This window comes from Cynocephalus volans, chromosome 7 (genome assembly GCF_027409185.1).
Source record: "Cynocephalus volans isolate mCynVol1 chromosome 7, mCynVol1.pri, whole genome shotgun sequence".
NCBI lineage: Eukaryota > Metazoa > Chordata > Mammalia > Dermoptera > Cynocephalidae > Cynocephalus > Cynocephalus volans.
Genome location: NC_084466.1, coordinates 141176274 through 141464631, shown reverse-complemented (window position 1 = coordinate 141464631; position 288358 = coordinate 141176274). Strand labels below are relative to the sequence as shown.

At 39.1% G+C, this 288358-nt stretch overlaps 4 protein-coding genes and 1 pseudogene across 15 annotated transcripts; 1 reads left to right on the top strand and 4 right to left on the bottom strand.

Moving 5' to 3' along the window:
• Positions 1-115797: 115797 nt before the first annotated feature.
• Positions 115798-118008, bottom strand: ADRA2A (adrenoceptor alpha 2A). Its single transcript, XM_063103363.1, has one exon. The coding sequence runs from the start codon at positions 117412-117414 to the stop codon at positions 116017-116019; it is 1398 nt and encodes a 465-aa protein (XP_062959433.1). The 5' UTR covers positions 117415-118008; the 3' UTR covers positions 115798-116016.
• Positions 118009-153085: 35077 nt separating this feature from the next.
• On the bottom strand, positions 153086-244954 carry SHOC2 (SHOC2 leucine rich repeat scaffold protein). Of its 5 annotated transcripts, none has more exons than XM_063103523.1 (10): positions 244553-244579; positions 234648-234729; positions 203897-204840; positions 181501-181638; positions 168289-168419; positions 163257-163445; positions 160629-160751; positions 158813-158950; positions 158340-158457; positions 153086-156823 (listed from the first exon to the last, which is right to left on the bottom strand). In XM_063103523.1, the coding sequence occupies exons 3-10, from the start codon at positions 204597-204599 to the stop codon at positions 156615-156617; spliced, it is 1749 nt and encodes a 582-aa protein (XP_062959593.1). In that variant the 5' UTR covers positions 204600-204840; positions 234648-234729; positions 244553-244579; the 3' UTR covers positions 153086-156614. The 5 variants fall into 5 exon arrangements, with proteins under 5 accessions (XP_062959593.1, XP_062959591.1, XP_062959594.1 ...); XM_063103521.1 differs by lacking the exon at positions 244553-244579 and adding an exon at positions 244197-244265; XM_063103524.1 differs by lacking the exon at positions 244553-244579 and adding an exon at positions 237338-237362.
• Positions 165426-165484, bottom strand: LOC134382854 (U6 spliceosomal RNA; annotated as a pseudogene).
• BBIP1 (BBSome interacting protein 1) lies at positions 244850-263313 on the top strand. Its single transcript, XM_063103535.1, is given in 5 exon segments — positions 244850-244943; positions 245599-245691; positions 260778-260854; positions 261854-261917; positions 261919-263313. Coding segments are annotated over 3 exon segments (207 nt in total). The 5' UTR covers positions 244850-244943; positions 245599-245691; positions 260778-260808; the 3' UTR covers positions 262016-263313.
• PDCD4 (programmed cell death 4) lies at positions 263312-287886 on the bottom strand. Of its 8 annotated transcripts, none has more exons than XM_063103527.1 (13): positions 287387-287885; positions 285498-285690; positions 283600-283709; positions 278727-279029; positions 276912-277006; positions 275080-275193; positions 272814-273035; positions 270997-271094; positions 269978-270092; positions 267179-267286; positions 266832-266942; positions 266051-266190; positions 263312-264029 (listed from the first exon to the last, which is right to left on the bottom strand). In XM_063103527.1, the coding sequence occupies exons 3-13, from the start codon at positions 283640-283642 to the stop codon at positions 263969-263971; spliced, it is 1410 nt and encodes a 469-aa protein (XP_062959597.1). In that variant the 5' UTR covers positions 283643-283709; positions 285498-285690; positions 287387-287885; the 3' UTR covers positions 263312-263968. The 8 variants fall into 8 exon arrangements, with proteins under 8 accessions (XP_062959597.1, XP_062959596.1, XP_062959599.1 ...); XM_063103526.1 differs by having other exon boundaries at positions 285498-285641; XM_063103529.1 differs by having other exon boundaries at positions 285498-285641; positions 287747-287885.
• Positions 287887-288358: the final 472 nt, after the last annotated feature.

The following is a 288358-nucleotide window of genomic DNA, read 5'->3' as shown; positions in this document are numbered from 1 at the left end:
TTAATGCAGGAAATCCCCATCCTGCTTCCGATACACAGAAATAATGGATAACAAATACAACCAACAACATATTTAAACACACTGATGGGCCTAAAACCAAGAAAAGAAAAATCCCCTGATGCCAAGAACAAAAGGAAGACTCAAATCCAAAAAACTGAGCAGGAGTTGAAGGGGGACACACACACAGTCCCCCTGGATATACACTTTAAGTCCTAGAAGTTTTAACTCCATAGGCCCTATGGCTGAACAGGGCTGTCCCATCAGAAAATAGAAGGAAAGAAATTCAGCTCATTGTCCAGGCACACATCCCAGAAGCAAGCCACCTATTCTAGGCCTTGGTGGAAAAGGCAAAGGACAAAAAACCAAAATTCTAGGATTGTGCCACATAAAGTATATCATTCCAACTTGAACTACACATGGAATGGGCTGCAAAAGGGGAGGGGGGGGAAGAAAATGATTTAAAAATAATTCTAGAATCAGTGAAACCTGTAGAACCCTAGTAGAGGTGAGACAAAATAATCTATAGGGACATCTCCACAATCTAGGACATTTAAGACTCATGGGGAACAAAACCCAGTAAAGATGAGTTCAAAGTTAAAACTTATGCAACATACAATGATACAAATTACAATGAGAGAGGGTCATAAGGTACAACAAGGAAGGAGTAAATACTTTGAAAACTATTAAAAATGAAGTAAGCATGACTTCTGGCTTCCACTCAGGAATGTAAAGAACTGGAAGGAGTACCATTCCCACATTCACAATGAAAAAGATTTGGACTAAGTTCTAATTCAAGACCTTTTTTAATCCATAAGAGAGGTGAGGGCTCAGAACAACCAAACTCATGCAAAAAAAAAAAAACAAGTGCTGGCAGGGATGTGAAGTTGGAACCCTTGTGCACTGCTGGTAAGGTTGTAAAATGGTGCAGCTGCCATGAAAAACAGTACGGAGTTTCCTCAAAAAAAATTTAAAATAGAACTACCATATGATTCAGCAATCTTATTTCTGGATATATATTCAAAAGGATTGAAAACAGGATCTTGAAGAGGTATTCACACACCCATGTTCATTAAAGCATTAGTCACAATAACCAAGATGTGGAAGTAACCTACATGTTCATCAATGTATGAATGGATAAAGAAAATGTGATATAGACATACATTGGATTATTATCTTATCCAGCCTTCAAAAAGAAGGAAATCCTGTCATTTGCTACAACACATTTGCTATAATATGAATGAAACTTGAGGTCACTGTGCTAAGTGAAATAAGCCAATCACAAAAAAAGAAAAATACCACATGATTCCACTTATATGAGGTATCTAAAGTAATCAAACTCAGGGCTGGCTGAATAGCTGAGTTGATTAGAGTATGGTGTTATAGAGTAATCAAACACATAGAAAGTAGAATGGTGACTACCAGGGGATGAGGAAGGGAGAAATAGGGAGTCATTGTTCAATGGGTATAGAGTCTCATCATGTAAGGCAAAAAAGTTCTAGAAATATTCTGCACAACAATATACATATACTTAACAATACTACAATGTACAGCTAAAAATTAAGGGATATATTGTGTGGTTTTTATCACAATAAAAAAATAAAGACTTTCTTAGAGAAACAAAAGGTAATTTATTGCCAAAGATATACTCTATAAGAAATGTTAAAGAAAATTCTTCTGGCAGAAGAAATATGATATCAGACTGGAGCCTGGGTGTACACAAAGCAATGAAGAGCAATGGAGATGGAATGAATGAAGGCAAAATAAAATGCACTTGTTTTCTCATTTTTAATTTAAGGCAAAATTAAATTGCACTTTGCCGTTGTTTTATAGCATATGTAAAAGTAAAATGCATGACAGCAATAACACAAAAGATCAAAAGGAGGAACTGGAAATATGATATTGTAAGATCTTTATACCATATATGAAGCAGCATAATATTGTTTGAAGAAAGACTCTAGTTAATTACAAATGTATATTATAAACCCTAGGGCAACCACTCAAAAAAAAAATTGTAAGTGATAAAAATAACAAGTCAATGGAGGGTAAGAAATAGAATCATAAAAAATGCACCAATAACCCCAAAGAAGGACTAAAATGTTGGGGGTGGGGAGAGAAAGAAAAAATGGAAAAAATGGTAAATAATTAGTAAGGAAGGTGATAGATTTTTATCAACCCTTACCAATAATCACATTTAAATGTGAATAGACTAAACCTTCCAACCTTCCAGTTAAAAGAAAGACTGTCAGACTGACTTTAAAAAAAAAAAGAAGAAGACCCAACTATATTCTGCCTGCTACAAATCTATTTTCCTACTCTAAATACAAAGACATAAAGAGGTTAAAAGTATGCAGAAAGATATACCATGTATACCACGAAAACACTAAACAACTACTATCTGACAAAGTAGATTTCAGAACAAAGAAATTATCAGGAACAAAGAGGGACATTGAATAATACTAAACAGGTCAATTCTCCAAGACAATAAACAATTCTCCAAGAGAAAAAACCCTAAATGAGTATGCACATATCAGTTTCAAAATACATGAAGCAAAAACTGACAGAACTGGAAGAAGGCAGATCACAATTGTAGCTGGAGACTTCAATATTCCATTCCCTCAGAAATCAATAGACCAAGAAGAAAGTAAATCAGTAAGGAAAATGAAGACCTGAACAACACTAGAACCAACTAGACCTAATTGATACTTTTTCAGATGGGATTATATCAAACTGAAAAGCTTCTGCACAACAAAAGAAACAACAGAGAGAAAAGACAACCTATAAAATGGGAGAAAATATTTGCAAAACATGCATCTGACAAGGGTTTAATATCCAGAATACACAAGGAACTCAAACAATTTAACAGTTAAAAAAAAAAAAAAAAAAAAAAAAAACGAGTAAACTGATTAAAAAATCGGCAAAGGAGCTGAACAGGCATTTCTCAAAGGAAGGCATACAAATGGCCAACAGACACACAAAAAAATGCTGAATATCACTAAGCATAGGGAAATGCAAATCAAAACCACATTGAGATATCACTCATCCCAGTTATACTGGCTATTATCAAAAAAAAACAGAATAACAAATGCTTTCAAGCATGGAGAAAAAGAAGAACCTTCTTACACTGTAGCTGGGACTGAAAATTGGTGCAGCCATTATGGAAGACAGTATGGAGTTTCCTCAAACAACTACAGACAGAACTACCATACGATCCAGCAATCCCACTACTGGGTACATACCCAGAGGAATGGAAATTATCATGTCAAAGGAATACCTACACTCCCTTGTTTATCGCAGCTCTATTAACAATAGTCAAGAGTTGGAACCAACCTAACTGTCCATTGACAGATGACTGGATAGGGAAATTGTGGTATATATACTCAATAGAATATTACTCTACCATAAAAAAAGAATGAAATTCTGCCAGTCACAGCAACATGGATGAACTTAGAGAAAATTATGTTAAGTGAAATAAGCCAGGCACAGAAAGAGAAATACCACGTGTCCTTGCTCATAAGTGGGAGCTAAAAAAAATTAAAAGAAAGAAAGAAAGATACAACAATCACAATAATATGTTGAACTTTCAAAAAGAGAGAACAGGTTACTATAGGTGGGAAAGGGGGATGGGAAGGGGAGATTAGCAAAAAATTTGTAAAGGGCCCCCAAAAATGATTACATTGTATAATATTGAATAAACTAATTATCCTGATTTGAGCGTCACATATTGCACACAGGTATTGATATTCAACACAGTACCCCACAAATATGTACAGTCAATTGTTTCAATAAAAAAATAATTGAGCATACAGCTATCATATGACTTAGCAATCCCAACCCTAGGTATCTACCCAAGAGAAAAGAAAAGTTATGTTCACATAAAAACATACATGCAAATGTTTGTTACATTTTTATTCATAATCTCTCAAAATGAACAATTCAGATGTCTTTCAGCTGGTGAATAGACCAACAAACTGAGGTATATTCATGTAATGAAAAGCTACTCAGCAATAAAAGAATGAACAATTGATTCATGGAACAACATGTATTAATCTTAAATGCATTTTGTCCATAAATGAAGTCATGCCCAAAAAGCTACATATTGAACAATTCCACTCATACAACACTCTGGAAAATGCAATAGTACAGGCAGGGAGCATAGCTCAGTGGTTGCCAGAGCTCGGGTGCTGGAGGGAGAGGTTGAATATAAAAAGGCAGAGCAGGGAGTTTGAGGGATGATGCACCTGTTCTGTATAAAACTATGGTGGTGGATACATGACTGAGCATTTGTTAAAATCCATAATACTGTACACCACAAATAATAAATTTTACTGTATGTAAATGTTTAGAAATCAATCAGCATGTGGGGGGTGGGGTATTGGGAAGCAGATTACCACAAATGAATCTAGCCATATTTTAAATTAATCTCATTACCTTCCACCAACCTCCAAAATGATATGAAGAAGAAAGGAGCTAAACGAAGTCACTCTGGAATGCAATGTATGTTTGTAGTATGCTAGGATTAAACAAGTAGGTAAATATGTTGTAGGTAACGAGAGCCAGGTCTCTCACTATGTAGGAGAAAGAAGTTATAAATGAGAAAGGTAGAGTGAACCTTATGGTGCTGGATTAGAGTGGGACATATCGATGTAAACACAACTATTTTTTTCATTTTTCGTAGTGTGGATAGGGTGAAAGAAAGAGAGAGACGGAGAGAGAGAGAGAGATGGGGGAGCTGTGTATGAGTTGGTATACCTATATACATATTTCCTAGTTCTGCCTGCTGAGACAATGATGCCCCAGTTGCAATGAGCACACCTAGCAAACAGTACTTGATTTCTAAATACCATTCTCCAGGAGAAATCAGAGTTCATTGGAGAAGAGGTTGATTTCAAGATTGAGGCAGGGTTGAGGATATTCTCCTGATGTCAGAAAGTAAGTAAATGCTTTTAAAAAAAAAAAAAAGAGAGAAAGAGAGAGAGAGAGAAAAGATGGGGCTATGCTGAAAGAACAGAGGACCAACCTAAAAGATTTCCTAATAGCCAAAACTGGAATAACTTGAGCAATAAAATAAATAAGGGTAAAATTGCATTATATCCCAAGTAATAAAATAAATCTTCATGAGTCCATATTGAGATAGACAGATGAGAGAAAAAGAAAGAGAGAGTGTGAGAGAAAGGGAACAAGATAAGTCTTCCTAACAGAGGAATTTCAATTTGTAAATATACAGGGAGTGAGGGAAATAGAAAAATCACGATTACAACACCACAATAATAATTGATGGAGGCAAGATTTACAAAAGGATGCTAAAATTAGTGGGAGAAAATTTAAGCAGAAATTGGTATTTTATTTACATAGTCTCAAAATATCTTCCTCAAAATGCTTAGTAATTACAAAGGAGAATGTAGTAACTTCCCAATAAATAATCCTGGCAGATACCACTTTAACCAAGAAATCAAGGTTAACGTCATCAGTAGTGTGTATCAACATCAAGTACTCCCTGATATAATGCACTGAGAAATTCACATTACCTCTTCAGCATCCCTCCAAATAATACAAAACCTCAGTCTATTTGTGAGAAAACATCAGACAAACCAAAACTGAGAGTCTACAAAATAACTGACCAGGGCTCTTCAAAAGTATGGAGGCCAGCAAAGGCAAGGGAATACAGAGGAAGTGTCACAGATGGGAGGAGATTGGGGAAATATGGAACCAAATGCCATGTGGGATCTCAGATTACATAGTAAAACAGAAAAAAATTACATCAGTGGGAAAACTGGTGAAGTCTGAATAAATTCTGCCATTTAGTTAATGATACTGTACCAAGGTAAACTGAGATTGATTATTGTTCTGTGGTTACATAAAATGCTAATATAAGGAGAGGCTGAATGAAGAGTTTTTCAGGCCCTCCCTGTAGTATTTTTGGAATACTTCTGTAAGCCTAAAATTATCTAAAAATAAAAAGTTAAAATAGATTGAGCAGAACATTTTTAACACAGTTATTGTAAAGTCTTTTTCAAAAAGATAAATGTAAGTATAGGAGCTCTGAGTCAAGAAAATGATAATATGAGAAAAACAGCAGATTTTAGACTTATTTACACAGAATATTATGTAATAAAAATACAAGGATACTTCAAAAAGTTTGTGGAAACTTGAATTAAAAGATATGAATCCTTCCATGAACTTTTTAAAGACCCCTCGTATAGTCATTGAAATTTTCAAAAAAAGACAAAAGAAACATAATTGACTGGTTAAACTTTAGACACATCCAACCAAAGATTGGAAATTAGTGAATGGACATTCGATCTGTAAAACTTACTCAGAATGTTGCATAGAGAGAAACATTCCTTCTAGTAAGACAGGAAATATGAAAGGGAAGGTAAGGAGTGTGGAAGAAAGAGCAAGAAGTAAGAAAAACAGACAATGGAAGAAAGGCTATATCCAAAGACATGATAGAAGGTAATTTTCTAGGATTAAAGAGACTCCTCAGTTTGAAAAACCATTAGTCATGAGCAAGATACGCATAAGCAGTTTCAGAATTGCTAACTCATACCCTGAGAGAAACGAATTTACCAATTAGAGTACTGGGCTTGTGTGCAGTTTTGTTTTTTTTTTTTTTTTTTTTTTTTTGCCTTTTTTACTAGATTAAGTACACACTGCCTTCTGAGGTTGCTTCTGTCAGCTTTTTTCTTCCCCATACCCTTCAATGTGATTGTGATTCATCTTAAATAGTTATATTCTTTTGCTCCATTCTGCATTACAACCCTCCACATCCTAGACACACACACACACACACACACACACACCGTTTGATTTTTTCTTACATACAGTAAAACATAATCTTTGTGGCTTTCAGTTCTATGAGTTTTAAGAAATACACAATCATTACGCACCATCACAGTCCCATAGAGAACAGATCTCCCTATGATTTAGGGACTATATTATCCCCATTTTACATGTGAGGAAATGGAGGGATAGAGAGGTAAGTGACTTTGCCTGAGGTCATCCAACTGGTCAGCAAAGAGCTGGGCTTGTGCTGGGGCAGCCTTGGCTCCAGAATACCAGCTGAAAAACTCTAGGCTACACTGTCTTGGCTTTCCACACCCAGCCCAAGTCCACATGAACATTTGATTGCCAGAAACCCTCCTCTAAGGGATCCCAAACATGAATCTGCTGGAATCCTTAGCCAAAGACACTGCTAGGGGCATGTTGAGAGCCTGGCCAACTTTCTGGAACAAAGTCATGAGGACAAAAACAGCACCTCTTTCAAACTGTCAAACAGGTCGGGATAGGGGAGCATGAAGGAGACAGCTGTTGACTTCTAGTTTAAGATTTATTGAGGACTAGTTTAACCTTCCGACCTGTGACCTGTGATCTATAAAGGCACAGATCACATCGTACTCATCTCTATGCCCCTAGTACTTAGCACGTGGCAGGTGTTTAAGCAACATTTATTGAATAAATGCATGCAGCGATAAAAGGTTATAAATTTCAATATCGAGAGGTACTAGAGGAGTCATGGACCACAGTACATGCTCCCCCTTTTAAATGGCATTCTATATCCCTCCCATCATATGGGAAGCCTTACACCCCAATCCTCCCAGTCCTACTAACAGGATCTCAGACATCATGGTCCCCTTACCCTGCATGGGCTGTAGACATGCCTGACCTGCTAGCCAAATTATAGATAAGGACGTGAGACTTAGTATTTCTCTGTAGCCCTTCCGCTACATGAAACTATGTGGTAATGTAAGAATACATGAGTAGATGGTGGGGGATGGATAGATGGATGGATGTTTGGGACCAAAAGACTGCACTAATTTTAGGTTAGAAGCTACATTGATACAGGGGTTTTTGTCCTCCTTTATGGCCATATCCCCAGTGCCTAACACATTGCCTTACACATAGTAGTTTCTCAATAAATATTTGTTGAATAAAAGAGGAATGGAAAGGAAGTGGCTGACAACCAGTGTCCCTGTGCCAAATGCTAAAAGGTAGAGGTGTTCTTAACTGGCCCATATGCTTGTATAAGTCTGACTTCTGCATCTCAGCCTCTCTAACAGTTTCTACTAACACTTGTGAGGAAATTTCAAAGACCAGCTCCTTCCAGGCTGATCTGTGCACACACAGCTCATATAAGGTGGGATACCTAGAAGTTAAACAGGCTTTCTAAAGCCCTAGTAAGCGAGTGCAGAGCAGAGGAGACAGGCATGTTTCACGAGTCCCTGAGAAGATCTGCTTTGATACTATCAACTTTCTTCCCCACGCCCACAAGAATCTGCAGGCAATGATGTTCAAAGGCACAGCACTCCTGACACAATCAGAAGATAAAGCATCCAGGATGCCCCTCACCAGAGGGAATTGGCCTGCATCAGCACGGAAAGGCAAGTGGCCAGCAGGCTGTGATGGCAGATGCTCCTGGCATGACGGTGTGAAACAGAAGCATATCTTCAGTATGTACCTCTTCCTTTTGTCATGTTTAATTCTGGGAAGGCGAGGGCAGGGTCTCTATTCCACCTTGCAATGCAGTCCTCTGTTCAATAATTGCTTATGCAGGATCGTGTTTATTGAGTCAACAAGAGCATCACACTGTCCTTGAAATCAGAGTGAATATGCTCGACTTAAAAATAACTGGAGTGTTGCTTGGTCCCCTGGGCATTCCCGAAAGAAGAACTCCTGCCAAGGAAAGGCTCTGCTCCTTAGGTGCAAGAATTTATAAGAGGAGACAACATTTCAGACATCAGAAGATTACTTCTTTAGAAGTGAGCTTTTCTCTTGAAGACACACAAGATGACAATGAATAACGTTGTTTATAGAGACAGCATGCAAACACTGACCCTTAATATTTGATAATTAGGATTTGGGGCCCCTGCCTGTCATGGTGGAGTAGGGCTTTGTTAGCAAAACCCAGTTTTGACATTCGTCCAAACCCATCAGGCGCCCGTCCATGAATCATTCATGCCAACTCTGCAGAGACCGTCTGCTGCAGCACCCAGTGCATTCCTCACAGAGTCGTCCAGGGGATTCTCTGTCCTGTCACTCATTCTCACACCCTCCACCAGAGGAACATTTTCTTTCCTGGTCCCTCAGAAGGACAAGCCCCTCTTTGAATAGTAGATGGCTCTGAGGCTGAGGAACGTGAGGCATGTTCACAATTACGAAACCCATAGCCAATTATACAAAGGGGCTGAAGGCTGCCTCACAATGTGCTGAGGTCCTACCCTGTCACGTCCACTGCTCTGGCTGGATGGAGTGATTGTGTTGTGAAGTTGAGTTGGTCCTTCTCTGTTTGCCTCCTGGGCTCCATTCTCTGCCCTCCTCTGCCCTGGGCAGTGGCTCTAGAATCTGCATGTCCAGGGCCCTTTGGTGCCACCTCCCGTGGGCTCACCCATTGGGGCCAGATAGTAAGAGGGCAGGACAAAGGTTCCCCTACTCCTTGCCTCCTTTGGGCCACTTTGCTGGCAGGGCTGCCTCCCTCCACACCTCAGCCCCTGCTGGGTGGCCCCTGCTCCACCCCAGCTCTTGCTGGGTTCCAATGACACTGTTCTCTCCCCTTGACTCTTTAAGACTAGAGATGAGAAAGACTCCCTGCTCTTGTCTGTGTCTGGGTGCCTCGACATCCCTTACTGATCCTCATAACCCTACCCACACTCTGTAAGTCTTCCCCTCACCAACCCATCCGAGTGGAATTGAATCTCCTGGCTGGGCTCCTGCTGGTGAAGAGGTGTAATGGGAAGGGCATTAATCTTGGATTAAGGGAAGCCAAGTTTTAGACACTGCTCTGCTTCCAACTAGCTGTGTGACCTTGAGCAAATCACTTTACTACTCTGGGCCTCAGCTACCTCATCAGCAACGTGAGGAGGCTGAATCACCTGGGGAAGCCCGTACCACCCTCCGGACCTCTCTATTTCACACACACACCAGCAGTCCCTGGGGTATCCCCGCAGAACCCTAGGGCTCTGAAGAGCCAAGTTTGAAAGCTGTACATACTAGTCATTCTTGTTCTTTTAGTGACTTTGATATTTGATATGTGAAGATTGGAGAACCTTCTCTGGAGAATTTCCAAAAAGACTATGGTAGCAACTCACTTAAGAGCAGATGTTCAGGGATTCACAAGCTACTCTGCAGGAGGATGCTGGGGCACCACTTGCACCTCAGACTGTTCCCCTCCTGAGGCAAGGCGGCCAGCCCTGTCTTTTTTACCCTCATGTCATCGGCCATGCCTGTGGGCTGCCAGAAACAGGATGGCAGTCACCTCTCGGTGAGGCAGCGCCCCTTTGCCTGAGGACAAGTCTCAGGAGAAGGCCACAGCTGCACAGCGCCACTCAGCAGCAGAGTGGGAGGGGGTGTGGGGGGCACTCACAGGGGCCCCGCCACCGTCCCTCCTGTTTCTCAAGCACCTCACCTGTGAACCATCTCACGTGATCCTCGCAGCATCCCTGTGAGGCAGGCAGGGCAGGTACGTGTGACCATCACATTTAACAAGGAATAGACAAGCGTGTCTGAGGTAACTGAGAGTCAGGCGTCTCCCAGAGTCACACAGACAACAAGGGGAGGGCTGGGACCAAAATCCAGGCCCTTAGCTTCTTTTCCAGAACCATATATTCAATTTATGTAGATGATTAAACTAAATTGCTGGCTGTAAGGACTTGGTATTTGGAAGCAGGCCAACCCTTGCGTGTTTCCATTCATGATGAAAAGCATGTCCCTGGCTGTTCTCCAAATCCGTCACAGCCCTACCCGACATGAAGAGGGCTCTCAGGAACCTTGACCTTTTATCTGTACTTTCCCACATGCTGTCGTGAACATAATGTCACACAGGTGGGGCTGTTCTGGCCAAGGTCACATAGCTGTTCACTCCCCTCCCCTAAGTCTGCTCTAGAGCTCCTGTGCCTTGATTCTCAGTCTCGTGCTATTTCTTCCCACCTCACAATCATTCAGTCATTCAACAAACATGTGCAGAGCCCTGCCATGGGCCAGGCCGGTGCTAGGAGGTAGGTAAAGAAACGATGGTGAGCAACATCCAGTCTTGGCCCTCAGAGGGGTTTAGAGGTTGGTGGAAAAAATGATGCACAGACCACAACAGAAGCCCAAAGGAACTGCTTTGAAGGTGTGTGCCTTGCTGTGCTGGGACCACAGAGGAGAAGCACCTCTGTCTTCCCTGGGAGGACTGCACAAGGGAGCAGGGTAATAAGAGCCGAGACTTGAAGGGTCTGGGGATGAGCAGGTGTCCTCCAGGCCAGAGCACTGCAGCGGGGAGCAGCGTTCAAAGGAAGGAGCTACCTGGGCAAAGGCACCAGGGCGTGTGGCACGTCCACATGGCTCAGCCTGGCAGAAGCAGCCAGTGCCAGGGCATACCTGTAATGAGCCAGGACAGGTCAGCAGGCCCCAAGGACAGTGGGCTCTCTCTAAGTCCTATGTAGAACAGCATTTTCTGGGGGAGGGGACCACAATGGCATTTGGGCTTCAGAGCCATCAAAGGATTTCAAAGTGAGCGGTTTATTCTTGGCAAGACCTAATACAATAACTGCCCCACCTAGAAACATGGCATCTGAGCCTCTCACCGAATAGGATGGAAAACAACAACAACAACGATAATAATACTGTAGCAGCTGCCAGACATACAGCATTAGCATGCCAGGCACCAGAATGAGCCCTCCCCCGTGTTATGAAGAGTCAGAGTTTTATTGCAACGTCTGTCTGATTTATCTCAGTCTGTGAGATGAAGATGTGAACATGCTTTAAAAACTAGAACCACCTCACCATCATGGCCAGTGAGGACCAGCTCCTTCAGGAAGCTGCTCGAAGCCTAGGAGGGCCTCACTTCTGGATCTCCTGCACGCTGGCTGAGCACCTGCCCCTCACCATGTCTGGAGTTGCTGAGGGTTTCCTGAGTTCTGGGCTTGCCTCTTGTTGAGGCTGGGGCTCCAGGGGCCACATCCGTGCCCTTCCCAACACCTAGAGCTACACTATACACATGGAGGGTGTTAAATAAACAGAGACTGATGGAAGCTACAAGGTACAAGCTGTGCATGCCCCTCCTGACAGCTTTGTCTTCTGTGTCTCCCCCCAAGGGAAAGCAATTGATTCCCTGCCACCTTACCTTCCCGTGATCAATTTCCCCTGACACCCGTCAGACTCTAATACCTCCTCTTCTGCCCTTCAAGTTTTCTTTCCATGGAAACTGTGAATACAGCCCATATGAAGAGAGATGGCTTTTTCCTTTTTTTCCTCCAATCTTAAGTGGAGAAAAATCAAAGCAAAGGAAACTATAGAGAAGAGGGGCTAAACTACAGCAGAGAACCAAGCATGCACAGTGGAGGGTCTCCAGTGCTGGGGCTTTTCAGAGGGTCTAAAGGTGGCCTGGTGAGCAATCAGATTAGCAGCTCCCTACTTGGCGACTCTCATTTGGTAAAAAGCTGTGACTTTCTCCCCTGACCTCTGACAGAGACTAGAATTCCACATTATGGAATCATACCTATGGATCCTAAATGTTTTTTTCATCTCCAAGAATCCCCTTTCCTCTGCCAATAGCCAAGGACAGGGGGCGTTAAACCATAAACTCTTAGTAGCCAAAATCTCAGAAATAAATTAATTTAGCCAATGCTGCTGATAATTTGACCCCATAAAAGTGGGACCAAGATATGGGCCAAGGGGAGAGAGACTTCAGCTGTGTAGAAAGATCCGAAGCAGGGAGAGATGCCCAACTCACCCTGGTTAAGCACCTCTCCCATGCCAAATGCTTAACATGTACCATCCATTCTTGTGCCATCCTTGCAACAGCACATGTTATGACCCCTATTTACAGATGACATGTCTGAGGCTCAGCAAGGTGAATTTACTTGGCCAAGGTCATATAGCTAGGACAGACCAGGTCTGGCTTTGCCCCCTGTTAGTGAGCAGAGCGTCACACAGGGAGCTTGTTAAAACATATTTCCTGGCCCCATCTTAAGAGATCCGGATGTAGCTGGTATGGATTGAAACCCAGGAATTTGAATTTTTAACCAGCATCCTAGGGCCCTAATTCTTCCAAGACAGCCTGTTATGTGTCATCCCTGATCCAGGCTCCAGCAAGACTGGAGAGGTGGTGGAAGAAGGAGGTTTGAGAAGAATCTGGGAATACAGTTGACATTAAATGACTCATTTTCAAAAGTCATCAAACTAAATTCAAACCATAAGATCACATGGAGAAAAAAATATTTTTTAATGCATATATGTATAGCTTCCTTGGACAGTTTAATACCCCCTTGAGACACACTCCATGACAGGGAAGCTATTTTCAGACAGACATGTTAAGAAACGGAGTCTGCTGGGGACCTTGGCATGGGCCTCTGCTGCTCAGAGGACTGGGTGGGCCTTTCCACTGGCTCCTCCAGTGCGACCTGGGCACAGCCTTCCCTTCTTCTCATCCAGAGCAGGGCTGGCGGTTGGCTCCGTTGGTTAGTGAGCAGTGTTAATAACACCAAGGTCAAGGGTTCAGACCCCCTTACCAGCCAGCCACCAAAAAAATAAATAAATCAATTTTAATTAAAGGGGCTGGCTGGTTAGCTCAGTTGGTTAGAGCACAGCCTTGTAACACCAAGGTCAAGGGTTCAGGTCCCCCTACCAGCCACTGGGAAAAAAAAAAGAACAAGGCCAGGACTCTAAGCCAGGAAAAAGTTCCCAGAAAAGAGATGGGTCATGAAGGACAAGGGCCAGAAAACTGGAGGAAAGATCAAGTATTTGAAGGAATCTGGAGAATGAAGTGACTTTGTTTCCACAACAAATTAATTTAGGGAGCACACATATTCATTCTCCTTTATGCCTGCTTTAGAAAAATATCCATATTAGCACTGGCAAAGAAAAATCAGGACGGCACTCAAGTGATTGCAATGAGATCCACATTCCCATACATTTTGCAGATTTGGAGCCAGGCTGAACAGAGGGTGAGAAGTAAATGAGAACCAAACGCTCAAAAAAGGAGCAGGAGAATCCTATCCAATCAGAAGCCCCGTTCCCATCCAACTCTCCCAAGCACCCTGGGGGGTCTCCTCAAAAGCGCACCTGCTGGGTCACACAATGGACTCCAGGCCTCCTGGAGTGGTCGTCCCCACTCTGAGCACCCACCGCAGTCACTCACAGTAAAAGTCGTCCGAAGCATCTGATGGTGACCCATGTGTGGTATGTGATATCTTTCAGGAGGCTCCTGTTTCTCTGTCAATGAGGACTGGGGTGCACAGCAGGCCTTCTGCCCTCAGCAGGCTGCAGGCCCCAGATCCCGCTCTAACCCTTCCCACCTGGACGGCTCTGTCTGCCGGCCCTCCCCTGCACAGAGCGTCCGCCCAGCCAGCCACATCCAAGAGCTCGGTCTGCTCCTCCGCCAATGGAGCGTTTGGATCCTTCCCCAAAATATACCAGGATGTGGTGTGGGAAAGTGGTAGAACCTGAGGAGGAAAGGATGGGGAGAAAAAGGAGAAAGGTAACCAGAGAGTGAGGGGGAAGGGGAAAGAACATTTCTTGGGCGTCCTCCTAACAAGTGGGCTGTTTTATGTCCCATTTTACAGACAAGGAGGCTAAAGCCCACAGAGATAAATAACTATCGATATCAGCCGGCTGTTCAGTGCGAGAGCTGACAGTTTACCCCATAACTCCCTGGTTCCACATCCTGTACATTCTTCTCAAGAGTCAAAAGGGAATTCATTTCTGGAATTGATAGAACTTAGCAAATTGCCTAGGAATACAGAAATCATCAAACCCCATGGAGTGATTCCAAACTCACTGTGCTTATTGTGCTTACTGTCACCCCTGCACCCAGCGGGACCCAAATTGAGGGCATTTGTCCCAACAAAGACAAGCTACACATCTCCCACACAGTGAGTGACAGGGAGTCCTGAGCTGCTAGTAGTCAAGGTCTCAACCTCCTCGGGGACTAATTAAAACTCTGAGGCCCCAACTGCTACCCCATGTCATTCTATTTTAGAAAGATAGATAGGTATTAAGATCTACTTATATCATATATATATATCAATCACATCTACTCTGTATCATATTTATGTGTGTGTATGTATACAGATATAAAGATGTTAAAATAAAACAGAATTAAATTCTCATTGGATGCCTCTGTCTTGCAAATCCTTAAGTGTTTATTTAATCTGCCTGTGAGTTAAGTCAACACTTTACTACCTGAAACTTTCTTCCCAGAAATATTACAAGAGGCACCAGGGAGATGGGTGGAAGAAAGCTGCTTCATCACACAGAACATGTGGCCTAGAAAAGCCTCTGTTCTCTCCTTTCCCTTCTGGGTGCCCAGGAAATTTTATTCATATTTCAATGAAAGCAAGGTGCTCCTGGGCTCCTCTCAGAAACCGGTTTACCAATGCTCACTCTCTGAGCACAGGCCACCCAGGCCTCAGTGGAAAAAGCCTAAGAAAGAGACACCATCATGGACAAGGAACACGAGGCCATCCAGGGTGCGCTGCCTCCTCCCCCAGAGGAGCTATGGGGCTCACACGCTGTCCCTCTGACCTGCCATGAATTGTTTATATGATTGGAAAAAAATTGTATTTATAATGTTCTAGGGCCCCTTAGAGGCACATACTCTGTGTTCATCTACAAATGTGGCTTCCCTAAAATAAGACTCCTACATTATGATTTTGGCATGAACTGAAAAGAAATGATTAAGACAGGTAGATCAACGTGGCTTTCTGGACCATTCAAGAGCTTGGAATTTCTCTCCAAAGGATGTTCATTTTTAATTCAGAGTGCATCACATGAGCACGTCACTTTCTCTATAATAAGAACTCTCCTTCCATTACTCTTTTTTCTTGGGTGAATTCAAAGTCTGTACATTTAGCCTTTTAGATCAAGGACTTTCTTGTCCTATCTGGATATATTAGACAGAATTCTCCTCCAAAACTGGACTCCTTTGACTAATTTAAAATCATGTGTTTGTGTGTGTATATGTGTATATTTTCTCTAATCTATACTATAGTGAAACAGAGAGTTATGGACTGATTTTTGTGTTCGCCAAAATTCGTATGTTGAAGTCCTAACCCCCAATGTGACTATATTTGGAGACAGGGACATTAAGGAGCTAATTAAGGTTAAACAAGGTCATAAGGGGAGAGTCCTAATCCAATATGATTGTGTCCTTCTAAGGAGAGAGAGAGAGACCAAGGATGGGTGCATATGAAGAAAAGGTCATGTGAAGACACAACAAAGGTGGTCATCTGCCGGCCAAAAGAAAGAGGCCTCAGAAGAAACCAGACCTGCCGACATTTTGATCTGAGACTCCCAGCCTCCAGGACTGAGAGAAAGTGTTTCTGTTGTTTAAGTCACCGCATCTGCGGCAGCTCCAACAAACAAACACACAGAGTGAAACTGCTAGGAGAGTGAGATCCTGAGAGGAGAAGGCAGGGGGAAAGGCAGGAACAGCCCCGGGAAGCTGGCACTGTTGGAAAAGGAGGGTACGTCTTCCCCTCTTCTGACCCTCGGGCAATGCCATCTTCATGCAAAACGAGATCCCTCAGGCAGGCGACACCAGGGCCTGCTTCTCTCACTAGCTTGAAAATGTCTAAACAGCTCCAGACCGATCTCTCTCAGATAACTGTGCTCGCCAGCTGAGCAGAATGAGGAGAGAGCTGCAAAACGGGCATCCCACAGTTCACACCAGGCTGCTTTCTTCTTGAGGGGCTCCCAAGCAGAGGAAGCCAACATGAAAATGGGACTTGCAGTTTTCCAGAACCATTGAAATGGGTGACTGGTGTGAGTAATGAGCCATTAGGATGAGTAGAAAAGGCCAGGACAGTTCATTCAACAGAGGAACAGACAAAATGAAGGTTGAGGGTAATACCTTTCTCTAGTCTCTACTGTGACCTCAAAAGCTATGCTTGCATATGTAGCAAGAACCACGTCAAGCTTCATATCCAGAAACACCATTCCAAAGGTTTTTCTAAAGGAAATCAGTAAACTGAAGCAAAAAGCGTGTTATATGAAAAAAAGATGTTTATTATAGTATTATCTAGAATGGCCCAAAACTGGAAATAGCCTGTCTAACAAAATGGATGTGAGTTAGTCATAGTGGTTTGTATTTACATTATAGACTACTGTCCAGATATTAAAATGACACTTATAAAGATTATATAGAAATATGAAATAATGTTTCCGATACAATTTTAAGTTAAAAAATACTTTCTATATATTGAGCACTTACTATGAGCTTGGCACTATGTTACTAATTTACATGCATTTTCTCTTTTTAATCCTCTCAGACCCCTGTGGGTGGGGAGGGTGCTATGACTATCCTCACGGTATAGATAAGAAATTTGAGACAAAATTGCTCAGTAATTTTTCCTAGCTCACACAGTTTGTAGAGCCAATATTCAAAACTAAAGTGATATCAAAGCCATTTTTCTTTATCCAACATGCTATAAAAACCCAAGACTTCAGAGGATAATAAGCACAGATAAAAATATATATATGCATGTATGGAATCAGAGTGCAGCAATGATGCGAATGTTCTTATAATTGTTGCCTTAGTATTTTTTCAATTATAATGATAAGTCCAAATAAACAAATAAATAACAAATAAATAAGATATGCTTGGCTTGATCCAATTCTTGTCTCCTCCATACTTGAAGATCCTGCCTCCACAGTGTTCCCATTTTATAGATAGTAAAGCTGAGGCACAGCAAGATTGATAGCTTTGCCCCAAGGCAAACAATTAGTGGTGGCAAAACCAGGATTAAATCCAAGTGTCCTGTTTCCAAGCTCAAGGATACTTTCCAGCATATTCTACTGCCCTCCCACAGTTTCTCAGCCCTCTTAACAAAGTAACCAGACATCATGGTGGCAAAGAAGAAACAAACCAGGACAAAAGAAGTGAAAACTATCTAAAATTTGAATGAATCAGCCAGCACAACAATAGGCTCTTTCCTTTTCAGATTTACCAAGACTCTTCTTCTCAAAATGGAACCACATTAAACTATATTAAAAATTGTATGAATGTACAAATATCCATTTTTCTAAAGTGGAACATACATATCATTCTTTATATTCTCAAAGTGATCTATATTTTTTAAATCTAAGAAATTTACAAGACTCACAAAAAAGAAAGAAAAAAACTATCTAAAATGATCCATTTTCCAGGTTTAAAGCAGTCAACAGAATCAGATCAGGAGATGGCTTAAATGTTAGAAGGGACTTTAAAATAGCTATTATTAAAGGAGTTAGTGGAAAAGGCATACAACATGGACAAGCATGTGGAAATTTCAAAAGTGAGATGGAAACCATAAAAGAGAATCTAAATGCAGTACTAAAAATAAAAAATGTGATAATCAAATGTGAAAAATCCTTTAAATGAGTGTATCAAAAGACTAAAAAGAGTAGAAGAATCAGTGAAATTGAAAATAAATAAAAAGAAATTTTTAAAAAACAGAAAGAAAGAAAAAAGCACATAACAGAACATCTAGGGGCTATGGGACAATATCAAATAATATAACAAACATAGCATTGAAATTTCGTAAAAGGAAGAGAGACAGAAGAGGGCAGAAGTAGTTTTGAAGAGAAAACCATAAAGAATTCTCAAAAATTATTAAAAAAAAAAAAAAAAAAAAAACCATGGGTCCAAGAAACTCAAAGAAACCCAAGCAGAAAAAAAATCTTTTTAAAAAATGCACCAACAGTACATCACAGTCAAACTGGTAAAATTTTTTAAATAATAAAATAAAATAAAGAAAAAAATCTTAAAATCAAACAGGAAAAAAATTATATTCGAAGAAACAAAGATAAGAATGAGAGCTGACTTCTTGTATTAAATTATTCAAGCCAGAAGAAAAAGGGTGACATCTTTGAAGTACTGAAAGAAAGGGGTGAGGACCACACAGAATTCTATCCCTGGTAAAAATGGCCCTCAGAAATAAAGACAAAAAAGCTTTTTCCTAGGCAAGCAAAATCTGAAAGAATTCAATGCCAGCAGAACTGCACTATAAGAAATACTAAGTAAAGTGATTTAGGTAGATGAAAAATGATACTAGACTCATATATGGCTAAATAGTTTAACAGAAGAAAAGGAAAGAGGAGGAGTAAGAGAAGGAAAACACCACAAAAAAAATATGGATAAATACGGAAGATACTATTTTAAATTTATTTAAAAGACAACTTTATAAAACAATAATCAGCTTATTATATTAATATTATATGCTTATATCAAATATAGAGTGAAATATATGACAAAAGCAACATAAAGAATAGGAAGAATAAAATGGCATTATAATGTTACAAGTTTCTTTTAATGTATATTAAGTGGTACAATTTTATTTGAAAGTAGACTGTGAAAAGTTAAGAATATATATTGTGAATCCTAAATCAAGCACTAAATTTTTTTTAAAAAAGCATAACTAACATCAAACAGCATGGATAAAATAGGATCATAAAAATATATGATTAATCCAATAGAAGGCAGACAAAAATGAAAATGTGAGAAGTAACAGGTGGAACAAATAGAAAACAAATAGCAAACTGGTAGATTTAAACCCAATCACATCAATAACAACATTAAATATAAATGGTCTAAACAGCCCAATTAAAAGGCAGAGATTGTCAAATTGGATGATAAATAAGTAGGATCTAACTACACAGTGAAGAACTCATATTAAAAACAAAGATATACTTAGGTTAAAAGAAGAAGAATGGCAAAAAGATAAACCATGCAAGTACTAATCAAAAGAAAATTAATGGTTATATTGGTATTAAACAAAGTTGATTTCAAAATGAGGAATTTTATCAGGGATGAAGAGGGCCATCACACAATAATAAAGAGGTCATTTCATCAAGAAAACACAACAATCCTAAATATATATCTTTAATAATAGAGCTTCAAACTATATAAAGCAAGAATAGACAGACTAAAAGTGAAAATAGACAAGCCTACAATTATAGTAGATAATAAAGATATCAACACTCCTCTACTGGTAATTCATAGAACAAGTAGAAGAAATTCAATAAGGCTATATTATGACTTGAACAACAGTTTCAACCTACTTGACCTAATTGACATCAGTAGAACTCTACACACAACAACAGCAGAATGCATATTCTTTAAAGCGCAATAGAACTTTCACCAAGATATTCTGGATCATAAAACAAATCTCTACAAATATGACAGAATTTACATTACAGAAAATATTTTTCTGACCACAATGGAGTTACTAGAAATCAATAACAAGAAGATATCTGAAAAGTCCAGTAACATTTAAACATTAAGTGATATGCTTCTAAATAACCCATGGGTCAAAGAAGAAATTACAAGAATTTGAATTAAAAAATATTTGGGTGTAAATGAAAATGAAAACACAGCATATAAAAATTTATGAGATGCAGATAAAGCAGTGCTGAAAGGGAAAATTATAATATTAATTGCACTGAATAAAAAGAAGAATATCTAAGCTTCCATCTTAGAAAACAAAAAAGTTAACATGAAATTAAACCCAAAGTAAGCAGAAGGAAAGAAATAATAAAAAACAGAAATCAGTGAAATAGACACTGAGGGAAAAAAAAGGTTATCAAAGAAAAAAAGTTGTTTCTTTGAAAAGTTCAATAAAATTGATAAACATCTAACTAAATTAATCAAAGGCAAAAGAAAGAAGACACAAATTACCAATATCAAGATTTGAAGAGAGAATATCATCATGTTAATATTAATTTTAAAAGATAATAAAATATAATTAATAACTTTATTCCAATACATTCAATAACTTACATGAAATGGGCAAATTTATGAAAGACATGAACTCCCAAAGCTCACTCAAGATAAAATACAGCATACATTCAATAAATTGAATTTGTAGTTTAAAATTTTCTGATTAAAAATAAAGTACAAGCCCAGATGTCTTTATTCATGAAATCTACCACTTAAAAAACAAATATAAACAATTCTTCCAGAAAATAGAATGGAAGAAAACAGAAAAGTCATTCCATGAAACCACCAGTTCCATAATTCCAAACTCTGAGAAAGATGGTACAAGAAAAAAATATTACAGACCAATATTCCTTGTCAATATAAGCACAAAATTCTCAACAAAATATGATCAAATCTAATACAGAAAAAAAAATTAATTATACATCACGACCAAGTCATCACTGTCTCAGAAATACAAGATCAGTTCAAATTTTATAAGTCAATTAGTGTAATTCACTACAGTAACAAATTAAAAGGGAATGATCAACTCAAAAGATCAAGGGAAAAGCATTTAACAAATTCAACGTCTATTCATGATAAAAGCATTCAGTAATCTAGGGAAAAAAGGGAACTTCCTATTTCCAAAACTGGAAATAGATAGAGGTGACAGTTACACAGCATTGTGACTTTAATTAATTCTACAGAATTGCATGCTTTAAAATGGTTAAAATTGGCAAATTTTATGTTATATATATTTTACCACAATAAAAATTTTTTTAAAAGAGACCAGAGAGCTAGCTAGCTTACTCTGTTTCTGCCATGTGAGGATACAGCAAGAAATCAGCAGTCTGCAGCCCAGAAGACAGCCCTCACCAGAATCCAAGTGTGCTGGCATCATGAGTTTGGACTTCCAGTCTCAGGAACTGTCCGAAGTAAATGTTTGTTGTTTTAGCCACAAAAAAATAAGCAGGGGCGGGGGTGGGGGGCGACTTCCTCAACCTGTTAAAGATTTATGAAAAGCCTACAGCTTACATTATACTTAGTGATACAAGACAGTGTTTTTTACCTAAAACCGACAACAATAAAGGATGTCTGCTCTCACTAGTTTTATTCCAACATTGTACTGAAGGTCCTATTCAGGGCAATAAAGTAAAAAAGAAGAAGAGGGAGGGAGGGGGGAGGGAAATGCAAACAAAATGGAAAAGAATAAATAAAATTGTTTCATTTGTAGGTGGCATGATTGAATATGTAGGAAATCCTAAGGAATCTACCAAACAAAATAGCTACTAGAATTAATAAGTGAATTCAGCAAGGCTGCAGGACACAAGACTATAATAGACAAATCAAGTATATTTCTACATATTACCAGCAAACTATTGGAAATTGAAATTTTAAAATACCGTTATTACAGCATCAAAGAAAACATAAAGTATTTATGGATAAATGTAACAAAATATTTACAATATCTGTACAACAAGAAGTACAAAATTTACAAAGAGAAATTAAAGAAGATCTAAATAAATGGACAGATATACCACGTAGGTAGATTAGAAGATTCAAAATTACGATGTCAATTCTCTACAAATTAACCTATAGACTAAAAGTTATGCCAATCAAAATCTTAGTAGGATTTTTTGTAGAAATTGGCAAGCTAATTTTAAAATACATGTGGAAATTCAAAGGACTTAGAATAACCAAAACAATTTTGAATAGGAGTATCAAAATTGGAGGACACACATTAGATTTCAAGAGAGTATAGAGCCACAGAAATCAAAACACTGTGATAAAGGTATAAGAATAAATATATAGATAAACCAAGAATCTAATTGATTTTCAACAAAAATTTCATGGTAATTCAATAGGGAAAAAAGAGTCTTTTCAAAAAACAGTGCTGAAGGAACTCGACACCATAAACAGACAGGAAGGAAGGGAGGAAAGGATGGCAGGAGGAAGGGAAATCACCCAACACATCCCATACCATATGCATACACCTAAATGCAAAAGATGAAACAATATAACTTCTTAAAGAAAACAAGACAAAATTCTATGACTTTGGATTACTGAAGACTTCCTAGATAGGACACAAAAAGCACGACCTATAAAAGAAAAGTATGATAAATGGGACTTCATAAGAATTAACAACTTCTGTTCTTCAAAAGACTTATGAAAATTAAAAGAAAAGCAACATACTGGGTGAAAATGTTTGAAAAACATGTATCTGACAAAAGACATGAATGCAGAATATATAAAGAACTCTTACAACTCAACAATAAAAAAGCAATAAAAAATGAGTGAAAGATTTGAACAGAAACTTCACCAAAAAAACGTAAACAAATATGAAACACCACTCACTTTTTGAAGTACCTCCGTATGTTACCATATACCCCAGCAATGCCTCTGCTAGTTTTTTATCCAAGAGAAATAAAAATCTGTATCTACACAAAAACCCCTAGGCAAATGTTCATACATCATAGCTGTTCAATACAGCAGTTCATTCATGATAGCTGAAAATTGCAAACAACCCAAATCCCCTTCATCTGGTGAATGAATAAACAAATTATAGCATATCAACACAAAGGAATGTCATTTAGCAATTAAAAAAAAGAATTAGTGATACATGAAACAACACTGATGAACCTCGAAAGCATTACATTAAGTGACAGAAGCCAGACACAAAAGCCTTCATTCTGTATGATTCCATTTAGATTACATTCCACAAAAGTTAAAACTATAGGGACAGGAGGCAGGTCAGTGGGCAGCCCTTGTCGGGAGGGAACTGACTTCAAAGGAACACAGGCAACTTTTGGAGGGTCATAAATATGTTCTATGTATTTATTGTTGTGATAGCTACACAACTGTGTACACTTGTCAAAATTCATCAAATTGTAAACTTTAAAATGGGGAATTTTATTTTGTGTAAATTATGCCTCAATAAACCTGACATTAAAAAAAGTGTGGTGGAGTTTTCCAGGTGTATTAACTATAAACACCACTTTCCTTAGCAAATAAAGCAAAGATGGGAAGGGTTCATACCCCCCCTTGAAACTCTCTTGAACCTTCTGAATTATGAGCCTCTGGGTCAACATTCACCTTCAGAGCCCCAGATTTATTAAACTGGGCAAAGTAGTTTACTGCCTGCAGAAACCTCTCTGCTCTGCCTTTCTTAAAAGAGGCTCAGAAGATCTATATTTCTTTAAGCGGCACTCACTAATCTACTGAAAAGCATGTCAACTGTAAATAAATCACAAGCTTGTAGCCTGAAATTCTCCTTGAAACCGAGAATACATTTAAAAGGGAGAAGGAAAAATTGAAAAGAAACACATGGCAACTGAACCACGGACAACTAGACTCTTCCACAGACCCCTCACCTCGCCTCTCCCAACTCATCCTGGCTGAGAAGTCACTGGTCAGCAGTCGGTGTTTCCTGCAGGGGATAACCATGAAGACAAATGACAGTGATGGTATCAACACCAGCAGCAGCACGGTGCCGGATACGCCCTGAGCATTCAGTAGATTGTAGCTATGAGTATGATGTATAGTCTCACTCAGACCCAAGACAACCCTATGAATAAGCACTTTAATCATCCCACTTTACAAAAGGAAAGTGGACGCAAATATGTTAGTGAACTTGCTCAAGTTCATCCACCATGAAAGTAGCACAGCTGGGCTTTGAATCCATGTGTCTCTGACTCCAGAGCAAGAACTCTTAACAATTCTACCCATTCTTTACCCCTTCTTAAGACACAATATGGCAATGAAATACCAACTTGTTTTCCTAAAAGTTAAATGTCTTCCCCAAGTTTTAGGATGTCCGAAGTTGGATTTTTTGTTTTTGTTTGTTTGTGTTGGTTTGAGTTTTTTTTAACTTCTATCCCTTACTCTCCACTGCTATTGAAACACAATATAAAATGCTTTGATCATATTTGGCTGTCCTAAATCCCATGTAGGGACCTAGCGTTTCTCATCCATTTGTAATATCTTCAAAGTTCTTCCTGAGTCCCAAGTCCCAACAAAATCAGAACCTCTGGTTTCATTTGAACATTTTGTCCAAAGCAAGCACAAATACTGAGACAAGGAGGCAAGGTGTCTAAAGGATAAGATCTAGGACAACATAAAATTATGAGAAAACTACAAATCCAACTCCAACGCAAGTACCTGCAGGCTCTAAGACCTGTGTCATATCCACAAACCTCCATCCTCAGCATCAAGATTTACAAGGAGACAGATGTACAGGACTAGGAACTAGAAAAATTTTCAGAAAATGAATCAGGAAGAAAGCCCAGTTTATCACCTGCGTCTGTAATACAACAAACTATATTAAAATAGTTTCATCTCAGCCACGCTCTCCAAAGTGGCTCCTCCAGCTGAGGAGCGTTTCTCAGCTTTCAATGATGTCAACCTATTATTCATGAATATATCTAATCCTTCTAAAAGGGTCTATTTCTGGACTCTCCCCCTCCTTAGGTTTTATGTTTACTATCTACTGGATAACGTTGTACCATCTTTAAAATATCTCAAAAGAGCAATTGAACTTGTGAAGTGCTTTACAGTACACAAACCATTTTAGCAGGATCTCATGTCTCTCTTCTATGACCCATGTGACCAGTCCTGGCCAAGGAGTTATGAGCAGAAATCATGTGTCATTTCCAGGCCAGGGCATTACATTTCTGTGCAGGATGCTCCAAGTTTATCTTTCCCTCCTCTAGGAAAACTGTCATGTTTGGAACGGGCTGCTCCATCAGCCAAGCATCTCGGAAAGAAGAGACATAGAGCTGAGTTCCCAGTAGATGCCAATGGACATGTGATCTGGGTTGTTAAAGCCACTAAAATTTAGGAGTTGTTTATTATTGCAGCTAAACAGTCTATTGTAAATGGCACAAGTAGGCAAAACTATTTCTTTTATGCCTCAAAACGGATATGCATGAATTAGATGAGCCAGTCCAGGCCGACCTTTCTGAACTGTTCATGAGTTTTAGGTCATGATTGAATCCCTTGTCAGGTTTGGTATTTCCAGTCTGAAGTTCCCTGCATTTTGAGCCCACCATGATACACTTCCTCCACCATTATCACTGTCTAGCCCACACATACATGCACACACACACACGAACACATGCACACACACACACGAACACATGCACACACATCCTGCTCCTTTTGATGGTGCTGGCTTAGTAAGAACCTGGCAATTCAGAAACTTCTGTGTTACACTGGTTGAATGAAACTCACTTCACAGAGCGACAGAAGGGATGTAAGATAAAAAGAGTACCCAGAGAGAATGGCCTCTTCCATTTTACAACTGTATGACTAAAGAGGGGATGTCACTTTCAATTACATCAACAGAAAATGAAATTGCTAAAAGTTTGATAAATTTTGATAACCTAATAAATGAATTAGAAGAAAGGGGAGCCAGAAAAATATTATGGTCAACAAGATATCACATTAATAAAGCATTGTTTTTTATTGTATTATATAAAATTATGGCACCAAAGAAATTTTTTACTCTTCATAAGTTTTTGTTGTTACCCATGTATCACTGTTACACCATTATAAGGAACATCATAAAAATTATAAGTAATACATTTATAGGTACTAAAATATTTTTTTAAAGGAAAAGGTTTATATTTTAATACCTTTAACTGTTCTTTTTTCTCTGCTTTTTGAGCAAGGGGCTCCACATTTTCATTTTTCACTGGTTCCTACATATTACGTCACCCTCCTGCTCAAAAGGTAACTATTCTGAGGCTTTGCTGGATACTTCACGATGGTCTGAGATTCCCATCTTGCCAAAGATTTTTGGTGATTTCATTAAGTACAAGAGAGCCCTGTGTATCCTAGAACCCAGAGACTAGGAGCATTGCAGCAGTTATATTTTCAATATCTACGTCCTTAGGAGTTCTGGGGCATCCTTGACTCTGGGTTTCTCCTTTTGGACCAAGGCCCTCATCTTCTGAAACAGAGGGGCTGTATTTCAAGACTTCACCCAATGATTCATGAGGCCAACATCCTGAATTATAAACAGAGAGCACCAGGCTTCTTTGAATTTGAGCCAGTGTTTCCAAATGCAAAATACTCAACAGCTCAGGCTCCCCTGGCTATGTAGATAAACAACAAGATGACCTTTTCATGTCAGAAAGGAGCAGTGAAAATTCCATTTCCTTGTGGAATGCTGAGTTTGGAACCAAGTTTTTCTGTTTCTTCTCAAGATAACAATCCATAATATGTCTCAATAAATGCAAATAATAAAATTCCTGTAGGCAATCCAGATGTTCGAACAAGTGATCTGGCCTCTGTTCCAAACAAAATATTACAAACACGTCCTTAGGAACCTTTCCCCACAGGAGTGGAAATCCCCCTTCCCTGTCCCGGGAAATGATGTCTGTCCAATGATGAGGAACTGTGACACCAGGGCATGTCCCCACTTTCCTTCCAACCATTTCAGAATGAACTGAGGCTGCTTCCCCGAATCTTCTCCCAGGGGGAAATCCATTTCCCCCAATGGAGGAAAATGCAGCCGTTGTTCATTCTCTATAGAACTTTCAATCCATTTTCTCTTCTTTTGCTATTCCCAAAACTCCCTAGGAAAAAAACCACGTTTCCCAGGCCCCACAAGCCTGAAGATAAAACCAGCATGGCTATAAGAGTCATGTTCTCACCCTCCTTTAAAAAAAAAAATCCACTGCCCCCGCCAACCCTAACATTGAGGGGGGTCTGCTGATTACTCTCTTTATAGGGTTACTTGAAATAACAACTCTTTGGAGTGAATTTAAAATAGAACTTGAGTTACAAAATTTCGGTTTACATGCAACCTTCTGAGAATAGGTCAAGTGCATGTAATAAGGTCCACTCAATGATCATTTTGCTTTTGATCTTTCTCAAGATATTTAATTTAACAATAAAAATACTAAGAAAAAAAACACTTTTTAAAAATCTTGGTTATGTTCAGTTTAATTTGCTTTTAAAATAACTCTGATATAAAGCTCTTTATCAGAGTTGAAAACATGAGAGTGCTCGCTGCCAAACTATCCAATAGGAAAGAAGGGGAGAGAGAGAAAAAAAAGAGAAGACCTTCACCTTGACCTTGAGGATATAAGAAATGGATAAAAGTTGATGAAGTGGGGCTATGTGTCTTTCTCTAACTCCACAATGGAATCATGATCCTTGACATTCACACATTCACCCCATCCACATTCATTGCAAGCCCTCTGGATAAAGAAGCAGTGGTGAGAATCAATGCTCCTGCCAGCACTAACACATTAGCAACGATTCAGGCACTGTTGGAGATATGATGTCCATCTATAAAATAGCCAGGAGTAAGTGGACTCTAGATCAGTAGCAAGCACGGCCATGACCATGTCAGTTTCAGCAGCCAGACACAGGAAAAGGGCCTGACCCAGAGCAGCCATAGACTATCTGTTCATAGTGTGTGGCATTTCTGAAGAGCTCACCATCTAGTTGAAGATAACAGAAACAGGGCAAACCCCACCCAAAATTTAAATGCAAAGAACAACAAATCAGGGGGCCAGATAAGAGCCATGGCAGCTCAAGGAAAAGAGAGTTTAGAAAGTGTCGTAGAAGGGAGAGGCTAAGAGCTTCACCCACGGGCAATTCCAGACAGACCTTCATTTGTTCCCCCGATGGACTGAGGGTGGGGATGAAGATGATCCTTACACAATTATGGAGAAGATGATCTCAGGGGTGACAGTACTTCACAGATACCAAACAAATGGCTCTGCTGATGGGAGTTACCCTCAGGATTATAACTGCCTTTTCACCTTCAGTGCCTAAGTGTGAAACTGCCCGAATCTCCCAAGGTCCAGAAGGCACAACAAAATCATGATGAAACTGTTCCCTTTGTAAAGAACTGGGAAATACACACAGCACAGGAAACTGTCTCCAGCAATAGCACTCCTGCTGACTCCCACTGGGAAAAGAGGAAGCCAAAAGAAAAGAGCCTTCCCTCCCCATCCACTATTGAGCAAAGTAGGCTGCCAGTGGAGTCCAGGTTGCACCAGTAATCTGGGCTCGTGATAATGGCCCCAGAATATCCATGAATGGCTGGAGGCAGAACCTTCTGAATTGGCTTTTTTGAGGACTGGCCTCTTGTTCTAGCCAGAACATTACTCTATTTTTGAATAATATTTAATTGTTCTCTACCTTTCTTTACTTTTCCCTTTTTTTGCTTTTGCTGAAAAAAAATTTTTTTTAATGAATAGTTTAAAAAGCATATAAAGTTGTCATGTTATACACTAGCTGGGCACCCACACAGAAAATCCATTCTCAAGAAATGTCTCAAGCAGGAGCCTGTTGCCCAAAAGCATCAGTGCACTCCTGCATGCACTCACCATGCCCAAGCCAGGCCTTTACATGAGGACGTGTGAAATATTCTCATGTGGAAATCCCACATGCACACGCAAAATCAGCATGATTCATTCTATGCCTTGTTTAATTTGTTTGCAATAACCTAGACAATAGTAGGAAACTGAAGGAAGGCTTGGAACCAGACCATCCTTCCCTGCTCCTGTCACAGTCCATGCAGGCTGAAATCTGAAAGGCAGGGAGATACTTCAGTTCAGAAAAGAAATATTGGCTTGCTCTTCTAAACAGAGATTTAGGAAACAGCTACTTTATTTTTATTTATTTATTTCTTTGTTTTTGATATCTGGCTGGTACAGGGATTGAATCTGGGACCTTGGTATTATCAGCACCAGGTTCTAACCAACTGAGCTAACCAGCCAGCCCCTAAGAAATAGCTACTTTATAATCTTGTTTTTTCTAGTCATCAAGGTTTTCATTTTTATTTTCTGTATGCCATGATTTGTCATCTTTTCATAACATGGATACAGACTAGGAAGTAAGGTAGAGGACTGATAAGCCTTATATTTCAGGAAAAAAAATGTAATCTCTCTCAGTGAAATTTCACCTGACTAATTGCAGGCTGCCACTTATATGTATTGTGTACTGTGTTATCTCCATCTTCAGGAAAGCGTATGAAAGTTTGGCCTCTCTCTGGAGACAGTAGGGTTTTAGCATGAGAATAACCTAAGGGATTCCCTAAGGCTCATTATTTACTCCATAAAAGGATTAGGCATGTGGTCTCTTAAAATGACAAGCTCCCTGTGTGTCTTTAAATGGAATTCAATTGGAAAATTAAATTCATATAGACATCACATTTCCAGGAATATGCCCACTAGTTAGAAGGAGGTGGACTTGTAACATTATTTGTCTTATCTTGTGAGAGCTAGAATGCAAAAGCATAAAATACAAAATGAAAGTTATTGCTATCAAGACTGCTTCCACCCCAGGGCCTTTGCTCTTGCTCTTTCTTCTGCCTAGAACAGTTTTTTTTTTTTTCTTTTTCTTCTTTTTTTCTTTAAATCAGTTACAAGTATATGAATAGCTGAATAGCTGACCCCTCACTTCATCCAGGTCTCTGTTCAAATGTAGCTTCTCAGAGGAAGTTTCCCTGATCGTTCCAGTTAAAGTAATCCCCCCTACCCCACCTATCCCTAATGCTACCTTATTTCTCTTCATAATGCTAATCACCACCTGGCTTGTCAGATCTCTTTATTTATTATTGGTTGTCCACAACTAAAGAGTAAGTCAATGAAGACATGGATTTTTGTTTTGATCTGTTTTGCTCACTAGTTGTATTTCCAGCACCTAGAATAGCGTCTGGCACATAAAGGTCAATAAATATTGAATGAATGAGTGAATGAAGGAGCAAGCAAAGAAACAAGTACCTGGTCATGCCTCAAGCACATTCTGGAAAACCTTCACAATCTTCCCGTGCTGCCATACTTCTGTGACTATCTCAAATGACATCCTTTGAAAAGTAACACAGCTCTCTCCTGTGACAAGTCTCCCCTCACCAGCAGCGGGGATCAAGCAGTTTGTGTGGTCTCCCTCACCCCTATTGTTACTTATCAAATGAAATGATTAACCATCATACCTCTCTATTTCCTCAGCTATTCAATAAAATACCACTCTGTGCCAGACCATGTGTATGAACCAACAGGAAATGACTAACTAGTATAATAGAACTAGAAGAAGAGTGAGCGGCAAGGAAGAAAATGGGACCCAACCAGGGGCCGAGTTTCAAAGGATGAATCAGGGTAGCCAGACAAGGATGGAGAGAACAGGTCACCCGGGAGGGGGGATGAAAGACACAGAAGAATCAGAACAGCAGAAATGATGAGCAGGTCAGGAAAGAACTGGCCAGATAAGGCAGAGAAGAGGGCGAACAATAAGATGAAATTTGAGTTTCCTGTAGTGGCAAGAAACAAATGAGATGAAATGAACAGGCGCTGTTTACCCCTCTCCACTAACACCTGCCGGCACCTTCTGCAGTTGAGTAGCTGTTATCATGATGTTCATGAGCTAAGTAAGACATATGGAGAACGTCTAGAACATATGAGCCTCCACACACTTGCTCACAGAAAGATTTAGCTTAAAAAAAAAAAAAAAACACTCATTTGGGTCAAAGATATCTGATGCTTCCCTTTTTAAAGATGAAGAAACCAGGAACCAGAAATTTTGAACTAACTGCTACAGTTCAACTGCTACCTAACAAGCAGACGGGGGTAAAATTACAACTGAAATTCAGACCTTCATAACAGTGATTTTTCTTTTCCTCACTGCTTAGGTGCTTGAGCGGGAGGCTGCACAGCTCCTCAGTCTAAAGATCTTTCTCCCAGCAATGACTTCAGTGCCTGAAATTTCCACGATCTCAGAAATTCCTAAGGAATAAGGCATGCTCTCTGTCCAAATGAAGGCACATTGCCAGCCTCAAAGGGTAATCTTAACCCATTAGCACCCACCCACTGTTCTCACATCAATTCGTTAACCAGACTAGGTAGAGATTACCAAGCAGGGTCCTAAAGAAATGGGACAAAGTACAAGTGCATTTTGATGAAGCAAGAATCTGGAAAATACAGAGTGTGGAAGCTCGGGAGGAATTGATAGAAACAGGAAGGAGGATGGAGCTGGGCTACATGAAGGTAACAGGAGTGTGACACGATGTAGGAGACAGTGCAGACAGGGAAAGAGAGAGGCCCAGAGCACCTGGTTCACCTCGGGCTCAACTGCTCACTAACCCTCCAGCAAGAGCAGCCCCTGAGCAACTCCTGTGTAAAATGGTGAGAGTAGCATTTACCTTGCAGGACGTCTGTGAGGATCAAATGAAATAATGCATATGAAATGTCTAGCACAGGGCCTAGTCTAAGGTATGTGCTTTACGTGTTGGCTGTTGTAAGGCTACGCGACTATGCCAATTGTCGAGTTACAGCAATTCATAACTAAAGCCAAGACGTTTCATTATTTTAGTTATACTAAGTTTCCATTTGTATTGTCAGGGCTAGGGCTCAGACTCTTCAAATCCATTGTACCAACTGGGTCACAGACCCCTCACATGCCAGGCTGGGTCACCAGACCCCTTACACACAGGTCCGTGCTCTAGGTATTTGGGAAAGATCCCAGGAGCCACTGGCAGATGACACGAGCTCAGTCCTCGGCAGTAGCTGCAGTGGTGGTGGCCTCTCGGGGCATCCTGGGCACACTGGCAGCAACAGCTTGCAGCAACAGCCTCCAGCAGCAGTAGCAGCCTCCCTGTGGCCCTCCTGGGGGCATCCCAGGGGCAGAGGGCCCTGTGGATCAGAGCCACTCATTCTTTATACTTAAGTCCATAACTCAGGACACCTGGGTGCACATGTGCAACTGCATTAGACAATAACCAAGGAACACCTGGGCTCACGTGCATATTTACATCAAATGTTTGGCAAGATTCTGAACACTTGAGGGACTCTGACCATTTTCCTTTACTTTCCCTACACTATTTTAAAAAGAAAAGAAAAAGACAGGGAAGAAAAGATTAAAAACAAGAGTCTGACGAAGACCAACTTACCAACCTGTCAAATGCCCCCAAGGGCCAATTGTGACAAAAGGGCTGGCGTCCAGGGCTGTCATGCACAGTTGTGCAGGCTGTGCAGTGCACAAGTGTGCAGCCTGTGTGGTGGCACTGACAGCATCACCCTTCTAAACAGACAGGAGGAGCCCTCCCTTAGCACTGCTGCTTGTGCCTGAACAAGGAATATGTACAAAGACAGGGTAGATTATAGCCACAGAACTTTTTATTTTAACATTTATGCTTTTGAAATCTCTTGTGACTTTTAAAATTTTTTAAGTTAATAATAATACTAGCCTGGGCACTCTGTTCACAATGGGTGAAAGAAAAGTCTTTTGTAAAGGGCCAGCAACTAATTGCCTGTAACTCAAACACAGATTATTCTGTGACAATCCCCATCAGCTTAACAGCATGTCCTGGTCGCAGCTCGTGGCAGCCCTCGTGGAAAGGCTGGACAGCTGACCAGCCAGGCTGTATGTGAGGCAGCAACTGCTGCCTGTGCAGCTGGTCCTGAACACTGTCAGATAAAGATAAGCCTCACCTGGCAGACGCGCCAACTTTCACAGCCATGAATTTGATGATAACCTTGGTGGAGATCATCTGCCTGACTTTGTTTCTGGTCTGTGAGCAAAGAGAGGCAAGAAATGATACAGAGAGTTATTTGGGGATTCAAGTCCTCTGCAGCACACCTCAGGCCTGGACAAAACCAGCCCATGGTTTTACACCTGATTGTATAAAGAAACCCTGTAACCAACTGGAGAGAACCTATCAAAAAGACATTATACCCAGTGCACTTGAAGATATGATCTCCATTACACCTGAAGATAGCCCTGCGAGCTAATTACACTCATCCCCTACCTTAGAGGTGAGCAAAGAGGCTGTGAAGGAGAACACAATACTTTCCCAGGAGCACATAACTATTGAGTGAAGAAGCTGATCAAGGTCTGTCTGATCTCCGACAGCCATGCTTTTCCCATTTGTATCCCGCTGCTTGGACAGCAGGATACCTATCCACAGATAGAAGTATATATTTGGTAAAATGCAAAGCTGGGACATGACTTGAGAGAATGCATGAAAGTGCACTTGTCCTGGAGGATGCCACCTTTGTCCTTACGGAGCTCCAGGGCCCCAGTGTCCTGCTTCCCCCACCCAGTGGCCCCTTTCCTCCTGGCCGCCAATGCCTCACCAAAACCTAGGCCACGTCCCAGGGTCTGAATTCACTCCTGGCCTTGTCCTTCAATCAAAACACACAGGCCTATACAACAGAATAATAGGCAACCATTTAGAACAATGTTCTTAAATAGTTCCTAATGATGAGGAAAATGCTTTCACAAGGTAAGTAAAACAAAGCAGATACAAAATCTAGACACTATAGGTCTCTTTTTCAATATTTATTATAAGCATATCATTATTACAAATTGTGATTTTTCTTTATGCCCTTTACCCCACCTATCCCTCCCCAAACCCTACCCCACCCCCCACCTCACTTCACCCCCATCTCTAGTATTCTGAAAGTTCAAGTAATTGTTTAGGTCTTTTTTTCCTTTCTTTCTTTTTCTTTATTTCTTAGCACCCAGCTATAAGTAAGAACATGCAGTATTTCTCTTTCTTGTCTGGCTTATTTCACTTATAATTTTCTCCAGACTCATCCACGTTGCTGCAAATGGCAGAATTTCATTCTTTTTTATGGCAGAGTAGTATTCCATTGTAGACACTACAGATCTTAAACGTGTAAGAATAAATATGTATGCCTTGATAGAGTAACTGAGAATGGACACGGCCTCTCACTGTAAGCCACTAGGAAGTAGGAAAAATATGCAAACTACAGTCATTGTAGAACAGTGAGAACTGGAAAAAAAATGGAATTTAGGTGACCCCTGTTTTTTGACCTAACTCTTGACTGGAGGCACTTTACAGACCATAGACAAGGGGAAGAATCCCTAGCAGAGATAGACAACCTTGCTGGACTGAGCATACAGAGATCTGAATTTGAATAGGCTGAGATGGCTTGGTTTTGGGGGGATGGAATTCCAGAAAGGAGAAAGTTATGCAGAGAAAGAGCTTCACAAAACTTTTAAGGGTCTCCTTCAATCTGTTGCCAAATACCAAGCTGTGCATGAGTAGGGTGAAACTCCACAAAGCCAGGAAAAATAATGGTCAGGTACTATAAGCTTTAGTTTCCCAGAACTAAAAGGATGGAGAGAACTTTTCAGTTCTGAGAAGCCAGAGTAGAAATTCATCGTTGATCACTGGACCATTCAGTAGACAGTCTATAATGACCATGGCATAGCAGTAAGGCCAAACTAGATCTTGAGCAAAGGCTACTGTAGAATTACACTAGCAAAATTAAAAACAAGCCTCAAAAGTATTAAGCCAATTCCCAAGCAGTGTAACTACCTGCCAGGACAAAGTCTGGCACTCCTGAAAGGAAAACAAAACAACAACAATATTATGGACTGAATTGTTTTCCCCAAAAATTTATGTGTTGAAACCTTAAGCCCAGTGTGACTATATTTGGGGATACGGCCTTTGAAGAGGTAATTAAGATTAAATGAGGTTATAAGGACAGGGCCTTAATCCATTACAACTACTGTCCTTATAAGAAAAGAAAGAGACATCAGGGACACACACAAAGAAAAATCCATGTGAGGACTCAGCAAGAAGGTCTCTATTTGCAAGCCAAGGAGAGAGGCTTCTAGAGAAACCAAAACTGCCAACACCTTGATTTCAGACCTTCAGCCTCCAGAACTGTGAGAAAATAAATTTCGTGTTGTTTAAGCCACCCGGTTTATGGTATTTTGTTATGGCAATCCTAGCCAACGAATACAAACAATAAAAACCCATCATTTAACAATGTAAAATACAAAATGTCTAGTATGCAACCAAAGCTACTAGAAATGCAAAGACGTAGAAAAATGTGACCCATAACCAAAGAAAAATCAGTTAAATGGAACAGATCCAGAAGTGATGGAAATAGCAGAAAAGGATTTTTAAATATCTATTATAAACATGCTCAGGAATAAAAAATAACTAACATACTAAGTACAGATATAAAAGACATTTTTTTTAAAAAAGCAAACGGAACTTCTAGAGGCAAAAATACATCAAAAATGAAAAATTTACTAAATGTAATTGTGCTAGTCAGGGCTCTCCAGAGAAAGAGAATCAATAAGATGCATATACACATGTAGAAAAATATTTATTTTAAGGAATTGGTTCATGCAATTATAGAGGCTAACAAGTCCAAAATCTGCAGGGTGGGCCAGCAGCTGGAAACTCAGGGAGGAGCCAACGTTTCAGTTCAAATCTGAAAATCATCTGCTGGAAGAATTCCTTTTCAGGAATTCCACCTCAGGGGAGGTCAGTCTTTTGTCTATATGGCCTTCAACTGATTAGATGAGGCCCACAAATATTATGGAGGACAATTTGCTCTCCTAAAAGTCCACTAATTTAAATGTTAATTTCATATACACAAACACACACACACACAAAAAAAAAAAAAAAATTAGCACCCTCACAGAAACATCTAGAATGATGTTTGACCAAATATCTGCACATTGTGGCCCAGAGCTAACACATAAAATTAACCTTCACAGTTATTAACAGTATATTAGACACTATGTTAAAAAGATCAAAGAACTGGAAGACTTAGCAATAGAAACTTCCTAAACTGAAGCACAGAAAGAGGGGGGGAAAATAATTTTAAAAATTTACCAGAGCAAGTGATTTGTGGGTCAATATCAAGCAGTCTACTATATGTACAATGGTACTTCCAAAGGTTTGTGAAAAAATAATAGAATTAGAAGATTGGAAAAGATGAAGTTAAACTGTACCTGTTTGCAGATGATATAATCCTATATACTGAACAGCCTAAAGCCTCTACAAAAAAACTCTTTGAGTGGATAAATGATTTCAGCAAAGTTGCAGGATACAGATCAGCACACATAAATCATAGCATTTCTATACTTCAACAGGGAACATACAGAAAAAGAAATCAAGAAACCTAGCCCATTTACAATAGCCACCAAAAAAATAAAATAGTAACAGAGTTAACCAAGGATGTCAAAAATCTCTATGAAGAGAACTACAAACCACTGTTGAGAGAAATTAAAGAGGATACAAGAAGATGGAAAGATATCCCATGCTCTTGGATCAGAAGAATTAACATTGTGAAAATGTCCATATTACCCAAAGTGATCTACAGATTCAATACAATCCCCATCAAAATTCCAATGACATTTTTCTCAGAATGGAAAAAACTATCCAGATATTCATATGGAATAACAAAAGACCATGCATAGCCAAAGCAATTCTGAGCAAAAAAAAATAAAGCAGAAGCCATAACACTACCTGACTTACTATACTACAAAGCTATAATAACCAAAACAGCATGGTACTGGCAGAAAAACAGACACATAGATCAATGGAATGGAATAGAGAACCCAGAAATCAACCCACACACCTACAGCCATTTGATCTTTGACAAAGGCACCAAGTCTACACACTGGGGAAAAGACTACCTCTTCAACAAATGGTGCTGGGAGAACTGGATATTCATATGTAGGAGAATGAAACTGGACCCATACCTCTCACCACATACCAAAATCAACTCAAAATGGATTAAAGAATTAAATATACATCCTGAAACAATAAAGTTCCTTCAAGAAAATATAGGGAAAACACTACAAGAAGTAGGAATGGGTATAGGCTTTATGAATATGAATCCAAAAGCACAGGCAACCAAAGGAAAAATAAACAAATGGGATTATATCAAACTAAAAAGTTTCTGCACAGCAAAAGAAACAATCAACATAGTGAAAAGACAACCAACAGAGTGCGAGAAAATATTTGCAAAATATACATCTGACAAAGGATTAATATCCAGAACTTACCAGGAACTCAAACAACTTTGCAGCAAAAATACCAAATAACCCAATTTAAAAATGGGCAAAGGAATTGAATAGGCATTTCTTAAAGAAAGATACACGAATGGCTAACAGACACATGAAAAAATGCTCAACATCACTCAGCATTCGGGAAATGCACATCAAAACCACACTGAGATACCATCTCACTCCGGTTAGAATGGCTAACATCCAAAAGACTGAGAATGATAAATGCTGGTGAGGATGTGGAGAAAAAGGAACCCTCCTACACTGTTGGTGGGACTGCAAAATGGTGCAGCCTCTATGGAAAATGGTATGGAAGTTCCCAAACAATTACAGATAGATCTACCATATGACCCAGCTATCCCACTGCTGGGAATATACACAGAGGAATGGAAATCATCAAGTCGAAGGAATACCTGTTCTCCAATGTCCATCGCAGCACTCTTTACAATAGCCAAGAGCTGGAACCAGCCCAAATGTCCATCATCAGATGAGTGGATACGGAAAATGTGGTACATCTACACAATGGAATACTACTCAGCTATAAAAAAGAATGAAATACTGCCATTCGCAACAACATGGATGGACTTAGAGAAAATTATATTAAGTGAAACAAGTCAGGCACAGAAAGAGAAATACCACGTTCTCACTTATTTGTGGGAGCTAAAAATAAATAAATATGCAAACAAATAAAGGGTGGGGGGAAGAAGACACAACAATCATAACAATTCCCTGAACTTAAGACAAGTGAACAGAAATGATGCAGTGGGGGTGGGGGGACAGAGGAAGGGGCTAAAGAGAACAGGCAAAGGGCCACAAAAATCAACCACAATGTATATTGAGAAGTTAAAAAATTTAAAAAGGTAATATGAATCTTTCCATGAACTTTCTGAAGCACACTCATATAATTAGAGTCTCAGAAAGAGGCATAGGGGTAGAGCAGAAAATGTATTTAAAGAATAATAGCCAAAGTTTTTCTAAATTTGATGAAAACTGTAAACCTGCAGATCCCAAAGGCTCAATAAAGAAAACCACACCAAGACATTTAAAAAAAAATTGTTGAAAAATGGTGATAAAACATAAAAAGCAGTAAGCAGGGGTCGGGGAGACATTACACACAGATAAACAAGAATGACTGGAACCTTCTGGTCAGAAGTAACACAAACCAAAATGACAGCTTTAAGTGATTTTTAAAAATTAAAAATAAAATCCTGTCAACCTAGAATTATATTTGAATTCTATTCAAAAGTGAAGGCAAAATAATGACTTTTTCAGACACACATAACCTGGGTGATTTTGTCAACAGTACACCTGAAGTGCAAGAAAAGTTATAGAAAGTTCTTCAGGCGGAAGATATATGAGATATGTAAACTGGAAATCTAAACTTCATATGAGAATTTGAATTAACCCATAGGAATGAGGAGCTTCAGAAATGGTAAATATATGGGTAAATATAAAATAATTTTTTTCATTAAAAAATGTATTTAAAAGATATTTGAAAAAAAATTCTTTGTTACTATGATATAAAAGAAAATTTTAAAAATAAAAGATATTTGACTTTTTAGAACTAAAATAATACAGCCTGTTGTGGGGTTTATAACATACATAGAAATAAAATGCAGAACTGCAATAGAAAAAGAGAGGAAATGGAGATATACCTAGTAAGTTTCTTATATTGTACACAAATTTGTAAATCCAAGCCAACCACTAAAAGTATAAAAATAAAAATATAAAATAAAACCAAGATTCAGCTAATAAAGGAGTAGCAGACATAAAATAGAATATTAAAAAATAATTCATAAGAAAGCAGGAAAGGAAGAAAAAGAAGAATAGATTCTGGAACAACTAGAAAGTAACTAGCAAGATGATAGATTTAAACATAACCATATTAAAATTATATTTCATGTAAATGCTCTAAACACTTCAGTTGAAACTCAGAAATTGTCGAGCAAGCGAAAGTGCAAGACTATATATGCTGTCTACAAGAAATCCAATTTTAATACAGAGATAGTTAAAAGTATGGAAAAAGATAAACTATGCAAACACTAACCAAAGGAAAGCTGAAATGCCTATCTTAATCTTGAACAAACTTTAGAAGAAGAAATATTACCAGGAATAAAAAGAGATGTTACATAATAATAAAAGAGGCATTTTATCAAGAAGATTAAATATATGTGTACACAATAAGAAAGCTTCAAAATACACGAAGCAAAACCTAACAGACCAAAGGAAAAACAGATGAAACTAGAACTGTAGTTTGAGATATTAACACTCTTCTCTTATTAATTAAAGTAGAAAAAAATGTGTAAGGATATAGAAGATTTAAACAACATTTTGAACCAAGTTGGCCTAATTGGCATTTATATACCCTCCAACCAACAGGAACAACAAAATATACATTGTTTCCAAGTACACACAGAAATTTTACCAAGACAGATTATCTGGGCCATAAAATAAATTTCAGTAAATTTCAAGGGATTTAAATCAGGCAGAGTACGTTTTCTGACCACATTGAAATTAGGTTATAAATGAATCAGAGGAAATATCTGAAAAATCCTCAAATATTTAAAAATTAAATAAATATACTTCCAAGTAACCTATGGATCAAAGAAAAAAAACAAAAAATAGCTTGAACTGAATGAAAATGAAAAATCAGCATACAAAACTCTGTAGGATACATATAAGCAGCACTTAGAGAGAAATTTATCACTTTAAATATGTATGCAAGAAAAGGAGAAAGGTCTAAAATCAAAGATCTAGGCTTCCACCTTACAAAACTAGAAAAAGAGAAAATATAAACCCAAAATAAGTAGAAGGAATGAGATAAAGAATTAAAATTAATAAAATAGAGTGAAAAACAATGGAGAAAATTAACTAAACCAAAAGCTGGTCCTTTGAAATGAAAAAAAACAAATGAGTTAAAACAAAAAAATACCCAAAAATGTTAACAATTCTTTTGCTTGAACAGATAATTTATGTGTTTAATTTTATTATATTTTATCTTTCCTAGTTTTTAAAATAAATACATATTATGGTTAGAATTTTAAATATCAAACCCCTGTTTTTAAAATTACTGCTCCTGTGTTTATGTCAGAAAAGCTGCAGTGCCTTGCTCCCCAAGGAAAACTCTAGCAAGCCTAACATCTATTGCTCAGGTAAAGTAATCATTAGACAAGGAGCACCTCTGCCTCAGGTTTCTAATTAAGGGAAGAGATGCCCACTCCTCTCCAGAGGGCAACCAGTACTGAAATGAACACTTCTGTTTCTGTCCACCCCACCGATCACCTCCCAGAGAGCCCAATCTCCAGCCAGCCCATGTAATCCACAGGCACTTCAAAAGCAAAGCTGATCTTCTCTGCCCTGGCCCTCCCCCGACACCCCCAAAATCTAAACAGAGGGTGCTTTCTCCCTCACCTTCCACTTACCCTACCCCAGTAGTCTAAAACTACATATATATTCTAGGATGAAACAACAGACTGTACATAATGAGAACCAGGTTTTTCTCTATCAGAGAAATAAATAAGCAAGGGAGGGAGGGGTCTAAAATGAAACCCATAAAGATATCAATAGAAACTCAGGTTTATTTCAGGCATATATACAAATGGACACAGATATGTATCTAGATATGGAATGTTACATGTGAGTGTGCGTGACATGTAATTTCCTAGTTTTGTCCACTGAGAAGGCGTAGAATCAGTGACATCCCAGTGGCAATGAGCATAACACGCAGATCCTGGTTTCTAAATACCATTTCCCAATAAAAGAAAATATCTGGTTGTTGGTCTGGGGCCTGAAGCATCTCATAGTGCCACAGAGAGAGAGAAAGAGAAAATGTGTGTGTGTCAAAAGGACACAGGACCCAACCTGAAAGAGTTCCCAAGGCCAGCGCTCAAAAAATTTAAGCAACAAAATTAATAATAATAGCATGGGATTATAACCCAGAGAATAAATATCCATGAATCCATTCTGATTTAAATGAATGAATAAATAAATAAATGAGGAAGAAGAGACAAAATTTTATAGAAGAATCTCAATTTTTAAAAAATGTAGAATAAATAAGAGAAATAGAAAATCGCCATTAGAACACTGCAGTAATGGCTGCTGCTGGCAGTCTCCACTGATGAGTGATACAATTGGTGGGTGAAACTTTAAGGAGAAACAGGATATTTGCACAGCCTCAAATTATCTTACCCCAGTATTTATCATTGCAGTGGAGGTTTTAATATGTCCCTAAACATTTGATCCTCCTCCCTCCAGGGGGCAGGACTTACTTTTCCTCACCTTAAATGACAGCTGTACGTAGTGGCTCATTTCTGAAATGGAAAGGGAAAAATAGTCACCTCACAGTGGAGAAACATGGCAGTCACTGCCTTACCTAAGTGATCCAAGTTAAGAACATGTCATATTAATAATACTATGTCATATTAATATCATACAACCGTTGATATGATGTATTCGTAACCTCAGTCTAATCATGAGAAAATAGCACACAAAACCAAACTGGAGAACATCCCACAAAACATCTGACCAGCACTCATGAAAAGCGACAAGGACATGAAAGACAAGGAAAGAACAAGAAACTGTCACAGACTGGAGGAGACTAAGGAGACATGGCAACTAAATGTAATGTGGTATCTTGACTGGATCCAGAACAGGAAAAAAAAAAAAAAGGTATTAGTGGAAAAATTGGGGAGATGCAAATAGAATCTACAATTTAGTTAATAGTATTCATTGTTCCAAAGCTGATTTCTTTTTTAGTTTTGAAAAATGTACCATGGTTATGTAAAATGTTAACATGAAGGGAAGCCAAGTAAAAAATATATGGGAACTCTCTGTCCTATCTTCACAAATCTTCTTGTAAATCTAAAATTATTTCAAAATAAAACTTCTGAAGGAAAAAAAATTTCCAAAAGAAAAAAAAAAAAATACATGGCTTCAATCAACAAAGCCAAAGGTTGGAACTTTGAAAGACAAATAAAATTGATGAACTCCTAGGACAACTGATCCATAAAGGAGAAAATGCAATTAAAAATAAAACAAATTAACAAAACAGAAGATCTCTACATTGAAAACTACAACATATTGTTACAATAAATGAAAAAAGACTCATAAATGGAGTGATATGTTTATGAATTGGAAGACTCAGTGTTATAAAGATGTCAAATTCCAAACCAATCCACAAATTGCGTGTAATCCCATTCTAAATTCCAGGAGATTTTCCTTTGGAGATTGACAAGTGATTCTAAAATCTATATAAAAATGCACAGAGCAAAAAAATAGTACTGAAGAATTACAACAAAGGACTACCTGGTATCAAAGCTTCAGTAATTATTACAGTGTGGTCCTGGCATTCGGACAGACAAACTGACCAACAACACAGAACATTAACACTCAAAGATGCAGTCATCTGGTCTACGACAAAAATAGATAAACAGGGCAATGGGAAAAGGGTGACGTTTTCCATGATGGGTGCTGATTCAATTGAATACCTATGGGAAAAAAATTAGTCTCCACCCCTCCTACACACCATATGCAAACATCCGTTTCAAATGAACTGTATATCTAAATGCTAAAGGTAAAACCATAAAACTTTTAGAAGAAAACATAAAAGAATATTTTTAGGACATTGGGGAAGGCAAAGATTTCTTAAACAGATTCCAAAATGCACTAGCCATAAAGGAAAATATTGATCAAGTAAACCACATTAAAATTAAGAACCTCTGTTTATCAAAAGACATCAAGAATTTTTTTTCTGATAAAACAAAGGACTCATCTAAAACATATAAATATCTCCTGTCCAATAAATGAAACACAGACGAGAAAACAATGGGCAACAGACTTGAGTGGATGCTCCACAAAGGATGACATCCAAATCAGCTAACAAGCAAATGAAAAGGTGCTGGGCTCCCTTAATTATCAGGGAAACGCAGAACGGAAACATCACAATCAGCTGCCACTATGCCCCCACCAGAATGGTTAAATGAAAAAGGCAAACATTGCCAAATGTGGGAGACGAGGGGAAGCCTCTGAAGCTCTCACACACCATCGCTGGTGGGAGTGTAGATGAGCACAACCGCCTTGAAAAGCCACTTAGCAGTAGCTGCTGAAATCATAGGCTACTGACAGCATACACTCCCTATAAGACAGCAGTTTTATTCCCAGCTATGTACCCAGCAGATATGTGTACATATGTTCACCTAGAGACATGTACAAAAATGTTCATAGCAGCATTACTCATAATACCCCAAAATTCAAATAACAAAATATCCATCAATAGTAGGATGAATATTCATGAAAACATTACACAACAATAAGAATGTTCAAACTACAAATAAATGCAGCACAGATGAATCTTATAAGCGTAATGTTGAACCAAAGAAACCAGATACACACAAAAGTGTGATTCTATTTATATAATTTTAAAACAGGCAAAACTGAACTATGAGGTTAGAAGTCAGGATAGTGGGTATCTCTTGGGGTGTTGGGGAGGGAGGTGTTAATGGACTGGAAGAAATCATGAAGGAAACTTTTGGGGTGCCGATAACATTATGTCTTCATCTGCATGCCAAATAGACAGGTGTGTTCTGTGACTATTTATCAAGCAATACACTTATGATTTGTGTAGTTTTCTAAATGTATATTGTGTGCAATAATAAGTTTGCTGGGGAGAAAAAGAAAACTATGTTTCCACTAGAGCCCTTCATGGGATAAAAGAGTGTAAGGACAACTGAAAACATGAAGTTCTTTTTGTCAACTAGAAACCTGAAGCTCTGCCCTTCACCCTGCTATCAATCAAAGCATCTCAGTGATTTCATCTCTAGATAAATATTCGCTCTGAAGACATGTGTGTCTTGCCTCTGAACCATAAAATCAGGATTTAAGAACGATGTGATGCAGGAAGCCAGGGGGCTAATTAGAATCGTCTGGAATTCATCCTTAAATCACCAACTAAGCTCTGATTTAATGCCAAGTTCTTTCAAGAGGGGGAACAACCAGTACCATGTGACTGGTCTGCAGAAAACTTGAGTTGACCCTGTGCCTCCCTTGGACCATCTGTCTTTAAATGTCCCCTGCACCGTCTGGCCTCCTGTGGCATTTCATGAGTCAGAAGTCCCAGGGACTGAGCTACTTCCCCATTGACATGCTGGTGACTGTTTCGAATCTTCATCAGCACCTGTTGACAGAGCTGCCTTTGTCCTTGGCACTCTGTCCTTCCAGACCATGCTCAGATCACATTTTCTACAACACTGAACGAACTCCCCCACCCCCACTGCACCTGTGCCCCTTGCACACAATTCTATTATTGCAGGGCTCACATGGCAGTGCAATTTCTTTATGTGGCTTTCTCCCCTACTAGACTTTGACCATTACAAGGGTGGGGACTATAACTGATGCATTATGTTATCCTCAGCTCCTCGCACAGCACTTAGTATTTTTATTGCCTTTTCTGATAATACATGTAATACTGGACAAAATAAAATTAAAATCTTATAGAAATACAAAGTGTAGACTGTGAAATTCTCCCGGAATCTCACTCTCACAAGATAATCACTGTCAGTTACGTACATATTCTGCCAACAATTGGTACATTAAAAATATATGAATTATTAATGTTAAAATTATTCCTAAAGATGAAATCATTGTCTACATGCTGTTTTGCAACTTGCTTTTATCACTAATTCAGCGTAAGATAGGAACACTATTCCCTGATGAAGCACATGACTCTACCTTGTTCTTTTTAATAGCTGCATAGCATTCTATTGCAGGGAGATGCTGTCGTTTATTTAACTACTCTCCTGTGGATGAACTTTTGGATTATATACACTCTCCTTGCTATACAAACAACTCCACCATGAACTTTTTTGTGCTTATCTCTTTGTACCCATGAGGGGGTGTTTTTCTGAGATAAATTCTAGAAGCTGAAATGCTGGGTCTTTACAGTCTTCTTTTTCTCCGCAGAGTATCTATAACCAACAGTGCCCCAGAAATTATTGTTGACTGACCAAACAATAGGATTCAATAAAAGAAATGATCCCAAAAAGACAATTTCTGGTTTTTGGTAAAGTAGCTTCTGAAGACTATTCCCTTGTGTTGTACTCAGTCCCTTACGTAAAAGATTCACACAATAAACTCCTCCCCACTAGGCCAAAAGCAATGATCATGTCTTACTTGTGTTTGTTCAATTCATAAATATTTTCTGAGCCCTACCCTAAGTTAGAAACTGGGGATGCAATTACCAGCAGTCATTGCTGGTAAAAAGTTGATGGTTCCTGAAGGAAATGTTACAGGACAGACTGCTGAGAAATCAAGTGTTACTCAGAGGGTTGGAGAAATCAAAGATTTATTACATCGGCAGGCCCAGAGGAGTTCACACTCCAAAGTCTGAGCCCAGACCCCAGGCTTGCAAGGGATTATATAAGTTACATTTTTCTGGGGTTTTAGGTTTCAGTTTTCTCAGAATCCACACTGTGGGGGCTAAGCTGATACAAAAGGTGTTCAATGTTACAAAAGCAAAACAAAAAGCAGAAATACAGGTACAGGTTTAAATTTTCCAGGCTTGTCCATATCAAAAATACTGAGCATTTTTTTTATTAGCTAATTTCCCTTTACACCTTGTCTGCCAGGAAGCTCCGTGCTCAGTCCTGTATAGGAACTTTTTGGCCTAGGATTTCTGCTATATGCAGTTGCTCTTCTTAGTATGCCATTGCATTGCTTTGTTACTTTTTTTTACCCATATTTCTACAGTTCCATTGCATATGCATCTTATTGCAAACAACCTCAAATTCATAAAGGATAATAACAATTACTAGTTTCTTCATAAAGAATTTACAGGTGTTATTTTATGTAATCCTTTATTTGAAAAGTTATAAGGAAGGTAGAATAGGGATTATCACAGCCATCTCAAATTTGTGGTAAAGTCAACTGAGGATCAGGAAGATTAAGTGCCCCACCCAGCGCAATGCAGCCAGGAAAAAACAGATTTGTGAATCTAACTGGGTCTCATGATTTTATAACTAAGAAAGAAAGAAAAGAAAAAGAAAATGAACTTCTGCTCTGAGTTACATGAACACCTAGCTCCCCCCTTCTCCTTTATAGCTGAGGAAACTCACCTGCTCTCACCTGGGTTCCACATTATCTAAGTAAACAAAGAAGAAGTTCTTGGGGGAGGAGCAGGGGAGGCAGAAATTGTCTCAGCATCAGCCCTGTGGCAAGATTTAAATCGCTGCCCTGCCGATACCACACACATGTCACTGTCGTCCACCCTGATTTGTGTTTTGCAGCATGACACAGTTACGTCTCTAATGTCTCTTATGACTCCTGCCTAAGTAATGTTAAACCACAGGACAAAAGGGGTGAAGGAGAAGGGAGTTGGGGGATGGTGCTGGGGGAAGAGAAAGAAAGAGAGAGGGGGAAGGAGAGAGAGGGAGACTGAGCAGGGAGTGGAGAGGGGTACAGAGAGAATAAAAGAAAATAGGACTGACCGTTGGATAGAACAACCAATGGAAGTGGTTGTTCTTTCCAGTGTCCAAACAAAATCCTTTCCTTTTCTCCCCAGTTTTTCTCTGCTCTTATTTTTTATTTTGATGGGGGTGGGGAGGACTGTGCTCTTTATTCTGTTGCAAACAAATAGGACCATGAGCTTTATTTCACAATTTATGTAGTCATTCCATGTTATTTTGACATCCTGGTTAGAATTCCAACAGTGATGGTTTTTCCTCCCCTGGGGAGCTTGGGCGGCATGGGCCTACCTCCCTTCCCAGCAGCAATATTTGTTTATGACCCATACCCTGGGCATTTCCCAGGCTGGTTTCTCTTGATTTTCCCACCAGCCTCTTCAAGTACCCAACTCGGGGCTTCTCCCTGGTCCCTGGGGTCTTTGATCACTTTCCTTAGAGCTTGCTCACCTGAATCTCCGGTGATCTTTGGAACTCATGGGTTGTTCTCTAGCCTAGACCTTCAGGTGAGCTCTTCCCATCTGCTCTCTAGCCAGTGACAAGCTCTGGTACCACTGTGCCTTGTGACTGCTGCCTGCTGTCCTAGCTCTCTGGACACTGGAATCCAGCCTGACCAATAGAAGGTGTGGAAAAAAGACCATGCTAAAACATTTCCCCTTGGAAGGGGTTTCAGACACCGATTATTGAATGTCCACATTGGTAGAACAGATACCTGGCACTTTCATGAATTCTGCATAGCAGTTGAAGTGGTAATATTCTTTAAGCAAGGGACAGAGTCTCTCCAGGGCAGACCTGCCTTCTGAGTACCCATCCCACATGTCACCTGACTACTTGATGACTCCACTTGGACAAGTCATGGGCAGCTTCAACTTCTCAAGTACAAAACCGAACAGATCATCTTCTCCCACCCCAACCTTCTCCCAGCCCCACATCTCAAAAAACAGCACTGTGTGATTAAAGAAGAATCATTCTAATACCTCTTTCTCCCTCCTGGATATTTTGTCTCCGGGATATTTTTCCAGTAAATTTATTATTCTCCATCTTCACTGCAAGCTGACTCTTCCTCATCCCTCAGGTCTCAGCTTAAATGCCACTTTCTCAGGGACACCTTCCTGACCCTCCACAATGAGCACTCACAGCAGCCTGTATTTTTTTCATAGAATTTAGGACAATAGTAATTAATCATTTTTGCAATTATTTGTTGAAAGCCTGTCTCCCCCTCGCTCACCCTAACCCCAAAACTGCAAGCTCAGTGAGGGCAGAGACTATACCGGGTGCTACCCTACATTTCTGGGTATGCAAATGTGTATAAGACCCAATAAATGCTCGGTAAATGTTTGTGAAAGGACAGATGGGAAATGCAAGGGGGAAAGTAAAAGAGAGGAGAGTTGGTTCTTTTTTAAACTAATTTCTCCTCTGTTTGGAATAGGGGAAATAATGGTTTCCTAGACAATTTGAAGAAAAGCTGTTGTTGTAACAGTGTGTGTATATATATGTATAAATATATTTTCTTTTTTCCTCATTACTTTAGTAAAGGAAGACTAGAAAATCCAAGCATAGGCTAACACATACAACTTGGTAAAAACTGAATTATTTGAAGTGTCAACTATAAATAAGGACTATGTACAGAATGCTCAACTCACTATGAGAGAGAACTCACAGAGAAAACTCACTAGGGCAGACTTCCATTTTCCTGTATTCCACATAACTGGAATGAGCAAAGAACTGAAGCATTCCCTAGTGGTTATTTCACTTTTTGTGTGTTAATCTTCTTTCCATAACCTTTTTTTTTTTTTTTCCCTCTTTCTAAAAATTGCACACATCCCTTGGGGATATTAAAGATTTTCAAAATCTTTGGCAGGGTCATTGTAGCTCTAGAATCCATTGCTCTGGGACACCACCAAACCTCTCGAATGAAAATGGGGAATGTGCAGCCCAAAAGCCTCTGCAGCAGAGCTCAAAACAAGGGCCCCTCAAACATTGTCTGGGTTCAGGGCTGCTGTAGAATAATAAGACTGCACAGCAAACACACCAGACACATCCATTCCCACAGACAGCACCCCTGCTACAGCAGTCACCTGGGACTTGTATTTCTCATACAAAGCTGTTACCCAAACTAGTTTTGTAACTGCCTTTTTCAGATCCTCAGTGGTGGAACTTTTAACACTTGAGGTTCAAAGAACAAGAGTTTTTGGAAGTATCTAAAAGGCATTTGAAAGCCAAGCCTGGTGCACAACTGAAGAACCAAGCTGAGAAACACCATTTTTTGGTTTTCAAAATACCACGACATATTATCATGGACATAGAAAGTCTCACATCCCATTTGACTTTTCTGCAGGCACTTCCCAAAGAATTGTCTTGAGCTGCAGTAGCACATTAAGAAAACTGTTCTGAATGTTCTCCATGACAGTGTGGACTGTGGATCACCTGAGCTGAAATTACAGAGTGGGAAGAGCTTGTCAAAATGCATATTTCTGATCCCCGCCCTAAACCTATCAGGAAATTAAATTGAATCCACTAATGGAGAAGCACAAGGGAGCCTGACAAGGTCTCAAACAAGACCTAAAGGATAAGAGGAGCGGTCTTGTGAGAAGCAGGGGACATAATGCTGCAGGCAAAGGGACGAACAAAGGAGACCTCCAATAAGGAGACATCCTGCAGGGACTAGACAGGAGGCCTGCGTGATGGGATCCCAGGTGGGTGGAAGGGGAGGCTGGCATTGGGGCATCATTGAAGAATCTTAAGTGGGCCAATACCCTGGTGATTTGTGCTTTGTAAAGACTGCTCTGATGCTATGCAGAGGAGATATTTGGAGGTGCAAGAAAAGAAATCAAGAGACCATTCAGGTTTGGCCTAGGGTGGTAGAAGAGGAAACAGAGAGATGTATGAGTTCAAGGTACAAGGTAGATGTGGCACAGTTCATGGGCTGAAGGCCAGGGTGCAGGAGGAGAAGGACTTGATGACAGCCAGGTTTGCAGTGTCTGCAGGGCAGAGGCAGTGCCATTTGCTCCAATGGACAAGACTGAGGAAGAATGAAGAAATCAAGAGATCCCTTTGGACATGTTCAATGTGGTCTGTCTTATCTGTAAAATGGAGATAATTCCACATGTCTGCATGGTTTCTGTAATGACTGGAGATAATATATGCAAAGTACATCAAGAATTACAGTATGAGCTCAGTGAATAGTATCTATTTTCTTATTACTACTATTGTTGTTAGAGATACAATGTCAAAACATTTGTGAGTACACTGAACCCATTTAGGCCAGTATTTCTTTTTCACCGTTGTTGTTCTCTTGAGATACCATTTGTTGAAGCTGGACTGAATGACACCCACCACACAAGCTCAACCTCAGAGACATCCTTCCTAGAGATTTTCTCTGCCTCCCCTTTACTCCAATATGGGAATCAGACACTACACTTGATCCACCTTGTTCCACTTTGCTAATGGGAAACATCCAGAACTGTAAGAATTATGTATGATCCTAAGGATTTGTATATGAAAGCAATTTGTAAGTTCTCAATCTCACGGGCCAGGGCTTTTTTCCCTCTGTGATCTCACCTTTGCACCTTTCAAGCCATGAGGTTTCCCAGGACTGATTGAACCACCACAACTGCACCACCCCTGAGTTTCAAAGATATTGCAAAGAAAATCAATTTCACCCTTAAAATCAGTGAGCCAAAGGAGCCCCCACAGGGTGACAAGAGGAGGTGCATGATGGCCAGGAAATCAAATCCCTGAAGGACATTTTTAAATGCCTTAATGTGATCAAGAATACAGCCCTGTTTGCACAAGGAGAATTCTGATGGGCTCTGAGGAATTAAGTGATTCTAAAAATCTTTGCTGGAGGAATCCAAAAAGTCATTGGGGAGCAAACAAAATATCATTTTGAATAAATTGTTTCCCGACACCAGATGACAGCTCAGCCTCTACAGCCATTCTTCGTGTTTTGGGAAAGTAGACTTGACATCAAAAGTCTTTTGCTGCCAGAAGAGCAGGAAAGTGATGATTGTGTCTGAAGGGAGGAGGAAGGCTGGAAAAGGAAAACCATTCAATAACTCCAAAGCACTTAGGAAACCACATGAATGTGGACAGAGACTGGGAGTTGGTCACATCAGCCTCAGCAAGGGACAGTTGAACCTATCTACACCAGGATCACAAGCAGAGTCGGGTAAGTGGGCAGAGTAAAAGCTTTTGGAAATCTCAGGAGCCGGATAGCTCAACTCAAAGGTGGAAGCATCCTAACCGAGGCACTGTACCACTACCACCCAGCCATTCTGCAGGTTTATGATAAAAACAATTGGGTGCCAGGAAGGAGGTGTCAAAGGACAGAGAGCAGGCAAGGCGAGGTGGTGCTGAAGCAGCTACCAGCCCTCCCTCTCCATCCTGGTGGAACTGGACTTCCCCAGCCCTCCTAGTAGATTGCCTACCTGCTGGCCTCTCTAATCAGAGAGAAGGCAATCATAGGCTCAAAAAACTTGCAACATTACTGGGACCGGTGCAAATGTCTGTCTATGGCTGCATTCACTGGTCAGTGGAAGGTGACACAATCCCATCCTCCTCTCCCCAAAACTTTCTCCCCAGGACATTTAATCCAGCCTTGCCCTGCAGCATTGCATCCCTGCATCATGCTACACAGAACTGCATCCATCCCATTTATAAATTATCCTCTAGTCAAAGGCCATTCAACATTCCATAATCTTCATTATCCCCTGTCAGGATTGCAAGTGAAATCAGGAGATCAGCATCCAGGAGAGTAACAGAAACAAGCCTTTCCATCACGCAGCTATTACCAAAGGAGCAGGACTCAAGTCTTCAAAAATGGAGGTTTTCAAAAGAGGCAGAGAATGAGGAGTTTTTAGATTATTTTTTGTGTTAGTTTTTTAGAAACAGCAGGAGGCAATCAGCTTGTGAGTTAAACAGAGACATCTGGTTCTACCTGAGATCTCCCAGCTCCAGATTGCTTTAAATAAAGCAAGAGGATAAAGATATATAAATACACACACCCCACCCGCCATGCACAAAATGGCGAGTCCAGCCAGCTCTTTCCATTGCCCTCCACACCTCTCCACAGTCCTTGACTCCCTGATGCCCAGGAGTAGTGGCACTGCTCTCTCAACCGGGTGAGAACTGATGGGCTCTGCCTGCAGCCAAACTTCATCCAAATGTCACGGCAGCTGGAGGGGCAAGGAGGGCAGCTTCAAGGAAAAAAAAATCTCTCCAGATTAGGGATTCCCAATACTGGTGCCACTACTGGACTCCAAGTGCTGGAAAAAGTATTCAGTTGGTCATTCAATGTGTATTCATTGAGCACCTACTTTGTTCCAGGTCCTGTGCTACATGCTAAAGAGACAAAACCTGATAGACACGGAAGTTAAGTGCGTGTGAGAGGGGAGAGAAATAAAAAAAGCACACAAAGAAATGAGTGAGGTACTGCAGAAAAGGGAAAGGGTGATGTGAAAGACAATCACTGTGGGTAGGTGCCTGCTGTGATAGTCAAGGAGAGCCACTCTGAGGGTGTGACACTTGGGTCAGAATCTGGAGGATATAAGGAAGGCAGCTTCAGCAAAGGCAGCAGAAAAGGTGGCCTGGGCACCAGCATGCACCCCAGCAAAGCCATTGCCAGCCATACAAGGTAAGACGAGAGAACGGACAGCTGCAATGAACCGTGCACGAGGCAGTCATGCCTAACAGTGTGCACACACGTACATGCGTATTTGTGCAGACTATGTCCCATGTTCCTTCCACAGCTGGGGGTGCCCATCTGGCTTTATTTAGCAAGCTCAAGGCAGACCCAGAGCATGATGATAAATGATGAGATGAACATGTCAACCCGGTGCACAGGCCATGGAAGACCATTCTGCACTGACATCAGGGCTTCCTTCCCTTCTTTACTCCAAGCGTAGCATCCCCTGGCTCTTTCTCCATGTTATCGGGAAACGTTCTATCAATCATCCATGGTAGGCAAGGCACTTTTGCCTCCAAATGATCTGGACCAGACAGAGCTCCCTTACATTTCACAATGAGCTCAGACCTGGATTTATGCTGGGTCATTGCGCCTCATTAAGGTTGCCGTGGTTACTCCACGCCTCTGTTACCTGAACTTTTGATGTGCTGGATGCAGGGGCAACAGCTGCTTTGCTTCTTCTGTAATTTGCTGGGAAAGTGGGAGAGGGTCTCCAATGGTAAAAATGCTGGAGAAGACAGGTCCCTCAGAGTTTAGAGAGATGGCAGGTGGGGAGAGTACATCATCCACTCATGAAAAAATAAGGCTCTTTCCTAAACCCACTAACCTGTGAGCTCCACCAGACTGTGAGGGACCCAGACTAACAAATCTTGGTATCCTCAGAACCTAGAACAAGGCCTGACACATAACAAACACTCAGTAAATGTGATTGATTCCTTTTGTGGCAATGAAAAATATAGTATAAGAATTCAAGCAAAGAATTCATCATAGACTCTCTCCTCTTTAGAAGCCAGGGGATGATGAGGAGATTCCAAATAAACTATGCCCCTCTCATTGCAAACTGGAGTTCATAGAGAGTGAAATTTCTCCAGATAAGAGAAAGGATATGAACCTGCAGGAGGAAGGCATGTCAGTTTCAGTCTCGCCAAGAAGTAGATGCCAAGATAGTACTAGATATGCAAGAGATCTGTTTGGGGAAATGCCTGTAAAGGATAAAAGAAGAAGGAGCAGGAAGGCAGAGCCTTTCGACATAATGCAGTCTAACCCCAATGAGAGGAGAAAAGGGGAAAAATGAAGATTGGATAAAAAGAGCTGCAGACTCCAGAGCAGCTCTGGGAAGGCCTTGGCCAGTTGGATGAAGAGGCTCTGAGAAAAGGCTGCCTCAGTAGAGGTCCCACAGGAGCAGGAATGGCCAATGCTCCTGCCCTCACTGTGCTCAGTCATCGGCCGGGCAAGGCCCAGGAGAAGCATGGTCTTGACATGAACATCACAGTGGATCTAAAGGTGGGCAGCTGAGGCTCTCCACGCACTGTGCTCCCCAGAGCAGGGAGATCATGGCAGAGCACCTCCATGATCACTGGGGGCGGGGCAAGGGGAGATAGGGGAGGAAGGAGAGAAGATCCCTGGGAGGCTGGAGGCTGGAACCAATGTGGCTGGAGGTGTGGGGAATGTCTTCAGGGCACAAGGACAAGATGACATGGTGGCTGGGAGGCTGTGCCAATCACTGCTGATTGTCTTCCCAGTATCTGCTCTGCCCTTCTTGCTTAAGCACAGAACCTCCCTAGATTTCCTTGCAGCTAGAAGCAGCCAGGTGACCCAATTCCGGCCAGTGAGATGTTAACATGGAAGCAGAATGCTGCTGGATATTCCTGATAAAAAGAGACTGTGTGTGGCTGATGCCCTCCCTGCTTCTCCTCCTTCCTACCAGGAACATAGACCTGAGGCCGGCAGGAAAAGAAGGCATCTTGCTTCCATGAGATGATCAGTATGAGAATGAAAACTACACTCTAGAGATGGTGGAATGCAGAGCGAGACGAAGCCTGGAAAACTGACAACAAAGCGGAGCTGCTGCACGTGGAAAGCCCACCTCCAGAATTCTCAGTATGTGAGGTGAATAAACCCCCACGAGGTTAAGCCATGAGGTCAGGCTCGCACCCCATGCAACCAAGTCCAAATCCTAAGTAATCCAGAGGAGATTCTGATGGAAGGCTGACTTGAGGTGAGTAACGGGACTTCCTCCTTCGTCTTTGTAGAAGACATTTGATAAAACCAACGTTACTCACCAATGCTGTTGGAAACCCTTGGCAGGATGGTGGTTCCACGAGGGGGGTGGGCATGACAAAGTTACCCTGTCTTACAAATGGACAAGTCGCGAACTCTGTCCTCCAGTAGGCTGCAATCTAATTGAGGAAACAAAGCAGAGAAATTCTACATTAATCTAAGTATTGACCTTCACCTTCTACAGTTTAATCGCTATTAGCTTGGCATTTTGTTCCCGCGCCACACTGTCATCCACATGCACACCATCATGGCAGCTCCAGTAACAGTTGCATCGCTCTCTCTCCTTTCCACCCAGGGAAGGCTTGGCATCCACCCTTCCCTCCAGACGGTCCCAACCATGCAGCTGAGGTTGGCCCTTGAAATGAGATCTATTTCCCTGCTTTGATGTCATCTGCAAATGTGAAGATTTTAGACCACAAAAAAAGGTGAGTTAAAATATTCTTTTTCTTTCATCTCAACAGACTTAAGACAATTTTCCCTTAGAGATCTCTGGAAAATGATTTGCCTCCCAGATACCAGCGAGCATGAAACAGGCACCCAAACCCACCTACCTCATCCTCACCAGCACTAGAAAGTGGACTACCAGCAGGACTACCAGCAGGATATCCCACTTTCAAAGCTCGGGAAGTGGACTAGCACAGGGCAATTACCCTGACAAAAAACAGTACAGTTTGCACTAATGGAAAAGAGATTTCCAGGCCACACTTCCGCCATCAGCATGTCAATCTCAGAATGTCAGCAGAGCCGCTAACTTACCACCACGACTCCGCATGTCAGGCATTGGAAATGTGACCAGCCCTCTGTGTTTTGTGAAGGCACAGCTCACAATCCAGAAAATTAATTAAGGTTTCCACAGGAAACAGAAAATTCTGCTCTTTAAAAGTGAAACCAACTCCTCTCCCCTCCCCTACCGTCCTGGAAGACTTGCTTCTCATCTAAGCATAAGTCAATCTTCTCATCTAAGCACAAGTTCCATATCCTTTTCTAATGGCCAGTTCCCTCTGGACCTTCTCAGTTGTTTTTTCAATCTGGAGAAAATACATTTGATTGATAATCATGTAATTACATTTCCGATTCAATGACCATTACCATTGGATGAAGTGACCTCAGAGCTTCAAAGACGAGTCCATCAATAACTCTGACAGCTAAGTCTTTGGTAAAAGGGGTGTCATTGGGGATGGGGGGGTAGGTTTTGTGAGTATTGCCCTCACCATGTGGTTAAACGATTGGAGTCCAACCCTTTTGAAAAGTTTAAGAATAAACTTATCTCTATTAAATAGAACAGATGAAATTAGGTGGATAGAGGCAAGCAAAAGGTGCCTTAGAAGGGGAGACAGAAAAGGCAGCCCGCTGTGTCCTTCTTCACCACCCTACCTTCCACCCCCTACTCTCAAACCCCAGGTTGCTAAAATACCTCTCACCAAGCACAGAAAGCCTCACTCCCAGACCTGGAGCTCCCTGCTCCTTCGCTCAAACTCTGAGGTCCTGAGCCATCCATCCCACCTGCTCGGCTCAGGTTTGCCAACTGTCCATCATTTGCTCTTCTCCTTCACAACCTCAACCAGACTCTGTGTCACCTGTTCTTATAGAATGGATTTCTTACATGTCAACGTAGCTAGCAAAAGCCCTCAGTTATTCCATCAAACACCAATTGAGGTGTCACTATGAAGGCATTTTGTACATGTGATAATGTCCATAATCAGTTGACTTTAAGAGAGATTATCTTAGATAATCCAGGTGGGCCTAATTCAATGAGTTGAAGAGCCTTTAGAGCAGAACTGAGGCTTCCCTGATGAGGAAGAAATTCTACCTGCAGACTGCAGCATCAGTCCGTGACCAAAAGTGCCAGTCTGCCCTTCTGGAAGGAACTGGATTTTGGACTTGCCCAGCCAAACCCCTCAGCCACATTAGCCAATTCCTTGAAATAGTTCTCTTACTATATATCTCCTACTGCCTCTGCTTTTTCTGATTGAACTCTGACAGATACATATAATTAGAATGTTTTGTTTCAATCTGCTCACCTTTTACTAAAGTAAATTTATCTTATACATAAAATTTATATCTCTACATATGTAGAAAACTAGAACAATCTTCTATAATGGAAGGAAAACATGAAGATAAATACAGTAAAAACAAAAGCAATGCCACGAAATTCCAGCTGGATGCTATTGCCTGCCAAAGGCTCCCAGCATGAAGCCTGTCCTGCTAGTGTCAGAAAGAAAATGAGAGTTGATGTTGGTGCCAGGATGTGTGCACATCACGGATAGCGTCTTAGGGAGATGCTGATCAGGAGAATGGAGAAGGGAATACACTTCTCACCATGTGCTCCCTGTTCTCTAATGCTATGTCTGTGTGTGTCCCATCTGAAATCATCTCTTATGCAACCAGAGGTTTCCATGTGAGCAAACAGCGTGGGAGCCCACGGAAGTATTTCCTCCACCGTGATTACTCAGTGTCCAGGGCAATTGTCTCGATTTAACTGTGGGGAGCTGCTAGTCCCAGAGCAGATTAAACCTACCTGCTCCATCTTTACTATGCGCCCTCAGAAAACAGCCCAGCAGAAGACTCCCTACTAACAAATGAGGGTGGCAAGTTCATGCCCCTCCCTCAGTAATGGCAGTAGGAGAAGCCACAGTAATCACATCCCTTCCCAGCAGACAGAGGAGGCATCACCTCAAAACTCTCAGGTTGTGGCTGCTGGCCCTCTTCCAAAGGGGAAAGGGTCCCAGGCCCCAGAAAGCAGTGTTCAGAAGGAAGAGGCCCTCGGTGACTCTATTGCTTCTTAAGGAACACTGGCTCGGAGCCTACCTGCAGTGCCACTGTTTTGGGGGCTCCATCACCATGTACAGTAACCAGATTCTCAGCATGCCCTTCAGAGCACTTTTCTAATCCCCTGCCTATGTTACTGGCTTATTTCTTGTTTGATAATCAGCCCGAGTCGCTCATAAGTAGACTTGTAGGAATCCAAGTCTATAAAAAGACACAGCAGATGCTCCTGGAGTTGGGGTAAGGGGGTGGGGTGGCTGTAATATATTTGGACAGTCAAAACTAGGCCAAATAATGGAAAGAAGATGGGCTTTAGGATCCAGCAGATGAGGGTTCGAATCACCATTTCTCAGTGGTAAGATCTTGGAGCAAATTACTCAAATTCTCTGACCCTTAGTCTCTTCATCTATGAAATGGACCCAGTAATAGGATGTGGTAAATGCTTGATGTTCTGTCTTCTTTGGGTTAAATAGCCCCGATTTTCTTCAGGAGCACCTTCCCCGCCCACTCTCAGTCCATATGCTATTGATGGGCTACTCACCTGACACAGCTCTGGCCAATCAACCTCCTTGACTTTACCTCCTTGAATCAGGTATGAGCTTGTAACCAAATGTATCCACTGAGAGAGAATGCTGGAGCCACTGGGCAAAAAGCACCTTCTTTCTACTTGGGTTTCTAGGCCAGCAGGGTATAAGCCAGAGCTACTAGTGGCCATGTTTGCCACCTCATGGAGCATTTCTGCTAAGAATGGAGTCAATATAAAGGAAGGCAAAGGAGTATAAAGACAGAGAGAGAAAAGAGAGGGAGAAAGAGAAAAGAGAGGGAGAGAGAAAGAGAGAGTCCTGAACATATCGTTCAAGCACCTGGATCCAGCCAAACCTAAAGTCATCAAGCTCTAACTCAAGGACTTTTTATCAGTCTCATCATCCAATAAAACTACTTTGGACGCCAAAGAGAATTGAGTTGAGTTACTGTCACTTGCATCCTAAATAAGTAACTGGACCTGATAAGATAATATGAACATTAAATGAGAATGTCATGAAATCACTGAGCACAGCCTGGTGCACAGTAAGCTCTCAACAAGTGCTAGCTGTTGTCTGGGGGGCTCACCTGAAATAATGCATGTGAAGTGCTTCCCCAGTTGCTCATACAGGGTAAGCACTTATTCAATACATGTCAGTTGTTAATCTTCCATGGTAGCCACCTAGAGTACCAATTAATTCATCCAGCAGCCCAACCAGCCAGCAGGCTTAGATAAGCATATTATTAAAGCCCCACATTTTAGGCTCTGGATGTGAGAAGTTAATAAACCAAAGAACTATGTTTTATAAGTGGCAAAGCTCACTGTAGTAACCACTTGGTTCTGTGTGGTTTGGTGGACCTCAGAAGAGCTATCCAAATGGGAAAATGAGGGAAAATCATTTTGTTACTGGTTAAGTCAGGGCAAGCTCCAAAAAGTAATTGCTCTGTTGCTGCAGAAGCTGAACCTTTGCAAAGGGAAAAAAGAAAAGGACCAAGGAAAAAATTTCATCTTGCTTCTAAAATCCAGATTTAGATGCTAAGGGCTATGAGTGACATACAGCTCCACTACATCCTGATGACAAGAAAGATTTAATAATTACTTATTTTAAAGTTGATGTATTTAACCATTCTTCCAAAAATATCAGTGGGGGGGTGTGGCAGGAACAGAAGGAAAGTGACAAAATGCGTCAATTGCTCACATCATCTCACAACACCAGCAGTCAGAAGTAGAAGTCAGTCACCAAGTAATGAAACAGCTGCCATTGGCGGATTTCACGTGTACCTACTGCAGACAAGCTCCATCCTCTAAAAGAACAAAACAAAATCTGATAAGAGAAAACATTACTGGATGGATGTTGCTGACACACTCTTTAAAAATGATCTTTTGATGACTTCTGAATTCTTCCAAGGTCAATGTCATGAGCAGGTAATTTTCAACACTGGTTTTATCTTATTGGGGTAAGGGCAGGAGGGAGGTAAGAAATGAACACTTTTTGAGTAGCTACGAGGTAAGTTCTCTCCTTTCACCCTCATCACCACCCCATAAGATAGGTAAACAAAAATTAGCAACACCATTTTACAGATCTTGAGTTTAAAATGGTGAAGCAACTTACTTGAAGTCATGCTAGAAATAATATGAACAGGTTTGTCAGACTCTAAAACTTGTACTCTTTCCAATATTCCATGCCTGACACCACTCTCCACCTGATGAATCTTTCCTGTCTCTCTCTCTCTCTCTCAATTCTTTTATCTATAAGAACTGGATCTCAGTGACAATATAGACCAGGTCTCTCTTGTTCAAAAAGTATTTGAGGTAGGACATGGAAAAGAATGAAGGAAAACTGGTTCAGGCAAGCCATTGGTCCTCTGGCACTCTGGGGGTCCCTGAAGACTAATAATGGAGCTCAAACCTGGACTAAGATTATGCTAATTGCCATTTGAATGGGTTTTCCTCTGTTTTCTTCTTTCAACCCTTTGGAGTCCTATGAGGAATCTATGCAGATTAGAACTTTCCTATAAAACAAAATCTAAATAAACAGGAGGATGACCATGAAGTCACAATAATTGCTAACATTTTTTGACCTGTCTGCTTACTAACTGCCTGGCACTCTTCTAATCATTGCATGTAAATTAACTCAGAAAATTTACATAGCAATGCTATGAGATAAGTACTATTATCATCTCCACTTTATAGATGAACTCTAAGATGTGAAGAGGTTAAGTCATGTGACCAGGATCACCCAGCTGATAAATGGTACAAACCAAAGCAGCTGGCTCTGAAGCCCTTGCTCAGATTCACTACATTAGTCCTCAGTAGTTAAACATGTCTCATAAACTGTGTTTATGCCAGACTTCAGGCACATCTGGATAAGAGGACTTTGAAGAAGCAAGGAGTCCAGGAAAGGGGAAGTAGAGTTGCCTAAGTCCTCTCCAAACAAGACAAGTCAGTGTTGGGATGGGGTAGGAGCTTTGCATGCAGCAGCCCATCAAACTGTCTTCCAGCCCAGCCCCTAAAGATTCATGTGAACCTTGTCAGCAGAGGGGAGACTAACAGAACCATCACATATCAAAATTGCTAGAACCTTGGGCAGACTCAGCTGTTACAAGAAGCAGCACTTTGATGCAGACATCCTCTGCCTCATGGGTGTTGGCCAACTGGGCACAGATGGCAGATGGCAGGAGCAGCCACAAAACTGGAGCCAGCGCTACTGCTGTCTGCATCCCCAGAGTCAGGAAAGCTAGAGCTGGAGTGGCAGACAGCGGATGCCTTAGGTTACCAGGAGGTGAGCAGATGTGTTCGCCAGTCCTTGGAGGAGGGCTGGCATCTCCACAGAATGCATAAGGTAGAGCCAGAGAAATTCTTACTTTTCCTCTATCATCTCTACCCTACTTTTACCCCAGGCTGGCGTGATCTCGAAAGTACAGCAATCTTTATCCAGCAAAAAATAATCAAACGTCAGAGAGGTATGTATGTATGTGTACACACACAGGTTTGTATGTGTGTTTAGACACATGTATACTCACGCATCCTTCACTTATGAATTCAACGGGTGTGTACATTTTCTTCTCTTCTGAGTCACTGAGTCATTTGAAAAAGTAGAGAAGTTGAGTAACCCTCGTGGTGATATCTTTAGTTTACCTGTGTAGACAACTTCTTAGAAGACTCCTTCAGGAGAGAACCACTTAGAGCCAGCACGTTGATACCGGAACCTCTGGCATTCATGAAATGCTTCGGGCCTGTTTTTAAGCTCTCACAGCAGCAGAACCCCTCCCCAATTCCTACAGCTTTCTGCCTCGGTGCTGTTCCTTTGGCTCTCAGGGATGCCTGCTCCAAGTCCCCAACCTGCTTGTAAATGGCTGGCTAGGGACTGGTTCACCCACTTATTTCCTTCCCATCTCAGTGCGCAGCAAACCTTTCTTCTGCATTTGGAAGATGAGAAGTAGACTCTGTCAGGCCCCCTCCTGTCACCCTGCCTGCTTCAACCCTGGGAGCCACAGTCTCCAATTCTGTAATGATCTCTGGAGTTGGAGTGAGCTGAACACCAAGCCAAGGTCAGGGAAGCAGCATTGAAAGACACCTTAGAGGTCTCTTGTTCCATCATCCACTCGGCAAATGTTAATTGAGCACTTACAGAAAGCCAAGCAATTCCTAAACCCTGGAGGAAGGTCAAGCAATGAGATTAGCATATTTCCTCAGCTGACAATACCTTCTTTTATATAGCTCCAAATCGCTACAAACTTCATTCACATGTTGAATCAAAATCTTCCTCCCCATAATTTATCTCCTTTGATTAGGATATTAGTTTAAGCTGCACTGCAATTAAACTATGAGGACATAAACGTAAAAACAAAACCTAAAGTGTATGGAGCAATAAAGATAGGTGAACATATTTCCTTGGTCAAGAGAGATATTTCTAGGTATTACACCAAAGGAAAAAATCAAAAAACTTTGACAGATTTGTCAATATAAAAATCTGAAATACATATACACTAAATCAAAGGCAAGAAGGAAATTGAAAAGAAATATTTGCAGCCTAGATGGCAGACAAATGGCTGTGGTCTTAATATTAAAAACTTTTCAAATAAATAAGAAAAGAAAATGCCAGCAGAAAAAAAATGGACAAAAGATGCAAATAGGCAATTTACAAGAAGTTAAAAATGTCAAATATGAAAGAAAAAATGTTTAACCTCACTTATAATTCAAAACATATGAGTTCAAACAAGGGTACCAGGTTTTACTTATCAATCTGGCAAGATAATTTAAAATCATAATGCCCAGTACTAGAGAAAATATGGGGAAAAAGAGGTACTCTCACACATTCATGCTGTAGCCTAGGGAACAATTTGACCAAACACATCAAAGAAGAAAAGAAAAACTTCAAAATGTTCGTAACTCTCTAAATCTTATAACTTCTGCTTCCAGGACTTTATATTATGGAGATACTCAAGGATATGCATAAAAATTTCTTTCCAAAGCTGTTCATCCCAGGATTTATTGTATTAGAGAAAAATGGGATAAAAATAAATATACAAAATAGAATTTTACGAACAAATTATGATAAATTTCTAAAATAGAATATTTTATAATACTTAAAATGATGTTGCAGAAAAATATTTAATGCCTTTGAAAGTTATTTATAATATTTAGTTACATAAAAAAGCCAAGTTGCAAAATATGCTCTTTCAAAAATAGGACCATATTATACATACATTGTATATCTGCCCAAGGAGGAAAAAAAGGTTATTACCAAATGAGTTAACAGATAATTGTGAGAGATGGAATTAAGTAACAAACCCTCCACCATCACCAATTCTCTCTCTCTTTCTTATTTGTAATTTTCTAATTTTTTTGCAACGAATATGAGTTTCTTTTCTAACAGTGTTTTGTATTATAAGCTAAGATTACATTCAGTGTTTTAAGTTGCTTTACTACACATTTAGGCCATGTTAAATCTTTCATAAAAAACAAAGCCCAGGGACTTTTTTTTCCTGGTCTTATATAGTCGACTTTTTGAGCCTAATACCAGCTTTTACATTTATCCCTGTGAATGTCATCATTTTGACTTTGACTCTGAGTTCCAGCTTGTTGGGCTCTTTTGACTTCTGCTTCTGTCATCAGATGCCTTAGTTTCCCAGTTCTGTAACTTTAGAAAATTTAATAAGCATACCCTCTCTTCCCTCCTCCACTCCGTGTGGAGACAGAATTTAGGATGAGCCACCGTAGAGTCTTTCCCCGTCTCAGTCCTGCACGGGTAGGGGATCTGGAAGGAGAGGTGGCAGAGCAGGAGCGACAGGGAGCAGAATGATGGAAGAAGGGAAATGGTACCAAAACAGGGAGATTATACGGAGGAGACACAGAAAAACATTTTGCCTTCAATCTGATTACAGAGCCAAAGAAATAAAACCTCTGGGGCCAGCTCTCCTGGCTGCCTGTCTCATCCTCAGACCAGGCACTGTGGCCGGCCCTCTCTGCATCACTCACTTAAATGGCAACAATATCTGACAGACAGAGCACCAAGCCATGGCCCCGTGTGCCCTTAATGAGGTTAGCCTTGGAGAAATTATTCATCAGAGAATATACTAAAGCGTTTAGTGTCCCCTGGATGCATTAGAGGCAGGTTCTGTCAGCCTCTGTGAAGCACCTCTGTATGTTTATCCTGAAAACCCCTGAGCTGGCTCCACGCTGATGCCCTGGCCACTCATCTCCGGAACCACAGCCAGTCCCCATGACTCACAGCCGTGTGTGGCCCTTTTCTCTCCTTTCCTTTACCTCCAGAACTCTTCCAGGCCTCTTGCCTTCCTCATCCCTGGGAGCCACAATCCCCAGCCCATGCAAAGGGCTCACCTTCATCTCCCTGGCCCACCTGCCTCTCCCCAGCTGCTCCCTGCTCCCCAGCATCTCCACCTGTCCTTCCTGTGCTTCAGGGTCTGGCTGCAGCCACCTTCTGAAGTCTTCTCAACTCTCAGCCGGTTTTATGGCCTCTCTCTAGTGCTCACAGAGCACCTTCTTTTATTTCTCTCTGGCATTTCCCAGACAGTGGGGGGCAAGGTGAGAGAGTGAAGAGCTTGAGAACGTCATCAGCTCCTACAGGGAGGAAAGACCAGCCCCTCCCACTCTTTTCTGCCTTAGCACATAGCATGGGCTTGGTGTGAATTGGGTTGAGTTTCCTATGTTCTGCTTTCCCGTGAAAAAGAAGGGTTTTTCCCTCATTCCCCACAACCATTATTACATAAACACCTACCTACCTAATATTCTAAAGTCTGAGGTTAGAAAAAGATCTCTACTTTGCAAAAGATACTCATTATAACTGTTACTACTGTTATTATTAGAAATCACCTTCACTTACTATGGAGCTGCTGTGAACCAGGCCCTCTTCTGTGTGCTCTGCATGTATAGTTTCTAATCATCACACTAAAACCACAAGATAAGTCTTAACTCCAAATTAAAAGTGGGAAAATTCGGGCATAGAGAAGTGCAGCAACATGCTAAAGGTCCAACTTCTCGAAATTTGTGAAGTCAGGACTCAAACCTCAGATCTAACTCCATACTCATAATCTTCCCATGAGTCGGTGTTTCCAGGTAAACTGTAAGATTCTCCCTGAAGACTGTGGATGGCTGAACTGTACTTAGGTGTTTTTGCTGGGGGAAGAACAGCATCGTGGTTAAGAATGCGGTTCTGACGCCAGCCCACGTGGGTTTCAATCCTGGCTCTGCCATTTACCAGCTTTTATTGAAGGCACTTGTCTTCACAGCTGAGTTTCCTCATCTGTGAAATGGCAAGAGGGCTCCATGAAGTCCCAGCTCTCTCAGTCCTGTGTGCCAAGCACATCATGGCGATGAGATCATTATGCCCTCAGAAGAGCCCAAAGAGAAGGGCATAACCAGTTTGGCAGGAGGCTTGGGAGGGGAAGGGCTAGAAAGTGTTCTGAAACAGCTACAACTTGGAAGATCCCCCAGAAATTTTTTTTTAAAAAATCCAAAAGTATCTCCCAGGTAATTTGGAACTTACTTTATGGTTTATAGAGCGCTTATGACAAACACATTTTCAGAGACTCGAGGTTTACTAATCACCCTGGCACCAATAGGAAAGGTTTGTCGAGGCAAGAGAAGCTGAAAAGGAGCCCTGTATTCTCAACAGCTCATTGAAAACCCTTCCCTTAACAGGTCCTCGGTGCCAACAGGTAAAAGTCCAAATGCCTGAGCCTGCCCTACGTGAATCTTATCAAGCTAAGTCTCTGGCCAAATGTGTCGCCTCCCATACTAATCTTTTATTTCTGCATATTGCAAGCATCTACTCACCCTTCAACACTCCACTCCAATGTCACTTGCTCAGTAGAGCCTCTGATCTCTGGGGGAAGAGGAGACTGTCACTACAACCCTGTTGCCACAGTGCTTTTGTCCACCTCTCTACAGCAGCACTGCTCACTTTGCTCGCTAGTTAAAGGTTTGCATGTCTGCATCCACTGTAAGTCACACAGAGTGAGCTGGTCCAGGGTCAAGGTCAAGTCCTGGTCTTCTTTTATCCTTTATCTCTGGTATCTGGCACATGCCAACTACTAAGTAAATATTTTTGAGTATACCTGTAAATTAATGAATAAATTTCAATGTTAGTTAAAAAAAAAAAAATCACTCCAGTTAAACCAGAATTTTGTGTGAGCTTAATGAATAGTAGCTCCCCTCATCATTGTCACATCACCATCATCAAGATCAAGACCCCAGCGACAGAGGAGAAAACTTAAAAGGGGAAACAAAATGGAAAAATATGGTATATTTCCTAAGGTAAGATTTTCAAATATGCAGGTCCTATTTTTAACTGAGAAGACCCTCTGGGGAGGATTTTCTTCCATTGTTCTCCTAAACAATGAACGGCACTCAAAAGGCTTTCCTAGAAGTCTGCTCACTCCAAAATGGCAAAAGTACATGAGCCATTCAAAGGCTGACTTCCTGCTCTTGCAGGAGCACTGAAGGCCATGTTCACGGGGAAAGCATGCAGTGACCTCCTGGCAAATATTCACAGTATGATGGTATTTATGGCATAAGCCAGTCTCCCGAGGTGCCAACCTGGAAGTCAACTGTCCCCACAACTCCGATTCAACAGCCTCAGTTACAAAGGAAAGGCCGTGCTGCAAGGAAGACAAGCTCTCTGTCAGATGACCAGCCTTGAAGTCCCAGCTCTGACACTTAACAGCAGGGTGACTTTGGGCAAGTCACTTGCCTCTCTGGGCAACAATTTCCTTATCTGTAAAAATAGGGGTCATTTCCATTGCCTTGTTGTGGGGATTCCACAAAATCACAATATGAGAAAGTATGTAGCAGGCCTGACGTGGTGATGAATGAACATCTGCAGGGTATGAACTTGGTTCTATAGCGTTGCTAGACTTCTTTCCTGACCTTCAGCCTTGAGACCCAGAATTTTATTTCTATGCATCCCACCAGCATCCAAAAGACGAAAAGGAAGGAAGAGTAGAGAACAGAACTGAAGGATTAGCTCTATGGCAGAAAAAAGGTGCCTTGTCCAACTAGACTAGAGGCAGGGCCAAGGGAAAGCATCAGGGAAAACTATCACACACAAACACACACACACACACACACACATACACACACACGACGCTGAGCATGACACTGGGGACAAATTAAGAGATAAATCCAGTTTATTTTGGCTATACGAAATTTGACAAAGTACTCTTATTGATGAGAACCACTTACCATTTGTGCCCAATTTTTTGTCCATGCATGTCACTAAACACCTGTTGGCTTCCCTTGGCTATATGCCACTATGAGTGCTAAATCTTCATAATGGGTTGTTTGTTGGTTGAAGTCAGACAGTTAACTATTGTTAAAAATTAAAAGGTGTGCTGGCTCTTGTTCTTGTTTATATTTGTGATCAAGGAAAGAGCAACTTTAAAAAATATGTAAACATATCCCTTTGGATGGCTATTAACATTAAGAAAAATATGGCAAGGACGTAGAAAAATTGGAAACTTGTGCTTTGCTGGTGGGAATGCAAAATGGTGCAGCCATGGTGGAAAACTGTGTAGTGGTATCTCAAAAAGTTAAACAGAGGAATAACATATAATCTGGCAATTCCACTTCTGGATATATACCCAAAAGTACTAAAAGTGGGGACTGAAACAGACATTTGTATACCCATGTTCAAAGCAGCATTATTCACAAGAGCCAGAAGTTGGAAACTACCCAAATGTCTATCAAAAGATAAATGAATAAACAAAATGTGGTATATACACACAATGGAATATTACTCAGCCATTAAAAGAAAGGAAATTCTGATATATGCTACAACATGAATGAACCTTGAAGACATGAGGCTAAGGGAAAGAAGCCAGGCACAAAAGGACTAATTTGTATGAGTCCATATATATGAGGTACCTAGAATAGTCAAATAGAAAGTAGAATAAAGTAGAATAATAATTACCAGTGCCTGGGGGAAGGGGCTATGGTGAGTTATTTTTCAATGGGTATAGAATTTGTGGGGCGATGATGAAAAAGTTCTGGATAGTGATGTTTGCACAACATTGTGATTGTACTTAATACCACTGAATTAACATCTTAACTACTTAAAAGTGGTTAATCATTATGTTATATGTAGTTTGCCATAATTTTTTTAAAAAATTTAAAAACACATATATGGAATACATGTCACTGACAATGCAGTAATTGAGATGTTTCTCAATTTCCTCTTAATTGTTTCAATAGCTGGCAAGCTGGCAATGGGAGAAACTTCCCAAACTGGCCAACTTGAGCTCCTTCCTGGAGACCAGCATTTGGATGGATCCTGAAGAGACCCAGTTTTCAATTCCTCCTCTGGAGTACCCAATGCCATGCCAACAGGGCTGGCACAATGTGGAACTAGGCCATTCCCTTCAGGAGCCTGGGACTCCCTGGCAAACCCTGGACTGAGAACAACCCCACCCTCTTGCCCCATCCTGAGCTTCTATACCTAGTCACCAAAATGGTCTGTGGGGGCTCCTCAGGATGGTGTTAGGTAACGAGAACTACGTTGACAAACTGATGCTATAAACCAAGTAGCTTAGTGGGCTACTCTCCCAGAAAACATATTTGCATTTTCACTGCATTTTCTGGAGACAAAAGTTTAAATCAAAGGAGCAAATACAACTCCATGCTCTCAACAAATATTTGTTGTTTATAAGACACTCGGCTACAGAATACTTTCACTTTCAGGGATACACAGGTCACATGTTGTAGGTAGCTGCAGTTAAGGTCTGAGTAACCTGACCAGTGGAAAGGACAGAATGCTGGGTGGCCATAGAAAACCAAGGGCACCTCTCTGAGCATTGGTCACTTATAAAGGAGACTCTTGGGCTCTCTGGGCTTTGGTTCCCTTGCTTGTAAAGGAGATTCTTGCAGGCCTTTTCAATTCTAAATTGCAATGGTTATGCTCTTCTATGAGATTCATCAGCTCAGCTCCAGCCACACAAGCCACTCAGGTTACCCACATTCCAAAAAGAAGGACTGGGAGCGCGTTGGTGGTATAGTAGTGAGTATAGCTGCCATCCAAAAAGAAGGACTGGTAGGTTAATAACACTGTCTTCCCACCCAGTTAATCCTGTAGGTTGCCTGAACAAAGGTGAGACATCTTCAGCTTTCTTTCTCAGCGTTTTGTGGTTATTGGGTTACCCCCCCCCCACACACACACACACACACACACACACACATTACCAGCTAAATTCCCTTGACTCAAAACTTGACCTTTGAAAGAAACTGAAATTCATTCCCAAATAAGCTGGGGCAGGGCCCACGAGGCACCTTGTTTTTGCTAGCTGAAAGCAGGTAAAATGATCCCAAATAGCTCTCAGTCCAAGAACTTTTAGCATCCTTGAAGGTGGCAGGAAAGAACAGGGGCTCCAGAAGAAGGAAGGGCCATAGCAACCTGTCCCACCTGTCCCCAGCCCTCTTGGGTAGCTCAGGTCATGCCATACCCCAACAAGCAGTTTTACCACAAAGGGGTAAAGGTTCTTCCCCATGGAAGAGAGGACTGAAGGGGAACCTTGGGCTCAGGGAAGGACCCCCACTGCCCCTGTGGCCAAATATCCAAATAATCCCACCCAAGGTCTTGAGAGCAGATGCCTGCTCTTAAGTACTTACAATGGGTCAAGACCGTGCTGTCTGCTTTACTGGCATTATCTCACTTAATTTTCAAGTGGAACAGAAACTAGAATCTTCTTTTTAGAAATGAGGGAACTGAGGGCCGGCCCCGTGGCTCACTCAGGAGAGTGCGGCACTCGCAGCGCCGAGGCCGCAGGTTCGGATCCTATATAGGGATGGCCAGTGCACTCACTGGCTGAGCGTGGTGTGGACAGAGGGTTGTGTTCCCCTTACCAGTCAAAAAAAAAAAAAAAGAAATGAGGGAACTGAAACTCAAGGAGGTAGGCTGACCATGCAAGAAAATAGATTTTACAGCTCCCTTCAGCTCCAAATAGGAGGCTTAAAACAACACTTTTCAAAGGCTCAATTCGTGGAGCTTTCACCCACTTGTCCATGAAGCATTTCCCATTTTCCCAATTTGAAGCGGTCACCTCTGCGCAGCTCCAGACCTAAGAGAGACCCTTCCCCTGCCTCTTCCCTTCTTAGAATAGATATAAACACACTTGAAGCCCCTCTGGACTGGGAGTGCCTTGGGAGTGCCTTGTCTGTCTTGGATCCCAACTGAGCTGAGCCCAGTGTTGGGTGCAGACACCAAGGGGACATATGGTATAACACAAGAAGAACACAGGATGTTTTGCAGGGTGTTCCTTCCTGGGGATGCTGATATTGAAAAGACCATCAGACACCCTGTCCCCATGCTCCAGGCCAGAGGGACAGCAGGGCTGACTCTTGCCTACTGTCTACAGCTAACACCAAGGCAAGACCTTGCATTGTATAGATCCCATATATTTTCTTAGTCTTATGGAGTCATTTGTCTTCTCAATATCCAACAGCTGTGCATTCCACAGTCAACTGTACATTAATCACGCATCACAGGGGAAAGTGCCATTGTCACTTCCAAATCTTCTGCTAACACAGACGGGCAACAGCTTCTGAGCTGCGAGGGAAGAGAAACAGGTCTCCCAGTTCCAGCTGGCCCCTTTGCTTGCTGCAAAGCCTCAGACATCTGGCTAGGAAGACTGACAAATGTGTGGCCCCTTGGCTGTGGCATGCATGGTTACATAAGGGTTGGAGCACTGTTTGACAAAGCCGTGCCTGCCCTCTCCAGCCGTGAGATGGTCTGAGGGTGCCCACCTCAACTCACAACTCAGCCCTTTTCCTTCTCTTTCTTTTTCTTTCAGTCGCTGCTCCAATCTCTCTCTCTCTCTCTCTCTCTCTCTCTCTCTCTCTCTCTCTCTCAATCTCTCTCTCTCTCTCTCTCTCTCTCTCATTCCAACAATTCAGGCCAGTATATGCTGAAAAAATTTAGACTGAAAATATTAACTTTATAAAAGAAAAAAAGCAGTTCCTATGTGCTGAAAACCTACTAAGCAACAGGAACTTTGCAAGCACAGGTCCTAAGCAGCATCAATACCCTGCCAGCTGAGTGGTATTATCCCAATTTGCAAATGAAGAAACCGAAGCAAATGGAAATTAAGAGACTTTCCAAGTCACGCAGCTGGGAAGTGGCAGAGCCAGGATGTACACCCTAATCTGGTTGATTCTCTCATTACACTTTCTTTTCTGTTCCCCAATCCTACAGGGTCCTCCTGCAAGTGCTATTGCCTGGGTCAGCATCCTTAAGCCCGGAAATGAAAAATGACTCACCAGACAGTCCAGGCCAACTCTAGGTGAGCAGGGACCAGGGGAGGGGACGCAGGCAGAAGGAGGGCTGTTGGAGCAAGAGAAACCTGTGAGGGAGGTTATGCAGAAGGAAACTGTTTGTTGTGAAACATTTAATTATTGCACTTGGGAGTAATTTATTATCAAGGAAATTAAGTGATTCCATTACCCTCCTGTCGCTTTCCAAAATAAAATCTGTCAGAGTGGGGGAGGGGGAGAAAAGGAGATGAGAGCTTCTCCATTTTAATTTGTTTTTCTGCCCGGCTGCCAAATGGAGGTCCAGGCTCCATTTATCCCTGGGAAGGGAGTTGGCTGCATGAGCCTCCGCTACACTCAGCTCCTCTGCAGCCACATTTCCATATCGGAACAAAAACGGAGCCCAGCTTGGGAAGATGGGGCATGTGCCCAGTCGACGCAGAGAGAGACGGAGGCCTGGGAACAGGAGCCAGCTCCGCCACCAACCGGCTCTGGTGCCTTCGGCAGCTCACTCCCCAGCCAATAAGTGAGGTTCTCCAACAGTAATGCCCCCCACCCCCCTAACATCCTCTAAGCACCAGCTGACTCCAGCTTTCACAGTCATGTATCTCGGGTGCCTTCGCACAACCTGAGGTTCATAATAAGGGCTCAGTCCACAGCAATGCTTCCCTCCTCACCACCTGGTACTCTTGCTATCTCTGTCCAACAGATGTGGCTCTGAGAGAGCAAATGTGGGAGCCGGAACAGGATCCAGGTCTGAGTCCTCAGCTGGTGCACTAAGCCACCGCCCTGCGCTGTCAGCTCCTTCCATGCATGCCCAGAAACCACTCTACGCCCACCACAATGGTGCACATCACAGCAACAGGAACGCTGCCTCCCTTCACTGTGCACAACGGAAGACAAGGCTCCATTGTTTTGTTCTTTCTATCTGAACTAGCCCACAGCCTAAGCAAATGCAAAAATGCTTTATTAATTTTTCTGTTGCTGGTGCTTGGCACTCAGCAGGTTCCCAAGATATATTTGTTGAATTAATTGATCATTCTGTAAGAGGAGATTTTTCACTTAGCTGAATGGATAACCAGCTCTTAACCAAGGGAGAAGGGACTATGCCTTTTTCATGGAAAACCTAAATATCTGGAGAGAGAAGAGCTGAGAATGGTCTGGTAATCCCAGTGGGAGAGGCCAAATTATGTTCCTCTGCCCAAGAGCTTGATTTCTTCAGCAACTCCTGTGTGACTCTGTGGAGATGAATGTCACCAACTGATAAGGGTACCAGAGGCCATGGGCCACTGGAATCTCCCACCTCCAGATGCCAGCCCTGGCAATGGCTGCAGGGAGCTGCAGTCTTCCTCTTGGCACAGTTTCCTGTTCATTTTCTCTTCTATAACATGATAGCACAGCAGCATCATTCAGCCCCTGAAGATGGAGACAGGAACTACAGGGCACCAAGATCTGTCTTCCAGCCACTGGCAGATCTAGGCACCGTGTGAGACCTTACAGAATAAGGGAACTTCAAGGTCTGAGCAAGCACCAAACTCAATAACAAGGGGGCTCGATTCTGTCATCACAGAATCACCAAGATATGTGGGTGCCATTATCAAGAAATTCTCCCAGCTCTCAGTCACTTCGGGTGTACCAGAAGTTACCTTCCACTCTGGACACTATGTCTGACTCCACTCCCAGCCCACTGCTGGCGTTTGCCCAACAGATCCACAGCTGGAAGGAAAACACACCCTAGATACATGGTCTGGGTGGTTTTCCAAGTCAGTTACCACCAACCACTCAAACTGGTTGAAGATGTGTCTGCCAGGTAAGCAAATGAATGCAGGCTAGAAGGAAGATCAGATGCCTGACCCAAGTCCTGCCCATACTCGTCCCCACTCTCCTGGCAAGGGATTGAGGAAGGGGACAAGGGGGAAGACATCACTATGTCTATCCATGACCTAGTTAGATAATGTCAAGCGAGTCCCCCAAATCAGTGTGTCTCAAACTTTGATGTGCACACAAATCACCTGGGAAGCTTGTCAAAATGCAGATTTTGATACAGTAGAAACAGGGAAGGGCCTGCTTTTTCTGCATTTCTAACAAGCTGTTGGGTGATACTGATGCTGCTGTTCTGCAGACCGCACTTTGAGTAGCAGTTCCCTGAACTCTCCAAGCCTCAGTTGCATCTGTAACATGGGGCTCATGCTAGGTGCCTCACAATGTTGTTGGAGATTTGATGCAATAGCATACATGAAGCACCCAGCAAAGTGTCTGGCACCTAAGGAAGCACATGAGTAATAAACATGAGTTTCACCTTCTCTGCACTTCCATACCACTCTAGCTGACCCTGAGCCAGTGGTTCTTGACCTTGTTTGGCTAATAGACCCCTCTGAGAACCTAATGAAAACTTGAGATTCCTGATCAGTCAGAATGGGCTAGGCTGTGTTATGGTAACAAACAAGTCCAAAATCTCCACGGTTTAACACAGCTAAAGTTTACTTCCTGCTCCTTCTACCCATGCAGCATGGGTCAGTGGGGTCTCTGCTCATTCAAGTCATCCAGAGGCCCAGGCTGATGGAGGCTCCATCTCAACATAAAAGTGCATGATCATCATGGTGGAGGGAAGGAACATGGAGAATCAGACATTGGCTCTTACAGTGTCTGCCCAGAGGAGAAACATGTCACCTCCACTCACATTTAAGAGGCCAAAACAAGTCCCAAGGCAATGCCTCATTTCAAAGGGGCTAAGAAAGTGCAATCCTGCCCTTTGCCCAGAGACAGAGAGCCAGAAGTATATGAAGTACATTAATGATTACCACCAACCTGCTTCCTAGGAGGGAGAATGCAAATACAAAAGCTTCCCTGTAATTCCAGGAGACCTACAGACAGCACCCACCCACAAGCCCAGTCCACCCTTAATACCTGCTAAGCATAGTCAAAGAATATCTGGGGAGAAGTCGTGCTCATTCATTAAATTAAAAAACGTTGATTCTCTACTATGTATGGCACATTCTGGGTGGGCAACAAGATAGACCAGGTGCACATTCTCATAGGGCCTATATTCTAGAGGGGATAAACAGTAAATCAGGAAATTACAGCAGATAGTAAGTCCCCTCAAGGGAATGGACAACAATGTGATGTAACAGAGAGAAACTAGGAAGTGGGAGGCACCTGCTCTAGGTGGGGAAGTCAGGGAATGCCACTGTGAGGGCTGAAACTGAAGGATGAGAGGGAGCCAGACACATGCCGAGCTAGAAGAAAGCCTTCCAGGCAGAGGGAACAGCAAGTGCAGAGGCCGTGCATGGGGAGCTGGAGACAGTCCTGAGGACTTCAGCAGGAGTCTGCTGGACTCTCAGGACAGCACAACCTAAAGCTGAGGCCAAGGCCTTGAGGGCAAGTGACACTAGTGCTAAACCCAGCAACCTAAGGAATGAGACCTTCCATGAACATCCGTCTTTCCAGTCTTCTCTCTCCCCCATCAGACCCAACTTGTGAGTTCCCCCTATACTCAGCACCTCTCTCTTTTCTCTTGTACCAAGACCCGTTTTTCCTCCTCTCCTCCCCTTGGCTGCACCAGATGGGCCCCCCATGTCCTGAACAAGTTTCCTTCTTTCTTCCCTCCAAGTTTTTAGGATGTTCCTCCACCTTAAAATGCTGTTCCATGCCTTCCCAACTCTTCCTGTAGAAAACAGCCTAAGTCCCACCTCTTTTCTGACACTCTAAGAACCACCTGCAGCTGGAGCCAGCTGGCCTCTTCTTGAATTTTTTACATTTACCCAGCAGCATTGATGTGGGCTCCAGGCATGAGTTACTATTTCACACAGACCTCTCATCTCTCCAAGGCAACCATAAGCTCTTGGAGGGCAGGAGTTTTGTAGTTAAGCAGGTGCACACCACCCCACCACCACCCCTGCCCTGTGCACCCACCAGGGTACCTAGCACAGAGTTGGTGTGCAGGAGATGGTTTGACTCCTTAGGACAGAGGCAGCAGACTGGAAAACGTGTCTGCTTTGCCATCTAGTCCATGTGGCTTGCTCTCCTCTATGTCCCCAGTCCCCTAACCTAGGGCCTAGAGCTGGCTCAATGAATCCTTATAGAATAAACCACCAACCAGCCTCATCTCAGCTTCGTGATTTTGAATGGGTGACTTGACATCTCTGAGCCTCAGTTTCCTCATCTCTAAATGAGGGATGACATGAGCTTCTTTCACATATGGTTGTCGTGAAGATCAAATAAAACATGAACAGGTTTTGTGAGCTGTAGAGTCCTCACATATTATGAGTGTCTGAATGAGTCCCTGCTCAACAGACCTTGTCATTTCCAGTAAACACACACCCAGTGGAGAAGGATGTGAACCAGAGAGTTGGGTGAAGCACATCCTGCTTCCTACCATAACAGGCCAGACCAAAAGCAAAGAGTGACAACAGGGTCGTGTTTCAGGGAAGGGTGTTTGTGCTTTGAAAGATGACAGTCTTCTCTGCCATCGTATTTGATATCAACTCTGCTTTTCCTCTAATTCTGTCCTCCTTGCCTCGTGGGGAGAAGGGGGAAGAGTTTGAGCAGCCGGGTGGGGGAAGGGAGTTTCATACAAGGCTACTTCAAAAAGTTGGTGGAAAAATAGAATTAAAAGATAATACAAATATTTCCATGAACTTTTTGAAGACCCCTCATACCATGTTCTTGGTCCCCAGACTGCTTCCACCTTACTTGCTTTTAGGGGACTTGAGTTGGGTTACCCTCCAAAGGTCTGCTCTGGTTTATTGCACATTGTATCCATCAGAGGATAGCCCTGGGTCCTGAGAAGCATCAGGAAAGGTCAGTCAGTTGATCATATGCTCAGGACAAGAAGTCCAGATTGTCCTAAGCAGTGAATGATACAGAACAGGAGCCAAAACCATTCTCAGCACCTACAGGTAGACAGAGCTCAGGGGAATTCTGGCTCTGCTGGGTACCAGCTGCATGATCTCGGCAAGTCCCTTAATCTTTTAAAGCATCAGTTTCCTCTAACTATCTATTTTATAAGACGGTTTAAAGAATGCATCCAGATAATACTTGTAGAGCATTTAACATAGTGCCTGGCAATATATTTTAGCTATTTTCATTATTATGCCATCAAGGCACAGGTATGGAACTTGACAGGTATCCGTACAGAGGAGTGGGAGCTCAGACCCCTGGTGTTCTCTCACACATCTCCCAAAAGGGAAAGAGCCACCATCGTATAACACATGCCCCTAAGACACCTGGTGGCTCCTCTATTACTCATCCCTACTCCCCACACTCTAAGAGCAGCCACTGGATAAAGATGGTTCAGTCCAGTACTTCTGAATATTCTACCATATATCCAGCACCAACAGGAAAACATCTACACTGGCAAGTTCCCAGACCCTAATCGTTCCCATAATGGCCACACTTTGAAACTCCTCTTTTAATTAGAAAGTGAGAGAGATGGCAGGAACAGAAGGAAGAGATCTAAAACTTCCCTATCCCAAAGCCAAGCATGAGCCCAGGCACACACTCAGTACCCACCATGGAAGTCTCACCTTGCCAGCTAGTGAACCAGGAAGTAAATCTGCCTTCCCCGCCCCCAGTGCAGAAAAGTGATGTTGTGCTGGTCACCTGTCAGCCTCTGTCATCAGAGTGAATCTCTCAAAAGCAGGGACAAGTCTATGCAATTAGAGACCCAACACCTGACAAAGAGGACACCTCAATAAATGCTTGTTTAGTTCAACTGCATTGACAGCATCCTATTTCTCTCCCCACAGGTGCAGAGAGCAGCAAGCCCTACTGAGGAAAACTGCTCCGTAAGAACTCCACCAGCTCTCCTGGAGCAGATCAGCCTGGTGACCAATCTTTTCTGCTCCATGCAGGAGTTTCTGTGGAGGGCTGTTGGTTACCTGCTCACATGTGCCCCTCTATCTGGACTTAAGAACTTCTGAAGAGTAGAGACACTCTGTCTTCTGAAGCAGAGGGGACAGGAGCATAAGTGTGAGGTGAAGGATACTTTCCTTTGGCCCCTTCAGATCCTCCCTCTACCCTTCTCTGCTCTGCTCCGTGTCCTGGGAGGCCAAACTTCATAAACTGCATCAACAAGATTTCCTTGATGTCTGGCTTCTGATGGTTGGATGGTGTCAGTCAATGGGAGGTGTTGACAATGGGAGGTCAGAAGGGGAAGGAGAGAAGTCAGTGTATTGAGGGGTCATGGCTTGGTTGTGGCTTCATTCTTCTACCCAAGGCTATAGCTCCTGTCAGGTGGCCCTCTTCTTTGCTATAGCTCTCTCCAGGTTCCACAACTGCTCCCTCCCTTGAATCCTTCAGATGTAGGTGTAGTAATGGCTTTCTGTTACTAATCCTGGGGTCCCTCATCATCCCTTGTTAGTGTCCTTTAACCCTGCCCACTCATTTGTAAATAGTCCCCTCATTGAATTGAATTCAATTACCAGCCTAACTGTGACAATCTGCTTCCTGCCAGAATCTTAACAGATAGACCTGCCAACATGAAGAGCTGGGTCCAGTCCTGGCATTGTGGCAGCTGACTGGGTGCCTTTGAAAAGGCTTCTCTTCTGGGTCTCAGTCTTTTCCTCTGTACAATGGATGACTTGACTAAGTGTCTCTAAGGCTCCTTTACGTAACAAAATTGTTTTCACATTATGTCCCAGGGTCTCTAGGACACTACTGTACACAGAGATGATGCTGGAAACTATTTGATCAAAGGCTACTAGAAAGGGGAAAGGAGAGAGTGAGTGTCTGGGGAGTTCAGGGGTCTATAGGAGGTATTTGGAATAGAGATTAAAGTTTATACTGGGTCGTACATTGACAAAAATATAAACAGTCAGTGGCAGAAGAAACTGGTTTCCAGCTATCTGATTTTGTGCTTTAAGTGGCTGAAATGGCCAGTCTGTGACAGATAAGTTTGGCTGAGAAGAAGTGTGTAGAAACAGGAGAGTGCAATGGTTAGGATCATGAGATGAGATAAAACAGTCCTGAGTTCGGGTTTCAACTGTACCATTTTCTAACCTTGTGACCATTGCAAACTCTTTCACCCCTCTATACTCCCCATCCTTACATGTAAATTGGGGGTGATATGAACTCCTCCCTCAAGGGGCTGATGTGAGAGTGAATGAGAAACATATGCATAGTATTTATCGTGCTGCCTGGCACATAGCGAGTGCTCAACAAATATTACCTATCACAATAAAAAGGCTGTTGTGACCAGTCAGCTGGACTGGAAGGCAAGGTGCCATGGTGTGAGAAGTAGGAAATCCAGAGAAACTACTCAATCTATAGCCTAAGATTGGAGATAGAAGATGAAGATCCAAAGCTTTCTTAGGCATTAAGTCAGAGGAAACAAGAGAAAAGCTCAATAATCACCCCTACTCTTTCCAGAGAAAATTTCCCAATTTTGGTGCAAAGAACCTGAGTCCAAGCCAAGCATGGGTGTACCAATGAGCTGAGGAAGCAGAAAAAAAAATATTCAAGGCAGCTGAAGCAGTTGAAATCTGCAGGACAGGGCATCATGGAGGGAAAAGCTGTACAAAGTGGGAGACAGAAGTCTAGAAGTCTTACACCCTGAAAATCAAAGACTGAGGACTAGGCTATATATGCACAAGATGTGACTATCTAGGTCCTACCAGACTGTGCCAACTACAAGTTTGAAAATCTAACAGAGATATTAGAGGCAGAAGAGTGCTGGGGGGATGCTGGAGCTCTGACCCATCCAGAGTGTTGGGCTACCCTAATATCCCACTAACATGGTATGCATCCAGATGTGAAATTGGGATCCAAGGAATTAAAGGAAAATATGACACTAATCTATGAACAGATGGTGATCTCAACAGGAAGAAAAATGAAACCTATTTAAAAAAAACAACTGTAAGTTACAGAACTAGAAAGTACAACTGCTGAAGTGAAAATGTTATTGAATGGGTTTAACATCCAAGGAGACAGCAGAACAAAAACTCCATAAACTAAAATATCCACAGAAAGTATTAATCTAAAGAACAGAAAGAAGAGACTGAAGCAAAATGACCAGAGCCTCAAAAACTAATAAGGAAATATCAAATGACTTTACATATCTGTAATTTGAGTGCTAGAAAGAAAAGAGAATAGGAATAGAGCAAAAAAAAAAAAAAAAAAAAACTTTTTGGAGAAATAATAGAAAAAAATCCAAATTTGGCAAAAAAATATTGACTTATAGAACCAAGAAGCCCAATGTTGTATCCTATTTTTATCCAACCAGGGTAAAATAAATAAATAAAACAAAACAGCACAACCTGACACACGATAGTTAAGTTGCTAAAAGCCTCCCTTGCCCCATTCTGTCTCAGCCCTTCTCCCTCTTAACTAGTCTTAACCAGAGGTACTTAGCCTTCCTGAATCACAGTGTCCTCGTCTATGAAATGAGAGGGAATAGTAGCATCAACTTCAAAGAGTCATTGTGAGATTAAAATAGAAAATGAACGTGAAGCATATGGCGTACAGTTCCGGCTCAGTAAAAGCTCTTAGCTACTATAAGTATTATGGGCAGCAGATTTTAAAAGGGTACATGTCAGGCAGGATATAAATAAATCTTATATCCACTAATCAGCAAGGTAAAAGGACCTAGATATAAAAGCCACAGGAAGAACAGCTGATAGAATTGAGAATATTCTCCGTGGAGAAGAACAGAAGTAGGGGGAAGGCAGAAAAGGAGTGGAAACCCGAAAGAGACAATGAAAGTTCCCTGAACATACTTGAAATGAAAAGTGCATGGAAATGAAATAAGAATTATCCTGCAAGGCTCCAGAAGATTAAACAAAGACCAAGATATGGAGCTTCCTGGGGAGTCAATAAGGGATCAGTAACAAAACTTGGCAGTGACTGAAACTGACCAAAAATGAAGTAGGCTGTGTGGCCTGAGCTGTCCATCTACCAGCAGGGGCATGCCAGCAGACAGCAGCACTACTCCTCAGCCAGAAAGCTAGAGCCGGTGCCACCGTTCATGGGACAGCTCCCCAACCCTTCCAAGCACTTCCAGAACTCAGAGCAACTAAGTCGGTGACTCTCTGGGCATGGTCTCCTGCACACAGAGTCTTTCACTCCAGCCCTGCCGTCCAAGGGCTGCTCCTGGGGGACACTTGGCACATTCCAAGCTTAGTCACAACACATCAGACAATTCATTCAGATTTCTTCAATTCCATTACCAGGCCCTTCGGGAGCCAAATGGAAAAAGAATCAGTACATGTGCTGGCCAGAGAAACAGTAATGTCCAAACAGCCTGCCCCCCCTTGAAAACACTGGCCTGTCCTTCCTCCCCACCTTCCAGGGCCACCATGTTTCCAGGAAGCTCGGACAGCCACACTGCTTAGTCCTACAATTGGACTCTTTGTATACCAGTTGATACACTGTGATACCAATCACAGTATTCTCTCACCCAGCCCCTACCCCAGAACCTTCTGGACTGCCCCCACAGTCTAGCAACCAAAGGGTTAATATCTAGCACAGCAGGGGCCTGGGTCTGCCCAACATCCTGCCACCAGCTGAGGAATATTTTGGATATCACCATTTAGTTTAGCTTCAGGACTTGCCCATAGCATATGGCCTCTGGCACATGGCTGAGAGTTCCCATCACACTGAGCACAGCCTCCTCCAGAGCCAGAAGGACAAGGGAAACAACTGCTCCCCAAACACAGCAGCCAGCACAAAGCCCCCACAGTCACTGGGCCATGCGTCATGCTCATCAGGACATCGATAGTCACCCTGGACGCGCTGCACCCCCTCTTCCCTCCCCAGCGAGAAGAGGCTTCCTGACCCTGAGGACCAAAGAGGGAAGGGTTCCGTTCTGGCTCTGTGGGGTCTTTCACCCCCATTCTCTGCCCCACCGTCCTCCGGTACAAGAGAAGAGAGTCCGGCAAAGAAACGGGCCAAGAAGGCAGAAGCAGGTGGGCTGGGAATCCCTGGGCCCAGCCACTGAGTTGGGTTGTTGGACCATGTGGGGAGACCCTTTGCCTCGACACAGAAAGAAAGAGCCCTCATTCTTCTGTCCCTTGGGGGTGGGGTGCTCATTTGTTCCCCACACAGGGACAGTGAGCCCCTCAAGAGCAAGGACAGATGTGGGGTCAGGCAGACAGACCCGACTTCAAATCCTAGTCCTGCTGCTCACTACCATGTACTTGTGAGGAACCTTCTCAGAAACTCGGTTTCTTCATCTGCAAAATGGGAATGAGAAAGAGCATGATACCTCCCTCACAGGGATGTCGTGCGGTGAAAAGAGATAAGTAAAGCACATGACACACGCAGCCTGATCCTTGGCTGTGGTACTGAACAAATGTGGGCATTACACCCGGTCAGAGTAAATGCTCATCGCAGTGAATCAAGCTGGAGTCTGTCAGCAACACCTGCTCCCAGGTCTACCTTAGGGGTGGATTCGGGGTGGAGGCTGCTGCCTCCCTGCACCCCATCGCCCACATCAGCAAGGAGCCCACAGGGGAGGCAGGAGCGCTGCAGAGTTCCAGGAGCCCGAGGCCCGGGCAGCTGAAGCCGCTCAGGTCACAGCTCTGCGGCGGGGGTGCAGGGTACACAGAAGGGGGACTCCACAGCAGGCCTCGCTCCCATCTCTGTCGGGCCAGCACCTCCAGCCTGGGCATTCCGGCCTTCCTGCCTGACGTCCCCCGCTGCCCTTAACTAAGGGGACTGGTGCGGGCGCGGGGCGGTGGGTCTGAGGCAGCTGGACCCAGGTGGGCACACCTGTCCCCGCAGCTCCGCCACGGCCTGGCCACTGCTTGACGGGTCTCCTGCGGCTGTGGCCGTGGGCCCCGCCAGCCCCCAGCCGGCCCAAGCCCCTGGCGCTGGGCTTATTCAGGACAACTCAGTGTACAGCTGGGCATCTGTCGTGCGCGAGGCTCTGGGCCGGGTACGGGGGAGAACAGGGCACTCGGTCTACCGAGGGACAGAGGCAGGGAGTCGCCGGCGCCAGCGTCGGCTGTCAGAGGGAAGGGCCACGGGGACCTCTCACGGATGCCACGCGGACTGGCAGGGCTCCTGGGAATGCCTCCCTGGGGACACAGGGCCTGTGCATCAGAGAGGTGCTTACAGACCAGCTGAGAAGTGCCCCGGCAGAGGACGGGGGTCACTCCCGGTGAGGCGGGGCCGCAGGAAGGGCAGCGATGGGCAGCGATGTGCATCGGAAGCAGGGGACTTTTGCTGAGGGCCCTGCCCCTGGACTCTGAAACTAGCACCCGGGGTGCTCAGAGAAACACTGACCTGGGGAGAGGGAAACCCGCTTGCTGGTGCCAGGGGTGAGGGGCCCGCGGAGAGAGCCCTGGAAGCTTCCATGGAGCAGAGGGTGATCTGAGACTGGAGCTGCTGCCGGGAGCTCACTCACCACCCGCACCGCAGGCGCACCTGTGCAGACGCCTCCTCATTCTCCTCTCTTCTGAGCCCCAGACCGCAGGTGGTTCAGGTCACCACCCTCCCTGCCACTTGAGGCCGCTGGAGAGCCCACGCCCGAAGAGGCAGGTCTGACTGCTCCCAGCCAATCGTGGTGGTCCTTTCAGCCGGGACACGTGGTTCTGGCCAATGAGATACAAGCCTGCTCCACGCGGAAAGGGCTCCTTGCAAGGAAGAGACATATCTAGAGGTGGCACCTGGAGGTTCTGTGTCCAGCTAAAGGCGCAAGGGTGCCGTCCCAGGGACAGAGCCAAGAGGACCTCAGAGTAGGTGGAGCCGGAGCTCAGGAGGCTGGATCCCCCTGCTATGGACTCCTCAGTATGTGCGATAATAAAGTTCCTCAGTGCCTAAGCCCGTTGACTCAGGGTTTTGTTACCAGTGGCTACGGGCCTTCTAAGAGATGTAGGGACCCCATCTCTTCTCCTCTCCCCACATCGTGCTTGAGAAACATCCAGAGCCTACCCAAACTAGATTGCCAAATACAACTAGAATTAGCAAATGAAAATACATACAGGATGCCCTGTTAAATTCGAACTTCAGGTAAACAATGAATAGTTTTTCTAGTATAAGTATACCCAAGTTGTATTTGAGTATACAAGTACTTATACTAAAAAAACCATTCATTGTTTATCCAAAATTCAAATTTAACTGGGCATCCTGTATTTTATCTGGCAACCCTGCACCAAACCCCTCATTTTCTGTCACCTAGCCACAGACTATCCTCCAGAATGGTTTCACCACACTGAGGGGCTTCTGAGGTGGCCCCCGAGCATCCCCTGAGGCAGCCTGGAAGAAGCCCCACGATGTAGCCTGTGCCCCTCAGTGCTGCGCATTAGGGCTGGAGGGGGCAATAAATGGCCCCTGTTCCCTGGCAGGCTCTAACATATAGTAACAAGAGAGAAGTGAGGAGGAGGAGGAGGCGAGACCAAATGATCACCTCTATGGCTGAGAAGGCTGATTTGGGGGAACGTGGCTGAGATCTGCAAGCACCTGGACCTCCTAACGCTGAGCCCCAGAATTAGACAAATCACCTGCATAGGCCCAGCAGCCCTGGGCCCTCCCAGTCCTACTGCAGGGCAGAGTGGCAAGGAAAGGGGAGGCTGCTATCACTTTAACTCACCCCATGACTGAAAACAATGGAGACACGGACTCCCTGCAGAGAAAGAGGGCCCTGCTCCTATCCCCTTGGGAGAAGAGACATCAGGAGTATTGGGCTAAAGATGGGCCTCTGCACGGATGCACCATGTGGCTAGATCCTGCCTGCACTGGCAGCAATTAGGGAGACCCACCAGTCCCCATTGGTGGCAGGCCACTCCTAAGGGTGTCCCTTGATGCCCATGGAGTTGCGAGTAAAGATGAGCCCTGGCCAACACACACAGCTCACTTTGCAACCTCCCCGTGCCTCAGTTTCCTCATCTGTGAACAGGGAGAAGAAAGGCACTTACCACAGAGGGCTTGTTGGCAGGGACATGGCTGCAGCACGCCTGCCCCGCACCCAGCGCTCAGCAAGGGCTGTTGCCATCCCTGGCTCTGGCCAGGAGGGGAAGTGGGGGTGACTAAGCAGGGATGAGGCTCTTCTCTTGAGGGAGGAGAGAGGAGAGGAAGCAAGGGAGGGTTTAGCTCAGTTAGTGCGGGAGCTCACGTGGAGGGCAGTGGGGGGCCAGGCAGCTGCGAGGAGGAAGAGGGATAAACAAATGAACGGAGGCCAAGCTGGCCACCCAGGTGCTGTGCAGGGAGCTTGGGAACAAGGGAGGGGAAGCCCTCTGGCCCATCACCCCCAGCTTCTGGCCAGCATGGGGTGCAGAGCTGAGGCCAGCTGCTGAGGAAGTGCAGAGACTGGCACCGCTGGATGGGAACTTCGAACCCCCACCAGGCAGGCTCTAACTCAGGGCATGGCTCCAGGCCCAACTAGAGCAGCGATGCTCGTTAGGACTGAAATTGAAGCCACTACAGACCCATGGGCAAAGACAAGGAGGGGGATAAAGGGCAGCTGAGTTGTCACATGGATACCCTGAGTCCACACTGGATTTCAGGCTCAGGCATTCGCTCACTTGCTCACTACATCTACCTTCATCCATTCATTCATTCAGCAGAAGTTGATTGATTGTCTCCTTGGCCCTGCACAGGGCTAAGCACTGGGGATATGAGTGGCCATGGCAGCCATGGCCCCTGCCTCTGCGGAGCAGCTTTCTTACACATGAAGTAATTGCACATCGTGGGAAGTTCTGTGAAGGAAACATAAGGGCTGAGGTAAAGACTTATAGGAAGTCCAGCTTTCTTTGCTATTCAGGGGCCTCACTGGAGAAGTGACGTGTACACTAGTATTTCATGGATATGAAAGAGCCAGCTCTGGGCAGAGCTTCTTCAGGCAGAAGGTGCAGCAAGTGCAAAGGTCCTGAGGTGGAAAAAGGCAGGAGGATTTGAGGCAGTGAGACCGATGCCCACCTCTGCCCTGGGAGCCTACAGTGCCTCCCTCCAAGTGTGCCCTGGTCAGGAACAACTCAGCCCAGGGCTGGGACGTCACCTGCTGGGTGAAGGGCCGAGAGTGGAGCCAGGGGGCGTGCTCAGGACAGTGGCTCCTGGGCATCCAATCGCCTGGTGGGGAGTCAGTTACCACAGGGCAAGTAGAAAGCATGCCAGGACAGAGAATCCCTGAAAACCACCTTGTGAGGCCAAGTCCTCACATGCAGGGAGGCTCCCTGAGGGCTAGAGGCCTCCAGAAGTCTTTCTGGAAAAACTTCACAGAGGGACCCCATTTGGACAAGCTGAGGTATCCAAGGGACCAGAACAACAGAAGACAGGAGTAAGCACTGGCTGTGTGCAGGGCAGAGAAGAAACCCCTAGTGCCCAGGTCCACCACAGGACAGTGATGGTGTCAGGGGAAGAATTTCCCTTTGACTTTGGGGAAGAGGAAAAGGAGAAGAAAACCCACAAGGTCTATTTATTGGCTGCTCACCCTGCTCCCAACCTTCTACTCCCCTTCCCCACTGAACCCTGGTTGGCACATACACACATACACACACGCGCGTGCGCACACACACACACACACACCCCATATGCTCTGGGGAAGGAGGAACCTCCAGCCCGAGGGGTAGGCCCCATTGGCTTAAACCAATCGGTATATCCCGTCTCCAGCCGGAGGGATCACCAGGACTCTCATCTGGGCTACAAGCAGGCAGTGTATGACCAGAACAGAGAGATGGAAAGAACCTGGGTCTCTGGAGACATCATTGAGGGCCTGGACCAATCAACCCTGTATCCCACCCACCTCTGAGCTTTCCAGTTACACGAACCGAACACCGCCTTTCACGGTCAAACCAGTTCGCCTTGGGTGCTCCTTCCCTGCCACGACAGCAGCAGCTGCTGCACATCTAGCATGCACTGGGTACCAAGCTAAGCTCTTCACACACACTGTTTCATATAGAAATTGTCATTCCCACTTTGCAGAATAGAAACCTGAGGTTTGAATCTTGCAGTAACCTGCCCAAGTCACACAGCTGCAAGTGGCAGAGCTGACTCCGGGGCTGGGGTCTGGGCTGGGGTTCCTACCCACAAGTTCCTTCTGTCCCTCTGGGGCCAGTTTCCAGGGTCCCCAGAACCAAGGGCCTGAAGCTACCTGAAGTCAGAGCCCTCACCCCAGACACTACTGAGGCAATTCCAGAATGAGGACTACAAGAGCTCCAAGGCTCATTCAGAGAAAGTTGGGCAAGACAGAGGCCTAGGCTCCAGGCTCATAGAGACCTGGGTTCCAATCCTGGCACCCCAATAAGTGGCTATGTGACCTTGGGCAAGTTATGTTCCCTCTTGAGGCTTAGTTTCCCCATGTGTGAAGTCAAGGTTGAATATGTCTCTATTATATAATTTATTAATTACTTTAAAATACTTAAGTATAAGCAATGTGAAGTAAATGGATATGTGTGTATAAATTTACTTTCATCTTCATCCTAAGCAATTAGTCAACAACTGAGGTTCCCTATCAAGGAATCCATGCTCTAGAAAGTGCTGTCAAGGGCTTCAAATAGCCTTATCTATATTTACACCATAAGGTCTGTAGCCTAACCTAATGGAGGTCACACACACTTGTCATGGGTAAATGACCGGAGTTCAAGAAGTGTGCTAGTTAGAAAGACTGTCCAGCATTCTGGCCTTTGCATAAGAAACCCAGCCACCTAGCATAGCTCTGGGACTATGTGCCCCATCCCCTACTAAATGGAGGGGCCTGTCACCTGATGTGCCTAGAAGTGTTGGTCCCTGCCACCAAAACACTTGTTTTCTCCACCTAAAGTGTTCTCATGCATGGTGCTTGTCTGGGTACATAGGAGACTCTGAGCTCTCAGGAACAGGTGTGAGGCTTTACTAGCCACTTACTCACAGTTCTTCACAGCAGAATCTGCACTGACTCTGGCTCTTGTTGCTACACAATTCCAGGTAGCAAGAAGAAGATGCCACACTTCAGCTCAGCAGGAATTGTCAGAAGCTGTGCACTGACCAAAAAATCCCTGACAATTGTTGAATAGCCAAATTGATTTAGATTCCCTCCCAGCTACTCATCCCAAGTGGTTGGAAGGATTCATGATAAGAAACCTGAAGTACTGGCAGATGTAATTATCATCATTCCTATGATTATTGGGCCTCTCTTCTTTAATCAAAGAACCTCTCTATGCTGAGGAGAGGATCTGAGAAGGGGAGAGAAGAGAAAAGAAGGGGGGTTGTTTGCAGAGATTAGAAGGTGATGGCGTCTAGCCAATTCCTCTCCCCGCCCCTGCCACCCCAGCCCCCAGAGGCTGTCCTAAATCTTAAGACACAAGGCTCTCCGTCTAGTGACAAGAGCCCACCCAGAGCCTCCACTCCCAATCTCATGGTCACAGACAAGCTGATAGAGCCCTCTCCCCTCTGCCACTCCCCCCTCCAGAGACCCCTGACATTGAGATATGGCTGTTTTGATGTGGGGACACTTTATCATGGAGATATTTCAATGATAATTATGAGAAAAATAACATCAGAAATAATAAGTTTATTCTACTCGGTACATAGTAAAGCAGTAAATGTTAACTGAGTTTTTTCTGTATGTTCTCATAATACACCACCTCATGAAATATACAATAGGAACATCGAGGCTTAAAATTTTTTTTAATTTGCCCTCTCACAGAGAAAATGACAATTGGGATTTGAACATGGGCCTTCTCATTCCAGAATCTGTATTCCTAACCACTAGTCTATAAAACACCAACAGAATTAGTGAGGACAGCTGGGGGTGGGGGAGAGATTCAGGAGTAGACAGGCTGACTCTAAAGTTTATATAGAAAAATAAACAAATTGAAATGTCCACAGAAATCTTGAAAAAGAAGAGCTATGAAAAAGAGTATGCTATCTCCAATAATTAAATGTGTGTCACTAGCATATGCCCAGACAAATATTCCAATAGAACAGAATAAAAACGTGAGAAATAGGCCAGCTATATGTGGAATTATGTGATAAATGTGACATCTCAGATCAGTGGGGGAAATATGGATGAATCATAAATGGTATGGGGCCTACCCAGCAGCCATCTGGAGAAAAATACAGTCAGATCCATACCCCACACCTTACACCAGAATAAGCTCCAAGGAGATCAAAAATTTAAAGCCAAAAAATATGAAACCATAAAATGACTGGACGAAACAGCAGAATTTCTGTACGGCCATGGGTTACATCTCTAACCAAGATGCAAATTCCAGAAGTCATAAAAGAAAAGACTGATCAATTTGACTGATAAAAATTAAAACTTCAGCATGGAAAAAATAAGGAAGAAAAATTTATAACCCATATCACAGATTGAGGGCTAATCTCTCTAAAATGTGCAAGCTCTGGCTGGCTGGTTAGCTCAGTTGGTTAGAGCGTGGTATTATAACACCAAGGTCAAGGGTACAGATCCCTGTACCAGCCAGCTGCCAAAAACCAAAAAATGAATAAGTAAGATAAAATGTACAAGCTCTTACAAATTGAAAGGGCAATAACACAAATGGATGTGAGTAGACAGTTCATAGAAAAGAAATTTACGAATGACCCTTAAATATATGAAAAGATCCTTGACCTTATTCATAAGAAAAAAGCAAATAAAAAGTACACTGAGATAATATTGTTTATCTAGCAAGTCAGCCAAGAGCCAAAAGTTTAACAACCAGCTCTGTAGGAGAGGCTGTGGAGAAAGCAGCTCCCTTATACATCGCTGGTGAGAAAACCTCCACAGAAGGCAATTTCGTGATGTCTATCAAAAGTACAGTACGTATACCCTGTACCCCAGTAATCCCATTTCCTGCAGATAGACTTGAAAACATGTGAAGTGAGGTATTTACAAGGTTATTCACTGTAGCATACTTTATCATAGCAGAAGAAGATGGGAAACAGACCAACATTCATCAGAAGGGACTGGTTAAATAAGTTATAGTATTATGGTACATCCACCCAATGAAGTACTATGAGCTGCTTGGAAAAAAAGAATGAAGTTCTTTATGTACTGGTGTAGAAAGAGCTCCAAGATATAAATTACTTCAGAGAAAAGTGCAGACCAGTGTTTATAATATTCAAGTTTTGGTGTAAAAAATTGGTGTGGGGGGGAGTGATTATTTTTGTTATTGTACCTACATTTTTGAAAGAAACTAAAACTTATAAAACATGCAAATAAAAGTGGTTGCCTTTGGGGGGGCAGGTGATGACTGCACAGAAGGGTAACTGGGAGGGTGATTTTTCACCCTAAACCTCTTTTTTTAAAACCACATGACTGGACTGTGTTACCTATTCAAAAAATTTAGAAAAAAATTAATATTGTGTTTTCAGCTTCTTTCACTATCTACCAAGCACTGTGTAAAAACAGACACCCTCCCTGACCACTTCATTCCTGGAATTCCCTCATTCCTCCCTCAGATCCTGGAATGAAGCTCAAGGACCATTTAAGTGAAAAAATGAGGGTCAAAGATAAATTCTGGGTGTGTTATTTGGGAATTAAAAGCAGCGACTTTGCATTTAGATGGGGCCATATCAAATGTAATCACACAGGAAATGGTAGAGAGCACCCAAGTACAGAACCCAAAGCCCCCTTCCCACCTGCCCCCCACTCCATGCTCACCCTCCCACACTGCTTGCACCTTAGAATCACCTGGAAGCTTTAAAAATGATACCAGTGCCGTGACCTGGTGGACCTCCCTCTGATACCCACTCTTACCCCGGAAACTGGTTGTGGTTGAAATTGCACATTAGTGTATGTGACTGTTTGATTAGCATCTTATTCTCTTGGACAGTAAGCCCATGGGCGCAGGGTCTGTGTGTACTTTGCTCACCATTGTGTACTACGTGCCTGGCAAACGGTTGGTGGTCAATCAATATTAGTTGAATAAATGAATGAATGAATCCTAGGATCCAAGACAGGAAGCAGGGGTGCAGGGAGATGATAAGGCAGTTAGGCAAGGAGGCAGCCCCTGCCAGGGCCCCCTGGTAAGACCCCATTAGGCCCAGCAGCCCACAGTGGGGGGCACAGAACTAAGGCTGCAGCCCCCACCAGGCCCTGACCACTTATTGGGCTGTGACAGGCAACTCATTTTCTCCTGGGAGTTGTTGGATCCTGCCAAGGGCGGAGGAAGTATTGATTCTTGACTCTAATTGGTTCACCGAAGGCTTTCTGAATGGCAAACCAAGGCAAGGAACAAGGCTCAGCCCCTCTGCTCTGGACACCATCAGTTCCAGAGCCCCTAATGAGGCCCATATTTGCACATGACAGAAACTGGCCAAATGGCAAAATGCCGTACAAGTGAGCTTGCCCAATGCTCTTGGCCTTTCTACTTAGAGAGGCAAAAAAGAGTCAGGAGAACTGGATTCTGGCCCCACTGCTCACCAACTGTGTGCCCATGGGCAGGGCACCGAGACTCTCTGGGCCTCACTTTCCTCATCTGTTAAATGGGGCATAACACCTATAGCTTAGGCTTATTATGACACATGTAGGTGTCAACAGATATGATCTGGATCTAAATAAACCAGATACCCATGACCAAAAGCAAAATAACCAAGGAGTCCCCTCAGAGATGAGAGGTAGCTCTCCTTTAGAAAGCATCTCTGCTCTCCCCAGCCACCCCTCCTCCTGACCCCAGCATCAGAGCTCTGGTGGCTTGTTGCCCATGGAGGCATTGAGAGTCCTGGAGAGCCAGAGGGCAGGTACCAGGAGACAAAAGGTTATTAAGAGCTAATACCAAAGTAGACATGGGACCAAGTTTAAGAAAAGTTGCTTCCCAAAGCCAAACGCGAAGGGACTGAGGTGGTGGACAGCACAGGCATGTGGAACAGCAAAGGAACCACAGGTGAGGTGATGAGGGACCTGCAAGACCTGGAGCAAAGCCCACCATCTCGCCCCCCTCCTTCCTGTCCAGGGTCCCTTTCAGACTCAGCACCTGCAGCATACCAATCACAATATAATGAATGGACACTCACTGAAAGCTTTCCTGAGCAGAGGCTGTTCTAAGCCCCTTGTAGGTATTATCTCTAGGTATTATTACCATCCCTATTCATCAGATGAGGAAACTGAGGCACAGAAAGGCTAAATGACTTTCTTAAGCCATTGAGGCTCTGCCACCCGATATAATAACTGCTAGTGACATGCAGCTATTGAGCACTTGAATATGGCTAGTTTGAATCGGGATGTGCTGGAAGTGCAAAACACACCATAGTTCAAAGACTTAGTACAAAAAAAATATGAAATATCACTTCTTTTTGTTTTTTTGTTTTTACTGGTGGTGGTGGTCGTGGTGGGGGTCGGTAAAGGGATCAAACCCCAGACCTCCATATTATGGAGCAATACACTCCAACCAACTGAGCTAACCAACCAGCCTAATTAATTTTTATATTGATTCTATGTTGAAATAATAATAATTTGGCTAGATTGGATTAAATGAAATGTATTATTAAAATTAACTTAGCCTGTTTCTCTTTACTTTTTTCAGTGCGGCTCCTAGAAATGTTAAAATTGCATACGTGGCTCCTGTTACATTCTACTGGGCAATGCTGCTCTGATGCATAAGTTAGGGGCCACAGAGTGTGGGAGACCTCTCAGGCCGGACACTGTCACTGGAACTCATTTCACACAACCTTCCGAGGAGGGATGTGTTTTCCAAACAGCATCGATTATATCCAAACTGTGCATTACTTGGCTCTCACTGTCAGTCTTGTCTCTCTCCTGAGCTCTGAGCACATGGAGGAAGGCAAATGCCAGGGTGTGGGTGCCCTGGTGGATGCTGGGTGCCCAGTGTGGCCTCGGTCAGGCTCAGTAGAGAATGACAGTGACAAAGACCCAAGTGGAATCCTTGCCCCTGCTGGGGGAGACTCTCTGGGGCACGGGACTGGGTGTGCTGAGCTTCCTTAGTCCTGTGAGGCAGCGTCACTGGCTCAGTCCTGCATGGAGCAATGGAGGGAGCGCCCTGGGGACATTTGCAGTGGCCTGAACTCCTCTCCACGCATGCTTCGCTCCAGGGGGCCGGTGGACCCCCTGCCTCCGTGGCTACACTTCTCTCAGTCTGCCCAGCCTGGTTATGGGACGGGATGGATGGTGGGCAACAGTGGTGGCTTTGCGAGGAGTCAACCTCCTCCCTGCCTTTCCAGTTATGACACAGGGCCACGGCCAACTTTGTAGGGAAACTTATAGCATCAGTCATCTCCAAAAGATGTCACGTGCCACACAGACAAATGCACACATTTAGTCAACATTCCACCCCAGGAACGTAAAATCAATAGGCCAGTGAGCACTACCTGCTGTTGGGGCTCAGCCTGGAGGAGCTGGGGATCTGGCTGAGGACGAGGCAGTGGCACACTCCCCCTGCCCGGCACGAAGCTGCAGGTGTGGTGGCAGTTTTTGCACACGGCTCGTGCCCCCAACCTGTGGTTCCTTGCCTGGAACAGCCTTCCCACCCAGCAACTTCCCACTATCCCTTCAAGGCACTGCCTGGGCTGCTCCTCCGTGAAATCATTCTTGCCTTTCCCCAGTGGCAAAGGACCCTCCAACCTCTGTCCCACTGCCACCCTAGTACTGCCCCCCCCCACGACAGTACTGGCTTGGTGCCACCCTCCCAGCCCCAGGCTCCCCTGGGGAGGATTAGAGACGTAGATCCTGCCTGGAGAGGCCTGCTCAGCTCTGAAACAAGTACCGTTTTATCTCAAGCTTCCCTTTTTTACTCCAAACATGAGACAGAGAAGTCTTATCAAGCACATTTAATCACTGCTCTTCTTCCTCATCTCTCATTACAAGCCCGATGTAAGCCGTGTCCTTGGCAGACTCGAACAAATAGGAATCAAAATTCAAGCCATGTCACAACACATCCTGGAGTTCATTCGTCCTCACGTTGAATCACTCAGTAAACCTTTAGCGAGCCCCTTCTGCCATCCAGGGACAGTGCCACCCTGCAGCAACACACGGTGGCCTCTGCCCACCCTCCGGAGGCTGAGGGTCTGATGGAAAACAGCTTGCTGCGTCTGTAGTTGTCTGTGTGTATGGCCGTGAGCTAAGACCGAGAAATGAACAGAATGCTGTGGGAAAACAGAGGATGGAGGGAGAGACTAATTCTGTGTGGAAGGACCAGGGAGGACTTCACGGAGGAACTGAAGTGTTAGCTGGGTCTTAAAGAATTAGAAGAAAAGGAGGGATGTTCCAGGTAAAGGGAACAGCTTGTGCAAGTGCAAAGAGGTGAAAAAGGGCACTGTGAATTCAGGACGCGGTGAGGGTCCAGACTACCAGGTGCTTGCTCACGGAGCTCCGGGTAGCCACCACCATCTAGCCAAGGTGGCACATGGCACATGAAATGAAGCATATTTGCCATTCTTGCCCCAGGGAATAAAGCCTAACATTGGCATTAGTCCAAACCCAGCAACATCAACTAGGAAAGCTTAATGTAAATGTTCCTGAGAAATAGTATTCAAAGTAAATACAAGGAGTTGGGGGGGAAGAATCAAGTTCGCCGCCTTGAGAAAGTACCATTTTTTTTAAAAGGGGGTGGGGCTCATGCCTCAGGATTAATTTTCCTGCCACGCAGCAGAATCATACAGTAATCATCATCAACCTGTCACTCTCTCCACCGTACACTTGAAAATTATAAGCAATTTTCAAGGCTTTGCTGCCACAGGTTTTGCTTTCCAATTTTTGCTTTCACCTGCAGAAAGAGAAGGGGGTTACGGAGTCTGATATAAACAAGAAATCATCTAGTTGGGGTCCATAAACGGATGGGACAGCCATATTCCTGGTCTGGCTCAACAAGGTGGTTGTGGAAAAGGTGAGAATCAACCTAACCTTGTTCCCCCGCCACCCCTTCACCCCTGACCCCGTCAAGAATTCCGGAACAACAGCAGGGCTCAAGTTCCGTGGAAGAGCTGGGCTTGGTGCCGCAGCTGCCAGTTTGCTTCCCCATGGCCTTTGGCAAGCAAATGGTACAAACAAATATCACGTTGGTCTTTTGATCCTCCCTTCTCTGTACTTGACCTCTGCCCAGGGCCTGCATTTCCTTCTCACATCTCCCAGCCCCACCCCAAAAAGCAGAAGAAAAGCAATACCATCCCCTGAGGTCCCCCACTACCAAATCCCCAGCTTTAGAACAGCCTGCAAGGACAGCCTGCAAGGTGCTGTGAAAAGGGTCCCACCCCATCCCTTCCCTGGCAGGGCACTGCAAACAACTACCTATTTGCTTCCTCTTGACCTCAGTATGCAAAGCTCCACAGAGCTATGACTGAGCCCTAGTAGGCTGAAAGCCAGGATGGCGTTAGGAACCCAGCTCCCCACACCTAGACCAGCCAGCGTCTGTGAGTCCTGAAGTTCCCTGGCCCACAGATGAAACCACAGCAGGCAGAGCGCTGCGGTAGAGTAGAAGCCTCACTTGGTATGGACATTAGAGCTGGAAGACACCCAGGGGAGGTGGGGTCCTTCTAGACCAGGGCAGGGTCCCCAGCCAACTTGGGGCTGAGTCCTTGACCCTGGCTCAGTTTCCTCCTCTAAAATGGGGGATTATTGGGGGGATTAAAGACCATGTACAGTAGAAGCCACCTCACAGGGTACCTGGCCCACAGCAGGGGCTCAGCATGCACTGGCTGTCATCTGGGCCTCAGTTCACCATCTCCAGGGAGTATCCAGGTGAAAGGAGCTGGACATCCAGCTGGACAGTCTTCCTAGCCCATGAGGATGGCAAGAGGCCTGTAGCCTTTGCTCGTTCCTACCACGTGGTGGGGAGGGTGCTGTGTGCACTAGAAACAGTGAGGCGGGGCTGCCATCAGCCCTTCAGCCCATGGCCACCCCGCATGCCCATGAAATGGCAGGGAGTTCCTGTAGGGCTAGGACTGGAAGGTGCTGAGCCTGCCTTTGCCTTCAAGAGACATACTCACTGCCCAGCACCCACCTCCTGGGCCACCCAAATTCCTCTTAGAGTTTGTTTTCCTCTTATGTGACCAGGATGGTCCCAGAGCTGGCCACCCACTCAGGGAGTTCCCATAACACCTGCCTGATACTCACACTCCAGTCACAGGGGACCCAGGCTGGAGAGGGACACTCTTGGGGAATGACATAAAAGCAGGAGAATAACATGTCTGATACCGCTCCCTACCCACCCCCCACCCCCCTTTCCAGCTTTCCAGCTTCTGCCCAGACTCATGACAGAAAGACATCCCTGGGAAGGGGGATCTGGGTCGCATCACTGAGGGTCCTCCATGGCGCACAATGCAGCGGCCTCTTGAGCCCTGAGGCCCACACTGCCCTGGCAGGTGCCCAGCAAGACTGGCCAAAGCATGTGGCTGCCCCAAGTTGTCAGATAATTAGATATCCCTTAAATAACAGCATTCCTGAATTCAGGGGAGATCAGAGAAGTCATCCTTGGTCTCTCTTCCCCTGACCCAGACCATTCAGCTCTGGCCCCAAACATACCCAGCAAGCTGAAGGCTCATCGGGTGGTTGTCTCCACCCTATTTAGGGACCTATGCTCTTGGCGCACCCCCCGAGAGACCATGCCATATCCCAACAGCTGATCCAAAACAGAACTTCCAACTGTATAAAACTTTCCCTGAAAGCAACTTGGGTAAATATTCCCCATCATATCCCCCATTACATTAAATTTCCAGTGGGGGCTTTGTGTCCCCTACAGATGGGGTTCTAGACAGCTGCCCACTGCTTACCATTGCTGAGTTGCCAAGATAAATTCCCTTCTCAAAAACCCACAGACCCACAAAGGCCAGCCATTGCCCAGATGACACCAGGCCAGACTCTAGCCCGCGGCAGTCTCCTCTCCTCATCACCCGTCACTGCTCAAAGGACAAAGGATGCCTCTCGGCAGATCCAGGACATAACAGAGACAACCAAAGCAGGCACATCTGTGCTATGAATATTTAAAGACTCTGTGGTTCCCACCCAGCTCCTTGGCAGTGTGCTGAAAGGTACAACAGATGGAGGCCCTCTGGTGAGGGGAGGGGGAAGATTGGGCAAGATATGGAGCGCGATGGGAAATCAGCAGCAGGATATAGTATTGTTAATAATATTGATAGTGACCACTTAGTGAGCACTTACTTCAGGCCAGGCCCTGAACTCAATTAGCATTCATTATCCCATTCTACTCAATCGGTAATGGGATATCACCCATTTTACAGCTGAGGAAACTGAGGCTCAGAGAACATAGGTGACTGTGCAAGTATTCAGCCAGTAAATGGAAAAAGCCAACCCACACTGCTATAGGTTAAATGTGGCCCCCCAAAATTTGTGTGTTGAAAATTTGATCCCCATTGTAATAGTGTTAAGAGGGTGGGAAATCTGATTATGGTATTTGAAAGGTGGGGCCTTTGAGAGGTGATTAGATCGTGAGGTCTCCGTCATGAATAAATTAACTCATGGAGTAATGAGTTAATGGTTTAGTGGATTATCATGGATTCAGAGTGGTGGCTTTATAAGAAGAGCACAGGAAAGACCTCATGACATCCTTGCCATGTGGCACCCTGTGTTGTCATAGAGTCACTACCAAGAAGAAGGCCCTCACCAGATGAGCCCCTGGACTGTGGACTCCCCAGCCTCACAAACTGTAAGAAATAAATTTCATTTTCTTTACACATTACCCAGTTTGAGGTATTCAGTTATAAGCAACAGAAAATGGACTAACACACACACCGATGTTTGTCTGAACCCCTGACCCATCACATCGGTCACTACACCCCTCTGGTTGTGGACACAATCAATGCTCTGCCACTTCCTGGCTTTGTGGGGCCCTGGGCCACCTTTCCTCCCCTATCTGTTTTGTCAGTAGTAGGATAAGGGTGATGCCTTCCGCCCACCCCACCTCCCAGAACTGCGTAGGCATCAGGAGAGATCCAGGTTGGAAAGCGTTTGTAAACTGCAAGCAGCGGCAGCCACTGAGCCTCACCTGGCATTTGTGCTGAATTGGAGCAAGTTCTTGGAATGAAGAACGCTACCCTCTGCCCTGTTCAGTGCTCTGCAAGGCACGGGGTCCTCCTCTTCTCCCTGGAAACACTTTCTGATATAAACGAGGTCAGGGTCGAGTCCCAGCCACTCCAACTTTAGGCGCCTCGAACCCTGAGCCCTGATGTTTCTTCATTCACGTCTCCCCCACGTGACACAGAGCAATCACATGTCTAAACCATGAAGCCGGGTGACACAGGGCCCCAATGTGGGGAAACGTCATGATTTTTCCCATGTGAACAAGTGACACAAAATATGAAAATAGAAATGGACAAAGAGACTCCACCCCACCGCTGATTGGCTGCACTGAGCTAAAACGGAGAATGGGGGGTTAAGACCCAGCAAGATCAACAATGAATTGGTTTGTGGGGAGGAAAAGCGTTGGTATTTCTTGAGCTAAAGAGACTAAAAATAGTATGAGGCTTTCCAAGATGCTGTAGTGGTACTTCAGGATGTGACTACGAAGCTTTTATTGCAACAGCTACTACCACACTTGGAGCTATTTGCGGTCACTGGCTGCTCAGCAAGCTCTGGGAACAAGAAGCAAGGAGATGGCCACTTGTCCCCAAAACCAAGCCTTTGCTCTTACAGTGCTCTTCCCTGGATGCCCTGTCTTTGCCCCATACCGAGTTGAGTTTCCCCATGCCCTGAGTTCCAGCCACTTCTCCACGTAGCATTTCTCAAACTTCTTCCCCAAGGTACCCCCAACAGCAGAGGAGAATTTGTAATGGGGGGAGGAGCCAGGCTTATTGATGCTACCACAATCATGAAATTTCCTCCAAATCCCACTTTTATCCTAAGAATTCATGAAAATATCTCAGTATACTCCCCCCAAAACTCCCCCATTGTTTGTTTCAATGTTTAAAAATCAGTTTATTCCCCAATCCCGTAGTTACATTGTCACTCTAGAAAGGAAGATTGTGCTCTATGCCATGAAGAGACTTTTGGCTCAACACTGCCAGGGTGGGGTCTCCCACAGTGACAAAGCAAAAGCCTTTGCTGAGGACCTCTGCCTCAGGAACCCTACACCCATTGTGTCATTCATTCATCCCTCAATTCATTCGTTTATTCATTCAATATGTATTTACCAAGCTTCTTCTAAATGCCTAGAATCAGGAATGCAGCAGGAAGGAGCCCAGCCCTACAGGAACTCAGTCTCATGGAGGAAACACACAAACAACTGGGTGTCACATGGCTCTGTCATGGTGCTCCAACAGGAACTAACCACAGTGACTTTGGGAGCAGGGAGGTGGAGATCAGGAAAGCCTTTCTTCCTGGGAAGACACAGGCCAGCTGCAACCCAGCCTCACAGGGAAGAGTCATGTGTCCTTGGGCAAGCCTGTTAACTGCTCAGTTTCCTCATCTGTGAAATGGGTGTGATAGACATATGTTTTTCACAAGGATTAAATGAGGATTAATGAAAGCAGTGCACAGTGCTTAAAACTGTGCTTGCTTCATACTGTGTTCAATAAATGCTACATATTAAGCTGAGGCCTGAAGAATGGACAGAATTGGGACATGGGGATGAAGGGAGAAAAGGAAAGGAGAGGAGAAGAGTATGTTCCAAATACAGGGAAGAACATGTTTGAGAACAAATATTCAATAGATATTTCTTAAACAAATAAATTCTTTAAGGAAAGTGAGAACAATGCAATCTTGATAAGCCACACTGGTTATCTACTGTTCCCTTGTACATACGTGCAGGTGGCACAGAGTGACACCTGAGCACGGCAGCCACAGGCAAGCCTGTTGCACTTCTAACCAGAATATCGAATCCCTAAGGGATCACACAGCCCTGGGTCAGGGGGGCTGAAGAGTCTCATTCGTTGATCCCCCAGGGGTGACCAGGTCACCCCCGCCTCCCTCTTTCTGCTATTTCACAACCACTTCCATCCTGGGGAAAGGTCTTGGCCAAGATCATTGGGGAGATCTAGGTGTCTCGCCTCATGGGACAACCTGGGAAATGCAGGCTGGGCACAGAGAACCTTAGGTTTGCATCATGTCCTAGCTCTGCCAGCTGGCAGCTCTGTGCCCTCGGGTGAGTCACCTAGATGCCAGTCGAGAGAGGACACTGGGTTCTCATGAGGAGTGGGCTTTGGGAGTTCTGATGAGGCGGGATGGCCAAGCATCCTGGATCTCACCTGACTGAGAGGTTTGCTGGGATTTGGGACTTTCAGCACCAAAACCAGGCAAGTCCAAGGTAAACAGAGGTGAGTTGGTCACCCTACACCGTGGCCCCTGGGAAACCATGCTCATTCCCAGCCTTGTGTCTCCTCTCCACATCTCGTGCCCTCCACCTCTCCAGACCTGAGTCACAGTCAGCACAGAACAGCATCAGAGTCCTTCAGCTTCTCAGCTGATTCATGGGATCTGCATGTGTGCAGGAGAAGAAGGGACCAAGCAGAAGAGCCCGACGTTTCCGCACCGGAAGTTGGCATCAATCAGCTGGTCAAGGGGGGAGGGCTGGGCCTGAGGCTCTCAGGGACTCCACGTGGGGCCAAACCAGGCTAGCCACAGGATTCACGGGGCTGCGGCCAGGGGAGGCTAGTCTACTCTGCTCTCCAAGAGGACAGGGTGGTGGAGTTTAGGGCCCCTGGTGGCGCTGAGCCCATCACTCCTCCCCACAAGAGCTAATCGGGCTTATCAACCTGATGCTGACCCGCTAGGCAGAGAGCGGGCAAGAGGCTGCAGCAGGTGCCCTCAGCAGGGCCCCAACCCCACCCACACTGGGAAATCCAGGAGAGTCCCCTCGGGCGTCTTTTCAGGTCCCCCCATGACACGCCCACCTTAGAGATGGCAACAGGCTCCCCGCCCTCCCATTGGAGAGACATGTCATGTTTTCAATTACCAGTCCCCACTTGCCTCCTGGCTGGAGCTTGAGTGCCAGGCCATATTAGGTCACGCTGAGCCAGGCCTGTTGTTCTTTCTCACTAACTGCGTCCGTCGTATTTTTAGGGGCAGCCAAGACTGAGACAATACCAGAGGGCTAGTTTTCTTCCTGAGTCGTCAAATACCACCTCGATGAGAATATCACACTTGAAGGTCAAGGGCCCCTGTAGTTCCTGCCAGTCTGGAAAGGAACCAGCTCTGAGATCAGGGACAAGCGACTGGATACATCTGAGGCAATGAGGGACCTGGTCCTTTGCCTGTTTTTCCACCCACTGCAGTCATCTACACCTACCACCCCAAGGCCCTGCTGAGTTTCTAGTTTCTCGTGGCCCAGGACAAAAGGACAAAGATCCAAACTGCCTTCCTGGGAGCAGCCTTTCCTGTCCCTTCCTATCCCTCTGCAGACCCACAGCACAACCCCTCAGTGTGGGGCTCTCCTGCTCTATCGTCTGCCATGTCCATCACCACTATGGCAAGGAACATCACAGTTTGCAAAGTGCTGCCTCAACCATGGTCTCATTAGACTTGGTGGGGGGTGGAGAGGTAGGATGCCCATTTTACAGATGAGGAAGTTGAGACAGTGAAAGGGAAGATGAAGCGTTTGAATATTAAATATAGTAAGTGGGAGGATCGGAGACCCTCCACACAGCCCCAGGGGCTTGGTTCAAGGGCCAGGCCCACTGTCTGTAGGAGCCTACACACTTAGTAACCAAGGAGGAGCTGTTGTGCATTTCTCCACATGCACTCCTGGAAGCGAAAAGTCCTGGAAGGGCCTCGGCCCTCTGTACTTCATTTCCCCAGCCTCCTCGTGCCCAGGACAGGCAGTATCCGCAGGGCTGGGAGCTGGGGCAGTGGAGAGAGAGGTGCTTTCTGTACTTTCCACTTGTTCTCTGCTCCCTATTTCTGTCCAGCCTTGACTAAATCCCTCTCATTATCATATACACAGGCATGCACACACACACACAGACATATCTGTGATCCAGCACGCAAGAGACCCCCAGGCCATCTCAGGTGGGCGGCAAGGGGGCAGGGCTACTCCTCTGGTGAGCGTCATTGTCTTCCCTGGTCAGCAACAGAGCACGAGGCCAACATGCTGAGGAGTGGCTCCCAGGGAGGGGGCAGCAGGCAGGCTGAGGAGGTGGTTTTAGGGATCAAGGACCATGTCAATGTAGCTGCTTTGGGAACAGGTCTGGGTCCCCAAGATTCCTGCATGCATGAGATTCCAAGGGTCAGGCTGCAGATAGTGGAGGGCCAGGGACCACCTCCAGATGCCCTCCATGCTCTCCACCCAAGAAAGGCAAGGGCACATCCTTTACCCACAGCTCTTAGGCCACTAGCCCCTCCATGTCATTCACACCCCATAGGTCAAGACACAAACCACCAGGGCTGGCCCAGGGGAAGGACCCCAGACCAACAGGGTGACTCACCTTGTTTCAGTGCTGTGGTCACTTCTGCTTCCAGTCCCCAGCTCCACCTCAAGCCATGAACCCAGGATGATCCTACTGAAGGCTCAGCACAGTTAACGGGGCGTGTAAACACTCCCTGACAAAGAAGCAGGGGTCTCACCTCCTTCTTTCCCTGGCTACTTTCCCATGCTCCTGGCCTTCCCTTCTGTACCTAGCTTTTGCCCTCAGACTCTTCCCTCACACCCAGTGGTCACCCCTATCCCCACAACAGTAAAGGCCCTGGGGTCAACAAGGCCATACCAACCACCCTCAACATGCTGGACCCCAGGTGAGGAGTGGGAAAGGTTGGTTCATAGAGAAAGCAGTCTTGACCAGTCCAGAGGTTTCAGGCTAGAGAGAGAAGAAAGGCTTATGACCCAAAATAAATAAATACATAAATACATACATACATACATACATACATACATACATAAAATGGCAACACAAGGATCAAGAATACATCCCCCCATGTGGTTTAATTAAGCAATCCAGAAAGATTGTAAATGGGAAACAAACATGGAGGAATTTGGGGAGTTAGGGACACCCCAGCTGACATTGGAACAACAAGAGAAATGTGATCCCCAGACATTCCTCTCTTCCTTGAATCCCACAGCTTAATAAGGAACACAGGTCTGCAGACCCTAGGGTTTATAATCTTGACCATAATGCTCCTTCATTTTTCACTGGACTTACGTACACACATAGCTGATTTACAGAGATTATTGGTACTTATATGTCCCGTGCCCAATCGCCATTGCAGTTTTGAAAGCCGCACTTTTATAGGAATGTGAAAAGAGGCAGAATATAAGTGTGGAAAGCTGGCAGCCCAAATGAACCATGCTCTCAGCTTATCTGGTTTCACTTTGAGAACTGGATCAAAGGATATCCCCAAAACTCAACACATAAAAATACACATTTCAACAAACTCTAAACCCATTCCTGGAAGGTTTAGCCATGAAATAAATCAGTGGATGACAACAGCTCCTTTTCAGGGACAGCTCGGGTTTGGGCCATGCCTCCAATGATTTGCAGAGTCAGGAAACAATCATGAGAACAACAGTTCTGTCCTCTTTAGACACATGCAGTGTTTGAGCTGGACCCTGGGACTGGAAGCCCAGGTGACCACTAGTCTTTTATCTCCTACTCAACAACATAAAAGAATTCTAGGACTTAATGGATGACTGGAAGTTCCTCCCAACTCATCCAAGGAGTTTTACCAAGCAACATTATACAGTCAATCTGTTGGCTTCCATAGAACGGCATGTGGGTTATGAGTTTCTGGCCTTGGACTGATGGACTCCAGATAAGTTCAAACTGTTTAAGGCAGTGTCAATACAGTTCCCATTAGAGAGTTAATCATAACACAATAACCAAGTGGCACCTGATTAAAGATGGGAAACAACTAAACTCATCTCTAAGTCATGCAATCTTTGAGAATATTGATGAGACAACTTTGACCCAAAGGTCAAGGAGCTTTATCTGTCAAGACTTTCTTGGTTGCAAGTGACAGAAAACCCAACTCAGATTCACTTAAGTGAAAGAAAGGGAATTTATTGGCTTATGAAATTTAAAAAAAAAAAAAAGTCTAGAGGTAGGTCTCACATCACACACATCTAAATTAAGGGCTCAATTGATGTCATCAAGACTCCATTTCTTTCCCTCTTTCAGAGCTCTGCCATCTACCATGGTGGCCCAGGTGATGGACAGACACAGCACATCCAGTGAGAAAGAACACCTGTCTCTCTCCCAATGACTCCTGTAAAAGTCTTCTGGCTTCTCTCTGGCTCAGACTGAGAGGGATAGAACTATGATCCAATCACTGTGGTCAGGATTAAGGACACACTGGCAGGCTACAAGCCTGGGCTTAGCTAATAGGGCCAACTTGGAGCCCGCCCCAAACACATGGACTGAGAATGCTTAGCGGGAAGTGTCCAAACAGAGGTGGGGGTGGGCTACCACCTGGAGAGAGGATGGGGGCTGGGGAGGCAACCACAGATGTTCACACAGGGCCAGTAACAAATGAGTCACTTTTCACTCATGGTCTCCATCACACACATGATCTTGATGAGCTGTAGATAGAAACCATCTATCTCCCTACCATCACCTCTTTTCTCTCTGCCCCAGTGAGGGAGCACAAATCTGGGGACATGCAGAGGGTAAAACAAAGTATCCAACCCTGTGAAGAGCCTGGAGTTGGAACCTTGAGAAGAGCGTCGTGTGTCTACTGCCTCCCTCCATTTTGCTCCCATGGTCCTGCCCCAGCCATGAGAACTGTCCAGGTCTCATCTGCAAAACTGAGACCAGCAGAGTATGAGTAATCTCTGCCCCCCAAAAGAAGGGTCAAGGGACTGAGTCAGAAGAGATATGCCTAAGACGCCGTCCATCATGTTTCTGAGACAGAGAGTGAGGCATCAACATCACTGAGCAAGTACCTTCATTATCATCATCATCATCGTCATCATTATTAAGAGGAGACAAGACCTAGAAGACAGCAGCATGTGCCAAATCCAAAGCGAAACAATTAAAAATTGGGAGAGTAAGTGATCACATTGGTCACCAGGACAACCATGAGTGTGGCGAGTGATTGAGGACCAAATCTATGAGCAGCGAGTACACACTGGAGCTGCTTGCAGGTGCTAAGGAGGCCCAGACCCTACCAGATCTAGGCCACATAACAGAGAACCCAGAAGAAGTGGCTATTTACACAGGCCCAAAGTGACCCTGACTTTGAGGCTCTCCTTTAGCAGGCTCTGTGGAGGGTGGCATAGAGGAGGTGAGTCACCCATAGAATAAAATAGAGGATAGTATCTGTTGCTGCACACACAAAGAGTTACCAGGAATGTGACTGTGGAGCACTGAACCATATGAGCTGATTAGTCTGACCCCTTTCTGGTCCTTCCTTATTGAGTCAGGGCCAGCTTTAATGAGCTGAGATCACCTTTTGTCTATGGTCTAAAAGTTGGGAAAGGAACACGTGTCCCCCAATTCAGCTGCCACATATTTGTGGCACACACACACATGCACACACGTGTGATATATATTATATGTATATATGCATGATACACTGTACATATGTGTGTACATATATGTTTATGTGCTGTGAATTGATTGAATTGTGTCCCCAAAAGCTCATATATTAGGAGCTTAATCCTCACTGTAACTGTTGAGGGTGGGAAATCCTATCATGGTAATTGAAAAGCAGGGCCTTGAAGAAGTGATTAGATTGTAGGACCATGCCTTAGTGAACGGATTAATAATGGTGATCAGGGGCATGGGTCCGAGGGAGAGAGCCTGTCTCTCTCTCTCTCTCTCTCTCTCTCTGCTCTGCTCTGCCATTTTCTGCCATGTGAGACCCCTGCATTGCTGTAAAGCCATCACCAAGAAGACCCTCAACAAACGTTTTCCCTGGACTTTGGACTTTCCAGCCTCCAAAACTGTAAACAATAAATGTTGTTTCCTCATAAATTACCCAGTTCCAGGTATTTTCTTATAAGTAATAGAAATGGATTAATACAGTGTGTACACACTCTTATATCCTATATACACACATGCGCACACACGCACACACATGCACACACATCCATTCCTCTATGTCCTCAAGATCCTTCCCAAAGCTTTTCTCTCTGAGGATTCCTCCGTGACCATCCAGCCTGTGCTCACCTCAGGCTCCTCTGGAATTCAACAGGTTTTAGGAATGTCCACACACATCTTTGCACATCCTGTCTCCTTTCTCTAGTTTCAAGCACAAAAGCACATCAGAACCACAGCTCTTGGGAGACAGATCAAAAAACCTGCAGATCTCATCAGGTTCAACCTGAGCCCTTTTACCAAATCAACCTCTGATAAATATCTTTAGGAGGAGGGGTATTGCCAGCCAGGAGACAGGCTCTTCCCTGATGGAAAGCATTCTCTCTGTTCTTAAGAACATAAGCTCCTACATTCTCTTTCCTGCAGATGTCATCTGTGAAGTGAGAGATTTCTTCCCCCTGACAAAGTCCCTTCCTCTCAGTTAATGCACACACATGCATGGGGCATAGTCATGTAGTGTGTGTGTGTACCTGTTTTAGGCTTTTCTTGTCACACATGGCATTGTGTACTCGCCTTTGTAGTCACCATTCCATGTGTTAACATGGGTCTCGATGGTCACGTCTACTGACTTAGGTGTATTTCATCACATTAAGCATCATTCACTCATTCATCCAACAAATGTTTATCAGATGCCTGCTATGGGCCATAGGTGCCTGAGATTCAGCAGGAAACAAAGTCACTCCCTCTTAGAATTTACACCCTCACGTGATAAACGTGTGGATATAACATGATAAACATGCAGCCACGACACTGTGGGAAAAGCTGTGGACTGTGATTCTGAAGAAGTGGTAGAGAGAGACTGAACTCTGAGTGCCCTTGAGCAAATCACATGGGCACCCATAAAGCCAGAATGATCATATACACTCACCTATGGGACTGGAGAAGCCTGCAAGAGAAGTCATACGAACAGGGCCTTGTGAACAAACCCTGTGCATACCTGGTGGTATTAGAATATGCCCAGTCCCCATGAGTGCACATTCAGGTTGTTTGCAATGTTTTGATAGTATAAACAGCATTATTGTGGGCATCTTTGAACAAATCCCCCTTTTTCTCTTTTAATATTATTTCTTTAGTGTATGTTTTTCAAGAACATGACAGTGGAGACAATGTGTAAGTAATGTTACAGTTTTTCTTAAATATTGCCAGATTTCTTTCCAGAAGACTGGGCCCAATTTACATATCATACCAGGTATGTATGAAAACGTGTTTCCAAGGATGGTACTCAAAATATTAGCAACCAGTACAGCACAGGCATACAGCAATCAGAACAGACCCCAGCTGTGGGGATCCAGTACTGCCACAGCCTTCCTGGCATTGAATTTTTTGCTTTCTCTTTTTTACTGTGATTTTATTATTTTATGTGATTTTATGATTTCTATCTTTTTTTACTGTGAGATACCTCACAGTTGTTCTCAAACTCATTTCTTTCATTGCCAGCAAGTCATTCAATTAACCACATGAAGATGTATTTATTTCCTTGTGTGTCAATCATCAATACTGATATCAAATTCGTCTCATTATTAAGTAGTCCATCTTAAATGCACAGGACAAGAAATTTTTCTCAGTTATGTTTTCTACCTAATGTCTTTTCCAGTTGTGTTGATTTCCTTTTTGGTAGGGTTTTTTTTTTCAGTTGTGAACGTCTTTTTTTTTAATTTTTACAAATTGATCGTGTCCATCTTCCCTCCTCAGAGCCTTCATTTCCTCAATAGACAAAAACATATCTTTCCGCTAAACTGGAGACACCACAGTGTTTCTTTCTTGTTTTCAAAAAATGTTTCATTTTTGCTACAATAATTATGCATGATCATTATAGAAAAATGTTAAGACATACATTTGAAAATTGAAAATTGAAAAAAAAAATGCCTACAAACTCCCCACCCAGATATAACCATTAACAGTTTTGTGTTTCCAGTTTTGATTGTTGTCATTTCATCTCTGTGTGATCATACTCTTCCAGTTATAACCTGTCTTTATCTCTTAAATCTATATTATGAATATTTTTCCACGTAGATTTGTTTTCTTCTAAACTAAGCAAAATATTCCAGTGTATGACTCTTATGGAGTTAATGCCCTACTGTTGGTGAGAATTACTGTTTCTAATTTCCCACCTTTATCTATAACACACACACGGAGTTTCTGTAGCTATTTGCTTTATCTTCTCCATCACTAGACTGAAGACAGGGATTGGGTCTTTCAATTTTGTATCCTCAGCACTTAGCATGGTAGCAAATTCATAATAAGTGCCAAATAAAAAAATAAATAATAGCTAACAGTCATTAAATAGCTACTTTGACCCAGGCATTGTTCTAAATACTTGACCTGCATTTGAGCATATTTTCCTCTCTCTCTCCTCTCACACGCACACACGCACACAAACACACACATGCACGCACACGCATGCACAACGTTTTGTGGATGAGGAAATCATAGCAAAGAGCAGTTAAGAAATTCACCCCAATTAGTTCCCTTCACTTCCTCCTATTTGCCCTGACCTCTCAACTTACACTGGGACGAGGATGCACTGGGCAGGGATCCCTGAGGCAGACCTGAAGTACAGTGCAGACTGTACCCCACAAAGTGCTGGAGGTTGGATGGGAGGGGGTGTTCAGATCCCAGCAGAGGAAGCCTGGCTTGTTTCCACCACTCCTTAGCAGCCCCACCGCCAGACCTAAGGTTCACGTGACCGAAGTCCTCTTCTGTGTTGCACACTGAGCTTTACTGCAAAGTCATTGCCTCTTCAATTCCACCACAGTCCCATGAGGTAGGTGATATTTTACCCCTTTTTCAGATGAGCACCTTGATGCCATTGGAAACAATACTTGTCCAAGGTCACGTATACTGCCAGAAACGAAGTCAGGATGAGAACCCTAAAATCTATGCTCCTCTAACCCAGAGGCTGGAGTGCTTGGGTGAACTCATGAGTGAGGGGTGGCTAAAAGAGGGGAAATCTTTCCAAGAGTGAAACATCTGCATTTCTCATGTTTTCCTTTGGTTTATGTCTGAAATCTCCTGATCAAAAGCCCCCCACATAGTGGGCACAGTAGAGTTGCCAAAGACACCATGTGAGCAAGGAGAAAGAGTGGTGAGAAGACCCTCCCTCAGAGCCTTAGAGAATGGGAAGGGCAGGGGACAAGCCACGAGCAGCCGCTCTCAGCAGCTCCTCACTGGGTACTCCCATTGGGCACTTGCCACCATAGGGATGGAGAGGGAAGTTGACAGAGAAAGAGACCCAAGGTTTAAGCCCCAGTATAATTGATGCCAAACCAAGGTTCTTTCCATTATTAAAATTAAAAAGTGTTGTGGCGTAGCTTGGGTGTGATTCAAAGTTTGGGTGTGATTTTGCAAGGCAGCGGAGGACAAGTGTATGTGGCAATTCACATGCAGGAGAACAGCGTGAGCAGAGAAGGGGAGACAAAACAAGAGTGTTGTGTTCAGGGGACAGGAAAGCCAGCCTGGGGTACAACAGGGCAACAAGGAGCATCAGATCTCAGTTTCCAGGTTGCTATGCTAGAAACCATCGTGGTCACTATGGGTCTCATATGGGGCCTGAAGTCCACCAGTCCCACCCCCTCATTCTACCAAAGACACCAGGTCTTTCATCAGGGTGGAAAGAGAGAAAGCTAAGACCTAAGAAGTCAAATCTCTGTCACAATTCACCCTAAAACACTGGTTCCAAGGGCATGATGCTGGCCCCACCCAAACTGGCCAGCCATGTCCAGCCCAGCTCAGCCCAGAGCAGTTTCATGAGCAAAAACAGCCTCCCAGCTCCCAAACTAGAGAGGAAATGGTTAGCACTACAGAACCTCTACCAGATGACAGTCACAGGTCTGGGCAACTCACCAAAGCACTAGCAACTTCTCCAAGTTACAAGTGGGGAAACTAAGGCTCATCCATCTGTTCTAGGTAAAATCCAGAGCTATGTGATGGGAACTAGGATTTTAATTCAGGTCTTTCTGATTCCAAAGTCTTAGCTTTAAAGTGCCCTTCTCAGGAATACCAGCCATTTCCCCCAAGACCTAGACACATTCTCTGGGGAATCCTGGAAGAGAGAGTGCCAAGTCAAACAAGCAAGTGTTCAAAGTGAAACAAGCAAACAAGCTAGTGTGGAGACTCATAGGAAATGGCCCAGCCAAGAGCAGTGAGTTCACCACTGAGAGCTCCTCGTGGCAGGCAAAGCTGATGCACTGCGTCAAGTCACGGATTCCCTAAAATCCTTAACAGACAACTTTTATCCTTGAGGGGCCTGGACAAGCCTGGTACAGGAGTCAGCAGGGCAAGTCACAGATTTGGTGCTTATCACATCTCATCCCAAGCAGGACCCACAGGGACAGTGAGTCCTTGCAGACTCTCGTTTTTCCCTGCTTGTCCATTGGTCTTTGGGCAGCTCCATAGAACACACCACATGCTCGGGCTCCATGGTCTCCTCTAATCCTCCCTGGCCTGTTGTGTAGATAAGGCAATTGAGATTTGGAAATGGGAAGTGAGTCAGACCAGCTCCCGTGGCCTCTTAGGTCTAAATATCACCAAGGCCGACTGAGTTAACTCTCCAGTGAATGTTTGCGTGTAACCACAGACAGAAAGCTCTGAGCCCAAGAAACTCTCTCTGAAGATGGAAATTCACAGAGGGAGGGGGCAGTGGCGTAAGGCCCTTTGCAAAGAGAGGCAGCTCTGAAATCCCATTGTATGGCTCTGCACACACTGGCACTGCCATTGAATGACCCTGGGGGAAGGAAGAGCCCTGGGCTCCCTGAGTGTCATGTCAGTACCCTGTCAAGCCATTACCCTCTCTAGCCTGAGTTACTGCTCCCAACCCCTCTCCCCAACCAGTCTCCACCCAGTGGCCAGAATGATTGTTCCAAACAAAAAAGTTTGATCATGTTCCTCTCCTGCCTAAAATCCTCTAATGGCTCCCCATTGCTCACAAGATAAAATCCCTTATGTGTGACTGCAATCTGGCCCCATCCCCACTCCAGCCTCTCTGCTCTCACACAGTCCTACCAAAGTGGACTTTGTTTGGTTGCTTGAACACGCAGTGCTCCCCCAACCCCCAGTCCCTTTGCTGGACCTATTCCAGCCCATCCCTCAGCTCTCCTCTGGTTGCACACTTCTCCAGGCACGCCCCCTGATGCCTTAGCCCAAGCCAACTTACCCCACGGTGAGCCCTGTCACCTGCCAGACCACCCTTGTCACCAGCCCCACCACTCCCTGGTGCCCACTTAATATCTCCCCCATGAAAGAAAAAGCTCTGATTACCTTGTTCACCACTCTATCCCCAGCACTGAGCACAAATATGGTGACATTAGTGATATTAGTTTGGAGACAGCCCCAAAAATAGTTGCTGAATTAATGATTGGATGAATGAAGAAAGGAATTGATAACTCATTCTTTAAATGTCTCAGTGCCTCCTCTAGAGCCAGGGCATAAAAACAATCCTTAAAGTGTGTCCAGGAAGTCTGCTGAGAAGAAGGCCAAGAAGTGCCCATAGATGCTGAGTGACAATCCCCAGGAATAAGTGAGGACACTGACCTGGGTCCGTCCACCTCCCCTCACCCAGGTCCCAGCTTCAGTGGCCATCACTGCTGGGCAGCTCAGTGTCTGCTTCTTGACCTCCTACGTCAGCCAGAGCCACAGACATGGGATGGAGCCACCTAAGTCACCAGACGGCAGGGGAGATGGGGAAGACAGTGGTGCGCGTGTGCGTGCATTTGTGTGTGTGTGCATTTGCGCACACGTACATGCAGGCTCACCACACTCATAACCCCAACACAGACCCTCCCTCCACATAGTCAGGGGAGGTAGGAGGGCCTGTGCTTTTCTTCTTCCATAGCCAAGTGACCCAAGTGGCCCCTGGACAAACTGCGGGAATCATGCAGCTGGCCTCCCTCCAGCTTGTCCCCGAAAGTGCTGTCACAATGCCTGTCTCAGGCTTTGGGTCCTAGGCTGGATATTCTCTATCTGCCCCTCCAGCTCTAGTCTTGCCTTTACCCCCTGCTCTGGCCCTGGAAACCTGGACCCCGTCAAGCCCTCTTTCTCTCGCTCTCTCTCAGGCCCCGTGAGCTCTGGCCATGAGCAGACACCAGCAGATCAGGGGCAGGAGTGAGAGTAGTGAAAGTGTGGTGCCCTGTGCTGTCTCCCTGCCCAGACAGAACTTGGAGATGGTTGCAAGGGCCTTTTACCTGCAGTGCCTGCCAGGTGTCCCCCGACAGCCATAGTTCTGATGATTTGGGTAGCAGCTCTCTCCCCTCAGTGAGGCCTATGGCTCTTAGAGCCAGCTGTCCTCAAGGGCAGCATATGAGTTGGCCCCTACCCAGTGTGCCTCACCTATGGCAGGGACAGAAGGAGGGCGCGGATCCCGCATTTCACAGAACCTTAAATTGGATCAACAGAAAAGCCCCATGAGATCCCTCAACCCAGTATTACCCAACAAGTCTTCCAGCAAACACGATTCACTGAGATGCTTTGTAAAAACTGAAATTTCACAGTCCAGGGGGTTTGAGAAACATAGCACACCATATTGTCCTCTCTTGGAGAGCTGTAAACCACGATGGCATATTAAAGCCTCTGAGAGGTCCTGAAGAAAAGGTACCTGTTAAAGGACGCTTAGCCCAGCATCTCACCAGAGAGATGATAGATAGGTAATAGATGATAAGTAGGTGATAGATGATATAGACAGATAGATAAATTTGTAGTTAAATTAACTCCATGGAACACACTTTCACTTAACATTTATAAAACTTTCATTGTATAATGAAAGAACAGGGGCTCAGAGAGGGATTTGCTCAAGGCCGCACAGCTAGTAAAAGGCAAAAATTAGAACCCAGGCTTCCTAATGCCCAGGTCTAGGCTCTTTCTGACAATCCCTGTACCCCTTTTTGTATTTAATTCTAAACCCAGGATTTCTGGTAACCAAAGAGATCAATGCTATTTCCTAGTGTTTGTGACTGTGTTCAGTGACTTCATCTGGTTTCCCTCATAGGCACTTCCTCTGCCAAGGAAGGTGCCTTTTCCTGCATCCCAGACTCTCAGATCCACTGGGGCAGGGAGCATGGCAGGGCCAAGGGCAGAGGCCTAAGGGCAAGGCTGACATTGGGCCCTAGCCCTGGACAGAGAAGGGGCCCAGGTACGTGGATCCTGCTCTGCATTTGAGTCAGGGAGGTAGACTTCCCGACAGGTGTCCCTAAATGGAGACAGGACCTTGCCATGCCATCCCCAAGGATCAGGGACATGGGTGCCACTGCCTAGGCCTGGCACTGGTCCCACAGAGCTCAGCTGCTAGAACCAGAGCTACTTTCCCTCCCCCTCAGCCAAAGTCTAGCCATCCCAACTCCCACATCCTACTCCTGAGCTCCTAGCCCCAGCCACCTCTCCCCTCTGCACAGAGTACAGATCGATGCCCATTACCCCTAGTGGGCACACAGCATCCACTCCCTCTGCCATGCTGTCACTGCTGCACGGCTGTTTAATCCTTCACACAGGCACATCCTGTCTCCCCATGCAGCTCTAAAGCTACCAGACGGCAGGGGCAGGCCCTTATCTCTGCTAACTCCCACAGGGACAATGGTGGGCTTTGCACAGGGCAGGTGGGAAAGGAAGAGAACTGTCTCGCGGTGCCTAGCATGGTGCTGGACACAGAGCAGGCACAGAGGGGTCCTCTGGGGCTCATTAGAAACCCAGCGCATTCAACAAAACAGAATTCATGTTGGGTATATATGGCATCTGACCAAGAGTCATGGGAGGAGAGGGCTCAAGGGACCCTGGGATGCCACACACCCAGCCAGCTTTTTAGCTCCCTCATCAGTATAATCTGGGAGTTGAAGATGGCTGAGAACAATTCTGGCTGTAAAACTCTGATTCAATTATAGGATCATTGAGAGGGAAAAGCCTACGCCATCATCCTCTCCTCCAACCCTTCAGCATAGAAGAAATTGAACAAAGCCTTGGGGAGGAGACGTGGATGCCGGGTGCCCACTGGGGGTAATGGGCTGTGAGTGTGCAGGGCAGAGAGGTGGCCAGGGCTGGGAGCTCAGGGAGTAGGATGTGGGAGTTGGGGTGCCTTGTGCCCACATTCAAATGAGGGCACTACCCTTTCGCCAGCCCAATTCACTCACAGTAGTGAATCTGGCAAGACGTGGTTATGACCCCAAAGCCAACAGCTTTTGATACCCAAGTTACATAAAATAGGAGACAGAGCCACAAGGACAGATCCTCTTGGCCCACATAATCAGGAGCAGATACTACAGACAGGAAGCTGTGGGGTTAGTCTCATCTCCTGCTCTCTAGGCTAAGATCCCTGTGGAAGCCATTTCTCCTCCTCAATTCCCTTCCCCATGCCCCACCTTTGCAGACTGTCACTTGAGCCCTTTGCAAAGAGCAAACAGTAATTCCTGCTGTGAACTCAGAAACCCAGCCTCCAAGCCTGAGCTCCAGCCCTCTCTCCCCCACATTCCTCCGGCTCCATCCATCTCTAAAGCTTCTCTGCTGCTGTTTGGGGAGCGGGAGTGACACCAAAGTCCCCCTCCATGTGGCACCATTGCCCACACTTCCCCCTTTCCCAGGCAACGGGCCTCTGGGAGCAAAAGCAAGTCAAACACTTCTCCTGTGGACAGAGCAGAACAGAGGAGTCAAGAGCAAGCAGCGTTTGTATCTGAGCCTGTGCCCAGACACACACCCCGGGTCCTGGGGGCCTGCCAGGCTGGCCTATTGTCTGGCACTATTTGCTTTTGGGGTGATGGGTGCCCTGGGGTGAGGAGGGAGGGGAGAGGCTGAGGGGGGAGTAGACCACAGCACCAGACCAGGGAGCCAGCCTTGACGCCACAGGCAGGCGCCACCGGCAAGGAGGCTGGTTTGTGAAGCCCCTCAGCAGGGCCCACTGGAGCCAAGTGTCTGCCCACCCTCTCGCCTACGGGCTCAGAGTAAGCAGATGATGAGGGAACTCCTTCCCGCCTACAAAAAAACCCTCAGAACCACTGTCTTCCCTCTCCCGGCCCCTCAGGGTCTAGATCATTTCTCAGGGCACCCTCCCATCCCGACACACACACACCCTCACGCCTGCAAAGAAGTCAAGGGAGATGAGGACTCGCTGCCTGCACTGCTCAGAGGGTACAGAGGACCTGCTTCCACGGGTGTCCAGAGCTGATCTGCACATATTATAGTGGCTGGGCCTCAAAGTCTGGCCCTCCCACGACCACAACCTGTCACTCGTGTTGGCCACCCCTCAAACCATGCTCCTCAGTGAATGGCTCTTTGTCAGTGCTGCATCTGACTGTACTCACAGAGCCACTGCACACCTGCTCGGCTGCTTCCTCACTGAGGCAGCCTGGGTCTGGACCCCTGTCCCCCAGAGCTGCTGCGGGATCCTGAGCAAGTCACTTTCTCTTGGACTTGCCTCCTCCTCTGGATTCCTGGATCTCTAAGGGCCCTTCCAGCTTCAAAGTTCCCTTGGCCAGAGACCATCCCAATCACCGACTATAAACGGTTCTATTTATTCAACACTTTGTGCATATACCACATGTTGTGTACGAGGGGTCTTCAAAAAGTTCATGGAAGGATTCACATTACCTTTTAATTCAATTTTCCATGAACTTTTTGAAGTACCCTCATAGTATCACACTTTAAGGTGTGATACACATTTTGGAGTATATTCCACACTTTGTGCATATACCACACATTGGGGTAGATATACAATTTTAGGTATAAACACACATTAGGGCATATAGACACTTTGGGGTACGTCCACACCTTGGGTATATCTACGTTTTGGGGATATATACCACATCTTGTGTATACAGCACACGTTGTGTAGAGCACTCACTGCTGGAAACATTCTGAAAGGTGTTAATGCTGTAACTCTGGAAAGGCTCTGGGTTTAAGAGTTCTGAGCCTGCAACCAGATAAAGCTGGATGCAGTGCATGTCTACCACTTGTTAACCTTGAGCAAATCACTTGCCCTCTGAGACTCAGTTTGACCAGTAAAATGGGGATAATAATAGAACTCACCTCACAGCGTTCTTGGGAAGATTAGCAGCCATGTCTACAAGGGTCTTACTTCAGTGTCTAGCACGTAAGAGACACTTATTAAGAGGTAGATTTTGCTGTTGCTGACACAACAAAGTACGGTATTTTATAATGGACATGTATTTTTTATTTTAAAAAAATTCATAAAAGCAGATATTCCCAGAGTCTTAAAGCTTTTGAAAACTCAGATAACAGACAGGAGGACCACTTCATTCATATTTATTTCACATTTATCTGTAAACTTTTTTATTTAAAAAATCCACTGTCATTAGCAACATGTGCTGACATTATTTTTCTTTAGTGAAATAAGATCGCAGGCCTTAAATTGTCTCTAAAATATGTAGAAACTGGGATGTAAACACAAGGTCTCCGCCCTCCTCCCCTGACTTTGGCAGTTCATCAGTGATATGATCTCAACTGGAAAAGCAGGGGGGTGGGGAAAAGGACAACACTTTGATACCTAAGAGCTCTTGGGGCGGGAACTGTACAGTGTGGCAGGCCCATTTGTCTTTTCAAATTGTTTACCTTGGGCAAATTGTGTCAGGTTTGCTTCTTCCACATAATTTGCAGTCCTCTGTCTCTAAAAACAGCAGCTAGAAGATTTCCCCGTAGTCAGCGCTTTCAGGGAGGGAGGGGCCGCACATACATACAAGGTAGAAACGTACATATTCCTCTTTAAGCAGTGCTCCCCCATCCCCCGGGGAGGCAGGGGCACCGGAAAGAACGGTTTTAAAGTGAGTTACTGGGGCGAACGGTGCATCAGAGGATAATGGCTTTATACACAGGGCTTCTGCAAGGCGGAAAGGCTCATTTACTTGTCTTGGTCCATCATTGTAATATTTACAATGGGAACGGCAATTATGCTGTTAGGCACAGGGGGAAAAAATGGACAGAAATCTTTTCCCTGTCAGGAAATCTCAAAGTAGGTCCACTTGCAAGGGATGGTCCCCAGTTTCTGGTGAAAAGGACACAGAGGGACATAATAACACTAGAAAAGGGCTTGCACTGCGAGGGGGTTTGGCCTGAACCGGACGCTGCTTCTGCTTGGAGGGCATCTCTCAGACAGCCAGGATCCCAATATTTAAACCAAGGCCACCCAACGACGTTGGGGACCTCCAGGTGTACTATCAAAAATAGTGTATTTACAACGGGGAGCGGGGAAGGCGGGCAAGGCTGCCCTGAGCTTTTTTTATTTTTTTATTTTTTTTAAGAGAGTGGCTGAGGGAAAACAATTAGCAAGAGATGGGTGACCCCCACCCATTAACCCTTTGTGAGCCATGCCCTCTGGAGTCCGCTGCTTGCTCTGAGGAGATATGAGAGGTGGACCAGGAGAGGGTGAAAACACCTTTAGAAAACAATACTGATGACGGGCGGACCACCCTGAAGAACGGCCCGTAACGACGATGCGGGCTGCATGTTTGGCAGCCTCAGGAACAGCGCGTGCAGGCCCCGGGTTTCCGAGCGCCCGTCGGTGCCCGCTGCCTGCCGTCCGCCCGGGTCTGTGCGGGGCGCGGGCGGGGCGCTCTCACACGATGCGCTTCCTGTCCCCGCGGCAGAGGATCTTCTTGAAGGCGCGGCGGAAGTCGTGATTGAAGATGGTGTAGATGACCGGGTTCAGCGAGCTGTTGCAGTAGCCGAACCAGAAGAAGAAATTGAAGAGCGTGTGCGGCACGGGGCAGCCGACGGCCGTGAGCGTGTAGGTGAAGAAGAAGGGGAACCAGCACACCACGAACACGCCGATGACCACGGCCAGCACGAAGGTGAAGCGCTTCTCGCGGTTCTGCCGCCCGCGCCAGCGCGACGCCTTGGCGCCCCCGCCGCGCTCCTCCCCCGGCCCGGCCGCCGGTGCCCCGGGCCCCGTCGCCCCGGGCCCGCGCCGCGGCAGGCTGTCCCCGGGCTTCACCTGGCTCGCCCGGGCCTTGCCCTTGGCCCGGGGACCGCGCTCGGGTCTGCGGAGCCCCGGGGGCCGCTCGGCGTGCTCGGACGACGAGCTCTCCTCCAGGTCCAGCGCGTCGGCCTCGCGCGGCCCGGCCGGCGCGGGCTCCCCGGGGGCGCCGTTGAGTTGCGTGGGCAGCGGCTCGGCCTCGGCGCCCGCGGAGCCCCCGCAGCGCTCCGGCCCCAGGCCGTTCGGCCTGCGATCGGCGCCCCCCGGCGGCGCGGCGGCCGCGTCGGGGCCCCGGCGACTGGGCGGCACGCGGGTGCGGCGCTTGGCGATCTGGTAGATGCGCACGTAGACCAGGATCATGATGAGGCAGGGCGCGAAGAAGGAGCCGATGCACGACGAGATGACGTACCACTTCTGGTCGTTGATCTCGCACCGCGGCTCGGCCGGCTGCTGGCCGCCGCCCCCGCCCTTCTTCTCGATGGAGATGAGCGGCGGGAAGGAGATGACGGCCGAGATGACCCACACGGTTACGATAATGGCCTTGATGCGACGAGGCGTGCGCTTCAGGTTGTACTCGATGGCCTGCGTGATTGACCAGTAGCGGTCCAGGCTGATGGCGCACAGGTGCCCGATGGACGACGTGCAGAAGAGCACGTCGAGCGCCAGGTAGATCTCGCACCATGCCTTGCCGAAGTACCAGTAGCCCATGACCTCGTTGGCCAGTGAGAAAGGGATGACAAGCGTGGCCACCAGGATGTCGGCCGAGGCCAGAGACACCAGGAAGAGGTTTTGGGGCGCCTTAAGCGCGCGGCTCGTGAACACGGCGATGATGACTAGCACGTTGCCGAACACCGTGAACAGCATGAGCAGGCCGGCCAGGCACACCAGCGTCAGCGTCACCTGCAGAGAGTAAGGGGTGGCCCGGGCGCCGCCCCCCGGCGCCTCGGTCCCGTTCCAGCTCGCGTTGCCCGCGTCCGGCTGCAGGGAGCCCATGGGCGCAAAGCTGCCCTCGGCCAGCGGCTGCTCCTGGCGGAACATGAACGCGGGCGCCCGCTCGCCTGGGCCTGCTGCCAGCTGCCTTCCGGCCCGGCGCCCGTGGGTCCTCCTCTTCCTCTGGCGCCCCGCTCGCCCCGCCGCGCCTCACATAGGGAGGGGAGCGCAGGGAGGCCGGGCCGAGCTGGGGCACCGCTAGTGGCCCATGGGCCCGGCTGCGGCGAACGGCGCCCGCCAGGCGCTCCGGACTCCGGGTCGGCGCCTTCTCGCTCAGAGCGCCTAAACACAGCCAAGTTCTATTTCTAAGCGGCGGGAGAGAGTGGGGCGAGCTGATGGGTAAAGAAAGACTTATTCTTCAAGAAGGGAGAACAAAAACCATCGGTGGCCTGATGACTCGGATGGAGGACAGGAAATTAAATTTATACGAGTACATACACCTTGACTCTTCAGCCTGAGCGAAAGCAGGAGGTCTTACCGTGTGCGGGGCCCGCGCCCACCCCGGGAGGCAGCCGTGAGGTGCTGATGCGGGCTCCGGGTCCTATGTCTGTCTCCTTAGATCCCCGAAGCGATTACCGACTCTCTCGCTCCCCCAGACGCGGCGGTGCGGGCCGGGTCCGGCCCCGGGCCAGGGCGCGGACTCTGCCACCTCTCGGAGCGCTGCGCGACTTCCAAAGTTGTGTACCCTGCTGGGGCTGGGGCGCAGCGCGCAGAGCTCGGGGGCGGCGGCGGCGGTGGAGGGAGGGGTGTGGGGGCCGCATGAAGGCGCCCCAGTCCTCAGGCGGGCCGGGGCAGGTGAGCGATCGGCCCTCCAGGAGCCGCGGCCGAGGCAGGGAGTCTCCTGGGCGTCCGCCCGGTGGGCGCGGAGCACAGCGGGACGGGCCAGGGTCCGAGGACAGCGTGAGTTGGGGCAGGAGCGCAAAGGGGGGAGAAAGCGCTGGAGTGGCCGGGCGGCGGCGCGCCGGCTGCTGGGCGTCTGTACCGAAGCCGGAGCCGCCGCTGCTCCACCGCGCTCACGGTGGACTCGTTTTATAGCCCCAGGATCAAGCCGGCGTTGCCGAGCAGCCGGCGTCAGCCCCCACGTGGGAAGCCGACCCTCCCCCGCCCCTTGCACCTCCCCTTCGCGGGTCTAGCGCTAGCGCCCCGCGCCAGACCCCGGGAAGCGCTGCCCTGCAGGCTGGACCGGCCCTTGGGAGAGGCGGGTACCTTGAGCAAGGGGTTTAAAGAGAGAGCCCGGGTAGTGGGGAGGGGCCCCTGCTGGGAGCTGGCCGTGCAGCTGCCGGCCGGCTCAGCAGAAGGCTGCGGGCACGAGGGAGTGCACCCATCAACCTGGGTCCTGGGTAGAAAGGGTTCCGGGGAACCCGGCTCGAATCGGAGAAGCAGCCTCCAGTATGGGTCTCATCCGAAGCAGCCCAGCCCCGGGGCGGGCTGTCCTCCTCTGCAGGTGCTCCTGGCGGCCGGGACGAGACGGGTGCTGGCGGGGGAGGAAGGCGCGGTTTGGATCGAACCCCTGGGGTGGAACGGACAGCACCTGCGGGGAGCGGGCCAGGCCAGAGTTCAGACCTCCGCGTAGGGAAGAGGCTGCCACGTGTCCTCACAGCTGCGGAGCTGTCAGCGGGACACGCTTGGCCAGGGGTCTGGACCGCACCCACTTAGACCGCGGTGAGGAGGGGTCCTGGAGGCGGAGGCCGCGCCGCGGCAGAGCGAGGGCGCACTGACACCTGCTGGCCGCTCGCCGTCACAACTGAGAAGCGACCCGCAGGCGCCGGTTGTCTCCTCCAGTCTCCGGTTCTGTGCCTACAGAGCCTTCTCCTATCTCAGGACAAGTTCGGCTCTGAGCTCAGGAAGGGGGAACCCGGATTTTAAATTGCACTTTGTCGTGTTGCAGAAATCTTCCTACAGCAAATGCTCTTGTACGTCTGATAAAATCACATCGGGAATGGCTCGGCAAGCACCCCAGCCCAGGACCGGCATCCCACCCTGGGTCTGCACAGCCCACCCTTCCTGCAGATCCGAGAGAGACCTGGATCCTGCTTCTCTGGTTGCCCAGCTCTGGACTGCTGGGGACCATTATGTCTTTGTTGAGACAGGAAAGCTAGACTCTACTCCCCACCCTACCCCCATTAAGATGCACACACCCTCTTTCAGTAAGGGGATGGTGCTGGCCAAGGAAGAGAGAATATTTTACATGTTCTCTCTGGTAAGGGTGGCATGGGGGTGCGGGTGAGTGGCAAATTTTTCTTTGTGTGCTAGATGTCTTAGTATGGTTTTTAACAGACACTGGAGTACCAACTTGAACTGCTTGCTGTCTGCGCTTTTTAGATGAGCAGCAGGCAGTTTAAGGGTAAAGTCCAGGAGGGCAAGAAATGTCAGTAGGAGAGAGATTAGACCTAAAGAAAAGTTGTTTTATCTAAGGAACCACTGAACCGAAAGGCCTTCTGTAGTCACCTTAACTGGAATTCCAAGGATTTAACAGCCCATTTCTCTGTGCAGCGAGGTGCAGGCACAGGTCTGGCTGGGGGCTGAGGACTAAATTAAGGACCTTGAGCATGACCTTCAACTCCAGCTGATGTCTGCAGCCCCCACCAGTAACAAAGTTATTGATGCCGTTGCTCTTGATGTAGGTAGCCTCGAAGTCTGTACTTTGTGAAGTATTTCTTGGAGGTCTCATTTGACTTCAGTACCTCTATCTCCCAATCCTTGCCCCAATGAGACGATCTTCCCTTCCAGTCTTAGTCCTGAGAAGCCTTTCTGGAGAATCTAAAGAAAGCCGAGAAGTCAGAATTTTCTCCATCTGTTGAGTCTGTCATTTCTCTTCCACTCGAGTCTCTAGGCAGGAGGCAGAGAGAGTAGGCTCAGTTGGAAATGTGGCTACATTCCTTTTTGCAAAGCAACCAGGAGCCCCAGACCTCAATTATGAATGCGAACAGAGAAAAAAATCAAAGCTCATGGCAATCTGGGGTTTGCCGTGCTGTTCACATAGGACTTAGTCTTGAGAGACCACCACTTCCTATCTTCGCACCAGCTTCTAACACACTGCACTCATCTAATTTCACAAGCAAAACGGGGAATGAAAACAAAGTCTACAGTGCTTTCGTTTCTTGCAATTTCTTCTTTGAGCCTGTGTATGACACCTCGTCACATTTTCTAAGTGCTTCCCAAACAGCCAGCTGGTTTCTTAATTCCTGGGTTTGGAGGCTTCTCCTAAAATGGAACAGGTCTTTCAAGGAGCTAGGGACCCTGAGGCTGGTACACAACAATTATTAATAATAAAAATAGCTGCCTTTTGTTAAGTACCTAATAGGCATCATGTCCAAGGCTATATACAGAGCTCCTTTATACATAATGCTCTTCCTCCTGTCATATGTTCCTTACCAACAGGGTTCTGCCTCCTTAGATTATCACACAGGGTCGGTGTCTCAGAGCTTTGAAAAGCCACGTGAAGGGCCGAGCCCGTGGTGCACTTGGGAGAATGCGGCGCTGGGAGCGCGGCGACTCTCCCGCCGCGGGTTCGGATCCTATATAGGAATGGACGGTGCACCCACTGGCTGAGTGCCGGTCACGAAAAAGACAAAAAAAAAAAAAAAAAAAAGGAAAAGCCATGTGAACATCATTAATTTTTGCAAGAAGATTTCATGCTGTGCTAGCTGAGTGAGACAGTGCTGAACAGAGAGATATCCACATAGACAATAATTCTTAACCAAACTCGTATATCAGCATAGCCTGAGGAGGTAAAATACACTTACCAATGTCCTGCCAGGTAAAGTATGATTCATCGAGTCCAAGGTGGGATGCTGCAGGTGTATTTTACCAACGCCCCTTGGGAGATACTGATGTGCACATGCTGCTGTAGACTCACTGCCCAAAGCAATACATCTCAGTGCGTGGCAGGAGTGATGAGCTAGTGCCCTGGTAGGGGCAGGAGGGAGTGTCTAAATTACCTAAGGACTTCTATGAAGCCAACTTGAGCTACGGCCCCAGACTGAGACTCACTGCCCTGATTCTCCGGCCAGCAGGACTGCTAGGATGGTGTCATAGCCCTCTTGGGAAGGCTATGTAAATATAGAGGTTGGCGCTGATGGCCTGAGGAGGAGTCTCCTGTGGGTACACAAATGAGGGTCCATTATTTCTATTAATAATAAAAATAGATAGTATTTATTAGCACTGACCACATGACAAGCACAATGCTGAGCACTTTCATACCATATAGTATTTTATATAATTCTCAAAACAACCCTGTACTGTAGATATTATCTGCATTGATAGATGGAGAAAACAAGCCTCAGAGAGGTTAAGTAAACAGTCCAGCTAATAAGTAGCAGGGTCTGATCTGGACCCCGTGTTTCCTGATTGCAAGCCCAACGAGCTTTCAAATTCCCTGAGACTCTCTGCCCTCTACCATACTGCAAGAGGTTCATCAGAAATGAACCCTCATTGACAAGTTGGCAAATTCTCCCACCATCCCTGTCCTCCCAGTCCATTGATGGCTACTAGAGCAGGGCAGTATGGGGCAAGACATATTTCTTCTGATGCGCAGTACTCTATGTAGACTGAATATTTCCCAACAACCAACCTGACGGACAGCAAGCGCTACACGAACTGGTTAGGCAACCCCTGAATCGTTGGCCCCCCTTGGCAGAAGCAACTGTCTTTCTCATGTTTGCCTGGACACATTTTACTGTAGCACAGGTGAACATTTAGAGCTCTAGCTTATCTATTATTCATTTGTATGATGGTCTAGCAAGGGGAAAGGACTGTCCTATTCGTCTTTGTATTCTCAGAGCACACCTAAAACAGGCTTTCTAAAAATTGTACTTCTGGAACCTACCCCTTGGAGATTTGGATTCACTAGGACTAGGGTGGGACCTGGACACTTGCTTTTTTAATAAATACCTGAGTAATTCAATAAATACCAAAATATGAGACACACTATTGTAGATACTGGATAAATGTTTGTGTAATGAGTGAATGAATGGATTCTACTTACAGAGAGGTAAGAGGCCCAGAAGTAGGTGGCCAAGATGGCTAGCATTTCATTCCAAAATCAGGATTTAGTTGAACTATCTTAATTAGTTTGGGGATATAGGTTTAAGATTCTCTCAAATCTCTATTTTTTTCCTGAAAGGAACATGTAAGTATAGGGAGATATTCTATTTATAACTATCAGCTAGGCAATTTACCAATAAACAAAAGCTGCTTAAGCTAAATAATGTGTTTGTCTTGGAATTGCATCTGAAATTAAAGTGTCAGACAACACTAAAATGTGCCTTGGCTTCTCTGTCTTTCTTTGATGGTGACTTCATCTAATGGGAGTGGAGGTGCTGGATGGGAAGGGGTATTAATTGCTTCCTTTTTTTGAAGACTCGACTGTCTAAGAAAAAATGACGTGCCCCATTAACCTGGACTCCTAGGATGTGACAAAACCTTCACAAATAGAGGTTTGCCCACAAATGCACACAAACACAGGCCACACACACACACACACATAGACCATACTTAAACACACACTCTCACCTATCTGAACATGATGAGCAGGTGGAGAATACAATGTGCCATGTGCACAGCTGGAACCAAATGCTGCAGTAAACTACCAACATCTGTCAACTCACTGTATTGCTGACGAAGAGGAATGGGGCAGTCACCAGGGGAAAATCTATTGCTTCCTCTGAGCTGTTATTTAATTCCACCACCTTGTTGTACCTGTGCTGGAGCCCTTGGGAATCCCATTATTACTGAAGGTTAATGGAAGCCAAAAGAAAAGCTTCAACTCCAAGAGTGTCGTGAGGAGCTGCCTCATCCACCACCTTCCATTTTCCTCATCACTGACTGCCAGATCACTCCTGCTGTGCTCACAAAAACAAGTGAGAAGTCCTGACGCCGCCTTCATATCTTTTTCTAAAGTGCTAGCCCATCCTGCCCCAACCTGGAAAATTAAACCAGCTGTTTTCTGTCTCTGCAAGGGCCTCGGGCCAAGACCAAAAAGACAGCAATTGGTGCCAGAATTAACTTTACCTTGAGGATGCCAAGAAAAGCTGGGCTCCCAGCTGGCTCATCACTTCTGCCCACCCTGCAGGACACTTGTGTGTTTCCACTAAAAGGTGCCAGTTGACTGCTTGTGTGCACACACAAAGCTTAACATCACCTACTGCATTCTTCCAGGTCAGCACCCAAAGCGCACGCGCGTACACACACACAAACACACACACACACACACACACACACACACTTTAAAATGTGGTCTGGTGATCACTGCTGCTGGGAATAATCTCTTTTTTCCATTCTCCCTAGTTGAGGACAGCAAGCACAAATCCTTTCTTCCTAAGGAGACCTCTGACTGACAGGTGTTGGTAGTCATTTGAGTGAAGTCATTAAGAATTGGGGCTTTGGAGTAAGATAAACCTCAATGTTGGTCCTGCTTCTGCTGTTTAATAACTGTATTTATTTAACTTCTCTGCACCTCAGTTTCCTCATATGAAAAATGGGGGAAACAATTTTACACACCTCATGCATATTCTTAAATAAAGATAATAAGTGTTGGGTTTAACAGGTGCTCAATATATATTAGGTACATTTGGCAACACTTTCTCAGACTTCATTAATCTGAATCTTCTTCAGACAGATGCAAATAGATCCTAAGATCTGCTCATCTTAAAGGTGGATAGTTAATAAATTATCCTGAGAAATAAAAATTAAGAATACAATAATCTATGACTTAAATATGAAAATATGATTTAAATAGGTTTTAACAAGTGTTTATTACATTTGTGTGCCAGAGGCAAGTGGGTAGAAGTTGATGGTTTTGGACTGCTTGTAAAATTCAAGGAAGGTTCACATACAGTTACATTCTTAGCTGCCGAAAAAAGAGGGACAAACACCAATGAAGTTCAGAGAACCAAGAAAATTGAACATAATAGGGAAAGCCTAACAACAGGGTCATTAAGTACTAAAATCTGTAACAGAGGAAAACTGGGAATTGCCTCCTTGGGAGATAATTTAAAAGCAAGATTCATGTCTGTCTGTTGATCTTGAGTTTGATATAGACCTAGACTGGAGATGTAGAAAGGGCATAGAGAAATAACAGTCAGAATCTTAAGGCTGACAGAACCTTAGATTAAATAGAATAAATAGGCTGATGCTGTTTCAGGGTGCTTTCTTTTGCAATTTGAGCTAACTCAAATTGGTTAAAATAGAACAGAAAATGCATCGATTCATGGAAATAAAATTTAGTTCAAGCCAGGGGCAGAGCTGGCCTTGGGCAAGGTGGATGCTGGAGCTCAATACCATCACTGAAAAGCGGATCTCTTTCCACGTCTTCCCTCTACCCCACCTCCACCCCCCGTGGAGAAGAGAAAGAGGATTAAGCATATACACGGAGAGTAATAGATATAAGGAACTATGTCCACGCCCAAAATATATATATATATATACTTATATTTGTGTGTGTGTGTGTCTGTATGTGTGTATATATATATATATATATATATATATGGGAAAGAAGCTGCCTTGGTTTCTCCAATTACCAGCTTTCATTGCTGTGAAGCTGAGATAAACCTCTTGTTTCTAGTTCTTGGATTCCATGAGATTCCATAGCCCTCATAACTACTTCTCCTTTTTACTTCAGCCTCTTCGAGTTGGTTTCCATTCTGTGTACCAAGAATACTTGACCAGAATGAATGCTAGAGCTTTAATTTCACAAAATTATTTATTTAGCATCTTCCATGAACCTGATCTAGTGCTAGACACTGATGACATAACCATCAACAAGACATCATTTCCAAATCTGTACACTGGGAAGTCTTTGAGAGGAATCTTTTCTATTGAACTTACAGATATTAAAAAGATTTAAATAAAATAAGCTTTTTTAAACGCACCAAATATTTCCAGTAATCATGGCACTAGGAATGGGTATATCTTTTTTATCTTTTATTTCTACATGAGTGGACAAAGAGGTGCTTTGAACTTAGAGTGCCATCATTTCTGGAAATATTTGGTGCCGAGGCCAGTCCATTCAGTCTTAATGGTCACTCTTGCGCTTAGCCTGTATATGTTGACAACCAAAATTTGAACTGAGGCTGAATAAAGCATGAAGACAAAGTACCTATAGTACAATATTTCTAAGCTAATGAAAATTCTTAAAACCCTTGGACAAAAGAAACATCACCGTGACATTAAAAAGAAAGCAAAGGTAAGGGTTTCCTGGCTGTGCCTTAAAGAGGTATCTGTCAAATATTAAAAGCCTTTTATTTTCCCAGGCTTTAAATATTTTGGTTTAAAAAAAATCAATGAAAATCACTTATTTTTTCATCAAGCTAAACTAGCTCTTTGTGTATATTGTCAGGCAGTCACTTTTTAACTTTTTACTTAAAATAATTTCAAACTTACAAAAAAGTTGCAAAAATAGCAGAACAAAAAGATTTACATGCCCTTTACCCAGATTTACCTATTGTTTTACTCCATTTGCTTTATCATTTACGCTCTTTCTCCACACTTCACTCCCTTTCTCTCTCTCTCTCTCTCTCTCTCTCTCTCTCTCTCTCTCTCTCTCTCTCTCACACACACACACACACACACACACACACACACACACACACACACACACACACACACACACACACACACACACCAGTATTACTTTTCAGAACTACTTGGGAGCAAGTTACAAATATCATGGCACTTTACCCCTAAATACTTCAGTGTGTATTTGCTAAGAATAGAAATATTCTGTTACATAACTATAGAACAGTTATCAACTTCAGTAAATTTAGCATTGGTACATTATTTTTATCAATCTACAAGCTGTATTTCAATTTTATCAGTTGACCCAAAAGCAATTTTTCTCCAGTTCAGAAGCCACTCTAGATAGAGTCAAGTACGGCATTTCATTGTCATCTCTTTGTAGTTGCCATTAATGGATCATTTCCACAGTCTTTGTCTTTTATATCACTGACATTTTTGAAAATCAGAGAGTTCTTTTAAATAGAAGATTTCTCATTTCGGATCTATCTATTTCCTTCTGATTAAATTTCAGTTATACATTCCCATCAGGAATACTAATATATGTGATATTGTGTCCTTCTCAGTGTATCACGTCCAGAGTAATATGATGTTCATCTGCTTCCCATTGGTGATGTTAATTTTGATCACCCCATCAGGCTGTTTATTGGATTTCTCTTTTTTATAGTTACTGTTTTCTCCTTGAAACTAAAAGGCCATCTGTGGGGCCACACACACTCCTCATTTTTCACTCGGTTCTTGGCCTTCCACGGGAGCCCTCACTTCTTCCCTATCTATATGTATCTATCATTGATATGGACTCATGGTTTCCTATTTTTTAATTTATAATTCATACTGTTCTTCATTATTTTTGTGTCCAAATAATCTTAGATTTGGCCTGTGAGACCCCCTTCAACCTGGCTCCTCTGTCCTTGTGAGATGTCCTGATCAATTTTTTTTTTACACTTTTAGCACTTCCTTGATCTGACTTAACAAGTCGTTTCAGGGATTCTCCAGCCCTATAATCAGCCATTTCTCTGCAGAGTCCTGGTTTCTATTAATGGGGTAATAGAAACCAAGATCTGGACACTCAGAGTGCTCATTGCCACTAAATGTCTGCTTCTGGGTCCTTTCAGCAGATAAAGCTAGGAAGTACATGAATGTATATACCTACACACACTTAGATATATATATACGTACACACATATACATATACATGTACACACATACATAGATATATTTTAGAGATCGTGAGTTCACACTGTTACCCTATGCCACTCCATTCCCAAGAAGGAAGGGTTCCTTCTTGCCTTCCCCCATTCCAAATTCCTATGACCCTTCCTTCACAATGAGAACCCTGGCTGCCAGCAGCCTTAACATAGTTACTCATTTGCTCAATCTTATACGATGTATAAAATAAATTTAAAAGTTGTTTCACCCATTCCACTACAAAAAAAAAACAAAACAAAAACCTTTTCAAGAGAATCCAGAGACGCTAATTATACTAAGTGAAGGAAGCCAGACATGAGTCACAAACTGTGGGATTCCCTTTATATGAAATAGCCAGAATTGTTAAACCCATAAAGACAGATAGCACATGTGTGGCTGCCAGGGACTAAGGGAAGTGGGAAATAGGGGGTGACTGCTTTATGGGTACAGAGTTTTCTTCTGGGGTGATGAAATGTTTTGGAACTACATGGTAGTCACACAACATTATGAATGTACCAAATGCTACTGAATCATACACTTTAACAGTTAATTTTATGCTATGTGAATTTCACGTTAAATATTTTGTAAAGAATTTGTATGCTGTTTTCCTTTATCCTACAACCCCCCAAGACCAAGGGAATACAGTTAAATAAGATTGAGTCACAGGGCCTCTTCAGGGTCCACAGGCAGAACCTGTACCCTCCAAGGGTATAGACAGACATGACTCCTCCCTGTTCCCTTTTGGGGCAGGATTGCTCCCAGACTGCAGCTAAGAGGGGCTGGAGCTCGACTATGGGTCCACTTACCAATTGTAAGTAGTCAATTTCATTATCTTCCTTCTGTACACATAAAAATATGTCTTGTGCTTGTGTGTGTATGTTCTTATTTTCTTTTTTTTCTTATACAAAAGGTAGTATTTATGTTTTTATGCCTTTTTTTTCTAAACAATATATCTCATGGAAATCACTCCATGTAAGTTCGTAAAGATCTTCTTTTCATATTCCATGGCACGTACATATAAAGGCTTACTCAACCAATCTCCTGTGCTTGGATGTTTAGGGAGTTTCCAATATTTCACCATTATAAACAATGCTGCAATGAATAACTTTATGCATATGTACTTTCATATTGTTGAAGGTATACTTTCAGGGTAAATTACTAGAAGTGGGACTGCTGGGTTGAAGGGTAAATGCCTATGTCGTAGTATTACATATTGCTGAATTTCCTTCTACAGAGGTTTGTACCATTTTGCATTCCCACCAGTAACCTATTAGAGTGTCTGTTTCCCCCGAAGACTTGCAAATGGAGCATATAGTCAAACTTTAAGATTGCGCCAATTGGATGGGTGAAAAAATGGTATGTTGGTGTAACATTAATTTACATTTCTCTTATGAGTAAAGCTAAACATCCTTTTCATATATTCATAGGTCAATTTCACATATTTTTGTCAATTGTCTATTTATGTCTTTAGCTTATTTTTCTATTATTCTATTACCTAGTTAAAAAGTTAAAAAGAAGTTTTTCCCTGTACCCAGCTTGAAAAGGAAATCACCTATGTTATCGTCTAGTTACTTGTATAATTTTATTTTTTACATTTAGGTCTCCGATCCATTTGGGGCTCATTCTTGGGTAGGGTGGGAAGACCGAGTCTAATTTTACTTTACTAATTTACTAACTGTTCCAAATGGCTATTCAGTGGAGCCAACACCATTTATTGAGAAGACCATATTTCCCACCTCTATCATGTATTAGACTTCTGTGTCATTAAGCTACATCTGAATCTTCTACTCTAATCCATGGGTCTGCCTATACATACACCAGTATCACTTGTTTAATTTCGTTATCTTTTATTGTCTGATAGGGCTTGTCCTTGGTTATAGTTCTCCCTTCTCAGTGTTCTTCTAGGTATTCTTGCATACTAATTTTCACATAAAAACTTTGTTTTGGCAGCTGGCTGGTACAGGGATCTGAACCCTTGACCTTGGTGTTGCAGGGCCAAGCTGTAACCAACTGAACTAGCCAGCCAGCGCTCATAAAAACTTTAACCTGTTTAGCTTCACACAAAATCTTTTTTTTTTTTTTTAATGTTTTCAGGAAATTTGTGATTTGCAAAGGATTAACATCTGGATGATGGTGGGATGTCCTAACCAAGAGTAAGAATTGTTTCTCAAATTGTTCAAACCTTCTTTGTCTTTCAGGAGAGTTTTTTAGTGTGTGCACGTATGTATATTATATATATATAGAAGATATATAATAAATAAGTGCATACATATATCTATATGTGTGTGTGGCTTTTAAGCATCTTTTGTTAAGTACTTTATCTTTTTTCTTGCTAATTTCATCCATTGCATTGACTAACTGGTTAATGTTTGTGTATATCATGCATTCTCAGTGATGGCATTATTGCTCCAAAAAGATAAAAATTAGTTTTGTAAGCTTAAAAAAATCTTAAGTATTACAATGGTTTGTGGGTCTTCAAAAGGTCATGATACATAAACAGTATGCACTCTATCTGTGCTCAGTTTAGTCTCTATTTGTCATATTATCTTATGTTGTCAATACTGCATTGTATTTACTGTGTTTCTCTTCTTGGTGCATCTTTCCTTGTTTTTTAGATATTTCTTTAGGTATTTAGGAAGATTTGTATTTTTATTCTGATGCTTATCTTCATATTGATTTTTTTTATAATACCATAATCCCCTTTTTTTCTTACTAATATTTCAATATACAAGTAGTATGTTGCTTTTGGGTATCTTTCAACTCTCATCTCTCCAGTGATTGATGATTGTATCCTTTTTTCCCCTTTCTCTCTCCCTCTTCTCCCTTTTATTTTAACAAATTTATTGAAATACAATTCACATACCATGCAATTCATCTACCTCAAGTGCACAATTCAATGATTTTAGTATATTCACAGAGTTGTGCAGTTATCACCACAATTTTAGAGGCATATAGTCAAACTTGAAAATTTATCACTCCAAAAAAGAAACACTGCACCATTTTCTTCCGATATTTCGAGCCCTAGGCAACTGCTATTTATTTCTGTCTCTATAGGTTTGCTTATATTGGACATTTCACATAAACGTAAGCATATAATATCTGGTCTTTTGTGACTGGCTTCTCTCACTTAGCTTCTTTCACATGTTTGCAAGGTTTATCCATGTTGGAGCTTCATCAGTATTTCCTTCCTTTTCATTGCAAAATTATACTCCATTTTGTGGATTAAGCACATTTTATCTATCCCTCGGTTAATTGATTCGTGGGTTATTTCCACTTTTTTGCTATTATGAATAATGGTATGTGACTATTCGTGTACAAGGTTTTGTGTAGATGAATATTTTCATTTATATTGAGTATATACTTAGGAGTAGAATTGCTGGGGCATATGGTAACTCTATGTTTAACATTTTGAGGAAATGTCAGACTGTTTTCCAAAGTGGCTGCACCATTTCACATGTCTACCACCAATTTATGAGGGTTCCAATTTCTCCATATCCGCACCAGTATTTATTATTATCTGTCTTTCGATTATAGCCATCTGTGTGGGCATGAAGTGGTATCACTGTGGTGTTGATCACTGTTCTCCCTTTCAGATTGCATTCTTTCTATTTCGTCAGAACACTTAATGTTTACATATGATTCTTCCACTTTTCATCCCATCCTTGTTTTAATATTAGCTCTACAATTAAATATTCAAAATGCTCACCGTTGGCGTTCGTTTTACCACCAGTCATCTCTTGGCTTAATAATACTCATCATCTAGTAGATTTCTCAGGAAGGGCACATGTTTACAGCACAGCCTGAGATCTGGCACATTCAGAACTGCTTATAGCCTTGATACATGAAGAATGGCTTTGATGGATATAATAATCTTAGTTCATACCATACTTCTTGAAAATGATGCTCCACTGTTCTGCTTTGAATGTTGTTCTTGAGAGTCTGATCTCTCTCTTAATCTCTTGTCTTCATCGGTTACTTATCTTTTGCCTGGAGTCCTTCAGGATGTTTTTTACCTTTAAGTCCAATAGTTTTTGCTATAGTGTGTCTCTGAGTCAATTGTTCTGGTCAATTTTCTTGGGCACTCAGTAGACTCGTTTAATGTGTACACTCAGGTCTTTTCTTATTTCTAGAAATTGTCTTCCTTGCAGCCAACATGGTGCAACCAAGTTTTAACCTGTGTTTAGTATTCTGGGGGTAAATTTATCTGTGTTTCTTAAGCCTTTCATTCCCTACTCTCCATACTCACAGGATTGCAGCAACAGCTGGCAATACAAATTCCTCAGTCTTCTAATAAATCTAAAGGTATGGATCATGTGTGGTTTTATTTGGTGCCCTTGCAACTTTCATGAAAGGGAGAGTATGGGGAAATTAAAAATCAGGGAGCCTACATTGTTCTCCATACCTGGACGTCTCAACCAGGCTGAAATGAAGTCTAGAGGTGAGCCCAGACTGAAAATACAAAAGAAAATCAGACCCCACAAAATATTATATGATAACACTGTTACCATGTAAAACTAGTTAAACCAGCTGAAAATAGTTCTATTCCTCTATTTTGTTTTACAAGTTATCTTGCACAGAGCAAGCTGAGCACTTGCAGAGAGAAGGCTCTAGCCCTCTCAGTGACCTCAGGCACCACAGGAACCTGAAAATCCTCCATCAAGGGACTGGATCTAGGCCTGACCAATTGGCTCTCAACTCTCATCACCAATCAGCCCTTGCTGGAATCATATGACCTGACTCAGACCCAACCAATCAGTGTCACCTCATTATCATATTTGGGCTGACATGGAACTAGCCAATCCCCTATCCCCGTCATATGGCCTGATTTGGAGCTAGCCAATCAGGTTTACTTAATGCCCCTTTAAAAGTCCATTCAAGCCCTGGTTCTGTTAAAGACAGGTTTGAGGTACATTGCCCCTTGTCTCCATGCGGGTCAACCTCTAAGTAAAACCTTTCTTTTCTCAAAACTGGTGACATGGTATTGGCATCCGTGTGCATCAGGCAACAAGCCCTTGCTCGGTAAACACATAACCTGAACTATATATTTAAAACCTCCTTTAATCTAAAATGTTTGGTTGCAAATGGGCCTGGTTTTTGCAATATTGTAACATACAGCATAATGGCAAAAAGGCCTTTTGAAAAACAAGAAGGATTGGCTTAACAAAGACTGTGAGCCCTGCCCACCATCAGCTGACCCTGTTTGCAGGTATAGGGGAAAGTATTGATAAGAGAATTCAAACCTCTGATTTGGGGAATAGAAAAGAAAGTTGAAACAGGAGCCGAGGAGCAGAGAATGTCATTGAATTAACTCAGATTGAGTTGATTGTTTTTTCTTTATTTCAGTGATACTCACATACTATATCCACATTGGCTCCCTAAGGCTATATGTGCAATGATATTCATATTCATGTTCACCTTTTACACACATACACCCACACACAATGGCTGGGAGACAAATTATCTAAATGTGATCTCTCATCAACCCATCTTTTTATTTCTAAATATAAGCTGGAAATTTACCTTAGCAAGACTCTCACAGCACTTTTTAGATAAACAGACCTGTATTTGAGTCAGCTTCCTCTGCTTCTGTATTCTGTGTCCACACAGATGGTATTTAACTTCTATGAGCCTGTCTCATCATCTGTAAACTGGGAATGATAGAACATATTTCCTACGATGAGCATTAGATGAGATGATGTATATTAGGTGCTTAAGTTGGTGCCTGCCATATAGTAAGGGCTAATAAATGGTACGCATTAGTAATAGCAGTGGTAATTTCACACCCTCTCATAGATAGGTGTTGTACAGGAAGTAAGCAAGAAGAGCAGTCAAAGCTACCAACAGCATAAGACAGGCCACGAGGTGGAATGAGACCTCCCCCAGAAATGATGTTTTAGAAAAGATGGTTTGGCAATGATGCATGATTAAGGAAATTGTTTTCTAAAACTTTAGAAGAGCCTAAGGGGCCGAGCCTGTGGCGCACTGGGGAGAGTGCAGCGCTGGGAGCGCAGCGACGCTCCCGCCGCGGGTTCGGATCCTATATAGGAATGGCCGGTGCACTCACTTGCTGAGTGCCGGTCACGAAAAAGACAAAAAAAAAAAAAAAAGAAGAGCCTAAGAAACAGTCTTCATGTACCCCAGCATGGGTCTTAGCACAAAGTCCATTATGTTAGGGAGCAAGAACAAGACTGGGGATGTCTAGGTCACTATTCATAGAGGTCTGGCTAGAGAATGTGTGTGAAATAATCTCACATAACATTATTCTAGGTCTAGAGATCTGAGGGAAGACAGTGGAAGTAACACCAGGTCTGCCACACCAACTTGGGCAAACCCTGATGTCTTTTCCATAGACAACTCAGTATCCCCTCAGGTTAATGATGAGACATCACTTCATTGTTTCCATTTTACACAATTTTTTTCTCAAATTATCAAAATATTTATTTCTTTCTCAGCATTAGAATATAGTGAGTCAGAAGTATGCCACTTGCAGGAAAAAGAAGCAAAATTTTTAAAATAGGAAAACCATAATAGTGAGATACAGAAATGCCCCCATTTTAAGATTAAATTTTGGTGAAGGAGATTAACAATCTTATAACAGATATTAACCAAACAAAATAAAAAGAACTTGAAGAAGAGGAATGATTTTTGACAATATTCATTGCAAAATAAAATGATATAATTTCAGAAAAAATGTGCCAAAGAGGAGTTAACCATGCTACCTAGCATGGTAGGATTCAATATGCAATATCTGGGGATTTTGGCATGTTATCAAGGGTAACTCTGAAAGTTGCACAATACCTATGTGCTAGGACTCGTAAGTCACATTTAGAGCTAGGAATAAAGCATCATAAAATTATTTTTAAAAAGAATAATTCGAGGCTATTTGTTACGACTTGGGGCATCAGAGTACTTGCCATAGTAAGTTCTTGGAGAGGATACAGGAAAAAAGAGATAGCCACTAGAGAATTTCTGAGAAAGATGGTTTCTTAAAAATTTGGGAGACTCACTATAAATCCAATAGAATGGCTAAAATGAAAAAGACTCACTATACTAAATGTCAGTCAAGATGTGGAGCTATTGGAACCCTTATCCCTCAACTGGTAGAAGTGTAAATTAATTCAACCACTTCAGAAAATGGTTCCACAGTACCTATTAAAGCTGAGCATATATACATTTACATAACTAGCAATTACATTCTCAGGTATATATCCAACAGAAATACATATATATGTCTATCAAAAGGCACATACGAAAATATTCATAGCAGCATAATTCATAGAAGCCCAAAACTGGAAACAATCCCAATATTCATCAACAGTAGAATGGTTAAGTAAATTTTGGTGTATTCATACATTAGAATACGCTACAGCAATGCAAATGAACAAACTACAACTATCTGCAACACCAGGAATCTCATTTGCAATGTATGCACTTTTCTATGTGTATTTTGTACTTTAATAGTTTACACAAAAAAGCTACCAATCAACAGGGAAATATATGTGCAACACACTTGACAGGCAAAAGAATGCTCTTAATACACACAGAGCTTTTAAGATATGAAGGGGAAAAAAAACAGAAAAAGTAGGCAAATATGAACAAACTCACAGAAAAGAAAATTCAATTTTTCAGAAATTGTAAAAAAATAATTTAAAAAATATGAGCAAGTTTCTTTGTTCCAAATTCAAAGTTTGCTACCCCAAAAGTGGCATTTGATAATATTACACATTACGATTTAAGCATTAGCTAGGTTAGTAATCTTGGAAGTTTAGCTCAGACACTGTATTCCCATTTTACTTAGTGAAGGCAAATGCCTTTATGTTACTTGTTGCCCTTCCCACTGGTTTTATACCTTGGCAAGCATTTCATCTCTTCTTCCCAGGAATTTGGAAGAATGGCAACTGTACTAGTCCACTTCTGTTGCTTATAACAAATGCTACAGAACTGGGTGATTTATAAAGAAAACAAAATTTATTGCTTACAGTTTCTAAGGCTGGGAAGTCCAAAGTCCAGGGAACACAGCTGGTGAAGGCCTTTGTGGTGGTGACAGTGATGACAGGGTATCACATTGCAAAAATGGTGGAGCAGAGAGACCAGAGAGACTAACCTACTCATTCACTCTCCTTTTAAAGCCCTCAGAACCACACTCCTGACCACCGTTTTTAATTCATTCACTACAGCACAGTCCTACAATCCAATCACCTCTTCAAGGCTCCACCTTTCAATTACCACAATAGGATTTCCCATCCTCTTAACAGTCACAGTGGGGGCCAAGTTTTTAATACATAAAACTTGGGGTACACTATTCAAGCTTCAATGATTTGATGGGGGGACATTCAATCCCTACAGCAGCGTTCACATCTAAAAACTAATTAGACATGGCTGCACAGAGTGCCTGGGTGTGACAGTCATAAATGTCAGTGACAACTTGTCATAATTTATAAAAATCCCAGAATAGTTTAATAACAAGAAAGCTCACACTAATTCTGCGAACTTTCATATCTCATCATGTCATAAACTATAGAAAATGAAAAGAAAAAGAAAAAGATGATACTCTTTCAGTGTTATTGGGAAAAGTTTAAAGTTGAGGGCGTCTTCATCATTCTAGGAGCTCAGGCCCAAAACTTTGGAATCGTCCTTAACTATCTTTCTCTTTTACACCCAACATCCAATTCTTCAGGATATATGAAATGAAGAATATACCCAGAATCTGACTACTTCTCCCCATCTCACCTGCAATCACTCTGATCCAAGCCATCATGCGACTATTGCCTTCAAAGGGTCTCCCTGCTTGCACCCCTGAGCCACGGCCACCTGCACCTCACACCACTGTTTCTGCATATTCTCAACACAGCAAAAAGCAATATTTTAAATACATAATCAAATAGTATCATTCCTCTGCTCAAAATGATGATTAAGATAGTAATAATAGCTTACTCTATGCACTTTACACATATAAACTCATCAAGTCCCCACAACACTAACCCTAATGGTTAAGTACTCTTATTATCCTATCTTTACAGAGAGGTGAAATAACTTGCCCAAGGTCACACAGCAAGTAGTGGTACAGCCACATTTTAAAAGCTGTAAATTTCATTCACAATAAAAAGTAAAGTTCTTAAAATGACTCACAAGTTCTCACGGTCTGCTCCTCCCCCCCGCCCTCATCCCTCTGACTTTACCATCTGCTCTTTACCAACTTACACCCTCAGCTCTAGCCACACGGGCCTCATTTTTCCTCAACATTGGCTATCCTACCTGAAATGCCCTTTCCCTAGATATAGCTAAACTTCATTTTCTCTAAGACCTGGGTCAAATGGCACCTTCTTAGACATGATTACCCAAACCACCCTATTTTAAATTGCAACATCTTCTGCTGCTTCTTTAGTAGACTTTATTTTTTAGAGCAGCTTTAGGTTCACAGCAAAATTAAGCAAAAAGTACAGAGTTCCCATACGCCCCTCCCCAGCACACCCACAGCCACCCTGACTCTCCACATCCTGCACCAGAGTGCTACATTTGCTACAATTGATGAACCAATAATGACACATCATTATGACCCAAAGCTCACAGTTTACCTTAGGGTTCACTCTTAGTGTTGTACATTCTATGGGTTTTGTCAAATGTATAGTGGCATGTATCTGACATCGTAGTATCATACAGAATAGCTTTACCACTCTAAAAACTCTCTGTTCTCCACTTATTCATCCCTCAAACACCCCAAACTTTTTTTTTTTTTTTTTTTGGTCTTTTTTTGTGACCGGTAAGGGAATGGCAACCTTTGGCTTGGCATCACCCCCACCGCACTCAGCCAGTGAGCGCACCAGCCATCCCTATATAGGATCCGAACCCGCGGCGAGAGCGCCGCTGTGCTCCCAGCACTGCACTCTCCCGAGTGAGCCATGGGGTCGGACCAACACCCCAAACTCTTGGCAACTGCTGATCTCTTTACTGTCTCCATAGAATTGCCTTTTCCAAAACGTCACATAATTGGAATCATACAGCACGTAGCCCTTTCAAATTGGCTTCTTCTCTTAGTGATAAGCATTAAAAGTTGCCCTGTGTCGTTTTGTGGCTTGATTGCTTGCTTGCTTGCTGATTGATTGATCGATTGATTTCCCAGACCCTTCAGGTTCTCTGTCACCATGACAGGCAGCCCATGTTCATGAAATGGTAAAGGACAGAGCACTGACAGTGTTTGCCACTTCTCCCTGTGTAGCTCATTTATTTTTAGTGCAGAATAAATATTCCATTATATGGTTGTACCACAATGAGTTTATCTGTTCACCTAATGAAAAACATCTTGGTTGCTTGCAAGTTAGGCAATTATGAATAAAGCTTCTATGAGCATCCAAGTTCAGGTTTCTTTGTGAATATTAGTTTTCAGCTCATTTGGGTAGAGCATGGTTGTATGATATGAATATGTGCAGTTTTGTAAGAAACTGCCAAATTACCTTTCAAAGTGGCTGTACCATTTTGCATTTCCATGAGCAATGAATGAGACTTCCTGTTGCTCTACATTCTCACCAGCATTTGAGGTCATCAGTGTTTTGGATCTTAGCCACTGTAACAGGTGTGCAGTGGTATCTCATTGTTATTTTAATTTGCAATTCCCTAATGATGGATGATGTTGATCATCTTTTCATAAGCTTATTTACCACCAATATATCTTCTTGGTGAGGTGTCTGTTAGGATCTTTTGCCAATTTTAAAATCAAGTTTTTCCTTTTCTTATGTTGTGTTTTAAGAGTTCTTTGTATATTTTGAATGAGTCTTTTATCAGATATGTCTTTTGCAAATATTTCCTCCCAGTATGTGGTTTGTCTTCTCATTCTCTTGATAGTATCTTTTTCAGAGCAGAAAATTTTAAATTTAATGAAATCCAATTACTCAATCATTTCTTTCGTGGATGGTGCCTTTGGTATTATATCTAAAAGGTCATTGCCAGACCCAAAGCCATCTAGACTTTGTCCTATGTTAACTTCTTTATAATTTTGCATTTTACATTTAGGCATGTGGTCCATTTTGAGTTAATTTATGTGAAAAGTTTAAGGTCTACATTTATTTTTTTGCACACAGATGTCCAGTTGTTCCAGCACTGTTTGATGAAAAGACTATCCTTACTCCACTGAATTGCCTTTGCTCCTTTGTCAAAGATCAGTTGACTATATTTGTGTGGGTCTCTTTTTGGACCCTCTATACTGTTACATTGATCTATTTGTCTGTTTTTTCACCAACACCACACTGTCTTGATTACTGTAGCTTCACAGTAAGTCTTGAAGTTCAATAGCGTCAGTCCTCTGACTTTTTCTTCTCCTTCAGTATTGTGTTGGCTATTATGGGTCTTTTGCCTCTCCATATAGATTTTAGAATAAGAGTGTCAATACGTGCAAAATAACTTTGTGGGATTTTGATTGGGATTGTGTTGAATCTATAAATCAAGTTGTGAAAAACTGACATATTGACAATATTGAGTCTTCCTATCCATGAACATGGAATATCTCTTCATTTGCTTAGTTCTTTGGTTTCTCTCATCAGAGATTTGTATTTTTCTGCATATAAATCTTATACATATTTTGTCTGACTCATACCAAAGTGTTTCATTGGGATGGTACTAATGCAACTGATCTTGTGTTTTTAATTGCAAATTCCAGTTGTTCTTTGCCAGTATATAGGAAAGCAATTGACTTTTGTTTATGAACCTTGTATCATGCAACCTTGCTAAAATCAAATAATTATAGTTTTCGCTTTTTTTTTTATCAATTCTTTTGGGTTTTCTACAGACAATCATGTCATCTGCAAACCAAAGACGGTTTTATTTATTCCTTCCCAATCTGTATGACTTTTATTTTCTTTCTTTGTCTTATTGCATTAGCTATCACTTCCAGTATGATATTGGAAAGAAACAATAAGGGAGGAACTTACTTGCCTTGTTTCTGGTCTTAGTGAGAAAGCTTCAGGTTTCTCACCATTAAGTATGAAGTTACTGTAGATTTTTTGCAGATATTCTTTATGAAGTTCAGGAAGTTCTACTCTATTCCTAGTTTGCTGAGAGTTGTTATCATGAAGAGGTGTTAGATTTTGTCAAATGCTTTTTCTGCATCTATTGATATAATCATGTGGTTTTTCTTCTTAGCCTGTTGATGTGATTAATTACATTAATTCATTTTCTAATGCTCAAACAGCCTTGCATATATGAAATAAATATTGCTTTGTCATTTTGTATAGCTCTTTTTATACGTTGTTGGATTCAATTTGCTAATATTTTGCTTAGGACTTTTGCATCAGTGTTTATGAGAGAAAGTTGTATGTAATTTACTTTTGTTGTAATGCCTTTGTCTGGTTTTGTCATTAGGGTAATTCTGGCCGCATAGAATGAGAAAGTATGTCCTCTGCTTCTATCTCCTGGAAAACATTGTAGAAAACTAGTATATGAGGGGTCTTCAAAAATTTTATGGAAAGATTTGTATTATCTTTTAGTTGTATTTTTCTACAAACTTTATGAAGTATGCTCATAATTTTTTCCTTACATATTTGATAGAATTCACCAGTGTACCCATCTGGGTGTGGTGCTTTCTGTTTGGGAAGGTTGTTTATTATTGATTTGATTTCTTTAATAGATATAGGCCTATTCACATAGTTTGTTTCTTCTTGTGTGACTTTTAGCACGTTATTGTATCTTTCAAGGAATTGTTCCATTTCGTGCAGGCTATCAAATTTATAGGCATAGTGTTCATAGCATTCCTTTATTATCTCTTTAATGTCCATGGGAACTGTAGTAACCCTCTTTTATTTCTGATATTAGTATTTTGTGTCTTCTTTTCTTTTTTCTTAGTTAGCTTGGCTAGAGGATTATCAATTTTATTAATCTTTTCAAACAACCAGGTTTGGGTTTCATTGATTTTCTCTATTGATTTCCTGTTTTCAATTTCGTTGGTTTCTACTCTGTTTTCTTTTACTTTGCTTACTTTGTATTTAATTTGCTCTTTTTTTCTAGTTTCCTAAAGTGAAAGCTTATTGATTTTAGATCTTTCTTCTTTTCTAATATACGCATTCAGAGCTATAAATTTCCCTCTATGCACTTTTACTACACCCAACAAATTTTGATAAGTTGTATTATTATTTCCATTTAGTTCAAAATATTTTAAAAATTTTCTTGAAAGCTCTTTGACACATGTGTTGTTTAGAAGTGTGTTATTTAATCTTCAGTATTTTACTATTTTCCAGCTATCTTTCTGCTATTGATTTCTAGTTTAATTTCATTGTAGTCTGATAGCATACTTTATGTGATTTCTATTCTTTTAAACTTGGTGTATTTTTATGGCCCAGAATATGGTCTATATTGGTATATAAAATGGAATGTCTCATGTGAGCTTGAGAAGAATGTGCATTCTGCTGTTGTTGGATGAAGTAGTCTATAAATGTCAACTAGATCCAGTTGACTGATGGTGCTGTTGAGTTCAATTGTGTACTTACTAACTTTCTGCCTCCTGCATCTATCCATTTCTGATAGAGAGGTATTGAATTGTCAACTATAATAATGAATTGACCTATTTATCCTTGCAGTTCTATCAGTTTCTGCCTTACATATTTTAATGGTCTGTTGTTAGGCACCTACACACTAGAAATTGTTATGTCTTCTTCAAGAATTGACCTCTTTATCATTATGTAATGCCCCTCTTTATCCTTGATAATTTTTCTTACTCTGAAGTCTCCTTTGTCTAAGATTAATATAGCTACTCCAACTTTGATTAATGTTAGCGTGGTATGTGTTTCTCCATCCCTTGCACTTTTAATCTATTTGTGTCTTCAAAGTGAATGTTTTGTAGGCAAAATATAAATGGGTCTTATTTTTTGAGTCACTTTGACAATCTTTGTCTTTTTATTGGTGTATTGAGATAATTCACACTTCAAGAGATTGTTGAGATTTTTGATACAGTTGGATTATTATCAACTGCATTTGCTACTGTTTCTACTCATTGCTCTTGTTCTTTCATTTTTTTCTTCCACACTTTTTCTGTGTTCTGTGGCTTGAATTGAGCATTTTATATAATACCATCTCTCTCCTCTCTTAATATAGCAAATGTATGCGTTTGTGTACATGCTTGCGTGTGTATTTACTTCTTTTAGTTACTTTTTTTTAGTGGTTGCTCTAGAGTTTGCTGTATACATTTATGACTCATCCAAGTCCGCTTTCAAATAACAGTTATATGATTTCATAGGAAGTACAAATACTTTATGAGAGAATATTTTGAATTCCTTCTTTCTCTTTTAGAACATGCTGTCATTCATTTCACTTAGCCATATAGTATAATCACCAAATACACTATTGATGTTATTTTGAACAAACTGTTAGATCAACTAAGAAAAATGAAATATTTTATTTTGCTTTTACTTATTCTTACACTAATGCTGTTCCTTTCTTTATGTAGATTCAAGTTTCTAGCCCATATCATTTTCTTCTCTCTTAAGAACTTCTTTTAACATTTTTTGCAAGTCAGGTCTATTGGTGACAAATTCTCTCAATTTTAATCTGTTCAATAAAGTTTTTATTTCTCCTTTTAAAGAATAATTTGGGCTATCCAGTTAGCTCGGTCAGTTAGAGCACCACCTGTTTAACACCAAGGTCAAGGGTTCAGATTCCTGGACCAACCAGCCAGCCACCAAAGAAAAGAAAAAGAAAAAAGAAGAATCTTTTTCTTTCTTTCTTTCTTTCTTTCTTTCTTTCTTTCTTTCTTTCTTTCTTTCTTTCTTTCTTTCTTTCTTTCTTTCTTTCTTTCTTTCTTTCTTTCTTTCTCTTTCTTTCTCTTTCTTTCTTTTTCTTTCTTCACCTTAAGTATTTTGTTCCACTCTTTTTGCATGGTTTCTGTAAAAAAGTCCGATGTGATTCTTCTCCTAGCTCCAGTATGAGTAGGGTATTTTTTTCCTCTGGCTCCTTGCAAGATTTGATCTTTAAGTGCCATTTGAATATAATATGTCTAGTTGTAGATTTTTGAGCATTTATCCTGCTTGATGTTCTCTAAGTTCCCTGAATCTGTGGTTTGGTGTCTGACATTAATTTTGGAAATTCTCAATCATTTCTGCTTGAAAATTTCTTCTGTTTTTTTTCTCTCTTTATTCTGGTATTCTCATTAAACATATGTTACATCTTTTGTAGTTGTCCCACAGTTCTTAGGTGTTCGGTTCTGTTGGGTTTTGGGTTTTTTATTGGTTGGGGTTTTTTTTCCTTTGCTTTTCATTTGGGAAGTTTCTAGTGACATATGTGGGTACTTCAAAAAGTTCATGGGAAATAGAAGTAAAAGATAATACAGATCTTTTCATGAACTTTTTGAAGTACCCACATATCTTTAAGCTCACTGATTCCTTACTCAGTTGTGTCCAGTCTACTAATGAGCCCATTAAAGGCATTTTTCATTATTGTGTTTTTTATTTCTAGCATTTCTTCATGATTCTTTCTTAAAGTTTCTATGTCCCTGCTTATATTACTCACCTGTTCTTGCATGTTGTCTACTTATTCCATTAGAACCCTTAGCATATTAACTGTAGTTATTTTAAATTCCTGGTCTGATAATTACAGCATCTCTGCCATATCTAAGTCTTATTCTGATGGTTTCTCTGTCTCTTCAAATTGTGGGATTTTTTTCCCTCATAGCATGCCTTGTAATTTTTTGTTGAAAGCTAGACATGATGTGCTGGGTTAAAAGAACTGAGAAAAATAGGTATTTAGTGATGTGATGCTCAGGTGCAGGAAGAGATGAAAAATTCTATAGTCCTATGATTAGGTTTCAGGCTTTTAGTGGGCTTGTCCTCCTGGGCCATAATTTTCACAAATGGCTCTTAGTTTCCCCCTGCTTTAGTGGGACAGGAAGACTAGCCTTGGGTCTTTCCCTTTCCCACATGAAAAGCTAGAGGTACCTGGAGTTGGGTATTTCCCTTTCCCTGGATTGATTAGGCTATAATAAAACCCCAGTAGGTTAGGCTCTGGTAAAATAGTTTCTTTTGAGGTCAGGCCTTGTAAAGAAGAACAGAATGCTGTTCTGCATTGCTGTTGCTTTTGTTTTCATATTAAAATATCTGTCAATGAAAGATTGAATATATTCAGGGGGTACAATGTGGTGGTTTGGTGTACAGGTGCCAGAGTTGTCCACATTGAGCCTCTAGAAATTTGTCAATTACAGCTCAGGTTTTTTTCTACCTGGCACTGGTTCCCACAAAGGTTTCTGCTTGTGGGTTTCTGATGCAGCAAGTTGTGATTCTCTGTATCCATTTGTCTCCAGTTTGGGTTGAGGGGCAGTAATTTGCCCTGTGACCTCTCCAATCTCTGATAGATGGATCTAAGAAGAGTTGTTGATTCTCAGTTGTTTAGCTTTCTAGTTGTTGTGAAGACAGAATGACAACTTCCAAGCTCCTTACATGCTGGGCCAGGGTTTTTTTTGTTTTGTTTTGTTTCGTTTATTTGTTTGTTTTTGGAAATAGCATTTATCAACCTCTAATAAACTAGAAAATTTACCTACTTAGCATAATTATCATTTGCTTGCCTGACCAGCATGTAACTTTCATGAGAACAGTAACTATGGTCTGTTACGTTCACTAATATATCCTACACCTAGACCAGTGCCTGGCATGCTAGTGAGTGCTGACACTTGCTGAATAAATATGCACACCTTCTTCTCAAGAAACAGGGTATAGAAAATATGTTCTAGACTTTTCAAGGATAGGATATAGAAAAACAAAACAAATGAACTTGAATGCAGAATTATGTCAGCCATAGTACAAGTGATAAGTTTAATTTACATTTATACCCATACATGTAGGACACCTGGCTTCTGTGGTTTTAGGAGTAAACGTAATCTGGCTGCAACACCTGTCACTCCTTTGTTCCTCTGGATTCATTTAAGTTGATTAGGTCGGCTAGCCAGGAGGCCCCTTTTCTTAATTACTATTGCATACACAGCTCCAAACAATCACTCCCAAAGCTGAACCTTTAGAAAGGAGGATGTGTTCATAGCTAAGCATACAACATCACAAAGCATATGTGATAGAATAAAAAGAAAACTGTACTAGAAGAGGTAGCCCACAGTTCCACTCTACTATTTATTAGCCAGCTGACTTAAACTCTTTGGATTTGGTTACTTTATCATTAAGCTAGAATGTCTTATCTTCCTGAGAGACAGGGGACAGTCCATGTCTCTCAATAAAATTCATGGCCCGAATGGAATTCTAGTGGCCCAAGTGGAGTACTAATAATCCAAATTGTTTTTTAAAAATTCTCTCTTGGACAGCTAATACTATATAGTGGAGAAAAGCTATAAATAACTGCCAAGGCACTTGGGTACAAGCAAACTCTCACTGAACTCAACTTATTTTAAAGCTTCCCTTGGAAGACTTGTTTCAGTACTGTATTTTTAAAAGCTGGTATTTACTACATGGTATTCAAATGTACTAGAAATGTAGTCTCCATGAAGAGTATTAGTAATTGAACCAGAAAAAAATTTATATATATATATATTTACACACACACGTATATAATGTGTTTATATATGTGTATATATATATATATATATATATATGTATGTATATGTAAATGAAAAAAGCAAACCCTAATTCTCAGATATCTACAATAACACCTAACAAATGCAGTAATACTAATCGTGCCTTGGGAAAACTAACAGAATAAGTTATTGTACAAAAAGAGAAAATTAGAAAAATTTTGCTTTCATCCTCTTCCCACCCTGCACGATTTCCTTAGGGAGTCCTTGCTTCATTTACTATTCACATGCTAGATCATCTGTTTCCAGAACTAATCTAAGCACCAGATTTAAGTATCCAATTGCTTACTTGAAATCTCTACTCTACGTGCCACAGGTATTAGAACATATCCTCTCCCTACCCCCAAACAAACCAGAAGAACCTGGTTCTCCTTTGATGTTCCTTAGTTTAGTAAGTACGTGCAGAGGCTTAAACCACAAATCTGGGAGTAATCTCTGATTCTCGCTACTTTATCCTTCATGTTACTCATATTTCTTCCTAAGACTCCCTTAAATGTTTCTCTTTATCCCCACTGCTACAATCCCCATCAAAGTCATTGTCATCTCTCATCTGGATTACTCCAGTAGCCTCCCGCCTGGCCTCTTGGCCGCTAGCTTTGATTCTCTTCAATTTATTCTTCTCAAGGTGGCCAGAATGATTTCATATCAGAGATACATGTGCTAAGAGGAAAGATGACATTTAATCATACTGTACATAGAACTAATAATTATCTTCTTTGGTTGTTTTTTTATTTAAAAAAAATTTTTTTTTCATAATTGACATTATAGTTGTACATGCTTTGGGGGTACCATCTGATGTTTTGATACATATATAAGTTGTAAAATGATCAGGTCAGGGTAGTTTATGTACTATGACCTCATGTATTTATCATTTCCTTGTGGTGAGAACATTCAAAAGCCTCTTCTCTAGCTATTATGTAACATAAAAATCTTAACTGTTAACCGTAGTCACCCTACTGTGCTAAGGAATACCAGAATTTATTCCTCCTGTCAAATTGTAATCTCCCTGTTTTCCTTCCTCGTCCCCCCAATCCCCCACCCCCACCCCCAGTATCTGGTAATCACTGTTCTACTCTCTGTCTCTGTAACATCAACTTTTTTTGTTGTTTATTAGATTTCACATATAAAGTGAGATCATGTGGTACTTGTCTTTTTGTGCCTGGCTTACTTAACATAATGACCTCCAAGTCCATCCATGTTGCTGCAAATGACAGAATTTCATTCTTTTTTATGGCTGAGTAGTATTCCATTTTGTATGTATACATTTTTTTATCCATTAATTCATTGTTGGACACTTAGTTTGATTCCATATCTTGGCTATGTTTTATAGTTCTCATCCGCAATCCAAATAAATTGAGGGTTACTTAGAAGAATTCTTGGCTGTATTCTTTTGAAGTTGATGTCAAAGGCCAAAATATGTAGATTTATCACTTGCATCTAAGTCAATGCTCACAGAAAAAAAATGTCTCCAAATATTTTGGAAGAAAATAGTAATTACCCTAAATCCAGGCTCATCCATACTCGTCATGTTAAAATTTTATTCTCTATGAATCAAAGCACATCAGTACTTTTTCAAAGGCAGTCAGTGTTCTCAATTGCATCCAGATGGCCTTTATTCTGCAGTCACAGGAGGTGCTTTGGAGGTTGCAATTAATACGGGAGTGCAGATTTTTCTTTGATATACTAACTTCATTCCCTTTGGATATATATATACACACAGTAGTGGGATTGCTGGATCACATGATAGTTCTATTTTTAATTTTTTGAGGAACCTCCATACTGTTTTCCATAATGGCTGTACTAGTGTACATTCCCACCAGCAGTGTGCAAGTGTTCCCCTTCTCCACATCCTCTCTAACACTTCTTTTGTCTTTTTAATAGCCATCCTAATTGGAGTGAAGTGGTTTCAAATTGTTGTTTTGATTTGCATTTACCTGATGATTAGTGATGTTGAGAATTTTCTCATATGCCTCTTGGCTATTCGTATATTTTCTTTTGAGAAATGTCTATTAAGATCCTTCGCCAATTTCTCAATTGGGTTTTATTTCTGTTAAATTTCTTATATATTCTTGATATTAACTCCCTGTGAGATGTATAGTTTGCAACTATTTTCTCTCATTCTGTAGGTTGTTTCCTCACTCAGTTGAGAGTGTATTTTGATATGCAAAAAGCATTTTAGTTTGATGTAATCCTGTTTGTCTATTTTTGCTTTTATTGCTTATGGTTTTGAAGTCTTATTTTAAAAAATCTGTGCCCAGCCCCATGTCATGAATCATTTTCCCTGTGTATTCTTCTAGTAGTTTGATAGCATTGGGTTTTACATTTAAATTTTTAATCCATATTAAGTTGAATTTTTTGTATATGTTGAGAGGTAGGGGTCTAGTCTCATTCTCCTGCATGTGGATATCCAGTTTTCCTAGCACCGTTTACTGAAGATACCGTATTTTCCCCAATATGTATTCTTGGCAACTTTGTCAAAAACAAGTTGGCTGTAGGTGAGTGAGTTTATTTCTGGGCTCCATTCTGTTCCATTGGTATATGTGTCTGTTTTTATGCCAGTACTATGAAGTTTTGGTTACTGTAGCTCAAAAGTCTCCTATTGCTGAATAACAGTCTCTCTCCTCCCCTAGTTCTAATGTTTGCTTTATATATTGAGGTGCTTGAGTGTTGGGTGTGTACATAACAATTGCTATATCGTCTTGTTGAATTGATCCCTTTATCATTATATAATGACCTTCTTTGTCTCTTTTTACAGTTTTGACTTAAAGTCTATTTTATCTGATGTAAGTATGGATATTCTTACTTGCTTTTGGTTTCCATTTGCGTGGAATATTTTTGCAGCCTTTCACTTTCAGTCTACGTTTGTCTTTAATAATTAGGTGAGTCTTTTGTAGTCAGCATATTATTTGGTTTTGTTTTCTTAATCCATTCAGTGATGCTTTGTCTTTTAATTAAAGAGTTAATCCATTTAAATTCGAGGTAATTACTGACATGTGAGAACTTATTCCTGCCATTTTGTTGTTTTCTGGTTGTTTTGAGATCCTTAGTACCTTTCTTTTGCTCTTGTTATTTACCTCTGTGGATTGGTGGTTTTCTGTAGTGTAAACTTAGCTTTCTTTCTCATCCTCATTTGTGTGCCCACTGTAATTTTTTTATGATTACCTTGGGGCTAACATAAAGAGTCTTGTAGTTACAATAAACTATTTTAAGCTTATAGCAACTTAACTTTGGTCACATGAAAATACTCTAGACTCCCTCACCCCCAATTAAGTTTTCATTGCCTTAATTTTTGTTTATATCTACTGTATGTTCCTGAGCCACTAATTGTAGCTGTTGTTGTTTTCTGGCCATTTTGACTTTAAACCTTCATTGTATAGGATTGAAGGATTTACATAGCACCATTACCTCACTGGGGTGTTATGAGTATGAATTATGAATGTAGCTCTATAGGTGAATTTTGTACTTTTTCATGTTTTCATGTTAGTAATTGTCTTTTCATTTCCAGTTGTAGCACTCCCTTAAGCATTTCTTGTAAGGTAGATCTAGTAGTAATTAACTCCCTCAGCTTTTCCTTGTCTGGGAAGGTCTTTATTTCTCCCTCATTTCTGAAATATATCTTTACTGGAAAAAGTATTCTTGGCTGACAGTTGTTTTCCTTTCAAGACATTGAATATATCATCCCAATCTCTCCTGGCCTGCAACATTTCTATTATCTGCTGATAGTCTAATGGAGATTCCCTTATATGTGTTGATGCTTTTCTCTTGCAGTTTTTAAAATTCTCTCTTTGACTTTTGACAGTTTGATTATGATGTGCCTTGAAGATTATCATTTTGGGTTGAGTCTAATTGGGGATGTTTGAGTTTCCTGAGTCTGCATGTCCATCTCTCTCCCAATACTTGGTAAGTTTTCAGCTATTATTTCATTAAATAGGATTTCTGCACCTTTCTCCATCTCTTCTCCCTCTGGAACACATATTATTCAAACACTTGTTTAGTTAATGGTGTTCCATAAATCAGGTAGGCTTTCTTCATTCTTCCCCCTCTACCCCACTGATTGGGTAGTTTCAAAAGATTGATCTTTAAGTTCAGAGATTCTATCTTCTGCTTGGTCAAGTCTGTTGTATTTCTCTATTGTATTTTTTTTTTATATCATTCATTGAATTCTTCATGTTTGTTTTATATCTATCTTTGTTAAATTTCTCATTTAGATCATGAATTGTTTTCCTGATTTCACTGAATTGTTCATCTGTGGTCTCTTGTATCTTGCTGACTTTCCTTAAGATTGTTATTTGAAATTCCTTTATAGGCATTTTGTAATTGTCCTTTTCTTTGGCGTTTGTTACTGGGACTTATTCTGTTCCTTTGGGGGTGTCATGCTTCCTACCTATTTCATATTTCTCATGTTCCTATGTTGATATCTGCACATCTAATGGACTTAGTTGCTTTTCCTAATTTTGTGGAGTAGGTTACATACAAATAACTTTTTCTTGTATGTGGGTCCTAAAGTGCCTACTGGATATGTTGCGTTGGTTTTGATTTTGGGTGGTGCTATAGATTGGATGCCCCCCACCCTGCAATCTCACTGAGGCTTAATCCCCACTGTAATTGTTTTGGGTGGGAAATCCTAGTATGGTAATTGAGAGGTGGGGCCTGGAAGAGTGGTTAGTTCGTAGGACCATGCCTAGTAAATGGATTAAAAATTGTGCCATGAGCATGGTTCTGGGGGCTTTAAAAGGGTGTGCATGAGGAACTATCTCTCTCTCCCTCTCTCTCTCTGCTTCCACTATCTTGCAATGTGAGACCCCTGGGTCACTGCTGCCACCACCAGATGTGTTCCTTGGACTTTGGACTTCTGAGCCTCCAAAACTGTGAGCAATAAATTTCATTTTCTTTATAAATAACAGAGTTCAGAAATTTTGTTATAAACAGAAATGGACTGATATGGGTAGACTCAGTAGCATAAACCCTGTGCAATTTATTTGGTTGTAATTCTCTTCAGCAATGTCTGCAAATGCCTCAGTGGTCTAGACTGTGGGAGTTTGTGCCAACACTGGTTGTTTTGATAGATCAGACTCTGGGCTTGTTGTTGGGCCAGGCATGTGTGAGCTCAGAGGGCCACTTCTCTGAAGCACAGAGTCATTGCCCAACTGGCTATCAGGCTAGGCATGGGGATGCAGCTCTAAGGTTGTCTCTTCCAGGGGTGGTGCACAGCTTTTGCGCTGGATGTGTGTCTGGGTGCAGGGTGGGAAGTCAAGTGATTCTGCAAAGGCTTGCCAGAGTGGATGCCACTGCCTGGCCAGGAGCTGGCATGCATGGGTGCAGTAGGGCCAGGTGGTTCTATGGAGGCCTGTCAGAGGTGACAAAACCACCACCCAATCCACTGTCAAGCAGCAAGCATGTGTGCACAGGTGGAGCAAGGCCTACAGCTCTGTGGAGGGCAACTGGATTGTCTGTTAAGCTTGGAGTAGGCCTGCAAGGGTGAAGGAGGGCCCAGTGGCTCTGTGGATGGCTGCCAGCTGGAGGTGGAGCCTCTGCCTGATCAGCTGTCAAGCAGGGAGCAGATGTGCACCAGTGCAGCAGGGCCTGAAAGCTCCACAGAGCTCTGCAAGTAGAGACAAAGCCATTGCGTGGTCCACTGTCAGGCAAGGGGTAGGTATGCACCAGTGCAGCAGGGCCCAGCAACTGCGTGGAGGGCCGCTGGATCAGCTGTTGAGCCTGGAACAAGGCCGCAAGAGTGCAGCCAGGCCCCAAAGCTCTATAGAGACCTACTGTGGAGAGGCAAAGCTACTGCCTGATTGCTATTGGTCAGGGAGCAGGAGCACACTAGCATAGCGGGACCCAGCAGCTCCATGGAGGGCCACAGTGGGAGGTAGAGTTACTGCCAAACTGGCTCTTGGGCCAACATGGGCATATGTGGGCTCAGCAGCCCACAGGTTGTGCAGGGCAAGTGCACACAAATGTGGTTCAGATGCTGGGGTCTTGGATTTTTGTGTCTCCAGGCAGCAGGGGTTGTGGTCCTGCCAGTGCCCATGTGAGTATGGTATGCAGATGGGAACTCAAGATGGAGTCTGTTTTCAGTAGTTCTCTAGGCAGGACACACTCTAGTAGCAGGTTCAGTTTTAAGATGGCACTTTACTGTAGCCACTTCAGTCAGGAGGCTGGGGATCCTCCCTGGTTTTCTATGAGGACATGCAGCTGCACAAACTCCCAGCTACTCTCCAAACTAGATTTGGGGCCTACAAGTACTGGGGACTCTCTTGTGGCAGGGATTTATGGTGTTTGTGGTGGCAGCTAAAAGAGCTGGATTTCCAGCTTACTTTCTCTTCACCTGACTCTGAGCCCATCCCTGCAGGAAGACAGTGAAGCAGAGGCAGGATGCCTTGCTCTGTCCTCTATGGTATTATCCCAGTCAGAATTCTATGCTCCACAAGGATTTTTTCACTCCCCTGGTGTTCTGCAGCATATTCCTTCAGTCATTCCAGCCAAAATATAGTTGGTTTGTTGTTTGGTCTCTTTTTTGGGGGGGGGGGGGGATGAGCATCAGATAACTCTAGTCAGCCATCATGCAAACCTCTCTCTCCTGGTTTTTTTCTTCAGCCATCTAAATAGTTCCCACTGGGTAAGATCTCCTTAACCCTCATAGCTTTTGTTCCTGTGAAACATTTTAAAACACAAATTAAAATAATTTTCTTTATTAGCCAATATCAAAACTTTTTTCTAGGAATCCTACACTCAATTTCCACCTTAATTTACCATAACATCTTAAATAGCTGAATCAGAGCTGGCTCTCTTAAGAAAGGTTACAAACAAAAAAAGCATTTTCTTCATAACACATGGAGAACATGTTAAACCTACTATTAGAACTAGGAGGCTAAGAGAATGAGGGAAAAACTTGTAATAATTCAATATATCTATTTTAGAATAGTTTTCATTGAAGAGTATAGCAGTAAGAAAACAAAAACCAAACCCCATAATTTATAGTTTTAAAAATAGTAAATGTTTATAGATGAAATGTTGAAGGACACTATTGACCATATGAAATACTTTGTTGCATGGTTTTGTGCAAGTATTTTTGTATAATTTGTGCATTCCATTTGCTGTTTCAATGTTTTCCAGAAGATTAAATTGGCAGTGAAAAGTCATTTCTCTCAGTTCCACATTTTTGTGGTTCCATGACACTGCAGTGCCTGATTTCATGTCCAGCTTGAGTTACATGTAGCATTAGAAATCTTTTAAGACTCAATGGCAGAACATTTACAAATACATTATTTAATAGTGAATAGCTTAATACAGAATGACTTACTTAAAAGGTAGGTAATTTTTATATAGTCAAAATAGTCAACAATATAATTCAGGTTAAAAGTACTTTTTTAAAAGGCTGTTTATAGCTTTTAGCCTTGAGTCATAATTCAGAATAGCTAAGTTTTGAACATAGTACAGGCTTTGTTAAACATCAATGGAAACCTGATCTTTACTAAAAGAAAAATCCAAACTGCTGTTGTATTCTTATTTAGCAGTTACAAGATAATTTTCTCAACTTTGTTAAAAATGAGTTTTGAAGTGGAAGAAAAAAAGCAAATGTGGAGAAATCACATTATATACTTTTCTATTAAATACTAATATTAAAATAAATGACTTAATCCACACATGCAATATTCTCTTTAGTAGTGGACCCCAGGTTTTAAGTACTATCTAGATTTACTGAATAATTTTTTCAAAATTATGAAAATGATATAGATGGCTGATACATATGCTACTTATATATTAAGCTTGATCAGACCAGTGGAAGGTTAAATTCTCCATTTAAATAATATCAGTAACAATAAAAAGTAAATTAGATAACACAGGAAATCTAAATAATGATGATCACTGATAAAGCACCCATAGACTCTAATTAGATTTTCCAAGATGATTTTTAAAAGTACCTATAATATATAAAATGCTTACTAATGCCACTGAAATATTATTCCATTACAATTAGGATTGTTAGGATAGAACTCTGATAATCTGCACAAAGACTGAATCTCCTCTAGCCAAACTAGCACCATTGTGTAAATGAGAAAAAAAAATGCTCTTTCCTCAAGACTTTTTAATCTGGCAGAAATTTTACATACTGACTTTGATAGAACAAGGAACATTACTGACAACTGCTAAATACTGTCATAATGTACAAAACTATGATATGAATGGGCATCTCCCCTCATCACATAATGCTGTTGCATAGTACACAAACTGCAAAAGCTGTACATGACAATCCTGACCCAACTACTCTCAACAGTGGAGACTATTCCTCCCACCAAACTTGAAAAACTTGCCAACCTGAAATACTATAAGCTACCAGTCAGTTGAAGTTTTGATCACAAAGAGGTATTTCAATTTGAAGTTGTTTATATTCATAATGCATAACATCAACGGGATAATAACAAGTATGTACAAGAGAAAGGTAACAACAACGAACCCCAGTTTTTAAAAATTAAAAAGAAAAAACCCTTATTTATTTTTTAACTTATTTTTCAAAGTTAAATAAACCTGGAAATGTTTCCTCAGAATTAGGTTTACCAGAAGACATTCTATTCAATAACAAAGTACTAATATCTATTTTACAAAATAGTCTCATATTTTCATAACATAACAATGTTCAAGGTAAGTCCCTTAGATACCCAGTCAATGTCACAACTCTTGCATATCCAAATTCTCTGAGATTAGAGATTGTCATGCTTTTTTGAATTGCCCAATTGATTCATAAAGGCTAAAGTGACCAAAAGAACAAAGCAAGAGAAAAATTTTACCTAGGATATTTAGTACATTATCTTAACCTCTTGTACAGGCAGGAAACCTCTCCTCACAAGTTATTCATTTCTGTTAAATTTGATAGATTTCAGAAATTTGTTCTTCTACTGTTTATTCTGGATTATGCCATTTGCTTTTCATCTAATTTTAATCATTTAAAAGTGACCATATATCTTGATTTGTTTGAGACAGTTCTGATGTATGGCTGTCAGCCTAACATAACTACTGATAGTGCCCCCATTCCATTTCAAAAGTGTCCATTCTATACACTTAATTAATACCCAATTTTATTAATAAAACAATTATAAATTCTGCAAGCTGAACTTGGACTCAATATACATGGCTTAAAAATAACTCAGATAAAAAGCAAAAGGTTTAATAAAAGCTGTCACAGAAAAACTAGATGAATTGTGATGTAGAACAGTTTTTCTGCTTTAAACGATTTAGGCTATATAATGAGATAAATTAGAAATTTGCAATTACATTCTCTGAGCTCATTCCAATTGTATCACCCACCTTTTAATGTAAGTACAAATACATGTGTATTTTCCCAAGAGTTTTTATCATCTACTGTTTTCATTTGTATCCACCAAGTCCATAAATTGTTTAGCATCTCCTCCTTCTTTCTGTATAAAATAATCATTTGGGATTTAAAAAGTATTAAATTCCCACAAAAGAACGGTTTGAATGCCATTACCATTGCCATTTTGCTGCTACATATTAACAAAAAGCAAAGTTTAAAGCAATGTTTTTGCAACATGAAAGTCTTGTTTTATACTCTTGTTTTATTTACTGAGCCGCAGGGAGAGACTAAACATAATTTCTTTAAAAGAAAAGAAAATTTTTGGATATGCCACTTAGTCCCATTGCAGTTTGAGGAAGAAAAATTGTTAGGTCATATGCGGTCATTCAATAACATCCCCTATTATATTAAAACTATTTAAATATTAAATATCTTGATTTCACAAGGATATCCTAATTAGAATCCATCCTAGTCTCTTGTCAGAAGTAAAGATGAAATTCATGGGCTCTAACAAGGTGGCAGCTATACAGAGGACAAATGTTTGATGCTCCTTAAAAATTTTTTATAACTCCTTAGCTATATATTATTTACATGTAGCATCATGTCTACAGGTAAGATTGTGATCATTTTGCACTGGTGTTATAGATTAACATAAATAAAGGTAGGAAAACCAAAATGCTTTGAAAACTATATTTTCATTTTACGAAACAATAACCATATTTTTTCAAGAAAAGACATTAGGTAACTACTTTTAAAGTTCAAGTTCCATCATCTTAATATATGAACACACCTAGATACGAGATTTTTAAAAAACCACACATACACACAAGCTCTAGGTAGAGCTATAATAAACAAATTCCTTTTATAAACAAAATTTTAACTGAAAAGCCACAGTAGACGGAAAAAAGAAGAAAGGATATTACTTGGTAAAATCCAGTGACATCTACAATAGTTTTACAGCACATTTAAGCATTCTAGGGTTTTATATCTTCACCTGCCTTCCATTTCTCAGTTCATCCTTATAAAACTTCCAATTACAAACATGTTTGACCCCAAACCCAGTCCTGAATTTGAGTGCCAGGAAAAGCAAAACGATAGTCCAAATTTCTTAATATCACAGCCTTATTTCAAAAATGGTTCTGTTTAAAACACAATGCCCAACTAAATGGGGAAAAAAACAAGCAGCAATATGTAATTATACTAATAGTTATTCATTATATGGGAAGTGTTTTTTAGGATATCTAGAATGCACTTAGCTCTGTGAGTCTTCTAAATAATTACAATGACAGACCAACACTACCAAACTAACAGTATCGTGTAAGGGGCACACATTTACAATACTGCTAGTCTTAAAAGCAGTAAAGCAAAAGAAAATATATCAAACAGCACATGCACATCTTATAGAACTTCCACTGAACTATCAATGGCTTCTATGCAATGTGCATCTTTTCCATAACTGTATTAACTATCAAGAAAGATAAGGTGAGATTAAAAGTAATGGTACTGAACTGAATTGTTTGAAGCCAGTGCCCCACATGTGGGGAAAAGTGCATTTAGTTCAGCAGCAATACAGCACAGTGTGAAGATATTGTGCTTAGACACAGCTATTCCAGAATTGAAAGATGTACAAGGCAAGTCAAGATATAAAACCATAGTACACTGTTAAATAACCTTGAAAGTACATATATTGCAGTTTTCAAAGACATTCATGTCATTGTACAAGGATAGGAAGAAATTCTTAAAGTTACCTACTGTAGTTTATGATATAATAAATACATATCTATATAGCATTGTATATACATATATAGAATGTGTGTGTCTATATGTAATTTATTTATTTGCCAAATTATTCTATTAGTTTTTATGGATCTGCAACTTTCAGAAATGAAAAAAACTCTTTTTACACTACAAGTTTCTCTTCCCCTGAACTTAAGATATTTATACTAGAAAAGGTTTCAATACCCTCCCCCTACCCAATGTCACTTCAGATATTTTGCTTCACAACTCAGAGAACACAAAGAAATTCTAGATTTTTGATGCATCTTTTCACTTTGCCAGTTGTTTCAACCAGCAAATATCTTTTAATATTTAAACCAGCTGATGCAAATTCTTTAGCAGAGGATATAAACTCCAGATCTGACTGATTAAAACAGAGCAAATCAAAACACCCCCCCAAAATAATAATAATAATCCAGTGATTCACTCTGACTGTAAACAATATATAAAATTTAAATCTCAAATCTCAAAATAAGTTAAAGAAAAATTCTATCTTCAGGGCCTATAATATAAAGATCAGACAATTGATAAGGGGAAAATGTGTATGAAAAGTTGCAATAAAATTGTTTGCCCATTATTTTTCCTAAGAGAAAATATTTCTAACTATGCTACCTCAGTCCCTTAAATTTAATAACTTCATCATTTGTTGGCAAATGTTTTAAGCAAACTGGCATATCAGATTATACAACAGAAAAACATTCATCAAATTCAGCAAAGAAAACTTATATAAGCCTTTTGTACAGAATTAAAAAAAATCTAAATGGCTATGATTCCTCTATTAGCAGAAACACATAATGCAATCTTATAAATCTGCCATATATATCAATATCTACATAAATAGATACAGATATAGATATGAAGCATTAATGGCAGTCTATTTCTGAACAGTGTGTGGGACCAGCAGATTTGTTATCAGACCATGGTACGATATGGACCCTGCATCTTTAGGAACTGAATGATGAAAGAAGGTCCCCCAGCAACAATCTGAGGTGGAAGGTGACTAAGTGGACAGTTCTCAATACTCATGATTGAAAGTTTGCTGCAGAGAGCCAGCTCAAATGGAAGGCTATGCAGGTTGGGGTTGTCATTCAAATACAGTTCTTCTAGGTTCTCCAGTGTACCTGTTTAAAAAAATCATATCAGCTGTTATTTTTTTAAAAAATTAATTACTACTAAAAACAACTGAACATGATGCTATTCTGCACATTACATATACTGAATTCACATTTCCTTTTATTCTCTTCTCTTAGTTTTAAAACTCTCACAACTGTAGATCTCAAAACTTTACTGCATATTTGACTGCGGAGATTTTAAAAGAACCCTGATGTCCAGGTCACACTTCTGACCAACTAAATCAGAACTTGATTTCCTTTATGGTTGGTTTTCAAGCTTGGGGAGTTTTTTGAAAATAAACATGCTCCTGAAAATAAACATGCTCCATTTCCAGAGATTCTGTTTGAGATTGCTTAGCTTTCATATATATATTCTTTAAACTCCAGAAGTGTATTTATTATACATTCAGTGTCTATAATTACTTTTCTGTTTTAGACAATGTGACAATTTCTCATATTAACTAATTTCTCATGTGGAAAGTTTTTATTACCTGGTATAAATCAAAAGAGTTATCACACATTTGGCAGTAAGCCAAAAATCAATTTATGTAGTCTTTTAAAAATTTTTTTATACTGTCTAAAGATACTCATACTTTCTAGGCAAATGCCTCAAGCCGTTACATGATGCTGGCTTTATAAATATACCAGAAATGTAAGTGTAAAGTTGTCTCATGTGTTTCCAATTTTTTAACTTCAAAATTTGGAGTATTTGATAGTGGTACTTATTAGAAGACTAATAAAAATAACAGCTAGAAGGTAATGGATCTGTTTACATGTAATATTTATTTAATATTCACAACAACCCCATGAGAAGTTACTTATCCTTATTTCACAGGTAAGAAATTTGAGGCTTAGGGAGTTTATGTACCCTATCCAAAGTCACAGAGCCAATAAGTGGCAAGGCCAGATTTTGAATTGTCTTATCTCCAAAACCTTAACTACTACTAATCTATAGTGCCTCTGGGACAGCACACTATAGGTGGGAGAACACAGTACACAGGATTAGTCATTTAAGAACTACTGTCTATTTACTATGTGACTTCAATCAATTAATTCTCTATACAACTTGTGCTGCCCAAAATTCAAGGTGGTCATGTTGATTATATGAAATAATGGATATGAAAATACTTGGAAAATGCTAAAATACTCCCAAATATTAATATTATCTAAAAACCTTAAAACATAAAGAAATGTTCTTTTGGCATATTACTAATTTAATTCAAGCCTGTGTAATTTTTAAATTTGGAAGAAATATAAAATAGTTCTTCTAAACTGAGGTTACATACAAAACCTATTAGAAATATAAGTATTCTAAAACATTGTCAAATATAGTATTAATCCTAACACTCCCTGAGGAAACCTAATTTTACCAAAACCAATCAACCAACAGTGCTCTATAAAAAAATTCTTAAGTCTGATGTAACCTCAGTTTACAAAAACAGATTTGTCATATTTATCTAAAATACTGCTTGAAAGCACAACAGCAAGTTACTAGTACAGAGTCAAGCATCCACAGGGTTCATACCGATTTCCTCAGGAAGATGAGTAAGTAGGTTCTCTCCAAGGCCTAGATGTGTGAGATTGGTAAGGTGACCAATGCCTCTGGGAAGAGTGGTCAACTGGTTGTTTGTCAAGACTAATTTCTAAAAGATTAGCAAGATAAAAGACAGTTACATATGTATTTCCTACAACTGATATAAACTTTAACACATCTACAAAACAATAAAATAACATAGAAATTAGAATGGATGAGAATCACTTAAGTTATAGATTTTTCTTTCCAAAAATATCATTTGTTAGGAAAACAAAAATGGATAGGTTATGTAAAATAAACTAATCCCTAATGTTATAATAGGAAAATCTATCTGGTTCAAGAATTAGGTCAAAATCTTAAGGAAAATGTGCAATTTGGAATGGACTCCAAAAAGTTTAATAATATAACTATAAAACATCATGATACCAGCCACCAAAACAAAACAAAACACAATAATGTTTTACCTGTAAATCCTTAAGATAAGCAATTTCATTTGGCAAGGATTCCAATTTGTTCTCCTCTAGATCCAACTCTCTTAACTTCCTAAGATTTCCAAGACCATGAGGAAGTTTCTTTAGAAGATTGTTTGATAATATTAGAACCTAAAGAGAAATTATTGACAAGAGTATTGCAAATCATGAAATGGAATTACACATGTATTACTATTGTGTGGCTCTAAATTTATTAAACAATGCTAATTTTCCAAATAGTGAATATAAGTGTAATGTTCAAATCATCTAACATAAAATATTTCACTTACTATTCTAAAAAAAATCACCATAGTTACTGAAAATATTTTTATTTGATTATGCAAAACTAATAAAAGCAAAAGAAATACATTTTAACTAAATTACAAAAAAGTAAAAAGATTACTATTTGCACTAAGATTCATACAGTTAATGGCATTTGAAACTGAATAGTTACGAATGTCTGTCTAATGGGAGATGGATTATTTATTCACAACTCCTTACAAATCATCACTTAAAGAACGTTAACAACTGACTTCTAAACTGCCTATATCAATCCACTACAGTTATTATTTGTGTGTATTTATTACAAGGCATCCTGAAACATACTGAAGGAAAAAAAAAAAGGCTGAAGAAGATGGTCCTTGTTCTCAAAGAAGTTATAAACTAGCAGGAGGGTGAGAAGACAATAATGGGTATGAGGACAATGGAATGAGCACTAAGTTAGAAAGATTATATAAGATTCTTGCTAATTTTTTATGCTCACTTATTTCCTCCAAAGTTATACTACCCATAATAAAATAAATATACACAATAACACCAGGAAAATAATAACAACAGCTACCATTTGAGTTTACTATTTACAGAGCACTATACTAAATGCATTATGTGCATTACTGCATTTAATCCTAGTTATAACCCTGTGACATAAATACTATTATCCCAATTTCACATCTGAAACTGAAGCTTGGGCAGGTTAAATTTATAAACATAAACAGATAAAACTGGAGTTGCACTCAGATCTGTTTGACTTTAAAGCCCATATTTCTTTTTAACTATTACATGATACTATTTCATCTTGTTAAATAAAGTAATAAAACAATAAGATTTTTTAAAAACACTGATATGGAGGAAAAATTTTAAATCAGTATATTTACTATTAGTTAGCTTTTTCACCAAAAAGATGAAAACTCTAGGTACTCAGAGGCATGAGAAATCATCCTTGACTGAGGAGGTGACAATAAGATGGATCTTTAATTTTACAGAAAAGAATTTTAAAAGAAAAAATTAAGGGGATGAGAAGAAAGCATTATAGATATTGAGAACAACAGGATTCAACATACAGAGCTACAAATATACACACCACATTTTCAACAAAGAAAATAATCTATTTAAAACAGCAGGTTGGGTAATTAAGATGGAAAAGTAGGCCAGAGTCATATGATAAAGGGTTCTGAATGCCTGTCTGAGGAATCCATAATTATTTTCATAGAGTGTGGTGTAGTTCTTAAACAGAATTAAGAGAAGAAAAGCATGTTCTAAAAAATGCTAAGTTTTAGGGACATTTTCTTTCAAAGATACTTTATAGCATTCAAACCTACCAACTTTTACTGGGCAAGAATAATTCAGAAAGATCAAGCCTAGACTAAGTCAATACCTCATCCTTCCAATAGGGCTATATGTTTAAGAGAGCTCTAAACATTTCTAATTATGATCTTCAAGCGAACAGAAATTGCTTATTTTAATTTGAAACTTTATACATGAGATAATTGTGAAAGGATCTGAGGAGGTCTAAATGCTCACTTATACTCACCTCGAGAGAAATGAGACCAGACACATCCTCAGGGATCTTTGTGAGCTGATTAGTGGCTAAATTCAATTCTACCATACTGGTCCAAGTTCCAAAATCCAAGGGAAGTGATGTTAACTGATTGTCCTGGCAAAGAGAAAAAGAAGCACCCTAGGTAGAACCACAAAAACAAATCTCCACATATGCCTCCCTTTGAAAGAGAATTCTTAACTAAACAAAACCTTTCCTCCCTTTTTGATATCCAAAATATAAAAAGAAAAACAAAAACTTTAAGCCTCCCAAGTTTTTCTTATGGTAATTAGGCTTTTATTTTGAGGTTAAACTGGAAACGTGTTTCCTATGTGATCATTTGTAATAGAAATAGAAAAATATACTACACAGAGAAACACTTGAGATTTCAAAGATCCTAGTGATAAACATGATGTTTTCCTCATTTTACAATAATGCACAGATAAAGATATGAGCACAATGGAAGAAGACACATCTAATCATAGCCCACAGGAAACCCAGATGAGCTCTCAGGAATTCCAGAGGTGCTGAGCAGTAAAGTAGGAGAAGAAAAACATGGTCTTAATAAGACAGCAAATTAAATCATTAAAACACTAATTAAGTATCTATAATTTCATTTTAAAGATGGTAAAATATATTTATCACTAAATAATAAAAACAGATGATGAAAGGTTAAGTATGAAACTAATTTTTTTTTTTTGTCTTTTTCGTGCCCGGTACTCAGCCAGTGAGTGCACCAGCCATTCCTATATAGGATCCGAACCAGCGGCGGGAGCGTCGCTGCGCTCCCAGCGCCGCACTCTCCTGAGTGAGCCACGGGCTCGGCCCTGAAACTAATTTTTTTAAAAAATTACACATGGCTATACACAGAAAAAAAAAAAAGAGAAATATTTGCCAATGATTCACTTTTTCCTGCTTCCACATATTCATTTAGAAGACACACTTTCATCAATAACAACTCTTACCACACTGTTGTGTGTTAGGAGTACAGGTATTGGGAGAGGATGACCAGCACCCCTGTCCCTGCTGGGTGTCAATGATACATGCCAATATATTAACAATGATGGTTAATATGTTGGTGGTGGGATTATTTTATATCCTTTTTATTCCTCTATATTTAAATTTTTTCTGCAACAGACATGAATTACTTGTCTTATTTTACACAAATCATCCATAAGAGAAATCCTAAGTAGCAAATACCACTTGAAAAATCAAGTTTTTCTTTTACAATATTTAAGATTATCTATTTATTATAACATCTAAACTTATTACTGATCTGTGCCCAAACTACTGATAGTTATAGACTGATACAATATTTTCATTTTTAAAAATTTACTACTGGTGCTTATATGAGGAGAAAAATGTCAAGCTTCATTTTGATTTCTTCAAGAAAAAGTTCTGTTAAACATTTATCATGTTGGAAGAAATATTAAGGCAAAGTTCTATGCAAAGTTTTATTTTTATTTTATTGAAAACAGCAAGCCTTTCCAAGCTAACATATTACAATAACATCATTTCCATAAAAATGTATATAGTCAAATGCAAAAACTAAAGAACACTTGGACCACTGTGTTCTAAGCCTATTATTACAAAATAAACATTCAGAACTAATGCCATTACCACTGCTAAATCTCATACAACCAGAATAAAAGATTATCTTGAATTTCCATTAGTTGACTTATTATACACTTCTAAAGAATCATCATAAAAGATACATACTATATTTATAAACAAGTGTAGATAGAATCAAGAAATTGTAGTTTAAAAAATCAATTTGAGATGGTTCATCAAAGACAAAAAGATGTAGTATGATACAACAGAAAGAACACTAAACCTAGAATCAGGAAAACTAGGTTCCCGGATTCCTACCTCAGCCACGAATCAGCTATGTGGCCAATTCAGTTATCATTTCTGGGCCTAAAGTTTATTCACTACACATTAAATCACTGACTAGATGATTTTCCAGTTCTTTTCTCCTTTCACAATAAACTTCATTACAAATGTGAAACTCACTCACTGCAGAGTATACAGATAAGCAAAAAGAAACTGAAGAATACCCATAAATAATTGTGATATCCAACGATAAACGTTATATTTTGGTAAACACTGGCTATATGCATGCATATAAATATATAGATATTTAATATGTAAGTAAGCATATTAAAAACAGCTTTTAAAAACTGTGTAGAAAGAAATTTTTACATGTTTTACCTTTCTTCTACTTAATAAACTGATAATATTTCAACTGGTATTTAATATTCTTTTAGACTAGATTATCATTTTTAATGGCTCCATATTCCACTGAAGATATATTACTTTTAATATATTAAATCCCTATCAGTATTAATAAGTTGGTACCTCTGAAATAGATAGCTCTGTAATACATATCCCCATAACTATACTTTTATGGACGTTCATGATTGTTTCCTTAGAACAAATTCCTAAGTTCTAAGACATCTGTTATCTGATACAGTTGCCCTAATGTATCCTTATTATCAGTTTAGATCCCATTAGCAAAGTGCAAGTACCCATTCTCCACACCAATAGAGAAAACATAAATATTAGCAGAAGTACTATAATAGTAGCTTCCCCACCCACACCCCAATGCAAACAGATGCTTACCTTCATATTTAGCTTACTTAATACTTTTGCTCTGGAGAAAATTCCAAATGGAATTTTATTGATTCGATTGTGTTCCATGTTGAGGGAATAAATGGTGGAAAACTGAGATGGACCACCCACTGGATATAACTGGAAGCAATTTCTAGCTAAGGTCAAACTATTCAGTTTCACAAGACTTGACAAAAGGCTCTGTAAAAAATGGAATAAGCATAAGAATTAGAATTGTAACAAGAACTATTTTGTATAGAACAGCAGTCCCAAACACAAATGCCTCAAAGGGCCTTGCAGGTAACAAATGACAGAGACTGGTTAGGCTGGTTCTGTGGCACCCCACCTACGTGGACAGTCACTATTCAGCTCTAGAAAATTGTTGCCTTGAAGAAATGTGGAGCCAGATTTCAAGATTTTATAAGAAACAGGAAATTCTGATTTTTATTATTTGGCTTCAATTTATTTAAAACACTCTATGGAGTAAAGAAAATATGTCTGTGAGAAATGTCTATGGGGGGGAGGGGGTCAGTTTGAGACCTGTACAGAGCAGAAACTTTAGTGTCAGACAGTCCTGGGTCTGAGTCCTGGCTCTGCCACTGGCTATGTGACCAGTCCTATCTATGTCTTGGTTACGTACCTATCTCTAAATTATTATTAGATTAACACAATGCCTGATACAGACTAAGCTGTAGTTCAGTAATTTAATGGTTCCCTTCAGAAATAATAAATTCAGAAGATGATTATACTTCCTGATACTGTACGAATAGAATATGTTACTTTTCTATAGGGTAAAATTTCTGAGGGAATATATTTATCCATTAAACAAGTATATACTTAGCATATAACCCCATCTCCCCTACTTTAGCTTCCCACCATGTAACCAAAGTGCTAATGTGTAGGTATTATAATAGAATCTGCTATTAATAGGACTAAACCATATTTAGAAAAAAACAAAGCACACAAATAGAAAACAATTAGAAAACAATACATAACTGCATGTAATCAATAATAAACTATGTAGAATAGGCTCTTGCTATTCAAAGTCTGGGCTGAGGAAAAGCAGCCATAAGCACCTCCTGGGAGATTGTTAGAGATGTAAACTCTTGGGCCCCACGCCTACAGAATCATAATATGCAATATTAACAAGATTCCTAGGTGATATGTATGCTCATTAACATTTGAGAAACATGCATATAAGCTATAAAATAGTTTTGAGTCCTGGCTCTTTTAATAGCTTTTGACTTCGGGCAAGTCATTTTTCTGAACCTTGGTTTATTCATTTTTAAAATGATGCCTATTTTATAGGTTGAAGTGAAGACTAAAAGAAAATACATAAATAGCTTTATAATACCTAGCAGATAAGTGCTTAAATTTTAAATCCCTTCCCTATTTAAATTCAAAGAAAAGAAGAAATACTGGAATAGCTAGAAAAGCAGGAAGGCAGTTGAGAATGAGCTAGATCTTGAAAGATAAAAATTTTTAAATATTCAAAAGTAGAAGAAAACATTCTAGATTGAAGTAAAAGCGCAAGCCAACCCCCCCCCCCCAAAAAAACATGTAGGTGTGTGTGGGTTTTATTTAAATAATGTTCAAACTTCAGCAGTCCACCATGAGCAGACTGAAGACTTAGTACCTGTGGTGTCAGTATAACTGGCAAGGCCAGCTGAAGGAATGAAGTAGCTGTATAATTGAAAGTATAATGAAACAGTGGACTGAAACTTGTTCTTTATACTGAACAAAAGCTATCCTTATCATTCTCCTATTCTTGTACACAAACAAAAAGCAAGCATAGGCCAAGAGTGGTGGTAAGAAAACTGAGTCTCAGGCAGTTCAGGAAAAATGTCTACTTTACAGAAAATAAAAAAGTTTTACTGAGTGTCATGACAAAAACGTTATTCTTAGAACTGACTTTATTGACTTGACATTCTTCTATTAAAAAAGTTAATATCTGAGTACATTTGAGAAGGGGCAACAAGAAGGCAGCTCTTCAAAGTTTTATTTCTAAGGTCAAATTGTGAAACCTGGGGTTTGCAAATCATTGATTTTTTGGGGGGGGGGCCCACCCCACCCCACCCCCGCCCCCGAGACACCGGCGCGCTGCCGCAGGGGTGGGCGCCGGGAGGGGCCTAATCGCAGCGACGGTCTTGGCTCCCTCTGCCCGGGGATTCGGCGAGCACTCCATGCTAATCTTCTCTATATCGTTCCAACTTTAGCATATGTGCTGCGGAAGCCAGCACAGCTTGAGAGTCAGACACACCTGGGCTCCTATCTTAGATCTTCTGCTTAACAGTTTTGTCAACTTTGGTGAGACAGTCAGTGTATCTCTCACCGTACTTCTAAAAAATATTTAAAATAACAAATCTGACCAAAAACGTAACCTCTCAAGTTTTATCTCCCTATGTCATAAGAATACCCTAATAACTAGTAGAATTATACTGAAAATTAAATGAGATAATACATGCAGAGCTCGAGCTTCATGCCTGGAGCATATGTGCTTAAAGTTCAGTTCCTTTTCCTTATATATATATGTACACAATAAACTAGTCCATTTTCAGATAGTCTTCAAACAAAAATATATACTCATTTTGCCAGCTTCGATTTCAGCAATATAAAGAAGCCCCTATTGAAAACCACTTTCATTTTTCTTGCCTATCCAGCTTGATTTTATTGTTTTCCTTACTGTGTTTCCCACAAATACATTCGCATTAAGGATACGCTGCTTCCAAAGCACACTGACTACTTTTTTTTTTTTTTTTTTGTCCTTTTTGTGTCCGGTAAGGGGATCCCAACCCTTGGCTTGGTGTCGCCCGCACCGCGCCCAGCCAGTGAGCGCAGCGGTCATCCCTATGTAGGATCTGAACCTGCGTGGCAGGAGCGCTGCACTCCCCCGAGTGCGCCACGCGGTCGGCCCACATTGACTACTTTTAATTAAGACTTAATGCTTTCCCATATTTGGACGAAGCCAATCAAGGGTTTCCCCCATGGCATCTTTAAATACACTCTCATGTACATAAACACACACAGACACACACCCCTTCTCCCACATCTAGTCTGAAGAGATTTGTCCTCTTTATAATCCTCTTATCAAAAATAAAAAGATTGGTTGTTGCCAGGGGTTGGGGGGAAGGATGGATGAATGCACAGAGCACAGAGGATTTTGGGGGCAGTGAAATTGTTTTGTATGATACTATGATAGTGGATACATACCACTATAAATTTGCCCAAACCCATAGAATATACATCACTAGGACTGAATCCTAATGTAAACTATTGACTTTCGATGGTTATGATGTGTCAATGTAGGTTCATCTATCTTAACAAATGTACCACCCGTATGGAAGATGTTGATAATGGGGGAGGAGGCTATGCATGTGTGGGGATAGGGAGTGTATGGAAAATCTCTATACTGTCCAATCAATTTTGCTGAAATTAAAACTGCTATTTAAAAACAATAAATTGACTTATTTCAGTCACAAAATATTGTGTATAAAAGTATATAGCACATACCTGTATTCTAACAAGTACCCAAGAATCATTAGTTTCCCTTCACTGACAATAAGACTGGACACATATATTTAAATTTTTTCACTTTTGAACTTTGATATAGATCCAGTCTTTATATTCAGGCATGTTGACACTATAAAGGCAGTCAATCTTAACTTAAGCTCACAAATCACACCCAAAAAGAATCCCAACAAGGCCTAATTAAAGAGCTAATAGCCTGCCTTATTATGGATATGAGTCACTATTAGAAAAGGGGAAGACATTAAATAGTAGAACCTCACCCATTATCATTCTAAATTACCATTATCACAGAAGGACAAAAATCCAGACAGTCTAGTTCTCAGAGCTGTATCTGAAATCTGTGGATTTTACTCTTTATCCCACTTAAACTGCTACTAACAATAGTACTCTTTTGCCACAGGTCAGATACTGTCATTGCAGACTTAAGAGAACTGGTCCAGCCTAGAAACTACAGTCCTGGGAAAATCAACTTTATACTCCAGACCAAGCTGTTTTCTGAAAACGCAAACACTCAAATTAATAGAAGCCCGAAATTAACAGGTGCTACCTCATTTCTGTCTCCCTAAGAAACAAATCACTTTCATCCAAAGAACTTTTATTCTTAATTCAAAAATACATATATACACACAGAAAAAATAGCAATAGTCAAAACACAGTAGAGCCACTTATATGAGACATTTTTAATTGTTAGAAAAAAGACTTTGCAAAGCTCAGACAATTCATAAGTCTGAATTCCACAGTTCCATTCTTTTATTTGTTAGGATGCTATAAGATACTATGCTTGAAATAACTACAAGCATAAATATGTTAAGTGTGCTAAAATAGTAGGTAGCAAAAGAAAGGCAAGAGTCAAAGAATAATAATGTTGAGACAGACAATTAAAAAAATAAAAGTATTATATCTTACCCAATCAATTCCTAAGCAAAATAAGGGAAAATATTTTTCTAACAGAACCAACAAAACCCAAATTAAAAATAATGTGTTAAAAAATAACAGATTTTGGTGATTGTTATATATTAAATAGGCTTTAATATTATTGTACAAACAGGCTAATAATTTGGGTTACAGGAGAGCTGCACCTAATATTAATCTTGTTAATAGTACATTCTATGTACATCATTCTTTTATGATCTTTCTACTGTACGTTTTTGTAACTGAATTGGGTGGGATAGCTGAGTTTTAAAACCAGCCATACAGCTTTTCCTTAATAGCTTTTACTGCCAGTTCCCAAAATGATATGAGAAAGATTTAAGTGGTGCTAAAGGGGACTATAGCACACTGACTTCCTCCTTGTTTTTCCCTTCTTTTCTGCATTAAAAAAAATTTAATATGTTCCTATACCCATTCTTTCTTCTTTGGGATTTTTATTTTAGTGATGGCTGTATAGCCATAGCATACTCATTATTTTAAAAATCTCAATCACCAAATTATTTACCCAACTGTAAAGATTTACTAGTTTTCCCTGCATTATATGCAGACTTGTTTCAAATACTGTTTTCTTTAATCCACTTCTTACCTCTGGTAGAGTAGAAATGTTATTGTTCTCTAAATTTAATTCTTCAAGTGCACTGCATTTTGCTAGTGATCTGGGTATTGCTGACAGTCTGTTATATCTCAGACCAAGACGACTTAAACTGGACAGGTTTCCTGTAAATACAAAACAAAAGAATTTATTTTTTAGAAAATCTGATGAGCCTCTCACTGTGACAGGCTATCTAGTGGATATTTATGAATTGCTTTGAAGTAGTATTTCAGCAAGATCATTTACTTCTTTATTTTATTTTTTGCAGTTGGCTAGTATTGAGATCCAAACCCTTCACCTTTTTGTTATTGGCACTGTGCTCGAACCAAGCGAGCTAACCGGCCAGCCCAAGATCCTTAACTTCTAGTACCAAGGAACCACACACTACACTTTATCAATTAAGATGAAATTAAAACCACTTTTGTGCTGACTTGTCTTAGAGAAATAATGAGACAGACAGCTATAAATTATTTTTTAAATGAACAATTAAAAGGTATTGGCATACTTTAACAAATTAAATCTTTAGATAAGGCCTAATTTAATTGCATCAACGTAGTGTATATTTTAAATTTATAATAATTATACCTTTTGTATCTATGTGATGATTATCCAACTTAGAATCAGTGGTTATATATAAAAATGTATATGCAATTTTGGAGAAGATATTTCCAAATTTCTAAAATGATATTATTTAAAATATAAGATGCATGATTATTTTATGAGATCAGAAAAGTTCAATATCTTCCATGAGTAAGGACAAACATTCTAAAATTTCTGTGAACAGATGGCTTGATGGCAAAAAAAAATTGCTCAAACCAAAAACAATTACAAATAAAAGTGAGTTATAGTCTCTCTTATCTAAGCATAAAGAGCTCAAGCACAAATTAGCCGTTACTGAACAAAAAGCAGAGAATTTTATTTTCTAGGCATTTTCTAGTTTTATTGCTAATAGTACATGGCAAGCTACATGTAAGCTACCTGGATGAATATGATGGGATCTGCTATAAAAAGTTCAAATCAAATATAATTTCGCAAACAATATACATTAGAAAATAAGTTCATTTTGATACCAAAAAGAAAAAAAAGGTAACTGTAATGAGGATTTAGTTCAATGTATTCCTCTATCATGGCTGATTAATTTCTTTTCTTCAAATTGCTATGGGAAAATTCCAGGTCCCACTGGCTAGATCCGGGTTCTTGGTGTCTCAAACAAAGAATTGGATGAGACATGCCAGAAATGAAAAGTAAAAGCAGTTTTATTTAGCAAAGGAAGAAGGAAGAGTACACTCTGGAGAAAACAGAGCAGACTCCAGCGAGAGAGGAGAGTCCTCAAGAACCCCCACAGTTACACTCCTGGGGTTTTAAGTCCTCTTAGTTGGATTCATGCCATTTGGTCATTGGTTGAGCCCTGAATGTAATCTCTGTCGTACTGGTTAAAGAGACTGGCACTCTAGCTGGTGGGGCTCCCTGTGTGGAATTGTCTTCGTCTCTTGGAGTCACTTCTGTGCACGTGCTTGCTTGCTCAAGGGAACCAGTTTGTCCCATTTGCAAATAATCAGTTTTTCCTTCTCTTGCTCTTGTCTCTATCTAGCATACTGCCTCAAAATTACAACTGTTGCTATGATATTCTCAATGGGCAAAGTTAAAATGCCAAATGTAGTCCTTACTTTCAAATTAAAGTTATTTCCAGTGTTAGAAATTGCAGAAGTGGATGGCGTGTCACACCTAACTTTTTGGAGACAAATATCTTGAGGCCTTTCAATTTTCAGCAACCTTCTGGTGTCTGCCCTTTTCTTTCTTTTTCCTTTAATTATTTTTTAAAAGCTGTTACATGATCAACTCTCATAGATGCAATATTACTTTAATACTTAGATATTAGTCTATAGCATAAGTTAAGCCTTGACTACAAGGGCAGTCACTATGCCTCATAACCTTTATCTAGTTATCATCCATCTGCATCTATCCCTCTTGCTGAAGAAATCAGTTACTGAAGTTTTGAGAATTGACTAGTTGCAGCTAATTTTTACCCTTCACATTTTCAAGGTAGGAATTAGTCATTGATAATAAAAAATACTCTTATGATTCTATACCGTAAGTCAAATCAACTATAATGCAGAAAAACTTAGCAATTATTTCAATTCCTTCAAATAGAATTATTCCATAGGTGTGCTATGAACATTTATATCACTTTCTTACAACAGTGTTTGGAAACCGGGACAAGAGTTTGCTGGTTCTGATTAAGATTCCAATAGGCATAAAATTGAATACAGAAGCAACAATAAAAACTACCACTTGGCAAAGACATTTAAGTTTGTCTTTATAGTGCTTTCTAAATTAACTAAGGATGCTTCACTAGTGTCTTTCTGATGACACCCTGGTGAGAAGTATCAATTTTGGAGGAAAAAAACAAACAAAAAACAGAGAACTGGATGACTTTCCAAAGCCCCAGAGAGTTTAGAGATTAGAATATAAGAACAAGAATCAAATTTGCTATTGCTATCACGCATTATGACATTGAATAAGACACAGATAAAAGTTGGGCTGGCAGAAAATAATAATCTGCTATATGATTTCGTATGTATGTTAATTATAGTCATATATAGAATGGTAAAAAAAAAAAAGTGGGGACAACCTAAATGTTCAATAGAAAAATAATTATTTAAATTGGAAACACTACAGTAAAATAGAAAACCCAAAGTATTTTATATTATCTATGTGACCATGGGCAAGTTACTTAACCTCTCTGAGTCTGTTTCTTCATCTGTAAAGCAGGGATAATGCCACATACTTGACAGGGTTGCTCTAGATATAATGTGTGTAAGATACTCAGCACCATGACTGATGCATAACAGATGTTCAATACATAATTGTTATTCTACGGTATGTATTCAGTTGAGATAAAAAATTGAATCTAAAAAACAACCTATGTCTATAGTACCAAATATAAACAAACATTCTTTGCTAGCTTTTAAGGCTCCCCATCATATAATCATACTCTACCAATCCAGATACTTAATGTGTAACTGCTGTGTAAATGGAGTGCCAAACATAAGACGTAGTCTGTCTATTCTCTGAAGAAGCTTACACTACAGTGACATAGTTTCACAAATAAATATAATACTTAGTAGATTATGATAGTGCCCTAACAGAGAGATGAACAAAATGCTTTCAATGTTTAGAGAAGGAAGAGACAACTTCCAGAAGGAAGAATCAAAGCGGCTTTATTAAAAAGATGGAAGAGTAAATCTTAGAAAGGAGAAACATCTCTGCCTCTAAGAACAAGAGGGAATGAACAAAACAAAGAAGGAAAATAAAGACATGTAGGGGTGGTAAGATGTTTGCACTCTTTACATTGCAAAGCTCATCTTCTCCATAAAGCGAAGACATGAGCTAAATTGTGGAAAAACAAACATGGTGGTGGTTTGAAGTTTTAGATAGCTATATTGTGATATTTGATAAAAAGACGAGAGGTGAGAAAGATACCTCAGAAGCAGTAATAAGAGCCATCTGAGGGTAATTAGCATGGACTTTAGCATAAACCATGTGAAGGGACTTGTCACAGTCACCAGCCAGCCAGTTAGGGGCAGAGCTAGAATGAAACTCATTTGGCTTCCTATCAAGAAATCTTTCTTCAAGATCTTCACTAATTTGCTCCAGATAGCTGTTTTCTTGTTGACAAAGAGGCATGATTTGCTTATTTTCTTACCTCCATGCCGTTTGACTGTCTATGCTACTGTGCTCATGGAACACATTTCTCTTCCATACTAAGTCTAACACATTTGTTCATGAAGACTTTCCTCACCATTCTATCAAGATATTATTGATCTCCCCATAAATCAAACTTATAGCAGCATACTGTTTTCACCGTAAGTTGGTATTCAATTACATTTGGTCTTAGGTTGTTAACGGTTTCATGGATTAGTCATCTCTCCCACCAGACTGAAAACCTTTAGGGGAGGAGCCTTGCTATTCTCTCTCTCCATAGTATTTGCATTTCTCTCTTTCCATTGTATTTTAGTACTAAGCACATGGCAGGCATTCATTCACACTTTCTTAATAATTATGGAAGCTAAAACATTTCACTATTTGTCCTCCTTTGCATTAGAAACAAGATACAGAAAATTATATGAGGCCCATAAAAATCTCTTTTCTTTGACCCAAATTTATTTTATAAAATAGCGTGTCTATAAAACACAGATTTTACTGGACATGATTTAAAAATATCAGATTTCCCTTGTCTATCTGAATATAAACTAATTAATTCTTCAACAAATATCTGCAAGAATTTTTTTCTGGGATATCCAACTTTTGAGCAGCCCATTGTTAGACACCAGCCAGAAAGAAAGTACTAATAATTCCAGCTTCTTGCATTTCTTCCACACCACACCAAATAATTTTTTAATTACAAATGCATCTATATGAATCCCTCTTACTCTCTTCTGTAGATAACCATGGTTTGTAGTCTAATATGTACCGACTGAGACTATTAGCTAAACATTTATTTACACATATACAAATACAGGGATTTTTTTTTGTTTATGTGTTTGTTTTTAGATAAGTGGGAACATTCCATATGCTTTTCCACCCATATAACAGGTCATAAAATATTTTCCTGTAAATAAATACAGATATACCTCACTCTATTTAACCATTGTAAAGTATTCCATGATATGTGTGTACCATTATTTATTTAATCGTTGTCCAATTGATGGCATTTGTCTCTAATTTTTAAAAAGGAATTCTGTAATGAACACCCTTCTGCATATCTGTGCGCATGTGAAAATACTTCTGATGTGTTGGAGGATATAGATATTTTAAATCTTGAAGGATAGTACCACAAGGCTATATCAATTTTCTTTCTGCAAAGAGTGAAGGACAGTGCCCATTAACTCACATCATTGCAAAACGGGAAGGGATGGTGTCAATATTTTATCTGTTGCCTATTCTATGCCTATGACTGATACAGCAATGGTGGTAAAGGTGGAAATTTTCCTATGAGTAGTGATCATGTATGACTACAAAGAATTTCAAAATCTTCCAATAAACTGTATGCTACTGAAGATAAAAAGAGGCAGCCAACCTTAAGAAAGAACTGGAAATAGACAAGACCATCCCTTTCTCTCCTTCATACTACTGCTTTCCCTATGGAAGAAAGCTGTTCCATTGAAATAAAATGGCTGAAGTATTCACCAAGGTGTCTTTGAAGTCTGCCAGAAGAGGAAAGGGCCAATTAATTTTGATCCATCACCAGCCGTACCTCATTCACTTACTCTTTACAGTAGAATAGTAGATTAATACAATATTTTAAATGTTTTTTATTCTCGCTTAAACCTAAAAACTTTCTGTGATAACAAAGATTAGTACAGTAACCAAATTTTAAACGTTTATCAATTCAGAAGCCCAGTATATGGAGGCTAAACTAAAAAGCTTCTACACAACAAAGTAAACAAGAAAGTGAAAAGACAACTACAGAATGAGAGAAAATATGTGCAAACCATAAATCTGACAAGGGATTAATAGCGGAATATACAAGGAACTCAAACAATGTTACAGTCAAAAAACTAATAGTCCTATTAAAAAATGGGCAAAGGACCTAAATAGGACATTCTCTCAAAGGAGGACATATAAACAGCCAACAGGTATATGAAAAAATGTTCAACATCACTAACCAAAGAAACACAGATCAAAATCACTTTGAGATATCATCTCACTCCAGTTAGACTGGCTACTATCAAAAAGACAGAGAATAACAAATGCTGGCGAGGATGTGAAGAAAGGGGAACCCTTCTGCACTGTTGGTGGGACTGTAATTTAGTACAGCCATTACGAAGAACAGCATGGAAGTTCCATAAACTACAGATCCAGCAATCCCACTACTGGGTATATATCCAAAGGAATGGAAATCATCATGTCGAAGGGAAACCTGCACTTCCATGTTTATCGCAGCTCTATTTACAATAGCCAAGAGTTGGAACCAACCTAAATGTCCATTGATGGATGACTGGATAAGGAAAATGTGGTATATATATTCAATGGAACACCACTCAAACATAGAAAAAGAATGAAATTCTGCCATTCGCAGCAACATGGATGAGCCTGGAGAAAATTATGTTAAATGAAACAATCCAAGCACAGAAAGAGAAATACTGCATATCCTCCCTCATAAGTGGGAGCTGAATTAATAAACAAACAATAAAGAAAGAGAGAGAAAGAAACAATCACAATAACATATTGAACTTTTAGAAGGAGAAAACAGAAATGTGGTTACTAGAAGTGAAAAGGGAGAGGAAGAAGGGGAGAGGAAGAAGGGGAGTGTGTGGGGGTTAATGAGAAATAAATGAGAAATTGGTTAATGGACACGAAGTATGATTACGTATTGTAATGATGAATAAGCTAACTATCCTGATTTGACTATCATATACTGTACACAACTACTGGTAGTCAACTTTGTACCCCACAAACATGTATCATCAATAATGCTTCAATAAAAAAATTTTTTTTAAAAAAAACAAATAGAAAACAAAACAACAAAAGCCCAGTAAACAGAACTAGATTCTTGAAAGTTCTCATCCAAAACCAAATAGCTTTTAAGTTTCTCACTTTAAAAACCAGAATAGACTTCAAGAATTTATAAAATAAAAATGACGTAGTGAAATTGCTACATGTACCAAGATTAGTGGTAATAAAAACGGCACCTCCAACTTTCCTGGACCTAAACTCCCCCCCCCCTTTTTTTTCGTGGGGTAGAAGGGGCTGAATTTGTAAAAATGTAATCTATGAGAATATGCTATTCTGATGGAGAAATACACATTTGCACAGGCTTTATCACTTACTTGAAACATGGCATGTTCAATGAGTCATCCACTTTTTGCCAAAACCCATTAATCTCAGCAAAATAAGTTAAAATTTAGGGATGAAATATCAAAACTCATGCCAGAAAATAACTTGACATCAGAAGTCTGGCATTTATTGTGATTTACCCTCTGCAGTGGTTTCAACCGTAACCTCTTTCAATGAGTAGTCTAAGCCACAAACTAAAACTGCAAGCTAGATATCAAGACATAGCTTGCTTTAATGTTGAGCCACCTTAACTAAGAAAAAAAATCATTGTTGCTGAGCTTCTGAACATAAATGTAGGCTGATCATTGCCAATCACTGGCATTTGGCTTTCAAGTGCTTAACTTTGTAGACTGTCCTGTGCTCAGCTTTGACAGCTTGCTTTCTTATGCTGTCAGATTTTTAAAATATGGTGAAATCAAATGGCCATGAATTAAAATTAGATGCTTTCAATTTCAGTAAATTTAATCAGCATCTTTTAGGTTAATTCAGTGTAACTTTTGAATAAGACTCTAATTCAAATGGTTTTAATCTTATTTTAACAAAGTAACAAAAAATTAATAGGAAAGATACAAAGTTCCAAAGATAAAATAATGTCAAAGGTACAATTATTTTTTCAGAAACATTAAACTAAAAAACTGAAAGCAAACTGAAAAGTACACAATACAAAAATTCTTAAATGCCAAAAACTCAAAAGAACACCACCATTACAAAAACTAGTAAAGTTATTATACATAAGCTACACTGTAATTAAAACTACTTGTTGATACAATCATAATTACTGTGACCTTTTTTTGGAGCCCAATGCAACAAAAAGAACCTCTGTGAACTGTTCTGTGCTCTAGCCTTGAAGGCAAAGTTTTGTTGCATATTTCTCTACCTCATTTTGAGAAGAAACAGAAAGTAAAATATTTTTTCCTACTTCACACCTTTTCTCCCCTGATTTCATAAAACCATCAGAGATCTCAGAAAGCTTTAAGGATATCATTTGAAACAAAATGACTTTTTTTTTTTTTTGTCTTTTTCGTGACCAGCACTCAGCCAGTGAGTGAACCGGCTATTCCTATATAGGATCCGAACCCGCGGCGGGAGCGTCGCTGCGCTCCCAGCGCCGCACTCTCCCGAGTGCGCCACGGGCTCGGCCCCATAGCTACTTCTTGAATCAGAAAATATTTATATGAAAGGGAATATACTTTTTATCCTTCAACAAGGCAAAATGTTAATCAGAGAAACTCTCTGCTATGCACTCTCTTAACTGCAACCAGCTGCACACTCCACATTTCCTTCTGTCTCTTCCCCACGTCCTTTGAGCTTTAAGTGATCCTGGCACTGCTCAGACTGGAAGTAAATGGCAGTGACACTGCCAAGGAGTGAAAGCTACTCTACGAGTGTTCAATAAAGAAGAGAAAACATCCTGGTCTGCTTGTAAAAAGAAAGGAAAAGAAAAGGCAAGTAAATGGAGTTTTGGAAAAATGATTGTGATATAAGATTTGATTTTCAGTTGTGGGTTTAAGGCAAGATTCTTTAGTCCAGGGAAAAAGGGAAAAGCAAGTAGGGCAGCTGTTGCAGGGCTAGCAGCCACTTCCAGGATAGGTGTTGGGTTTTTTGTTTTCCACGTTAAGTAATACTTTTCAAGAACTAGACTAGGATTGGGAGGAAAAAAAAAAAAGGAAAGGTATCAGGAGAACCATATACCAATTAAGTTTGCCATTGACTGTTTTGGGTGAATTGCTCTTCTCCAACAAATGAGGAGAGTCTCAGAGGTCAATTAAGACTGTTTAGATTTTTAACAAACCAAGACCCAAATGTTCAAATTTCTCACCAAACCTCAACCGTCTGTTACACAACAAAATATTAGGGATAGGAGGGGTGGAGAAACAGAAAAGAATTATTTTAATAAACATGGTAAATGACTACAATATCAAAAAAACTTTCAACAAATATTACTTACTCACTTTGTCATTACTCAGAATTAACAGTTGTATATCTATCAAAACCTATAAAAACAAATGCAATATTATTTAAATTTTTTTATTGTCAGTGTTTCAGTCCTCAATGATCTCCAATACATACTAATAATCTGACCATGAAGAATATGCCAGAACTGAGGCACATGTGTTATTCTGAGATCATATCTTAACTCCAAAAGATTAATAAAATTAACTGGTTTCATATTAATAAACACATTTTGAATAAAAGAGAGAAATATAAAATTAAGAAAACCAGGAGAAAGAAGAATACATGGAAAAGCTATCCTTTGTCAGAGAAAGTAAATCTAAATAGGACCCGAGTCCTACTTACTGGAAGATTTTATCATCTACCACTATCTATGCTTTCTGTTTGCCTGGACTATTCATTTCAGTACTTTAATTGTATCCCTCTTTGACTGTTATTTAACAACACAGAGACACAGACACATGAATAAAATATTAAATAATAAAGTGTTGTTAGACTATTTGAGAGACAGAACAGGGCTGATTGACGACCATGACTTATGTATCCATTTGATCAGTTGAAGGACCAAAGGAAGTTAAGTGTGTATTTAGGAAAAAAGAGTTCTAAACAGAAAGATGGGAAGAACAGACACCCTGAAGCTAGAACTTGCCTTATATGCTCAAAAAACAATAAAGTGTCTAGCATTTGTGATATCGTAAGAAATACACAGTGACTAAGCATCAATAAGTAGGATAAGAACATAACTTTATAAAATTTTGAATATCTTAAATTTCAGTTCTCTTGTCTGATTTGCAGTAAAGCAACATTTTGTTTTTCTTTCTAAGATTGAACAAGATTTTGAATTTTATGAAAGAAGTTATTTTTTGAAAGTGCTTTATGTGACATTCCACTGAAAAGTGATCCTGCTGAGACTATGCATTATCCTTTCTTTTCTCCTTTACTGTCCCAATAAGTTGGTTGTTCACAATTAGAAAACTTACAGACATATTTCAATGTAAGAACATACAACACAAACTAAATATGTCACAATGTAATTCAAGAAAACTGTACTGAAATAAAAATTAAACTTATAATTTGAATTGGCCCAGAGTATACTAAGGAAATGCAACCCTGAAATATCAACAATGAGAAATAAAATACAGTTCTTGAACTTCAGATAAAAAAAACAATCTTTTGGGTGGCCAGGCAAAAAGATTAAGTCACTTATAATGGGGAAAAAATGGATTGGCCTCATATATTTGTACATTAAATGCCAGAAGACAGTAGAACTACACCTTTTAGTTCTACTAAGGTCCTTGAGGAAAAGAAGTTGGACCCAATGATTTCATAACCATCCAAATGGTTCTTCAAGTATAAAAGTCACAAATATACAAGAACTATAGGGGACTACTGTTCCCATGAACTATTTTTGAGAAAAATATTACCAGATTAACTTCAAATAACCAAGAAATGACTGAGACAACTACGGCAACAGGACTGCTGATGAACATTAAGACTTAAATAAAAATGGGTATTAGTGTAACAAAGTATGATCCTTGTCCTGACAATGTAACTAAGAAAAATTTAGAGAAAAGAGACCAAAAAAAGGGCAGGAAATAGAATAAATTCACTGATTGCCACATCTGTGCCATGAGTGACATTTATGGTACACTCCACCCAGCAAAGAAGAATACATGTCAATTGCACATGGAATACTTCCAAGGTAGACAATAAAATAAATGTCAATAAATTTAAAAGGATTCAAGCTATACAACGTATGTTCTTGACCACAAAAGAATTAAATTAGAAATCAATAACAAAAAGATCCATGGAAGACTGTCAAACATTTGAGAACTAAACAACACACTTCTAAATAAGCTATAGATCACAGAAGAAGAAAAGTAAATTATAAAGTATTTTGAATGAAAAGAAAAATGCAACGTATCAGAATTGTACTTAACGGGAAATTTATAGCACTAAATGTCTTTATGAGAAGATCAGAAATGTCTCAAATCAATAACTTCAAGCTTCTACCAAAAGAAAATAGAAAAATGACAAAACTCAACGTAAACAGATGAAAGGCAATAATAAAGTTCAAAGTGGAAATCAATGAAATAAAAACCAGAGAAACAATAGGGAAAAAAATCAATAAAACTTTGAGAGAATCAATAAAATTGATAAACTTCTAACCAGGTTAGGAAAAGAAGAGGGAAGATAGAACAAGTTACACATATCAGGAATGAGAGAGGTGGCATTACTACAGATTCTATAGATATTAAAATAATAACAAGGGAATGTTATGAATAACTTTATGCCTTTAAACGTGACAACTTAAGTAAAATGAACATATTCCTTAAAAGACACACATGACCAAGTTTGCTCAAGAAGAAAGTAATAACCTAAATAGCCCCATATCTATTAAAGAAATTGAAATTGTTTCAAAAACATTCTTATAAAGAAAAATCCTGACCCAAATGGTGAGCTTTACCAAATATTAAGAAATAATGCCACTTTCATATAAACTGTTCCAACAACTGAAGAGACGGGAACATTCCCAACCTATTACATGTGGCATTGCCCTAAAACCAAAACTAGGCAAAGGTAGATTTTATAATATTATATGCAATATACTATTGATTCAAAACAAGGAAATACATTTAATTTTTTAAACTTCTACCAGAATGTATCTTTTTTTTATTATTTCTTCTTGGTAAGCAATTTCAGTCTTATTCTCTGGGTTTTAGCAAGTTCAGGGAACCATTACAAAATTGTATTTTGTTTCTTCATTATATATCTCTAATTTCTTTCTAGACGTTTTAGTCTTGACTCCCATGACTTTTTAACTTTTCATTTATTTTTTATGTATTTCTTATTTTGTATATATTTTTGATTTTTGTTCTAGATTCTAGGGGACTTCTACTTTATCCTACAGATCATTTATGTCTTCGGCTGTGTTCATTATATTACACATCATATTCCATTAAATTTGATTTAGCAAACATATTTCTAAGAACTATATTTTATTCTTTATTTCCTTTTTGTATTAGCCTGCATTTTATAGAAACAGTATATATTATCCTTTTTATGCTCTTGTTCTTCTAGGACCACTTCTCTTTTGTCATCTTGGCGATTTCAATTGATTTTGAAGAGAAAAAAGCAAGAAATAATCGTGCTTGATCCCTATTATTTTGAACCAGAAATCTGATTCTCTTATTTATATAGGAAATTTGGTAGAATATTCACTATGTATATTAATGGAGCAATTCATTATGTGTTGTAGATCAACCTGCCTTTCAGAGAGGCATCTTAAGTAAACTAGAATACTTAATCTGTTGCCATTACAAATAGTAATATGATAGAAAGAGCCATGGGCCAAGAATCCGGGAGACACACACAGGTTCTAATGACTAGCTATTACATCCAAGACTTAGCTTGCTTTTCTGTAAATAAAAAGTTGTTCCATATAACCGAACATAGTCTATTCAATTTTATTTAAAAATTCCCTAACAACTGCTTCTGTTTCAAATAATGGTAGGTAATTCAAATAAACCCTCCCATTAAAAAAAAAAAAAAAAAAACATTTTTCAAAACAAAAATCAGAAAGCTAACAAGACTTAAATAAGGATCGATTAAAGTGGTCCCTCTAGGAAACTGACAGAAGCAAACAAAAATCCTTCTAGAGAAAGATAACATCATTATAGGCTTACAATGATTTACTAATAGCTAGCACCTCTGAAATATTCATTACTAAAATTATGTAAATAAAATATAGATGTAATTTTTCCAAATAAACATTATGGTATCCTTATACCACACCAATAATTAAAAAGGCATCAGAAATTTATAAATTCCCTTTACTGTTTTAATCAATTTATGCACAATTAGAAAAATACACAAGACTATATAATTACAGAACATATCACAGTTAGCTCAATTCAACTTCCTGCAGTTTGGCAAAGTCTTTGAAACACATTTTGAACTTCAAGACATCTTTTTTCTTACCCCTCAATATTACAGATGAACAAACCTTAGACTACATTGGCCATGTTTTAAAAACTAAACTGCAATGGTTTTATCTTTCAGTTGTCTACTTTAGCAAAGTCCACACTCAATATACTAGCATACAACATTCTAAAACAAGCAAAAACAGAAAATCACTCATTCTGCAATTTAATCTATAACAATATATACATGTAATTCAATATTCTATCTTCTTTATAATCCAACCGGGCTCTTTTTTAAAACCTAATTATTTTCTTGGCCAAGAAATGGAAATGAAAAGTGATTTTAAAATACCATCTTTAGATGTTTTACTACTTAGGTAATTTTGAATTTTAATCTCTAATTTTTATTACTAAAAAGGATTAAAAAGTAGTCCTGTTAATATCCAGAAAGCCATAAATAACTATCAATATCTTCCTTCTCTTCTCATACCTATAGTATCTGGGAGGTCTAGCAGTTCATTGTGCTGCAAGTCAAGGTTGGTTATCTGTGTGCAGTTTCCAATCTCCTTTGGAAGGTGTTCAAGTTGATTGTGAGCTACATCCAGCGTAATGAGGTTACATAATTCACCTGCAAATTAACAAACCAAAAAATAAGGGTTATCAAAGAATATATTAGATAATACTTGTAATTAAGGAAGTATATTTTACAATTTTTAAACACAACTTGAAACGCAATTTTATTAGATATGCAACATCTATCTGAAAATAGCAAGTTATTTAGTAAACACTTGCATTGTAAGAAAAAACTTCATTTTTATTACATTTTCTTTCTGAAAAGGTAAAAGTCAATCACAAAATATAAAATCATTATTTCAAAATTACAACGGTGCTTGTAAATAACTACAACCTATATTATTAAATTCTTTTTAATTTAAGTAACCAATTCATTCCATAATCAAAATTATAGAGCTAATTTTTTAAACTAAATTCAGCACAATAATATCATATACATCTAGAGTTCAATTTGAGGGTTACCTTCCATACCTCAAAATATACATGCTTTCAAATAAGGCATATGTTCTGATGTTATATAAACATATAGATTGAAATTTATAAATAAAAACTGCTTTTCAATTTAAAAGCACTCTAATAGGACAGAATATATTTCTCTTTTTCATTCTGGTTGAAAGGACTGTACTAGCAATTTAGATGATTCTCAGTGTTATTCAGTCTTTAAAAATTTTTTCAGCCCACCCCCGCCACACATCCAGGCCAGCAATGGAGCCAGCTCCATACCAGGGGGTTCAGAGATAGGGGTTGGGCCAGCCCCACCCCCACCTGAAACCCGATCTTAGAATGTACTATTTACCACATGAGTTTCTTTGGGGTGTGTGACTTATCTGTTTGCATCCTTCACCAAATTTCTGCTTAGATTTTTCTAATTCATTTTTAAGAGTTATTTTTGCAATAATGATGTTAATCTTTGTGTGTTTAAAAACAGAAAGAGAGAGTAGAATAATGGTTACCAGAAGCTGGGAGGGATGGGGGTGGGGGGTAAGATTAAGGGTGAACTAATGGGGACAAAACTATGCTGTCTGCCCTAAGTGAATCACTGTGCAGTATATATGCATGTATTGAAACAACACACTATACCCCACAAAAATAAATATAAATTAAATTGGGGGAAAAAAATCTCTTCACTTGTAACAGGTATAGTACTCCTCTCATTTCTCTCTCTCTCTTTTTATCATTGTTTTTTAAGGCAGAGGATGGAGATACTGAAAAAGTAAGACATATAAACTATACAGAACTCTGAAAAAAATGGGTGTGGGGCATATTATTAAGCTACATAGTATAAACACAGGCAACAAAAGAGAAAATAAAATTTTTAAAATTGGATTTCATCAAAATTAAAAACTTTTATTTATCAAAGGATACTATCAAGAGAACGAAAAGGCAACCTATACAATGTAAGATAATATTTGCAAATCATCTGATAAGGGATTAATGTCCAGAATATAGAAAGAATTCCTACAATAAAACATCACCACAAAAATACCCCCAAGGAAACCAATTAAAAAATAGACAAAGGACTTCAACAGACATTTTTCCAAAGATATAAAAATGGCCAATAAATACACGAAAAGATGCTCAACATCACTAATCACTAGTGAAAGACAAGGGAAAGGCAAATCAGAACAATGAGAGATCACATCATACCTCTTAGGATGGCTATTAACAAAAAACAGAAAACAAGTGTTGGTGAGTATGTGAAGAAATTGGATTGCTGGTACTAATGTAAAATGGTGCAACTGCTATGGAACACAGTAGAGTTGTTCCTCAAAAAATTAAACATAGAATTACCATATAATCTAGTAATTCCACTTCTAGTTATATACCCCCAAAAACTAAAAGCAGGAACTCAAACAGATATTTGTACACCAATGTTCAGACCAACATTATTCACAATAGCAAAAAGGTGGAAACAACCCAAATGAATGCATGGATAAACAAAATGTGCTATGTACATATAATAGAATATCAGACAGTCTTAAAAAGGAATGAAATTCTGATATATGCTAAATATGAATGAACTTTGAAGACATTATGCCAAGTGAAATAAGCCACACACAAACGGACAATTATATAATTCCACTTTTATGAGGTACTTAGATGAGTCAAATTCAGAGACAGAAAGTAGGATAGTGGTTACTCAGTACCAAGGAGAAGGAGGAATGGGAAGTTATTATTTAATGGGTACAGAGTTTTAGTTTCAGATGATGAAAAGGTTATGGAGATGGATAGTGGTGATGGTTAATAATGTAGTTAATGTCACTGAACTCTATGTGTAAAAATGACTAAAAGGGTAAATTTTATGTTATGCATATTTTGTAACAATTTAAAAGATTTCTGGGACACAGCTAAGCCAGTGCTGAGAGGGAAATTTAGAGCACTAAATTTTTACATTAGAAAAGAGGAAGAGACTCAAATCAATAATCTAAACTCCCATCTCAAGAAAAGAGAAAAAGAGAAAAATAAAAATAAAGATATAAATCAATAAAATTGAAAACAGGAAAGAAAATTCATTGTTAATTAAAGCTGGTTCTTTGGGGGGAAATCAGTAAAATTGATAACCCTCTAGCAAGAGGTAGAACAGAAGACACACATTACAAATATTAGCAATGAAACAGGGGAGTATACATCTTGCAATCTTTAAAAAAGTAAAAAGGAAATATTATAAACAACTTTATAATTATAAATCATAAATTTAAAAATTTAGAAGATATAGAGCAATTCCTCCAAAACCACAATCTACCAAAACTCAACTAAGATGAAACAGAAAACCCGAATAGTACTATAACCATTAAATAAACTTTATTTGCAATTAAAGAGTTCCCTAAAAAAGAAATCCCAGGCCCAGATTACTTCATTAGAGATTTTTACTAAGTGCTTAGACAAGTCTCTTCCAAAAAATAGAACAGGAGGGAATATTTGCAAACTCATTTTATGAGGCCAGAATTACCTTGATGTTAAAACCAAAGACAGTGCAAAAAGAAAACTATAGACCAATGTTTCCCATGAGACATACATGTCAAAAATTTAGACACAAAAATTCTCAACAAAATATTAGAAAATTAAATTCAACAATGTAAAAAGAATTATACATCATGACCAAATGGGATTAATTCCAGAATATGCAAGTCTGGTTTAATATCTGAAAATCAATCAATGTAATCCACCATATCAACAGTCTAAGAGAGTAAAATCATTTGATGATTGATGCAAGGAAAGCATCGTACAAAATTCAAGATACATTCATGTTAAAAACTCTCACCAATTTAGGAATAGAGGGGGGTTACCTCAACTTGGTAAAGGACTTCCATAAAAACTTACAGTTGACTTCTGGTTTCCAGTCTGACATGTAAACATCTTGGATGTCGTCATTCCTGTCCTCATAACAAGAAAAATGATGAACAAACTAAAGATCAACAATTCTTCTTATAGCCTTCAGAGAGTGGAGAACAAAGAACCTATAGCCCCAAAACTAGAGAGAAATGCTAATACAGAGATTTAGTGCTTACCTGGAGTATAAGCAGCAGCTGGAGCCTGGTAGGGACACTTAAAGGGTAACTGACTAGTTGCTGAAGATTGAGTGAAAATACATGAGAGTTAAAAATAGCTGGGGGCACATCTTTAAGAGCACCCCCACACTTTCATGAGTTTTACCTCCAGGAGCCCCACCCCAGGTTCTCAGGTTGAAGACAAAAGAAAAACCTCCTTCTGTTTCACCCTAGGCATATCATATTCAAGCTGCAGAAAATCAAAACAAATTTTTGAAAGAAGCTAAAGGAAAAAAAAACACCTTACCTATAAAGGAACAAGGATAAGAATTACATCAGACTTCTCTTCAGAAACCATGCAAAAAAAAGAGTGGAATGAACTATTTCAAGTGTTGAGAGAAAAAACACACCAACCCAAAAGTCTGTTTCCCAGTAAATTATCCTTCAAATGTAAAGGAGAAATAAAGACTCTCTCAGATAAAACAAAAATTGAGAGAACTTGTCACCAGTAGAACTGCCTTGCCAAAAATGTTAAAAGTTCTTCAGAAAGAAGGAAAATGATAAACAGTACGTTATAAACTTGGATCTACATAAACAAAGGACAAGTATTAGAGAAAAATAAAGATAAAATTTTTATTTACTCTTAATTGATCTAACATAAGTTTGTTCACAGTATTAACAGCAACTATACAAGGGGTGATTATAGCTTAAGGATAAATGAAATGAATGACAACAATGACATAAGGGTCAAGAGGGAAGAAATGGGATTATTATGTTATAAGGTATCTACATTACCTACAAAGTGGTATAGTCTTATTTGAAAGTAGACTTATATTAGTTGTAAATGTATACTGCAAACTCCAGGATAAACACACACAAATTAAAAGAAGTATACTGATCTGCTAAGGAGAGAGATAATGAAATAATATAAAATGCTCACTGTTTTAGTCCGTTTGTGTTGCTATAACAGAAATACCTGAGACTGGGTAATTTATAAGGAAAAGAGGTTTATTTGGCTTATGATTCTGGGACAGCTGCATCTGGCATGGGCCTCAGGCTGCTTCTACTCATGGTGGAAAGCGGCAGGTAGCTGGCAGGTACAAGCAGATCACATGGCGAGAGGAAGCAAGAGAGAGAGAGAAGGTGCCAGGGTCTTTTTAAGCAATGAGTTCTCATGGGAACTAATAGAGGGAGAACTCATTAAGCCCCCCTCCCCCAGGAAAAGCATTAATCCATCCATGAGGGATCCGCCCCCATGACTCAATCAGTTTCCAACACTGCCACATTGGAGATCAAATTTCCACATGACTTTTGGAGGGGACAACACATCCAAACTCCATCACTCACTTAAAACCAGAGAAGGCAGGAAAAAAAGTGGAAGACCAAAAAAAGAAAAAAAGAACAAGTTCAACTAATAGAAAATAGTAGCAAATTTAGTTAATAGCACTTTAACTAAATCAACCAAATCACATTTAAATGTGAATGTTCTAAATGCACCAATTAGAAGACAGAGATTGTCAGAGTGGACAAAAAAATAAGACCCAACTATACTCCTATGTCACCTTCAAGAAATCTACTTTAAATACAAACACAGGTAGATTAAAAGTAAAAGAATGGAGAAAGAAATACAATACTAACATTAATAAAAAGAAAGCTACAATGGCTATAATTCCAAACAAAGTAGACGTCAAAGCAATGAAAATTATCAGGGACACAGAAAGCGTTACATACTGATAAATGGGACAATTCTCTAAAACATAACAATCCTTAAAGTGTATGTACCTGCTTGTCTCCTCCATGTCTAGAACATGGCTTAGTACACAGCACCATGTTAACTGAAAGAATAAATAAAGATAACTGAAGAAAATAAAATTTGAAGTCTAATACTCTTCATGCCAGAATAAAACATTTTTTTATCTTTGTCTTTGTCATCACCTTTTCTGATAAATAATAATTGTTGTTTCACTTTCCGCTAACTTCCACTAGTCTAAAGGAAGGTATACAAATCCAAAGTATACAGGAAACAGGCAAATAAATAAGGAAATTTGACGGAGATTATGACTAACTTTAGTCCTTAAGGAGCAACTGTGACTCAATTCACATTATTGCAACACTGCAGAACTTCCCAATCTTGGCACTATAACATTTTAGACCAGATAATTCTTTGTTATAGGAGGCTGTTCCATGCATAAGCAAATCCCTGGCCTTTACCCATTAGATACCAATAGCATCTCCCCCCACCATCACCACAAGTCATGACAATCAAAATGTCTGTCTCCAGACATTGTCAAATGCCCTCTGTTGAAACACTGCCAAATTGTCCCCAGCTGAAAATCACTGATCTGTTAGAATGAAAGTTCAATATGTCCAATCGTCATATTTTTCAAGAGAAGCTTGAAAAGAAAATTTGGATTTTCATATCAAATCTTCTAATTCTTAAATGTTAGTTAACTAATTCATAGGTTAAAGCAGAACAAAACACTGTGTTAGCAAACACAGCTGGGCTTTTTTCAGTACTCAGGACACCAGTCTGACACCTCTGCACACAGAAACATCATCTTAGTACAAGAACTTGCCTATTGCTATCTGATACTAAAATTAAAAAGTGTTTTTAAAAAGCAGAATATAATCGCCTAGACTCAAATTTTGTCGATTAGTAAGTTAAATCTCTTGATTTGTGTAAGTCACCGTATAACTGAATTATTTTGAGCAATATATTCTCTCTAGAAAATTATCCTTCAGCACTACAACTCTCTGCTAAGTCAGGAAATCATGTTAGTACTAACCCATTAAGAACAGTGTCATCTAAGAACACTGACACTTCTTTCTCACAGTCTGGTAATTCGTAAAGGTTTTGAAAATGCTTAAAACCCAGGAAACACGATTTAATTTTTTTAACTGCATCAAAACACAAAAATAACAAGATTTTAAAAGTTGGTCTATTACTCTATGAGATACGATCAACTTATAACTAAAATTATAAACTATTCTAAGTTAAATTTGAAATGTTTTTTAGATTTTCCCCTAAACCCCTGTATATCTCTTAAGAACTTTGGATTTTCTTCAGTCCAATAACTTCAGAGAAGTTTATCATTTATAAAAACATAGTTTCCCTAAAAATTTGAGATATTTTCAAAACCAATTCAAAATTTCCTGTTTAAAGCAATTAATAAAATATTTCTATAGTGTGAAAAAAGTATTTTAAGATCTCGCTTCCTTAGAGTAATTCTTATAACTGCCCAAGCTTTCCTTGCTCATATCAAATAATAAAAAATATTTGAAAATTTTAAACATATGATAAATTCTGCACCAGACAACACTGTACCAGGATGAGAGCCTGTTATAGTTAACAAAAAATAAAATATTAAATATTTAAGCAGTTAAAATATTTTTATACCATTTACTATTTCTATATTCTTTCCAGTTATATAATACTTTTAAACATTTGTTTCACCATATACTATCCAGATATTATAAAAAGCAAAACAAAATATAAGTCTGCCTCAGGTGGCTTAAGTTTACACATAAATGTATATAGTATAGACACATATACAAAGTGATGGATAATAACAAAGCGAGATTCTGGCTGGGTGGATTGGGGAAATCCAGTCTTTAAAAGACGAGCATGAACTATATAGGTTTTCCAAGGAAAAGAAATATGTGGGAAAGAAAGAAGGCCAAAAAATTACAGGCTCAGCAATTTCATTGCTAGGTATAATATATTCAACTAGAAATGAGTCCATATGTTTACCAAAAAACTTTTATCACTATAACATAGTAGCACTATTTATATTAGCCCGAAATTAGAAACCACTAAGCAACAGTAGAATTGATAAATTGTGGTATATTCACACTACTGAATATTATTTCGTAATGCAAATAAACAATCTCTAACTATATACACCAATACAGATTAATAATGCCAAGTGGAAAAAGACACAGAAACATACATAATGATTCCATTTATATAAAAATAAGTGAAATTAATGTTTATTTGTAGAAGTCAGTATAGTAGATTACCTTTGATGGGAATAATGACAGAAAAAGGGGCTTCTTGGGTGGTCCTGATGTTCTATTGTTTAACTTGGATGCTGACAGTTTGCAAACAATCACTGCATTGTACTTTATGGTATGCGTACTTTTGCAGACTGTATGCAAAACTTTGTAAGCATGTGACAATCTCCTATATCCAGACAACGAAGCATGCGGGACATACCTCTTCCCAAAGGTGATAATACTGACTAGGCTCATAATGGGATTCTTCCTGCCATTTCTCCAAGTAAGATAGTCTCCCACATTACACTATTACACCCCTTTTCATTTCTGGGATATCATATAATACAGAAAGGCAATGTTCAGCATGCAAAAAGAAGAGCCATTTTAGGAGGAGAAAAGTTTTATTTTTTTCTCCCCTTCGAAAACTTCAGTAATTAAAATGTTCAAATACCAAATTTCTGAGGATTACATCCTATTTTAAAATATTTGACCTTCATTAATTATATTAAAATATTTTTACATATGGCTGTGTTCAGATTAGAAGCTTAATGAATATTTGATTAAATAAATGACAAAACTATATCTATGGGGTTTGGTTTAACCAATAACAAAGGAATATTATTATACAAACATGAATATACTATGTTTCTAAAACTTAACAGAACATAAATTATTGCTATTAAGATCATTAATTCATTCACTCAGATAAAACAATTCTTACTATGTGCATTCTCTTTGCGGGTACAAAACTGGGCACTGAAGAAACAAGGAGACTACAAACTTAAAATTAGTAAGAGACTACATGTGATTTGAGAGAGACTTAGAGAGGGTCTTTGCTCCAAATAGGTCCTTCATTGCCTGCTTATAAAATTTCACCACTAAAGAGCCATTCTTTCGGATCTTCAAGGCCATTCATAGTCAAGGTTCTTCATTCATTTATTCATTAAAGAAAAACTTATTGTGCACTTAGTGGAGATTCAGCAGTGAACGAAAGTAAGTCTCCATTTTCATGAACCATACACTGTAGTGCACAGGAGTGGGGAATTAGAAAATAAGGAAATAAAGTGTCAGGACATGATAACTGCTGTAAACAAAAATAAAATGGGGAAAGGAAGTTGGAAATGTGAGTGTTGGGGAAGGATGGTGTGAAAAAACAAGGATATGCATGTTTGAACTGAAACTCAGTGCATGGGAGGGGAAACAGAAAGGAGGAGGGGATAGCCCCTAATGACCCTACCTCATGAATAATTGTATACATTGTATAATTATAAATCTAAGTTGCTACATGGTAAAGGTGACTTTATAGTAATTTAACTGCCTAGCAGGACAAAATTCAATAACACTTTTCAGAGGATAACAGAATCCACAGTCATTACAATATCATCCATTTATACTACCCAATCAAGAATTACTAGACTGACTTCCATTTCTGGCCATGATACAATAGAAAATGAACAGAATATGAGAAAATGGTTTGTAAACAGTAGACAACTATACATGACTGTGTTCCCTGATAACCCAGGAAAACTATATGAGCCCTTGCCCCAGCTTACTGGAGGCAGGTTCCAGGTCACAAAAAAGCAGGGAAGGAATACTGAACAAAGGCCAACAGTTTCACAGAGTTGTGGCAAAAGATCTGGGTTTAGGAAGGCCAAAGTGGCAAGAATTTGGGTGGCAGAATTTGAGAGATAAGAGAGCAGCAAATAGAGTGATTTGTGCAATCTAAAAGTCCCTTTCAGTTTTTGCTCAAATTTTGGATCTGCATATGTGTGAAAACAAATTGCCAAAGGCCAACCAGCAGAAAAATGGCAATCCAAACAACCCCAGCAGTCACAGGACACTGAATAATTTGAATTCCTACCAGCCAGAAAAGACCTCATAATATACAGTACATCAAGGAGCGTTCTCAGAAAAGTATCACCTTAGTAGTGGGGCAAAATTAGATATAAGGCTGCTGAAACCATAATAACAAAGCTTAAAAGTAAGCCACACAAGAATCCAACTGACTTCAAAGTAACTTAACTGTATGCTAGAACAAACTCCAGCATTATTTAAAGGAATACAAAATCTAAGACCCCAAAAATGTGAAAATTATAATGCTAACATTCAATTAAAAATTACCAGGCATGAAAAGAAGCAGGAAAATATGACCCACAACCAGGAGAAAATATTCCTTAGCAAAATAAAAGATGATAGAACTAGAAGACAAAGATATTGAAAAAAGCTATTAAAAATGAGCTCCCTATGGTCAAGAAGACAAAAGAAAACTTGAACAAAAATGACACCCAAACAGAATGTATAGAGGTGAAAAATACAATATATGAAAATTTCATTGCATGGGAGTAACAGTAGATGTAGAAGAAATGATATACAGCAATAGAAAACAATCTAAAACACACATGCACATAAACTAGAGAATCAATAACCTAAAAGACACTATATAGAGGTCTATATATGTGTTACAAACCCAGAAAATAGAAAAGAAAGAGGCCAAAAAGAGAGAAAAGTCACAAAAAATAATGGTCAAAATTTTTTTCAATTGTGATGAAAACCATAAACCCACAGAAACAAGAGGTTCATAAATTCCAAGATAAGAACCGCAGAACTCTTGCCAGAAACTAGGTAAGCCAGAAGAAAATTAAGAGATATCTTTAAAATACTGGTGGTGGGGATGGGGTGGGGAAGGAAACTGTCAAACTAGGATTCCATACCAAGAAAAATACCTTTCAAAAATGTAGGCAAAATAAAGGCTTCCAGACAAAAAAAGCTGAGAAAATTCATTAAGAGCAGATATGCACTACAATATATATTAAAGGGAGTTCTTTGGGCAAAAGAAAAATGATATGAAACAGAAATTCGGATATACAAAAGAATAAAAAGTAACAGAAATGGTAAATATAAAAGATCTTATTTAGGGGTCATTTTAAAATCTCTTTAAAAGACAGTCAAAAAGAATTCTAGCATGTTAAAAAGCACAGAAACCAACCTAAAATAATTCATAGTAAGTAAAGCTTGAACAACTTGAGCAATAAAATGTATAAAAATATTGGCTTATAATCCATAAAATGAAAAAAAAAAATCCAGAGTGATATAAATGAATGAATGAATGAGAAAGGACAGCTTTTCCTTATGGAAGAATTCCAATAATAAATGCAAAAGGAATGGAATGAGGAAAATTAAAAAAAAAAAATCACCATTAGGATATAGTAGTGATTGTTACAGGGAAGATCCACCAGTGAATGCTAAAATTAGTAAGATTAAGGAAAAACAAGATACTTTGCATAGTCTAAAACCAGCACCTCCCAAGATAACTATTAATTGAAAAGAAAAAAATATTAACTTTTTAGAAGCACAGGAGAAATCATATTAACCAAGTGGTCAAGATCAAAAATCACCAGTAATGAGACATTATGTATCCTTTGATATAAGTCACTTGGCACCACAATTGCCACTGCAATAACACATAAACTGAAGCTAGACATAAAAAAATCATAGAAACCAAAAATGAATGACATACTGAAAAAAATCTGGGCAGTACTCTTCAAAAGTATCAATGCCATGAAAGAAAAGGAAAAATTTTCAGTCTTTCACACGGTCACAGATTGGAAGAGACCACGGACACATGACTATTAAACGTAAGGTGGTATTCTGGAACAGAAAGCAGACATTAATGGAAAAACCCATGAAATCAAATGAAATTTACAGTTTAGTTAAGAGTAGTGTACCAATATTAATTTCTTGGTTTTGATCATTATACAATGGTTATGTGAGATGGTAATATGAGGGGAAGTTGGGTGAAGGGTATATGGGAACCTTCTGTACTGATTTTGCAACTTTCGTGTAAGTCTAAAATTTGTTCAAAATAAAATATTCAATCCAAAAGGAGGCATGAAAGGGAAAAAAGGAATGGGTAACTGTCAGGCAGCATAAAAATACAAGACCTAACTATATGTTATCTACAAGAAACCATTTTAAATATAAAGTCACAAAGAGATAAAACTAAAAGAATGGAAAAAGATAGACAATGCAAGCACCAGTCAACAAGGAAGATGGAGTGGCTTTATTATATCAAAGTAGAATTTAGAAAAAAATAATACCAGGATTAAAAACAGACATGGTGTAATGATAAAAGTCACCTCATCAGAAAAAAAAAAAAAAAAATCCTAAAAATATATGTAACTCATAACAAAGTTTCCATATGTAAGAATGAAACATTAATAACACTAATGGGAGAAAGACAAATCCACTGTTACAGGTGTATGTTTCAACACTCATTTCTCTATAATTAAAGGAAAAAGTAGAGAGGAAATCAACAGGAGCACAGAAGATATAAATAACGTTATCAACCAGCTTGACCTTCCTGATATTTATACAATGCTCCAAAAAAACACAACAGCAGCATACAGTCTTTTCAACTACATTTAGAACCCTTACCCAAGACAGACCATATTTTATAAATCAAAAGAAAAAAAAAATCTGAAAGCTTTTCTCAAATACTTGGAAATTGAACAATTCACTTTTACATTATCCATGGATCACAGAAAAAATAACAAGGAATATTTAGAAAATATTTTGAACTGAATTATAACAAGAACACAACATATCAAACTTCATGTGCTGCTGCTGAGAAAGGGACATTTATAGCTATCATTCTTATATAATGAGAACAATAAAGGCCTAACATCAAAGAGCGTATTAAACCTAAAATAAGAAATAAGCAAAATAAGAAAATTTAAAAAAATTAAAATCATAGAAAAAAGTAGTAAACCAAAAGCAGGTTAAAAAAAAAAAAATCAATAAAATTGATACACCTTTAGCCAGAATGATCAAGCAAAGAGAGAAGACCTGCATTACTAATATTAGGAATCAAAAAGGGACATCACTCTATTACAGATATTAAAAGAATAATAAAAAATATTATGAACAAATTTAAGCCAATAAATTCAACAAATTCTATAAAATAGACAAAATGCCTTGACAGATTCAAACTACAAAACTTTGATCGAGAAAAAAATAGAAAAACTGAATAATTCTATTAAATAAACTGAATTAGTAATTTAAAACTTGCCCACAAAGAACAGCCTGGTCCCAGATTGCATAACTGATGAAATCTGCTAAATATTCAGACAGGAAATAATACTAATGCTACACAAACTCTTCTAGAATATAAGAGGAAAGAACATGTTCCAACACATTCTATGATATGAAGCCAGAATTACCCTGATACCAAACCATTACAAAAAAATAAAAAGGAAAAGGAAAGAAAATTACAGATCAATATCCATGATGAATATAGTTGCAAAAATCCTTAACATTTTAGTAGATTAAATTCAGCAATATATAAAAAGGTCCTATTAAAAAGTATCTAGTAGGCACTCAAAGATTGGTAAATGAATAATTTAGGTTTGTTTCATAGGTTGTGAACTTCCCTACAATATTAATTGACTTAACATAAGGATGCTTATATATATATTTTGTGCTTATATTTTAAAAATAACTCTTGCTCTTAAACATTTAGGGATATTTTTCAAAATCACATCAAACCTTACTAAAATACATTCATAAAACTATATAATTAACAAGAGCTGGAAATACTTGTCACACAAATTTGAACAGATTTAGAGGTCAGAATTTATACCATTATTTTAATTTGTCTTAAAGGCTTAATTCTCTCCTTCACTGTAAAGAAGACTTCTGGGGCTCTTCAAAGCAAGTGCTTCTGCAACCAAAAGACATGGACAACAGTGACACGGACAACTATATCCCTTCGAATGGGTAACATGCTGTCTTAGGGTACAATGACTGCCCTCTTCCCCACATCTCAGCAGTACAGAAAGTCCAATGTCTTTGATCCTATCAAGTCCTTCCAAAATGGCTCAAGTGCTATTTCTGAGTTCTCTTATTGCCTCCTTTAGCATTAAAGATAACTTCTCAAGGTTTTTGTTGTTTAGTGGAAGACCTGACAATTTGATAACAATAAACTAAGTTAACAGTTCATTTCCAGGTCTCTAAGGTTTCCTGCTGATTTCCAGTCAAAAGAAGTTATTTATTAACAACTATGAATTCCCTTTACTGATTTCCCTTTCTTGCTAAAGTAAGTTACTCATTAGCCTTTATACAAAATACTCAAATTAATACTGTTACCTGCACCGTGAAAGCGATTGTATCACTCCTAGCAGTGCGGGGAGAATTTCAAAAGTTTTAGGGATTAAGGGTTACAATTTGAATTAATACTGAAAATATTACTAAAAATAATACTGAAATATGATTATAATGCTTTAATAGTAAAATACTGAAAATACTATAAAATAATAGTTATAATACTCTAATACTAAATATAATACTAAAATAATAAAAATAGGTAATGGTGTTAGACTTCATTAAATTTACTTTAAGCCATAAATAAATTTAATTTAACTTAAATTAAATTGAATAAATTAAATTTATTCAAAACCTACCATTTTTAGTGTCTAAAGAATTCACAGAAAAATTACATATTAGAAGGAGTTAAACTAAATCTCTTAGTTTACTCAGATTCTGTTCATTGGGATTTTATATAGATAGATATTGATTATATTTACACTCATATGCTGGTTACATACAATACTTGACATAAAATATAACACTGAAATATTGCAGAATATTATATACTTGATTTTATTTTCAATAAATGTTCCTGGGTCAAATGGGGAAAATAATTGTTGATTCTAATTTTTCACGTCTGAATGCCTTAAGAGTTGTTTTTTAAATGGGGAAAAATGATCTGGGTTCTCAAACAGCACATACTTTAATGTATTACATCACTCCCCTAAGCAAAAAGGATTATTTTGACAATTAGACCCACATGAAATTGTACACTGTGTAAATATGTAGCATTTTATCATACAATGTAAGAATAATAGGTTTTTAAAAATATTCCATCTAACTTATCTGTTTTTATAAAGAATAATAAGGGAGAAACTTTAAAGAAAGAGAAGAAATCCAACATTAGCCCATACTTAATCAAGGAAAAGAAATTGCATGAATATTAGTAAGAGACAAGGATGGAGTTTATCTCCAGTTTCAAAGAGCAACCACTTTCTTCCCAGAAAAATAAAATCCTTTAAAACTTCATTGTCCAGCGTTCTAAACAGATTAATTATTCAAACTTCCTACCTGATGAACCCCACACCAATCCACCTGGGAAAAAGAAGAATACACAAAAGCATATTTTTAACAGGAAACTCAAAGGAAGCAATCAGTGAAGAAATTTTTTAAAAATCGTTATTCCCTGTTTTCCTTCTGAAAACATGGTAACTTGAATATCTTGATATAGAGTGAAGAGTCTGACTCAAGGTTAAAAATGGGAAAAGGAGGAATGGGAGGATAAATGCAACACCGCTTTTTAAAAGAAAGCAATGACTGAGGTTTCAATCTGTCTATCTCAAATGAAAAGACAGGACATTTATTTTATGACTATTTGTCCATGCCTCATCAAACAACAGGAGAAATGGCTATTACCAAAAAGACAGAAAACAACAAATGCTGACAAGGATTTGGAGAAGGAGGTTGTTGGTGGGAATATAAATTAGTACAGCCATTATGTAAAACAGTATTGCGGTTTCTCAAGCAACTACGAATAGAACCACCATATGATCTAGCAATCCCACTACTGGATATATATCCAAAGGAAAGGAAATCAACATGTCGGAGGGATACTGGCACTCCCATGTTTTTTGCAGCTCTTTTCACAACAGCCAAGATTTGGAACCAGCTTACATGTCCATCAACAGATGACTGAATAAAGTAAACGTGGTATATATATACCATGGAATACTACTGAGACATAAAAAAGAATGAAATTCTGCCACTCACAACAACATGGATGAGCTTGGAAAAATTATGTTAAATAAAATAAGCCAGGTGCAGAAAGAGAAATACCACATATTCTTTCACTCATATGTGGAAGCTAAAAAAGTTGATCTCACAGAAATAGAGAGTAGAAGAGAGACTAGTAAGAGACTAGAGACTAGTGGTACTAGAGACTGGTAAGGGAAGGTGTATAGGAGGATGGGGAGAAGGTGGTCAACGGATACAAAATTATAGAGAGATGGGAAGAACAAGATCTTCCACAGCAATATGGGACACTGCAGTCAACAACAAAACACTGTCTACTTCAAGCAGCTAGTTGAGAGGATTCTGAATGTCCCCAATACAAAGAAGTGACAAATGTTTAAAGTGATGGTTTGTCTAAATACCCCAATATGATGATTGCACACTGTATAATTGTACCCAAATATGATATTGTACTCTATAAATATATACAAGTTACCAGGAGTCAATTAAGAAAAAATAAATTTAAAAGAGAAAAGAAAAAAAAAAAGAACTAGAGAGTAGAATAGTGGTTACCAGAGGCTGGGGAGAGGAGATAGGAAAAGGTTGGTAAAAGGACACAAAGTTACAAAGTTAGAGTTAGACAGGAAGAATAAGTTCTGGTACTCTAGGGTGACTATAGCTGATAATAGTGTATTGTATATTTCACATAGCCAGAAAAAATGATCTGGAATATTATAATCACAAAGAAATGATAAATGTTTAGATGACAGATATGTTAATCACTCTGTTTGGATCATTATACAATATATGCATGCATGGAAACAACAAATCGTACTCCATAAAAATGTACAATTAATTTTTTTTTAAATTAACAACAAATCTATAAGCCATCATGGAAATGCAAATCAAAACCACAGTGAGATACCAATTCATACACATAAAATGGCTAAAATAAAAATGATAGTTAATAACAATGATGTTGAAGATGCAGGAAAATTAGAACCCTTACACACTACTGATAGGAATGTAAAACGCTGCAGCCACTTTGGAAAACTACAGGTTGAGTATCCCTTATCCGAAAGCTTGAGACCAGAAGTGTTTCAGATTTGGGAGTTTTCTGGATTTTGGAATATGTGCATACACATAATGAGATATCTTGGGATGCGACCGAAGTCTAAACACGAAATACATTTATGTTTCATATACACATTACACACTCAGCCTGAAGGTAATTTTATACAATATTTTAAAATAATTTTGTACCTCAAACAAAGTTTGTATACACTGACCCATCAGAAAGCAAAGGTGTCACTCAGCCATCCATGTGGACAATCTGTATTCATTTGGCATCACCATCATTCTTGGCTCTGAATTCATATGCTACTGATAAGCAATCATTTTCTTACACTTATTCACACAAAAGCACGTAACAGTAAAAAACATGACATACCATTAGTTCAGTGAAAAAAGCATGTGTTCAGGGTCACTAAGCAGCATGGTAGCATCACCAGAATACCTGTATCAGCTGTTAAACAACAGCAACATCAAACAGCAGGCTTTCAGTCTCCACCTATGATGCTGTTAAAATGTACACTGCATTTTATTTTATTTTTTTTTTAGGTGAGAAGAAACATCAGACGCAGTTGAGGGACAAGGAACTAGGTCCTCTAGGGATGAAGAAGCGTTCTGCTGGAATAAAATAAAAATATTTTCTCCAGAGTCATCTCCCTCACTAAAAGTTTTTGTCTTGAAATTCTCTCTCTGATTTTATAAACTGACATGATTTCTTGTTCTGTTACAAATGTATATTTCCTTAGTCCCTCTATAAGCCTATCACACATTTTTATCATGTCATCTATAGGCACTTTTTCTGCAGTGTTAATGTCATTTTGTCATCACTATTACAAGTTGAGTATCCCTCTCCTGAAATGCTAGGGACCAGAGGTGTGGAATTTTCCACTTGTGGCATCATGTTGAGGCTCAAAACGGTTCTAATTTTGAAGGATTTTGGATTTTCAGATTAGGGATGCTCAACCTGTGGTAGTTCTTCAAAAGATTAAAATAGTTACTACATGACTCAATGATTCTACTACTAGGTGTATACCCAAGAGAAATGAAAACAAATGTCCACACAAAAATTTGCACACAAGTGTTTATAGTAAACTGTATTAATAATAGTCAAAAGTAGAAACAAGCCAAATGCCAAACAACTGAGGAATGGATATATAAACGTGGTATGTTCATATAACGGAACAGTATTAAGCAACAGGAAGGAATGAAGTACTTAAACATGCTACAACCTGGGTAAGCCTTGAAAATTATACTAAGAGAAGCCAGTCACAAAAGACCACATATCGTAAGATACCATCTAAATAAAATTTTCAGAATCACAAATCTATAGAGATAGAAAATAGATTAATGTTTGCCTAGGGCTAAAGAGTTGGGAGAAAATAAGAGTGACTGCTTAAGGGTACAGAACTTCTTTTTGGGTAATAAAAATATTCTAAAATTGTTTGTGATGGTTACACAACTCCTTAAACATACTAAAAACCACTGAATTTTATACTTTAAATGTCTGATTGTATGGAATGTGTATTATATTTCAATTAAGCTATTAACCACCCCCCTCTAGTGCAATGGCTTTCAACTGAAGCTACACACAAAATAACACAGCTTGATCTTTAAAAGTACAGATCCATATGAATTTTAGGATTGTTTTTTCTATTTCTGTGAAGAATGTAATTGGTATTTTGATGGGGATTGTACTGAATCTGTAGATCACTTTGGGTAGTACGGACATTTTCACAATGTTAATTCTTCCAATCTATGAACAAGGAATGTCTTTCCATCTTTTGGTGTCCTCTTTAATTTCTTTCGGCAGAATTTTGTAGTTCTTATTGTAGAGATCATTTACCTCTTTTGTTAAATTTATTCCTAGGTTATTTTATTCTTTTGGTAGCTACTGTAAATGAGCTTGCTTTATTGATTTCTTTTTCTGCTTGTTCATTGTTGGTATATAGGAATGCTACTGATTTTTGTGTATTGATTTTGTATCCTGCAACTTTACTGAATTTGTTTATGAGCTCTAGAAGTTTTTTGGTAGACGTTATGGGTTTTTCTATATATAGGATCATATCATCTATGAACAGTGACAAATTGACTTTGTCTTCTCCAATTTGGATGCCCTTTAGTTCTTTATCTTTCCTAATTGTTCAATTCTAAAATTAATATGGAACAACAAAATACCCAGAATAGCCAAAATACTCCTGAGCAAAAAATAAATAAATAAATAAAAGTGGTGGCATTACACTACCTAAACTTCAAACTATACTACAAAGCTATAGTAACCAAAACAGCATGGTCCTGGCATAAAAACAGACATATGGACCAATGGAACAGAACAGAGAACCCAGAAATCAACCCAGGTACTTACAGCCAACTGATCTTTGACAAAGGCACCAAGAACATATATTGGGGAAAGAATAGCCTCTTCAGTAAATGGTGGGGGGAAAACTGGATATCCTTGTGTAGATAAATGAATCTAGACCTATTCCTCTCACCATATACCAAAATTGACTCAAAATTTATTAAAGACTTAAGTGTAAGACCTGAAACTATAAATCTCCTAGGAAAAAAACATAAGAAAAACACTTCAGGACATAGGATTGGGCAAAGACTTTATGAATAAGACCCCAAAAGCACAAGCAACAAAAGAAAAAATAAACGGGATTATATCAAACCAAAAAGCTTCTGCACAGCAAAAGAACAATCATCAGAGTGAAAAGACAACTTACTGAATGGGAGAAAATATTTGAAAAACATCCATCCAACAAGGGGTCAATATCAAAGATCTCACACAATTACACACTAAAAAAACAAATAATTCAATTAAAAAATGGGCAAAGGAGCTGAACAGACATTTTTCAAAGGAAGACATACAAATGGACAACAGGTACATGAAAAACTGTTCAACATCACTAATCATCAGGGAAATGCATATCAAAACTACACTGAGATATCATCTCATCCAGCTAGACTGGTTACTATCAAAAAGACCAAGAATAACAAATGCTGATGAGGATGTGGAGAAAAGAGAACTCTTCTTCACTGCTGGTAGAACTGTAAATTAGTACAGCCATTATGGAAAACAGTATGGAGGTTCTCAAACAACTACAGATTGAACTACCATATGATCCAGCAACCCCACTTCTGGGATACACCCAAAGGAATGGAAATCATCATGTCGAAGGGATACCTGCACTCCCACATTCATCACACCTCTATTTACAATAGCCAGGAGTTGGAACCAACCTAAATGTCCACTGACAGATGGCTAGTATATATACACAATGGAATACTACTCAGCCATAAAAAAGAAAGAAACATTTGCGGCAACATGGATGAGCTTGGAGAAAATTATGTTAAGCGAAATAACCCAGGCACACAAAGAGAAATACTGCATGTCCTCACTCATAAGTGGTAGGGGAGGGGAGGGGAGGGGAGGGGAGGAGAGGAAAGAGAAAAGGGAAGAGGGAAGGGAAGGGAAAGGAAAGAGAGGGGAGAGAGGACAGAAGGGAAGGAGGGAAGGTAGGGGAGGGAAGGTAGGGGAGGGAGGGGGAAGGGAGGGAGGAAGGGAGGGGGAAGGGAGGGGGGAAGGGAGGGGGAAGGGAGGGGGGAAGGGAGGGGGAAGGGAGGGGGGAAGGGAGGGGGAAGGGAGGGGGAAGGGAGGGGGGAAGAAAGGAAATGAAGGAAGGAAAGAAAGAAAAACAGACCACAATAAGACACTGAACTTCCAGAAGGAGAGAATACACCTACAGTTAGTTACTAGAGGTGGGAAAGGGGGAGGAGGGGAGGGGGGTTAGGGAGCAATTGGGTAAGGAACACAAAGAGTAATTACGATTTGCTATGATGAATATGTTAATAATATTGATTTGATCATCACATACTGTACACAAATACTGATAGTCAACTCCGTACCCCATAAATATGTATAATCAAAAACAAAAAAAAAATTTCTGAAACTTTAAAAAAAATATAAACAAACAAACAAATAAATAAATAAAAGTACAGGGAGGGGTCAAGATGGCAGAATACTCAGTTCCTTGTGTTGCTCTCTCCCACAGGGCGACCAATTTGCAGCTTTTGAGGAGCAGCAACGGAGGACCCGAGGTCTGTGCTGGAAAGGACAGGAGCCGCCTGTCGCGGGACCCCAATTCAGGCTGCTCCCCATTTCCTAAAGAGACTTTGGAGCTTTGGAGCTTTGGGGACCACACACCCCAAGGCAAAAGATTAGGTAGCCACAAATATAAATCATTTAATTATATGAAACATGCCAATTAAAAAATACATTCACTTTTTAGCAAAAATGCTATATCTATATGCTCAAGAACAAACTGAAGTAAGGTTTGTCCCAGGTTTAAAATCCTGTGAAATAATTCCTTGCTTAAGAAATGTATGTTCTTAATTCCCAGGTAATTTGATACATCACTATGGAAACAAATCCTTAAAGAGAGAATCATGAATTAAAGCTAACCTTTTAGAACTGAGTACGACACATACACAAAACAACAAGAACAAAGGCAGGAAATAACATTTTGTATTTCTATATAGAAATTGAGCATTTCTTTCTCCAACAGCCTATAATTCCAACAGCCAACAGCCTACAATGAGCCATACATGCAGGCCTAATTTTGACTGAATCATTCAACTACCACATTCCTATCTGAAGACACAGAATGGAGCGTTTCCACCCAAAAATTCTTGAAAATATTTTAATATCTCATGAGTGAGTCACACTGTGTAAGTACAGTACATTGAGAAAAGTAATCATGGACTTTCTAAATACATTTCATTAAACTAAAAGTAAGATTTTAAGTATCTAGTTAGAGTTAAATGTAATGGAACATCATACCTAAAATTTAAACCACACCTTTTTCAAAGCTAAACAAAATTTTAAAACACCCACAAAATATCATATCCCTGAAAACCTGCAGTCTAAAATCAGAAAGTTTCCTTTACCACCCAGTATAAGACCAATGCTCAAAGCAACGATATATTAAAATGAATCTTTGTTTTAATCAGAAATCAACTGCCTTTAATACAAAAACTTCCCTCAAAGTTTCATAATCAACATTCTATGATTTTAAAAAATCTTATAAAAAGGGTTCACAAAGGCAATACCCTTATCAATTTCTCAAAATTGATGTTAATGGATTACTATATTCCAAATGTTTCAAATTTTTTTCCCCTAATTAAAAATATCAGGACAACTAATTTCTTTTTACTGACTTGTTCACACAACTATAATTTTTATTTTTTCTCCTACTACCATTCTTTTAAAAACATTGTCTTTGTTGCAGTACAATTTAGATTTATGTACAAGACTGGAATGAAATCTACCCAAAATGCTAACAGTTGCATTTACTACAGGTGACAACTTCTACATTTCCGTATTCTTAGATTACTTTTAATAAACATATAAGTACTTTCAAAATGAAAAATATTTTTTTTCTATTTTCTTATATGATTGCTCATTCACAAGGTTCTGATATGTCAACCTTTTTTGGTAAATTAGATAGAAAGTGATGTGAATTTAAACAAACGTTTTTAGATAAAGATAGGAAAGCCAGAAAATGGGAAAATGTAGCCTTAATATATCTAATTATTATACAGAGAGATACTAAAAATAGGTGGCAATAACTTAAAAATTAGGCAAACGTATTTTCTTTTTCTTCAAATTCACTTTTTCTCCAATGAAAATTAATGAAGATTAGGTTTGTGTGAAAAAGGCATAATTACAAGAATTTTCTTACTTTCTTAAGTCTATAAAATAATCTCAAGCCATGTACTATCAATATTGCTACAAACTGGGCAATTAAGGTAAACTGTAGAGAAGACAGAATTAGAAACAAGCTATTTTCAGCCAAGTATCAGGTATTTTCTAACATGGAAAAGCACTCAAAAAAATAATTTAGGGTAACATATATTACAAATAATAATAACCCAAGGACTTACCAATTTCAGCAGGTAGTTGTTTGATTTTGTTCTCTCGAATGCTAAGCATGCTGAGTTTTGACAGGTTTTTGATGTCCTTTTCCACAGTAGTTATACGATTAAAGCGAAGGTATAGGGTGGTGAGAGAATCTAGCCTGTACACCACTGAAGGGATTTCTCTCAGTTTATTATGCCGTAAATCAAGCATCCGCAGCTTCTTCAAGTTATCAAGAGAGTCAGGCAAACTGGTAAGTGAATTTTCACTTAGAGCCAGTGTCATGAGATTTATTAGACAGCCTACTTCTGCTGGGAGGGACTGCAATTTGTTACTATATAAATAAAGTTCTGTTAATTGAGTCAACTCTTTGATTGATGATGGCAATATGTGTATAGACCTCTTGGATAAGTCCAAACGCATTGAATTCTCTTCCCGGCATTTGTTGAGCTCTTTAATCACCTCTGCATTGCTGGATTTTTTTCTAGTCCCAGGTGCTGGATTTGGCCGTTTGATCGTATTGTCAACTGAAAAAGCCACACCTGGTTGGGCAGCACTAGAGTCCTTCTTTCCATCTTTGGCATCTTTCCCTTTGGTCTTAGATTCTTTTTCTTTGCTCTCTTTCCCAAAACCTCCGGAGGCTTTTGCCTCCTTTTCCCTTTCCTTGGCTGATGGGACTTTGGGATCTTTTTCTTTAGAGTCTTTTTCTTTTCCTAAACTACTACTCATGGTGACTCAAACTTGGACAAAAACTACATGAACTCCTTTTAATTCTATTTGCCAGTAAAAGGAATTCAAGGATGAAGAGACAAAGATCCTACGCAATCAAAAAGGTGTTGGCTTGAAGAAGTAATCAGCATGGAGTAACATCCATCTGTTACATGTTGGATCTAAAAGTACTATGCCCATTTCCGATAACTCATTCCAGCTGGTAAAACGTTGCTGGTCAACGAGTAACTCATTAGAATTCCTGAAATGTAATACAGAGAGATTAAATTAGTTTTGATTATAATTCACATTAAATAGACTCTGAAAAACAATCTCATTGCAGAGTTTGCCATTTTCCTATGATTCAATACAGTAAATATTTATTAAACACCCTTTATTTATGTAAGGTCCTTGACAACTACAAAAATTCATAAGGCAGGATCTGCCTTTAAGAAAGTTGCAAATCTGGGGGCTGGCCCATGGCTCACTTGGGAGAGCATGGTGCTGACAACACCAAGTCAAGGGTTAAGATCCCCTTACCAGTCATCTTTAAAAAAAAAAAAAAAAAGGAAAATTGCAATCTAATAGGAAGAGGTGAGAAAAGAATACAAATTACTATAGTACACAACTTTATAAGAGCTACAAAGTGGGAGAAATCACAGCAGCAGCTAAGGTTTATTAAGTGCTTTGTAAGTACATGTACTATTCTAAGTTCACAAATACTAATTCATTTAATATATATAACAACCCTATGACGTAAATTGTTTTCCCCATTTTATACAGAGACGCTTAAGCACAGAAATATTTTTAAGTAACTTTGTAATCTTGAAAAAGTGACAGAGCCAAGATTCCAAATTAGGTAGTATGTATCCACAGCCTATGTCCCTAACCACTACAGTAAAACTGCTCTATCTACTACTAATTGCCAGATACCTTTAAAAAATAAAAAGGATTTCAAAGGTGATGATGATCGAATGGAGAGCAGTCTGGCAAAAGAACAAAATGAAATATGTATGAAAAACAACAAATAGTTCAGGGGAAAAGGGCATTAAGGAACCTGTACTTCAATAAGCATTCTTAGCTGATTCTAATGCAGATAGATCTGGGGACCACCTTTGAGAAACAGTAACAAAGAGCAATCTCCAATAATGTCTATGTTCTAGGGACTGGAAAAGTGAGAAAGACCAATGGCACAGGGTTCTTAAAAGTAGAAAAAGTTCACTGGTATAATGACTGGCCAAAAAGATCCACAAAGGCTGAAAAGATGAGTAAAATCTTTGTGGAAGGAATCAGTACTCTTTAAACATTTTGAAATTTAAAATTAATAATTATTTTGTGACTCCATTGTTAATTCTATATAAATAACTGATAGCTATTTAGTACTAGAGCTTAAAGATTAAAGACAAAGTGATAACATTTTACTTGATTAGCTTTAAGAGGTTAAAAAATTTATTAAAATTTTATCAAACCACCACAAGGATTTGATAGTCTAAGTGCACGGGACTGTGTTAAGAATTTCTTTTTGTAGGATGTGAGCCCCACCCAAAACAAGTTTACAGTTTAACTAGTCAGCCAAAACACTTACACATGACAACTAAGTAACTGACAAGATAGTATATTAATAATCCTCAGATGAGTGACATATGCTAGAGTACTTCTGAGAGAAAAATCAACATCAGTGAAAATGATTGAGAAGAGTCAGGTACAGGAAGGACTTAGGATAACTAGCCCTTGATTAATAAGTAGAGTTTAAGCAAGTAGAGAAGAGGTGGCGAAGCATTATAGATAAGTGTCATGAAAGAGAAAGTTTGGCCCAGAATAGGGAATGAGCTTGGTTTAGCACAGGACGGTGAAAAGGTAGGATTTTGCTGAAGCAAAGGGTCAGATGTGCAGGAATAACAGGAGCTGGGTAAAGGATGGATGATCTGTAAATTCAAAACTGCAGAGTATGAGCTTTATTGGTACATAAGATTCTACAATTAAATAAATATTTGCTAGCACATTAGAAAGCTCTATGTCCCCATTACACACCACCCCTTCAAGAAAATAATTATTTTGAGGTAGAATGGACAGCGACTACAAAAATCTTCAGAGATACTGATCCAGAAAGTAATGCTGATAAGCCAATATGAAAGCATGTTTACTAAAAACACACAAGAGTGAATGATGGAAAGTACGCACAACTGAAGGGATACAGGCATTGCTTATCAGCTTGTATTTAAGAAATGTCATTATACCAAATTTCTGCAATCAAATTTCTATTTAGCAAGATGTGTATATACTAAGTTTAGAAGGACATTTCTTATGGTAAGGATCAAGTGAGACTTACAGGGTATAAAAAACATAAATCTTAGGTATCACAGAACAAATCCATCCTCTTAAAGAGTAAGAAAACTGGGAAAGAAAAGAAAGAAACACTTTAAAGTTTCAGCTTATTTTAAATTAGATTTAAAATTAGATTTTAAATAATTAAAACACAAATTAGATTTTAAACATTTTTGAAAGAGTTAAAAATAACACTTTCAACACATAATAAGCATTTTGAAAGAGAGAATTCCTTATTTCCTATTTTGTTTCGCAAATGATAAAAACAAAACAAACGAAAAAACAAAAAACAACCCTCCACAACCTAGTATATCTGTTTAAAAATACAAATATCCTGACTTTTTAGGGAGAAGGGATGTGTGAAACCTTTTCTTTTTTTTAAATAATAAATGCCTCAGCAAATGTTTAGCAAGTTTGGGAAACACTTGATCTGACCAAATTTAAGATATGAACACTAGTATATTTAATATTATATTTCTCAAATATAATTCTAAAATAAATGAAGGTTAAAGGAAAGGGTGGGTCAGAAAAGGAATTGTATTAAAGAAAAAACAAGTTACTAATATCTTAAAGTTTCCACTGCACCCTAAAGGGACTTCTATATTCTATAGATAGCATCTGCTATATTTGATGTTCAGACTACCAATATTTGAACTGTTTAATGATTTTACTGCACTGTTAATGGATTTGAACTAAGTGACACATATATTCATCCTGCAACTCTTATACTTAATGAGATTTGCTGGTATATAGTTCAGTCACGGTACATAAAAATATAACTAGCCAGAGAACAGAATTTTGGAACTTGACATTATCGCTAATGCTTTACTAAAAGGAATTAACTAACCAGTCTTGACCAGTTGATTAAAAATTTTTCACATCCAATAAAAATATATTTTGTCCAGGAGAACTAACAAATGACTTGACAGCACAAAATTAAATTCTGGGTCTAATCCAGACCTGAATCAGGTGACACTGCCAAACATTTTAGATGAGAAAATGTATTAAGAATAATCATTCATGTTTCTATTCAACAGTCAGGTTTTTTTAAAGTCACTTTAATTCTACAATGTTTGGGGGGACAGCTTCATTTGCACAAAATTTGAATCTTGCACCCACTTACGTAATAGAATATACAGTGCTAGTTGTCAAAATGCTTGAAATACAGTAGAAAAAGCATAAAATTGATCAATAATTAGCCATGAGGCTTTTATAGTGGGATCTTTACCATTCCAGACGACTTATTTACTCCCCACCACCTAATAACTACCATATATATAAAGCACCTAATATGGACTTTTTTTTTTTTTTTTTGTCTTTTTCGTGACGGGCACTCAGCCAGTGAGTGCACCGGCCATTCCTATATAGGATCTGAACCCGTGGCGGGAGCATCGCCGCGCTCCCAGCGCCGCACTTTCCCAAGTGCGCCACGGGCTCGGCCCTAAAGCACCTAATATGGACTTTTTATCTATCTTATTTCATATCCTCACAACCACATCTCAAGGAAGGTATTAAATAAATTTCTCTTATAACCAAGTCGGCTCCCTTGAGTCCATTTTACCTTTAGTTCAAAATGACACTAAACAAGAAACTACCAATGCAATTTGTTGGTGGAGGTCTGAGTTGATGCCCTTTTTCTCTGGCACATAGCTGTGTTCCAAATTATGAAAACTCTTAATTTCAAATTCCTAAATAGAAGAGTTCTTCTATTCCCAATTTACAGTTGAGAAAATTGAGGCACTAAAGTCAGATACCTAGTAAGTGACTGTGGAAAAATTCAAAATCAGTTCTGCCTAATTCTAAAGCCCATTATATTCTTTCCCCTATCCCATGCTAGATTTCAAAGATACACATCCAGGGCTGAGCCCGTGGCGCACTCGGTAGCGTGCTGCGCTAGCAGCGCGGCGACGCTCCCCGCCGCGGGTTCAGATCCTATATAAGGATGAGCGGTGCACTCCCTGGCTGAGCGCCGGTCACGGAAAAAAAAAAAAAAAAAACAAAGATACACATCCAAACTATGATTGTATGAAGATGTTGATTACAATTAACTTAGGCTTCCAATACCTTCTAAGTCAGAGCTCTGCAAATTCTTCCTGTAAAGGTCAGATTAAATACTTCAGTTTTATGGGCCAGATTGGTCTCTGTTGCAGATACTTGACTTTGTTATTTTAGCATAAAAGCAGCCATAAGACAATACATAAATGAATAGGAGTATCTGTGTTTCAGTAAAACTTTACCAAAATAAATTTCAAACTGGATTTGGCCATGAGGCCACAGTTCGCCAACCCCTATCCTAAGTCACTGTTCAGGTTTTAAATCATTCCTTTCAGGAACTATATTTTTATACTAATTAAACACAAGAAGTAAAAATATTTTTTTCCTTCCTCTTGTAATATACTCACATTACATTTAGCTATTTCCAAAAGAAACTTCCTACAATCTGAAGGGAAGATGGAAGGGAGAAAGCACTAGCCTATTAAGATCTATTGTTGGTATGACTATAATGATAATCATCACATGTAATAACTATTTACTTAAAACACACACACACACACACACACACACACACACACACACACACACACACACACACCAATAGGCCATATACACTAAATATATTCCTTAGTCTTATCTGAAATGCAGATGCGAAAGCTTTACAATATTAGACCTTGAGTTACAATGAACAGAACTTCAGATTCCAGACAAGATGGAATGAGCCCATTAAACCCTGTTCTTCCAACTAATTATAGTACAACCTAATTCATGGACAAAATTTATAAAGGAACTAGAAAAAGACTCTGAAAGGTAGAGAAAAGAAGGTAGACTGACTAGGGACCTTGAGATTCAATAGCACCCTTTTCACTATAGCTTTATGAATCTATTTGAACACCACAAAAGAAGCCATACCCCTCTACCACCCCAACTAGCGTTGAGGCCACAAAGACTGTGGAGTAAAACTCTGCCAACCATCCCAGTTTGCACTAACTTGAACAGAAGCAGCACACATCTCCCTTCACATTAGCACTGTAGTGGTGGAGACTGTGGACCATGCTCATCCTGCACTGAGCAAATGTCAGCTAAGAAGTGGTAAACCTCTCCCTTCCCACTGGTGCAAAAGCTGTACTATGAGATGGAGAAAGTCCCATTGATCATCCCCTATCCTGCACTAAGCAAATATAAGCAAAGATACAACATACCACCCTCTCCCAACTAAAGGGAAAGAGAGGATTATGGAGAGGGAGGGAGCTGGAGAAAGGAATTATTCCAATTTGTGTATTCCCAGGCACAACCCCTTGTAGCTCATGCATAAAAGCAACCAGGAAAAAAAATGATAAAAAAAAAAAAAATGCTTTGAGAACTGAACTACAGTGTGGAATACCACCCATGTTTTAGATTGACTTTGGGGTGGCATATAAGCATGGCAGACCAGAATATCAATGAAAAAGTTTTAAAAACAAAATGGAAACCGAAGGCCAAAAAATGGGTCAGGACATATGTTCTAAACAAAACAGGTTTGTTGTCTGCTAAAACAGAATATGTAACTAGAAATCAGTGTTTCACAAAAGTCACAAAATGTCCATGAAACAATCTAAAATTACTCTTCATATCAAAACCAAGAAAATATCAACTCTAATGAGAAAAGACAATCAACAGACACCAACACTGAGATAACACAGATGTTGGACTTATCTGGCAAGGATTTTAAAGCAGCTCTCAAAAATAAAAAAACTTAAAAACTCCAACATACAATTATGTACACTCTTGAAACAAATGGATTAGTAGAAAGTCTCAGGAAAGAAAAGATATAAAGACAACAACTGAAAATTTTACAACTGAAAAATATGATACATGAATTCTTAAAAACTCATTGTGTGAGCTCAGTAAAAGAATGGAGAGTATAGAAGCAAGATTCAGTGAACTTGAAGATCAGTAGAAATCATCCAATCTGAACAACACAAAGAAAATATATTTTAATAGGGAAATGCAAACTAAAACCACAATGAGATATCACCTATCTCCAGTTAATGTGGCTATTATCAACAAGACAGAAAATAACAAACGCCAGCGAGAATGAGGAGAAAAGGGAATTCTCCTACATTGTTGGTGGGAGTGTAAATTGGTACAGACATTGTGGAAAACAGTGTGGAGGTTCCTCAGAGAACTAAAAATACATCTATCCTATGATCCATCTATCCTACTACTGGGTAAATACCGAAAGGAAATGAAATTGATATATCTAAAAGACACCTGAACTCCCATGTTCATCACAGTACTACTCACAATAGCCAAGACATAGAATCAACCTAAAATCCCATCAATGGATGAATCAACAAAAATGACTGTGGTATACATACACAGGAAGACTATTCATCTATTAAAAAAAGTAATATCCTATCATTTGCAGCAACATGGATGGAACTGGAAACCATGTTAAGTGAAGTAAGTAGACACAGAAAGACAAATACCACATGATATCATTCATCTGTGGAATTTTAAAAAAAAGAAACGAAAAGAAAAAAATGCAGTTTTCATAGAAGTAGAGAGTAGAACAATGGTTACCAGAGACCAGAAAGGGAGTGAGTGGGAGGAGGAGAAGTGCTAGACTAACAGGTATGAAACTATGTTACATACCCTAAATGAATCATTGTGCAGTATATGCACGTATTGAAACAACACACTGTACCCCACAAATACATACAACTAAATGTTAAAATAAAAAAGAAGAGAAGGAAAGTATAGAGCAATAACAAAAAGAAAAAAGAAAGTAGATTTTAAAAACTCAACAAAGCCTCAGAGAGCTGTGAGAAACAAAATATTTAACATTTGTTTCTTTGGAGTCCCAAAAAAGAGAGAAGAAAAAACATGGGGCTGAAAAACTATTTGAAGAGACAATGGCTGAAAAGTTCTGACATTTGTAAAAAGCATAAACCTATAGAGCTAAACAGCTGGAGCAAACCCTGAACAAAAAAAACTCAACGAAATTCACACCCAGACACAATGAAATTTCTGAAAGCTAAAGTTAAAGAAAATCCTGACAGCAGCCAGAGAACAACAATACATGCCTATAGGAGAACAATGATTTGAATGGCAGTGAATTTCTCATCAGAAAGCATACATGCCAGAAGGAAGTGAGAAACATCTTTCAAGTGTTGAAAGAAAAGAATTGTCAACTAAGAATTATTTATCCAGCATAAACTTCCTTCAGGAATGAAGGTGAAATAAAGACATTCTCCAGTGAAAAAACAAAGAGAATCTGATGCCAACAGATCTGCTCTATAAGAACTGTCAAAGGAAGTTCTTCAGACAAGAAAGCAAAGAGACAAACTCAGAACATCAGTAATAAAGAGAGACCAATGGAAAGGCTAAAAACATGAATAAACACAACTGGCAATTCTTCTCTCCAGTTTTTAAATTACGTTTGACTGTTGAAAGCAAAAGTTATAACTCTAAGGTGGTTGTCAATGTATGTAGAGGTAATGTATGTTCAATGTATGTAGAGGTAAAGAAGTGAAAATAAAAGGACCTAAATGATTTTAAAATACTTACATTCTACCTGAAGTGGTAAATGTTGATACTAGTAGACTTTGATGACTTAAGAATAGATATCGCAATTCTTACAGCAAACTATAGAAAGAGGTACTTAAAAAACACTACAGGTAAATTAAAACAAAATCTTTAAAAACATTCAAGTAACCCATAGTAAGGCAGAGAAGAAGAAAAGAGAAACAAAGTAATAGAGTGAATAAACAGAAAATAATAAATTGGCATGCTTAAATCCAAACACAGCAATAATTACATTAAGTGTAAATGGTCCGAACACATCAGTTAAAAGATAGAGAGTGCCAAAATGAGTTTAAAAAAATATGACCCAACTATATACTGTCTACAAGAAACTCAATTCAAATATAATAACATAGCAAGTTAAAAGTAAAAGGATAAAAAAAGGTATACCATGCAATCACTAATCAAAGAAAAGCTAGAACAGATATGTTATTATCAAAGTACCAGAGACTGGAGGGGAGAAAGAGTGGGGGAGAGAAGAAGTGGTGGTCTAATGGGTACCATACTATGCTATCTACACTAAGTGAATCATTGTGCAGTATATGCACATGGTAACCCACAAATTTGTACAAGCAAATGTTAAAATTAAAAAAAATTTTTTTAAAGTTGGAAGACCACACTACCCAGTAATCAAGGCAAGACACTGCTGGCAGAGGAAGAGACACAAAGACCAATGGAACAAAATAGAAAAACCAGAAATGGCCCCACATAAATATGCCAACTACACACTATTCTGTAACATGGTCCTGGTAATATGTTAACAGAAAAAAAGCAATACACGAACATTTTATTTACTTGGGTATTTTTATAAATGGGATATGTATGGAAGATGAACATTAATAAAACATATATAGACGGTTCCTAAATAGCAGTGCAAAGGAGACTTAAAGCCACAGAAACACTATAATTCATTCATGCATTTAAGAAATATTTATTGAACTCATCCTATGCACCAGGCATCATGCTAGGTGCTAAATAAATAAATGACCTACTTCCTGCCTTCAAAGTTCTTAGTCATGTAGAAAAAATAAACAAGAGCATTCCATGATGAGCAAATAACATGTAAAGACCAAGATATGCAAGAACACTGTGGGATAGAGGAACAAGATGGAACCTGATGCTTCAGGATTGTGTATAAGGGAGAAAGATCAGTCTTCAGTTAAGAAAAGGACTTTTACTTTGTGTTGTACATTCTAAAGGTTTTGAAAAATGTATAATGGCATGTATCTAATATTACAGTATCATATAGAATAGTTTCCCTGCCCCCAAAATCCCCTGTGCTCCACTTGCCCATTCCTCACTCCTTCCTTGTGAACTCATGGCAACAATGATCTTTTAGTCCATCAGCAGCAAATATTTTTCAAATACCTAAACCGTGTGCCAAAAAATTGCAAAGCACTTTACATATATTGTCTCATTTACTGAGGAAAGTAGAGTATACTCCCAAAGAACTGGTTATTTCAAGTAGAGTTGCTGCAACTCACAGGCAAAAACTTCAATGGTAGCATGTCCCAGAAATTGTGGTTAACCACTGCACAATTAAACTTGGAACCCAGTGTTGAAAGTACTGTATGTTATCTACCGAATAGTCACACTATGGTTAGAGGGTATTACCATCTTTGAAGTATGTTAGCAACATAAAGTGACAAAAACCTATATTTTACACCAAATAGAAACATTAAAGAATATTATCCCACTTTTAAAAGTGCTTGTCCTCTTTTTAAGAGAGAAAAAGTCAAACTCTATCAAAGTTATGTTGATATACCTCTTATTCTTATTGCAACCTTTTGATACCCTCTCCCCAATTTCTAAAACCACTGTTTTAACGGGCAAACTTCCTTCTTAAAGCACTATTATAACCATCTGTTAGAGTACAAATCAAGCCTGATATTTTAATCTATATCACACCAGGGCATCATTTCTCTCCATTACCCCAGAGCATTTCTCTCTTAATATTTTAGGGATATACATGTTAAAAGTATCTTCAACTTTATTCATTCCATTTTGGGCACATGCCTTCTCCACACTAGTATCACCTGTTTAAACACCTCTCCTCCACCCCTCTCTCTCTCAATATCCTATTTTTATGCTAAAGATAATTTTTCTCTCTCTTTTGTAGACAATGCCAACATTCAACTGATACTTTCTTAATTGATTAACCATAAGTACATTGTAAAAAGAAACGATGAGGAAAAAATCAGCCAGTTATTCCGGCAAGTCAGAAAATTTTAGTAAAACATTAGTAGCAGCACAATAAAATTTATAAAGAAATTATACTTGATCCAGACCAGCAACGGAGACAGCCCTATGCCCATGGGTCCTGAGAGACAGAGCTGTGGACCTTAGCTCTGCCCCTGCCACACATTCAGGCTAGCAATGGAACCAGCCAACTCCCAGGATCCTGAGATGGGGGCTGGGCCAGCCCTGCCCACAACCAGATCTTAGAATGTATTTATTAACCACGTGTGTTTCTTTACAGTGCATGACTTATCTGTTCATGTTCTTCACCAAATTTCCACTTAGATTTTTCTAATTCATTTTTAAGAGTTCTTTTTGCAATAAGGATGTTAATCTTTGTGTGTTTAAAAAGAAAAAAAAAAGTAGAGAATAGAATAATGGTTACCAGAGGCTGTGAGGGGTCAGGGGAAAGATTAGGGGTGAACTAATGGGAACAAAACTATGCTATCTACCCTAAGTGAATCATTGTGTAGTACATACATGTATTGAAACAACACACTGTACCCCATGTAAATAAATACAAATAAAACTGAATTTAAAAGAAAGGATCTTCCATCACCAGTAGACGGAACTTGGGGAAATCCTGGCTTTTTCCCACTTTTGCTCACAAATTCAAAGATTAGTAAGAGGACTTAAATTCAGCATATGGCAAAAAAAAAATCTCTTCCTTCCCATTAGCCATAACAGCTAGAAATACTCAATACCTAAGGCAGAGACAGTAGGAGAGACAGAGTTCTACCTTCCAATAGAGCAAGATGCTCAAACTACCAGACATTGATAGAGGGCTCTGACATGCAGCAGACCATCAAATCTGTTACTGTGTTAACAAGAATAAACTTTCATTATGTCAAAGTAGACCTAGGAAATTATAATTGGTTAAATTTCCTCAATGTACTCTGTATAAACTAACTTCCCATGTAATAGTATCTAATAATATTTACCTCAATGTTCAGCCAATATAGTTCACTTGCAGAGCCACCAAGACAGAAAACAGTCACATCTTGTTTTGGATTAAAAGCTATCTAGTGTAGGGCCGAGCCCGTGGTGCACTAGGGAGAGTGCGGCGCTGGGAGCGCGGCGACGCTCCCACTGCGAGTTCGGATCCTATATAGGAACGGCTGGTGCACTCACTGGCTGAGTGCCGGTCACAAAGAAAAAAAAAAAAAAGCTATCTAGTGTATAATTTAACATTTAAAAATAAATAATTCACACACCTTTTCTTGATAAATTATCAATTATATTTATATAATCAACATAAAAAACCATCATCCTTCCAACCATTCCTTCATTTATGAAATGTTTACTAAGCATCAGATACTATATCTGGGGCTTAAAAAAAAAAAAGACAAAAATCATTGCTTTCAGAGATCTTACGAAGGGAAGGAAACAGATAAATTAAAAAACTATGAGAAAGACAATATGATGGCATAGGGATTGGGGGTAGGAGCTGGAAAGAGTGTGACAATGCTGAAACTGAATCCTGAAAATTGAATAGGAGCTTACAAGTTCATATTGCAGGGGTAGGCAGACATTCTGAGGACAAGAAATGGCATGAGAAAATTGCCCTCACCAGAAACCATAAAGTTTTTCTATGGCTGGAATTCAGACCCCAAGATAAGGTTAGGAAAGGTAAGTTGTCAAATCTTGTAAAGCTGGTTATTCACATCTAGTAATTTGGACTTTATCCTGCAGACAACATGATTTTCAAACTCTACTCTCTAAAACCTTAGTGTTTCAGAGTACTCTCAGGGGCTGCCAAGAGTAAGTATGAAGAGCCAATAAAAGATTCCAGGAGAAGAGGGCATGATCACAGGCATATTTTTTTAAATTAATCTGATACTGTTTAGAATAACTTTAAAAGGTCAGAGGTTCAGATGCAAGGCAGAAAAACTAGTTAGAAGGGTTACAATGATCTAATGTTAATTTTCAAATGCTTAGACATGTTCAGCAAAAATCATTTGGGGAACTTTGAAATCGTAGGCCCTAACCCAAGAATTCTAACAAAATAAATATCTGTGGTAGGAAACAGTAATCTGTATGATTAAAGTTTTCCAGGTGATTCTGATGCAGGGCCAAATTTAGAAACCGTTGCCAACAGTCCATGTCAAACATGTAAGGGTACACTCCAACTACTTTTAACTAGAGTATTTTGGAGTTTTGTAGGTTCATTTTAAGCTGTCTCAGTGTTTAGTGAAATGCTAACTGACATTTAATGGGCAGGGTCTGGAGATGAGAACTATCCTTGCATACCACACGACCTACAAATGCTCACCAGACATATAACTAGGTAAATATCTATTTATAATTTTGAGCACCCAGAACCTAATTCCATTTTACATATAAACTTCAGGAAGTAAAAAGTAATGTCTACATTCTAGAGAGAAGGCTTCTTTAACTTAGAACCTTAAGAATTATTAACTATTTCTGACAATCACTGACACCCATATTGATCTTGGTATTTGAATCATAAGTATAACATATCTGTATCAGTTTGCACTTGTAGCTACTACATTCATGGTGATATATACAAGCTTTTGTTCATTATTTGCTAGTACTCTGCCTGAACATTTCATATTGACATACAAGTATTCACAGCCTTGAAGGAGGGCCTCACAACCTGGAGGAGACATCCTGTTCTTAAACAAAAAAATCATGTAAGTTCTTAAAATTGCTGATGTACCAATTAATGTCTAGCTTGCTAAGTATGAGTAAGCCACCTGTTGTCAATCAACTATTAATAGATAAACAAATACCTTTGTTTCCTCTGCCACTCCAGCCAGGTACTAAAAGCTGTGTACTTCATCATGACAAAAAGTTCCATTCCAGATTAACCCCTTCTTTGCCCTGACTCAACAGGAAGCAGTAAGATGAGCCTTCAGCCCATTCCTTAGAAATGGAAGGCACTATTGACAAAGCGGACTTTGTTGGACTGAGCATGGCTGAAGCTATGCTGGGACCTAAAACCACCTGGGCTTGAGGAAAATTTAGAAGACAGGTTTTTTTTGTTTTTTTTCTCCTCCTTTCCATTCCCTAACTTTCTTATCTTGCTTGCTAAGTAGAAAAACAAAGCTGTTGAAAGCTAATAAGAACCTTGCAGAACTAACAGTTCTTTGAGGCTTGCAGAATTCCAAGAAGTGATCAAGGTCAGATGTCTGGAAGCTGATCACAGGCACCAGCAAGGCCAGCCAGAGACTCTGCAAAGAATCTGACTCCCTCTGCAACCCACTCCCCTCAACTCCCTCTTTAAAAAATGCCTTAATAATTCTGACTCTTTGAGATGGTTTTAGTCTGGCCATCTCTTTCAGGTTTACTGGGGAGATGGGTTAGCCTAACATCTCCTTCAGGTTACCAGCATTTCTGAATAAAGCTGCCTTCCATTTTCACCAAGATTTGACTTTCAGGCCTTTTGTTTATGTTTGGCATCAGGCAGCTGGACTTGGGTTCAGCAACAAAAATGGATCAAAGACCTAAATTTAAGACCCAAAACTATGAAACTACTAGAAGGATACACCAGGGAAATGCTACACGAAATGGGAGTGGGCAGCACTTTTTTGAGTGAGACTACAAAGGCACAGGCAATTAAGGCAAAAATAGATAACTGGGACTGTATCAAACTAAAAAGCTTTTGCACAGCAAGAGATACTGTCAAGAAAGTGAAGAGACAACCTACAGAACAGGAAAAAGTGTGTGTAAACTACACATCAGACAAGGGGCTAATATCCAGAATATATAAGGAATTTAAACCACTGAACAGCAAAAAAATAAATTATTTTAAAAATGGGCAAAGGACTTGAGCAGATATTTCTCAAAAGAATACATACAAATGGCCAACAGGTACATGAAAAAGTGCTCAACATCACTAATCATCAGGGAAATGCAAATTAAAACTACAATAAGATATCATTTCACCCCAGTTAGAATGGCTATTATCAACAAGACAAAAAAATAACAAGTGCTGGCAATGATTTGGAGAAAAAGGAACTCTCCTAAATTGTTAGTGGGAATGTAAATTGGTATAGCCACTGTGGAAAACACTATGGAGGTTCCTCAGAAAACTAATAGATCTACCTTACGACCCAGCTCTCCCAATAATTTGTATATACCCAAAGGAAAAGAAATCAATATATCCAAAAGACTCCTACACTCCCATGTTCATCGCAGCACTATTCACAATAGACAAGAGATGGAATCAACCTAAATGTCCATCAATCGATGAATGGACAAAAAAACTACAGTATGTATACACAATGGAATACTACATAGCTATAAAAAGAAATGATATCTATCATATGCAGCAACACGGATGAAGTGGATACCATTCTTATTAAGTGAAGACAAGCCAAAAAGACAAATACCACATGATATTACTCATATGTGGAATCTAAAAAAAAGGGTTCCTCATAGAAGAGGAGAATAGAATAATGGTTAGCAGAGGCCAGGGAATGTGAGGAGGAAAAGTGGTAGACTAATGGGTACAAAACTATACTCTCTATCCAAAGTGAATCATTGTGCAGTATATGCATTGAAACAACACACTGTACCTCACAAATATGTACAAGTAAATGTTAAAATATTTTAAACTATAAAAAGTAAAAAGAAACTGCACAACAGACCAAATGGACTTAATGGACATCTACAAAACATTCCATACAACAGGTGCTGAATACACATTCTTCTCATCAGCACATGGAACATTCTGCAGGATAGTCCACATTAGGCCACAAATCAAGCCTCAACAAATTTTTAAAAAATCAAAATCATATCAAGTATCTTTTTAGGTCACAATGGAATGAAACCAGATATTGATAACAAGAAAATCTTTAGAAACTGTATAAATACACAGAAACTAAACAAAGTGCTCCTAAACAACCAATGGGTCAATGAAGAAATTAAAAGGAAATTTTAAAGTCCTTGAAACAAATTAAAATAGAAACACAACATACCAAAACCTATGGGATATTGCAAAAGCAGTACTAAGGAGGAAGTTTAAGGCAATAAATGCTTACATCAAAAAAGTAGAAAGATTTCAAATAAACAACATGGTAGATCAAGGAATAAGAAAAAAAAAGAAGAAATCAATCCCAAAAGTAGACGGAAAAAATAATAAAGATCAGAGCAGAACAAAACCAAATAGAGGACCCTCCCCTCCAAAAACAATACTGAAAAAAAAAGTCAACAAAACAAGAAGTTCATTTTCTGAATAAACAAAATTGCCCAACCTTCAGATAGACTAATAAAAAAGGAGAGAAAACCCAAATAAATAAAATCAGAAATGAATAAGGAGATATTACAAGTGATACCACAGAAATTCAAAGTCTCATTAGAGACTATTCCAAACAACTTTATACCAACAAACTGGAAAACCTAGAGGAAATGGATAAATTTCTGGACACATACAACCTATCAGGACTGAACCAAAATGAAATACAAAATCTGAACAGACCAATAAAAAGTAACAATAATAAATCAGTAATGAAAAGTCTCCCAACAAAGAAAAGCCCAGGATCAGAGGGCTTTCACTGCTGAATTCTACCAAACTTTTAAAGAAGAACTAACACCAATTCTTCTCAAACTATTACAGAAAATCAGAGAAAGAAATACTTCCAAACTCATTCTATGAGGCCAGCATCTCCCTGATACCCAAATCAGACAAGAAAACAACAACAACAAAAGGGAAGTACCGGCCAATATCCCTGATGAACATAGATTTAAAAATCCTCAACAAAATACTAGCAAACAATTCAACATCACATCAAAAAGATTATATACCATGATCAAGTGGGATTCATCCCAGGAATGCAAGGATGGGTCAACACATGCAATCAATAAATGTGAAACATCACATCAACAGAATAAAGGACAAAAACCACATGATGACCTTAATAGATGCAGAAAAAACATTTGGTAAAATTGAACATCACTTCATGATAAAAATCTCTCAACAAATTAGGGATAGAAAGATTGTACCTCAACATAATAATGGCCATATATGACAAACATACAGCAAACATCATACTAACAGTGAAAATTGAAGGTCCCCCCCCAAAAGAGAATGAGGCAAGGATGCTCACTTTCAGCACTCTTATTCAATATAGGACTGAAAGTCCTAACCAGAGCAATCAAGCAAGAGAAAGAAACAAAGGGCATCCAAATTGGAAAAGAGGAAGTCAAATTGTCCCAATTTGCAGATGACATGATCTTATATAAAGAAAAACCTAAAGACTCCACCAAAAACCACTTTAAACTGATCAATGAATTCAGTAATGTTGCTGGATACAAAACCAACAAGTAACATTTCTATACACTAACAACAAACCAGCTGAAAAAGAAATCAGGAGAGCAATCCCATTTAGAATAGCTACCTCCCTTAAAAAAAAAAAAATCTAGTAATAAATTTAACCAAGGAGGTGAAATATCTCTATAATGAAAACTACAAAGCACTGATAAAAGAAATTAAAGAGGACACAAAAAATGAAAAGACATTCCATGTTCATGACCATACCCAACGTGATGCACAGATTCAATGAAAATCAAAATAGCAGTGTCATTTTTCACAGAAATAGAAAAAATGATCCTAAAATTCATATGAAACCACAAAAGACCCCAAATAGCTAAAGCAATCTTGAGCAAAAAGAACAAACTAGAGGCATTACACTTCTAAATATACTACAAAGTGACTTCAAAATATACTACAAAGCTACAATTACCAAAACAGAATGGTACTGGCATAAAAATATTCACACAGACCAATGGAACAGAATAGAGAACCCAGAAATAAATCCACATATGTATAGCCAACTAATTTTCAACAAAGCACCAAGAACATACAGAGCACTAAGGACAGCCTCTTCAGTAATGGTGCTGGGAAAACTAGTTATCCATATGCAGAAGAATGAGTCAATACCCCTATCTCTAAAGACTCAAATTAAGGCCTGAAACTATAAAACTCCTAGAAGAAGTCACAGGGGAAATTCTTCAAGACATTAGTCTGGGCAAAAATTTTATGGAAAACACTTCTAAAGCACTGGCAGCAAAAGCAAAAATAGACAAATAAGACTACATTAAACTACGAAGCTTCTGAACAGCAAAGGAAACAATCAACAGAGTAAAGAGGCAACCTGCAGGATGGGAGAACATACGTGCAAACTATTCATCTGACAAGAGATTAACATTCATAATATTCAAGGAACTCAAATAACTCTAAAGGAACAAAAAATAAATAACCCAATTTAAAAATGTCAAATGACCTGAATAGACATTTCTCAAAAGAAGATATACAAATGGCCCACAGATACACAAAAAATGCTCAACATCATTTATCATCAGGGAAATGCAAGTCAAAACCACAATGAAATATCACTTCACTCTGATTAGTATGGCTATTATCAAACAGACAAAATACAAACTCAGGTGAGGATAGAGAGAAAAGGAAACTCTCATACACAGTTGGTGGGAGTGTAAATTAGTACAGCCATTATGGAAAACAGTATGGAGGTCCTCAAAAAACTAAAAACAACTTTTACTATGGCATAGGCATGTGTGCACACCCCTGGCTGTGTGTATGCTCGGGAAAAACCTTAGAGGCCTTAAACTGTCACCTTCAACTAACTTGGAAGCTCTGCACAAGCAGAACGTGAAGTCTAAAGCAGAGCTATAAACTTACCTGGCTGATTGCTGAAGGCATGCCCCAACACAAACACACACACACACAGACACATACACACAGCTCTTTGGCAAAGACTGGGAGATTTATTGCTTCCAGGCATTCAAGGAAATCTCTGCCCAATCATTACCTTATTACGAAGCCAACCAAGAAGAGGCTAAATTATCTACTGAAGTGTTTATACACACCAGACAAAGTTTGCAGAAGTAGTTTACAGAAGCCACTAAATAAAGAAACTAGAACAAACAACCCTGCAAAAAGGACAAAAATCTGATTTCCATAGGTGCTACATTATATTGTTTAAAACATCCATTAGCTGGACATTTTTATGTTATTTAGAATGTCTATATTACTTCGATGTCCGTTTATTATTTAAAATCTCCAAATGTAATTTTTCAATGAAAACATTACATGACAGGCAAAGAAACAATAAAATATGACCCATACATGGTAAGAAAAGCAAACAATGGAAACTATCTGAGGAAGCCCAGATGTCGGACTTACTAGACAAAAGACTTTAAGTCAGCTTTATTTTTTGAGTTTTGCTTCAAAGCTGCATACTTCTTATGTATGATCTTGATTATCTTCACCTTCCTCTTCGTTTGGGGCAGAAGGAGCATACATAAAGGTAGGATCCATAAGGCTTTCATTGGGTGAGGGTAAATTAATGAGAGGTTGTATAAACACCAACTTCAAAATTAAAAGCAGAGAATAGTATCACAACAGAACATTATAAAAACAAATTTTGTATCAATATACTAAGAACCAGGACTTTCTGCAGTTTGTAACATGTCACATTTCAGATTTTATAATGAATTTTCCAAGACATGTTTTTGTCATTCTCTCTTTTCCTATTATAACAAAGAGGCAGAAAAGTAGTAGTAAAATAACACACAGGTTTTCCTTTGCGACCAGCAAGAAAGGAAACTGGTGAGACCAAATCCAATGCACAATCATGTGGGGCAATGCTGGGACAAAAAACAAAAATCTGAAATTATAACAGGTAGACTCAGTGTGCTAAAAGAATTGGTAGAAAGATGCTGGGTTACAAGGAAGAAAAGGAAAATACAGACTGCTGGGCTGATTCATGAAATGCCAATGTGACATTTCGTGACCATATTTACCATATGACCCAGCAACTGCACTCACTCCTTGGCATTTATCCCCAAGAAATGAAAAGTTATGTTCACACAAAAACCTATACTCCATTCACTGTTTGTAGCAGTTTTATTCATAATGGCAAAAAATTGGAAACAACCCAAACGGAAGGATGGTTAAATTCTGGCACATCCACAAAATGGAATACCGCTCAGCAAAAAAGAAGAACGACTATTGATATATGCAACAACCTGGATCTCAAGTGCATTATGTTTAATGAAAAAGTCAACTTCAAGACATTACATATTTTATAATTCCACTTATACAACATTCTTGAAATGACAAAACTGCAGAGATGGAGAACAGAGGAGTGGTTGCCAGGGGATAGAAATGAAATGGGGGAGGGAGAGTTCGTTTGTGGTAATAGAATTATTCTATATCTTGACTGTCTGTGGTTACATGAACCTGTATTTGGTATAAAAACAAACCCAATGAACACACAAAAAATAGCACCTATAAATAAATAAAAACCCTGCATAAATTCTATAATCTAGTTAGGATTTTACATACCAATGTCAATTTCCTGGTTTTGATATTGTATTATAATTATATAAGATGCCAGCATCGGTGGAAGCTGGTGAAGTGTTGTTTTTGCAACTTCCTATGAGTCTGTCATTATTTCTAAATAAAAAGTTAGATATAAAGTTCATTGATAACAGTTTTAGATTCTACATTGCAATTAAACTTCAAAACATCATCGTTGTTAAGTTTCGATGCAGTATCAGAGAATACCTTCAATGATCTGAAAAGGCTATTAAAATATTCCTACCCTTTCCAACTACATATCTTTGTGAGGCCTAAATGTCTTTACATACTTCTACCAAAATAACATACTGCAACAGACTGAATACAAAAGCAGTTATGGGAATCAAGCCATTACTTATTAAGCAAGACACTAAAGAAATTTATTAAAATGTGAAACAAATCTATGTTTTGAAAAATAGCTATTTTCATAAAGTATTGTATTTATGTTAACATGTAATGAGTTTGTTAATTTTAAATCAATTAACATTTTTTCAATTTCCAAGTTTTTATTTATAATATAGAAAATATGGATAAATATAACCCATATAAATAAGCTCTCTGAGGCTCTCAATTTTTTAAGACTGTACTCTAACTGCTGCACTAAAGTAGTCAGGAATGCTGGGGCATCAGATGGACAATTTACTCTCAAGTAATGTGGGAGGAAGGTATTTTACTGAACTCTCAACTTTTAAATTTGTAGTCACTTTACAATTTTTTAAAAAAAGATTAGAAATAATACATAAACAAAAGGACATGCTACAGACTAGAAATAGACCTTTTAACTCATATTTCTGAAAAAAGATTCGTTTCCAGAATATATAAAGAACCCCAGAAAATTGCTAAAAGACAAATAATGTGTGCTAAAAAGTGGGCATGCAATTCATAGAAGAAAACTATTTAAATGGCCAATAAAAAATATTTCGAAGTTACTTAATTGCACTAGTAATTAGGAAGATATGAGGGGATATTACTGCCATCAGGTTACCAAGTGAAAAAGTCTCATAATACAAACCGTTGTTGGAGAAGATGGAGCCTAAGAACTCACACTCTGCTGGTAAAAGTATAAATTGTCAAAATCACTCTGGAGAGCAATTTAGCAAAAATGTGGTGAATTTGAAGATGCCCATATCCACCCTACAATCCATCAATTCTACTTCTAGGTATTTATGTTATAAAAACTTTTGCAAACTTGCATAAGGAACACTGTTGCAAGGTCACAGTACATAGCAGTAAAAATCTATAATGACACTCATAAGAAGTGACAAGGACAAATCTCAGAAACACTGGTGAACAACAACAAAAATATGTAAGTTGCATAATGATGAATTATTTATCATTATTTCTCATTATGCAACTTACATATTTCTTTTTGAGTTCCATTTGTATAAAGTTTTAAAACATAAAATATGTTTTAAATATATATGTTTAACACATATTGTTTGTGGAAACATACATTGTGATAAATATATATTTGGTCTTTGCCTCTGGTTCCTGGCACACAGCTCCTAAATCCTGTGGAATTTCCTGGGTGATAGGAGTATCTTTTGTTTTAATTAGACTACTCTTGGAGAGCCCCTAAATAGGTTCTGGATGGAGAGTGGTCTCAGAAAGACCACAGCAAGACTGGAGGACTGGAACTTTCAGCCCCACCCTCCATCCTCTGGGGAGGTACGAGGGGCTGAATATTGACTTAATCACCAATGGCCAATGGTTTAATCAATCACACCTACATAATAAAACCTCCATAGAAATTATTAATATATTATGTTAAATGTATACTTCACATAACGTAGAGTCCAATTATTTCCTACTTAATGGTATCTTTGTGAAAAGTATGGTAAAACAAAATATACTTTATAAATTTAAATTCATAACTAGAGATTAAGTTATGAATAAGTCTACTGAATAGTAGGCTACTAGATAAATATTTCCATAACTGACCACTAAGAAGTGATGATACAGCTCAATTCAGAAAAGAATCTGACACTCCATTCTTGGCCCATGGATCAATTCTTAAAAACCAGCACTGATTATTCCTTGGTATTAAGTATTATTTTAAAACTATTTTTCTCTTGCCTAGGAGAAAGAGAAAAATTCAGATAAGTGAGAGGGAAACTGGATGTCCAGAGACAGACTTGGGAGTTCTATCTATATTAAATTTAACCCACCTTATAATCTAACAAAAGTGATTCAAATCTCCTCCCTCAATTCTTGTGTTAAATGGAGAAATCATCTAGCTAATTCTCATATCAAAAAGAATGAGCTTAAAAGTAATACTGTATATTGAAAAGAAAATGCAGAGGAAAAAAAAAAAAAAAAAGACCACAGATCTGGTTTTGATTCCAAATCCTCTGATAAACTGCAATGTGACTTGAGCAAAAGCTCCATTTCTAGTACTCAGTTTTTTCACCTGAAAAATGAGGCTGGGGGCTACATGATTTCATAGATACCTTAAAGCTCAAAAAGACATGCTGCTAAATCAATAGAAAATAATTCCAAAGAAGGCCAATTTGGGGTGTTTGAAACAAGAATTACTTTCAGTCTGGAAGACCAATTCTAACAAAATTTCCACATCAAAGAACCCTTAGATACGACCATAATTAAACGTTCTGAGTTATATTTACATGTTAGGACAGTAGTTATTTAGCCATATTAAAGAGCTTATTATGTCTCCATGACATAATCATAACTGTCATGCAAACATACCTTTTGAAATACCTTAACAATATGTCAATCGGAAGATATTCTGTTACACATTCTCAGCATTTCCCAAAATTTATTTCTATATCTAGTTCCATGATCAAATACGTTTGGGATAGATGTGTTTCAAACATAATACCACTCTCTCTTTACAGCAGAAATTATTATTGCTCTTTATATTCTTCACAGAGTAATTACCATAACAAGATTTCCCAAATTTATGTGGATCACAAAACCTCTTCTATTAATATCTCAAAGTTTTCAAGTGCTCAAAGTACAATTATTTAGTAGTAAACATAGGTTACTGTTATCAAACAAATTAGAACACTGATAGGATTTTACAAAATTATTAAAAATGTAATTGAGATTTAAAAAACACTAGAGTGATAAGTAACTGGAGTGACAAAGACTTAAAACTGAAAGCTCCAATAATCTACCAAGCATTAAAATTTTCTGTTAGGCTGTTAGATGTGCTTTTATATTTGGGAGTAAGAAAGTAATATAGTCAGTCACATAGAATAATTAGGATGGAAAAATACTTACCCTCTCTCAGCTGCCACCCTGCTCTTGCAAATGGACAGAGGATAGGTAAAATGGAACTGAGTCAAATGAATACGAGAATATGCTCAAATCAGAGAATAGAAGGAGGCTTGCCCAACAGCTACTAATATTTTTCAAACATATTTCTTTTAATAGGGCCACTAAGTAAGGAAAATAAATTGACTTTTCCCTTGAAAAACAAGAAGCCATTCAGAATACCAGATTATTCTAGAACATTCATTACACCAAACGATTTAAAATAAAAGTATCCTAATGGCAGAATTTACAGCATGAAAGTTCAATTTTCAGATTCACTTGAAAAAGTAATCAACATCTAAAACAAACTAAAGAACTAATAAGCACTCTAAAACTAATGCCTTAACTATAGACATTAGTCCTAGACATTATAGCCTCTAGTTTCATTCTTATTTCTTTCTAATGTGCAAGGTTTCATAAATAGAAATTAATATATTTGATATAGTACATTTGATATGATATATATTTGATATAATCAAATTCAAATATTAACTTGTGATTTTTTTAATTTAAAAAAGTTGATCTAAAAGAGTATCCATAATTAAACTGTTTTTGGCTTTCAGAAAACTATATCGGCACATATTTTATTCCTTGCAGTAAAATGATCTTAATTTTGACAAAACTGAACCTACAGCTCTTAGGATTTCTAGTTTGAAAGTGGCAGGGAGAAAATAGTGTGGCCCCTCTTTCCTTTTGAAAAATTTTGAAATTAGGAGAGGAGAATGAGAAACAGAAAGATGAACTACATCTTCAATAAACTAAGAAGCATCCCTAACCACACTATATGAGAAGGGCTGCCAAATGCAGTGATGGTAAAGAGGGATGCTGGAAGATCTCAGGCCACAGAGATAGATAGCTTGCAGCTTCAAATCTCAAATCTATCATAGCTCAGTCCTGTAAAGTACATAGCCCAAAGGGCAAACCCACCAATCTCTTGTCTGGAACATTTGAAGCGTTCACAGACCTCATCTGGCATCACTGAGACATGGGAAGAGTCAAAATTGAACAAGAACTCAGACAGTTTGAAAGGGAATACCTTTTCCTAAGAAAAACTGATGCAGATTAATCAAGATAATACTAGTAAAATTACTGTACTTCAGTGATTTAAAAAAAGAACTGACAATCTAGGCAAAAACATTGCTACCTAAAAATGAGAGGGAGGAGGGAATCAATGCCAAAAATCAGTACAGCAATACCTATAGAGTCTTCAAGGGAAAGAAGTGTACCTCAAGAATTTATACCCAGTCTAACAATAGTTCAGTATTAAAGCAACCATTAAATATTATTGAATATGCAAGAATTCAGGGAATACTGTTCCTATGAAATGCTCTTGAAGAAAATACCAGATGATAAAGTTCAGCCATCCAAATGATGAAAAGAAAAACTATGACAAAAGAGTAAGTTTTGAGCACTGAATCCATTTAACTACTGTTCTAAGACTATAAAAAAGATATCGTTATGGCTACAGAATATAATGTAAATGTTATAATCCCTGACAATGTTGCTATGTAACGAACAAAAATTAGGAGAGTGAATGGACTGAGGTGTGCTTTCATCTTTATACCTCACTGACTTACACCTTTAAGTATATTTCCATTGCGATACCTCAATTTATCTCTTAATCTGTTAGCTTTTTAAAAAGGTAAGGAAATAAGTATAATGCTGTAATAAATATAGAAGAACTAAATATACTCATTAACAGAAAAAGTCTATTAGATTACAAAAGAAAACATAACTATATGAATCTAAGACTCCCCTACACAACAAACTTGAAAGAATGAAAATGAAATACAGAGACCTTACATACTCAAAATGACACAGGCATTATATAGGCACAAGGATACCCATAGTAGCATTATTTATGATAGCAATATATGGAACATCTAAATGTCTACCAACAAAGACCTAGTTAAATAAACTGTTCATGAATGGAATAATTCGTTGTTATTAAAAAAATGGGGCAACAACTATGCACTGATATGAAACAATTGAGTCAGTGTATTACAATGGCTAACTCTAAGAACTCTGTAGCCAGACTGCTGGAGTACAACTTCCAGCTCCACATTTACTAGCATGTTAAAGTTTCTGTACTTCAATTTCTTCCTCCATGATAAGGAAATAATATTACCTACTTTTCACGGCTGTTATGAAGATTAATAATCGATATCAAAGTACTTATTAGAAAAGGGCCTAGAAATAGACAAAACACTATATGTGTTAGATATCATTATATTAGGTGAAAAAAAACGAGTTGTAGAACAGCATAGTATTCTACCATTTATTTTAATATATACATATACATATATACATAAAATATACATATATATGTAAAATATCTCCGGAAAGATACATAGAACTCATAGTGGTTTCATAGGAAGAGAAACTAGGCAGAAGGGACTTTTACTTTACACTTCCGTACAAAGATACTTCAAAATGTCTGTGGAAAAATAGAATTAAAAGATAATATGACTCTTTCCATGAACTTCTGAAGTAAACTCATATCTTTTGAATTTTATACCATAAGCATGTACTGACTAGGTAAAAACTACTATTTAAATTACCTTTAAAAACTTTATGGCCTGGCCAGTTAGCTCAGCTGGTTAGATCATGGTGCTGTTAGCACGAAGGTCCAGGATTCAACGCCCCCCCCCCCAACCTTAAGGAATCTAGAATGACTGAACATAGTGCCACTTTTCTAGTTAGTTCTCTGGCTACCACGCCTAAGGTACATTTACTCAATTCAAAGGTCATACAGGTAGCAAACTCTCAGACAAATGTATTTACCCAAACTATCTATGAGAGTTCAGATAGTTAATGTGTCACTGTATAAAATACAAAAGAACATATCTTAGGAGACAATGCAACAAATGTTTATGTAAAGGACTATTCAGTGCAATGTTTATGTAAATAGCAAAACATAAGAAATAACCTAAATGTACATCAATAGATTAAATTATTGTGCCATATAATGGAATATCATACAGACACTAAAAATGACAGCATACACATATACAACATAAACTTAAGTTAATAAATTATAATTTTTGCATTTAAATGACCAACAGTAAATGCTGGACTCTTACCATATAGTAATACAGGTATGCTTCATTTCTTTTCATTGCTGACTATCATTTGTGGTATGACTACATCATAATTTAATCATTCCTATATCAACTGATATTTAGGTTGTTTCTATTTGCCTTTATAAATTTACGTTTATTATTTATTTATTTTGGCCAGGACAAATACTCCATTGAACACAAATCTTCATCCACAGGATCCAATATTTCTTTAAGGCAGATCCCTGAAAGTGGAACTGCTGGGCCAAAACTAATATGCATTTAAAATTTTTATATGTAGTTCCCAACTGCATTCTTCTAAAGAGCCTGCATCAATTTATATTCTGCCAACCTTGCAAATTATTCTTTTTCACTTTCATCAACCCGCTATGTGAAAAATGACATATTATTTTAATCTACATGATTATTATTAGTGAGTTAGCAAATCTTTTCATTCCTCCACTATTTGTGGTATTCAGACAAAATACAGCAAAAGCTATATTATGATTAACATACATTGTGGTTTTAATATTTGCCACAATTGAGTAATTGGGAGCTTCACATAAAAATTCAGACCTCTGCTTCTCATTAAAAAAAAAAAAAAAATATCTGGAGATCACTGGGTCGATGTTTCTTTTTTATTTTGGATGGCTGGCCAGTACAGAGACAATATTTCTTAATGACAAAAATCAACTGGCATTGAACAGAAGCTGCCCACTTCAAGTACTCCCCAACTCAGCTATCTCATATATTTCCCCTACAGTCTTTGCTCATTTACGTTATCTGCCTGGTCTCCTGTAGGAACTGAAGTTTAGGACCCCATTTCTATTGCATTGTTTGGTTATATACTGGCTATCAGAATTCTTTGTAAGAATGTTATTAATACCTTGTCTTATGTACATGTTGTAAATATTTTCTCTGTTGTTTTTCGTTTAATTTAATCATATATAAGTATATATACATTTTTAAAAGTTGAGAAGAGCACCCATCTAATGTTAGCAATGTTACCCTTGATTACAGGTGATTTTTACTTTTCTTTATCTCTGTATGTATATTTTAAATTTATACAATGAGCAGTCACTCTTTTTATAATCAGGAAGGAAAAAAGCTATTTTCATTTTGAAACAGAAAAAAAAATCTAACAATGTTTGTTATGTTCCTTTTAAACTAACAAAGAATAAAAAGTCAATTAAAATTTGGCTTATAAAGAAAACATGAACGTATAATACAAGAGGAGATCATTATAATAATTAAAGCTCATTTAAATCAATGCTCATTTAAATTAACCTATAATAGCCTATAAATAATCTAGGTGGGCCAGCTGGCTCAGCTGGTTACAGCACAGTGTTCTAACACCAAGGTCAAAGGGTTTGGATCCCTCATACAGGCCAGTTACCAAAAACAACAAAAATCTAATATATCCAGTACTTCAGGTCAGAATTACAGTATATACTGTTTTTACAAGTGGTATTCCAAAGTGTGTGGAGAGATCTGATTCATTTTGAGGTTGTAAAACAAAATTTTTTATATTAGCAGTTCAGAAAACTATTTTTTCCAATTATACATATTTAAATTTTTATAAATATAAAATATAAGTATATTTTCATTCAATCAACAAATACTTAATACATATTAAATATCACATTCTGTGCAAGGTGCTAAGTATGCAATAAGGCCTCTTTGCCTGTTAGCTTACAGACAAGTGGGTGAAGCAAGAAAATAGTGTGGTAAGTGCTGATGAAGCACAAGGGGAAGGCACTTAAACCTGCCTTGGAGGTTGGAGGAATCCAGAATGGCTTCTTAGAAGACACAACATCTAAGCAGGAATCAACCAAAAAAGACAGGAAAGAGCCAGGAATCCTGGAGTCAACTTGATTCCTTCTCTCTCGTTCAATTCTCACATCATAACAGTCACCAAATCCTATCAATTCTTCTCCCAAAATTTCTCCTGACTCCATCAACTTCTTGAAATTGGAGGGCTTGTGTGTTAACTTCTGAATTGGCAATTTTAGATGGTGGTGGTCATGCCTGTGTTCATCTGAAGGGATAGGTGTCTTGCCTCCTTTCTCTCAATGCAAATAAAGCTGTGGAAAGCTGAGGAACAGGAGAGGAGTGTTACCCTGCTACAGGGTAAACCAAATTCTATCCTCTAATAGCTTTCTAACTGGTGTCACCATTCTATTTCCCCATCCTGTTCTTAACCTAATTGCTACACTGTAATTAGAGTGATCTTTCAAACACTCCAATCTAATCAGGTTATTGCCCAATTTAAAACACTTGAGGGGAGCCCTCAGGATAAAACCCTAAATTCTTAGCCATAATTACCAAGCCTTTCAATATCTGGCCCCTGTTTAATTCTGCCACAACTCTCTTATTTCCCACCTTGCACTTGAACTTCTGGTCACTTGAACTTCTTTCACATCCCACAGAAGGGCCTGTTATCTCCTGTGTCCAGAACTTTGCACAATCTATTTTTTTCTGCCAGAGACAGAGATTTACAGTTCTTCACTGAGCTCTCACTTATTCTTCAGATCTCAGCTCAGGTCTGGCAAGCCTTTCCTAATGATTTCAAAGCCTTTCTGCATATCCCTTCCTCTGTGCTCCCACTTGTTTTAAAACTTCCCCTATCAGAACACTTATCCTTGTTGTATTATACTTGTCTGACTTGCTCATTTAAAGGTAACGAGAAAATGGGAACCTTTCTGTCTTTTTCATAGTTGTATCTAGTTCTTAAAATAATACTTAGCACATAAAGCAGTTAAATTTATTGAAAGTGATAATTTTTTTTTTTTTTAAAGATGACCGGTGAGGGGATCTTAACCCTTGGCTTGGTGTTGTCAGCACCATGCTCACCGAAGTGAGCCAACCGGCCATCCATACATAGGATCCGAACCCGTGGCCTTGGTGTTCTCAGCATCGCACTCTCCCAAGTGAGCCATGGGCTGGCCCTGAAAGTGATGAATTTTTATCTGCCGTACTAGACAGTATGCTCCTTCCATAAAGCAATTTGTACTCTATAAAGCATTCTAAAATGAAAAAGATATTATGAACTTTTTATTAAACACAGAATAAGCGCTCAATAAACATTTGTTTAATGAAGATAGCTAAGCAATAAACAAAAAGCCTTCTCATGGATAGAGTTTTGCTATATTCTACTTAAAATGAACTCTAGCTTACTTAGATTTTGATATGAACACCTAAAAATGGCAATATTTCTTTTTTTTTTTTTTTTTTTGGGACCGGTAAGGGGATCGTAACCCTTGGCTTGGTGTCGTCCGTACCACGCTCAGCCAGTGAGCACACCGGCCATACCTATATAGGATCCAAACCCGCAGCCTTGGCGCTACCAGTGCCGCACTCTCCTGAGCGAGCCACGGGGCTGGCCCCAAAATGGCAATATTTCAATTGTATTTTCCCTTGTTTATAAAGTCTAAAAGGCTCTTTATTTTTTTTAAACAACTTAAAGGATGGAAATAAACAGCTCTCCCCTCCAAATCACACGAAGCCATATAATTTTATAGCTTGAGTTTAAAAAGGAACCTTCATAAGTGGAAGACCTAAAGATTGGTCCAAAGACCAAGAAAGCACCCAAAATTAACATGCTCAAGGGAATGTTACTTTTTAGACAGAAATGGAGAAACACATTCTTAAGCAACACAATGAACCTAAGGTAGTAGTTTTCATACAGGCTAAAGGAACAGCTGCCCATGAAAAAAAAAATGCTCTACACTTGTTCATGTTAATTAGCATTACGTTAAGAATCCATAACTCACAGCACCTTCAAATTCATTCATCCAACTCTTTTTTTCTCCTTGCTATGGAAGTAAGATGAAATACTTTGGACAGACATGGAGAGAGAGAGGACTGATTTATTTTACATAATGGCAAAAAAGAAAAGTTTTTCAGGAAATCTGCACTACTTCTTTTAGAAAAGCAAAAGACTTTATACATAATTTAGATTCTGGGCAAATAAGAGCAAAAAACTGAAAATTCCTGTGTACCCAACCCACAATATAAACCATAATGGGCATTACAGCCCTCTTGTACAACACTTTAACTCACCATATGTCTAAAATGCAAAATTCTCCAGCAAAGTCTTAAAGTAAAAGGCAAAGGTGGGGTAGAGGGGATTTAAATGACTCAATATAACTAAGCATAATAGTAAATATCAAATATCTTGACCAAACATTATCTGATATGCTTTTATGCCACACAAACATCACCAATAAAAGAGATTTACTTGTGAATATTTGCTTAAATTACCTTTCTTACCAAGGAACTCCAACATGTCATACACACTCTAAGTATTCCCAAGATATACTCTACTCTTCATTTCCCATGCAAACTGGCAATAAAATTTAAAAGTTGTTACAAAATTATCAGAGGAAAGCAAAAGAGATCAAATGTAATTGTTAGGTTATACACACTAAGATGACTATAATACTCAATAAAGCACTTTCAACTAAAAGAATAATTTTCTGTACTTTTAAAATAAAAAATAAGTTAATTACATTTAACTGTTTCATTTTTATATGTATAAACCCACACATTCATTAGATCTGCTTATAAATTCTTTCCATTATTCACTCTACAAACAATCAAAAACAGTCAGAAAAATACAAACAAAAATAAATATACTATAAATAGCAAGATTAGAAGAGTGTGTGGTCTCCAGGTAGGTACATCATATTCAGGAGTCAGTATTCAGTAAGTTGCCATTACCATAAAACAAATGGCCTTTCTCATATTTACTGTATATAGTCCATTTTTGAGACTTTGGAGGCCAACCTTTATGCTCAATTATTTTGTTTATCTATTATCCTAACAGTTTAGGTTTAATGGAACTTACATTATGTATTTCGCATTCTAAAAATATAATCTCATTTGTCTCTCTGCATTATATTTTTAAAAATATCCCAAAGCAAAAATCTTCTTCATACAAGATCAAAAGAAACATATTAAGCAGCCATGCCCAATTTAACTTAAGGTTAATAAGGAATTTCTCCCATTAGAAGCTAAATAAAATATTGAAAGGCCTTGCTTACATTTTTTAATATATACAAAAAGATATTTTATTATTTTTATAATTTAAAACATTAAACACAACACTACATTTCCCAACTGGTATGTACTATCTACTATCTTGTGAATATAATACTGCTATGGATTGTGTCCCCCCCAAATTTTTATTTTGAAGCCATAACTCCCAATGTGATAGTATTTGGAGATGGGGCCTGTAAGAGGTAATTAGGTTTAGATGAGGTCATGAGGGTGAGGTCTTCATAATGGAATCAGTGCCCTTATTAGAAGATATGAGAGTTTACTCTTTCACTCTCTCAGCAAAGTGAGGATACAGACGGAAGGCAGCCATCTGCAAGACAGCCCTCACCAGGAACAAAATCAGCTGGCACCTTGATCTTGGACATTCTAGCCTTCAGAATTGTGAGAAATTCATTTCTGTTGTTTATGACACACAGTCTATGACATGTCGTTAAAGCAGTCTGAGCAGACTAAGACAAATCCCAAAATATGATTACCACATAGGTTATGGAAACTTTGATATAAAAATATTTCCACACCACAAATATGCAAATCATTTAATAATCTTCAGGCAGGCAGCAAGATATTATGTAAATCATGCCAAGAAAAAAAAATTATTTGACAATAGTGATTTTTAGTTGCTCTTAGAAGCAACTCAAATATTATCAATTTTCAAAGTCAGTTATAAAAACAGATAATGGTCACAGTCAGGAATAAGATGTGCTTATTAACAATTTTTTTTATATTTGCCATGAGTCTATCATTTATGGATTATCGACCTTCAAAGAATTTTAATACAGCAAAATTTCAATTATATTAAACTCAATTTCAACTTTCTTTGATGAAATAAAAATGTTCATGATCTTGCCATGAAATCGGTATTGTTATATTGATTATCATGACATTTTGTCAGGGATAATTGAGTTCCAGTTGAGAAAAGACCAGATGATAAGTTTTTAATATTTATGTACTCGGGTTATTAATTGGCCATCCATTAAGGCATTACTCAGAGCTAACTCTACAAGAGTTATACAGTTAATTTTTAAAGCAAATTTATTAAGTCCTTCCTTTTTCATATCACAAAAATCTTTAAACTGAAACATTAATATCCATTTGTGTATAATTAGTGCAGGCTCAACTTGGTCCCTTTTTTAATTAACAAAATAAGCTGGGAAAAGTATGTTTTATCAAATCCCTTTGCAACTGTATTTTCCTGAATGAATAAATAAATAAGTAAACAAACTAACCAGTGTATTACATTCTTTATAGTTAGTTTCTAATCCATTTCAGTATGTGGTTCTCATAAGCTGACACAATGCTGCAATGTTTGGGTTGCACAACCCTCTAGGGGAAGTTTTTAAATTAAAATTACTTCCACTGAAATTTTTAAGTACTGTACAGAGGCATCATGGAAGTTTATATCAGAGTTATCAAACTTTCAGTAGCAAAATTTTTTAAAGTTGTGTTTTGAAAATAGTGATTCCATTTTTAAAAAGTCATTTTTTATCAAGCCCCAAAAGAATTCTTGCTTTTTGTGCCTTACCTGTAACCTAAAACATTACCACCTAATGTATGTCAAACATTCACTAACATCTTCATATCTGATCATCTTTAGGTCCTTACTACCCAACACAAAGCCTGACATAGTCTCACATAATATTTAGGCTTTAATATGCTTCGTTCTTGTTCCAAATACTCATGTTCTGTGTGTACTACTATAAGCTATTATATAATAGAAGGTGGAGAAAATTTTAAAAAGTACTGCAGCACTACCAGCCATTAGCATGCTGAGTTCCCACAGTTGCTTAGTGGGTGTTCTGAAACTAGGCCATATTTCTAGTATTAAAAATTTCGAATCACTACTTCCAAAGTACAGAAATAAATGTCTTCAAGATTAAATCATAAAACCTTACTATTTTAAGCTGCTTGGTATATAAGCATCCCATTTCTGAGTTTAGAACTGTAATTAACACATGGTAGACAAAACAATATTTGTTTTAGCAACAAAATAAATAACTAGCTCTTCTACTTATCCTTATATAGTCATACATTTCAAAAGATTACAATAATAAGATGAAATGCAATTTATTTGAACCAGAACTAAAGCCCTTCAGTGAAATTTTGAATTCTATATCGCAGGAACACTCCTCTGACTCTGTGTCAGATGGTGTTTCCCAGGTCAATCCTTACATTTGGCTCCCAATAAACATTACAAAAATAAAAAAATAAAGAATTCTATAACCCAGATGTATACAAACCAAACTGAATTAAATATATCTATTTCACCCAATCTGTTACACTACACATACTTACAGCAAAAAAGTAATTACTACCTCCAACCTAATTTCCCCAGTCCAGGTGACCAGAAAATTCCAAGAAAATAAAGCTCATTCTCCTTTAACAGAATAAAAGTTGCAGAAATACTTACGCCATTCTGGCACATAAGTGCAACAGGCTATGTTGTGCAAAACTGATCGAGAAAAATAGTTCAGTTACTCAATTTTATATATTGCATAGCTAAGTAAACAAAGAAATACATGGTAAGTATAAAATTTACCTCTACAAATTATAAGATGGTAATATTATATATTGCACTGATTCAGTACTTACAGATATTGTTTCAATTTATTTTGTTCAAATAAATACTGGTGTGCCTACTATGTCTCACCGTATTAAGCAAATGTTTCCAATAACAAAAGCTTTACACATTAAAAGTTTTAAATTGTATCATTTTGGATGAAACCTTTCTGAAATACAATACATAGTTTTGTGTCATCTTTAACAAAATCCACTAACATCAATTAACCTCTTCTTCACGATACTAGGTCATTACTATACTAGCTTATGTATAAAACAAATGGTGTCTTGTAAGATTCTACGTTTATCACAACATTAAGTTGCTATAATCAGCTATTTTTTAAAAATGTCCTACATCTGGTTTCTAAGTGTTTCCCCTCTGCTTTTATTTACAACTCTCTTATGGCCTCTGGGGGTAATTCCAGTCCTTTTTACATTTGGTTACCAAATTTTTTTAATTGCACATTACATGAGTGCAAAAAAGGCCTGAATTAACACCTGAGGGGCTGCAAGGGCAGGAAGTGTATGTTTAAGAACAAGAACACTATGGTATCTCTTTGTCCTTTTTTTGGCCTGTTCAGTTTGTTTGGGGACTCTAGACTATTAATTTAAAACTAATTTTCTACAAGCCTACAAGGTCTAGACATTATATACTGAAGAAACAGTAGCAAACAAGACAGACATACTCAATGCTCATCATGAAGCTTACATTCCAGCAATAAAGACACATTAAAAACATCATTACCAAAAAACCAAGCAAACATCATTACAAAAATGATGCATGTTATAAAAGAGGAAGTACAGGTGCTAAGGGACCCGAAAATAGAAGAACCTAACTAGGAATCAAAGGTCTCCCAAAGGAAGTGATATAAAATTGAGACCTGAAGGGTAATTAGTTAGTCAGGTGAAGAGTGCATGAGGTAGTTAGTATCCAAGCAGATGACACCAGAAAGTTTTGGTAATAAATAACCTTGAGATAAATGAGATGTTACAACATTTTAAGGTAATTGCTAAAATGTGAAAATTTTAAAAATAACTTTCTCAAATTTCTGTAATGAAAATAACTAGAAAAAAGATCAAAATAAAAAATATATATACAATGTTAAAGAATGTTATAAAATAGAAAACTATGGCACTTTGGGGGGAATGGAGTTTGGGACATCAAAATGGGCCTCACTATATCCTTGAAGGAAATATTAAATCATACTGTATAAAAAATTATTCAGTCCTCAAATTCAGAAAACTTTTAAATCATGTAAGACCATACAAAGCCTTCTGCCAGGATATAATCACTGATCATACAGTCTAACTTACCTATAAAAGAGTGGCACTAACACATTAAGTATAGAAAAAAGTTTTTTGAATTTACTTAGAAGAGCACATTTTAAATGTTCATACAATAAAAACTTACTATGAGTTCTGAGGAACTTCATAAATATTACTCTTAACATGATGCATAAACATTGAGAAAAAATATTTAAATATAACTTTGAAACATATTATCATTATCCAAGTTCTAAGCCTAGGAATTATTCTACATTAATTAGTCTGGCATGTTTTCTTTGTATTTAATTAAAATATTAATGAAAAATATACTTGGGTAAAAGTTTCAAATTATAATTTGGAGCAACCACTCAACATTAATATAGGTTCACAGTTCAAAGGCCAAATTAAATGAGGCACTCAAGAAATAATCTCTAAAAATGCAAGCTTTAATTAAAGTCTACTGTATGACCTAAAACATTACTACTGGAATCCAAATTGTAATTCTCCAAATGGGACTTAATGTCTCTAATCTTTGTGTTTTTTCTACCCTCCACCTACCCTACTTATTCCCCAAGAGTTAGTTCAGGTCCTATCCTCCAGTAAGCATTACTACTCACATATGCGGTCTGAGTCTTTACTCATCTCTGCCAGTGTACACTGCTGCCCAATTCATGCAACAAATTCTGAACTTAGTGAAAGGAGGAAACAGAACATATCCTCAGAACACATGGCATTCAATAGAAGTTCTACAGCATTAGTGAATATGAAACTGAAGTTAGTAAGAAATATTTATAGAACAAAATTGAAAAGTTAATTTAAAGACTATTTGCAAGACTGAGAAAGTCTTTAAAGCAAGAAGTAGTACTACACAACACAAAACTGGAAACTGAGAAAACCTAAATTTAACTGATGAAATAAACTCCAAGTTCTAGAAATTATCTGTGTCAGATAAGCCACTTCCACTTTACCTCCAAGACATTAGAAAAACTTAAAGAAAAAATGATTTATCTTTGTCAGCTGTGAAATTAAAATTGTAGGATTTTAACATAGTAACTGAGGGCAAACAAAGTATTTAAACATTAGCAGTCTTCACAGTGCTACAAACAGAAGCTAGACACGCCCAAATAATTCATAAAAGTCTTTCAGATTCATTTCACATAGAGACCAATTATAAACTCTTTTAAGGTTTCCTGCAATGTTTTAGCTACAAGCAATTTGTTCATTCTTTCTCACAAAAGAATCCTTACCTTTTACAGCATGCACTACTTTTGCAATCAGTCTGATCTTTAGAGAAGTTGGAATGAGATATATAGTGTCAAATCTAATTAGTTTTCTTTTAAATCTTGATAATGGGACCTGCATATTTTCTTAAGAAGCACATGTCACCAACATCTCAAAAGCTTAAAGGCCCTTTGTACTTAGAATATGCTTTTTATGTGTTTGAACTTTGCTTTCCTGAATTACAGATGCTTTACTAAAAAGTTAAGAACCTGGGGAAAATACCAAAGTTGAAATAAACATAAGTTTACCTTAAATAATGCAATTACATACTTTAGAACATAAAAAATTTCTCAGACTTAAGCATGTTCCATCTGCACTGATTAACCAGCACATTTTCAGAACACTGTAACATATCATGTTCAAGCATACCACAGGTCACCTGTAATTTAGAAATTTTTCAGATTTTAAGTCAGTTTAGACAGGTAGGTAGGAAAATACAAAAATTTACCTACAATATTAACAGAAAAAATATTTCCAAAAAGACCTACAGGACACAAATTTGATGCAGTTTAACAAGGAAACGAAACAAATTTCAGAAGACACGCTAAGCAGTTAAAATCGGGCATACAAGGATAGCAGATGATATATGTCCATAATTTAGCAAGATTTAGTCTTAAATTGTAATATGTTTAATGCTTAACATATGATGCATGAAATATAATAACTTAAATAAGCAAAAATATCGACCAACTTAATATTTGCAGTACTCATTTCTAGAGTATCACATAAAAGTACTTAACATATCACTCTACTGCTAAATTACAGCCAACTTCTATCTAATTCATCTAAAACAAAATATTTACCAATTCTCTACTAGTCTTATTAGGAAATGTCAAAGTGTTCAATGTAAATTTCCTCTCTTAACTGATATTTTACAAATAAGTTCAAGAATTCTTCCACCAAGTCCAAGCTATAAACCTCAAAACTCACTGAAGGATGTGAATTAACTTGTCTGGTTGGTTGTTTTTTATTGTTTCGTGGTTTTTTGTCTTGTTTGTTATAAACATAAATTTTATGCTTTTTCATACATGAAGGATACTTAAATGATACAGTAAACTGAATTCTAAAGATACATTCTTCACTCTCTAAAAATATACATCCTTATATATAAACATAGTTTAGAGTATAACTTTCCAGTCAAGAACACCACAGATTTTTATATTTAAATATCTTCTTGCTAAAAAAACCTAAAAGTTGTTTATTTAAACTATTTTAAGAATACAAATCTTCCAAAAATATGAAATCATACAACAAATACTGATAATCCAGCATTTTTTCAAAACAAATTATGACTAATTTAACTACCTGTGTAACAAAGAACTCCAATTTTATTTAGCTTCCCCCATAATCCATACGGGCAAGAAATACACCAGCAGCTATTGAGAAGCCTTGGGAATATTCCACACAGAATTCCAGTTTGTGTCTCTGGTGGAGGAGGGGACACAAGTCCCCTGTCCCAAGTCACAGAAAAAACAGTAATATTTTAAAAGCATAATCCTATAAGTAGAACAAAAGAATTTATCATTTTTGTGTTCCTATCTAAACATGAAATGTTTCAAACTTCTGACTAGCGTGTAGTTCACAAGCTGATATATGATTCTTGATCACCAAAAAAAACCAGCTCTGATCAACTTTCTGAACCTAGTAGTTAAACTAAAATTAAAAAAAAAAAAAACTATCCAGCTGCAAACTATTAATGTATCTCTTAACATTACTCTTTAATCCATAACCGTTTATAACAAACAAGGTTAAAATTTAAAGACTTAAAAACTACATTAACAATGAGAAAACAAATGCCAACTTGAGATGAATGTAGTTGTTTCTTCAAAAACTGGACAAGCACTTTGGGGAAATGTAGCACTCTTACAGACAGGCCATGTCCATAACTCGAAAACTGGGATTTCAAGAATATAGTTTTATATTACATTTAAGCCATTTGAAAGTTATAAACCTTAGACAAAGCCTTTATTTTTGTCTGTGGTCTATTTTTCAAATGCATATTCAAAATTATATTAAAATTTTACAGTGTACTTTATGTCCAAATAAGTATAAAAGATTTATCATATTCAGTCTAAGTTCCATATGTAGCAAATGGCCATTTACATAGTTTATTCCTAAAAGTTCGTGTCACTGTCACATAAAAAAAATCAACACTTGATAAATTCAAATTATAAATGTAAAGCTACTCAACGTTACAAATTGTATGCTAGTCTCTTCAAACACATAGTAACAAACAGATATAAGGGCCATGGCATGGAGGGATGAAGGTAGAGATTAATACACTAATAAAGTGAGGTATTAAAATCAAAACTATTTTTCAGTGTTGATGCTACATTTTCGATACAAAAACACTTGGCTACACAAGTGTACCCTAGGATTCTGAAAAACATAACAAAAAATAAGTTTTTGATACAGTAATCCCTCCGAGTAGATACTAGACACTCCTGACATCTATGAAGAGTGTAGAAAATTACACAGGTGTAAGCTTAAGAGACTGCTGGTAGTTATCATGCTGCAGGCAAATACTATACCGTCCACATCTGCAGCCTAATTTTGCTTCAGCATCCCCAGGGACTTCGAAAATATTTCTTTGGGTAGGTTGCAAAACAGAGCTTCCTCTTTTATTTTCATCACCCCCGTATGATACAAAGCAACAGACAGACAAGAAAATCAAATCGCCAACTGTAAGGGCTGAATGCTTAGAAACACACACAAAGCATCTTTACAACTCTCCAATCGGTATTCATTCCACCTGTTTGTAAATCCATACTTTCACAATAACACAAAACCTCTGCTGAGAAAGAAAAGGAAAGGAAAAGAAAAAGAAAAGCAAGTTAATGCTTCGGAGTCATTATTCTTCTAACCTAGGTACGGGAGGGAGGGGGATGGTACAAAACAATGGATACTGAGGGGTTGGGGAAAAAATCGTTTCGCCCTGAAGCCTCCAGCGTTATGAGCCTGGGGGGCTGGGGCGGGGGGCATTTAGAATACTTTTCCTCTATCCCTAAAAGCTATCACGGAGAGAGGCTGACATCAGGCATGTTCAGTAAGGCGGTCTTGCATGGCTACCACTCGCCTCCCCAGACAACACACCCAAAGCCGCTTCACCACTCTTCACCGCAAGGTCTTGAGGGAGAGGAGAGCGCTGCGGGCTTTGGGGAGGGGGCAAGAAGAGACCCCACCCGTATCCCCGCCGCTGCGCCGGGCCCCCGCAAGCAATTTACACGATCCCGGACGCCCCGCAGCCCGGACCCGGCGCCCCCGGGAGTCTAGCAGAGCTGAACGGTCCGCCGGGCTCCTGCGGGCGCCCCCGGCCCGCACCCTTAGCGCCGGCTCGCCCTCGCCCTGCCCTGGCCGTCTGCCGTCGCCGCAGGCCCGGCCCCGGCCGGTGTCAGAACCGGCTGCGAGCTCCCACGCCAGCGGGCTCCGAGGGCCCACAACTCCCGGCGACAGCACCCAGGAAAGCGGCGGCGGCGACGCCTCCCAGGGCCCCGGCCCCTCGGGCCTCGCCCCGGCCCCGCCGGCTCGCGTCTGTCAAGGCGCGCGGGGCCTCCCCCTACCGACAGCCAGCCCCACTGCTCGACCGACAGGAAGGAAGGCAGGAAGAACCGACCAACAGACCCCTCCGCCTCATCGGCCCCTGGTTACCGTCAGGAGCCCAGACGCCGCCATCCTCCTCGCTCGCCCTCCTTCCTCCTCCTCCTAAGGAGCGACGCTGCCCAACCGCCGCCCCCCGCCCGCCCCTCCACACACTCCGGCTCCAACCGCCCCGTCCCACCCCTCCGGCGTGGGCCCGTCACTTGCTAGGACAGGAAGATAGGCGGAGCCAGAGCAAGCGAAACTACCCAATCAGAGTGAGGCATTGGCGGCAGCTTCCCTCTCTCCGCCCTTTTCCTTTCCTCGGTTCCTCTACGCCGTCTCCCGCCCACTGGGCGCCGCTGACTAGCCGGGCCACAGAGTAAGCCTCCGGCAGGGTAGAGTGACAACTCCCAATCGGAACTTACTGTTGAAGCTAAGACAGCCATAACTGATAATGGCAACAGGAGTTTCCTGGCTTCCTGTCTCCAATGTGATGTAATTTTTCCTTCGCACCGTTACCCCGGGCAACAGCTGAGCCATCTGGGAAGGGATGCAAGTGTAAGTAGGCCCAATGAGGGATCACAGGTGACCAGACATCCCATGGTGGACAAGTTAATTCATAGTTCCTGGCCCTTATTTACCTGAGACGGCTGGTCACTTACCCCGGTGGACAACAGTTTAGGGCTTCAAAAATCCCTGTCCTGCCCGGAAGTTGCACTTGGCACTTCCGGATGCAGTCATGGCGGAAGGCTGGGAATAGCCTCCGCCGCCCGTGCCCCAGGGGGAGCCCATTCTCGCCCGGAGTTGCAAAGTGAGGTGAGTGTCCCTCGGCCCCCACCCGTGTGGCAGGTCCGAGTCGGACGGCTCCCGGGGGACGGAGTGCTGAGAAGACGAGCGGGGTCAGGGTCGCTTCCGCTGGAAGGTTTTCTTTCCGGGCTGACCTAGCGGCGGCCCGCCCTCCGTCCGCCCCTCTGAGGCTCCCTGTGGGGCGAGGCCGCTCGGCGGTCCTCCCCAGCCCGGCTGGAGCCTGCCAGGCCGCGAGGGCCCCAGCGGGGCATGGGCGCGAGCGGCGGGTCAGAGCCCCTAACGCAGGCGAGATGGAGCTCCTGGCCACGCCCCCGCAAGTTCCTATGAAGTGCTTTCACTGTCTGACTTCGGGAGGATGGAAAATTCGGGAGTTTGAGGAAATCATTTTCCACTCCCAGCTAAAAGAGAAAAAAACATGAACCCTTGCCACTGCGGCAAGACTGCTGCGTCTTATTTCCCCGCTGTGTGTCTTCACACACATTCTGGTTTTTCTCCTCTTTGTTTCCTGAGTCTTCGTTAGATTTGACTGCAGTTCTGGGTGGGGGGTATATTGTTCTAATCCTGCGTATGGACGGTTTATTACACTTGTGAACGAATATCCGTAAAAATACCGTATTACTTTCATATGGCTCTTTACAAGTTTATCACACATTATTTCATGTAGTTCCTTCTGTAGGCTTGAGTCAAGACCTCTCAGTCATCTTGGTAATACCGGGTTGGATGCCTAAAGCTACAAGAAAAAGACCAGAACTTTCAGGTAAATTGAAAATTGTTTATATTCATACCTGTGGGGTACAGAGTGTGTGTGATATTTGTCACATCAAGAAACTAAAGATGGGGCCGGCCGGTGGCTCACTCGGGAGAGTGTGGTGCTGATAACACCAAGGCCGCGGGTTCGGATCCTATATGGGGATGGCCGGTTCGCTCACTTGGGAGAGCGTGGTGCTGACAACACAAAGCCAAGGGTTAAGATCCCCTTAGCGGTCATCTTAAAAAAAAAAAAAAGGAGAAAGAAAAAGAAACTAAAGATGACATTTAGGTAAGAGAGACGGCATATGCCTAAATACCATCTTTAGTTTCTTGTTGTGACAAACACTACAGTGCAGATATTTGGTGAAAATACACTTATTCTTATGAAAAAAATTGTTTATACTCAGCCTCTCAACAATGAGGGTGCAAACCTATCTTCTCTACTTGATTTCTTTCTACTTCCTTGTTACTCATGCTCCAACCAAAATTAACTACTCCTGTCTCTTCTGATGTCAGTCACTGAAGTCTGTGGTAGCACCAACCTTTTGTGATTCTGTGTCCATGATTCTATTATCCCTGGAGATGTGTTTCCAGATTCTCCCCAGCAGGAAGCAATTTCCTCTGATCTTTTCTAGCATTTTTTGTACCTCTTATTATAACAATCACTATTTATATAATAGCTGCTATGTCTTTAGCTTCACTACCATGTTCACAACTAAATAGAATGGTTTGTATCAGATTCATCTGCCTATTATTTCACCCTGCACATGATATTATGGTAAATACCAAAAGATTGAATATATTGGGTGTCTCCTGGACGCCCAAGACACTGTCAGCCAAGTTTTATTGACCTTCAATTTACCAGAAATTCAGTATAGTCCCTGCTACTCAACCTTTTGTTAGGTTTCTCTTCCAGAGTCTTTTGAACATGTTTTTTTCGCCAAATGTTTTACTGGGAAAATGTTCATACATTAAAAACCTGAAAGAAGATAATGAACATTCATATACCCTGTAACTATACTCCACATTTATTGAACATTTTGCCATATTTATTTCATCACTCCTCACATACTTTTCCCTTGTCTTGGAACCATTTGGAAATAGGTTGCAGATGTCTATTGTAAGGTAGACACCCCTTACAATGAATGAATTTCCTAGGAATTTTGAGGTACTTCTGCAAAACACAGTATCGTTATTACAGCTACGGAAATTAATAATTCTGTAATATTTAAAATCTAGTCATGTGCAAATTTTTCTAATTAGCCCAAGAATATATTTTATACTTTCTACTTCTCACTTCCCGCAAAAAAAAGTTCAGGATCCAGTCAAGGTTCATTTATTGTATTTGGGTGTTGTAACTCTTTAGCATTAATCTAGAAAATTCCCCCATCAGTTTTTCCCCCTGCGACATTGGCATTTTGAAATGTTCAAGCCAACGGTCTTTTTGAAAAAAGGGGTCCCCTTTTTTCCTATTTCTGGTAAACCTGAAGTTAATCTAGAGGCGTGGTTAAATTAAGTTTAACATTATTTGCAAGAATACTTAACAGTATTCATACTTTTAAGAATAATGATTGAGCTTTCTCGAATACAGCTGCATGTACCCTTGCCATGAGTTGCTAGTTAAATCCATCTTGTTTCTCAGCATGCTCACCCCTCTATGGTGTTCTACAAAGAAGAGTTTAGCATTTAATCCTCCTATGTGTGTAGAGTATGTGTTAGTGCCCCAGAATGGCAACAGACGCTGCCTGCCTTTAATGAAGTGTTGCTGCTAGTTTGCCTGTAGTTGGAACTGACGCGGTGTAATCTGCAGCAAAGTGTATTGATGTCAGCAAAGTTTGATGAGTTTCAACTCCTGGCACCCTGCAGACTGTTGTTAGAGATGTGTAGGCCCAGCAATCCAAATACAGATGAATCTTGATGTTATCAAAGCAGATACCAAGGTAGCTGTTGGCCATCTGGCCACATGCCAGTGTAGGCAATGTTATTTTTCTCCCTGAAATTCTCTTGCATGTCCTAGTTGGTCTTGCTGTTTTGTGATAGCTTTTTGGTAGCATTAAGCAGAGCTTATTAAAAATTGCAAAATCAAGATGATACAACACTTACATTAGAAACATTCTCTGCTCAATGGATAGAGAAATGTTTGTGGAATTTACTACATAATCATAAGAGGAAAACTTCCAAGACTGCCAAGCTCACATACTCCTCCTAGCCTAGACTTATATTTGATCATGAAAGATAAGTGAAAATAAAAATGCTCTGGGAGTGCAGAATCTCTTAGATTGGTGTAGAATGTTTTTAGCCATCATATTGAAAGTTAAGTAATGCACTCCATCAGTCGCTTTAAGTAAGGCAAAATAATATACCAATTAAGACCACAGATTTTAGAATCATAACTAGATTTCAGGAACAGGACCATTTACCAGCTGGGTAACTTGGACAGTTTACTCATTCTGTTTATTAAATGGAGCCTTAAGAAGTTTTACTTTTATGATTGTTGAACAGAATTAAGTTAAATATACATAAAGTGCTTTAGTTTGGTGTATAGCACATGGAATATAGTCAGTGTATTGTAGTTATTATTAATAACTTCTAAAGCAGTTCAGTTTGGACACATAGCATTAAATATTTAATGAGTGAATGAATAAATATGTGACAGTAGTTCTCCAAGTTTAATATGGGGAACTTACATAAAAATTAGAGATTCTGATTTTTGTAGGCTGCAGAAAAAATATTTTTAATAATAGTCCAGGGAATTTTGATGCAGATGATTTGAGGACTAGGCTTTGAGAAATACTATGTAAAGTATAAAACAATTCTTTCTCTTCCCTTGCATATTGTTGAAATAGCTTATCTCAGATGCTGAGCAAATACTTTTTTTAAAGGTTATAGCTAACAATTTTAGGACCATTGTCTAGTATTGAATTTTGAAAAAGGAAAGGTTATTAGAAAAAGTCATTTTACATGAGTAAGATTTGTCATTTTTTACTTAATAGTAGCATCTGCTACTGGAGTATAACGGAGCCAATGTCATCATCCGAGTTCACCGAGTGTTCCTGTTCTTAGGCCTAGGCACGTTTCAGAAGCTAGACACCGCACATTTTATTCACATGAGTCTGAATTAGTTAGCCAAATTGACCATGTTGCAACATTTTTCTACCAGCAGATGCCAGATAGCAAAGCAGAATAGAATCTACTGTAGTCTCCAACTATATGAGATATGATGTTACTTCGCGTCTCCAGATGAGTGAGAGTAAGCATTACTACTTTGTTTCTGCTGAAAAACATTCTTTCTGAGTTCCCCCTTTTACCTTTGTCTCATACCAGTTCACATTCAGAAATCTAGTATGCTTTTGAAAATTCATATATCAGTCAACCACAAGTCTCAGATAAGACAAAAGATAACATTTTTTGCTGTTATTCCTACTATTCCGGCTACCCCCACTCACAACCTGTACTTAGCAGATTGAATTTACTTCAAAGGAGCTAACTCAATAAATATTCACAAAAGAAAAATATCTTTTACTGTCCTTTACATAAGTATGTCCTGTAGATGAGGAATACCATTGCTCCTGGTACCTCCTTCAGTTCCCAGAGATTGTATTTTTGTTTCTCAGTGCCCATTAATGATAAAATTAGACAGTCTGGTACAGAATGTGGTCAGTGGTTCTTTATTTTACTGAAAGCTGCAAAATCAAATGCCTGTAATGGCTGAGCAGGTAAGGTAAAGAAAAACAATCAGCAGTAGTGAGGACTGGAGAACTCAAGAGCACGTGCTCACCTAAATGCAGCATCACTTCCCAGTCCTTGCCAGATTTTGCCATGTGTGAATGTGAGCTTGGTGTTGTCAAGTAGAGCTGAAATTTGGATTTTATGTGAAATCTCCTGATTTTTAAACATGGGTGCAAATACTTTTCAAATATCTAGCAAGCCAACCAAACATTTAACTGGATAGGACCAATCAAGGGCCACCAGTTTTCTTACGTGAAAACATGATTGGTATTTTAGTTGAGAATCTCAAAATGCTTTAGAAATGTTTTCTTTTTGCCATATTTCAGGTGCATTTACTTCTCTAGGTTAGGCAACAGGTCACTTGTCATCTCCATCAAAAATTCTAGATTCTTATGTACAACAAACTTCTTTTCCCTTGATTACAATTTTTAAGGTTTTTACTTTTTATTACCCACTTAAAAGCTTGTCCACATTTTCTCCGCCTTGAGTTATATTATGAAACAGGTTGGCTTTGTTATCATATTTTTAAAAACATTTAAGAACACAGGGCTGGCCAGTTAGCTCAGTTGGTTAGAGCACAGCCTTATAACACCAAGGGTTTGGGTTCAGATCCCCACACCGGCCAGCTGCCAATTAAAAAAAAAAACAACACCACAATTTGGCAGCACATGTTACTTTAAAAGTAAATAAGTAAAACAGGTTTTTAAAGAAAAACACCTTTAAATAGATCATGCTGTCTTATAGGCACTGTGGTGTTTATGAGGATTCAAAGATTTTTAGAATTGAAAGGTACCTTAATGGTAATCTAGAACAAATTCTTTATTATGGCAATATGAAAATTAGACCTGGAATAGTAAATGTCATACTGTATTTCTAAGCATCTTTATTTCCACTTTTCACTTGAACCTTGCAACCCAGGACAGATACTGAACATGTCTTTTGTGGGAAAACAAACCTCTGATTGGATAAGAAATGTATTCAAGGTCACACAGCTAGTTAACAGTGTGGCTAAAGTACAACCCTGTGCCCCATTTAAAGTAACAACATGAAATAGAAAGAAAAAGATGAAAAAAAACTCCAGTACAAGCCTCTGTTTTATTAAAGTCATACATTAGACTTGACTGTCATAGTTTGTTTAAAACATTTGGAACCCTAGAATATTCTGAAGCATTTCATTTCAAACTTTAAAAATGGGATTTTGTACAATTAGGATATGCTGATGAATTAATAGAAGGGAAGAAAGAATTACAGTGAAGACCTTATGACAGATTAGGAGTAGTAGGCAACATATTATGGAAGATAACCACATTGACTCACAGGATGGCTCCTTAGGGCTCCTAGCAAAGATCAAATATTGGACTAGGGAGACTTTATGTGATCTAGGAGGACAGTTTTTAAAACGGATCCAAATCCTGTTCTGAATATTTTTAGAAACCAAGACTTAGCTCTGACATCCACAATATGTTTTCATTTTGATCTTTCTGATCATATACTTTGAGTTATCAGAAATGGAGTTTGGATTTTAGTGATCAAGTCCTCTTCTCTGTCTGCCACCTGTGTGAACACAGCCTACATTTTCCAGATGGCTAGATGAAAATAGGGTGCAATCTAAAGCTAATAGTCCTGTTCAGCCATTTAACCCGCAATCTTGGTCTAATCAATATGTTTTCATATGAGCTATGATATAAGCTCTCTATAATCTGTGATATATCATGATAAAGAGTATTTAGAAGTACAAAACCTGTAAGTTTTTAATGTGTTGCATATTTCTAATTAAGCTTGAGGTTTGATAGTTCCAGTGACATATTCTTTTAAAAATAATACTCAATGCTATAAACAAAATTCACAGTCAAAAAGCAGTTTTTCTTTCTAAGAGATTTCTTTCAGGGTGATATCAAACATGACAACTGGAATACTAAATCCTCAAATTAGGAAGAGAGAAAGAAAGAAACATAACATGTTGGTTAGAGGCAGACGCAGGTCTGATTATGACACGGTTTTCAAAACTAAAGAGAAAAAAACTAGTGCTTTAGTCAGTATGCTGCACTTATCTTTTCATCTACCTCACTTCTGAGATTTACTGTTTGACTCATATTTTATTTTAATCCTCCTTTGCATAGGTTATTAATGGCTTCAAAATTGCCTATTCCAGTAGAAATTGAAGATTATACATCACTTTAACCTTCACTAGCTTCTATACACCATAGTCTACTTTTCTATTAGCTCTCTGTCTTTTTAAATGTTGATGTTCCTTCGGTGAGGCTCCATACTAAATCTACTTGGGGCCTCCGGCCATTCCTACAGATGCAGCATGAAGAAAACTGAAAAGGGACCAGGCTTTGGAGTGAGATAGACACGAGTTCAAATCCTGTTTCTCCCCTTATCAGCTATGTGATGTTGGACAGGGAAACTTCCTAGACCTAGTTTTAGTCTGTTAAATTTAATGATGTATGTATGTATGTGTTGGGGGATGCAATGGGAGGTGGGTGGGTGCATGGGTAATTTAATCTAAAATTGCCTTTTAGGATAATAATAGTTATTTTCAAAATTACTGCAGAAAATCTCTTAAAATGTCTACGTAGTTAACATATATAACTTTGTATTAAAATACTGTGCTGCTATTGTTATTCTTAAGCAAACTAAAATTTAAGAGCCATTATGCTAGACTACAGAAGAGAAGCTAAAGTAGATGTCTGGGTATTTAAACTATTCTACTTTTAAGATAATTTTTAAGACAGTATGGGTGTAGAGAGAGTGGGTGGAGAATTCTAAAGTGTTCTGTTTGCCTGTAGGTTTTTCTTCATTCTGTTTTAATAAGCCTATATAACTCTAGTAAATGTTAATAGACTTTTTTCTGAAAATCTAATTTGATGATAATTTGTAGTGGTACAGTACAGTAAGAATTCATGGAGCTCTCATCATGTGCCCAGGACTGGTCTAATGTCTTTATAATTAATACACCAACCATCTCAAGTTGATGCCATTATAAACTTTATTTTACAGCTAAAACTAAGGCTTAAAAATTTAAGTAATTTAAGTGACTAATCTGACTTCAGATTCTTCTCTCAACCACTGTACTATACTTTTTGTCTCTTTTTACCACAAACTTCACCACCCACCGTCTTTGCACATCCTTCCTGGGTGATTATATCCACCTCTATAACTTATCCTAATGTACTGTTGACTCTCTGGGCCTCCAGTTCTTTTTACTTTCCTACTGAACTTCTACACTCAATGGGTCTAAATATAACTCATGGTCTTTACCCTTCCCTCCCAGCCTTCTCCTCCCCCGTGTTCCCAACTTGAATTAATTCACTCAGGCATCACGCAACCATGTTAGCTCATTTCAGTGATCCTTGACCATTTCCTTATCACCAAAATGGGTAGGGGATAGGAAAGTGGAGGAGGTTTAAATCTCAACTTCTTATACCTTTGAGTACCTCTTGTATCTTCTCTTAATGCCTGTTATCACGGCTTTAGTTCATACTTTTATCATCATACCTAAACAATTATAGCTTCCTTTCCTATCTCCTTGCCCCATAGTGTCTCTTCTGGTTTTTCCTTTATTTTATCTGGCATATATGTTTCCAAAAAACAAATCATGTGTCATATACCCTCTTTGAGCCATGGTATTATACCTACCTCCTGTCTGTAGGATGTAAAGTTCAAATTCTGAACCATGGTATTAAAGGCTTAGTGTGAACTGGCCTCCACCTAGTCAGTCCCACCACAGTGCCTGGTGCACACTGCACTCTAGCCATTTCCCCAGACAGAACACTTTTTTTTAATGCTTCTTCCTTTGAAAGTGGTGTTCATTTTGTCTAGAACATCTTTTTGCTACACATCCCCTTCTCTGCCTAGTAAACGCCCATTCATCTTTCTGGGATTAGCTCCATTGTCATGTTTAGTAATTCTTCAGAGGCCACCCACTGTCCCCTGTACTCTGGGCCAAGTTGTTCATAGTTTTTGGTCTCTTAAGGCACAATAGGCATGCTTTTATTAACATATGTTGTATTCAATTATAATTATTTATTTACATGTCTCTTCCCATACCTCACCTCCCCCAAATTCCTCAAGGAAAAGATCTGATCCTATCTCCCTCTTATTCACTCTATCTCCCTCATTTAGCAGTGGCTGGTACATAATGTTATAGACATTATTATGTTTACTAAGAGAAAAAAAAATCTGTTTGGACAGGCACTTATGAACCCAAATTCCTTTTTTTATGTTACATTTATTAGTTTTCTACTCTTAAAGAATAATTCCTTTGCTTACAACCTAAAACCTTGCTTTATCACTTCAGTCTTCACTGTCCAGTGTTTACTTCCAAATACAATACAATGTACAACATTAATTTGGGCCTTTCTGGCCACTTTAGAGATCCATACTTTTTGAACAGAGGACTATGGCCTTGGCTATTCTTTCCGAGTAGGTAATAAGTCTTCAGGTAAGATCTCAGTGAAAGATTCTTTTTTTTTTTTTTTTTTTTGGACCGGTAAGGGGAGCGCAACCCTCGGCATGGTGTGGTCTGCACCCTGCTCAGCCAGTGAGCGCACCGGCCATCCCTATATAGGATCCGAACCCACAGCCTCAGCTCTACCAGCGCTGCACTCTCCCGAGTGAGCCACAGGGCCGGCCCAGTGAAAGATTCTTCTAAGAGGTCATCCCTCCTACGGGTTCACAACATTCAAATACAAGAGATAACATAAGAACCAACTTTTTGATGATAAAATTACATAACTCTTAGGCTTCATAGTTTGGAAGGCCCTTTTGTTGTTGTTTTTATTTTTATGAAGATGGTTGCCTGAGTAATGGAGAATCTATTGAGGGTATTATTGTGTTTTGCTGGCCTGACTTACTACCACTCCATTATGCCTCCTGCTTCATACTCATACTTTGCTTTACCTATTGGACACTTCTTAAAAGTCCTACAAGCATAACTTGCCTAAAATTGAACTCTTGTCCTTATCCTCCTCCCTTCTTCTCTTTTCCTAGCTTCGTGGTTTTACAATGCAGCTAGTTCCTTAGATTGAAATATCCATTTTTCACCTGCATCTAGACTATTTGAAGAGCCTTTTAATTGTCCTCCTAAACACAGTTAGATTTGCTCAGGTCATTCTGTTCCTTAAAATATCTCAGTGGTTCTCCTTATTTCCTTCAAAATCAATTTGGTTACAGTTTGGTTTGGGTTTATTTCCAGACTGATTGTTAGTAACTTTTTTAGCATCACTGTACTTCCTTCCGCATAATGCACCCTGGGTTTTGTGTTGCCCATCTTCATGTCTTTGCACAAACTGTTGTTACCTGCACCTGGAATTCCTCCCCCATCATCTCTGCGTGACACAATTCTCTCCATTTGTGTTCCCATGTCATTTTTACATATACCTGTACGTATAGAAGTTATACTGCATTATGATTATTTGTTTATATGCTATTTCTCCCTCCCTACCCATTCCTATCCTCTAGAATCCTCAAACCTAGAGACTGTGCCTTAGTATGACCTTGACTTAATTTCAATATAAGATGACTTGCCATTTGAATACTTAAATTATGTTCTTAATTTTATTGATAACAGATGTTCATGTAATAAAATTAGAAAGTAGAAATAAGGTCCATAAACAACCATTAGTTAACATTTTGTCACAAAATACTATACTTGTGTCATTCCCCAACAGCAGAATTTCCTTGGGATAGGAGATAAGAATAGCTGTCATTTTTGCCGAATCCCCAAATACTCTGCAAGATTTTCTCTTTTCGTATTTAAATAATTCCTTTTAAAGACAGTTTTATCCAAGAAGGTCTAAACTTTTCACCAGCGAAAGAAGATAATCCATTCTTCAGTTGATCTTCATAAATGTTACATTCAGAAGAAATGTAGCCTTTACTAATTTCAAAATTAGTTATCTCTAAACACTGGTATTCTCCAATATTTGCTTAATTTATAGCATCTTTTTACATATGCCATATTGAAAATGGCATTGCCTTAGGAGTACAAAGTATATTCTAGGTAATATTACTCCCATAAAAGCACTTTCAAAGGATTCCAGGATCAAATAAATTTAGGAAACAGTACTTGTACATAGTTCTCCTGTTGGAGAGTCATCATGTACTTTAGCATATTAAAGTTTCTAAAAAGTCCTGATGTTAAAAAACAAAAGTTTAACTCTTTTCCTTTGTAGAGTTCAAGGAAAGACATCCCCTTCAACCGCCGAAGGTTCTCTGAAAAATTACCTGATAACACAGATTCATATGAAGAAAAGGCATAAAAATTTTTACTTTTAGTTTTATATGACACTAGAGGCTTCAGAATGAAGACCCAAAGATATAAGAAAAATTGTCCATATTTATACTTAGGTTCTATGAAGCTGACATAGCTGTGTAGAAATGTGATTGGACAAGAATCGTGTGATCTAATACTAATAGACTGAGTGGGAAATCCAGCAAGGCCTGTCTGTTCAGATTCTTCTTGATCTCTCTGTGTAGCAATTTATTCCTCCGGGGTATGGGGTGGGACCCTTTCTGGAATGGGGGTCTTAAGACCTACAATCAGACAAGGTAGGTCAGAGAATCTCTTTATGGCCAACTCCAAGATGTAAAGGCATGGAGTAGATTAGAGTAATGTCTGTGACCCGCCTTGGGGAAGAGTGATTCTAGATTCAGTGGCTTGCCTCAGGGAAATATGAGGCTAAATAAGAGACAGAAGAGCAGAAGAAGGTCAGAGGAAAACTTTGCTTTGGGGGCCGCTTCTGAGGCCTTCACTTTGGGGTATTGCTTTCTGAGATCCAACACCTTCCCAGGGCTTCTCAAATTTAATAAACTATGGAATCTCAGAAAATCTATTAACTTCTCAAACAACAACATAGTGCAATTAATTGTATAGATCAGCAGCCTTTATACTAAGGTTCACATATCCTTCAAGATGCCTGAAATCTATCAGAGGAGTATGCAGGCAAGGGAGGTTGAGTAATCAATTACAGATCCTAAACTTCCATATGTACACTCTGCTGACATTAAATTCCCTGAATAAATGAGCCTGTGGATAAATAACCATGCTTAATCTCATTTTCCATCTCCCCTTTCACAATCACCTTTCTAAGACATTACTAAGGGCAGGCATTTCTCTAACCCAAGTAGAATCTTACGATGACAAAATGCTCCAGGGACTAAAAATCTGAGGTGCTAAACAAAGAAACACAGGAAACATTGGTAACTCTAGTGAGAAAGACTAATCACTTCACTGGTTTATTAGGTAAGTAGTGCTTTTGCAAGTCAGGAGGCTGTTCAATTCTCAGCTTGAAAGAAGACATAATTTAATAGTCTGATCATTTAAAATTATTTTTTGATGATAGATCACTACATGATTTTTAACATATAACTTAAGTTCAAAGATTAAACAAAATTTTCCCATTTTCATCTCAGTACTTACATCTGTGAAAATGAAAAATAGAATTATAGCAATAAGTAAATTTTCAGCCATGTACACATGAACTAATCAAGAAAACAGTCCTGTCCTTAGACGAGGCCAATAATTTTATTTTTTATGTTCAATAACTATTTTAGCGATGTATAATTTGTTTTGATCAATTTTGCACTGATTGTAATATTTAGAATATTTTAAAGTTTAAATTTATAAACATTTTTGAAGCAAAGAAGGGTGATATGATTATTAAAATACCAAACATGACCTGTTACTTTATAATAAAATTAAATGGAATAGAAATAAAGGTCTGGGGAGATAAAGGATAATATAAAATTTCTGGCTTAAAAAAGAGCTCTTCATTTTTTTTATTGATGGTAGTCATCAAATTGTTATGATGTTTAGGTTATATTGGATATTTTAAAAGACTGATGTCACAGTTATTTTTAAATATGCTTGAAATAGTTACCCTTTATAACTAAAGTTATGATAAAAAATTTATCATTTTAGAAATATGTAAAGTGGTACCTAGTTTTTCAAAAACTCTTTGGGAGTATGCAGGTACAAAATTTGAGGACCACTGGCATATATTTTCAAAGTTCAGAGGGACACTTTAGTGAGCTAGTCCAGTCCCACACTCGTAATTTAGCTTAGTTATGAAACTAAGCTTGTCCAAATGTGTATGATTGATTTTAAAGTAGTCAGCCTTCCTAGACACATCTTTCAGCTCTCACTCTTAAAGCATAATTAAATATTTCATGACAAAGATTTGGTTTTCCTCAGAGTTCTTCTGCATTAATTTTAGACATCAGCTCAAATAGCTACAACAGGTTTGCATAACTTGTAATAATTTTGAAATGCACTATGCATCAAAATTTTATCTCTGGGAGAAATTACAAACTTAAGAAACTATGGAGGAAAAGGAAGCGGCTTTTTACCCACACCAAGGGTAAAAGTGTCATTCAGAAAATGACACTTCTTTCTGTGAGCATTAAAAGATTGGGTTCTATTAGAGTAAGAATAATTTTATTTTACTTTTGCAATTTAGTATGTTCTCTTAAAATATGCCTTGACAGTCTGCATTTTTTAAAAATCTGGCATAGTAGTTCATTCTCTGCATGGTCCATAATTTATTTAACCTTTGACCTGTTTGAACATTTTAGGTTCATCTATTGCCAAACATTTTGCTACTCAAAGTGTTTTAATGAACATTCTTATTACATCTTTATAAACTTGTGCTGTTTTTTTCTTTAGGGCTGATTACTAGAAGTAGAATGTTTGGGACAAAGATAACATGCATATTTAGTTTTAGTAGATATTGCAAAATATCCCTCTAAAAAAGCTGTACCAACAGAGAGTGCCCATATACCTTTGCAGTCCCTTAACTGTGGATACTATCAGGCTTTTGACTTTTTGCAGTTTCAAAAGACACAACATACACACTCACACCCACACAAAAGCAGTCTTTGCTAAAGTGTCACCTTCTTAATGAGGCCATCATGATTTTCCTAATGAAATACACACCCCTTCCCCAGCGTTCCTAAATCTCCTTAAACTATTTTATTTTCCATAGCATTTACTACCTTCTAGCATTCTGTTGTTTCTCTCCCCTTACCCTCGGCTGTAATTGGTTTTGTTTTTTGTCTCTTTTGGTCACTGATGAACAGTGCCTGGCACATGGTGGGTACTTACATATTTATATAACAGCCATGGCAGTTGTATGCATGAATTTCAGACATAGCTGTTATGTCTCTCATTTGGCCCATCTGTCCCTGGATTTATATACATCTCACCTGACCAATAAGAAAAGTACTCTTAGGAGCAGCCAACAACTCCTTAGAGCACATTTAACTGGACAAAACACCCATGTCTGTTTAGTAGCAGGCCACCTAGGAGGAGGAAATAAATGCTCCTTTCTACTCTGAACTCCCATGGCAGTTGATTGTCAAGACAGTATAGCCAGGCCAGTGCTGGCCATCTAACCACACCACCTTGCTTATTTTAGCCCTTCCCTTCCTGTTTCTCTCCTGCCAATGCCTAAGGGGGCCTAGGAACAAGAATAAACGCTAGTAAAGCACGCACTCCACCCAGGCAAGAGATCTTCTCCACACCAGGCTCAACCCACTCCCTAAGCAGTCCTTTGGCCCCACACCCTTTCCAGCAACAATGGCAGCTTAGTCAAACAGAGAAGTGAGGTTTGGTAGAGCACCAAGTTTCATTGTTTTCCTCAGGCCAGAAAGAGGTATATAGACTAAGAGAAAACAAGAAATAGTGATTGAATTTTGAATAACTGGAGTTGTTCACTCTATAAAACAGCTAAAACTTAAGTATTGTCCACCCTCCCTTTCAGCATTTTGGTGGTATATATAAAAATTCTTAGCTGCTATGTATTTCCTTATTTATCAACTTCTGGAATATCTCTCCTCCCTTTAGTGGCATATCATGTCGAATTTGCACCAAATAAGGACCTAATGGATATTTTTGTTGGGATGTCTTTAATGAGGGGCTAGATGGAGTCTTTTTTTTTTCCTTAGCTCTATTCAAGGCTAATCAGGGGTGTGCAATGTTAGCCCTCAACCTAAGGGCGGGGGGTGGGGGTGATCACTAGGTATCAACTGGCAGGCCTAAGTAACAAGAAGGAAAGAATGTGGTAGGAGAAGCTGCTCATTCTAAGCAAATTTCATATTGTATTTACCTCACATTCCATTTAGTGATGAGTTGCTTTATTCTTGGTCCATTCTCTACTTCATCTTCTCTCCCTGGTAGAGCAGTATAGGGGTAAAGCTTGATGACAAGAGTTCTGGAAAGCAGATAGTTTGTTCAGGAACTCAGACATTCCAGAATAAGAATTTGACCAAGAGAGAGTAAGAGGCTTGGTGGATGGAGAGTAGGAAGCTTTTATTAGGAATGTTGAAGAAGTAGTGGAACGGGAATAACAAAGACCAGAAGCAGCTTCACTTGATTATAATTAATTTGCAGTGGGCGTAAAGGCAGGCACCAAGCCAGCATCACCACTTTATAAATCTTTCTTCTGTGGTGGTGATGTTGTGAAAGACACATGGTAAGGTTGCATCACTGTTGTGAAATAACACTAAATGGGTGGGTCTGTCCGGAGAAGCATGTGTGTTTGGAAAGGAATCATTCTACAACTTAGTCCAGAACACCTTGAACATATAGCAGTAATCTGGGATGTAACAATTGAAGCAAATGTAATTGGCCAAGGATGGCATCTATGCTGGGATGTTCATAACAAAATACTCATATGAAGGTATATGCTAGCCTTTTAGCATATAGTATCTCTTTATTAGAGGAAAGTAGTAAACTGAAAGGATACTTCATTTCTGTTCTTCTAGAGCCAGTTTCATCTAATTTGTTCCAGCTATTTAGCCAGTAACTAATTCTTAGGATGCTTTGTTATAGCAAACAGATTAAAAGTGGAAACCAGCCGTCAGCTATTATTGAGAGAAGTGGGAATGTTAAATAATGAGTGCCTACTACCTCCTCCTTTTCCTACCTACCTACATATCCCCACCTCCCAAATGTTGGTCATTTTTTTAATGTCACCTGCCATTCAGGAGAGATGCCATCAGTGAACTACAATGCTCATAAATGCTTTTTCCTCAGCTAACATTAATCATCTTTGTCTAAAAATCTGAAGCTCTACCAATTTTTCATTAGAGGGAAAAAATTTAGAACACCTAGCCTTCCAATTAATAGCACCACTGATTAATAAAAATTGACAAGATCTAGATGCTTATATAAACTACCTCAACCTTGTTTCAGTGAAAGAACCACAGGAAATTAATGAGAAAATTATAAAAGGATAGGGTAATTCACTTTCTATAGCAATTGTGATTTTACTTCTTAAACCTCAATGGAAATGTCTCAAGCAATATGTTTTGAGAATTTATTCTTGAATAATACTAATTCTTGATTTCTCATTGAAGGTAAAAACTTACTGTAGCCAACAATTCAGATATGGCTGAAGTGAAGTCAATGTTCCGGGAAGTTCTTCCAAAACAAGGTATCTACATCACAAATACTTAGGTCATAGAATATTATAGGGACCTACAATGTGATAGGTAGTGTGAAATAGGCTTAATAGCTAAACATCTGCAGCTGTATTGTATGTCTCATTTACTGTCCACTTTTACCATATATAGTTAGCTGCCTATATCCAGTAGTTCTGCATCCATAGATTCAGCCAACCACACATCAAAAATATTCAGAAAAAATTGCATCTGTACTGAACATGTACAGACTTATTCCCTAAACATACAGTATAACTGTATACATAGCACTTATCATTTTGTACTAGATACTATAAGTAATCTAGAGATGATTTAAAGTATATGGTAGGATGAGCATAGGTTATATGCAAACACTATGCCATTTTATATCAGGGACTTGAGCATCATGGATTTTGGTATCTGTAGAAGGTCCAATCCCCCATGGATACTGAGGGACTGCTGTACTTTTGCCATGAGAAGTTTGTAAAAGACAGTGTTCCTTAGACCCAGAATTCCTGCTATAACCAAGATTGCAGATTACCATCTGAAATTTTCAGTGAAATAACAATGGAATTCACAATATTAAATAAGGTCTAAAGTGGGGAAAAAGAAACCTAAATCAAGCAATAGTTAAGGCCAGCTGAAGATTTCAGTTAAACATTCAGTGATTTGACTATTCCACCATACTCTGCTATTTACTTTTGTGCAATGCATATATTCTCCCAAATCTTATTTTGAATTAAACATTTGACACAAAGTGTGTCTTATGGTAGCTTTGAGGATTCGGTAGAAAGTTCAAGAATTGTTTCTTTAAGAACACCCTCCTATTAAGAGATGTTGCTCATGGGATAACTATCATCTTTTTGGTCCCACCGCAAAATTCAGTCTAGGAACAGGAGTTTTTCACTGACAATATATTTAAGTTTTTAGATTTTCATTTGCACTGCAAATCCAAACCACCAAACTACTGGGTTATCTTCCTCAAATTAATTCTTATTTCTTGTTAAACTTAGGGCAGTTGTCTGTGGAAGATGTAACCACAATGGTGCTGTGTAAACCCAAACTTTTACCCTTAAAATCTGACTCTGGAAAAACTGGAGAAAATGCATCAAGCAGCACAGGATACAATTCGCCAACAAGAAATGGCAAAGGAACAGCAGCAAATAACCCACTGATAACTTAGCACTTTAGGGAACACCCTACCTTACCTACTAAAGTAACTTAAATAATGTGCATCTGTATGCTAACAGTAGTATGTTACTAAAATTGATAATATTCACATGAATACAAAGACTCAAGATTGATGAAACTTGTGTTGTGAATTTAAACTCTGGTTTGTATTGAACACAAGCAGTTAAACTTTTAACCAGATCTTCTTAACTCATTATGTTTTTAGAATTGCAAATTAAATTATCATTCACCACCCCTACTGCTATCAGCTTTATAGGTAACATCCTTGGCACAAATGATTAAGTGCAACTCTTATACAGAGAGGATCTTTATGTATTTATTAAAAACCTAAATTTGAAAATACATTCTAAACTTGCATAAAGTGTTTATTGAACTTTTGTACTACTTAACTTAAAAAACAAATTTTTTAAACCAGTTTTGTGTGCCATGCCATGTTTAATGCTGTCTTACCTGGGCAACTGATCTCACCGGTAATGACAAAACTGTTTGATTTTTAAGAAAACCTCACCTATTCTGTAGTTACTTAAGCTTTTAATTACACTAATTTTAAGGACTCAAGAATTACATGACTGCCTTTATCCTCCAGGTATCAAACAATTAAAAACCTAAAAATGTTTACTGTAATTACTTATATAAGCCTAAGTAATATGTGCTGGAAAGAGCCTATGAGCTAAATTATGAACATTAAATTTGGAGTTTTAATTCTAAAAGACTGTACCTAAACCTATACTAGTTATATTCCTAAGAATACCTTTGTAAATTCTGAATATAATTCTTGGTTTGCTGCAGTCAATAATAGGCAATTTAAATTAACATAGACCTTGAGGCCTTGCTGAATAATTAGGCTCTGTAAAAGAGATTATTGTTATTTATTGGTAGCTAGTATTTTTTCAGACATTGGGTAAGTGTAAAGTTTTGAGTCTTTGGAGAATAACTTTTTATAACACTATTATTAGGTAATAGAATTTAAGAATGATGAAAGGTATTAAAGTATATACATTTTAGAAATTTTATTAAGGTGTAGATCAAAGGAATAAACAAGGGATTAAAATGTGCATGCATTTTTCCCCAAGTGTAATCTTAAAAGAATTCATTTACTAGTGTACTTTCAATTTAAATGTTTGCAAGGGAAAAAAAAGCTGGCAAAGAATACAGCTTAATTAAGTTTACTAGGATTCAAATGTGCTTCCTTGTATGATTGATTTAAAATTTGCTGTGTGAAATTAGATAATTCTTTAAAAGATCTAAAATAAATGTACTCCAAATAAAGAGTCCAACACTGCTTCACATGTTTTATTTTGTTGTACATTCTCCTAGAACCGGGTTCGTTTTCCAGTTTTGTAGAAAAATAGATGTTCCAGCCACCATTTACTTAACTGTCTAGTCTTTAAGACCAATCAATATGTTCCTTGGAAAGATGAATAAGTCTCATGACTAACCCATTGTTTAAAAAATTCTTTAAGACAAAGAAATAACTTTTTTTTTTTTTTTACTCCCAAAGCACAGTATTTCAACAGCAGCAGCCAACATGGGGTTTTAGCAGCTTAACATTACCCCCTAAATAAAGCTTTGTATAAACCAGTGATTTTACTACAAAAAACACTGTCCTTGAAAGAAAGGAGTGGCAGTCAGACATCAATGCAAAACTTGGAATGATTAAGTTGTGAACATGGCACTTACAAACGTAGCTTATTAGAATACCCCACATAAGAGATTAGTTTTCTCTCCTTCCTTCACCCCCTCAGAAAAAAAAAGAAAAAGGAAACACTTCCTTTAAAAATTCCCCTTAAATGTAAGTTTATAAAATTTCAGAAATGCCTTGTACCCAAAACAAGTGCTTTAAAAAAAAAAAAAAAAAAAAAAAACCTGTGCTAACAACTCTTACAATTCAGATATATATTTTTATAACACCCTAAGACTTGCAAGAGTTTTTACATTCAGTAGCTCTCTGGTTTAAGACGACCTCCATCTCCTTCACTTACAAAACGCTTTCTGCCCCTGTAATGAAAAATACAAAAACATGAAAACATTCAAATTCTGACTACAGTGAATGCAAAAAATTTTAAAGTTGGCAGTTTTTGATCAGACATTAACTTTTGAAGGGTTTCATTGTTGTTTAAAGAAAAAAGTCAATATGCCTTTAATTCCTTTGAATTAATCTAATTTAAAGGAATTTAATTCCTTTGAATTCCTTCCCTGCTATAAAACTTAGCATAAAATATCAAATCAACAGTGAATCTGAGTAGTTTTTGTTTAAATAAAAGCTTAATTATTGAAATATGTTCATTATGCAAGTGACATTTTTAAAAAGTTAAAATATAAAACTAAGGCAAACATTTTATTTAGAAATGTAATATTTATTTCTACTACATTATTATTTGAAAGCTAAACGGTGAGCCAAATAGGAAACACATGATTTAGAATTATGCAAACTAGACCTATGGAACCTATCAAAATATCCATGTTCAACAATTTTTAAAAATTTTTCTTAGCTGTAGAAAAGCCATAATCTGAATGTGGAAATAACAAATCAGAATCCAATTATTTCCGCAGATGCCCCATTTTAGAACTTCTACTATTTCAAACTCAAGAAGCCATGATCTGTAATGTACCCACACTCTAGATACATGTAGTAGCAATAGCACAGAAGAAACAGTTGGCCAGCAGCCTAAAGCAGTAAGTGGAAAACAGAGCTTGGGCAGGATTAGCCCTTACTCTCTGACCACAGAACAACATGCACAAGCATGCAAGAACACACATGAATGTACACTTCATCCAAATAAGCAAAAGGATAGGACAAAAGTCAAAGTTGCATGGTATACACAAAGTTTAGATATCTCTTAATGACCCTTGAGTGTAGAGCAACCAGGAGAAATAGAGTTAAGACTTTCAAACAGAAGCTAAAAAACTTTTAAAAAGCCAGTGCCAGGGTGTTAAGCCATTTTCATACTAAGGCTAGGTGGAAACGAGCTACATTTTCTTGAACATGAAGACTTCAGACTATATATTATGAGACCAAAGTAGGGAAGGAAGTAATCAACAGCAAGAATAATTGAGAGTTTTTGCCAAAATTGGAAATTTTTACTGATGTATACCACTTGGCACATCACATCTGAACATAAATGGTGCCATCCCCAAACTGAGGTCTACATTTCCAAACATTGCTAGTAAAGCCATTTAACTCTATCTTCCAGTTTTCTTTTCTTTTATTTTAATGGCTTCTAAACTTTCTAGAGCAAAAATATTTTCCAGGATGTATTCTTCTGAGATTTAATTCTCACAATGCACTTAAGTAAAAATACTCAAAGCTTAGAAATTTTTTTCAGGTAAAAAAATTACAAAAATTTAAAATGTATATAAACTGACCCACACAAGCAACCTTTAATAACAGCTAAACTATCTTTATACCTATTATAAGCTTCATGATTAGTTTTATTTTAACAAAAAACTCCTTAAGAGCTGTATCCTAATAGCATACATAATACTTCCAAATAAAAACACACCCACCCACACACATGTTCTAGTGGAATAAGTTCCAGTGAGTCCTAATTCTCCATCCTGTCACGAAGCAAAGGAAGCCACATAAGAGTACAGAAAAGAGCCTAGATATCTGAAGGCAGAAAAAGTCTGGATTCATACTTGGCCTGTACCGTGTACTAGCCATGTAACAGCTCCCTAAGCCTCAATTTTCTCATCTTTTTGGTGAAAATACCTACTGTGAAATAACATTTAAACTAGTTAGAACAGAGCCTGGTACAAAGAACTGCTCCACAAAATTAGTATCCTTCAAATGAACTGGAACTTCACGAAGTAGTCCTGTACAGATTTACAAAGAGGCAAAACAACTTTGCCCTTGTTTCTCCATAAAGTCAAAATAGATGATTCTCATTCCTCGGTGACTTCAGGGAAAATATGTTATTTTCCTGACAGCTGGAATGACAGAAAACTATCTTAGCTTAGCCTTCCCAAGCACCTCATCCAGCAGTTTATCTTGAGAAAGTAGTATTTAAATAAAGTACCTTGAAGGACAAAGATCTCTGAGTTGTTTGGAAATTATTCCAGCCTGAAAACATTCTTCTACAAATCGCTCAAGCACAGAGTAGGAATGTGGGACATCCAGATTAATGTCCGGAATTTCATTGTAAATTCTCTCATAACCCTAAACAATGCAATTATATATAGAATTGTTAGTCCACATAAAATACATGCCAGAAAACACAATCCATCACTTTGTCATCAATCTGTACTTAAGGCCAAATGGCCATATGATTAAACTGAAGTCAGATTTGAACCTTAAAAAGTTCATTTGTTACAAAATGTTTTCTTTAAAACTGTTCTTGCAAAAGAGCTGCAGAAAGACATTGGGCAAATTCCTTCGCCATCTATTTCTCTGTATACATCTACCTTTTTTCAAAATACAAGGCAAATAACCTCACTAATATTTCAACAAAAATAGGTACAATTTTAAATAGGAAAAAAGCACTTTAAGTATAACTTGTTAAAGATTTGTGTTTCTCTCTAAATATAAAATAAAAATTATCATATCCTAGAAACTGAACCCTTGACATAGAATACACAATCACTTTAAAAAATGTTAAAAGCCCACTGAAGTATTACTTTCCAAGAAATGTTTTCAAGAGGTTCAAACCTCAAACACTACCATTAGAAAAATAAGACCTATAGGCATAATAATTGTAAACATACCTAAAAGAAAATTTTATTGACAATTCATAATCTTCATTCAATCACATATTTAAGGTATAAGAGTCTAAAATTTATTTAAAATAATGTTATACTTACTCTCTTCATCTGGTCTACAGTAATGGTAGAAGACTTCCAAAGGGATTTTAACAAATTCAAAATCATCTTAAATGTACTTTCTCCAGTTGACTCTAAAACCATAATAATAGCCTAAAAATTGAATGAATGATTTTTTGGTCATTAACTCATAAGAAACTGCTCCTAAAATATATTCGTATTAGATCCTTTTTCTCTAATATGTTATGATTATATGACTTTATAATCATAAAAATTTTAAAACCACTTCCTTAATTTTTAAAAAGAAGACTACATAATTAAAGAAGCATTAAGTCATGTGGTACAAAAAGGAACACTTAATTCTCTTTGGCATGGCATGGTAATCTTACTTCATATACAAGCTCATGGTGAAAATGAGGTACTTCCAATTCTTTAAGGCAATGTTCAGCTTCAGATATATCTCCAGAGAGTAAATACTCTTTCAACAGCATATCAATCTATAAGATTTAAAAGTCAGAAATATGTCAGAATTCCTGATTTTTAAAAACGTTGTGCTTGCCTAAAGGATTAATTACCCTCATCCCAATATATTAAATGATGAAACAGCAGGTCACAAATAGCTAAGAACATACAGACTTGACAATACTATCATAACAGAATTTTTTCATAATTAAAAAATCACAATTTTTAAATGGTTCACAATTATGAAACAAATGTGGTACCTCAGTGTGTGAATAATCACTGAGACTTGCAAGTAGGTGTATAATGTACATGGCCTGGCTTCTTGTGATCATGCTTCAGTGCTCTCTATTGAAAACAAGGGATTTTAAATTCCACTAGAGGGCACTAACTGAAAGTCTCAATATGAATTTTTAAAGTGGCACAAAATACTTCACTTCTATCAGGATGATCTTAATAGTGCACCAGGAGCCAAAAAATGAGAGATGATAATGGGGCAAAGATTTCCATATAGTTTCTCTTTTCTCTACAACTAAGGGTTTGAAACATTCATCGATAATTCAGCTTCCAGTTATACAGCTAAAGAGACAAGTCTTAACTCTCCTGCTCAAACTTGTACAATAAAATTTATGGCTCTAGAGGAAAAGTGGGACAAGTTTTTCAGCACAAGAGCTTCAACTAGGAATGTTCTTCCCTTTACATTGCCTGTTAAAGTCACAGTTGCATCAAGTGGGCACTCAATGAATGTTGGCCGATTGAATAAAATAATCTTAAGTATCTTCTACTTCCAACTTCCACAATGTATTTTTTTCATAAAAGGTAAAGTAAAATTTGATCACCTGAATACATCCTGATGAATAATTACTATGACCATGCTTTAGGAAAGTAAATATTTAAAGCACAGCATTTGAATAAAGTACTTTGTAATTACAAATTAATATATTTATTTAACTTATATTGCTTAGTTTTAACATGTTACGTAACTTAAAGTATTTAAAATGTTCCCCATCAGGTTCCATGCATTTTTGAGAATGATTAATTACAAACACATATATACATTTCTAAGTCTTTGTCCAAACCTTCCTTCCATATAAATGAACATCCAAATAATGTCAACCTCAAACTCGTATGTTGGTGATTTTATGTCGGTTTTCATCTTGACCATTTTTTTAATTCAGAGATAATTCACAGTTTGGGAATTTCTCAAAATATTAATTTTGGGAAGTATTACCATCTTAAGAATATTAAGTCTTCTAATCCATAAACATGGGATATCTTATTTATTTAGGTCTTTAATTTCTTTCCACAATGTTCTGCAGTTTTCATTGTACGAGACTTGCATTTCTTTTGTTAAATTTATTCCTAAGTATTTTATTTTTGATGCTATTGTAATTGTACCTGTTAACTTCATTTCAGATCATTCCTTTATAGATATAGAACTGAATTTTGTATATTGATCTTGTATCCTGAAACCTTACTGAATTCATTTATTAGTGAGTAGTTTGGTTTGGTTTCAGGGATGTTATTCTGAAGATTCGTTTAGATTTTCTGAATATAGACTATGTCATCTGGAAATAGATCTAGTTTTACTTCCTACTTTCCAATCTGAGTGCCTTTTATTTCTTCTTCCTGCCTAACTGCCCTGGCATCTTGATTATTTTCATATCTCAAATTTTCTAATAATTCTTTAATTTTTAAAAAACAGATAATGTTTTTTAAAATATAAAAAAATCATGACATTACAAATACCAACATCTAATTTTAATATATAAAAGTAAAAACAGGCTCTAACTACACTTTGAGCTCTTTTAACACTTAAACTAGGTATATGTATCATTAAAAGACTTTTTAAAAATAAAATTATAGGGCCGAAACCGTGGCTCACTCGGGAGAGTGCGGCGCTGGGAGCACAGCAGCGCTCCTGCCGCGGGTTCGGATCCTATATAGGGATGGCCGGTTGGCTCACTGGCTGAGTGCGGTCACAAAAAAGGATAAAAAAATAAAAATTTAAAAATTTAAAAAAAATAAAATAAATAAAATAAAATTATAGTCACATAATGAGTATACTCAAAAATCAGAAGCACATGAAATGTAGATCTTCTAGTTAATATGCCTTTTCTTAAATATCTGCAGATATGGAGATTAAATATTTTGTCTGGTTTCTTTACAGAATACCACGTTACAGCCAGAAGAAAATCTATGGAATACATCTGGCATTTTAATGCAATAAATACAATAAATCAATAGCATTCATACAGGTATAGTGAACTTCCTCACAAAAATCTGCCAATCTATTCTAGTGTTCATAATTCATAACTTATAATCTGAGACTATCTAGTTTCAAACTGCTCATATAAAAACAGACACTGATTGAATAACTACAAAACAAAGTTAATTCAACAGTATTTGAAAATTTTAAATATTAATATAAGAAAAAGATTTCAGGCATTCCTTTGAAGTTTAAAACAGCCTTATAATTATTCACAAAAGCCCTTTTAACTTAACACAGTCTCAGTTTTAAGTGAGGGAAACAGTAAAAACTTAATAAGTTATATAATTATTGTATAATTTATAGTGAAAGGGTATAAAGCCAAATATAAAAGGATTATTCAATCTTCCATTTGTAACTACAAGACTAAATTTAATTTTTGTCTGCAAAAATACCAGCTAACAGGCATAGTTTATTTCTCTCAGAGGAATGCAAGTTGAAAACAATACCCAATAGTTACCTCTTTAACAAGGTGATTGACAGACTGCTGCCCACCTCCACAGCCCCACACACTGTCTTTACGCTTTCCACCTTTAGACATACTCAGGAGTACAGTAGCCTTATCCAGAGCAGCTCTACAAAAAAAAAAAAATTAATTTTGATACTTGGTACATTTCTGAGTCTACCAAATTATGGATACAGTTGACAAAATCCCACATACACTATAATCTTTCACAGAAGAGAAAAGCAATATAAAATTCAAATCTTTCAAACTATTTTTCAAAATAAAAAATCGGGAGCAAAAAAAAGTTGATTCTTATGTTAATATTCTCATGCTTTATTACTTCCATTTCTCATTCCAGAAAAATCAAAAGATATTACAAAATAACTGATCTACACTGAGAAGGAACATTTCATATATAACTTTTACCTAAATCCATCCCTTCTCAACCAGAGAGAGATCATTCCATTATGACTTTAAGTAGACCTAGGAAATTAAGGTAATATCTAGACCTGAGAAAACCTAACACATGCTAAGTCTAAACAAGTCTCCAGGAAGTTAAGAAAAATCATGTAACTACCAAATATCACATTTAGCTTACAATTAATTATACAAAGGACAAGAGTGAAAACTAGAGTAGATAAATAGAAATAAAATTATAAATGAGGTTCCTCTGTTAATGTTATCCAGTTATAATACTGAATAACTGCTGAATGTTAGAACCTGAAGAGAACTTAGAAAATTTCAGCATCCAATGCTTTCATTTGATAAATAGGGAAACTGAGGCACCGAGAAACATGACTTGACATGAAGGTAGCTACTGGGTTAGCTAAAACCCAGAACTTCAGCATTATAGTATTGTCCTCTTCCTGTTACATCATGCCAACAATCTCTCCATTTTATTTTAACAGTGGAAAATATAGTCAAGGTACAAATAGATATCCACAATGTCTGATTAATGCAAGTGTCATTTCAATAGGATCCTGTAGAATTTCCCCCTATTTTGAAATTCTAAGTGGGAAAATTAATTTACTTACCTAGCCTGTACACAATCTACAGTTCCTTTGTAACTGTCAATATAGGTATTACATAAAATTCCATCTCCAACAGCTCTAGCAATAAACTGGCCCACCAACTACAATAAGAAAAAGAGAGAACTATATAAAATAATCCAAAATAAACTCTCAAGGATACAATTTCTAAATACATAAATGATGACAACTGTTTGAACTACGCAGTCAATACCTAAAAGACATGTTGGAATATTCAAAAACACCTATTTAGTGCTTGTTAGTTATGCTTGGCATACATTCCCACATCTTAACCTTCAAATTAAGTGCCATTAGAGTGGGGCCACATTTGTTTGCTCACTACTGAATCCCCAATACCTTGCATACTGCCTCATACACAGTATATGAAAAAAAATATTTGTTAGATGAATGACAAAGTGAAGCATTTGTTTAAAAAAAAAATGGACTAAGTTTTCTCAAAAAAAAAAAAAATCATTTGATTAAAGGACTTTATCTTATGGAGAAAAAGGCTGTGTAGAAATATTTATTTGAGAGTATATTCATAGCATTATTATAAAAATTGGAAACTATAGTGTCCAATCATAAAGGTGTGGTTAAATGGTACATACATAAGTTGGTACGCTACGTGGCCACAGGGAAAAATAATTACCATATTTTATGGTGTGAGAAAAATAAAGTTTACAAAATAGCACATATGGTATAATTCCATTTTTTAATTAAACAAAAAAGTAAAGATTTATATTGATATATATCCATAGAAAGTAGAATGGAAAACTTAACACAAAAATGTTTTATTGGGGGGGGCTGGCAGGGGGGGCAGTGGTTGGTGAGTACAGGAATCCAAACCTTGACCTCAGTGTTACAAGACTACACTCTAACCAACTGAGCTAACCGACCAGCCCCAAAATGTTAACAGTGGTTATTTTTTTCTGGCCCTTCTTCCCTTTGGCTTTTATTTTTCAAAAATTCTATAATGAATAGAAACTTATGCAATCTTTTTTTTTTAAGTATATGTATTGGTATAAAGAGGGGAAAAAAGGTCCATATTTTAATTACAGCTCAATACTTTACACAGACTATTGTCTGTCACAGGAAAGTATAACAGAAAAAGCATTTAGGGGCCGGCCCGTGGCTCACTCGGGAGTGTGTGGTGCTGAGAACACCAAGGCCCCGGGTTCAGATCCCATATACGGATGGCCGGTTCGCTCACTGGCTGAGTGTGGTGCTCACAACACCAAGTCAAGGGTTAAGATCCCCTTACCGGTCATCTTTTAAAAAAAAAAAAAAGAAAAGAAAAGAAAAAGAAAAAGCATTTAGGAACTGACCTACCCATAACTATTTCTAAATTAATGTTTAAGTGCTCTTACCTTGATTAAAAACTTTGATAATTAAATAGGAATAATTTCACATGTTTTCAAAGCTACAAAAGGGAAGTCTTATTTATGACTATTTTATAATAAACATTAGTCAAGGAAATCCAATCAATTATAACAACTTAAATTCTAAATCCTACCTAACAAAACAGCTTAAATACGTGTAATAGAGAATATATAGACAGCAAAAAAATATGACTGAAAAACTATACAGAGAATGGGAGAAAAAGTAGGACATAAAATTGAATTTATAGTATGATGAAGACTATGTGTAAAAACCAAAAGAACAGCTAGGAAAAAATACACAAAATGTGAGAGGCTGTTTTTCTATGGTAGGAAAAGTGGGCCATTCCCCTTCCTTGTACTAAAATTTCCTAAGAGCATATATTATTTCTACAATTGGAAGTGTAGTGGGGGGAGGGAATGAAGAAAAAGAAGAATCATACAAACCTGTGGTGCTCTAGGAGTATCCAATGCTAATTCAGGTAGATCTTTCAACAATTTATCAAATGATTTTTCCACATCATTTGTGCTCATTACTGTCCCACAAAGATCAGAGAGAAGCTTTGATGTCATTTCTCTATGACTAGCCTTTCCCTCCAATGCTAAGGACACTGCCAACACAGGTACTCCACTTTTCATTTCACCAAGATTTAAATCTCTCAGCATCTCCTATTCAAAAAAATAAAATAATTTTAAAATATTGTAAAAGTATGTCAACACCTATATATTTCAATAAAGTTTTTTGTGAGAAAAAAAAATCAAGCTTTTATCTATCTATCTATCTATCTAATCTATCTTATCTTATCTATCTATCTATCTATCTATCTATCTATCTATCTATCTATCTATCTATCTATCTACCTACCTACCTACCTACCTACCTACCTACCTTACCTCTCCCTCTTTGGAAATAACCAGAGAAGCAGTCCTATTTTGTAGGCTAGGATAAATACACCATTCTCTGCATATAAATTAGATATTGATCCACTTTGTCAAGCTTTAACTGCCTGAACATCACTAAATTCAAGAATGAAATACACTTAAAATAGTTTACTAAACTACATAATATTACTAAGTTTGGTGTTAGGAGCTAACTAACCCTTCGCCTTACAATCTATTAATATTATTTCTAGAAATATTGTTTTTTTGAGCATTCGTGGAGAAATTCGTTACACATAATCATAAGCTATTTACGTTCTACTTTTCTTCAAAGCTTTCTCTTGAAACAAAAATTTACTTTATACTTTCATTTAAAGTTCAAAATGAGATCTTAAGTGAAGTTATTGTTTTAAATGCTGGGATAAAGTTAAAATTTCCTATTAAAAATATAAATGCAATAGCTAATAACACTTATAATGTAGCAGGCCTTAAAACAGCCACTTTACATTATCTCATTTAATACTCAAAATAACCCTCTCGATACTAAATAATCATACCCAGCCTACCCAAAACACAGAATTAAGTAACAGCTGAGGGCACACAGCTGGAGTGGCCAAGTTACTTAGAGCGCTTTCTTTTTAACTGAAAGTTTTCTTGGAATCTTTAAATCATAGTATACTGCGAAGAGTGCCAGAACTATTTTCACAGCAAACTAACTGGTGTCCTTGTTAGTAGTCTCTTCCCAGTCCATTTCATCTTCTTTGACCGAACTTTAACTAATTGCCTTAAAACATACTTCTCTTTCCAGAAAAAAACCCCTTCAAACATCTTATCTAGCAAACTCCTAACCATCCATCCTTCAGATGGTTCAGAGACACCTCTTCTGTTGCTCTCATTTTATGCTTCCATAACACTCTGTTCGTAGCACCACTTGGTTAAGAGACCTAGAGTATACAATTCATCCTATGCTAGACAGATACCTGGATTTCAACAGTCCCTGCCCTCACAGGACTTAAACTCTTTCTCTATAACAGATTATTTCACATTATATTTTAATAATATGTTTACATATTATTGACTGAGCTTCGAAAGGGCAGGAATCACTTATGACAAATTCCTCCATATGGTATGCTCTGAACAAATATTTGTTTTATATTCAAATCCTACAAATCCAAAGATATCAACCCTCACAGTATCAGAAAAACCAAGAAAGTCCAGCCGGAATTTTAAGAATCTAAATTATAAAAGACTTCTAGAGTTACAATTGTATTACTTTAACCCAGTAATCCTAATTAGACCAGTAATTTATTTTACCCTTCTAGATTTACTTTATGAAAAATTCATAATTAACACAGTAAATATTCCCAAGCAAATTATGCTTAAAAACACTGAAATTTATTCTCTTCGTTTTTTTGGACAGAGTACAAAGATAAATTTTATACTAATCCTGAACAGTGAAATAAAGTCAAAAATATGAAACTAAGGCATCCTTAATGAAGGTCACTGAAGAGGTTTTAGGGGTCCATAATGCCCCAATACTGTTAAAATTATATTTTATAAATTATAAGGTATTAATTCATATGTATTATAAATTATAAAAATATTGTATTGTTCCATTTTTCAGGGAAGGAAATGGCACACAGCTCTCATCAGATCCCAAAATAGAAGAACAACTGGTTTAACAAACAAGATTTTATTCCATTTCTTAGTTAGAAATTCATTTATGCAAAAGAAAGTGCTTAAATTTTTTCAGTAATCCAAGATCATTCTAGATATGTTTTGCTTATAATAGTGTTTTATATTAAATAAATTATACTTGTAACTTTAAACCTACTGCAACTTCATTAGTATCTCCATGCTCAAAATATTCCTGTATGATTGGTGTTAAAGTCTTCTCAAATGCCCTTTCATCCAAAGGCAAAACTACAGTTTCATAAACACAATTCTCCTGTGAGGAAAAGAGGACGAGTTATAAATTAAAGAACAAAATATACAGATAAACTGAAATTGTTGTATAATTTTATACTCCAACTAGTTAGTAATCCCCATTTAGGGGAAGATAAAAATATGCTGCATGCCTTAATCACTTATGTGATATAAAAACAGAATGTATATGTTACTGTTCTTTTATAAAATCTAAATACAGTAAGTCAATATACAGATTAGAACCACTAACCACAGCAAATATTTGACTTGCTCTCAACCCCCATTATCTTCTGTTAATTTTTTATATCTCTCTCAAAACCAATCTTTTAATGATCAAAAAGCTTTGAGATGGCTTCCTATCATATACATATGGTATTTTCATTAAAATTTCACTTAAAAAAAATGATGCAGGAACCAAAGCCTTCATGATTAGTATTATCATAATAAAATAACAAAGATCAATGTTGCAGTGACTGAAAAATCTCTAAGGAAAAGCAGTTTTGAACTAAAATTTCATAACGAAGTTAGATTAATGTCCATCACCAAACCATCCCTATCTCCTCTGCAAAAAATTCTGAAATGTTTATTTACAACTTGTGACCAGCTTCAGTCTCACAATATACACTTGAAAGACTAATAAATATTTAGCAAAGATTCTACAGTATGTGAATCCCACTGGTTTGGTTTTTTGTTTTGTTTTTAGCAGCCGGCCGGAATGGGGATCTGCACTTTTGACCTTGGTGTTAAAAGACCTTACTCTAACCAAATGAGCTAACTAGCCACAGCCCCACTCTGTCCCCGACTGGTTTTAAATATATGTATATTTTTCATAGTCCCTTAGAAATATTTCCAAATCCAACTATTAGAATAGATAAGTACATTTATACAAACCATACACAATAAAAACCTAACATATATCCTGATATTTTCTTGTCTAAAATTCTCATCACCATGTCTTATCTTATGCAAAGAGAGTATTTTAAAAATACATGTCATAATATCTGGGGCTTGCTTCAAAATAATCTGGAAGATGGTAAGGGGAGGGGGTGACAGAAGAGGTAAATGGAGGTATAGGATGAAACAAGATCACCTATGAATTAACAGTGATTGAAGGTGGTAAAGCTGGGAAATGAGTATAAGCAGGTTCATTATACTAGTCTCTCTACTTTTTAAAATATTCCATTAAAAAGATAAATATATAAAAAATTCACTACAAAATGTTAAAAATTCACATTCTCAGCATTATCCCTAGAAAAAAGATGCACGTGCCCCCAAAACAAAATTTATCACAGCATCCTTAAAGTAATATTTGAAAAGAACCTATACTTGTCTATGATTTTCAAAAGAAGTTATATCTCAAAGAAGATATATGTCTCAATTATCATTACTATAGAAAGATAACATATTAATAGAATTTCTTGAAAAATAGTCAACTTTTAATTGTAGGTGAATTTGTAAAGACCTACTGTGACTCACTTCAGAAACCAAGTGAAAATTATGCATACATTACTATCAGTTAACTTGGTTTCCTTAATTCAAAATTAACCTAACAATCTGAAAGTACTGAGTATATATGATTTAGATATACATTATATACTAGTATATATGTATGTGTGATTTGATAACGAGTGTATAAATGTATATACCTATTATTTGACAAATGTATGAGCATACTACAAACATGAAGTAAAAAAGTTTATAAACATTTTAAATATTAAAAAAAAAGTAGAACATTGATACCTGGTCATCATCATAGTTAGGATCTTTCACATCCACCTCCTCCACCTCATATACCTGTCCAGGTGTACCCCAGACACCTTTACCTCCTGCACCACCTGAAAAAGTTTAGATTTGAAAACGGAAGGATCACAAAGTTCACAGCTCATAAATTTTAATTTTCATTGAAACCTGAAATAATTCTAAATGTTCAAATGTTATGTAACAGCTAAAAAGCTGTATTTTAATTTCTATGCTAGTTTTTTTTTTTACAGTTGAGGATTAAACTTTAAACTCCTTTTTATTCAGACCACTTTTTCAGTAATACTTAGACTATATATATTTTATAATCTATTTCCAAAAACACCAAGTTGAAATAGCTTAAAAAATTAAAAATGAAAAAGGTAGATGCTTTAAAAATAAAAGCAAAAATGAGAAAAAGTGATTGAAAAAATAGCTGTATTGAAGGGCTAAGGGAGGTGGTATTGCAGTTGAGCTCTAAATTTTATTGACATTTCTTGAGACCAAAACAAAAAAGACACATTAGGCCAGTAAAACATGGCATAGAAAACTCAACAAGGGAATAATTATTTAACAACAACAAAAAAAAAACAGTGACCATCAGATGTTTTAAAGTCAAATACTACTTAGATATAAAAGTACACATTAAACTATACTTTGCAACTGGCAATATGTTACAAATAATTAATTGCTTTTTAAGAATTAAGAGCACTAACAATTCTACTACTATATACAAACCAGCCACCCAAGTTTAACAATTCTAACGTTCAAAGTTGCTTTTCTACATAAACCGAAATGTATTTATAAGGCCTAATATATTACTTTTTAAAGAACCCTTACAATGTCACCAACATTTCTTTTTTTGGAGGTTTTTATTTTATACTTAGAGTACAATCTTTGCCATCAAAGCAAAACAGAACTTGATATATAAGTTTCATTTTGATCCAAACAATGATTGTAAAGCCATTCAACAAAAATAACAATTTTTGACATCACAAAAACATGTGGCAAGAACCCTAGGCTATAAACTGAAGCTCCCACCATGTGGAAGCTGGTGAAACCTCCAAATTGTATCATCAAAATCCTACTACAGACTGGCTGACAGACCTCTCATTCAACAAATATTTAGGTGTCTTCCATGTGCTAGTCATTATTTTTTTTATTTATTTATTTTTTAAAGATGACCAGTAAGGGGATCTCAACCCTCGGCTTGGTGTTGTCAGCACCACGCTCAGCCAGTGATCCAACCAGCCATCCCTATGTAGGATTCGAACCTGTGTCCCTGGTGTTATCAGCACCGCACTCTCCCAGGTGAGCCACAGGCCAGCCCCATGTGCTAGTCATTATAAGCACTACAGTTACAGTAGTGAAACAGACCAATCCACTCCAGTATCCAAAATAAAGAGAACTTGGAACCAGACTATGAAAACGTTAAAATTCTGATCCAGACATTACCAATCAAATTTATATTTATTATTCTTAAGAATGGACATAATAGTCATTAGATAATAGGTATCATGAATTTTGAACTCTACTTTCAAAGTTAGCAAGTGAGTACATGCATAATTCATAACTGAAAAACATCAGTGTATATTTTCCTGGAAATAAGAGAGAAAATTCTGCTCAATAAAACTAAATCTACTCAAACAAGAAAAAAGAATTGACCAAAGTGCGAAGGTCCTCAAATTATATTATGTTAAAATATATACAAACCGTACAACCTTATATTATCATTGTTTAAATTTCTCTCATTCCCAGAACAAGGAAATCTTAGTTCAAGAAACAGAACATTTTTTTCACATTTGTTTCTATACCAACCTTTCTTTGGTAGTCCCCTTCCTTTCCCAGATCTGGATCGCCTATCTAGCAACCTTCCCTTTGGACTGGTTGGCACAGTTACTCCACTTCTAAGGGCTTCACTTCCATTATCACTGACTGAATCGCCTCTGCCAGAATCCCGAGATGAGTTTTTCCGCAGTCGCCTTTTTGCCTTGGCATTAATTCTAGCTTCATTAATGGAGGATGCTGAAATCCAATTTCCATTTATTTCATTCTTTATTTCCTCAGTCCCAGCATTTTCCTCATCACCAGAAAAGAGAGAGTCACTTAAATTATCAGGATCTTAAAGATAAAAATGAAGAAAGGAAAGTCTAAGTATTTTAAGTATCTACTGTTAAACCAGGTATAGTCATAAGTTAGATTAGGCTGAGTCACATGATATTACCATTTTTCTAGGTCACTAACAGTCACATATTAGCAATTTCATATGGTTCGATCTAATAAATGACATATAGGATTACCTTTCACATTATCAAGGAAAGTAAACTAAGGCATTGAATTTTAATGAGCAAGTTTTACCGAAAGAAGCATGTTATCTCACATCTTTAGATCATAAAATCTATGTTAATATCAACAACAAATATTAAAACCTTTAGATGTGAGGTAAGAGAGTTAAGCAACTGGAGACACTAAGACAAAGGATCTTGAGAGAAGAGAGATAAAATAATATTTACAGAATGCCTACAATTATTTATCAGGCACTGTGCTGAACACTTTGTCATTTGCCCACAAGTTTGGCAATTATTTACCATTTATATAGATAAGGAAACTAAGGCTGAGTGTGTCTAAATGACTTACCAAATATCCCATAGTGAATTATATATACTGAGGAAATATTAACAATCCAAAAGAGCCTGAAAGGTTCAATCACAAATTGGTGATTACTGAGCTGAATGGAAGTCATCACCTCAAAGTCCTAATTCATCTCCCCAAACTTGACTCATATTACTTACCATCCTCTGAAAATCTTCCAGCATAAATAAGATTGGTACCTTATAACCCTGAAAGAAAGCACCATATTTGGAGTTCCCAATGATCCTCCTGTTTCAAATGTCATCCTTGCTGCTCTTTTCAGTTATCAAAATCCTTTAGGATATAGATCAAGTCTTACTTCCTCCATGAAAACTTTCCTAACAGCTCTAGCCACAGTAACACTAACGTTCACATAACATTCATTTCACACACCATGGAAATCACTTTATTTCTTTTTATATAGCAGTCTTGCTTTTCCAACGAAGTCATAAGCCTCAAAGAGGAACCATGACTAGACTGTCTTTCTTTGTATCCCCAGCACCAGAGTATCCTTCAGACTCTCAATTCAAATGTCCCTAGAGATCTCATGGAGACATTTGGCTTTGCTTTGAAAACTTTATAAGTCAGAAAGGCTACTAAATTAGTTAACACTGGGCCAGAGTTTTGTTCATTATGGTTAACTCAAGTCAGGGCTGAATCACTCAAGTGGCTTTAAATCTGCCTAAATTTATGTGTAGGCTGTAACGTGTTTTAAGATAGGTTGAAACTAAAAATTTTAATCAACCTATAAAAAGCACAGATGTGTTAAAACCTTTACAGTTCTTGACAGTAAGTATAAAAGTTAGGAACAAACACTGTGGTAATCAAAAAAAAAAACGTTAAACAGAATCAAATTACTTCATTAGTCTCATAAGAATTCTTTCTCCCTGGCTTCAGTCTTCAAAACATTCTCCAAACTGAATGGAGGCTGACTTTCTAAAACATGCCCCAACTGAAAACCCTTTGAAAGGTATTCCCATTGCATCAAAAAAGTGTAAACTATTCACCCTGAAGCTTAAAGTCCTTTATGACCTTGCCCCTGCTTACTTCACCAAAATCACTGCTGACCACTCCCACACTCAAACAGTCAGGGCTTCGATTTGACATGATAGGTAGGAGGTGGTGGTATTAGTATGACAGAGGAATACAGAATATATTAAAAACGAGAAAGTATAAAGTGCGAGATCAGTGTCAAAAAATGTTACAGTAACTCAGTCACAAGCTAACTGGCAAAGGTAGTAAATGTGGAGTAAATAATGTGGAAGAGTGAAAACGATGCCTTAAGTTTTTGGATTGATGGTAAGCTGGTGTTTGGAAAATGTGTTTGAGACATCATCGTAACTAAACTAGTAGTAGTAGTAGTAACTGTAGTCTTAGTAGTAGTAATACTACTACTACTACTACTTGGTCATTACTATTACTGTTAGCTACTAGATACAAGGTTCAACACAGCCTGGTACATACTAGATATCCGGTTCTATGCCTGGCACTTTACATACATGTTCTATAAGCCTCACAAAGCTCTATAAAGAAGTTGTTCATCCTCATTTTACAGAAGAAAGGTGTTTCATGAAGAAGTTACCTATCTAGAAAACCCACATTTTGAATCTCATAAGTCTATAATACAAAGCTAGAATACAGCAAAGACAAAGAGGATGAACAAGGGAGTAAATGCAAAGAGAAGTAAGGAGAAGATTAAGGGGAAGGAAACAAAGACCAGAGATCAGACAAATTAGATAGTTTTCATGTAAGACTGGGTGGTTGCAAAAAACATTAAACAGCTACCTGTAACATAGTGCTTTCATGGTTCCACCATTAAGGTAAACCACGAAAGTGTTTCAGAAGGTAAAGGACTTAGAAGTATAATAAAACGTTTTAAACTGTCCCTTGGAGTATTCAATTTAAACATATCTATTTCCCATACTTGAGTTTCTTTTCTTCAATTATTTTAATATCCTTTCAAATATGTTTGTGTGTTTACAGCAGTAAACATTTTCTCTAGGTGTATTTTATATATTTGACCATATCATTTTTAACCCATTTTTGTATCAATTGCTTTTTTATATTTTGCTATTCATACTCACCTAAGTTTGGGGGTTCCATAACAACTACTGATCTGACTTTAAGAAAACCAAAATTAAAAGGATAAAAAAACAGTACAGAATGCAGTGACTTCAAAATTATTTTCCTCTGTGGAATAATTCCCTCTTTATGAATCCTCTGACATCTCAATAGTAACATTCCAACTTATATGACCACAGTACCAGACAATCACATTTTCAATTACTGGTGTCCAATGAGTGGCACAATTAGAATAGCAATATCAGCACATTTTTATGTATTACATACCTAAGACATGCTATAGGCTTGACACACATACATAATATCTCACTAAATCCTAACAATAAATCTATACAGAGTGTATTTATACCCCAATTTTATACATGAGAAAACTGAATGTCAGAGTAAATAACCTACTTCCTCAAAAAAACAGAGCTGGTAAAGGCAGAAATTGGAATTACTACACTAGCCTGTCTGACTTGGACTATTTGCTATAGGAAGAATTTCTTGCAAAGAGGATCTTGTCTTAGACCTATTCAAATATTGAAGAACAAGTCTTTTATTTTAAGGCAGTATTGGGCAGACACCCCAAAAACAGGGTTAGGACTAGGTCTTACTATACTCAGAGAACAAAAAAATATAAATCTTAGAGCTGTGCTAAGAGAATTAAAATGCAGGCTACATATGTAGTTTTAAATTTTCTAGTAGCCACATTAAAGTAAAAAGAAACAGGTGAAATTAATTTTAATATATTTTATTTAATCTAATAGAACCATCTGAACCATTTGAATATCATTTGAACATTGCAATCAATGTAAAAAATAGAGATATTTCACCTTCATCTCAATTCAGACTAGTCACATTTCACGTGCTCAGTATCCACATGTGACTAGTGGTTATTATACTGGACAGTGCAGAAAAGAAGCAATTGCCTATATGTGAAACACATTCTTCAACTGTATTATTACCATCCCGCCTCAATTAAGTAGCAACATATTACCCATTTATAACCCTAAAAAACAAGTACTCATATAGCTATTATATATAGCAGCACAGAACTAATCATTAATTATTGTAGTAATTTTTCCAACTATAGTTTGCTAGCATAATTTAAATCAGGTTTGTAAATAGAAAACGGCAACATTTCAACTTCAAAGTGTTTGTTCAGATCAAAGAAAACTATGTTATAGGCAATAGGAAATTAAAGTCATTGAAGAAATGACACTATAGTATTTAATTGTGAAATACATTTCAAATTACAGAAAAGAGAGAGCTTTCAACATTAATAAAATTATAAAGCAAAGAACTATCTAAAATATACCAATATAGGGCTGGCTGGTTAGCTCAGTTGGTTAGAGCATAGCACTGATAATACCAAGATCCAGGGTTCCATCCCTGTACCAGCCAGCCACCGAAAAAGAAAAATAAAATAAACCAATATGAAAAGTTCTCACTATTCAGATATTGCACAATCCTAATTAACTCTGGCAAGATTATTCTGAAAGCTATAAACACATTTTAAGTTGTGTTAAGTTACTCAACATCTGGTCATCTGTTCCACAAAACCATGTTCATTTTTAGGAAAATAATGTGCTAATGAAGCACCATGGAAAATTAGGGAAAGTACCATAGATAATTTATAATATATAAATTATTGGTTAGGAAAGAGATCAATAATAGTTTATACTGTAGAAATCACTAAATAGCCCATGTGAAAATATCAGTAAGTAGGTTCACTTTTGTTCTCTATTCTGTACTATATACTTTATTATAAATAATGAAAATAAGAATATATGAAACGTGAAATGATAATCAGAAAAATAAGGATATGTGATGAATTTTCATGAAATAAAAATCAAAAACTTGGTTTTAAAAATAATATGGCCTGTTTTCTTACAGCGTGAATAAGATGGTATTTAAAGTAAAGAATTTTACTATCATGTTTTCATAAAATATGGAATGGCCTGAAGCTTGCTCACAAGACAAAGCTATTACTTACCTGTGGGGTTTACATTCAGTATCTGCTCATTTTCTACATCCATTGTTCGTTAATTTCACTTGCACTGATTAAACAAATTACCAAACAGAAGTCTTCCTTTAGAATCTATCCTTTAAAACAGAAAAAAAAGAAGCTTCAACATCTTCTAAACTGATGTAAGCAAGCTAAATTCTAAATTCAATTTACTTAAACACATTGTAAAAAAAAAAAAAGATAAACCAAACAACCCATGTAATTCCATTTTTTTAAAGAAAGAGTTCACTATACTTTCAAAGACAGCTTACCCTAATTAACATTTTGTTCCAATCTTCTTGACAAGTTTATCTCAGTTGGAAAAAAACACAGATTTCAGCATGTGCAAAGCAACCCTTTAACTTGGAATTAAAAGATATTTGCTATATATGTTTACTTCAAGTTAAAGAAATACACATTCTCAATATTTTAGAAATACCAAGCCTCAAAATTAATTTGATATACATATATAGGAACATAAATATTGGAGAGTTCTCTACCAATTAATTGTGAGAACTACCCCATCATACAAACAACACAGTTTTGACTAATCAAGCATATCACATGAATGTGTTATCTTTCATACTACATATCTGAAGGTAGATATATCTGCCTTTCATTGCCCAGGTCTCTATAATTAGTTATAAGACTTTGAGAGAAATTTTTAAAATCAGCTTTTTCTGTAATAAGCATATTATTTTTATAGTCTGAAAATTCATTCTTTAAAAAAAAAAACTTACCTATTTTAAAAAGGAATAAGTACAATGATATAAGCACCTCAGTATTTTAGACCTCAGTTTCAAAATGGCTGGAAGGTTTTGATGAAATCAGTTACCTTTTATTTAGATGATTAACTCAGTAATGCAGATCCAATGTTATTTGAAAGAAAGACTATCAAAATAGTTCGCATGGAAATATATTTTAAGATATATTATCAGAAGGCATAACCAAATAAGATTTCAGAGTCTCCCTAGGAATATTTTTTAAATAGTGTTTTAAAGTACCTAAATGTATATCTGTTTTAGTCATGTAGGTTGGATATAAGTCCTTCCAGTCATTCACAATCTTTTCACGAGCAGTGTGCTCTTCTTTTGAGAAATAAAATGTACAAATTAGTGAAAATGCCTAATAAACTAATTAAAGAAAAGTGTATGTTTTTCATATAACAATCTACTGTTAGATGTCATTACAGGATAACAACGATATAAGATAACTCCTGGGACTCAAGTTTAGCTTAGGTGAAACTGACTTTAAATTCCTCCATATACAATTATTTCTTGACATCTTATAAGTTTATAGCCATTTTCTGCAAAAAAGGGTATTATTTTGTGAAACAAAACCAAACATACCTTATGCTAAAATTATAAGCTTCTTAATATGGTATAATCCTCAGACTACTAAGATGCTATCATTTTGCTTCAGAAGTTAAGAAAATGGTGAGATCACTCTATAATTCTATTCAGAATAAATCGATACATGTGATTCTATATAATCACTTTTCAGTATCGTAATTCCCATCAGCTCTGGATTTAGGAGAAACAAGAACTTTAAAAATATGTATATAGAGATTCACATAGATACACAAACAAAAATAGTTTGCAAACCTAAACATTCAGTGTCCTCCATGACTGAAAATGCCACATTGTTTCATTTCAATGCATGAATTACGTATATTACCGGAAAGGGATAATGTCACATGATGTGTGTTTGAGTTTTTTAAACTAGAGTTACATTAAAAAGTCTTTTTCATTCTCGATGCAAGTAGAATCTTTGAAAGAATATTTTCTGCAGAACCTAGCTAATAAAGGAAATAAAATGATTACAATTGATGTCTATAAACCCCTTTATAATTAAAAAAAAAAATGTACATGCATTATTTCATGTACCTCTCAGGACAGTCTTGAGGTAGGAATTCCACTTTGTACACAACTAAACAGATGCAGAGAAGTTAGGTGATCTGGCCAAGAGGAGACAGCTGCTCAGTGCAAGAACCAGGACTAGAAAGAACCCAGATCTTCTAAAAACCAGTGCTGTGTATACAAGTTCAATTCAAGATTTTAATATCCCACAGGAAGATTCCTTTTTAGGGTTAATAGAGAGAAGCTTATTAAAATACAGACTTCTATTATTATATTAAATTTTTTAATACTGCTTTCTAAACACTAAAAATAATTATTTCAAACTATTATATGGGAGATAATCAGTTGGGCAAAGAAAATTATCAGATAATGACTGTCAACCATGTATAACTTACTATATTTGTTTTTGTTAAGTAATTGTAACAAAAAATAGTCCTGTGTCTGTAGGCAATCAAGAAATCAGTCACCACTGACAGCATTAAAATGTTTTAAGAGTTCGGAGGATAAAGATATGTTCCATGTTTTTCCTCCTTTCAAAGGTTATTCTCCAATTTATTTAACAATCCTTAAGACTCTTAACCCAAACAAGGAAATGTAAAGCAAAAGTCTAAACCCTATTTCCTTCATTCTAACCTATAAAAATTAATTTTCAATGAGAAAACAAAACTATACGCACGAGTTAGAAAAAACTAAGGCTGAAATTAAACACAGTTCTTTTCTCCAATGTGTTACACAAAAACATACAATCAGAAGTATTCAATCACCAAGACGTTCCCTAAAAGATAGAGCCCCCCGCCCAAAAAATCTATTTCCTGAAATACACCTCATAAATTACTATGACATTTTTGGGAGCCAAGTTTAAACCATATTGTTAACTAGCAGTTTTCCTGTCTTTGTGACCTGTATTCATTCCTGGGCTACAATCACAGCTAACTAGCAACTTAAAATCATCTAAAAGCATCCTACCACAATAATGCAAAAGTGAGCACTACAAAAAATATCCAAGTGATATTTATTTTTGCAGTTCTAACAATTATTTTTCCTTTCACATTAATACTACAGAAAAAAATCAATCAAATAACTCAAAGATGCCTGCTGAGATATTAAGGAACTCAATAAACCTATAATAAAGGAACATTAAAGGCATAATTACCAACAATTAAATTTAGAACGCATCTGCAGTTCTGAGTTTTTTAAAAGGGTGCCTTTTTAAAAAAAAAAGCATATGGTGGTTTCCCAGAAAGTCTTACATTGGAAAGAAATTCAAATTTCAGAATGCCAAAATTCTGAAAATTTGAAAATTAACATTAAAACATACAAGTTAAAAACGGGAGGTAACATCCCCTCCCCGTCCCCCAAGCTTCATTTTAATCGTTTTATACACAGTTGCTGATAACATAGCCTGTTCTCACAAGGGCATGGGGGAGATGGGCGGTATTAACGTCTGCAGACAGTTTTGAAGCTCCTGCAAAAATTGTGTACGTTACAGCACCAAACTGACAAATGCAGCAGACACAGCCTACGTTTCACAGAAAGGAGGCTCCTTCTCGTCTCTGTTTTCTCTGGGAAATCATATTTCACTTAAACTAAAAAAGAGACCCTTTGCCGGAGGAGGGGCGCTGCCAAGTGAGCGCAGGGCCGGGGCGGCGGGCACGTGTCCTCCTCCCAGCGCCCAAAGCGAGCGCGCGGCCCCTCACCGCAGCGGCCAGGCCTGCTTTCCGCAGCCGGCGCAGGCCGGGACCCCCGGGAGGTGCTGGGGCGCGGCGGAGGGCCTAGGTCCGGAAACGCCGGGCCGGGGGTGGCATCTTCCGAAGACTCCCAGAGAGACTAAGGAGACGGTGAGCTCAAACCTTCCTCACAGGATTTCAGTCCGGCCGGAAACACACCTCCCACCCCGCCCCCGACCCCCATTTCACCTCAGCCTTGATGGGGGAGGGACCGATCAGGCGCCCCCGCCAGCTCGCGCCCCGCGCGCTCCGCTGAGTGGGAGGGGGTCTCGGAGGGGCCGGGCCCGCGCCGCCGCGCTCCGGGCTGGGCCCAGGAGGAGGGAACCCGGACCGGGTCTGCGCAGGCCGGGGCGTTGAGGCGGGCGCGGCTGGGCCTGCAGGGCTTCGAGGAGGCGGCCGGACCCCCGCCCGGCCGCCTCGGACCTGACCGGGCCGCGACCTCCACGCCCCCTCCCCCTCCCAACGTGCGGCTGCCTCCGAGGAGAGACCGGGCCCGGGGGAGAGGGCTCTGTCTTCCCGAGCGTGCGAGCCGCGCCCACCGATACCGACCCCCCGGGCCACCGCCGCTGCTCGCCCAGGCCGCTGATCCGCTGGCCCCGACCCCGCTCCTCAGCCTCTGCCGCCGTCTCGGAGCGTCTCTGGCCCCTCTCGCTCTGTTTGTTTTTGTTTTCTTCTACCCAGTAACACGGGGGCGAGACGGCAGCGTCTATTGGCCGAAACCAGGAGGTCGGCTGACCAATGGTGGCGTTGGAGCTGAAGCTGAGGAGGAAAAGAGAGGAAAGTGAGACGTGGAAAGTTGGGGAGGGGCGCGGGAGGGCGCATGCGCGCCTGGCTTCCGGGACTGGCTGAAGTGGGAACCGAGTGGGAAGTGCGGGGCGGGGTGTTGGGAGGCGCGGCGGGATGGAATCTTGGGCGACAGGGCAGGACGTGGGGAGGGGACTAGCACGAGGCTGCCTTGACCCGGCTCACCCGTTCCTCTCCCAGGGCGTTCGGCAGATTAGGTTAAAGCAAAGGCTTTGGGCTTCCTGAGGGTTCCTGCCTTTATTTACGGACATTCCTCAGGGGAATACCCCTAACTTGTCCAGTTCCTTCTCCCGCCGGCCCCTGCCCACTCCGTGTCTCCTACTGTGTACAGACCCCGTACTGAGAAGCTTCTCTCAG

What these genes read in the sequence shown, in the direction of transcription:
- ADRA2A (XM_063103363.1), bottom strand. Translation starts at nt 117,414, where the DNA reads ATGTTCCGCCAGGAGCAGCCGCTGGCCGAGGGCAGCTTTGCGCCCATG.
- SHOC2 (XM_063103525.1), bottom strand. Translation starts at nt 204,599, where the DNA reads ATGAGTAGTAGTTTAGGAAAAGAAAAAGACTCTAAAGAAAAAGATCCC. An exon ending in AGACCTCCCAGATACTATAG is followed by an intron (nt 168,420 to 181,500) that starts GTATGAGAAGAG and finishes TTGTATTTACAG; the next exon opens with GAAACCTGTCCAGTTTAAGT. An exon ending in TAAGTAAGCTAAATATGAAG is followed by an intron (nt 160,752 to 163,256) that starts GTAAGCATCTGT and finishes TCTCTTTGCCAG; the next exon opens with GACAATCAGTTAACATCACT.
- PDCD4 (XM_063103533.1), bottom strand. Translation starts at nt 283,642, where the DNA reads ATGGATGTAGAAAATGAGCAGATACTGAATGTAAACCCCACAG. An exon ending in TCAATCACCTTGTTAAAGAG is followed by an intron (nt 267,287 to 269,977) that starts GTAACTATTGGG and finishes TAAATCTTATAG; the next exon opens with ATTGATATGCTGTTGAAAGA. An exon ending in AGAGATCTTTGTCCTTCAAG is followed by an intron (nt 265,962 to 266,050) that starts GTACTTTATTTA and finishes CTGTCATTCCAG; the next exon opens with CTGTCAGGAAAATAACATAT.